This window comes from Solanum lycopersicum, chromosome 7 (assembly GCF_036512215.1).
Source record: "Solanum lycopersicum chromosome 7, SLM_r2.1".
NCBI classification, from domain to species: Eukaryota; Viridiplantae; Streptophyta; class Magnoliopsida; order Solanales; family Solanaceae; genus Solanum; species Solanum lycopersicum.
In genome coordinates, this window is record NC_090806.1 from 61090870 (window position 1) to 61325230 (window position 234361).

The following is a 234361-nucleotide window of genomic DNA, read 5'->3' on the forward strand; positions in this document are numbered from 1 at the left end:
TGAAATAGCACTTAATGAAATCTCTAAAATTATTATTCCTCTTTTGGTAAATCTTTTGATCTAAATTTCGAAAGGTTTTATATTTGATTTTGTTCAAATGAATTGATGATTATGAACATCATAATCTGCTATGAATAGATGGTTTGGGGTCACATGGCGATGTTTTCTACTTGTTATAATGAAAAAATTTATCCGCACCAAGTATTTATATCAAATATTGTAATTGTTACTTATTTATTGATATTAGTTTCAGACATTTAATTTATCGCCATAAAATTATACGAGTTAGTGTGGGTGTATCCCACCAAAGAGTATGAGAGGGTGCCCCGCATGTAGGTCATGGCAAACTTAAAACTATACAAGTGTCACGCGACATACAATCTGCTAGCGGATTTGATAATGTATATTACATAAACCCTATTAACAATTTAGGATAATGCTATGACATATTTAAAACTACAGATTTTTAAGATAATTATTTTTAATTACTTGTCACATTCAGTCGAACATAATCATGTAATATATCCTTCTAGTCCATAATAAGTTGAAATTCAAACTTGATTACCCAACTGAAAGATGCTTCATTCGTTACCTCATATTTTTAGTTGGTTTGTCTTCTTCCTTTAGTCTTTTATATATTTGAACAAAAAATTGTGTAAAACACATCATGAGTCAAGATAATTAACATTTCAAAATATTTATAAGACATAAAAAAAAAATTAATTTGGCTATTGAAATTCTATCAGTTCCCAAGAATTAACAAGCTAAAACATTTCTTTTAAAAAAAAACATAAAAATTTTGATTGACTCTTGAAATTATGTTTGTGAGAACGTAAAAAGACTAGCAACTAAAAATATCTAAAAAGATTTTTTTTAAAAAAAAAAAGGTTTAATTAACTCTAGAAATTCTACTGGTACCACAAAAATTAGGAAGGATGAAATACAACATACTATATACATTAATTTAAAATTTGCGTAAATAAAACTATAAATCACAATAATCAACTTAAAAATTTAAAATACAAAAAAGAAAAATTTAGTTGACTCTTAAAATTTTCAATATCATATAAGTAGAAACAGAGAGAATAACATACATTATTTTAAAACTTCGTAAAGAATATTATTAATCACAACAATTAACTAAAAATATCTAAAAAATCATATTAAAATTTAGTAAACTCAATAAATTTGAGATAAAAATACTCATATATTGAACTCATGCTTCCTTGTTTTTGGTATATATACACACTAGATAATAACAGTACTCAAAGGGTTATGATTTTTTCGTGGTACAACAAATTCTAGAAATACAAAATGGAGAAAGTTTGACAGATCTCCAAGATTAATATCAATGGAATAAATGTTATGCCTATGCAATAAACACAACATAAAATAGATAATCAACATGATTTAAAATTATCCAACGACATGAAAATAGATACTGAATCCAACAACAAAATAATATAATCCAAAAACATAAATAATATAATCCAACATAAAATAAATATTCAATCCAACAACAGAAAATGAAAAAGAATTGCAAATGAAACACTTGCAAATACTTGCTGTGAACCAGCAAACTATTCACAATCTAGTTGGATGTATAAACCTCATGTATACACAAGCCTCAGACAACAGCATAACTCTCCATTAAACTGCTTCCTCTCGAACAGATAACTTACCACACCATAATAATTGTGACGTTACTGGAACACTATGAAAAGCTTGTTTTACGAACCTCATATCTACTATGGGTATCAACCATAAAGGATATCCACTGCATGACTTTGCCTCTCGTTATACGTATGTGATAACTTTTTGAACAGATGAGCCTTGAGCAACCTTCATCTAACGTAATGGTTTAGATAGTCTTGAAAGAATCTAAGAAAACAGGCCAGCCATTTTACTTCATTGCCAATTTGGTAGAAAATAAATAAAAGCACGCTTGAACCCGTAAAGCAGCAACATTATGCTTGAGCCAGGCCCTTTTTGACAAGCATCTCATACACTTTGTCAATCTTATTCGGATCAACATTGAATAGACCATGCGCATCAGATTTCTTGGTGATGTTGCCATTAAAGATCCCCATGGACATGGTTTGCGACATGTTTAGATAATGAGCCGGCAGGATTCTCATCTCATCACAAAGCTTTTTTTCCTGCAATTCCAATTGTCACAAATGCAGGTTAAGATTAAAAGGATACAGCCATACACTAAAAAAATCACTTTTCAGAGGCATCAATACTAATAGAATTGCTACATCAATACCCATTTTGTATATGTACGAAGTCAGATACTACTAGTCGCTTTGTTAATGCTCGCTAAGAAAATTGTGGAAATAGTCAAATAGCAACAATATGTGGCAGCAGAAACAGAAGATACTTACAGCTTCTGAGAGCAACTCAGCTCCTGAAAACCCACTGACATCCCAAATGTCTACAGCACTTCCAACACCATGTGGTGCGGTGGTTGATGATAAGTCATTGCAACAATCCATCATTTCAGGGCCCCTACCAACTCCTCTGGGGCTGCTGTCATGCTCCACTTTAAAGTGACCTGCTCTTTGCAAATATTTTCCACTTGGGCCACTCTGGGTGTTCTCCTTCAGTCTACGTATATTTTCTTCAGATTCCCGCGCTCTCTTTTGTTCAACATATCTTTCTGCCTCAGCTAAAGTTCGGCAACCAGCAATTCGGGCATCCTGGGTGCAGGGACTGAATATTTCAACAACACTAACTTGCAAACTTAATAGACGAGACTGCAGAGTTTAAATTTGTCACATATGCCAGAGGTACGTGCTTGACCCTATCTATTTGTCTTTTTGCCAAATTTTATTTGATTATAGTATCTGAAATGTATCCCATGCAACAACCACAACCTACAGCACTCATTGGGTGTGACCAAATTACCTACTAAGTGGGATGAAAACTATTGGAGACCAGGGTTAAAATACCAGCATACACAAAATATAATAGATGCTTCTTCCATCTGCCAAAACTTTGGTGGCCAAAGTTGCCAATAGTTATGCTGGTGGGAGGAGCAGGTAGCCAGGTACTTGATGAATAAAAGTTGAGGTGTGTTCAAATTGGTATGAACAAAACCGTTATAAAAACAAAAGAAAATGCATCACTACCTATGGTTAAGGAAACTAGTTAGCATTCATGTAGACTTACATTTGGTAGTAACAAAATAAGAGAAAATACATCATAAATTTTTTATAAGAAATGCTTACCCAGTACAGAAACCTTTAAATTATAAGTTCTACTGTTAGAATTTTTTTTAAAAAAAAGATGAACTTTAAATTCTTTTCATATCATTGAGTTTGTGTTTTACACACCTAAAGTTTTATGTGTAACAAATCATTATTATAAGCTGATATTGTTCCAATATTTGTATTAGGATTATAATCATTCAGAAAGGATTGCAAAGAGCCTAGAAAATAGAATTATCATTCTGGAGGTACTCTAGTAGAAAGAGTTTGCACTTAACCTGAAGATCTCGTATTCGTTTAACTATTCGGTGCTCCTCGATTATGCTCCTAAGGAAATCCTCATGCTCCTCTTTAGAACTAAAACGCATGAACACCCTGTAACGACGGCATATGTCCTTCTCCTCCGGGGTGAGGTCTTTCTCAAAAGGATCAGGATGAAGTAGTTTCCTTTCCAAAATAAAATCCTTCCTACGTTTCCTCTCATCAAGCCTGCAGAATATTAACAGATTGAAGATTCGCACAAACAAAAATAAATTAAGAGTATCATGAGCCATTAGTGCATCAGAACAACTAACATAGACAATTGATGACCTCTACTACGTAATCGTCTTTCAATAGCTACATTTTCTCATATTTATAAAGTTCAAAAATCCATATCGACAACATGATGTACCAGAAGCACCTAACTGGGATTACTTCCCTCTACAATCATGGGAAGATTATCGACCACATTTATTTGAAACAACTGTCCAGTGAGATGTCAATATGGTATTGAACAACCTTCAATCTGAAGTCAACTGAAAAATGGATACAGGCAAGAGAAACTTGCATTGAATGGCATCTATAAAGAAGCTGAGAAATGCATTGTATAAAGGAACAGTTAAAATTTTACAAATTGCTAGGTGGCTCAAGGCAGGATAAAGCTCATTATTCATCCACATGATCCCCTAGAAAACTATAAATAGGTGATTCTACCAGCATACATCAGTTGAATGCTGCATTCAGTAAAACCACCTTAAAGTCAAGAAGTCAATTGACATTTTCACATGTGGCAAGAAAATCAACACTTGCAGAATCATAGCTCTCTTCTGCAATGATTCTCGTACTTGGAAGAGGGGGAAAAGGGTAAAAGAGTAACTGACGAAAATTCTGTTTTTTTGCATATGTTTGGGAAAGAGGAAATAACTAATAAGTACCAACATCACAGTCCAGTGAGGATTACTTACCTTTTATTGTATATACGCAATACCCGAAGTTTCAGTTCACGCTCAGCATTGGTATCTGTCTCTTTAAATTCCATATCAGCCACCATCTGCTCAGCATCATTATCGTATTCAATTTCAAACTCCTCTCTCTTGGAATTATAACCACTTAATTCTGTCATGGAAGGCCCCTCGTCCACTGATGACCTAGGCTTTTTCTCTCCGACACTCCTGTCTGCAGGACAACCTAAATGCAACAACAAAAGACTCTTAGCATTTCTCTCAATCAAAAAGTTAGCATGCATACTCTAAAGAAAGTATCAATAAAAACTTCATCAGCTATATTTTAACAAGTATAGATAGTTGTGAATTATCAGCATTACTGTTATCAAACTATAAACTATAAACTACAAACTACAGAAAGGGCATGGTATCTCCTGCTCACAATCGAGTAGGTAGTTGTGAATTATCAGCATTACTGTTATCAAACTACAGAAATGGCATGGTATCTCCTGCTCACAATCGAGTAGAAAATGGAATAAGCATACACTTAAAGAATTTCTTTGCCATATTCATTTTTCAAAAAATATAATAAATAGCGTCACCAGACAACAATACTTTAAGAATAGTACATGGATATCTGAATCCTAAAGAGAGGATAAAGCAAAGGTGCACAAACAGTAAGCATCACAATTTTCTGTGATATAATGCTAGAACAACTGATACCTTCCACTTTGATGCTATCATGATTCTCCTTACTATGAAGTAAGCTAGATGTCCTCTTTCCAGCTCCTGCTAATGTACCAGAAGCAGAACCTCCAACTGAAACCAAATCAAACATGATAGAGAAAACAAGTGAATATGCCAACACAAACCGAAGGATAACATGATTTTTTCCCACAGTTACCACTATAAGTGCCTTCGATTCTATTGTCATCTCTCTCTCCCTCTCTGTATCCACACACACACATACATCACTGAGGAAAATTTTGTTCTATTTTGCTGTCTTGTTTTAGTATGAGCTTAGAACGGAATTGTTGAAGACATAATTAAGTTAAAATAAGAGAGTGCTCTCTTTAATAGCTTAAACTTTAAGATGAGATGATCATACACTGCAAAATAGTATCAAGCAGGCAAAGGTGTTGGGTTTGATTCTCCGCCACCCATTATGAAAAATAATTTCTATGTAAATTATAAGGGCATCACTTTGTGCCAGAAGCTAAACTACCTGAGGCAAGTCCAGTTGAATTTTCTTCCCTTTGATCTTCCATCCTGAAAATACATGTCCAAACGTATGAGAATAGAGAAGACTATGACACTTCCATTTATTTGGAACAAACCCGAGCATACTTGATTCCTGCAGAGAATGGAGACTCTTCTTTAACATTAACTCCCCCGGGAGCTGCATATCCTAACAAGAATGAACATTTTATTAGACTAAGAGACAATGTGATTCTGGGAATGGATGTTGATGACATTGTTAATTAAATAAGAGTGTGCTCTCTCTAATAGCTTTAGATGAGATGATCACACCACTTCAACATGGTTAAGTCATCAATGAAGGCAGAGATCTTGAATTCGAGTCTCACTGCCACCCATTATTGAAAAGAAATTCCACATGTTTGACCTATGAAAAAGAATCAGGCTTCATGCCTACACATAGAGGCATTGTTGAATACAGAGTTAATGAAATAAAAGTGTGCTCTTTCTAATAGCTTAATCTTTTAGATGTGATACTCACACACTTCAACATGGTGGATATGCTTGTACTTCTTCCGACACCAGTACTACTCAATTATCAAGATAAGACGATATCTGTTAACTACTAACCAAGCATGAGCAGACAGGCCTATGAAAGATAGCGGAAACCAGATGTTTCTGGCTAGTGCAGTTTTTTGTCAATCTTTTGGTGCCCCTTCTGAAGAGTGTGGGGTACAAATGATTTTGGTCGGCTACAAAAATTTTATTGATCCAATGAAAAGGGAAAATGCAGGGACCCAGAAAGGCATGCCAAAATTCTGTTTTTAACCCAATACAGATCAGTTTCTTGATTAATAGCCAAACCAGCCAATTGGAGTAAATGTTGGCCTGTCACACATGAGGTAGGGGGAAAACATAGCTTGATTGTGTTATGCAGTGAACACAGTAAAAACTGATGGATTGGATCAAGAAAGTGTATGAAGCAGAAAACTGAGGCAAAAACATCCGAAATCAGAGTTTAAGCTAAAGAGATTAAAAAAAATGAAAATATGATAAAGAAAAGCTCTTCAGTCACCTTGATCCTTGGCCATGGCAAGAAGTTCCTCTCTGTTCTTTCCCATAACATGGGACATGTCCTACAAAAATATAGTGTGCAGATTCAGCTTTTCATAATGAAGCACTTGATGTAATGCTGCATTGTGTTAGGCGGGTTACTCACCGGAAGCGGAAAACAAGGAGAACTAATATAGGTGGACTTATAGTGGTCAATACACTGCTGTTTACTCTTCGTTCCAACATGTTCGGCAACTTCAGCCCAGTTTGCCAATCCGTACATTTCCAAACCCTGCAAAAGAAAAAGAGGAAAGGTGATAAACTAAAACCAAGAGAACTCTAATCCTCCCAGAATTCTGAATAAGATCTAGATCACTAGGATATATTTAAGAGAACTTGTAAAAAATACTATAGAGTAGAGAAATAACTGATGATTGAAATATTTAAGCACAGGCAGAAAATGGGAAGATTACCTCTAGAAGTAACATTTCCTCATCAGCATTCCAGTCAGCACATATGAGAGGAAATGACAGGTTATCCTGTTAATAAAAGAAAACCTTGAAGACATATCCCACACATATATCCATAAAAAGTAAGAGATAAAAGGGTGAGAACATAACTAAACAAAGTAAACAGCATAAAACAGCCAGAACTCCTCCCTCAAATGTAAACATGTGAGAAAAATGCTTTCTAAAATCATTGATCAGCTGAAATGGGAAGTGAATATCCACTATACATACGACCACCTACTAATCTGATCATTTGTAATTAATCATAATAATAGTTCACTCATGAGTAACAGCTTCATAAAAACCTTGTCCCAAATTTTAGATTTGACAAGTCCAACAAAGTAAACATCCCATTCTCTATTACTTAGCATCCACATAAAAAGAGTGAACTTCAATTCTACCTCTCTAGATATAGTATCAAATCCCAACATGAGTGTCCAACTTACTCGAATCGTGTGAAAATCATCTCCCTTACATAAGCATCTCATTGTTGCAATTAGAACAACCTTTTTTCATGAGCATATTTCTATCTATTATCTTCCATCTCATCAGGGGCGAATTTTTACATTAGATATTGTGGTTCATGTGAACCCATGGTCTCTCCTCAAATTAAGTATCCTATGTACATGTTTCCTAAAATTGATCTAATATTGTTTGATAGCACCCATGCTCTAAAAGGGTTGGATGGTGACTTGGTTGAATGCTAAGTTATTTATTTTAAGGAAAATGGATCAACTCCCACTTAATACATTCTTTTTTCTCCTTTTACTAGTATAAGACTTTAAGCCCATGTTCTAGAAATTCTAGATCCACCTCTGCGTCTCATTATGAATCCAATTTAGCTCCACTATAGGTAACTAGTAGACTGTTTGGCCAAGATTCTCCAAGGAAAAAAGTGCTTCCTAAAAAAATGTTTTTCAAAATTAGGTTGTTTGGCAAAGCTTTTAGAGGAATAAAGTTATTTTGAGTAGGAGGCAAAGCTGCTTTTCAGAAGCTGAAAAAGGTAAAATGGACGAATATACCCTGGAACTATAATAAATAGTATGCAGATACCCTTCGTCATACTTTTGGGACATTGGTGCCCCTGCCGTCCAAAAACTAGAGCATATATACCCTTAAAAAAACACTTCCTGAGAAAATATATTTAGAAACCTTTTTAAAGTTTGGTCAAACACTAACTTGTAAGTGTTTCTCAAATTGATTGACCCTAACACACACAGCTTCTCACAAAAGTACTTTCTTTAAAGGAGTTTTGAAACAAACAATTTTCAAAATAAGCTAATTTTAGAAGTTTGACCAAACAAACTACTCCCTTTGTTCCTTTTTAATTGTCATGTACATCAAAAATACTTCTTCCAAAATAGTTGTCAAATTGACAATCAAAAGAGAATTAATTATTCATGATGAAGATGAGAGAGAACTAATTATTTGTTTCAACTTTGCCCTTAGCATAAATTATTCTAGAATTAAGAGGCACGTAAATAGATAAAGATTAAAGAATTAATAAGGGGTCAAACTACACTAATAATTAATTTTTTCTTAATGGTTGTGCAAAATCCTATCATGACAACTAAAAAGGAACGGAGGGAGTATAGGTAAAGGATTATATCCAAAAGTTAGTGAAATTATGATAATATTTCAACAGATAGCAGCCCGCTTTGATGAACAGGATTATATCCAAAAGTTAGTGAAATTATGACAATATTTCAACAGATAGCAGCCCGCTTTGATGAACAGGATTATTAGATAAAAATACATTTTGTACAAGCAGATGACCATAGATATAGTTCTTATGACTCTGCCTAACCATCAAGCAGCTATGAAGACTGCACAACCCATTCAGATAAGCTGAGTGGTCAACTCTCATATACAAAATCAGGTACAGAAGTTCACCTAGGCAAATCCTTCTAAAAAATAAATAAAATGGTCTTTAAGATGTTACGTACTCAGCAGCTTCAACAATCTCTATAATATTTTCCCAAATATTGCATAAACCAATCAGGATACACAAAATGATGATATCTGATTCACTAATGTGACATCAATGAAGAGCGTAACAATTAACAAAACCTACTGAGAATTAAGGCTGCAATTTAAGTATGCTTCAAGCATTTTCACCGGCTTAAACTATTTATGTTCTGTTAAATGTAGATACGAATAAAACAATTCAAGAGAAGTACGTAACTGAAGTATTCCAACATTTTTTTTGAACATTAACTGAAGTAGTCCAACATTTTGATGAAAATTCAATAAGATGAAGTCACTAACCATAACCCTATACAGATGATTGCTTTTGTGAGGCTGCACTTCTGCTCCAACAGAAAAGCATTCCACACAAAGATCAAAGTCAGAACACACAACACATTTAATCCGAATCCTTCCAGATATGTCTTTATTGCAATAATTGCAATGGTACAAAGCCTTTTTCCCTTCAGTCAATATTTGGCCTTCATAAACAGAAACAAGACAAATTATAAGGTTCAATTTAAAACAGAAAAAAAATTTGTGATTAGCATCTAAATAAAACACCAGGCATAAATAACAAAGTTCCAGAAGTTGGAGTAGTTACAATCCAGTAGGAGTACACATACAATATGACTCATGAATTACTTTTTTTTCTGTTCCGCCATGAACAAGATTAAAAAAAAAAAATATGAAACAAGAAATAGAAGGTAAAAATAGATTTTTGTTCCACAAGGATAAACATGGTCACAAGCTGTGATGAATAAAGAATTATGTATGTCCGCTTCGTCTGAAATCTGACCATGTACCATGATACGAGAGGAGTTAGGTTTAAATAGTCTTCTTTATTTATAATAAAGAGTTAAAATTGAAATAGTTAATGTTTATAGGAGAAACATGTTTGGTCTTATATTGAAATTTGAGCTTCTTTGAGAGAAAAATAAAGTAAAAAGTTGTATTGGAAAGAGAAAACGGGGAATGCACATGAATGAAAAGTTTGTGTCATACTAGATGTAGCAGAACTTCCCTTGAGAATAGAAAAAAGGGTTTCTTTTTTAGACAGACAAAGTTAATAGTTCAATTTGTCCACGTTTACAAGCCAAACTGAAAATAGCACTGCAGGGATCCTGCTTCTTGTAAATGATTTTCATTCCTAAGGGTGCTAATTACCAAATTTTTTCAATAAAAGTCATACCAGTAGCTGCAGTATCAAAACTCTCCACATTTGGCACTGCCCTTTTTCTCTTAGACCTACCAAAGAATTAAAAGGACAAGGAAAATATAAGTCACCAGATCAGGCCAATAATTAATGGAGTCAAATCAGATACACTTCCACATGATGTATGGAACTACGTTTACATAGACACATCCATACAAGACTTCATTTTTTCTTCTAACCATGGTGTTTGGGCAGCTTGCGCGCACCTCAACTTATTCCACGGGTACGCTACCTCAACTCTAGCACAAGTCCCAGGTATGCTTGGACAGATGAAATAAAGCACCTAATGTTTGTTTTTACTCCATTGAGATTTAAACCTCAGTCCTCATGGTTCTCAACCCACTTCATTGAACACTGGGCCACACCCTTGGGTGCAATATCCATACATGATATATAATGCAAGAAATACAAACTGTGTCCATGATATCATGAAAATCAGTGTTCAAGATCAAAAGGTAAGGAAATATCTTTGTCTATGTAATACGAACTTTGAACATTGATTTTCACAACTTCATAGACAAGTTTGTTTTTCTCGCATTATATAACAGGTATGGATATTGCACCCAAGGATCTATCCTTCTCCAAAAAAAAGAAGTCGTTCAAAAAAAGATAACGATCTATCTCTGAGTAACAGCTTCAAGTATGCCAATTGGAAAGAGGCAGTGGCTTCACCACTGCTGCACTTAAATAAAGCCCTAAAGAAGGTGTTAACTAATTCACATGTCTATCTCATTAAATTCCTCTATTTCAACGAATAGGATCGCTTTGGCAAGCAAATCACGAGACTATCCTCTCAAGAACATGCACTTCCAATAGCAGTAAATATACTTTTTTAGATCAAAAAAACAACCAAAATGGAAGGAAATCCAAAAATACCTCATAGAAATTACATTATCGATCAAGGAGCTTTCTATTCAATTCTTCTAGAGATTAAGAAATTTATACTTGGTTCTTCTGTTGTGTTGAAACATCCTATGTAGTTTTAGTAAGATAATTCTCAGATTACAAAGATTAAGGGGAAAAAATCACCTTGTTTCTCCGTATTCTCTTCTTTTTTTTTTAGATCGCCTTCCTCTGTATTCCATATCAAAACTTGCAACTCAACATCTCTTTTCTCCAAATATATTCAGTATCTAATATTACTACAATGGCAAAACTAGCACATGAAACCCTAACTTACCAAAGTTAAAGTGGGTCATTGACTTGCCCATTTATTAGCTTAGCCCATTTTAGCCCAACACATTTCAACCCAAATTGATCCATGAGAAACTTTGTCAAAATATTTTCATTTGATATGTAATATACACCCATAGTAAAGACAAAAGATCAATTAGAAACTTCAAGAAATACAAAAGAATAGACAGAGAAATTAAAACTTAGTAAGAACTGAGTGAGTTCGGGTTATGATTGTCTTTTAGCCCAACTCGTTTCAGCCCAAGTAACGATGACCTGCTCATTTATTAACTCATCCCACTTTAATCCACCGAAGTTCAACTCAACTTGCCCATTTGACACCCCTAAATATCAGTAAAGGCGCGCTTGAGCCCTAAAGCGAGGCTCAAAATGTTGAGCGCTTTGCCTCATTTTATGCGCCCTTTAGTGTCGTCATCAAGGTTCTAAGGCAAACATTTTCATGGCAATGAGCCTCTTATGAAGAAGTAGAACCAAATAATTGATATTTCACTTTATCATATTTGTCATTCATGTTTATAATTATTAGTATTGGATTAAACATATATAAATTTGTATTCTTTTCTCCATTTGTGCTTTTTACATTAAAGCTCACGCTTTATTTGCGCTTTATGCTTAAAGCCCCCATAGACCTTAAGAGTCTTTTTGCGCTTTTCGCCTTTGATAACACTGCTAAATATAACTACTATTCAACAATGCTCGCTCTGTCATAATTGAGCATATTCAAATTAGGACTCTTGAATCTTCGCTCATTTTCCTTTGTATCTCCAACTCTTCTCTTCTTCTTCTTCTTTACAAAAGGGTGACTTGTGTATTAATAGGCAAAACGGTACATAGATCATCCTGAAATCATATTTACGGAAGTGCTTCAGGTATACAAAAATAAACATCCTAAATGCTACTCAGAACATCAATTATATCAACAGAATCTTCTGAGTAGGTCTGTTTACCCCAAAAACAAAGAAGCAAAAGACAATTCAACTTTATCTTCTGCAAAGAGTTCTCCACATTATCAAAACATCAGGAATTTCTTTCTTACCAGATTGTCCACAAAATGCTTGTTCGAACAGTTCTCCATCTATCCGTGTCTATTGCCTGAGAACCTCCTTTCTCCTAACTATGTAGGACATCAATAATCCTTCCAGGCATTATCCAAGATATTCCTCTAAGGCTAATGAATATTGTCCATAGTCGTTCTGTGATTTTGCAATGTAGAAACAGATGATTAACTGTCTCTGCTATCTCACCACAGAGATAACATCTTCAGCATAAGGTGGACTTTCCTTTTGTCAGATTCTCCCTAGTAAGAACAGTCTCTATAGCCAGAAGCCAAGCAAAACAAGAAACTTTAAATGTAATTTTAATCTTCCAAATTTGCTTCCATGACCAGTTCATAACCTGCTGTTGGTCTGAGTTAGTAACTTGAAGGCACTACCCACCCTAAAAGAGCCACAGCCATGTCCCAACCACCTACATCTATCAGACCCCCTTGTAGGCCACTGAAGAATTCCTATGCCTGGTAAAACTTTGTTACCATCTAAATCTCCCAATAATTGAACAATCTTGCAAAGATAAGATCTCATCGTGGTCTGTCTTAAGTTCTGTAATAGTCTTGTGATGATGAAGTACTAAGCCAAATATATCAGGAAATTCTCCTGCAAACTACTCCAGAAGGCAGTTCTGCTTCCATCATACACTCTGATGGATGTATAGCTCTTCAATTCAAGCAATAGAGCCCGTATGGATCCCCACATAAGGTGTGTTTACTTATTTGGTCCTCCGTTTATCTTCCTCCAGTACTTCGCATTACTGACTCTTCCCCATAGATATTGATTTTCTTCCGTGAATCTCCATAGCCACTTCATTTTATGAGCTTTCTTCTGAAGTTTCAGATTTCTAATACAAAGTCCTTTATGTTTTTTGCTAGTGATTTAGGTACCACTTGACCAAGTGAAAACCTCTCTTTTTATTGTTTCCTTGCCACAAAAATGACCTGATTTTATCAAGTTAGTTGATATTTGATAAACCCTATTAATATTGGGAACAATGCATCATGTATGTTGGAAATGCATTTAACATTAAGTTAATAAGTGTGATTCTACCATCCAAAGACATGTAATGTGGCTTCCATCTAGCCAGCTTCTTTTTCACTTTTTTCTATAACACTGTTCCAGATCACCTTTGACTTTGATTTTGCTCCTAATGGCATTCCCAAATATATAGTAAGTAAAGAACCAACATCACCACCTAGGATTGTGGATACTTGAGCCATATCAGGCACTTCATTGATAGGATCTAGACAGCTTTTCCTCCAATTAATGTGAAGCCCAGATATACCTTCAAATAGCACCAAAATCACTCCTAAGAACTTGAATTGCTCTCCATAAGCATCACAAAAGATTAGGATGTCGTCAGCATATTGCAGAAAAGTGATTCTCAGGCTGCTCTTGCCAATCGTGCCAACTCAAAGCCTTTTATCCAACCACAAGTGTTAGCTGTCTTAATCATATTGCTAAGACCTTCCGTAACCAAAATAAACAAAAAGGGAGACAAGGGGTCAGCTTGTCTGATACCTCTATGAGCACCAACAAATCCACTGGGGGAACCATTGATGAGGGCAAAAAAAGTCACAATTGAAATGCAATGTTGACCTAATTAAATTCATTTATAACCAAAACAAATCCTTTGACGCACTGACAGATCATATATCTTTGCATTATCAAGTTTGCAAAGGACTCCGGTTTTTTAAGTATAATCGTAGAGTGAACGGCTTCATTGGCCACCAAGACAGCATCAATGATTTCCCTTCCTTTAATGAAAGTCATTTAAGAATCCATAAGTCAAGCTACCGCCCTTTTAATTTTTCTGGTAGTACCTTTGCAAGCAACTTATAAACACTCCCTACCAAATGGATAGGCCTGAAATCTCTCAATTCATTGGCACCTTTCTTCTTTGGAATTAAGGCTATGAAAATTGCATGAAAGCTTCTCTCAAAGATATCCATTTTGTGGATATCATTAAAAGCTTCATATATATCATGCTTCAAATTCTCCAATACTTAATTAGAAATCCCATAGTAAAACCATCTGACCCTGGAGCTTTGTCTGCAGCTCACAACTTCAGACATCTCAGAACCTCTTGTTCATGGAACTTGTCTTGCATCTTCTCCCTCTCCTCTTCAGATATGACAGGAGAAGTACCAAAACTACGGGAGGTCTCTAATTCTCTGTTTTAGTGTACTATTTTGGTAAAACTCAATAATTTCCTCTTTAATCCTTGTTGGATTCTCAACAATATTACCTTGAGTCAAAAAACCCTGCATGTGGAAGTCATGTGTCTTCTTCCAATGAGAAATTCCAGTTGTGACACAAGGACACATCACGTGCTTCCCCTCTTGACTCCCAATGAGTAACTCATGTTCAAAGTCCTTGATGCCTACAACCTCTCTGACGAGTTCCCTGAGCTCTGACTCTGCCTCAAAGCTAGGTTTTCTCCCTACCCATATATCGGAATATAGTACTCCACTTTATCTCTTACGATTACACCCTCCGGCAATATTTTAGCAACCACTGGTGACAAAAATCAAGGCCCACTTCAAATGGTTTTTAAGCACAGATTCTTCCTCGATGGCTATCCACCCTCCCCTCAGATCACCAATTTCACAAAAGACTATGTGTGACCAGATGTGAAGGGGAAGCCCCAAGGCTCGAATTCAAGTTTCTAAAGGTTTGAAAGGGTTTCTCTAAAAAAAAAAAAGAAGGTTTGTAAGAGTTGTGATTGCAACCCTCTACTGAACTCCACCATTCCAGGTACAATCTGGAGTTCTTCAAGGGCAAGTTTTTCTAAAGTATCTTTTTTCGCCATAGCATCTCGAAGATGCTAACTCAGAAAATTGTCTTCCAATTTGTTGTAGTCCACCTTCTTACAGCTGCCAAAGTTAGTCTTTCAAAAATCCCCTTGTCAAAGTGTGTCAAAGTGCCAACTACACATTTCCAAAGTAAACCATCATCCTTAGCTCCGTAATTGTCATCAATGCTAATATTCCTTGCTCTGCTGCTAACATCAGCCTCTCAGAGGTTTTCCATTTGCCACTTACTCTCTTTGACTACTTTGGCATAGGGGTAACTGGCTTCCACGAGTCTGGGAGGTTCTGTTTATCCAGGTGAGAGGTTGATTGAGTGAACCTCACCAATCTTAAATCCAATGTCCAGCCACCCTGCATTAATGGTTGCTTAATGAATAATTAATATCAATCTCCTATCTCCATTTAATGCCAAAATGCTCATATTACCTTGAGCATTAAATTTTCCAGTATAGACATATTCTGTGCTCGAATCTTTAATTTTTTAACTCCTGAAAATATTCCTCTTGTCTTTAGAAGCCTCTTTGAGGGTATGACAGATCCAATCCATGATTTTCTTGTTCATGGTACACGTCTCATCATATTCCAACTCCTCTCAATCCAATCATACCATGTTGATCCATCTGAGTTCCACTTGGTGATGTCAAAAAACTTGAATCCCACATAAAAATAAATTGTCTTCCTCCTTGTCTGAGAAAGATGTTGAGGAAACACGAAGATAGAAAATGTGGTTATGAAGCTAGCACAGAAGGTGTTAGCTAAGGGGATAGAAGAGAAAATGAATAGATTTCGATGGACTCAGTGGAAAAGGTGTTCAACAATCCAAGGAAGTAGGAGAGAGAAAGGTCTTGGGAAATGTGTCGAGGAGCATACTTTTCATGTTGCAGGACATAAACTCTTCTCTTGTTGTATAATCTAACAAAATTCACTTTCTTCCTTTGCTTTTTCGCTTGGTCAGCATGTTTCACTTAGGTTGCTCAATTTATACTCTTACCATAAATAATGGTGTTCTTACTTAAAACTATAACTTTTACTCTACAGACAAGTAGTATCATGTTCAAATATTGCACATGAAAAGCTGAACTAGGGTACATTCAAACTCTACCCTTCAATTATTCAAAAAAACCTAAACAATTATACTTCCCTTTATTCACTGATTCACATTACATCTTTTATACCTTAATGGTGTTCTTACTTAAAACTTTAACTTTTACTCTACAGACAAGTAGTATCATGTTCGAATATCGCACATGAAAAGCTGAACTAGGGTACATTCAAACTTTACCCTTCAAATATTCAAAAAAAAACTAAACAATTATACTTCCCTTTATTCACTGATTCACATTACATCTTTTATACCTTAATGGTGTTCTTACTTAAAACTATAACTTTTACTCTACAGACAAGTAGTATCATGTTCAAATATCGCACATGAAAAGCTGAACTAGGGTACATTCAAACTTTACCCTTCAAATATTCAAAAAAACCTAAACAATTATACTTACCTTTATTCACTGATTCACATTACATCTTTTATACCTTTTCCCCAAATAACTTGCTCCCACACCCCCTTCTCTTTCTTTACAAATCCTCCATCGCAACTGCTGAACTTAACTATCATTTTGACTAATTAAACCAACCCAACAAATGCTGAACTTAACTGTCATTTTGACTAATTAAAGCAACCCCATCAATGCTTCCAACTCTATATTAACAACAACAAAAACTATATATATGTGCAGAACCCAAACACTTCGAAACAGTGAAAATTATCACAAACAAAGCAAAAACTATAAAAAGAATCAGGCTTACAAAAATTTAAAAAATTGTAAATGAAATGGAGTAAGCATCGAATAGCTTTACTGACCTCTGGCTTGGATCATCATCAGTGGATTGATGAACAGCCCGAGAACGACCCATTTCTTCCGAATTTGAAAGCACAAAACTCGGTTATACACAACTCTCCGGCTGCCGCAAAGACAAAGTGCGGCACTTTTTCAGAGCAAAATTCCTAGATTTGGGGAATGAAGAATTACGTCCTTTTTATACTATTCAAAATTAGGCTTTAAAAAATCATTTTGAACTCATTTAGGGAAAAAAAAGTAATATTCGCCATGTTCATATTTACTTGTCCAAATTAACAAATTAATAAAGTGACAATAATTATTTTCCTAATATGTCTTTATTTAATTCTAGAAAATTTCTAGTACTACTAAGTTATAATGTATGTTTTTTGGACCCACAAAATATATTTATTATACTTGAAGAATTGTATAATCTTTTAAGTTAGGATTAAAATTGTAACTAACCTATGAGACCATCATGGTGTCTTAATATGTTTGTTAATTCTAAAGTGTACAACTAAATCGGGACAGAGTGAGTACTTAATTAGGTTTATAAGTATAAAAATTAAACTTAAGCTCCACTAGTATTCGAATTGATTCTAAGTAAAATATAACTATTTATTTAAGGGAAAAGACAAGTATAAGTTTATATGTATATAGATAAATGTCGAACCCCCTTCAGTTATTTATTTCTACAGATTTTGAACCCTTCATTAAAAAATTTGGCTCCTCCTCTGGTCCTTGTCGTTCAAAAACTAGAGCATATAACCATCGATTTGATATTTAATAAATATCGAGTTGGTTGATAAGATTATGACACATGTATGTCCGTTAGAATAAAAGGTATATGTACTCTAATTTTTAGATATAAATATTAATGTCCCAGTAATATGAGAAAAGATATGTGCATATCATTTACGTCAATGTGAAGGGTATACTTATTTTTTTCCTTTTATTTAGTGATAAGGACAAAAGTTAGAAAAAAAATAATCTCAATTGTTTTTTCTGTATCAAAGTGGACAAGAAAAATGAACTTATATTTTTAATTATATATTGAATAAAGTAAATAAAAAGAGTTCTATTAGTGTTCTGTTTCCAATGTATTATTTGTTTATATTACAATCTCGTTAAGTTAATAATACTTTTTATTTGGTTTGTATCACCAACAACTATAGAATCTCCTTATATTAATATAGTGAATCATAAAATATTCTTATTTTATAGAAATTATGTTAGGTGAATCATAATATATTTTTATTTTTTTATGTGAATTGATAATATTTATTAATTTAAAGAGTGTTTTAATATTCAATGAAGGATAATTTAATTACATCAAAATCATTGTATCTTATTAATTTTTTGTGTCATATTTATTGAATTCTTAATAAATACATCAAAAACATTATACCTTACAAAATTACATTGATTGAATTGGTTTTTAAAAAATCATTACACATAAAGTACAATGTATGTGCATATCTCAATGTAATATGTGTAAAATAAATATAAGAATTAAATGTTTTATTATAAATATAAATTCATTGTACATAATGTTCACTATTTTTTAACAATTAAATAATATTCATTGTATCTTTACTAAGAACACTCAATGAATAATGATGAGAGAATAAATTATATGAGCAATATAGAAAAATCATATCAAAAAATGGTTTCTCATTCAAAAGGTGTCACAAAATCAACAATAATAATGTATAAAGCATTATGTGAGTACAAAAGATATCATTCCACATAAGCTCAAAAAGATTTGCAATCATAGCAACACCGAAATTTTTGAATGCAACAAGAAAAGCTAGAAATAAACTTCATCTTGATTTAAATTCTAATTAAAAAATAAATAAAACACAATACATTCACATTTCACTAAATTGTCTTAAATATATTCGTACTTTTAAAGAATTTTTAATTTTTAATATTAATGAAGATCATATAGTTATATAAGGTCTTTTGAAAATATATTATTTTATCATCTTATCAAAATGTGAAATTATTCAGTTCTTGTTTCTTAGCATTTGTTTTCTAAAGTGATTAATAGCGTTTTGTGATAACATTTTCTTGTCGAGTATCTTTCTCACCTGACGAGGACGAGGTTGAATGGTGGAATCAGGAAACACTGATGTTGAATGAGTTGTATCTTTTGTTTTGTAGAGATTAGCATAAGAAAAAAGTATACTTTCAAAAATCTTCTGCTAGCCCAAAATCGTCAACTAAGATCAAAAGATTTAACTAAGGAAAAGAAAGCTATGTGTAATAAGTCAGTCCACTTTGAAAATATCGTTTTAAGAAAGACCCTTTTAACTAAAAAAAAATTGTTTAAAGCTAGTTATGGCAACTTGAGTACAATATTTATACGTCGACTTGATACTATTCCCATATTCTCTTTCCAAATATTTCTTAAGTAAACATCTAACTTAATTTTGCAATAGTAAATTCCTTCTGCTACCAGATAAAGAATTAATTTTGCTTATAGATTTTATTAACTTTATTAGTGTGTTGTATAAATTTTGTCATCTTTATTTCAACACGTTATACTAGTAACTTTTTTTTTCCCATCATTTAAGTTTTCAGTCTTGATAAAAACTAATATCTGCATGGGTCCAAATATCATGCCATGAATTTTGTGTTAGAGTGCGTTTCTTCTCTAAACTAAAAATTTATTTAGTTTCCATTGAATCGAGTTAAAATAATTATATTTGTATATTAAATCTCTCGCGCTTTATACAAACACAAATTATATATTGTATTTTGTGTAATTTGTGTTTGCATAAAACGAGAAAGAGAAAAAAGCAAAAAAAAAAAATTGAGCAGAGGAAGATTTGTATTATATAATTATAAGTGTATAAGACGAAACGATATGTATTTGTATTTGTATATACAATTTTCTCTCGCTTTATACAAACACAAACACAATTTATATTGTGTTTCTATAAAGTAAAAGTGGAGAGGGAGAGTGGCAAGCGAGATTGGAAAGAGTGGATCTATTAGCTTATATCATTAGTACAAAGCACTAATACTTTTTATGGGGCACTATTAAATTTATCAAATTTTGATATATATATATATATATATATATATATATATATATATATATATATATATATATATATATATATTCGTGATATTTTTAGAAGTTGACGGGTGTATCTACACCCCACTATAGCATGTGGGGCCTCTGGTTAGGGGTGCCCCTTAAGCCCGTGAACATTGATATATATATATGTGTGTGATTTTTTTAAAAGTTAACGGGTGCATGTGCACCATATAATAGCATGTGAGGCCTCTGGTCAGGGGTGCCCTCTTAAGCCCGTGAACATCGATGCGTGACTTGAGTTCAAGTTTAGGTTTCTTCATTTTCATTTTGAGCAGATAATTTTTTTTAAAAAATGCATAAAATGTGTAGGTGATAGGCTTCAAAACATGCAACCTAACGTAAACAAAATGGTTCTCAAACCACGATCCACAAAGCCAACTTCATTTACTCATGTCATTAATTTATATCTATATGTAAGAATATCAAATGAGACAATGTTGCATGATATCACTTCCACTATCATGCATCTATCCTTAAGTCTTTGGATGTCAAAATTTGATAAAGTAAATGCACAGAAAAAAATAAAAGGAATTCAACACATAAGATAAATATGTTATGTCGAGAGTCTACATGCTGACATGATCGATATTCGAGAACCATCGTTGGTCCCAAAGTAAATCCTCTGCATGACTGACTACTTAGAGGAAGACTTACTCAAGGGAATAGGGAACTTTAAATGCATAACTAAGCTCACTAGTCTCAAGATCTAAAAAAAGAGGAATACACTAGAGACTCATCAACTCTAGTTGTCTATGAAGCCTCTAATACTAGGATACATGTCGGAAAAAAATCCACGACAACTCAACAATAACAGGAAAATAAATATGAAATCCTCTGAAAAGAAAGGAGGCTAATCAAAGCTAACTGGAAATGCAAGTAATCTCAAAGAAGCACATGTTGATGACCCTGAACACTTGTACCTGCATCATAATATTTAAGATGTTTGTTGAATGACATCAGTACATTGAATGTATGAGTACATAAAAAAAAAAACTGAATGAAGTGAATTGATAAGACCGGAAAAATACTCACCTCATCTCAATTCAACTCAATACAAAGCAATAATAAAAGATGAATTATTTAAAGTTATCATAAATAAAAGATACTAACTCAAGGATGTATATAAAATATAATAAATTATTCTTTACTCTTTTGGGGAATTCTCTAACCGACAACCATCACTATGATCTATATGATGATATACATTGTCTTGCACACGCAGTCAGAATTGTCATATACCTTGTCGGGCAATTAAACACCTCAACTTAGTGGATTCACTAAAATTATGCTCGAAATGAATAAGGAGTCGTCTAAAGAGCACGATTCTGTATCAATGTTGGCTACACAATTAAAAAAAAATTTGTGTTGTATGAACTCATCCCCATATAGATGCTCAGTACTACTCCTAATAAATGTATACACGCATGCTCAAGTATAAATACTCTTTTTTCTATTTTGAGGTAATTACTAAATTAACCTCTTAAAAGAGATAATTGCTATGAAATATCCTGAACTCATAAACTCATTTTAGAAATCAAGGTTTCTCTTTGCTCAATGTAAAAAAGTTACATTTGAAAATACATAGTTCCTTAATATTCTTCCTCAATCATGTATGCAACTCTTCTGAAAACTCATACTTACCTTTTCAGAGAATTAGTTTAAAATCATTCTTGGTTAAAAAAATTCTCAATAATAACTTCATAAAAGCTCTTGAATTTTCCTCTTAAACTCAATTTAGCTTTGAATTTGCATTAAGACATGAATTAGGATACGTAGAGATTTTCAAAGGTAAATGGAGCTTATAAAAGATAATACAGAGAGGGGAAACATGGTCACGAGTTAAAAGAACAAACATCGGATGAAACAAAGAAAAGAATCGACCTAAAATCCTTTACGTACTATTGGCGCAGGCGCTAGGCCCTGAACTTCAGAAGTCAACAGGTGCTGGCGCAGGGCGCCGGCCTTGAACTTTAGTGACACCATATTTTGAGAGAAAAATTATTGTTGTCATCTCGAGATCATGAGTCGGGTAGTTCTTTTCGTGAATCTTAAATTGTCTGGAGGCATAGTCTATAACCTTACCACTCTCATTAATGCATCACCAAGTTCAACTCTAAACACATTGCAATAAACAACAAAACCCTTTGTACAATCTGGTAGGGTCAACATTAGGGCAGTGGTTAACCGAGTTTCAATTCCTGAAAGCATTCTCACAAGATTCAAATTATTAAAACTTAGTTGTATTCTGATTCAACTTCGTTAATGGGGATGAAATAGATGAAAACCCTTTGACAAACCTTCTCTACTAGTCATCCAACCTCAAGAAACTAGGGAGGTGGGGGTGGGCCAATTTTATATTGCCTCAATCTTTTGATTGTCGACTTGAATTCGTTCGCCAGGCACAATGTGGCCTAAGAACTCTACCTATTTAAGACAAAATTAACACTTAGAGATTTCGACATTAAATTCTCGATCTTTGATAGCTTGTGGAACTATTCTGAGATGGCTAACATGGTGCTCCTCATTCCTCGAATAAATAAATATGTCATCACTAAACACGATAACAAACATATTCAGATACAACTTAAATAACTTATTTATAAGATCTATGAATGTTGCATGAGTGTAGGTCAAGCAAAAAGACATCACGAAGAAGATATAATGACCATAACAGGTCATGAATGTTCTTTATGAAATATCACTTTCTCTTAGTTTCAACTGATGATATTCGATATGAAATCTATCTCAGAAAAGCAAGTGGCACCCTGAAGTTGGTCAAAAAGGTCATTAGTTCTCGAAAGGGGATATTTCTTCTTTATGATGAACTTGTTCAAATGGTAATTGATACACATCATAAAGGAACTAACTTTATTTCTCATAAATAAGACTGGAGCGCCCCAAGGTGAGAAACTAGGTCGGATGAAAACCTTATTAAGAAGACCTGTCAACTGCTCTTTTAACTCAGTTGGAGCCATTCTATATGGCGATGACCTTTGGAAACTTAGTGACAACTGGAACTAACTAAATAGGTAGTGTTTTAACACTAGAGTCATTAACTCGGACTAAGTGATAGATGCACTCCTTCAAAACTAACTTTCTAGCCTTTAAGTATGACTTAAAATGACCTTTTGACATTGTTTTACTAATACACTCTAAAACTTCCAGAAGCTGAAACATGAACAATCGATTGTAGCATAATAAGCATGAATTCAATCCATACCTAGAATAACATCAAAGCCAATCATATCTAGCTCAACTAAGTTAGTCTGATGTCCTTGTGATAGAAAAATATGGTACAATCATGATAGACTTTTTGCTATATGTGAAAACACTAAATGGCTCAAGAAGTTATTCGGAGAAAATATCAAATCTAATGTCTACATAAGGAGTCACAAAATACAAACTCGTACCTGGATGAAATAAGGTATAAACATCAAAAGCATACCCGTGAAAACATCTAGAGAATAGTATAGCACACAAACGGTTTGTTCCTTGCCTGTCCCTGAACTGGCTCAACCCGGAGTATCTCTATCTACCTGAGTTGCTGAAGAAGATTGGGCTCTATTAACCCCATTACCCTACATGTTCTTAGGGAACTCTCTCATAAAGTGACACGTCTGAACACACTTGAAGCAATCTCCGGAGCCATCACGACACGCTCCTAGGTGGTTCCTATCACAGTTAGCACATGTAGGGTTCCAAGTAGCCCCTCGTACCACACTACCCTAAGACTAAGTAGGTTGAACCTGAAATTTTGGGATTTTTTGTTCCTATAACATTTTTCATTCTATTTTTAGATGAACATTACTGAAAGGATGACCAATTTACATTCTGGACTCATGATTTGTTGTCTTAGCCCTCTTACTACAGAACTCTTCCATGTCTCTCAAATCATTTTTCTCAACTTGTTGCACAAGAGTCATGAGCATGTGTATGTCTCTTTTTCCCTATCAACATAGTCGCCTTACCTTCCTTACTCGATAATCGAGATACCCAAACACAAACAGACTCACCATGCTCCTCATATCAGCCACCATCTCCGGAGCATAGCGGGATAGCTGAGTGAACTTGAAGTTGTAATCTTGCACACTCATAGACTCAGAGTAAGAAACTCTCTTACTTTTGCTTCCCTTAACTCTCATTGCCTCAAGAAAAAAATCTTCAAACACAACTCAACTCAAATTTGGTGCCCCATTCCATTCATCATACTATATCTTAACAACACCTTTAAGATCATATAAGGCTACCTCTACATGCTCTGCATCACCAACACGCATGACCTCAAACACTTTATGAAGTTCTTTCACAAAATTCTTCGGATCCTCAGTGATCTTTGACAATGTGAACTCTGGGTGATTCATCCTAAAAAACTTATGGATTTTGGATGTATTAGCCACATTCGATTATCAGACTCCTTTTTGACCATTTTGATTTTTCACAACCCGAGTCAACATCTAAATAGCATGCGTAAACTCCGCATTGGTAATATCTCCCTGAAGGGTTGCATTTCTGGTACAGTAGAAGATTCTTGATCTTGAGGATTAATATTCATCCTAGAAAGACGTCCTCAAATAATTTTTGTAGAGGTATGGTCTGAAAAAGACACGTACAGGCAAGAGTTAAAGAAACTTTTATAAAGTTGAACTCTATTATACGAAAAAGAGTAAGAAGAAAGTGAAATGTTCCTAAACTTTGTAACCTCCCAATTATAGATGTTGTGCGCTTCACATCGATAAGAAGAACTCTACTCGACATAGACACCTTAGGACTCTTGAACTCTGTGCTTTTGTACCAAGTTTGTCACGTTTCAAGTCTATACCCTGGACGTAGCCAACACTCGACAACCATCATTGATCCACAAACTAACCTTTGACCTAACTGACTGCTTAGCGTAAGAATTACTCAAGCAAATAAGGAACTTTAATGCATAATTAAACTAAATCGTCTCAAGATCTCAAAACAGAAAGAAACATAATGAGAGACTCATCAATTCTAAGTTTCTATGAAGCCTCTAATACCAGGATAGATATCGGGACAATACCCATAATAACTCACAATAACAGGAAAATAAATGTAAAATCCTCTGGAAAGTAATGAGGCTCAACAAAGCCAATTAGGGTGCAAGTGATCTCAACGGAACTCATGTTGATTACCTTGAACACTTGTATTTGTATTATAATAAGATGTAGGTCGAATGACATCAACACATTAAATGATGTGCATGTAAAAAAATGAATGCATAGATATTTGAACTAATAAGATTAAAAGAATACTCACCTCAACTCAACTCAACTCAACACAAAACAATAATAAGAGATGAAATGTTAAAAGATTCATAAATAAAAGATACTTACTCAACGATCTATATAAAAGTACAATAAATTATTCTTCGCTCTTATTTGAGAGATTCTCTAACTGACAATCATCAGTATGATTCATGTGATGATACAATGTCCCATCCGCACATGTCAGAATTGTCCTATAATTTGTCGAGGTATAGAACACCTCAACTAAGTGGATCCACTAAAGTTATGCTCGAAAGCAATTAGAAATCGTCTAAAAAGTATGATCATATACCCATTTTGGCTACATGGTTTATGAGGAATGTGAGTTGTCTGAACTCATCCCCATATTAATGCTCAATACTACTCTAAAGAAATATATATATACTCATGCTCAAGTAGAAATATTATTTCTTTGTTTTGAGTTGATTGATCAAATTAACCTCTTAAAAGAGCTAACTGCTCTGAACTATCCTGAACTCATAAACTCTTCTTAGAAATCAAAGTTTCTCTTTTCTCAAGATAAAAATGTTATATTTGAAAAAATACTTATTATATTCTTCCTCAATCATGTATGAAACTCTTCTCAAAACTTACCCTTGCTTTTTCGGAAATTAGTTTAAGATCATTGTTGGCTAAAAAGGATTCTCAATAATAACTCCATAAAACTCTTGAACTTCCTCTTAAACTCAATTTAGTTTTGAATTTGCATTCTCAAAACTTACCCTTGCTTTTTCAGAAAATTAGTTTAAGATCATTGTTGGCTGAAAAGGATTCTCAATAATAACTCCATAAAAACTCTTGAACTTTCCTCTTAAACTCAATTTAGTTTTAAATGTTTATTAATTCATATGACTAGGATGTACAGTAATGGTCAAAGGTAAATAGAGATTATAGGAGCTAATACATAGAAGAAAACATGACCACAATTTAAAGGAACACGCAGTGAATGAAACAAAAAAAATCAGCTTTAACAATCCTTGGTGTAGTGCTGGCACAGGGCGCCAGGCCCTTAACTTCAAAAGTCAGACATGGCACATTACTAGCGCCGCGCAAGGCCCTCCCCAGCATCCCTGATGAACTTTAAAGTTAACTTAGGACCCCAAATTAGTTTAGAATTGGGAAATTGTTCCTAAATTCTTTTTGTTTCTCGAACCAAAAATCAGTACATGAGAACTTTCATATAATTCCTTTTGAAAACATATCTTTACTGAATCAGTAAGGTTCATGTCATGTGATAGCATGAACAACACTATAAGAAGTAGCGTACGCAAATTTTTTTATAAGAGGTGTCACCATTTAAAATGGAAAATAATAAATAAAATAATGTGATATCATAATTTGTTTTGAAAAAAAAGAGAGAACAAAATAAGAATAAAATACAATTCGTGCTTGCTATTGTACCTTTTCTAAAAAGAAATATCTTGAAAATTATTTTTTTTAAAAATTCATGAGTTTTTATTTTTGAAATGTATTCAAAATAATTTTAAAATTAATAATATTAAATTTTTAATAAATTGTTCTTAATTAGTTTCATTGGTCAGAAAGAAGGTGAAAGAAAGGAAAACATAAAAAATAAGTAGAATGTGTAAAAACAAGACAAGCTCTAGACTCAAACACACAACCTTCCCCTTTGAGTTAAGGTACTCGACCAGCTAAGTTGAGCGTACATTTATGTTAAGAAGTATTACTATATATAATATATTCAATATTTCTTTTTTTCCCTTTAATTATATATGTATATATAATTAAAAAAATCGACGAAGCAGTGTCATGTGACATCCATTGGATCTATGTAGATCCGCTCCTGACTATAAGATTCACAAAACATAAGAATCAAAACCTCAACTATTAAAAAACTGAATTCAATATTAAGAACTATGAATGGATCCTTTAGATATGATGATTTCTGACTGAATTAGATGTTCATGACGAACTAATTCAACAATTTGATAGTCTTACATACCTGGAAAAAAAACAAAGGTTCTAGGTGAAAATTGATAGAAATTTGAAGAACATTTGAACCCTAGAGTTTTCTGCTATCGGAACCTTGCTGTAGTTCTTCTAAATCTTATAGAATATGAAAAAATGTTTTAACACTAATTATACCCTAAATTAGATGTAGAAATAATTTGGCTTAGGCTTAGAAGGAGTGCAAAAAGACCTAACTACCCCTCTTAAAAACTGTTGAGGTGCCTTGAAAGGAGGATTCACTAAAATGGGCATATCTTTTTACTCTAGACTCGAAATGAAGAAATCTTGATGGCGTTGGAAAGAAAATTCAAAGAACCTTTAATTTGATTGGTCATGGCCACCTTATCTTTATGTGCTGAGAATATAGATGTTTGAAGTTGACCCATAATTTAAAACTGATGAGCGACTTGTACAAACCGCTCTTTACCCCTTTTTGAAGTCCGAAGTATTACAATATACATAGAAAAGTTCCGTAAATGTAATTTACACATCATTTTCTATAAACTAACACCTCTTGAATACATGAAGCTTTGTTATTACTTGATCAAGCATATATTAATATTGTAATAACTAGCTAAACCCATATGGTTAAATACGTATTTGATAACAAACGCTTTTCAAAATAAGCAAGATTGTTGAAGTTTGACCACACAGTTTATTAGAAATTATGAGGAAAGATTAATTTTATATAGAATGAGAAAAGAGTTTTTATACATTTAGTTGAATGCTTACAAATATTTGTTATGCCACGAACGAATATGTTTGTGTCTGTTTATTTAACTTTATACAAATTTTAAGTGTGTATTCATAGTTGAAGAATGTATATGTTAGTTGAATTCAAGTTTAAGGATACGTTTATGTATTACGTCTTTTATTTCACATAAAACAATATTAAAGATTATTAGAAGGAAAAAAAATAACTATTGTTTTATAATTGAAATATTTTAGAACTTTAAATTAAATAACTCAAATTTTCATATTGACAAATATAGTTTTTACAGTAACATCCAAAATAATATATTGCAAACAAATGACTACACCTTGTTATCTAAAATTAATACTTATATTTATAAATAATAATAACAATTTCTATGTAAAGCTAAACATTTAGGTCTTTTAAGAATACTATGTAAAAAACAAAACTCTAAATTAATATTATTCGTGTGTGTATGTGCATATATAAGAGGTTTTTTTTTGGTAATTTGGATATGACCATTCATTTAATTGAAATACTCTTTTATCACACTAAATTATTCTTTTTATCACTATGAATGATATCTTGATCGTAAATTTGATTGAGCACCAAAAGTGCATTCTTTGTATGCTTTTGGACTTCAAATTTCCATATCCAATTTATAGAATAATTATTTTAAAGACAGTTTAGTAGGCTTCCACCACTGTCATATTAGAACACCAACTAATAAATGATTGATTGATATTCTTCTATATTACTAATTTCAAAATAATAAAGATATAAGATTTGATGGCAATGAGAGATGGAAGAGAAAAATTATTTTGATCAGAAATTTCAGGTCGATCTTAACGCTAAAAAATTAAAATCATAAACTCCTTTACAACGTTCTCTTTAACTACAAAAACACCTCCGTCTCTCCCGTCATTACAATAATAAAGATTATTTGAAATAAAAAGAATAAACAAAATGTACAATCTAATTTATATATACACAAAAACTAAGTAATATGGTTTTGTTGTTTTTGTTCTCAAGACAATCTAGGATTTAAAAAAGGAGAACTTTTCAACTTTAATCTTTAATTAAGTATGATTATGTTCATAATATTTTCTCCATTTCTATTTACTTGTAAATATTTTTAAAAAAAAAATTGATTTCCATTTTTAATTGTCATACTTTACAAATTAAGGAAGGGCAAATTCTTTTCTTCCTTTTAAGTCAATATCTTTGAGAAAAAATTCAATGGGAAAGAAACTAAAAGTTTCTACTTTTTCAAAAAGCAGAAGTGGAAAAAAAAATTATTTTTCTCAAGACTAAAATATATCTTTCATATATATACATATTTATCAATATATCTCTTATTAATTAATTAATATATCACATAAGTTTGGTTAAATTTCATTTTTTTATTTTATATAATAAAATTTTATATTTTTTTATATTTATATATTATTATTTTATATTTACATATTTTTTTACGTATTTTTACAGAATTAGAAAAAAGAAGATAATAACAATATTTTTGTAAGGTTTATGAAAAGAGAAAAAATAACAATTAAAGATTTCAATCCTCTTAAAAAAAGGTAAATATTGATTGAAAATTTAAATATGTACATACATTTTAATTTAATAAAAATAAAAGTTTACTTAATTTTTGTAATAGATATATAAAATAATTTTCTCTACAAATTAATCTAAATATTAAAAGTAAATTAATAGTGGTAATTTTTCATATTTTGACTCTCAAAAGCACTTTTTAAAAGATATCAATCAAACATAATTTGCTTATGAAAAACACTTTTTAAATGTATTAGTCAAACACAAATTGTTTTTTCAAAAGCACTTTTCTGAAAAGTCATTTTTTAAAAAGTATTTCAAAAAATTAAGTCACTTTTAGCAGTAATGTCAAACAAGCTCTAAGACTCTATCAATTAAAATGAATAAAAGTGAATTCACTGTACCAATATTATTTTTTAGTAGATATGTCGAGTCAAAATTTAACAAGTAAAAGATATTTCTATTTTTATTTTATTTGTAATTAATTAGGGCCGCACGAGTCATTTTAATTTCATCAAATAAATCCATCCAAAAAAGACATAAAAAGTAAAGTACACTTAGAGTTTGTGTCCGCATCGTCGTTAAAAGGTTAAAAATACTTATTTTGAGTAAAAATATTTATTTGGAAAAATAAGGTGTTTGACTAGTTAGTAGAATTGCTTTTAAATAGAAGTAAAAATATTTTTCTGTTTTCGGGAGAAGTTAAAAATTACTACTTCATAAAAATAAAAACACAAAATTATATACTACAAGACAAATATCCCTTCATATATATATATATATATATATATATATATATCTTATATTTTTTTTGTGATGAGTTTTTCGTGTGTAATGATTTAATATGTGAAATGGTTTTAAAATTTATTTTTCTTGATATTATTAATTATATTCAAGTCAATATGTTAATATTATGTCTGTTTTTATTTATCTATGTACAACAGTGTTTGAATTTTGAATATGCACATTTTAATTTAATAAAAATAAAGATGTATTCAAAAATTTATTACAGATATTTAATATAATCTTAATACGGGAAAAGGGCCTAAAATATCCTCGAAATATTGAAAATGGTACATAATTACCCGTCATCCACCTATTGGCCCTCAAATACCCTTCCCATCCACCTTTGGTTCCAAATTTATCCCCCTTATTAACATAGTACAATTTAAAATAATTAAATAATACTTTTACTTACTTGGCACCCAACCATTGGTTGTATTTTAATTATTTAATATAATTTTAAATCAATTCATTACCCACCCATTTTTAACTAAATCTGTCCCAAATGTTATTAAACCCGTCTGACCCACCCAACGCAAAAACCCATCTAATTAAAGAACCCTAAAACCCAAATAAAACATTTCAGTTCTTTTAAAAAAATTCAAGGAACCATTGTTTTGGGTTCCTTGAGAGGACCAACTACTTGTGATAATTATATTTATTGTTTATGAACTATGACTTATGACTTTTCAAAGAGTTCTACTTAGTGTGAGTGGGGGAGTGCGACTCCATTCATACGTTGCACAAGTGGACTTTAAGAGTGGGGTTCTCTTATACTATGAAGATGATGTTAATCAATGTTGTTGATATTCGGTATATTACATGGTCATATTTGTTGTTTTGACTTGTATATGTTTCACTTAGTGGGATAGCCACGTGAACCTACCAGTACACTGTGGTTGTGTACTGATACTGCACTTGCACTTATTTTTGTTGAGTACAGGGCATTCTTCGGCAACTATTGACAGACCTCATTTAGATGATCACGAATTCAAGGGTGAGTCAGTTCTTTTGGACATCCGTGACTTCTCTTTGTTTAAGTCCACTCTTTTCGGACTCAAACTATTAGTTAAGTTGTACTTAGTTTCGGGGTTGTACCCCTTGTACATAAATTTGTCTTTAGTAGAGTTTTGGTACATTGACTTTCAGATTCTAGGTATTGAATTCCGCATTTGTTAGTTAATTAAATTTGTTTCTGTAACTTTATTGTCTTAATTTTGGTTTAGTTGCTTAGTTTGAGTTGTAATAGTGGTTCTCCTATCGGATGGTTAGTGTGGGTGCCAATCACGACAGTTTGGGTCGTGACAATATTTCTCAACTTCCTGGGCTTGAATTGGTCGACAACAGATTTACCTAACTCTCTGCTGAAGTAGATATCAACTCCCTAAACACTTAAAAAGAAAAAGGTATGGAACACAATACCTGCTAGTATATGGTGGAGTATCAAGAAGGATAGGAATAGAAGATATTTTGATGGACGAAAGAGCTCGATATGGAAACTCAAATCCAATTTCTACATTAAGTTGATAAACTATTGATCAAAGAGTAGGTAAAATAACATATGTGCTACTGGCGAAATAACTGCTCAAGATTTCTCTGAAAACCACCTACTACAAAATCTAAAAATGCAACATGGGATGCCAAGCCCCTAAGTGACCACCAAAACACAACATAATAAGACAAACTTATAATTCAGTAACAACAAACAACAGGGTGGAAGAAAAAGTTGAGTTTAGAAGGCAAGTCTTTATATTTTGAGAAAGGTAACCATGAGTTCAAAAGGCAAGACTTTATCCAAATTCACCAAAACTTGACGAAAGTTATGGTAATCCAATTTGCTTTATTTATAAATGTGCAAATTGATGTTGCAGCACATATATCCATTCAGGTACTACATATCATAAAACAAAGAGAAAGACAGGGAAGAAATAAACAGATTTTGAGGAACATGAATACTAGAGATTGAGGACAAGAAAAATTTAGAGACTTCTATCTCACCTGAGAAGCAAAGGAAGATGTGAAAACGATCGAAATACCCATATAAATAAAGCTATTAGTGATATTCAGGAAGCAGGAGGCCCCAAATATTATAGCAGTGTTGAATAATGGGTAGAGGAAATTTTCCTCATTTTTGTATGGACTAAGAGAGTCGAGCTCAAATATTAGAGCAGTGCTGAATAATGGGTAGAGGAAACTTTCCTCATTTTTGTATGGACTAAGAGAGTCGAGCTCAACGTTCACTTGGTAAAAGATGGCAAAAGCACAAGTTGTGAAATAAGGTTTTAGGCCTAATTCACACCCCAAAAGTTCTATTTTCATTTTTTAACACCCCACCTCACGCCCAGTGCTTAGCATCTGGTGCGTGGACAATTTTGATTTTGGGGGCTCCAACATCGGGTGAGACGGACCCTGCTCTGATACCATGTGAAATTAGGTCTTAGGTGTAAGTCATACCCCAAAAGCTAGCTCAAAGGGAGGAGGATTGCCCTAACATTATAAGGAGTCCACCCATCTCATTAACCACCTATGTGGGACTTTTGTCATTCTTTAACACAGGTCCGGAACTGGAAAATACTGAAACCATATTTGCTGTGCTATAATTCCTATAATGCAAGGCTTTTCAAATGGCGAAAAGGAAATTGCTATCTAATGGAGGAGGAAACAAGAAATAATATTAAAGATTTTGGGCACAATAAACATTTCCCAGACTTAAGTTAGAAGATAAAAATGAGTTGTGAAACCTACCACTTTGTCTTTGGGAACATCAAGATGGCACTAGAAGTCTGACTCCTAGAGGTATGCGAACTCTCTACTCAAGTGTAGTCTGGGTGCTTTCTCGCCAAAATATCTTGTATTTCTAACTCCAAAGGCCAGAATATAAGTGTCTTTTGGATAAATGATGAAAACAAATGTTCGTTCCCCCTCCACCCTGTTTTAAAGTTTTCACTTTGGCACATTAAAGCTCCTATAAAGGTAGCTTGTTTGGTTGGACTGCAGCATACAGAGCTTGCCTTACTCTGGATAATCTCCAGAAAAAGGGTTTTGCACTAAGTAATAGATGTTACTTATGTGAAGAAGAGTTGGAGACTGTGAATCACCTTCTTATGCATTGCAGAATGGCTAGATAATGTTGGGAATTTTGCTTCAGTGTTTGCTTGGATCATGCCTCAGAGTGTAAAGGAATTATTGGAGAGTTGACAGCACCAGAGAACACATAAACTTTTAAGTAAATCTGGAGAACTACACCTTTGCGCATATTCTAGAATATCTTTCTAGAAAGAAATAGAAGCTTGTTTTGATGGGCAAAAAAGACCATATTTCTAGAGTTAAAAACAAGTGCAATTTCTTTTGTTGGGGTAAAAGTAGTTTCATTGAAAAATATAGAGCAGTATATGGTGTTTTTGGAGTTGCTAGGAAGATGTTGTAATTAGTCTTTTGTAACTTTTGGTTTTGTACCTTCTTAGTATTTCGTCGATAAACATTTACCTTATCAAAAAAATAAAATAATACCCATTCTTTATCTTGATCATCAAAAGACACCTAAACACTCTCATACACTTCAACAGCTTGAGTAGCTATGCCTCTACTGTTGGCAGCAGAATATTCAAGATCTTTAATAAATTCATCAGTTTAACTTTTGGAGCTTGTTTCATTGTTTCCACACGCTCATATGACAGAAGGAAGCACCCTGAATTAGGAAGGGATAAACTAAGTTTTTAAGAGAAAATACATGCATGGAAACTTCGGATAAGGAAAACAACTTAGAAGACTTTGTGATTTCCTAGGCAAACTGGTTTAGTTCAGAATTTATTGGAACAACAGCCAAATAAGACTATCAGAAAATGCAGAAGTAGAATTGAACAAGGTTGAATCATATAACACTTCGTCATCTGACAATCAGTTAAACAACCTTCTCTGCCAAATACCATATCAGTTGCAACCTATAGAAGAACAATGTGGCAAAAGAGAATTTTTGTTTAACTTCATCAAGAAATACATGTCTAGCTGATCCTAGCTAGCTTAGATTGAGGAGCAATTGTTGTTGTTCATTAAGAAAATAAATTATTCGATACAGATGGTATAAAAAAAATGGTATCCTCATTAACACTATCATATGTTCAATGTCCAGGTAACATTTTAGAAGTACATTTAACAGTTGACACTAATCTTTGCAAAACAAGTTCCAATCGTTGACGAGGCAAACAATTTTGGTCATGAAGAAAGAGCTCATTGGTACCAATTACATTCTATCTTCAGTCTGTTGAATGAAAAGGAGTATTGACAAAAGTTGCTTGGGACTGAAAACATCCCCTTTTACTTAGAAGGGATTAGGAAGGATGTTGCCAAATGATTGTTGAATATAGTTACTCACCTCACATCCCAGAGCCCAGTTTCCTATATGGGGTATATACCAGCCGGGTTGCTGTCCAGAGGACCAAACCTGAGTGCTGAGAACCTTCAGGCATGAGCATCTAGATTCTATTTCTTGTTAAAAAAAATACATTCTATCTTCCGTCTGTAGAGCTAATCACTGTTGTTTTATCAAAACCTTCAGGCATGAGGCGTTTCGCTTCTAGTTCTTGTAAGAGTTTTATAATCACGCCGTCTCTGCCACATCTGAGAAACATGCTGCATATTTCAGTTAACATACCCACGTCAGGGGTAATAGATCTTTCTAGCATCTCTTTCAAGACTTCCATTGCTCCATCATAATCCTCATTCTTGATGAAGGTGGATATCAATAGAGTCAACGTGGGCTTATTAGGGTAAAAACCACCTCTAACCATGCTTTTATAGAGTTGAAATGCACGATCAGGATTCCTTCTGGTACACTGTCCACTGATCAGATAAGAGAAAGTAGAGGAATTAGGAACTAAGTTAGCATTATCAAGTTCTTTGACCAACAATGCAGCTTTCTTTGTCTTCATCTCCTTGCACAGTCCCATAATCAATGCATTGTAAGTCAAGATATCAGCTTTCAATCCATTGTTTGCCATCTCCTCGAAAAGCCTACTTCCCATTTCAGAATTACCAACCTGACTATATGCGTTTATCAGCGTATTATAAGTGACAACATTAGGAGCCACACCGGTTCTCTTCATCTCGCTGAAAAGTTTGTTTGCTTCATGTAATTTCCCTACCTTGCATAAACCATGAATAAGAGTGTTGTATGTAACATTAACTGGTTGTATCCCATTCATCTCCATCGTGGTCTTAAGTTTCATTGCAACACTCAAGAGGTCCCGGTTACAATGTCCAGCAATCAAAGTGTTATAAGACACAGCTGTCGGTTTCAAACTTATGTTCTCCATCTCCCTTAAGACCTCAACAGCCTTTTCTAGTTTTCCCGATTTGCATAAAGCACTCACGACCATATTAAAGGTATAAACATTAGGCGAAATCTTAGACCGACGCATCTCCTTGTAAAAAGCCAATGCAACATCTACCCTATCAGAACTAAGCAACGCGCTCATAAATGCATTGCAAGACTCAACAGTGGGAACAAACCCATACTGCTTCATACTGCAAAATGTATCACTAGCATTCCTAAACTTCTTCAAATGAGCATGACACTTGAACAATGAGTCAAAAACACGCGGTGAAGAATCACAAATTCGATATGATAAAAGTATAGCTTCAAACAATTTACCAGGAAAATCTACAGAACCTGATTCAAGAAGCTTCCTCAAAATTGACTCAGCAGATTTGAACTTCTTACTCTTAGTAAGAACATGAAGAACAATGGAATGATTCTCAAGGGTATTCGAATTCGGACTTTTAACCTCAACCCATTTGAAGAATTCAAGAGATAAAACATAATCTTTTTGAATTTTCAGCAAAATATGCTTAACTCTAAATTGGGTTAAACCAGAAGACAAATTCTCAAGCTTAGTCCAATCAGAGTGTACAAGATGACTATGAGCTACATTAACAAAATCAAGATCTTGTCCTTTCGGCTCAGAAATAGTTCTGTGAGGCAGCGGAATTGGATCCAATTTGCTTTGTTTAGTGGCTATCGATTTCACAAACACCTGGTGGGTGTTTTTGGTTGAATCAAGAAAGGTTGAAAATTTACGAATTTGTTTCAGAATCTTCATTTTCTTGAGTAACCCACCTGATATTTCATTGAGAAGGAACTAACCTCGCAATAAAGGAAGAACCTTTTTCTCTTCTTGAAGCTTTGAGCCACTGCAGGACACCCATCTTTGAAAACTGAAGATTTTGATGGCAAAGGGTACAGCTGCTTGCTTAATTTACCACACTAATTTAGCAATTTTTGACTGAATTCGAGTTCGAATCTAGCTATAAAAAAGTATGTTGGGAGTCACTAAAGAATCGAAAAAGAGAACTTGAATATACATCGATAGAAGAATAAATCCATTAGTCAAACACGATTAATAGGTGCTTTTTTTTCCGTTTGCATAGTACTCCATAGGATATGATAAACTGATTCTTGTTCTACAAAATAATTTTAAAAGAGAGTAATATTATTATTATTATATTAATACATTAGAAATTGTGTCATAGATTTTCTAAAATCTAAGAAGAAATACTATAACGTCATATCATATTATCATATATTATATTATAAATGGAAATAAAAAAAAAACTTAAAAGTTAAATTATGATTTTATCCCTATTAAAAATTAAAATGTTATAAAAATATTTAAGTATTTAATTGAAATATTAAATTATATTATTTTAATAAAAATGTTAATCACTTAAGAATAATTCTTAATTAAAATATCTAATTTAATTTATTTTCTTGAAATTTTTTAAAATATACTACCTTTTACATATAGCAAACATAAAAATAATATTTGTATTGTTATAGTTATAATTTGCATAATTACGCTTTATAACAAACATAAATATATATATTTCGCTATACATAAACAAAAAAATACAATTGTATAATTTGCAATACATATACAAAGAAAATAATTATATAATTCAATATACATGTACAAAAGAAAACAGTTGTATAATTTGTTTCGATATACATATACAAAAGATTAATTGTATAATCTCTGTTTGTATAAAACGAGAAAGAGAGAAAGACAAAAGAAAATTGAGCATAACTATAAGTGTATAAGAAGAAGATATATGTATTTGCATGTGTATATATAATTTTTTCTCATTTTATACAAACAGAAACACAATTTATACATTTCTATTCTGTTTGTATAAGCGAGAGAGGCGATGATGGTGAGCGAAATCTGGGAGAGGGGAGAGAGGGAACGAAAATATATGTATATATACAATTTTCTCTCACTTTATACAAATACAAACACATTTTATACATTTGTGTTTGTACAAAAACGAGAGAGGCAAGCGAGGCTGCCACCAAAACGAGAGTGGCAAGCAAGATTCCACCAAGGAGAGAGGCGAAAATAACAATAATTTGCTAAAGAGTAAAGGGTATAATTAAATCAAACTGCATCTAATTTGAATTAATAGTTTACCCTTTAAAATATTATTGTTTCATTTAATATTTATTTTGAAATTCAATGAATTTTGATGTTCGTATTATGATAATTAACACTTCTATTTTCAGCTAGACTTACAATTCAATACTCATTATTAAATTGTAAGTTATTATTAGTTAGAAAAATAAAACAATCTTGACATCTTCCACATAGTAATAGTGACGATTTTTCATAATCATAGTATTTTTTAATAATTAATAATAATGATTTGCCATTAAACATTTAATTATATTTGAATTCTTTTACCTATTATATTCTTAGATTATAGTTTTATTTCTACATTACATTTAAATGTTATAAAATAAAATTAAATAGTAAATAGTAAATAGTAAATCAACATATTAGTATACATAAATAACCACTAACTCTTCATTGTGTAAATATATTTAACTCCCATTAATGATATTCATTATGTTTTTAACTCTCGCGTTTCATCGATAATCTCTTATGAATTAATATCATATTTATGACAATTCTTTGTATTCCTCAATGTTATCCTATAAATAGTGACATTTGACACAATAATGTACACATTTAGACCTATTGAAAAGAATCTCTTGCGCTCTTCTTTTATCTCTTTTTATTTGTTAGTTTAAGATTTATGTTTCTTGTTTGTCATTATTATACATATGTTGTTGTTATTATTGAGAATTACCATGATTTGTTGTTTTGTATACATCAATCTAGCGTGTGATATTTTAATATCCTCATTTGGATATTGAATTTGTCCATTAATTAGTTACTTTTACTATATGCACTTTTAGACAATTTTAGAATTAGAGGTATATTCTTTTTATTAAGAAGATATGTGTACTTTTTATCTTAATAATGATGAATAATTTTCGTAAATACCAAATATTTGAAGGGAATAACATATGTCACTTGCAATACAAAATTTATATAAAGTATTATGGGATAAACGTGCAACACACATTTCCAGGTCTAATTTCTTAAAAATTATTTTAATATTGATTGGATATGCATTTTAAAAATAAAAAATTGATTATAAATTTCGTGATTTTAAATTATACATGCACACAAAAATATTATAATATACTAAAATACTTGACTAGCTTTGTGGTACTTATTAAGTAGACATTTGATCATAAATTTCAAAGATTTTTCACTTTGTTTTGCTCATGAAAATTGGAGTTATTTTTTATATTTATTGAGTAAAATTTATAAAGAAAAAACTTTTTGGTAATTTCAAATTCTTGAAAATTTTAGAATTCAACTTCAGATTAAATTCGAAATTTTATGATTAAACATATGTATTTTTTTAGCTGAGTTATGAAAAAGTAGAAAAAAAATCATGGTCAAAGGCCCTCTTAAAATAATATTCATGCTTAAATGTATTAATAATTTTCATAGTCAAAACACTAATTTTTGAGATAAAGTGAAAAATTATTCCAAAAGAAAAAAATTGTTAAACGGATCCGAAACATGTCATTTCAAAGGAACGTTTGTTTTTGTCCCATGACTTGTCCATTCAGCATAAAACTTTCAAGTTGCGCGTGTATATACATATATATATATATATATATATATATATATATATATATATATATATATATATATATATATATATATATGAGATTTTGAGTTTGAGTTTGAGTTTTGAAAATAAAGTTGGCTTTGGTGAGCCATGTTTGGTGCAAGAAAGATAGTAACTCTTTGTCTGCTAGTCAAATTGGTTTTCATTACAAACGAGAAAGATTTAAATGAAGACGTCTATACAATGTAAGATTTGTTTATTAGAGTATATGTAAATAAGTTACCAATAACTTGGTAAGATATGAAATTAGTTTTTTATATAATAAATTTTATCGAATTTTGGTGCATATACACGTTTTTTTTTTAATTATATGGGGTCAAAAATAGGTATAATTTGTTTTAGATGTATTGTATTCAAGTGTATTTGCATATATTTGATATAGATAAATTCCCCTCTCTTTAATCTCGTTCAACACTTCCGTATATACGCAATATCTCAGATACATGTAAATTATATTATATATATATATATATATATATATATATATAGGTGATGTGATACGAATATATTTGAGATACATAGATAAAGCTTACTCGTCTCCCTCCTAATTCAGTGTATCTGATAGCAAAAAATATATATATCTAACGATACGAAATTATTAATTAATGAGATAAATATAATTATTTCAAACTATATAGATAATTAGTAAATATGATAGAAATATTTATGTATTTAAATTGTTCTCCAAAAACATAATCAGTATTAGTAGAAGTAGAGAGGTATTTCTTTTTACCTTTTTTTCTCAACCTTCTATAAAGTTTTTTAGCTTAACTTTATAGACACAGATCTATTTCAATTTCAATCTCATATATCACTATAACGCCTTAGATGACTATGTATCCTAGTATTAAATGGTTTACCTTTTGGGTTTATATTTATTTAGGTAAGTTGTTTTATATATTGAAGTCTGGTCTACCTTTTGTTGGTTTATATGTTGCTTGTTTTTTAATTTGAGTCAATCTATGATGACTACGGTACATAATGGTGTGTAATGATAATATTTTGTATCTTTTTTGTTGAGTGCAAATCATACTTCAAAGATTCCTTCGAGACCTCAATTCTTTCGGACGTTGAGACACTCTATGTTAGTCAGATATTGGACATTTCTATAGACTTGTTTTAGTTAGAAGTTCTTGTACGACGACATTTAGTTTTTGGTGGAGTTATTTAGATATTAAATTAATCGTACTTTAATTTAGAATTTGACATTTATTTATAAAAAAAATCAATTGAATTCAAATATTATTTTATTTCTGAATGGTCTTAAGTAGGCTAAGTCTTGGGTTCGATTGGTTCTCTCACGAAAGAATTAGCGTTAATGTCACTCACGACCACTTACATCATGACACAAATATAGCTAATTGTCAAACTAATACCAAATCTTAAGCAAATGGATAGAATTTAATTGAAAAACAACAACGAGCCCAAATTCAAAATTGAATTTACTTTCTTTGAAGAAAATTCAAAGTTTCGATCAGTAAATACTAAAGACTAATAATAATAATTTTGTCCCTATAAGTGAAAAAAGAAGAAGTTATCATTCAATTGATGAAGAAGAGAAATGACTTAGATACTATCCCAAATGGACAATTCATGACTAAAGTAGTCAAAGTCTGCACGATTTCAATCAAAATGATCAAATCGTGCTAGAGTTTTGAGTAGAAGAGGGTTTGGATAGAGGAGAAATTAGGAGGAAAAGGCTTGTATATTTATAACTAATGGTTTTTTTAAAAAAAAAAATTAACAAGTTCATTTTAATTTTAATTAATCATTCACAATAGTGAATTTATCAATAATTAAGTAATGGATGACATTAATTTGACAAGACTAATCATTTGTTTTGAATATAAATTGATTTTTTAAATTAGTAAGACTGACATAACTATTTCTTAAAATTATATGTTAAATATATCTAATATTTATTAGAATATTATGCTTAAAATGACAAAATAAATATTTTTTACTTTTATAAATGTTATAAAATTAAGTTCATAAGAATATATTATAAAGAGAAGAAGACAAGAGAAGTAGATAGAAGAAGGGGATTTTCTTCTTATTCAAGTATATATTACAATGGTGAATGATATCTCTATTTGTAGGTAGAGAAATCAACCAAAAGATCACCATGTTTAATGTCACATTAGTAGATACATTTCTATCCCAAAAAGATTCATCACCTTGGGAATAAATATCCATGATAAGGATAAGTTTATGATAAGCTTAATGGACAATCCAATTAATTCAATGTATTTAAAACACTCCCCCTTGAATGTTCATAGATAATGTGCCTCGTTAAAACCTTACTAGGAAATACCATGTGGGAAAAATTTTAGTGAAGGAAAAAGAGTACACATATCTTTTGATACGCACTATTTGTTGCCTCATTAAAAACCTTGCCAGGAAAACCCAGTGGGAAAAAACCTCGGTCAAGGGTAAAAGAGTGCAACGCGTATTATACTCTCCCTGATTGAAACTTCACTTAATTTCTTGTGATGATGTCTCCAATCTTCGTACATTGTGGTTGATACATTCTTTTTCAAAGAAAAACCACACATTTCTTGAATATGGTGTTTTATCTCAACCAGACGCACTTTCGACTTGCTTCATAAAGGACTTTTATTTCTGCATAGCAACGTTTGCTTCATTGATCGCAAGGATATTATTGTGCCTCCACATACAAACATATAGCGTGCTTGAGATAGAGCTTTATGCGGATCAGATAAATATTCTGCATCTGCGTTACTAATCAATTTTGTCTTGGATTTCTCGAAATAGAATAAACCCATAACTATGGTCCTTCGAGGATATTCAATCATGTGCTCAACACCATTTCAATGTCCTTTTATCGGGGAGAAACTGAATCTTGCCAGTAAATTTACTGCAAAACAAATATCTAGTCAAATATTGTTAGTAAGATGCACTAATGCCTGATTGCACCAAGATAGAGTTTCATCACCAAGAAACTCTTCATCCTTCTTTTGAGATCAAACTGAATCATCATTTATGTCAAGTGATCTCATAATCATTGGGGTACTCAATGAATGCGATTTATTCATATAAAATTGCATCAAAATTTTTCAGTGTATGTGCATTGTTTGACAAATATTTCATTTGTCAAATTATCAATATGTAGGTCAAGACAAAATTTTGTCTTACCAAGACCTTTTCATTAAAATACAAGGACAATTAGGGTCATTCTTTTGTACCCTTTTTCTTCCTTGACTATTCCAATCCATAAAGGATTTTGAAGCTTTATTGAAAAAGTTTCTTTCAAACTCTTATATGCTTCAGACACCTCGATTGTTTCAAGGATTTTCATATAACCTCATTGTCTAACTAGACATTACAATTATTTATTACATGCATTCAAGTTTTTCATATGTTGTCATATCAAAACAAACCTCATTGCATCCACCAAAGGAGAAAACATCTTCAATAATGTCAGAATTTTTGCGATAAACCTTTATGCCCCAAGGCACAAATCGTATTTGATATTTACGGTTATACTATCGCATAATATTTATTTGTACCCCAATGACATTATACCTTGATTTATGAACTACTAGTCCAAAATGTCACTTTTCTAAGTGAAATAAAATATACTTGAATTGTGCATTTTACTTGGCCAACCATTTATCTGTCCACACTATATGACAGATTTGAATTTAAGATCCTCGTCACAATTTATATCATTGAGCGCTACCTCATATCAAAGATACCGTCGACAGTTATTTGATATCGATTCCAACAAGACATAATTTATCGAGATCTCTTTATTTTTTATTATTTCAGGTACCTGAACCTTTTTCAAGATTTTATGAAGTGTTATGTCAATGTGCTCTTTTATAGCACTTGCCTCATTATCATGACCATAATGATCATTTGCTCCTTCCTTCTTCAAGGAATTTTATATTTGGAATCGATTGGTCTATTACGCTTCCGGCGTATCATAGACTCTGTCCTTCAAGGACTTCACATTGGAGCATTTGCAGCTGAATTATATCATAGGTTCAGTGCATTCATCTGGCAACTGATTTGCAACATTATGCAAGTGAATTATCCCTTGAACTTTAAGTTCACATATTTATTTAACGAGGATCTAGATAATTCATAATTAACCTCACACATAATTTTCAGCTGTCAATCATCTCTCCCCCTAATGTTAGAAAATCTAACATTCATTTCAACGTTATTTGGATGTTCATCTTTGTGCGTGGTGGAGCAATTAAAATCATAACCGCACATTCAACATTTTAGATGAAAATTATTTGGTTCCTGACCCTGAACCAATTTTAATAGGGAAACCTTGTTGGTTTGATGCATACATGTGTTGCTACATGTTAAATAAAATTATCTCATACCAAATCTTATTTGGGAGTTTTTTCTCATAACCATGATTTAGCTATAATTGGAGACATACAATTTCTGCTAAATCAACCAGCATTATCAATATAATTTCATAGTTTGGAATTGTGCTCTTAATTTTAACAATTCGAGCAAACAACCTTACAAAAACCAATTTGTAAGTTGACAACAAAATACATGTGACCATCGCATAGATGCATCAATCATATAGTTGCAAATGATCCACATGACAGGTGAACGGGCTCATATTCACCCTTTTATATGTTCCAAAAATTTTAGGGGATTACAATTCCGAGCTTAGCTGGTACAATGATCATTTTATCAAGAGAACAAGCAACACAAGAGAATTCTTGAAGAATCTTTATTTCTTCATCATATAAATCACCTGAATTCTCAATCACGTTTGCATCACATTTAATCGGAATGGTCAACCAATCATGCCAACTGATCTTTATTTTAGTACACTTATAATTTCCTTTTACATGTGATTTCATCAGCATGTACATGTTGGTATGGAACAAACAAGAGGAAAAGTGGGGTAATCTTTTACATAAACATTTATAACCCTCTTCGGTTGTAGTGATTTATAGTCTCAATATTTATTTTTAATTCATCCGAAACTTAAAAAATTTATTTTGAGACTTACTACAACCCCAATATTATTCCTCTGATAATAGCACAACTTGTTAGAGCTTGCAATTAGTTTTGCATACTATCACATATTGCATGACACCATCCCTATGGTGAGCATCTCCATCAAGGAGGAAATTATATTATTACTGTCATGATCAAAATCATACGAGCAAGACGTCTTTCTTGCTTTACTTTTGTTGTACCATAGGTACACAACCAATGACAAATTTATATTGCCACACAATAATGACCACAATCCTTATAGGCAAGAACTATTTCTTTCTTTTTCCCTTTCGGTAGTTCACAATAAACATACCATAGTGACGTATAAAATGTACAATACAATCAGCCATTTCTGCCAAATAAAATTTATTTTCTCTCAAATCTCCCGTAGAGATGAGAAGTGACATATATCATTTTTTTCACAAACCTTCCATAGAGGTGAGTTGTGGCATATATCCAACCTTATAATGATTTTATCACATCTTGATCCATTCTCTTATAGAATGGTCGATCATTCACGATACTCATCACAAGTCACATTCTCTACAAGGAATGGACTAATTATTTATATGTATTTCATAAATTTACATTATAAGCACATTGTCATAGCTTTAAAATTCATCATATTTCCATGACACACCTCAACATCACTTTGAAAGATCAAGTGTACCATCACTTTATCTTCTTTTATCATGATAGAGGATTTATAAACTTGTCAAATTATTTGGTTGACAACATTCATAAGTCTAATGACCTTTCATACCATTTTGATAATAAAATTGCCTTCACATTGAAGGACTATTTAAAGAACTCATAGTGTTCTTCCTTTTATCATTGCCACAATGATGACTATTATAATTCTGTCCCTCCATGCCCTTATTCATATCATTAATTATTTGTCATCTTTCACACTAATCATTCACTGCTGCCATATTCATATGATTAAATGGAGCAAGTCAACAGGTGGATTTCAGAGTTATCACATGTTGCTACCACATTCTTTTCAAGTAGTGGAGCAAATTAAATATGATGAATTTCAAGACATTTCATCAAAAATATATTATTTTTCTTAGTCATCATTTTATCATCGCTATGGTGCATTGGCTCAATCTCAATGTCTTACCCATACAAGGCGTGTTACGCCATAATTCTATGGGACTTGAACCCAATCACAGTGCATCAAAACTCACATTGATGTCTTATCCTTTGGGTGCGATAGAATTTGAATCTATCGTCTTATCCTCAAATATTTTTCATTATGGTGCATCCGGACATTAACCTGATGTCTTACCCTTTTGGTGCGATGAAACTTGAATCCATCGTCTTACCCTTAACCAACGGTATAATAAACTGAAGTACAATATGATTTATTCTTTGAGTCTTTCAAAACAATCAAAATAATATTCAAAATCATGCTATTAAAATTTTATACCTTCTTCCATTTAAGAAGTTTTGTATAGCATGTCATATTCAACCAATAGTAGTATATGTCTTTGGTTCCTGATAATTGTTAGTGACTGAATACTATTTTATTCTAAATCATAAAATATTTTAGAAAATACATACATGATTTTATGCATATAATACTTTAATCTTCATAACGAGATCAACCAAAATATGAGCTAAAGAAAAACAAGAACTCACTCTCAATTAGATAGAGACTCGTGTTGATAACGTGTTATAAGATCAAGCTCATAAGAATATAATCATAAAGAGAAGAAGACAAGAGAAGTAGATAGAAGAAGGGGAATTTTCTTCTTATTCAAGTGTATATTACAATGGTGAATGATATCTCTATTTATAGGTAGAGATATCAACCAAAAGGTCACCATGTTTAATGTCACATTAGTAGATACATTTCTATCCCAAAAAAATTCATCACCTTGGGAATACATATCCATGATAAGGATAAGTTTATGATAAGCTTAATGGACAATCCACTTAATTCAATGTATTTATAACAATAAATACTTATTTTACTATATTTGAATTGAAGAAGATTGAACAATTAATTAAAAATATTAAGGTCCAAAATTGAGAGTCAAATAGCTTATACAAATGATCTAAACTTGGAAATTCACTAAATTACTACCCATAAAATTGAGAGTCAAATAGCTTATCCAAATAATGTAAATTTGGAAATTCACTAAATTACTACCCATAAATTTTTCACAACTTATAACAAATAAGAAGGAATTCAAGATGAATCTACTACCACTTATGGCAACATAATTATTGCACATGAATTCATTTTTATCAAATAATGTGAATTTTAACACTATAAATACCTTTGTGATATTGATATTCTATATCACATATTCTTACTTCCTCACAATAAAGTTTAGCTGTGGAATCAAGATGGAGCTTACCAACATCGAAAAGTTGCTAAAAACTCCAATGGCAGAACTGAAGTATCATGAACTTCAACAACTGGAAGAGCATCTGAAAGCAGCAAACGAGAAAGTTGAAGCTGTGGCGAAGCAACAAAAGGAGCGTGGTGCTGTTTTTCCTTATGAAATCCTTGGAAGTGATTTGTCTCCTTTAAAGAATGAGTAAAATTCTTCTTTGAGTTCTGATGTTTGAAAACCTAGATCTTGCTAATCATATCTATGATTTTAATTTTACATTTCAATAGGTTTTTCATCATATGAAATGAAATTAAAATGTGTGTTTGTTTTAATTTTTGACAGAGAAATTATATGTGATTGTCTCTGACCAGGACCAGGAACCAATTCAAATTTGGATCTTGACATGTCGGTGGTTTTTAACCGTAGGCATTTTGCCAGGAAGTTGGTGGGCCTAGACTTTACAGAGTAATAAAAGATAAAAATCAAATAACACAAAGAATTGAAAATCATCTTAGTTAGCTTGAAGAAAACCTACTCATTTAAAAGTAGGGAAAATTGTGCAAAATAATAAATATTTAAATCATATTAAATGATATAGCTACTGTTTATAAAATTTCAGTTCGAAGCTATAGTTTCGTCGTATCTTGTTATTAGCTTGATTTGTATAATTGGATGATTTGTTATAAATTTAGAATTTGTATAATTTGGTTCGGATTGTATAAATTTAAAATTTTGTATATACTAACTCCGGCTATTTGTATACGATTATGAACTCATCATAAATTACATATTTGTATAATAGCAAGTAAAATATAGAAATAGATTTCTGAAAAATCACTAAATATATAAATACAGAATTTGTATGTGCTTACCCTATTTGTACATTTACAAGCGATACAAACGGGTACGAATATACAACCACAACCACCATAGCAAATGAAACTAAATTATGAAGTGCAATTATCAAAATGACAGTTATAGAGTTTTATTATGTCAATTAGGTTTGTCATTTATGAAATTTCTCTTAAAAGTATACCTCTACAAGTTTTGGGCCTAAAAGTTGGCACAAAAACAAATTATTCCATGTTGACATCCCTTAAAGGTGGAACATCGTGGTGACTAAAAAAATTTAATTTTAATTGAATAAAAGTATTTTAAAAAGAGTTTAAAGGGAGCCGCCAGTTAATTTTAGAAAAATTAGGAAATCAATCAATTTATTAATAGAAAGTGTCTATGAAACTAGTAGATTCTAGGTGTGGGGTTCAAGTTATTTCGAAGAGAAGATATTTGGCATAATTGTGGGTCCCGACTGAATTTATTTTTTTCAAAGTGAGGTAGAAACAAAAACAATATATAAGTTTAATAAACATGCTATATACAAACAATAACATAAAAAACACCTAAGGTTTGCCTAACGTCAATAATGTACACAATAATAAAAAATATAATCTGAACTCCATTCGAGTAGCTTCCTTGAAAGGCAACTTTAGGTACCTGTAAAGACACTTGGGATGTATTTGATATAAAGGAAAATGTTCTCTTAGAAAACAAGTGAATTTCTAACTTATTTTTTCATGTTTGGTTGGTGAGTAGAGAATATTTTCTGAAAAATATTTAATGTTTGGTTGGTGAATGAAAAATATTTTTTATTTTTGGCTTAAGACTAAATCTAGTCTTTAGGAAAATAATTAATGATCTAAAAATCTACCTCGATAATTAATTTAGGACTTGACTCTGACACCCAAACTAGGACTAGACCCCGATGACTGTTTCAAAATCTGAACCTTAGGACTTTCGACCTAGGAATTTTTTAAAAAAATAAAAATTGACAAAGTCGTTGGGTGCCAGCAGATAGCTAGTTTTTTTGTTTAAGAAACTTCAGTTACTAACTTGCTGATAAAATCATTAGCAAAAAATCCAGGAAGGATGTGAAATTGATGGGCATAGTCCAACTCCTTCAAGCTTGTATGAGTACTGAAGAAGTATAGAGAACTTTAGTTGGTTGTTGACCAACAGAAAGCGTGGGAGAAAAAAAACGAAATGCAAATTCTTAGAAATGAAAGAGATCATAGTGATCGATGGTACTTTGGAACTCATAAAAACAAAAATCCTTTTGATGAGTACTTAAATTACATGTACAATGACAGTTAGAAATGGCATAAATAGGTTTATACCTACTGTTCTTATCTCATGGTCCTCTTCCTACTGGTGCACGTTGATCGTTCTTTGAGTCCTCTAAAGAAAGCTCCACGTAATGGCTTGGCTGGACAGTGCTAGCTACTACGTGTATGGAAAGAACGACCACTTTACTCCAGTCAAATGCTTGAAACCGATCTCCATCATGTTTATGCCAAATCAAGCAAATTCAGTATTCTTGTGTTACGATAACATTCGGGGTGAAATAAGGAGCCAACATGAACAACAGCCTTGAAGGACCGTGGCATTCCAGAAATACGAAGTTTGCGCAGTGTTTTTGTTAGAGGACTGTAACAAAGTAAAGTACCACCATGCTGCAGCATCAACTCTCCATTTCTCTGAAAGAAAAGAGGCTGGACAGCTCCAATGATAAGCCCAACTTCATTACAAACTATTTTCATACACTTTGTCCACGACTCCTTGACACCGTAATCCTTCATTACCCAAATCTCTACATAATCTTGACACTTATGTCTAGTAGCCGGTAGACAACCTTGCAAGACACCCAAAGTATAATTAAGTCTACCCGAATCAAAATCCGGACAAGGAACCTCATTTTCCAAATCAAAACCAACAATTTGATCAACAAGTTTAGGACCATCATAGCCAGAACTAACCCAATGAAGAGTTCCATTCACACATGCCCCGGACAAATCCCTACCGCGAAGTGGATAAGGAGAAGAACCGATACATCTCCATGAATCATCCCCAATAGTATATACACAAACACTAGACCTCCAACCATCATTTTCATCACCCACAACACCCCTTCTACAATACACAATCTCCACCACCTTATACACAGTCCTCTTAGGTAAAAACCCAAACCCCACAACAACACTAACAGCATCCCCCAAATCCCTAATAGGTTTAGGCAAGAAAACAAAATCACCACTACATGGATTTAGCATATGAGTCAAGTACTTAACAATTGGATCAAACAAACATAGTAATCCATTACAAGAACCCACAATTTCATAATTACTCAAAAAGGGTAATGGGAAATTAAAGTTAACACACTTATATTCATCAGTTCCATCACTCTATACAAAAGATAACTTACTGTGCCAACTATTTCTGTGAATGAAAATTGAGCTTTTGAGGATGAGACCATAAAAGGTTTCATTTTTAGATGAAATTGAGAGATGGCTATCAATCAGATGCAATTCATATGTCAAATAGAGCCAAGATGTACAAACACACCAGAACTTTACAAGGGATTTGATGGGTAATCTTGAAAGTATGTCAATCACAGTTTCACTTGAGAGCTTTTCCATTTTATTTTTTCTTCAGAGATAAGTATGAAGATGACTATATATAGATGATTATATAGTAAGTTTCAATCTGTACACTATATTGTTGAAGAATCTTCTTTGGTTGAGTGTTTCTTGTTTGCTTAAGATGACTTTTTGAGCTGCCAAAGAAAGACAAATTATGATAACTTTGTGGACAAGTATGAATTTGGATAATGGTAAAGCAAGCAAATATGTAAAATCCCCACTGGCTATATATTTTTAAAAAGTTATGCATACATACTTCTTTATTAAGCAGATATCTTTTTTCTTTTGAGTATTTATGATTATTGTTAAAGCATTAGAGAAATAGCTTTCTCGTATGCTCAAGGAGACAGCTTCAACCTACATAGGCTACAGGTAGGAAATAAAAATGAGCTAGTTAAGTCGAATATGAGTAATTTAAAATGAGTTAAATAAAAATAAATATAAAATAATTAACTTAATTTATATTTTAATAGATAAAAACGAATTATTCAATAAATAATATGAATACTCATATTATAGTGGAGACCTTATTAAAAAGTTATTAAAACAAAATCTTTTTAAAATTCTTTTTCCAGTCACTCTACCCCTACCAGCCTTGTTCCAAAAAAATTTAGTTTATTTTTCTACAAAAAAAAAATATTATTATTAAAATCAATTTTTTTAAAACTCTTTTTTATAAAAATAAAAATTTTGAAGTTTTCTTACCACTCCACCCCCTAGCAGCCCCCGCTATTCTCTTTTTTTTTAATGGGAAAAAGCTTAAATATGTCATTAAATTTCAAAAAAGACTTATTTATGCTGTTACTGTTAAAGAAAAGGCTCATTCATGCCATTATTTTTTAACAATGGTTTTGCAAAACCATTTTTGACACGTTGACAATTATAATTCGGCCACATCATCAATTTTTTAAATAAAAGAATCAAAAAATATTAATTCAATTATTATTCAGAATTTTGATTTTTTTATTTAAAAAAATTGATGACGTGACCAATTATAATTCGGCCACGTGATAAATTTATTTAATAATAAAAAAAATTTAATTCAATTTTTTTCTTCTGAATTATGATTTTTTTTATTAAAAAAAAATGATGACATGACCGAATTACAATTGGTCACGTGTCGAATATGGTTTTGCAAAACCATTATTAAAAAATAATGGCATGAATGAGTTTTTTCTTTAACGATAATGGCATAAATGAAGCAAATTTTTAACTGATGGCGTAATTGAGTCTTCTAAAAGTTTAATGACATATTTGAGCATGTTTCCTTCTTATATTTATAAACATCTTTTGTCCATTCTACCCATTTAGTCATCTATTTTTAAATGGATAGTATAAATATTATTTGGGATTTTTTAAAATCCATTTTAAATGGGTTGGATCACCAATCCATTTAAAACAAAATAAATAAATAAGGGGATATCGATATAAATTACTCATTTTAGCACCCCTTGTTATGGCATAGTTACGTATACATTGATTTTTTTTTTATTTTGGTCATTCCGATCACATAGCTACATAAAAAAGGTTATGAATAGCTACGTAAACATTGAAATTTTTGTGATAGTAATTTATCTGACATGTTCGAATCTACTTAAGATTTTTGGAGATTACTCAATCATAAATATACTCCAAATTTAAGTTATTCTAGTTCGAGAAATACTCCATTGAAATAACGAATTTCACTAATTCGTTGTCATCTGAATTTTGTTGAAAAAAAAATATTTCCAAATGAATAATAAATGATGTTGTACAACTCTTAACATACTCCTATTTCAAAATAAATAAATTGTTGATTTTTTTATATAGTTCAAAATAAGTAAATTGTTCAAATTTTAAGAGAGTTGTTGAATTTCTTTTTCTATTTTCCCCTCATTTATATCCTCGGGTGCTACTTACAAGAGAGTTAATTGTTCATGTTTATAGTTTTACTTTGAATTATTTATACTTTTTCAGAATAATTTGAAAATACCTAAAAAGATATAAGTAGAAAGTGATGTTTATCTTATATCCTAAACTTTTCCCTAATAGGTGTGCAATATTTTAACAATTTACTTATTTTAAAATAAAGAAATACTATGTTATACATAAATAATGGATGCCCCTAAAAAGAAAAAAACACATAGGACCTTCAATAGGGTCAACTTCCAAGAACCTACCTTAAAAGGGAAGAAAATACATATAATTGCAATTTCAAACAAATCAAGACAACGTAAGAGTATATATGTAACTAAAACATTTTTCTTGAGCAAATTGGCTAAATATCAATATCGAATTTTCAACACTACACTCAAAGATACAAAAAGAACAAATAAAAAATGTTTATCCACTCATGTTGTTTTGATCATAACTTGAACTGCACTTAAAATTACCCGGGGAGTCTAATAATTTCACCATAGGTGCAAAAATTCACACACCTAGGAGCCTTTTATTTATCATACATATCACAATCACATCAAGTACTTTGTATTTGACCAATTTTTAGTAATAATCCTTTCCCAATTTTGATTTTCGCATTCCTTGATAATGGAATTCGTGGAGTTCATGATTTGGTTTTAGTATTTTGGAGATGCATTCCCTAATTGAAGGCTCAAGAACTCTGCTATTTAATATCTCATATGTGATAGCTTTAGCACGTTATTGCCAATTGAGTTAAAGAAAATAAATAGCTCGAAGTAGACCAAAGGAAAAAATAGCCACTAATCGAAGGACTTGTTCTCTCATAAGGCCACACAGAATTTGTGAGTACCTGCTCTAAAAAGAGTCGACACAAAAAACAACCTCGTTGGGGCTAATATACACATTGTAAGGATAATAAGGCCTCATCTTGAAGTGTTCATTTTTTTTGTAAAGACAAAACTCACTACTGGGTGTCTTGGTTTTTGCTTTTATAAATAAAAATTACAAGTCATATGTCTAGATCGGAAACATAGTGAACAATTCCAAAATCATAAATGCTCAAAAAAACAATTATTAGTATATAATATAAACTCTGATTGACGAGGTAAATGTTGAAAGCATATTTACAATAACACTTACATATTCATCACGGGAATGAGAAAGCTATACAATAGCTGTTTTCGGTCCAACTCATCTTGAGTTGTGGGCATCAGCTTTCTCTCACCAGCTGATGATTACGAGCTACGAACAAAACAAAGAAAAAAAAGTCAATTTAATGTATAATAAATCATATCACTCATCGATGAGCTAATTAGAAAGATTATATATATATTATTTTCACTTAGTGAGGAAGTGAAGGCTGAGATGGTATAGGGTGAGAAAATTGGCGAACAATCTTCATCAGCAATGCATGAATTTCACGTTGAATTTTCTCATGCGTGATTAACGTTTCAAGGATACTTCATCCAATTCTAAGTGTCAACGATCGCTAGTCATTATAATACAACTAAATGAGTTGGGATCAAATCCCACATGGAGTGGTAGTGTGGTACGTGTTTAAGATTCAATTGCCAAGTATGAATATGTTCAAGTCAATCATAGGAATATATATTTACGATAAAAACATAATTCAAGTTAAAGGGTGACATAAGTGTCAAATATGGGCGCTATGATTTTTATTATCAACTACAACAACAACAAATAACACTAATTAACAAGTAATGAGACATGTTCTTGAAATATGATAGTATTATAGGCTAATATAGAGAAATGGGTAATCGCAACTGATAGTAAATAACTGTAAATCAGTGACTAAGCTAGACTTTGATGGGGTAAACTTTCTCTCGAACAATTTACCCTGAATCAAGTTAGTTTCTCTCAAACACCAAGCAACAATTACGAACATCCTACGCTTTAGTCTATTCACTCTCTCGAGATGAATGTGTGGAAGATTTAGGATTCACTCTCTCGAGGTGAACATATGACAACCCAATACCCAGAGACCATCAAATCAATAATCTTAGTTTTAAAACCTCTCTCTCGAGCAAGCCAAAAACACGAAGGTAGAATTGCATTTGCAACTACAACCCTTTAAATTAAACTAAAACTATTGATCGAAATCACTTTTAAATAACATTTACACTATCAATTAGCAATACCCATAAGCTAATCAACCTATAATAACATAATCACACCCAAAGAATTGGGATTTTAGCCGAACATCATAAAAGATAAAAATCATTACCAAATTATGTTTGGGATACGATTATTTTCGTCTTTACAAAGGTCTAAATTGAAGAATCTTCAATACCACTTTCAATTTCTCAAAAATGGGAAATTTCAAATCTTCAATTCTAAGGAAAAATTTGTCTTAATACTCAGAGTTCTAACTTCAAAAATTGATAATTCTCTCTCTACAATTGAAAAAACTCTATCTCCCCCCCCCCCCCAAAAAAAAGGAACTCCCTAAACTAAGAATTAAAAAATATACTTATAGCCGTCAAAAAATGTGCGGCGAAGGACTATTCGGCGCAATAAGTCGAGATCACCGATCCACCCTTTGCTTAGCTCCATCGCCTTTTTGTTGTAACCTTCATCATCTTTAAGTATTGCATCACGAAACTGTTTGACAACTCGTCGGCTGCTCATTTTCTATCACCGACTTGATTTTCTCCTTCATGTCTGTCACATTGGAATTTTAGACGAGATCATGGCCATTCAGCAACTCGCCCAATGAGTTAGGCGATCATCAAGCCTTCTTTTCTTCGTCCTTTCAGTTGTCTTGTTCCTTTTTGGTCATTAGTGTCTGTGCCTTGTTCCTCAATCCAAATACCTGAAAATCAAGGATTTACATCAGTTATTAGAACAAAATATGCATTTGAAGATACTAAATTTGATAAAATAAAATCTTAAATGAGTCCAAATAGTGGACTTATCATGTGACACTTGGCATTTGGACTTGAATGTCACCCGATCTGTAGCAACACAAAGTTTAAATCTTTCGAAATACTCAATGTTGGCATTTTTGGCTTAAGTAGTCATTCAGCCAAAACTTTCTCTTGAACTGAAAAAACATTCCTTAAGATCTGTGAGGAAAGGGACGACGCCTCGAGAGGGCAAGGGTGCCTTAGGGGACGACGCCCTGAGGTGGGGTGCAGGGTGCCTCAGAGCACGACTTCTTGAGTAGGGGGCGGGGGTGCCTCAGGGTAAGACACCCTGATGTGGGTAGGGTGAGGGGGCCTTAGCGCTCGACGCCCCATGATGGGCTGGGTAAGGGGGCCTCGAGGCACCGTGCCTCAAGGACAACGAGGCGGGGCTCGAGGCGCTACACCCTGAGGCCCCCTAGCCTCGAGGCGCTGCACCTAGAGGCTGCCCCCAACTTAGAGGCGCAACACTCAAGTTCTCCCCTGTCACCTCCGGGTTACCCCATAGACATAACCGACGTCGTCTTCCTCTCATAGGACTAAGACGACCTCGTTGTTTACATCATTGTATTCATAGGTCAAAAACATGGAAAACTTAAAAATTTTCATTACTTTTACTTGGAGGTTTACATAGACCTCTACATACACATAATATATATCCTTATCGAGTATACAAGACCCTTAGTATAGGAAAGTTACATAGCCTTCTACTTTTATTGCACATAGTCATAATAGATGTCTCTTATCATAACCATCTAATAAGAGTGTAAGATTTTGGACATAATCCCATACATCAAAATAAGAATGCCTCACATGGGCTATACAATGTTTCATACTAAAATGGAAAGAAAGAACCAAAGAAGTCTTTAACTACTAAGCAAACTCCATAAGCTAGATAGTGGCATCACCATCGGAAAATGAGGATCTACCCTACTCGGTTGATCAAGATATTCAAACCTTATTCAAGTCATCTTCAAAGCACCTCAACGACCGAAACCTAAAATATTGATGAAAAGGAAAAATGGAATTAGTACGCCACCTGTACTAAGTATGAGACCATATGCACATATAAGATCGAATCATGTTAAAAAGGACATTTTATCAAAACATGCTACTTTATTCTTTGAAAGCCTTATGCATCATTAAAGGAAAACATACAAATCAAAAAGATACATCAAGTCATATTCATCAAGTCAAAGCTAATAACATGGCTATCAACATTCTTTAACCCATGATCTAATACAACCCTACCATCAAGCAATTACATCACAAACATGGATAAGAGTTCATCATATCATAATAAAGCAAGACTACTACTCATGAATCCTCATCAAGCCAACAACTGCAATAACCGAGCAAAACCCCATAACTTTACTCAATCAAGTGACCCAACAAGAACCATGACTAATATTCAACTTCACATAACATAACCTTTAAGGAAACACAATATCATACTTTTAGCAACATAAACCAATTACATGTTCATAAGAATATATCAATCACCATATAATATCAGGTAAAGTCATCATATGATCATCTTTTGCATTCATTATCTTATGAATACATAATATCAACCTTCTAAAGCTTTCAACAAGCCAAACTAGTGCAAGGCATAAGTAGAGTTTCATACACCTAACTAGGCTAAGTCAAACCTCTCAAGTCACCCTATTTGTTTATACTTCATTGCTTCATTTTAATTTAGAGAACACATGCCTTAACCGACATATATCATAAGAGCTAACTATGGAATCCGATGTTGTAAAATCTTACACCGATGGAAGGTGGTCTATCGGCCAAAGTAAAACCAAACATAAACGTAGCTTTCTAAGTGGATCCACTATCTAGTCTTCCTATGGAGGCAACATAGTTCAAGAACTAAGAGATAGGTACACTCCCTCTTCATACCACTTGGCGATTGGGGCCTCCTCTCATGGGAATCCATTGGATGAGTATTCCTCTTTGGGAAGTCAACACCACATGCAGAACTACTAGGTGAATCTTTTCTTTGGGAAGTCATCACCTCCCATTGTCAAGTTCACTCAGTGCTAAGCTAAGTCCCTTTATTGAAATGTCTTTAGTGTCTTTATTAATCATCATATCTTAATTTAGGTCATGGGGTCTAGCCCTTGTATAATCATCATCATCATAGCTCAATAAGAATTGCATGAGTATAGTCATTTCATTACAATTTATATAAGTGAGGTTAACACATTACATATCACTTCATAATAAGGCACATTGGTAAGCATCACCAACCTTATAACATTCACATCTTAATCAACCTCACAACCATAGTCAAGACATTTCAATTTAACATCATACCAACCCTATCAATCATAATCCAATACAACATCATGATTCAATCACACTTAATCATAAATTGAAGTAAAGAATAGGGATTATAAGACTTACCAAGTCTCCTTCATAATCAATCACCAAGGTCTTACCATCAACCCTTACTTAAACCCAATTAGGTCATAACATCAACATAATTCAATAACCAACATGATAATAAATCTAAGAGAATCACTATATCACAATTCAATACTATATCATAGCTTAAGACAAGATACTTAGGTCAATTCACAACTTACTTGACTAACCTAGATCACTTATCAAGAACTATTATGAAAAAGACTACAATTCACCCTAATAATTTATGATTAGTATAACAACATCATCTAATAGTAATTCAATCAATAATCAAGTCAATTAAATCAAATACGACCTAATTCATATCAAGATCAAACCTAGGGTTAAGGATTAAGGGTCATCATCTACAAACTAGAACAAACCATAAAGATATATCATAATTAAGTTAGAATTCATGTTTATCTATTAATATTATCCAAAAGAAACCATAAACGAAACAATTCAAAACATGATTTTCGATATTGAAAAGAACCCACTTGAAAACTCAACTTTTAAAAATACCTTGAATGAACTTTTTGAGGAAAAAGGTCTCAAAGGATAATTAGATACCATACCTCATCATTTGATGAAGAACTGATGGTGAAATCTTCTCTTTACAGCCCCTAAATCCTTCCCCTAGATTGTCTTCAATGGTGTCTTCCAATAGAGAGAGAAAAAAGAGAGAAGGAAGAGAGTTTTTTTTTTAGAGTTGTTATTAGACTAATGGGGTTGGGGTCTTTATATAGGGCAGGGAGGGGGGGGGGTAAATAACTTAATTAGGCTTTACTAATCCCCAAACTAACGACCTAACCCCTTAATTAACTAATTGGAACTTAATTAAAATGTGCAGGAAAATTTCAGTGTCATCGACGACACCACGATCGGCAGATCATGGGTCAGTCGACGGACCAGGCCTTCTACGTGCTGCACATCCGTGGTTCTTATTAGAGACTTGTGCAGGTGAGGCATCCAACAATTTATCAAAGTGTTGGTCGATGGTTGTCAACGACGCCCCGTCGATCAACACACGAATCATCGATGGTCTCTCGTCGTTGCACACTGTCCAGGCAGTGTTGACTCCAACGTGCAAGGGTCCTCCTCAAGGGCCCTTAATTGGTCCTCGGGGAGTCGTACCTGTACGGTTCAACCACGAATCAACTTAAACATATGTTAGCCACCCTTCCACCAATTTTCATGGATTTTCGAATCCTAAAAGCTAATCAAATTGGCTAAGGCACGCTAGTACCTCTTTGAATAAATTTCTGGACGTCCTTGAACGTTTTGGTTTCTAAACTTCATAAATGACCTATATTCATTAAAATGACCCTTAAAACAGTGTCTAGACATCATAAGACTCATGTTAGGCTTTAAGACATGTTTTGGATTTTCGAAATGTTACAACCCCCTTACCTTGAGGCGCTATACACCCGCCCCGAGGCCCCTAGCCTCAAGGCATTGTACCTCGAGGCCTCCCCTAACCAAGAAGTGTCGCGCACCCCGCCCCGAGGTCCCTAGCCTCAAGGCATCGTGCCTCGAGGCGCCGCGCCCGAGGCCTCTTAGCCTTAAGGCTTCATGCCCCGAGGCCCCCCAACCTTGATGAGCTACGCTTGAGGCCCCCCAAGACTCGATGCCCCACGCCTTGAGGCCCCCCAAGTCTCGAGGTTCCACGACCCAATGCCTTCCCAAACCTCAAGGCACCGCGCCCCAAAGCCCCCCTCAAGCCTTGAGGCTCAGCGCCCCGAGGCCCCTTCCCCAGCCTCGAGGGGCCGCGCCCCGAGGCCCCCCACCTAAGACTATAAGTGCTGACAAAGACTATAAGTGTTGAGGGATTACTCAGATTATAAGCACCATGTATCTTCAACAACAATTATGGGATTGACCAGAAGTGTTAATTTTTGTCTAAATTGATAAAGTAAAGCGAAAACTTTTGTGTATATATTATAGAAACTATTTTGTGCATAAACTTAAATGTAGTTTCTTATTGATTATGTCTAATGACAATTATGTCGAAGTATTGATAGATTTAATTGATTTACTTTGATTTTTAATTAAATCATGAATTCTCCTAATATAGTGCCTAAGGTTTAATTTATGGAAGAGAAGGAAAGTGGACGAAAGTAATAATACTAAGGACTTGTTTGGTGTAGTGGATAAGAAAAGATAATTTCGAAATAAATTTTTGATATCACTTAATTTCATGTTTGATTATAAAGTTTAAGTTTGCTTAATCAAGATTAGTAATTAGTACTTGATAAGGTATTTTTGTCTCTAGGTGGAATAACGATTCTCGAATAACTTATTTCGAGATAAAATGACCAAACTACTCTTCAAATTCTTTTTGTACCTCATTTCTCACATCCTTTACAATTATAAATATATACTCATATTTTTTGTTTGTAAATAAAAAATTTAATTTTAGAAATCTTGTCATACATATTATTTTTAATATAACAAATCAAATATTAATAAATAAATAATAGAAAAATCTTCATAACTCAGTTGATTGAATGAAGAGCTACAGTATTACTATATTTGTTATAAAACCTATTTTTTAAATTATTTTTAAAATGAAATGTTATGTTTCTAATTTTAATAGAGAAAATTAAGGAAAAGGTGTCAAATAAGTCTCGTTTTTATTTTTGGTGACAGATTGACCAAGAGTTGGTCAAATCCTCTTTAAAATGTAATTAACTAATTATGGGACCAAATTAACATTTTCAAAACTTTCTAATCTTTTATAAAATACAAAAAAATACACTTTTATTATTCAAACCAAATCATCTAAAAGAAAAAAATCTTTTCATCTTCCTTCCTCTCTTCTCTCTCTTCTTTTCTTCCTCCCTTGGGGTATTGTTCATCTTGAATCCTTAGAAATTCAGAAATCCGTCGTTAATCTTCCTCTGCAGTTGTTACTCTTCCTCTTCAGTCCTCCATTACTCTCTCATCTTTCTGAACTGTAATCGTGTTCAACTAGAAATATGTAAGTTATTTTTTTGAAATATTTTACAATTTTCAAAGTTTTTTTCTTGGATTAATGAACAATAAAATGTTCTATAGGTGTAAAAAATGAATAATCGACTTAATGGTGTGTATTGTTTATCATTTTTCAAAGAAAATCAGCCAACTAAAAAAATTCTTTTTTTGAGGAAATATATCTGGAGAAAATTAAGGTATAACATTTGGAACAACGATTTAGAAGGGTGTTATATAACTATCATATGGATTTACTAGGACAATGCATGATGAACTAGTGAGATGATTGTCTTTATAAATATACTGGCTCTAATCCAATGGAGAGTGTTGTCTGCGACCATAATTTGTTACTTAGACATGTTGTAGGACTATATATTGATGTTACATATCGAATTACATGACAATTTAATTGAATTAAGCTCCAAAAGATCGATTTTTCATAATTATATGTTGCAACAGTTTCATTGTATGTTGCAACTTTAACAACAGAAACAACATATGTTGATACAGATGAAAAATCAAGGAGATACTAGTAGACGAACTGATCGATTTAGGAAAGGAAAAATGAAAATTTGAACCAAATTTTAGTGATTTAGAACATAAACAATCAATAATAATAAGGTATAACAATGGAGAGTGTTGTGTACGACCATAATTTGTTATATCATAATTCGAAAGTAAGTACAAAACAAGAGAAGGCAACATTTTCACCATATGTAATATATTATGTTGCCACATATATTATTTCAAAATAAATACAAAAAATAATAAAATCAACATTGTCTTCAAAACATATTAAATTATTCCCACACAGTAGTATGTGGAAGTAATTTAACTAGATAATCTAGTTCTAAATCACAAATACACAATTTGCAACAAATATCGTCTTCATCGTCATTTTCTCTGGGCCAACCAATCCTGCGGGCATTTTCTTGGGGTTGATGCACAGTGCAACAAATGGGTCTTACACCTAAAATATTAGGTTCTTGCACCCACATTCAATTTAAAATGCACTGCAAATGGTGTCGACATCTTCTCACTATTACTGGAATGTTTTTTTCATGTTGGCAATGTACATCAAGCCTTCTCTCATGGAAATACCGCCTTCAAAGATTGAAATTACAACAAGCACATACTCTGCACCACGGTGGACACCTTCTGCTACTTTTTAACCATTCTCAGTGTAGTTGGATCATTATGATTGAAAAAATCAAACTATAAAAGAAACAACACATTAAGATTACAAAATAAATTGATGCAAGGTGAAAAAAACTAAAAACAGTAAAATTACCATGCCTTTTCTGTATAAGGCTTCTATGTTCTCTGATGTTATGCAAATATTCATGAAAGACACGACATGTTGATTCCTCGTCCATATAGGTTCAGTGGGAAAGCTGGCCAATGTAAGCTTCTGATATACAAAACATTTATTACCAACTTCATTCAGGAACCTAAACATAATTTAACACTAACTAAATCTTTTAGAGAGTAGGAAACAACCCTTTCAACGATAAGAATTACTAGTTCAGTCGGGAGTGATTCGAAGAGGTTTAAACTAGTTGAAACCATTTTTGAGAATGAAGAAGAAGAGAAGAAGAGGAGACAACTTTTGACTTATCTCTCCCTTCTTGTGTTCTTATAAAGGCCAACAATTTTGAAATGTTGCAAGACATGACGTTTCAACAGAGTGAACTGAAAAGTCGTAATTATTAAACAAAAGATATTATCTAATAACACACTCCCATGCAATCATAAGTTAAAAATATATCGGGACAGATGATTATATGTAGCAAAATTTGACTCATATATTGCTACAGCTGATCCGCCTGTAGCAACATTTGTTGCATATGTTGCCACATCTAATATATCTAAAATCACTCTCCCACATAATCATTATTTAAAAGTATATGTTGCTACACATGATTATATGTAGCAACATTCGTCCTTCACAACATGTGGCATATGTTGCTACATCTGATTCGTCTGTAGCAACACTTGTTGCATATGTTGTCACGTCTAATATATCTAAAAGCACTCTCCCACATAATCATTATTTAAAAGTATATGTTGCTACACATGATTATATATAGCAACATTTGAGTCATATGTTGCTACAGATGACTATATATAGCAACATTCGTCCGTCACAACATGTGGCTTTTGTTGCTACGACTGATTTGTCTGTAGCAACATTTATTGCATATGTTGCCACATCTAATATATCTAAAAGCACACTCCAACATAATCATTATTTAAATGTATATGTTGCTACAGATGATTATATGTAGCAATATTTGGGTCAAATTTTGCTACAGCTGATGCGTATAGGGCAACATTCGTCCGTCACAACATTTGAGTCATATGTTGCTACATATGATTATATGTAGCAACATTTGAGTCATATGTTGCTACATATGATCATCTGTCGCAACATATACTTTTAAATAATGATTACATTGGGGTGTGCTTTTATATATATCAGATGTGGCAACATATGCAACAAATGTTGCTACTGGCGAATCACATCATGTGGCATATGTTGCTATAGATGATTCGCTTGTAGCAACTGCCACATCTAGTATATCCTGTAGCAACATTTGACATGTGTTGACACAGAAACAAATAAGAGCAACAAATCACACATTGGGGCATTTCTAAATAAGATTATATAATAGAGATCATCCTCAAATAAGAAAGAACGTTCATTAAAATTCAACAACACAACACTTAACACTTCTTATGGGGCATTTCGATTTGGACATGTAGTTTTTTGTGGCCAAAGTCTCTATATACTAAACACTCATTTTTTTCTTATTGGAAATGATTCACCAACTCCACATGGTCTCTTATATGTCCTTCTTCCGGGTTTACTTGGATCAACATATGGAGGAGGTATTTCTCTCTGTATGATATCCAAAGGGACAATCCAAGAATATTCAGTTGGCACCGAGTGAATTTTCTGACAATATGCCATTATGTATTTTTCACTGAATAATATGGAGAGGAGTACAGGTAAATCTGATTTTCAAAATCAGTACCATGTTGGAATCGAATCGTTGTCATGGCACGTGGACAAGGTATTTTTCCCAAATCAAAAATTCTACTAGTACAAGTTCTTTTTTGTAGATCCACAGTAGCAACATATCCATGATCAGTGACACTGAACTTGTAGTTAGAGATTTGATGGGCTAACAACTTGTTGCCCGCGTTGACATTCTCTGATATGTCTTTTTCAATTGAAGGAACAAATCTATTTGCGGAGTGCACCAGTTCCATACGCCTCTGGTGAAATAACAATGCAAATCTCCTGTTTATTTCATCAAATAGAGCGACAATGGGAAATTCTCTTTCAACGTCAAACATAGCATTCACCAATTTCGTGATGTTTGACGTCATAATGTTATATATACACAACAACAGATAAAAATCAAGTAAAAATAAACTCAATTGAGATGGTACCTATTTTCGGGCAAAATGTCATACTCCATATTTGAAATCCAATATATTCAAGAGCTTCAGTGGCCTTTGGTATCAAATCTCTTATTTGATTGAAATGGTCATTGAACTCACATATATCGTACACCTTTGTTGCTTTATAAAAATGGGACACTACCTTTGAATTCTGAAAGTTATTTCAAATATTTTCCCCAACATGTCTCATGCAACAACCATAATGAGATGTAGGGTAGATTCTCGAAACCATCTCTCGAATACTTGGATGCCTATCAGAGATAATACACAACTCATCAGTATCATCTACAAAGCTTCTCATATTTTGAAAAAAATATTCATATGAGGCATCACATTTCTTGTCCACGACACAGAAAGCCACTGAAAATATATGATTCTCGGCATCTTGTGCTACCGTCGATAGCAGAACTCCTCCATACTTGCTCCTTAGAAATGTTCCATCAACGGCTATTACTTTTCTCATTTCTTGAAAACCAATTATCCAAGCAACATCTGATACTAAGAAGTACTGGAACCTTCCATTTTCATCGAGCGACAATGCCGTCTTGCTTCCTGAATTCGCGACTTCAAGCATATACCGGTATACATTAAGCATTGCGTACCCGTGCTCATGTGTTCCCCTAACATTAGACTTAGCATGCTCCATGCCCTTATAAATCTTCCAATAGCTTACCTTACAACCCAATTCTATGCGGAGTTGATTTGACATGTCTCTTGTGGATGGCCTTTACCATTGGGAAACCTATTTTCAAAGTACTTACCTATGACTTTTGTCGTGATGTGGGGATTATGACTTGTAAGATGCTCTGAATCACACGTATGGTACTTTTCATAAATTTTAATGACAAACCTATCACTATTTGTAAATTTCACAGCCCTCGGCCACCAATTGCAATTCGGATATGAACATTTAAAGGAAAACACATTACGAGAATTGATCACCTTTTTCAGTTTAAAATCTTTTTTCAAGCAAGCAATTTTCAATGAATTTGCCAGTTTTTGCTTGTTCTTGAATGTCATTCCTTTATAAAATCCTGTTTCATCATCTCTAAGATTATTCACACATGAAGTTTGAGAATCACATGGATTGTTGCTGCCAACTATAGGTGTAGGAGAAAACTTGCTCTCAAGGTCCGGCCCTTCGGCTTGAGCTTCACCTACACCTTCACCTTCACCTTCACCTTCACCTATTCCAATTTCATCATTAGGATTATTCATGTCCGCAGGATGAAATTCATCATTAAACATATCTTGTTGGCATTCCTCTACATTATTATGATCCTCCTAAATAGGATTTTCTTCCACATATACTTTTAATATGAGCGGTTTCTTTGCTCCTCCCAAATAAACAAGCAAACTAGATTGATCAGTTATTCTAAAAGGTAAAACCTTCTCATTATGAAAAAAAATGTGGAATGTAACTCATAACAAGATCTTGCGGTTTACAATTGTATCCACAATTTTGCACGACTAAATTGAAGAAATCATCATACAAAATATTTCTTTCGACATACATTCCTACTGAACCAGCTCCTCGTTTTTACTATCCTCCCAATGCCATATGAATCAATTTTTCTTCTCGACCCATTCACCATGACAATCAATCCCTACAAATAATGACATCGTACCTGCATAAATTAATTAAAACCCAGTTAGTAGCAACATATGGTTTTTCTGTTGCGAAATGTAACACATATGTTGCTACATATGATTGTTCTGTTGTTACAGACAAATCACATGTGGCAACTTTTTTGTGTTATATCTAATGTTGCAACTTGTGAATTTTCTGTTGCGAAATATAACGCATATGTTGCCACATATGATTTTTATGTTGCGAAATATAACACATATGTTGCTACATATGATTGTTTAGTTGTTACAGACAAATCACATGTAGCAACATTTTTATGTTTATATCATATGTTGCAATAGATGACTTTTCAGTTGCGAAATATTTGTAAGTCATATGTTGTTACATATTATTGTTATATTGCGATTGTAATAACATTAATGTTGTTACATATGACTTTAATATGTTATAATAGTCTACTGTTGCAACATATATAACAAAATGTTTGAAATGCGAATGGAAATAATTCAAAAAAATTGAAGGTACCCAGATTAGATGATAATGAATTGATTTCAAATAACTATTAAATTTTACATACCAGAAACAATGGTGTGTCGCCCAATCACTTATGCAGTAATTTTAATTGAAACAAAACGAAATTCGATCCACAAATTACAGATTATGTAATCTGATTCAACCACTAGCATCCAAGACACACAATATGTGAAAAGAAGAACAAGAATAAGAAGATGCAGAGAGCGGGAACAAAGACAAGCAATTGAACAATCAAAGACGAGAGTAGAATAACAAGAAGATGAAGAAGAAGAAGAAGAAAAGGACGAATACGACTGCTGGAAACAGGAGAAAAATCTTTTATTTCCCCTTTTGGCTCTATATTTCCCCATCAAAATTGATTAAATTAGGTTTGGTTTATTTAATTTACCCTTTTATCCCTAATTTAATTTCCACAAAAGTTGGTTAAATTAGTTATTGTGAAATTACCATTTTAACTTTTATTTAATTCAGTGGACCAAAATATCAACTTATAAACTTGAGGACAACTTCACAATCCTTAATCATTAATCACATAATTATCATCTACACCCAATACTTAAAAATTAATATCACCATCCATTTATTTTGAAACCTTAATGTCAACTTTTTTTTTTTTTTAATACCACGTTAATACATATTGTGTGAAAATATCTCCGAACTCCTATTAAAACCCCAATTCTTTAGCAGCCCTAAAAAATCCCTTTGCCGCCACACTCCCCAGCCTGTTCGACTCCATAGTCAGCAGCAGCCATGCCGAAGCATTATCGGCCTGCTGTAAGTTTCTTCCTTTTGCTTAATTAGTTATATTTCGCCTTTTTTCCTTTCAATTTTGGTTTATGTTGTTTTACAGGGGAAGAAAAAAGAAGGAAATGCTGCAAGATATATTACAAGGTCACAAGCTGTGAAATATCTTCAAGTCAGTTTATCACTGTTCAGGTATTCCCTTTTTCTCTCTATTTATTGAATAAGTTCTTGTGATTTGGTCTTAGAATGCTCTTGTATTTGAAAATGTGATTTTTAACGTGTATCTGCTGAGTTTGAGCTATTGGTTGTATAAATTCATGGAGGAGCTAGGTTGAAGAAAGGGATAAAATTATAGTGTCCAAATGGGAAAAAAAGGATTCTTTTGGTTTGTTTGTGTGTAAGCTATTTTTTTGGTCTCGCCCCTTTTCTCCCATTTATCCTTTTTGTTGGGAGAGTAAGTTCTTGTGCTAAGGTCTTAGATTCTATGGTGTATCTGCTGATTTTGAGCTATTGGTTGTATAAATTTAGTGGTGGAGTTAGGTTGAAGAAACGGAGTTCAGATTATACTGGTCAAATAGATAGAAAAGGATTTTTTGGGTTTGTATATATATAAGCTGTTTTTTATGGTTTCACCCCTTTTTTCTGTTTATCCTTTTTGTAGAGAAGACTAAGTTCTTGTGGTTAGTTCTTAGATTTTATGGTGTATCTGCTGTTTTTGAGTTATTGATTGTATAAATTTAGTGGCGGAGCTAGGTTGAAGAAAGGGGATTAAGATTATACTGTTCAAATAGGGAAAAGGGATTTTTTTGGTTTGTTTATATGTAAGCTGTTGAATCCCCTTGACATAAGAAAAAAATATAGTGAAGTGGCAAAGGGGTTCAAAAATTGCTACTTTGAATTAGTTGTATGAATATATAGCTTTGGCACTTGTTGTGTTTTTAGTATTGAGGTATAAGCTTTGTTAGTGTCTTTATAAGTATGCAGTTACTGTAAAAAAGTTTCAGACTTTTAATTTGCATTAAAGGGATTTAGGGATGACTCAATTTTGGAACTAGTTGGAGTCGGTTTATATGTCTGTTTTGAACAGTCGGCTCTACTATGGCTTTCTTTAGGGAAAGATTATTTACGACCTTTTATTGTTCTCTGTGGATACAGGAAGTTATGCATTTTGAAAGGTATTTTCCCCCGTGAACCAAAGAAGAAGGTTAAGGGAAACCACCATACCTACTATCACACCAAAGATATTTTGTTCCTTAAACATGAGCCCTTACTTGAGAAGTTCAGAGAAATGCGAGCATATGAGAAGAAGATTAAGAAAGCAGTCTCAAAGAAGAACCGGGATCTTGCTGAACGCCTGCTAACTCGCAAGCCCAGTTATACCCTTGACATGCTTATTCGAGAGAGGTTAATTTATTCAATAGTAGACATCATTGTTTTACAAATGACCCCGAGGCATGCCTGGTACTTAACTGCTATTGTTTATCATGATTGTTCTAGGTACCCTAAATTCATTGATGCACTTAGAGATTTGGATGACTGCCTTAGTATGGTACACTTGTTTGCTGCATTACCTGCTGTAGAGAGAGAGAAGATACCGGTAAACCGTGTCCATAACTGCCGAAGGTGAAGCATTCTTTTCAAGGTCTAGTTGGTAGTGTTATTTTCTTTTACCTATATACATACTTATCAAATGTACTCTTATGATGGGTTAGGTTGGGTCATGAATGGCAAGCCTACATTGCTCGCACTCATAAACTAAGGAAAACATTTATATCCGTGAAAGGAATATATTACCAGGTATTATGACTTTGTAATTTGTTTAGTTCCCACAAACATGGTAATATTTTTTTCCTTAGCCTGATTTACTAGTTGCTCTCTGCAGGCAGAAATAGATGGGCAGAAAATCACTTGGTTGACTCCACATGCACTGCAACAAGTACTTCCTGATGACGTTGACTACAACATCATGCTGACTTTCTTGGAATTTTACGAGGTCAGTAACATTTTTTATATCATTATTTTGAATTTGTATTTGTGGTATTTGTTGCCTGTAAGAGTAATTCTGGTTAAGACCCTCTATAGTAGAAGTCTTGATCATTTCATTGAGTCTGCAATTTTTGCTGGAGAGTTGAGCAGAATATAATTTGTATTGCTTCTATGAGTTGATTTTTCTCCAATATATTATTATCTTATAATTGTTGAGTTTAACATGTTAAATTTTTCGAATGCAGACACTCCAAGCTTTTGTTAATTTCAAGCTTTACCATTCAATTAATGTAAAGTATCCTCCCATTCTTGATCCTCGGCTTGAAGCTTTAGCTGCCGGTATGATTCCATCTTTCCCTTTTCACTTCATTTTTTATCAGCTGTCAACAAATCCTCACATTTTCTGCAGATCTTTATGCATTATCTAGGTACTTTGATAACAGAGCCTCCATGGCAGAGTCATCAACTACTAGCTTCTCTGAAACTGATGTGAGTAAGGACCAAGTGGAGGGGCCAAACTATGACGAATCTGAACTTAGACTTGCTCAACTGCAACAACAGATTCCTTCCAATGAGCCAGGTGCATTAATGCACCTTGTTCAAAATGCTACGGAAACTGACGAAGATGATTCTGATACCAGGGAATGCAAAACACTTTTCAAGGATGTCAAGTTCTTCTTGAGTCGTGAGGTGGGCGATGTTTCTTTTAAAGTGAAAAAATATAATTAAAATGGTGGTTTTGTAATATGAAGAAACTTATATTTTCATTTTGACAAAAATATATATAAAGAATTTTATATTGATAAGAAATTATTTTTTTCTTTGTGTCCATCTTTTTCTTCTATCTTCTTTCATTTCAAACTGTAGCTGGAAAAAGGGAGTGTGGTGGTTAGTCATTCTGTGATAGCATGGGAGCACTTTAGTAAGGGAAGTTCAAAATAGAAATGTTATCTGGATGAGATACATAGTAAAAAATTGCATTTAATCCCATAAGATGATCATTTAATTGCATCAACATGGAAATTCAAAATGTTTAATTTGTTTTTGAACCATCTTCGGATTGGCTATGGCATTTCATTTCTAATGTAGCCCTGTGATGGTTGATTTGGAGAAGGTGCTTGGCTGTGCCAAAAGTAGAACATGAGGGAACTATGCAGTCGTTTTGACAAATTAATCTGGTTGCTATGCCAATTAGTGTTGATTTTTTTCAATTATCCTTGTTAAGCATATGCATCTCATTCATATTCATTTAATTTATTATTTTCAAGTTTTGACATTTCAGTTTGTGGAAGAATGACCTTCTGAATTTGTAGTTCCAATGCATTCCCTTTTTTCCTACTAAGCTAATATTGTCGTGACCCTGGTTGCGCCATGCATCCTTTTCATTTTTGTTCCTTTTCTCATTTATCATGTTGCTTTTGTCTCTCATGCTCAGGTTCCCAGAGAGTCGCTGTTGTTTGTCATCCCTGCTTTTGGTGGTAGCGTTTCTTGGGATGGTGAAGGGGCTCCATTTAAAGAGACTGACCAAAATATCACTCATCAGGTAATTTTTTTTTGTTGTGAAGGTAATGTTCATTGGGTAAGGTTTTGCAAAATTGAAATTTGTAAAAATAAACCAAGCCTGAAAACTTGAAATCTTGAGTTAGCATGTTTCTTGTGAAACTGTATATGTGATACATTTTTTTGCTACTTCTCTAAACCCTCCTTTAATGTTTTCATATGTAGACACATAACTTCACGTCTTTCTGGTTTCTGCCTTCTATTCCTTTTGCATTGTAGAATTTACTTCTGTACTTAATCAAAAAAAAATTGTAGAATTTACTTGTAAAAAGAGTTGTTACCATTTGATAGTAACAATATTTTGGTGTTGCACCTCTGGCGTGGATGTTGTGGCTTTTACGCGGACACACTTAGTAAGAGTAAAGCATTGACTTGAAAATTTATACTTTGCACTTTATGGTCATCATGCCAATAGGTCTGGAACTGAGATGATGATGTTGTGTATGTGTATTGTATCTATATGAGGTGCTTCTATCATCTTAGAGAGTGAATAAGCCTCCCATGCCTGCGTTAGAACGGTGAAAGAAAGAGAAGGGGAAGCAATGAGGTAGAGGAATCAGTCGACTCATTAGGATCACGACCTGCTGCAGCTTATATAGTGGTTTGCCTTATAAGCTCACCACGGCGCTCTTCCCGCTCCCCTTCACAATCTGCTGCAGCTTATGCTGTGGTTATAAGCTTGCCTAGTGTTACTTTCCTCTCCCCTTCACTTATTAAGTGGAAAATAGTTGTCAGCATACATTATGCATGTATAGCTGACAATTAATTTAGCAGTGCCATAATGGAGTGTATGGCTGTGTGCCATTCGATTGACATTGAAGAAGTGTGCAATTATACTTTAACCTCCTCTGTTTAGGATTAAGCCTTATATACGTAGGTGTATACTCATTTAACCATGTTCCGGTTTATCTGAGAGTCTATATTCAGTTTGTAAGAAATAGTTGTTTGTTCAAGATGTAGTTGATTGATTCATTGATTAAAGTTATAAGCTGAAATTAAACATTTGGTGGTCATTTATGCATATGAGATTGTTATTGTAAATGGAATTTCTATTTCACCTTCTTGCTGTCTTTTGGTTTATGTGATAAAATTAATCCTAGCACATGTCAAACTTAATTGTGCTGCTTCTCTTGTATATTCTGCAGCGTTATTAAAACAAAATCGATAGATATTTTTAAGCATATTAGTAGGGGTTGCAATTTCAGCCCATATAAGTGTGAAATGAAACCATTTTGCCCATATCAAATTAAATGGATCACTCATATTTTCTTTCCTTTCCTTAAATGGGTTAATATGGTCTTCAACCTATTTAAGCTCATATAAATATGGACAAAATGGGTTAACATGAGAGTTCATATCCAGCCCGTATAAATGAAAATGAAACAGATCTTTTTTTGGAAAACAAAAAAATTTAGGGGTCGATTGGTGGAAGGGGGTGGGGGTGCCCAGGGGGAGGGGTTATAGTTTTTTAATTTTGAAAATACAGATTTTTTTTTTGTTTTTGAAAAACAAAATTTTTTTAGGGGTAGCTTGGTGGCAGGGGAGGGGGGGGGGTTTAAGTGTTAATAATGGAAGTCTTGTGCTTAGGGCAAGTGTTTTTACACAGATATTGAAACATTCTTTTAGTTTTACGTTCCTTGTGAAATATTTGGTTCTTGCATTGGGTTCATATCATCACATGTTTGTGCAGGTTGTTGACCGGCCAACACAGGGCCACAAATTCCTTTCCCGAGAATATGTCCAGCCACAGTGGATTTATGATTGTGTTAATGCACGCATCCTTTTACCAGTTGAGGATTATATCGTGGGAAGGTATGCTCCAAATAAGATAATGTGTCTGTCTTAGTTTTCTATTATTTGTTTGTTAATAATAGAAGTCAACTAAACGGTAATGAATGCTTAATTTTGTCTACAGGATCCCTCCACCACACTTGTCACCTTTTGTTGATAATGAGGCGGAAGGCTATGTTCCTGAATATGCAGAGACCATCAAGCGTCTACAGGCAGCTGCAAGAAATGAAGTGCTTCCAATGCCAGGGGTGGGCAAAGAGGATTTGGACGACCCTCAAAATTTACTCGTGGAAGGTGTCATCGACCGTGCTGAAGCTATTGAAGCTGCCACGAAAAAGCGGAAGGTATGGTTTAGATGAGAGATCCGAGAAGAAGATTCATGGTTTGATTTAATCTTAAATGGAAGCATTTGCTTGAAATCCTGGCTAATATTTATGATGTTATCTCCTAGAAGAGCAGTGGCATTTTACACCTGCCTAGTAATGTTTTAATATACCCATATCTAATAGCTTTGCAGCTGATTCTTCATTTGTACTTCAATGCTACACATTTTTTCCAGCCTGACATAATTTTGATGGTGCAGATGTCAGTTCTTCAGAAGCAATATCATGATGAATTGAAAAAAGAACTTCGAAGTACCCAAATTTCTACTGCTTCAGATGGGAATAAGGAGAGTGTTCCTGAGCACGTTGATGCTGGAGAAGATTCTCTTCCAGATTTAAGTCAAATTTCCAAGGATGCAGACAGCATGTCCAAGATTGTCATGCCACGTAAAAAGCAGAAGCTACTAAAAGCTATGGAGGTAATTGTTTTTGATGCTCTCATAGTTCCACATGATGTTATTTTTCTATACCCTAGCAGGTACTAAAACCACGCAATGTTACCTTGCGTCGAACTTGTTCTTGGTACATGTTATCTCACCACATATAGGAACTTACTGCACTGTACTTCAGTGTGTCTTCCCAACTACTTCTTTCAGAATCACTTGTAATAGAAGCAGACGCCCTTGCTAACTCCCCTTATGCATCATCTTTGTTTCTCACGAGGCTGATGGGCGACATATCTTACCGCCCACGCATGTTTTCACTTTGTACATTATGAAGTTTTCTGTCTTGACTGATTCATGTGTACAACTAACTGTCTTGCAGATTGGCAAAGAGCGTAAACAAGCTAGTGTTGATCGTTTGAAAGAGAGGAAGAGAAAGATTGAAGAGGGAAAGAAATCAGGGAAATAAGCAAAAGCAACAAGTGTCGTGATCTGAAATTGTTCGCTGTGCTGTTTATCGTTTTTTCCTTTTTGGATTATTAGTTCTTTCTACAATATTGTATATTTTTGCCAATTTGGCTAAAGTTTTGCTAATCGTAGGTGTGTTATGTTTTATTAGTATTGTACGTCTTTTGAGTACCATTTCTTAGCAGCTTAATACATACACCTTGTTCCTGGATATGCTAGACAATATTAATGATTTAATTGTGTTGTTAATGGATGAAGAATTTTCAGCGAAAGCAAGGAGCTTGCCTTCTGAGTCGAGCTCGTCGTAACAGGCTTGCCTAGTGTGGGTTACTTAATCTATGTGGTTTGTGAGCTATTGGATAGGAGTGGGTGTGTGCACCAAACTGCGGATTTTCCTTGTAAAAAAAAATAGATGAATTTTAGGCTCACTAAAATCGTACAATGATAATGTGTTGTATGCTTCTTTGAACATTTCTTGTATAGCGTCATCTTTGGTGTAATGCAAAAAATTTGATCAATAAGTAAAGACAATCACTACTTGGCTAAATTGAAGATACCCTAGGCTTCTTTCCATACTATATTGAATATATTAATAGCTCACTTTAGGGTGACAAAATAGGTCAAATTTATAGTTATCAGCAAGATTAATCCATTTTAAAATGAATTGGTTATTCAAATCATATAAAAAAAGTGAATCATATCTACTCGTATTATCCATCATAAATTATGACGAAGTATCGACTAGTTGCACTCTCTTAATATATGAGAGGGCGAAGACGCCTATAAAAAATTACACTTCTCAAGGGTGTATTTGGTATGAAGAACAATATTTTTGTTTTTATTTTTTCAATTTTCTCACATTTGATTGAGTTCAATATTTTAAAAAATGTTTTTCAAAGTTAAATGGGAAAAAAAAATCAAAACTTTCCTTAAACCTCATCATCTGAAACAACTCCAGATGTAAGATCCAACTTCTGATCCCGACTCCCGATCTTGATCCGAGACTCGAATTTTGACCTCTCAACCTCGATTCAAGACCACTCATTTTCCAAAGAAATATTTTCTTCGTAAACATGAAAATCATCTCGAATACACCCTAAGAAGGAGAAAAAGAATTAAGAAAAAACTCTTATAATGGAAATACATATTTCTCTATATAATAATAAATAATGAATAATATACATACTCATATTATTTATTGAATTTATCCTTTTTATCTATATTAAATACGAGTCAGAGTCAAATATTTTATTTATTTTTATCTAGTTCAATTTCGACTCCAAGCTCACTTGTATATATTTTCAATTAAAATAAGACAGTGACAAATAAGAGTGATATACTTAATTATCCAAAGTCCATATAGACCACTTCTTTAAGAACTAATAATAATTTAGTCAACTAAAATAGTACTCTTAACCAATCGTTTCATATTATCGAACTCTTGTTGATATGATATATTCGTTAAAAAATAAAATGATTTGAATTTTAAAATTAACTGTAACTAAGTAGTACAAGCAAACTCTTTTGATTTTCTAAAATTGATAAGGAAATAAATCGCCAAGTAGAATGAAATAAAAAAAAGTATACTTTTGTCGTCCATGATCATAAATAAAGATATCCGATATGGAACTCCTCAACACAACTTTGCTCAATTTTCTTATTTTATTAGAATTCTTTTTGAAATAAATAAGATTATTGTTTAATTCGTCGATTCAAAGAAAAACTAAAGAAAATTTGGCACATGAACAAATTATCAAACTTGGTGTCATGCTCTAACTCTTGGTCATTGGCAGTAAGTATATTTTCTACAATGTTGCTATATTTTTACTCTTTTACCAAATATAATTGTGTAAATATTGTTAATATATATATATATATGCATTATGATGAAATAATGAATGTAAATTTATATGTCTATATATCATCTAAATTTATATTTCACTTTCCAACATAAATGATAAGTGTATGTCACATATATCACCTGTATATTTCATTTGTACATACATTGCACAATTTAGTTGATAATTAACAAAACATATGAATTGCCACTCTTTAAGAGTAACTTTTTGAAATTTCTTTTTTATGATAAAACTATTTTTTAGAATAAGCAACGTTCAGAAACTTGACCAAACAAGCTAGAAATTCGTACGTGACTTTGTTTTGTGACCACAACAACTAGTAGTTTTTTTTCTTCTTCAAGAAAATCAAAATAGTATTAGGTCTTTTGATTATGACTTCACAACAATCTTATTGGTATAAAAATCCATTCAAGTTGTCAAAAAGAATCTTGAAATATTGTTGAGTTTATTATGTATGTGTATAGTAGTGTGACAAAATTTATATCATTGGAGTTTCTCTAGTTTTAAGATTTCCAACAAGTTCACAAACATAACACACTATGAAATATTGGTAGGATCCATCAAATAGTATATATTGACTACATGTGAGTAACAACTTAGTTATCAAAACCATAATGTACCCCCACCCCCACCCCAACAGCACCACCCAATTTTTTTATTTTAATTTTTTTTTTAAAAAAATCAGGTAGACAAATGTATGTATTAGCACTTTTTTGTGAAAATTATAATCTATATCATTTAAGATTTAAGATTAAATAATTTTACATTCTATTATTATATAAAGACATTGAGAATGTGAATTTTTGTGCGTCTATAAGATCCAATAAGATATAACTAGGGGTGTTCGTGGTTCCCTTTGGATCGGTTATTAGTTAAAGTTAAAATCAAACAAAAAATTAATTGATTTTTAGATTTTTAAAACCAAACCAAACCAAATCAAAAAAATAACCGTCAATTTGGTTATTGTTGATTTAGTTCGGTTTGGTTCAATTTTTTTTTGGTTATTTTAATTTGAAAGTTTATAGTTTGTTGAGGGCATATGTCTCTCGATAGACACAAATTCATAGAAAAACTATGTGAATTACATTAAGCAATAATAGTCATAGAACAATTGAAAGAGGACTAAAGAAACTCATTTCATTGTTAGAAAACTTATTTCTAAAAAGAGAATGTAATTATATATTTAGTGGAAAAATTAATATTATCAATGTTGTCTTGAACTAAAAAAGTTCATTTAAAGTCATGCTTTCTAGATTAAAATGCTAAAATCAAGAAAAAGTATAATACAAAAAGATGGAGAAGAAAAGATCAATATGACTAAAAAAGATGAAGAGAAGGTTGCTTTGAAATTTTTTTAAAAGAAGAAAGTTACGCTGCAAATATTTAAACAAGAGAAGAAAGTTGTGTATATTTTTTTAAAAAAAGTTGCGATCACTTAAATAATAAATTTTTGATGGTGTTAGAATTAGGATTTTAATTGTTGAATTGAAATTTAAGTGTTGAGTTTAAGAAAATGATAAAATTAAAGACTTAAGTTAGTTAAAATTTAATAAAATATTTACATTTTATTTATGAATAATATATAAATAATTATAAAGTTTACGTATATAATTTAATAGTCTGATTTGGTTATTTTTGCGAATATTTTTTAGTAAAATCAAAATTAAACCAAATAATATCGATTTTCAAAATTCAAAAACCAAACACAACCAAATATCATTTTTTAATCAGTTTGATTCGAATAGCAATTTGGTTTGGTTATTTAACCATAACCATACACAACCCTAGATATAACTATCAAATATTGTATTATTCTAGGCGTAGAATTAACAATCAATTATTATAAAAGGCAATGAAAGATCATAATTAACGATTTTGTTGTAGAGAGATTATATTTTTGTACATTACTTCAACATACCTTGTAGTCTCATATGGTGGAATTTGAGAGGGTAGCATGCAGACCTTATCTCTATCTCATACATAAGGTAGATAAGTTATTTCCGATGATAGTACATTACTTCCTTAGTCTCAAATTAGTTATCGTGTCTTGTAATATTATTATAGATGTATAACAATCAATTATATTTTTTTAAAATAAAAAGCAATAAAAGATAACAACAAACAAGGTTGGCATAGAGATTTTTTTATTGTACTTCTTCTGTTCCAAATTAGTTATCATATTTTAGTTTTTTTTCGATCGCTAATTTAATTGATTTCTCAAGATAAATTGAATTAAATCAATATAATATCATGAAACTAAAATTTAAACATTTAAAAATTATATAAAAATATTACAAGTTGCAATTTTTCTCAAAGTTGAAGTGTGGCCCTATTAGTGAAGCAACAACTAGTGTCATAGAGAAGCGGCTATAAACTAGAAAGTCTTGACTAATTTAAAAGATTATTTGATGTAGTTGAAATAATTGGATTGAGATTGTTCGATCAAGTAAAGGAAACTGAATAAAATTTATAGTCGTCTCAATCTTATTTTTTTCAATAATCATGTCAATATGATTAAAAAAAAAGATACATATGTTGGTCAAGGCTAACATAACTTACCTTTCTGAAGTGAAACATGACAATTAATATGAAAACGGAGAAACTAGTATTTCATAGTCAAACTTTTTTTTTTCCAATGATGCATGAGATTCCACAATGTTTTGCATTGAGCTAAAAGAGTAGTTAAATTTTTGGATGTCACTTTCTGGCATTGATTAAATTAGTTTCTCTTCCAAAGTGTTTTTCTGTTTAGTTTTATTGTTTGTTCATTTTCTCTCTAAGCTTTAGTCACTATTAATGTACTTTTTGGCAGCTCACACAAACTTCACTATTAATATTTATTATGTTGAACATTTGTTAGTGCTTTGTTTGTTTCTCTTTGCCTTTTTCTATTTGCACTTTTATTTTACACTGTTAAATCATATTTCTTCCCTTCTTTTCAACTTCATGACATCATGAGTGATACTTGTTGGTTAATACACGACGTCTCAATAAGTTTGGAGACCTAAAATTATTTTTTAGTTAATTAATATATATAAATTGACAAATAACTTATAAGTGAGGCATAAAGAGGGTAGAATTAGGGTCGGAGGCAACTTATGTTTAGGTGGCTCATTTGAACTCTTTTTGATTGAAAATTATATTATTAAGTATATGATTAAAATAACTTTTAGGTATATATTGTAGATGTCGAACTCCCGTCAGCTACTTCGTGTATCTATTTCTATAGATTTTGAACCTCCTTACTGAAAATTCTAGTTGCGTCACTGGATATGATATATGTGGACCTTATGAAATAAAAATGTAAATAATGTAAAAACTTTAATGGAAAATATTATATAGTCACAATAAAAAAACCTAACTCAATTTTTTTTTATATAGTTATATAGAAATAGTGTTGGTGTTGTATTTGATAAGTTGATATAATGCATTAAAAATAATATTGACTTGTTCAAAAAGTAATTTTTTAGTTATTTTTTTTCTTACAGACACATCAATAGATTCAAAATTTTAACCATTTGAAATACTATAGAATAAAATAATGACAAAATAAAAATAGTAAAAGATAAATATAGCAATACTAACGTGGATTCATGATGCCATGCAACAAAATAGATCCACATTTAAATACTTTATTATTTAATTCCTAATTTACTATATCCACATTAAATACTTTATTAATATTTATTATCTTAAAAATATTTAGTAATAGTTAATTTAATATTATTATATTCAGAATTATTAAAGCTTAATTATATTTATATGGAGTAATAATTAAATATTTATATTTATTATTACTGCTAATTTAATATAACAATAACTATATTATTGCTGCTAAATTCTGTGTTCGTTGTAGTGTTCATGTAAGAAGTGAATTAAGCTAATCATTTCTTCGTTTTATGTTCCTCATCTTCACAAGTAGTAACAATAACAAATATACATATATAATTTTACTGTATGTTAGAAATGCATATATTTTATTATTATAAAATTATATTATATTATAATAAATGACAATGACATGACTTCAACGGTTTTAAATTATTAGTTTAGACATAGTTTTTAACCATATGATTAACTTATGTTGGCATACATATTAAAAACGACAATGACATGACTTCAACCATTTTAATTAATTAATTATAATTTAATGACTATGATAGTAGTTTTAGACATGATAATATTTTTTAAAACCATGTATGATTGACTTGTTAGCTTAGAGCAAATATCCTACAAAAACAAACAACATAAAAGAGACGTTGAGGGAGTGAGTAAAAAATGTGATTATTATTATTATTCTTTTGTATAAGTTTGTAATTTTACTATTATGATCAAATTGTTCTTAATTCACCAAGAATCCATAGTTGTGTGTGCTTTTCATATATGTCCAAGAGACTAATTCCAACACATTAAAAGACAATTATCCCTATGACTAGTTTCTTTCCTTCTAGATATCCCCCCTATCTAGTTATCTTTTTTTTATTTTAACTTTTTAATTAATTTATTTTAGATCAAAAAGTTAATAATCAATTGAAGTGTAATACGTCCATAAAGACGACATCGCATCAATCCAGAGTTTCTGGTTTCAAGATCGCGCTTTAAGTACGCGTGTGGTGAGATGTTCCAAGCTCGATATCTCTTCTGATTTTTCCATTCCTATGATTCGAAGGGGAAAAGATCTTCCAGTTTCCTATCGAGACAAACTCTCAATGAATCCTTCATGCGCTAATAATAATATATATCGATGTAAAAGTTCTTTTTAATACATTATAATAAGAGTGCTCAAATTCAAAATCTCTATTTATTCTAATATTATATTGAAATATATAATTATCATATTTAAAAATTTAAGTTAGTATCTTAAAAAGTTCATATTTTAATTTACTTTGAGTATATTTTTTTATATAAAGGTTTAAAGAAATAATGTGAATTGAAGATTCTGTTTCAAAGTGATAATTTAAATATATGCTTTCTGTCTCATGGGTTTTTCTTTGTACACCAAGAGACCAAGCATATATATATATATATATATATATATATATATATATATAGGTACTACTGTTTTCTCTGACCATCAATTTATACCTTTTGATTTGATTGGACTTTCAAAAGATAACATTTGTTTATTTTATTCCCTTCTTTTATGTGTGTACATAGTAATTATAAAAAAGAATAAAACATGCATTAATAGATCTTATGATATGACTTTTGTCTGTGCCATATATATATATGCAGTAGATTTTGTAGTAATTTTTTTTTTTTATCGTTTTGTTTGGTGGGAATATAATATCATACTAGGAAGTTGATTCAATCATCCTTAATCATTTTTATAAAGTATAAATAGACCATTTATTTAATTTTGATAGTAAGAAAGACTCTTTAAATATTTGGATTTGAGGCATTTAATTCCTATTTTTACTAAGATTAAGATAGAAATGATTAAATATAATTTCTTTTTGTTTATTTCTAAAGTAAAATATAAAATGGTTCATTTGTCCCTAAGTGACTTCTTTTAAATGAGTCTTCAAACGGCCTCTCACCATAGTTTACCAGATGGTTAATATGGAGATTCCCTATCCGTCGTCATTATCATTGTGATCAATTTCTACTATTAATTGTTTGGTCATCTCAATTCATAACTAGCTCAACGGTCAATTATCATCAATATCAACATGGCCAACTAATCATATAATGAAGGCTTAAGTCATCGATAGTCACTTAAAGTTGTCCGCAAATTTCACTTAAACACCTCTTCTTAGGCTTGTTCCAATTGAACCCCCGTACTAATAAAAAAAATTTACCTATCAAACACTTTATAGACAATCAGCTGAAATAAGAGAGTGTGTTATACACTTGCTGGTGAAGTAGCATAGTAACTAATTAAAAAAAGATATGTGGTATTGGACCTAGAATAACTAAAAAATAATAAGGAAAAATTATATATTTTTTTTAGAAATAAAAGAAAAAGAAAATCATCATTACCCTTCTCTTCTTTCTCCATAACCTTCCCCAAATACACCATAGACTACCATTTTTAAATCTTACTCTTATCCTCAAACTTCATTTAGATTTATTGATGTTCTTTTTTCTTCTTGTGTTGTCAGTTCTTTAAAATTTAAATAAATTAACAATTTCAAAGAATAATTTCAAATTCATATTATTCTTGCCCCAAAAATGGAGTTTGCCGGAAATAATGAACACTGAAGTAAAGTAAAAAGATGATTTATCACTAATTGCTCGTTATTTTAATTTTTTTTAATCTTTATTTAATGAAATTTGCTTAACATCCCATTTCAAAGGAAAGGAATCTCTGTTTCATCTTCTTCCTTTTTTTGTTTTTCTTTTGTTTTAAGATTTTTATTTAATTTATGTTTGGGTTTAATTTGACAAAATAGATGAACAAGGTTAGATACTTTTGATGGCAACAGAGATAACATTTTTTACGGCTGAAAAACTTACGGTGGGTAATTTGAATGTGTAGTTGGTTGTTTGAAAGGCTAAGGTTGTTTGACACTGGTAGACTTGTGGATGATAGCAACCGATTTAATAAACTGGTGTATTGGAGAAAGAGAATGGCTGAAAATCGCAAAAGAAGGAGAAAGAATTATGAGTGGTGATGGTTGCAGAATTATGAGCGGTGATGGTTGCAGCTTGCCATGGAAAAATGGTGATGAGCTTTCTCAAAGAAGAAGAAGATATAAAATCTTTTTTTTTTTACTGAAAAGTTATGCTTTCACGCTCCTTTCTTTGTGTGTACTACAAACGTTTTGCCATGTCAGCAAAAAGGGTTTAATAGGTAAAAAATTTTGTTGTCTAGGTGTTCAATTGGAACAAGCCTAAGAAGAGGTGTCTAAGTGAAATTTGCGGACAACTTTAAGTGGCTATCGATGACTTAAGCCTATAATGAACCATTCAATCCATTATTGCCACCAACATCGTCAACCAGGGAGGCGGCATGTATTAGCGAATTTATTTGAACACTCTCAGCGTAAAATAGTTACTATTTATGTATGGTAAAAATTATTTTTTAGGTATATATAATAGATGTTGAATCCCTTTCACTAGTTTGTGTATTTAATAACAACTTCGATTTTAAAACCCCTTATAAAATATTTTGTCTCTGCCGATTAATCTATCACTATCACCATTAATAGCCACTAGCATAAATTCCATTGCCATAACTACCGCTACAAATCACTTGTAGACGTAAATTCTTTATTTTTTAATCAAATAACAAATATTTAATTACTTTTTATTTTCAAATTATATATTTGTCATGCTAAGAATATATAAATGATGCATATTCAAATACTGAAAAATAAACCAACTTATTAAAATCTTAAGCAAACAAACAATCAACTTAATTAATAATATAGAAAATCTATACACAATGTATAAGCCCACAACTTTTAGACTAAAAATATCCTTGGACTAAGATAGTGAAAAAATAATTAAGATTGCTACTTATCCTTATCAAATCATGTAATTAGATGACCCATGATAATTATGAACCTCAACTTGTCGTGAATAAATCAAAGGATCATTTCTAATCATTCAAGTAATGAAAATTAATCACTAATTAAATTAGCCACTAATATTTGTCGTTTATATTAAAAAGGTTTAAGTCCTCAACCCTTTCCCTTTTTCGTTAGTCGCTTGAGATAGATATATACGAGTACGACAATCAATTTAATTAGGCATAATAGTAATATAATAATTAATATGTATGAAGGGATGTTAATGGTTCAACCAATTAATCATATTCGTAGGCGGAGTTAGAAGTCAGGATACGAGTTCGATCAGTAATTTTTGTTTAAATAATGTATTTTTATTTGAAGTTTATTAAATAAATATAAATATTAAGTTTAAACCCTACTTTTCATTATTATAAAATTCACAACTCATAAAAATTTAATTCTGACTTGAATGTACTTGATTTGTAATTTAAAATCTTGCATGACTAATATATGTTATGAGGGATTAATTTATGGGCAACTTTCACATATAGCAAATAAAAAATTCATATTTGTATGCTATAGCAAAATTTGCATAATTGCGCTCCATAACAAACATAAAAATTGTATAATTCGCTACACATATACAGTTGAAGCAAATTGTATAAAACGAAGTGTATAAAACAAGAAAGAGAAAGACACTTGGACAGAGAACTGTATAAAAACGAAGTGTATAAAACGAATTGTATTATTATAAGTGTATAGAACGATTATATACAATTGAATTTGTATAAAATGAGAAAGAGAGAAAGACAAAAGAGACTTGACAAGGAATATACAATTGAATCGAATTGTATAAAACGAGAAAGAGAGAAATTAGATACAATTTGAAAATTGTATAAAACGAGAAAGAGAGAAAGGCAAAAGAAACTGAGCAAGGGAATATTTTTATTGTATAATTATAAGTGTATAGGACGAAAATATATGTACTTGCATGTGTATATACAATTTTCTCACGCTTTATATAAACAGAAACGCAATTTATACATTTCGCTTCTATTTGTATAAGTGAGAAAGGTGAGGATGGCGAGCGAGAATTGGGAGAGTGGCGAGCGAGGTCTAGATGAGGGGAGAGAGGGGTACAAAAATATATGTATCTATACAATTTTCTCTACTTTATACAATTAAAAACAATTTTTATACACTTGTGTTTGTATAAAAAGTGAGGAAGCGAGTGAGAGATTGGAGGAGAGTGGCGAGCGAGATATTTGGGAGAGAGGCGCCTGACAATTTTTTGCAAACATTTGCTATGGAGCACAATTAAATCAAACCATAGCTACTCCATTTATTTTATCTATGTATTAATATGTGCGTGATAGAGAATGAATAACTTACAGAAGTACATGAATAATAAATCTCTACATTACTTCTAATATGTACGTGATCGTTTGATTGAGTTGGGTTCAGTAGTAACTTAACCACAATTAACAGTATGTTATATTTTTGCAAAAAAAAGATATAGTTAGGTTAGAACCTCCGACCTCAAAGAACAAAGTTGGATAATCAACAAAATTCGTTATCAAATAATTTCATTTTCTTCGATATATTATTTTATGCATGAGATCAATAACGAAGCGGTGTCGTTTGACAATTGTTGGCTTAACATGGGCCCACCACTCCACCTCGGGATATGAGCAAGATTTGGCTAACGAAGTGATCAAGTTAGCTAGTAATTGTTCTTTTCTAAATATGATTAAGACACTAATAAAGTAAGTAAGTATACTTTTAATTAGAAGTGTTTCACTGAAATTATAATTAAATTTTATATAGTGTACATATTCATATGCATACAAAGTAAAACATTAACATCAATACAACACATCTTACGCTACACAACATGACTATAACGTTCACATCTCTGACTTCTTTCTCACACACAAATAATGGATACTAAAAAGCCTGTCATCATTTTGAAATTGAATGAAATCTATATATATACCAACAACATAAACAACAAACAACGTTATCATCAAAAAATGTAGTACAGTGAATAAAATTTGTTCTTCTTTAATTAAAATTTTTAGATTCGAGCTTTAGATATAGAACACATCTTTGTAAAAGAGTACTTTCCTCCAAATGGAGTTCACATGACGTGAATTAAAATTAGTCTGACTCCAATTCAAGTATTAGATACTAAAAAAAAATCGCATTCACCTCAAGCTTTACATGCATCTTCCACAAATGGCTCGATTCATACTTAATTTGAACCTAATATTTTTTTTTATGCATATCATAACATATGATTTTTCTCCATTTTTTTTCTTATAAATTTTCATTGTACTTTAAATTTAACAAGTTTTTTTTTTAAATATCATAATATTTTAAATTAAAAGTGTGTAATGCATACTAAACTGCTCCTTAAATTTTTAACGTCTCGTATATTTGCTAGTAAAAACTATCAATTATAGAAAATGACACAATTCAATTCAATAGAATCATAACTTTGACATAAACTATTTGTATTTGATATTACTCGAAATCCATTATAAAAAAAGATTATATTAAAATGTACAAAAACCTAAACTAAAAATTCTACACAATTCCTCTTCCAATTTATATGATTTATTTTTCTTTTTGGCCAGTCTAAAAAAGAATAACATATTTTTATATTAATTAATAATTAAACTATAAAATATTCATTTTTATCATTGATAAAATAATTTACAGTCACACAAATTTCTATCATTCATTTTTTACCACAAACTTTAAAAGTCTTTATTTTTTTCTTAAATTTTTCGTGCCAAATCAAACTCACTCACATAAAATGAAACAGAAAGAATAATTATTATAATTTTAGACCTACGACAATAAGATACGTAAACTAAAATAAAGAAAATATGTGAAGACTTGCTAAAATTACAATAAAAACTAAAATTGAGTTCATAATATTAAAAAATACAAGTAGTAAAAGTCAAATCCATCGAGTTAAAATCCGTGTGGATAACTCCCAATGTCTTACATCTCCCCCCTTCAAAGTTCAATCTAATAATTCAGAAGCTAGTTTTGGATTCTTTGTTCAAACTCTTTTGCCCCTTTTTAACTTTTCCCTTTGTCTTCTTCTCTTCTCTCCTCGATACCTTACCTACCACCCCCTCGGGGACGGAACTATTAAGTGTCTAGGGTTCATTTCTATTATTTTTCAACAAAAAATTATATTTTTATCGTTTTATTTATATGATACAGTTGACTTATTACAAAGTTAAAAATTAAAGATTTTAAAATTTATAATTTAAAATAAGTGATAAATGTTTGTATGAGTAAAATAAATACTTAAGTTTAGATTATTACACTAAATATAAAAATGCATTATTTTTATGCGATGAACTAAAAAAAAAGAGTATATAGTATATATTGAGATAGAAGAAATGCTATTTATACATTATTAAAATTGTTTTTTTTTTTAATTTGGATATATTACTCCTTTCGTCTCAACTTATGTAACATTTTCTGATTTTGAGATTTAAACAAGAATATTTTTTTATCTTAAATTTTTTGTATATCTTTCAATAATTATAAATCAATTAATGTGCACAAATATATATATCTCATTTTAAAATAATTGAAAATTTCACGCGCGAATTTTTAATCAAACTCAAATATTTGACTCTCAAATGAAAAGCGTCACATAATTAAAGCAGGGGGAGTAGTTGTTTAAAACCCTAAAACGTGTTTACTTCTTTTTACTTTAAAATTCATACATTAACTTTTAAGTCAAAATCTTTTACCATTATGAGTTATGATGAAGTAATATGACTGTTTTATCGTTAATTATAAGTCTAGATTCGAACTCAAAATATAACGAAAATTTTATTAAAAATATCCTTTCAAATAAAACTTTATAATGTGTTTTTCAAATTTAACTAAATACGAAAAACCTCAGCATCCAAAAAAAAAAAAAAAAGAGAGAAAGAAAGAGAGTCAAAATCCTTTACACTCTTAAATTTGTTCCCTACAAATAGCCATTACTTCTCTCTTTACTTCCTTATCTCAACCTTTAATTAGCCCTTCCATTCCTTCAATATTTGTTTGAACAATGGATACCAATTTTTTCATCAACGATAATGAGGATGTGTTGATTGAGATATTGAAGAGGCTCGACGGCCGTTCATTGGGAGTAGCTGCCTGTGTATGTAAGCTCTGGTGCGGTATCGCTCGGAACGATTCTCTCTGGGAGCATCTCTGCTTCCGCCACGTGTCGCCGCCGCTCGAAGGTGTGAGGACGGTGGTTTTGGCACTAGGAGGGTACCGGCGGCTGTATATGGTCTGCGTGAGGCCAGTATTGAATCGATTGCGGAAATGGAGGCCGGTTGGAATTGAATCTGATTCCGAGATTGTGAGACGAGTTTATTGGACTCGTCATGAAGTCGAGTTATCGTTGTCGCTGTTTTGTGTGGATTATTATGAGCGAGTATTGTTGACCGGCGGTAGTGGTGATGGTGGCGGAGGCGGAGGCGGAGGAAGACACGACGGCGGAGACGCTGCGGCGGCGCCGTGTGTATCGTCGCTCATGTTCCTTTGTAAGGCTGTGAATGTTTGAACGGAATTGAAATTCAAATTTAATTTGGAAATGAAGCTTATTTGGCGAGACAATTTACGGTAAAATAATAAGTATTTCTTCATATTTAATTAAATATCTTAAATTTAAATTATACTAAAACACAAAATTATATTTGTTTCTGTAAATTCGAATTTTGTTATGCGAAAACATAAGCTTCATATTATTATTATTATTATTATTATTATTATTATTATTATTATTATTATTATTATTATTGAGTAGCTTCAATATTCTTTAATCTTAATTACGTGTTTTTTTTTTTGTTTTTTTTATCTCATGTTTGGCGAAATTGAAACTTCCAGCTATTTGGTGATATTAATTGAATAAAATTTTATTATTATTATTCCTGGTATCTAAGATTACTAAGATATTGATTCATTCTAATTTGATTTACCGATTACTTATCGATTATCGTCATTCATAACTTGTATTATTAAAAAGTGGATACCAATGTTTATTTACATTCAATAAAATATTACAGCACATGCAAAACACACACAAAAAACTCATATAGTATCATTTTATGATATCAAGGAGGGTACTAAATTAACAGGTCTTTGATTATTGATTTATTCCATTTTAAATAAAAATTTGAATTTCAAATTAAAAAACCGACAGAATTGATCAAATCTAGCTGACCCAGACCGATTTATTTTATTTTTAGTAAAATTATATATTTTTATTTAAGTGAATAACCGTCAAGAACAATTGAAATGGTCATTTTTATTTATGAATTATTTTTTTGAATTGAATCGAATAAAATAACCTTATGATATGTAAATATATTTTATACATTAAGTGGTTGTTTGGTTACTGGTTAGAGTTATGCAGGTATTAGTTATGCAGGGTTTAGTTATGCAAGTTTAGTTATGTTGGGTTTAATTATACGGGTATTAGCTATGTGAAGTATTAGTTATGTAGATATTATTTAGTTACGTAGAGATTACACTACATGAATTATTAACTATTGAATATTAAACTTGTTTAAATTATTAATATATGTTATTTACAAAATAATAATACATGCTAATAAAATATGAAATATATTGAATAATATATAATGTTAATATTTAATTAGCATATGTACCGTCAAAAAATATACAATCAATTTATATTTATATTTGCATAAATCAATCAAAATAATAAGTATATAAAAAGAAAAAAAAACTATATATAATAAGAAATAAAAACAATACATGTTGAAAGGAAACAATAAAATTTCTAATTAAAAAAATAAAAGAAATTAAAAGAAATAAAAATGATCTAAATATAAAAAAGAAATAAAAACAACAAACTTATATATAGGAAAATAATAAAATAAATTAATTGGGAAAATATGTAATTTATCACTTTAGTACATGTATAACTAATACTCACAGAACTTATTACACCTTCTACCCTGTATAATTTTATAAATAGATTCCCTCATAAGTTATGTTTAAATTAAATATGCAGGACTACAAAAATGCAACCAAACATAATATAAATTATGTTGATTTTTATCCCTAATACAAAACTTCTACCAAACGTAGTAAAGCTAATGCGACTTTTTATACAGGAATAAGATGTCTCTTATACATTAATCAAACGACCCCTAACAATATGTTAAATTACTTATTGCATTTTTCAAAAATATAACCTAGGTTCTAGGCATGACTTCGAGTCTTTTGCTCTTTACGTTTTTGCTTAATTAAGTTTAAAATTAAAAGATATTGTAATAGGTATTCTATCAAACAACACAACAAAATCTAGCAAACACTTCTATTAAATATTTAAGATCAAATAATACGGCAACAAGATTTTATATTCTTGTCTTCTTGGTGGAGAATTGAAGTATTTCTGTAAGAATATATTTATGAAATAAATATTTTAATAGTAATATATTTTGAAAGTAAAAAAATCAAAAATTAGTTGAACCATATCCATTCCAAAGAGAAACTGATATGATTCGGTTATTTTTTAAAAATCTCTTTTTAAATATACATTATAAGATACCCGAAAAGTTGATATGGCATAATTTTAAGAAATAACGGACCATACCGTACAGCACCATTTGACACCCATGCTTATGAATATTCATATACTAGAGTATTATATACTACAAAATTATGACTTCGAATTTTTTTACAAAAGTTTTCATCTATATCATATTAACACTTTATTTTATACATGTACAAATATTCAGAAGAAATTACAAACAATTTTCATCACTAATCATTAAACAAAAAATGATATTTCAGTGAAGATAAAATAATTAAAGTTTCAATAACCAAACTATTAGTTTTATACTAATACTAATTTATATATTTTCTAGCTTTTTTTTAATGATACGGTATATAATTATATAGTATATTTCAATAAATTTTATTCTTTTTTTTTATAAATATCAAATATCATATAGAACATTATGAGATTTTCAAATGCACATTAAACATTGAAATCGTGGGATCAATAATTTTAATTTCGATAAGATGATTCAGTATGTATACCCTATAACCCAACCCTACTTCTAACTCTTTTTATCTACATACTTATAGGGTTTAAATTATATGAATATAAATGTAATTTTCAAAAGATATTTTAGCATTGTACGTTTTATTTTCTTGCAAATAACTAAATTTATCAAGGATTTTTTTCAAAATATACAACTGAACACAATATATTACATCCACATAGTTATACTTTCAGTTTATACTCACATTACCAATGCTTTTAAGAGCAGTGTCTATACATTTATTATAAATAATAATATATCTACCCTGTATAAAAATATATTTATTAAAGGTGTTTATATATATATATATATATATATATATATATATATATATATATATATATATATATATATATATATATATAAACTATACATATTTATACAAAATTAGTTAATTAAATTCACAAATCAAGTTTTCATCGAATAACTTAAAATATTAACTACAAATTTTAAAGGAAAAATATTCAAAATAACAATATTTTAGCTTTTAGTGAAACTCCTTGGTAACAATTTCAGCATTTATTAAAAATGTCATTATTTTAATTTGCTTAGGGATTAGTTATGTATTTATTTTATTTTAATTATTTATTTTGAAAGAATTTAAATAATTAATAACAGAAAAAATTGTGGAACAAAAAAAAGGTAAAAAAGATTTTAAACACATATTAGTTACTCTTTGAAAAGAGTATATATAGCCATCTTTGTGTCGAGTGTTTTTTTGCTTTCTTCTTAAGAACATAAAAAAAAAAATTTAAATAATTTAGTTTGTCTTCCGAATCATTCATTTGATAACTTTCAAAGCTTCTTCAAGTTGAATATGACATATATTTGAGACAGAATTTTTCAAAATTGACGACTATAAATTTGTCATAACTAGTGAATAATTGAAAAACAATCAAGTATTTTTTTGATTTTTTTTATTTGTTTGGATGAGATATTCATATATGTAGAGTACAAGAGTGTTTTTTTTCTAATTAAATCAATGAAATCTTTGTATGTATTGCGATTTATAGCTTTTTCGGATATTTAGTATCCAAATTATGATGTATAACCAATTATTTTTTTTCTTCTGTTTAGTAACTGTTTTTTCAGTTTGAATGCGTACAATAATTTGTATCTTATTAAGTTAATGACTTAATATAACTAATCGATCATGAACTATTTGTTGAATACAACAATATATTAATATAAAAGTGCGATGAAAATACAAAGTTATAAATACTAAGTGAAATTGAATATAAAGTTGTGAGTACAAAAAGAAATACCTTCTTCATTTGAAATGCAAAATGACTTTGAAAGGTAAAATACAAACTAATCGACCATGAACTATATGTTGAATACAACTATAATACAAAAATGAGATGAATATACAAAGTTATAAATACAAAGTGAGATTGAATATAAAGTTGTGAATACAAAAGAAATACTCTCTTCATTTGAAATACAAAGTGACTTTGAAAGGTAAAGCATAAAATACAAAAATTGTTGGTATACGAATGGATAAAATGCAAAAAAAAAGAGAAATACAAACTTGTTCACATATAAACTGAGATTGAAATACAGAATGAATACCGAATGAAATATAAAATTGTTAGCATACAGTTAGGACGAATACAAATTAAGAAGGAAATACAAACATGTTGGTATGCTAACTGAAATTGAAACAAAATGTAAAAACAAAAAAATGTAAATTTTTTTGATATGTAGATAGAATGAATACACAAATAAACTATTGATTTAGACATTGTAGACATACAAATATTATTTCCGAATCTAAAACCCTAAAAGCAAATACAAATATATTAAAAATCAAACAAAATAAACATATGAATGGATTTGTAGATTCTAATAAATCTGAAATATTAAAAGGAAATCAGAAAAAAATAAAAAAAGTTAATTTAATCGACTAAAAATGTGAGATATATAAATATCAAATGAATATGTAAACAAACTTGCATAAAAATAAAAACTATTAACGAAAAATCTGTAACATGTACAGTGCGAAATATAAATCATAAACAATGATATTGAAATCCGTAATACATACTATAATCAGTGATCTTAAACATCATATCACAATAAATCTAATAAATAATGGAAATTACCTTACCAATCGAAAAATCAACTAATTAATAAAAAGATTTCGTGTAACGATAGAAAAACTCTTGAATTAAATACATATTTTGATGAACAATTTGTGAGCACTATTAAAAGATCTAAAAACGTGAAAGGGGGGCTTGAACATGAAAGGAGGGGGTCAAAACGTGAAAGGTGAAGAAGAAAGATTATTGGGTATTAGATTAATCGGGAGGTGTGAATTTTTTTTCTTTTTTAAAAAAAAAGCTAGAATCCCCCAAAACTGTATTAAAAAGAAAACAAAGAAATGTTGATGATTCTTAATAGTTTCTCTTTACACTGTTCCAATAATGGATGCTTTTAATTTGCTTCACTAGTTATCTAATATTTCTATATTTGATATTTATATTTTATAAAATAAAAAATATTAATGATAAAAAATAAACTTGCCTTAAAAAGTATGTGTAAATGTAAAAAAGTGTACATAGATGGTGGATACAATTTAAACTCAAATCTGAATATATATTATTTTTTAAAATATTGTCATTTTGATATTTTAAATAAATATTTTAAAGTGTTATTATTTTGACTAAATATGTTAGATATTATGACTTAATTGCTAATTTTTCCATAAAAGGAAATGACATTCCCAGCTAACCAAACCTTCAACTGGTTAAAAATCTCAATAAATCACAAATTTCTTTGAGAAATGAAGTTCTTTTTGTTTTTTTTAAAAAAAAGATAAGGTCAGAAAAATATCTTAATTTTGGTTCAATATATTGTTGCGATACTAAACTATCATGAGGACCTATACCTCTTTAGACTATTTAATATCGTATTTTAAACATATGTTTTTTGTCTACGTGGATATAAAAAATAACGTAAAATTATAAATGGTATTGTGTCCACGTGGACAGATATATATCTTTAAAATATACTATTAAATAGTTTAGGGGATAAAATGAGATATTTTAAAGAAAATAATGTAAAGTAACTCAAATTGACGATATCACATCATACACATTAAAACTTAAAAATATGTTTAAATTGTTTTAGCCCAGCCAGAAGATCAAGATTTATGATCGTAATATTACACTTGATCTTGGACAAAAAGGCCATAAAAAGGTTAAACGTATGCACATGTAATATTAATCTAAATGAATAGTCAAAATATATCTCGAGTCTTTTCTCACTTCAGTCTTAGACTTATCACATACTAATGCTATGAATAAAAGTGTGAATGTTATTCTTAATTACATCACCTACCACAGTGAAAAAACAAATACTTTTTAAAATGATTGATTTTTAAGAGAACTAAAGATGCAAAGTTTAAATTGTTTGTAGTAGGTCAAGGTGTTCACTAAATATCATTGTAACAAACTTATCATAAAATAAAAAATACTAGCATATATCATGATAGCATGAGTAAGCTCCCCAACTGGTCCATATTTATAATGTATATATGAACTCAAGAATAATTGTATTGTATATTCTATCTTCTTCGAATCTTATTATATATCACGAGATTTCAATATGTTATTGTTATTATTATATATCATGGAAGAGAAATTGCCACATTTAACACTATGATAAGTATTTGTATACCATAAGTTAGTAAGTTGCTAGGTTAGAGACACATGCATTTAGTTATGTTCCTTCCAAAACAGATAAAAGTACTACTAGCCATGTGTTGTCTGCTCTACAAAAAATTAAATTCCAATGCAATTCATCTTTAAGGGAGAAGGTGATAGACATAGACATCTATGGTACACGTTCAACACCACCAAAGTGTTTTTGTTCAACTTGTATATATTTTTTTTTTTGAGATATTTGAAATTTACTGACCAACTAATTCGACTTTTTTTTTAAGTAAGCTACTAAAAAGAGAAAAATATTATACATATTAGCCTAATGAAACCAAATTTAACCCAAATAAGGTTCATTAGGAAAAATAAAGTGTCTCTAGCTAATCAAAGATAGAAACGCCTTAACTTAGAGTTTTAGTTTTATCTTTTCTTTATCTCGTTGCGAACATAACATACATGATATTACTATATACGACTACATGTTCATTCCGTGTAGTGACTTCGAACAAGGTACATGGGCTTAGGCACAAGCAAGTTATTCGTTAGAAAAAAAATAAAGATAAATAGCAAACTAATAACCTAAAATAAATGGAGTAGCTATGGTTTGATTTAATTGTGCTCCATAGCAAACGTTAGCCAAAGATTGTCAGTGGAGTAGCTATGGTTTGATTTAATTGTGCTCCATAGCAAACGTTAGCCAAAGATTGTCAGTCGCCTCTCTCATAAAAGTCTCGCTCGCCACTCTCTTCTGCTCGCCTCTCTCGCTTTATACACAGAAGTGTATAAATTGTGTTTCTGTTTTGTATAAAGTGAGAGAAAATTGTATATACACATGCAAAAATATATATCTTCGTGTTATACACTTAATTATATAATTTACAAACATTTTACTTCAGTTCAATTGTAGACAAATGCAAATTTTAGACAAATATTGCAACAAAAAAGGCGAACGAATTATACAATTGCAGTGAAATACAATTTTCTCTCGTTTTATACAACATAAGTGTATAAATTGTGTTTCTGTTTTTGTATAAAGCGAGAGAAAAACATATATCTTCTTCCTATACACTTATAATTATGCAATATACATGCATTTTACTTCGATTCAATTGTATGCAAAGCAAATTTTATACAAATATTGCAGCGAATTATACAATTGTGCATTATACAATTGTAGTGAAATAGGATAGCGAATTATACAATTGCAGGGAAATAGGCCAACGAATTTTACAATTGTATATGTATAGCGAATTCTACAGTTTCTATGTTTGCTATGGAGCGCAATTATTCAAACTTTGTTATAGCATACAAATATGAATTTTTTGTTTGCTATACGTGAAAGTTGCCCAAGAAAATATCGTATATACAACTAAAATGATATACTAAGTGGTTAAGTAACATATTTTGGACACTTTTGACACAATAGATTGTTGTAGCTTTCTAATCTTAGACCTTTTTAATGAGTTTTAAACACCTTGAATGAATTAGTGATCGCGTGTTCGTCACTAGCAACAATTTCTTACCTTTTCTAAAAAACCTTTTGTTCACTAACAACATTTTTTTTTACCTTTTTTAAAGACCTTTTGTTCACTAACAACATTTTTTAACCTTTTTTAAAGACCTTTTGTTCACTAATTTTGACTCTACCATAGGTACCTTGATCATCATAGGTTGTAAGGGTGAATTGCTCTACATCCCGCCACATTATAGTGAGCCAAAAGCAATTTTTTTTCGTAGCGAGACAAAATCTAACCACTAACTGTGGACTCTGAAGTGAATTGTAAGTAAAAAAAAAAATGAAGAAAATATTCCACTTAAAGTATGACAAATATAAAACGTATTCTATGTCTATTTCCCTCTCTTGGAATCTCTACTTTTTTACTCTAAAAAAAAATAAATTCCTTATGAGTCATGGGATTCCATAATTAAAGAGAAGAAAAGATGCATATTTTTTTTTCCCAAATAATTGAGTACAAGTAAGTTTAATACTACAAAAAAAATTATATATTTGCTATAAATAATAATCAAAATTAGAAATGTCAATAAATTTAAGCCAAGTGGCAGACAACTTGTGAACTCTTTATAATATAAGTTCTCCACTATCTAATCTTAACCAAACATTTTAATTTAGGTCACCCCCAAAAAAATTGATACCCTTAATTTTCCTATTCAAAATAAAAATAAAATATGAAATAAAAATTTATATTCTCTAAATTTTAAATTCAATTAAGTGCACAGAATCCAAAACCCAATCCCTATGGACAAGGTTTTTTTCCCTCTCTTTTTTAGATTTATTTCATTTATCCATATTATTAGTTTACAATTTAAGAAGATTAATGATATTTAAAGTAAAAAATTAATATACATTTATAATTTAGATTTTTTAAAAGTTGTAATACTAGCTTTAATTACATAGTTGACTTTTTCTAGAATGATATTATCTTCCACATATATAAAGTATATTATAATTAAGTACAATTTTTTTATTTTTATAAAGGTAAAAAAATAAATTTGCCATTCTAAATTTGAAAAAAAATATAATAAAAAGTAGAAATATTTCACTCTGTAATCATTTCATTTTCTAATATATTACTATTTCTATTTTTAATTTTTAACAATCAAACCATCTCATACAGTATTGTTTCAGTTTAGTTGCAATAGTAAGTAAAAAAAAAACAAAAAAAAAAAACTTCTTCTACTCTTCGGCGTCTCCGACGGTTTCTTCCGCCGTAACGCCGCCGTCAGATGCCGAAATCTTCAGCTGAAAAAAATCTGTAATTCTCTCAAGAATCTCAGTTTTCACTATTCGATTACCCTAATTTTGGTTAAAGTTGAATGATGTACTTCTTTTGAGTTTGTCATTTTACTTTGAAGTTTAATTTTGAGATCTGCTGCAAATTTTGAGATCAACAGTATTTTTTTGCTGATCTACGGAGATTCGTATGTCAGTCGGATTTAGTCTCTGTAAGTCCACTTTGATTCTCATTTGAAATTTCTTCTCCGAAATCTAGCTAAGTTTTGTGCTAATATTGTCTATTGTGTATGATTTTTTTTTTGAACTTTTGTGTTCGTTGTTGTTTAGATCTTACTAGTATATTTGAAATTATGCAATTATTTTGTGTGATTTTTTTGTTTGAATTGAAATTGAATGTGAGTTGAAGTGTTTTGACTTGAAATTGAAGAAGTTGAAAGGTGTCGGTTCTGTTGAATTTGACAGAGTCAATTGATGACTTGAGCTGTAGTTCTTTCTGTACGGAGTATGTGGTCTTTTGAATATAGATTTAGATCTGGATATTTATTTCGATGTATATAATGGTTAATGGATTTAGCCTTGTTGGATTTATTAGTTATTATTTAAGGTTAGGATATTACTGAAATGTTGAGTACTATTGAAGGTCGATCAGTGAGTTGATTTCGAATGATGAATTGTACATTAAAGTATTTCTCGTTTAATTGCAGGCCTGTAACCATGTATTTTATGCGAATTGAGTTTTATTTATAAAAACCTGTGAGCTTTTGAAGGATTTCGTAGGAAAATCGGGCTGAAATTCTGGATTTAGAGATGGGAACGAACATGGAGGAAGCATTGAAAGCTAAAACAAATGCTGAAAGGAGATTCGTGGAGAAAGACATTTTGAGTGCAAAAAATTATGCTCTGAAAGCTCAGATGTTGTACCCTCACTTGGAAGGAATATCACAAATGGTAGCGACCTTTGGAGTCCTTAGTGCTGCAGAGACGAAGGTTAATGGAGAATATGATTTCTATGCAATACTGGGTTTAGATTCCTCTGTTGACAAGGCCAAGCTGAAGAAACAGTATAAGAAGATGGCTGTGTTACTCCATCCCGATAAGAACAAAAGTGTTGGAGCTGATGGTGCATTTAGACTTGTCTCTGAAGCATGGACGGTGTTGTCTGATGTTTCCAAAAGAAGCTCGTATGATCACAGGAGAAGTTTATTTACTCTGCATGGTTCTGGTGTTGGGAGCTATGACAGTTACTCCAATTCATCAGTTTCTCATAACAGGCTGGATACATTTTGGACCGTTTGTACCTCTTGTCACGTTCAGTATGAATATCTTAGGAAGTACCTGAACAAAAGGCTGTCCTGTAAGAACTGTCGTGGGGTTTTCATAGCTGCTGAAACAGGATTGGCTCCGGTTAATGGTTCCTATTCCTATAGCTCTTGGTCTAATGGATATGGAAGCCATGGTTGCGGGGCTACATATGTCCCAACAACATCTGTTTATGCTGCAAATAATGGGGTCTCAGGACATCATTCCGGACCTTGTTCCGAGCATGTCTCCAATTTGTCCTTTCAGTGGAGCTCCAGTGGAAATTCTGCTCCAGTTTTAGATTCCAATGGATCATCCACAGCTGTCAGTTTTGCAAACCAAGCAAGTAGGAAAATCACCAGAAGAAGAGGCAGAGGGAAGCATGAAGTGAAAAAGATGGTGAGCAACGGGGTTCTTAACGGGCATACTGTGTGCAATGAACAAATCCCTCGCAGGCCTGGTAGACCTCCTAAGAAGATAAAAATTGGCGTGGAAGGTACATACAGCTATAGTAATGGAGAAATGGCTCTAAAAACTGCTGGAGAAGTTAAAATGACTGATGGAAATGGGGACGGGAATTTGAAACAAAATATTAAGCTTCTAAATCCTGCTGAAGCTTCAATAAAAAGACATTCCGCTGCTCCTGCATTTGATGCAAGACGGTTACTAATTGACAAGGCAAGAGCAGAAATCCGCAAGAAACTGGAAGAGATCAAGTTGGCTTATGAAGCTGCTGCTGCAGAGACCGAGAAGAAGAGAAAGGTGGATGCTGAGTTTGGTGAATCGGGTGAGAGACCTAAAGGAGCAGTGCAGGAAGTTGTTGTTCATCAATCAGAACTGGGGAAAACTGGGTCCATGACAATAGTAGTCCCAGATTCTGACTTCCATGATTTTGACAAGGATAGATCAGAAGATTGCTTCAGACCTAAGCAGATATGGGCTGTATATGATGAGGAAGATGGTATGCCTCGCTTGTATTGTTTGATTCGTGAAATCATATCTGTGAAACCATTCAAAGTTCATATCAGTTACATAAGCTCAAAGACAGATAGCGAATTTGGGCTGGTCAATTGGTTGGATTCTGGTTTTACAAAGTCATGTGGAAATTTTAGGGCCTTCAACTCTGAAATTGTTGAGCATGTAAACATATTCTCTCACCTGCTAAGTAAGGAGAAAGTTGGAAGGGGAGGTAGTATTAGAATCTACCCAAAAAGTGGAGACATTTGGGCTGTATATCGAAATTGGTCACCAGATTGGGACGAAACCACCCCAGCTGAAGTAAGGCACCAGTATGAAATGGTTGAGGTTCTTGATGATTATTCTGAAGAGCTTGGTGTCTGTGTTACTCCTTTGGTTAAACTTGATGGGTTCAAGACAGTATACTCTAGAAACACTAACAAAGATGCAATTCGATTGATTCCAAGAAGAGAGATGTTACGATTTTCACATCAGGTACCATCTTGCTTACTGAAAGGTGAAAGAATGAACCTGCCTGAAGGGTGCTGGGATCTTGACCCTGCTGCAATTCCAGAAGATTTACTTCAGCGAGTAAATGACGCCAAGGAGGAAAGAACTACTGAAGCTGAAAGCCCAGTGGGATTTGATCTAAATGTGACATCTCAGGCTGAAACCAAAATGTTGATGGAAGAAGAACTTGGACAAACAGAATATCCTGGTGTTCCTGATGAGCTCCATGGCTCTAGATGTGGTTTGCAGATTCAAGATATCTCGAATGATCCACAAAACCTGTTCAGGATTTCCACTGAGCTTCCTCAATCTGTAAAGGAAGTTCATAGTTGTGAAGAACCCAGCAGAATGGAAAAAAATTTCTCTGCTACACCAGGTGAGCATTTTCGGGCTGTAACAGAGGTATAGGTGAAGAAGGAAAGACCTAGATAAATAAGGTATTAACATCAGAGGTCCTTTTCATCAGTCATTCTAACAGTATCGAGATTCAAATTGTATAGATTTTAATACAGAATGAAGAATGATTCTCAAAATATTAGATAGCTCCAAGGATCCAAGTGATACTTAACAGATGCCCCTATTGTTTTAGGCGGCTATAGTTCTGGTTAGCCACTTGTAGTAGTATTTCTTATTCTGGTCTTAACTCTGCTTATCATGTCTCAGTTTAGTGACATATTCTTGATGCCTTAGCTGAATGTTCTCAGGAGCTGCAGTGTTATAGGCATCAAATCATCCTTGAAATATCCAACTGCTGTAGTTCAAATTTTCAATTTTATCTTGGTTTCTCTTCAGTGGCAGTGAATATTTCCTCTTAACTAACCTGGTTACTGATTTCTCACTCAATTGTTTGATTAAACAAATCTTTGTATTGAAATATTTGATGTATGATTGTTCTTTACCCAGGGTGATGGGATTTTAGATATTATTCTCAGTATGGTTTTTGCAACGAAAACAAATGCTAACTCATTCATGCCTGTTATGTATGGGGTAAATGCTATGTTTCTAATGCTACAGAGAAACTTTTGCCCTATTTGCTGTAGGAGATAAAAATATATTTTCTTAAGCCAACAATGTGAGATTGTGAATGGAGGTGAGCCTTATTGGTCTACCTTGAAGTATTAGTAGGAATCTAACAATCTTATTTTAGCTACTTTGTGAGGCTTTAGGAAGAAAATGATACAAGCATGCTAGTGTTGTACCACCACAACGGTAAGACCTTGTCCTTGATCATAGGTAAGTAGATGGGCTTTAAAAAATCATCAGATGTGTCTGCCGTCATTTAACCAACAATCATTTAAAATATCTAACTCCTAGCCTTCTCATTCTATGTTGTCAAGTGGTAATTGTGGTCGAAGTTGCAAGTGTTTATTCAACGCTACGACGTTGAGGTTACTATGTTTAAAGTGTTGAGAAAACCTAATTGTCTTTGACAAATATTCTATCAATGTGCAATGGTAACTACTTGCTTATTTATACCCAAGTATTTGATCACCTTTCACCAGTAAGCCATAAGATACTTCTACCTTCCTCATCCTAATGTGAAAAGTACGAGTTTCAACTTCTTAACTAGTGTACTAATTAAACTACAGTCAACAACAGGTCAATAGGATCTTTAAACACCGTACAATTTGGATAATGTTATCAATTCTAAGACTCGTGAACGAATGAGATGTTCCTTTACGAGGTTCCAATGCAAAATCGTATTATCATTTTCTTTTCATATATTTCGTGACCTATAAGTATATTGTTCAGTTAATATGTACGAATCAAGTAGATTGCCAATAATTATGTCGTAAATTAGGTACAGTGAGGGATAAAGAGCCTTTTTTACTCGATGTAAATCTAATTTTAGGTTGCCAAGGTTTTCTTCAATTTGGAGTAAATCATTACTTCTAGTTACAAATACATGTTAACACGTTATTCAAAATAACAAATTTAAAGAAAATAACATCGTTTTCTCAAATGAGTGTGTTGCTATTACTCATAGGTTTAAATTGAACGCATCAATCTCATATCAAATCCAACATTATTCCCAAATAATATATTTATATTCAAAGCCGTTAGCCATTAGTCCCTATTCAATACTTCGAATCAAATATATGATATAATTTTATCACAAAATTATTATACCTTCTGTATTGAAATTTCCCCCCACATAATTACTTGTTTAGGAAATAGTGAAAAAATAAGTTTATATCAAAAGAGGCAACAGACTTATGCTGCGGCGACCAAACTTGAACAAAGTTGCAAAGATCAAAACCAAAACCCAGAAATCATCAAAAATGGATCCTCAAATCTGGCACAAGATAGCTGCTATATCTGGTAAACTACTTCTCTTTTGTTCATATAAAGAAATGATTTTCTGGGTTTAAAGAATCTTTAACTGAAATATGGTAAGCTTTGGGAAACAGGTGTAGCTGCTGTTGGGTTAGGAGCTTATGGTGCTCATGGTTTCAAGCCCCAAAACCCCACTTACAAAGAGGTTCTTGTTTTCTTTTCTGAACCCCTTTTTCCCATTATTCAATTTAGTATTTTCTTTGTTGGGTTATGAATAAAGATTGAATTTTTGTTTGTAATTGGGAATTGCAGGTGTGGAATACTGCGTCATTGTACCATCTGGTTCACACTGCTGCCCTTCTTGCTGCGCCTATCACTAAACATCCAAACATTGTGAGTTATTTTGTCACTAATTTTAAGTACGGGATCCTAACTCGTTTGGGACTGAGCAGGGCTGGAGCTAGGGTACAGGGTACGGGGTACAGGAAGGGGTTCGTTGAAAAGTTACATTGTATATAGAATATCTAAATTATCTTTTTTTAATGTATATATAGTAGACATTGAACCCCTTTTGACTTCTTGGTATGTTTACTTCTTTATGTTTTGAATCCCTTTTCTTGTGTTAACTTTTTTTATATTTTGAATGCTTAAAGTGAAAATCGTGGTTCCTGCATTGTGACTGAGGGGCAGTTGTTGTTATTGTTTTGTTTGTTGTAGTTTGGAGGGCTGCTAACTGGTGGAATTATGGCTTTCTCTGGATCGTAAGTACTTCTATTTCTGTTCTGTGCATCTGGTCGTGTTTGAATGGACTGATATTAGTGCTTTGATACCGTTCCACCTTGTTCTAAATTAAGAACTAGCTAGCGTAAACTCAAAGACACTTTCTTTCATAATCCTTGAGTGAAATTCTAAATCTACTGACCCACACGCGCTCACACACACACACACTTATAGAAAAGTATGCTTTGAAATGTTAGGATATCTGTAGCTGCAATGTTGTCTGTTAGTTACTGGGGTTGAGAAATAATGGAAAACTATTAGAAGTATTCTTGCCAAACTTACATCATTTTCTAGAGCATAAGTGTTTATGCAAACAGGTGTAAAGCGTATGTTTACAAACAGGTGTAAAGCATAGCATTGCACAGTTAAGAAATTTCCCCCTTTTCTTGTAATCTGTTGACAGGAGCATCTCCCTCTTCAGCTCCTCCTGTCGCTGTAAAGTATATTCATGTTTAAATCTGTTAATCAGCAATTAAATCTACTAGAGATTTCTAAATAACAGAAGGACCCCAATTAGTCTCGACTGAGCTTTGGATCCAGCATAAATTGTGAATACGGGAAGCTAAGTCCAGAACACACTATATATAAATTGCACATTTGTGATGCTAAAAGCTGCTCTGAACAGCAATGTTTGTGATTCCTATTTGTTACCAAATAAAAGAAGGCTTTTCCTGTAATTGGTGAAATCGTTAACTATGAGTTCTGTTCTTTAAATCTGGACATCTCCGTCACTGTGATTAAAAATAAACTGAAGGTGTTCTCGTTGCCCGATAGTTCACCTCTATGACTACTTGGGCTACATCAGAACCCATACCTCTGATCTTTTTTACTTCATTATTAAAAAAAAAAATTAACTGAAAATTCTCAAAGAATATTATCTATGGATCAGTTACCTTTTCTTGTAAGCTGATGTTATAAGGTCACGCGTCATTTTATGCTGGAAAAAGATAATCTATCCACTGATTCAGAATGTAAGGGACCATAAAAGTTTTAAAGTGCAATAATTAGACAAGAAGGTGATTATCAGTATCAGTTTTCACCAATTAAGAAGTTTGATTTTTTTGTCTTGAAACTCCAAAATTTCTCCATAGTAGGTTTCAACTTTAATCTGGGTCAAGCTTTGGCCTTTCCAGTTTGAATGTCTTTATATTATAGGCCTACTGAATATTGAAGTTTAAAATAGTTGATTTTATACTGTGTGTTATGTAACATTTAGAGCCCATAAAAATAAGTCCATTAGTTTTTTTGGATAAACTTTTTGTTGATCATAAAATTCGTGTAGCTTTCCATATAGTATGTAATATACGTTGTTAATATTTAAGCATATCGTTTGGGGACTTGAATGATTTGGCATGGATCTGCAATGTAATTTATGTAATTTACATATTTCATTCTTTTTTGGCTGTGGATCCTCTGGTAACTTTTTTATGACATTTGATATCCTGAACGTCATGATAATTTCTAAAACAAGTTATTGCTCCTATTTAGTTTAGTTATGCAAAACCCCTTTTTCTTCAAAGAAATTCATGTTTAAGGTGTTAGAGAAGTGAAATTTATGAGATAATGATAGTAGTTTTCTCACGAGTAGAATCAATTTCTAGTAATCATAGTCATGTTCTTTTGTGATTGTTGCATTTAGAACTTGCTTATTAAAATATAACAATCACATAAGCATTGATGATGTTGGACCTAAAAACTTATGGATTTGGAACCGAAAGCAATTACTTAGAAACTGTATTGCTTGAAAGTTTGTTAGTTGGACGCTTCAGCATTCATTTGAATGAACATGCTTGGATGGTCAAGCATAGGTGTTCCTTCTGATACAGGCTGGTAATTTTCAGTTCGCTCATATATTCATTACAAATGGATATTTAGTGGTTTAATTTGACTCAACTTGTCCAATTTCTATAATATAAATGCCAAAATGTTTTTTAGGTTTTATCTGGACAAGAGTCTGAACGAATCAAATATATTTTTCTTAGATGATTGATTTCCTAAATATATTGGAAGTCTAGTTGAATACTTTTTCTACTACTACTACTGTCTTCTTTAGTGAACATTTCGGTGAATATACATTTTCTCTTCAGTAATGAGTGTAATTAAGAAAAGCAAAATGCTGGTCTGTCTGTCTACAGGTGTTATGCTGTTGCACTTCTTGAAGACAGGAAATACTCAACCTTAGCTCCTCTCGGTGGCTTTGCATTTATTGCTGCTTGGGCAAGTTTATTGTTTTAGGAGAACGGATGCCCAGAGTTAGCAAGCAGCAGTTGCTAAACTTGATTGATTAAGCATTTGGTGAATCAAACGGGCTAGTGACACTTTCCTGTTTCACTTTCTGTAAAATAGCAACGGAATTGGTGAAAATATACTGTAAGCACCATTCGACATTCCTTGAATGTGTAAAGAGATGTTGAAGTTTAGTATACTGAATGCTGGACCGTATAACTTATCAATAAAGTTGATTTGGAATTTCCCAATACAAAGTTAATGCTAAGTTCGAGCTTTCATATTGTTTCGCCATAGTGCATGAGGCATGAGCCTGAGCTTTATATCTAGCAAGTGGAGTCACCCTGGCTAATTAAACCAAGGTATGAAAATTGAGTTGATTTAGCCCTCATCTTTTTCATATGACTTTTAATTGATTTACTTAACACTAGCTGAAATTGTATTATAGAAGTATAGATGCTCCAAATAGAGATAAACTAGTGGATGTCACAACTGCATGATTACTTAGCAGCCTCTATCTCGAATCTTTAATTGCAAAAATGGATACAACATATTGAATTCAACTACTCAAATCCAGGATATAGTCAGTTGTCTAATCTCCGGATTATCTTTCTTGGCAGTAAACGATGAAAACCTGAACTTGGCATTTAAGAGACTGGAAAACACAAAGTACTAGGGCATATACTCGTAGTGGCAAGAATTATGACCTGTAAGCAAGTAAAATGTGGATCAAAAGTTAGCTGATATGTTGTTGTATACTAACAAGTAAAGTATCAGTAAAGAAGACAGAGAAAAAGTAAGTAGTAATAAAAGCACATAATAGTATATAAGAAGATCCAGATCCATACTTAGCTTAGCATAGAAGGTTTTACATGGTCTCTTTTTCTCTTTGTACTTTAACATGGCTTCATGTGATAACATGATCTAGACATTCCTTTGGACACAAGACAAGTTTTTCCTTTTACCCCCACCCCACCCTTTTATTCAAGATGTCATTGGTGCATTTGGATAGTGGATACAGAAGCGGATCCATGATTTGAACATAACATAGAAGTTCAGTATTGATCTTCAGTTTATATTCTTTGTTATCGATACTGAGCTTACTTTTTCCAAACCATGAGAATCATTCTTAGTTGAGCGAGAATCTCCCTTTTAGGAGTATACTCCAGCCATTGCTCTAATCGCGTAAGGCACATGTTGATTACTTACTTACCTTATATCTGTCAGTTGCTTCTTGTTAAAAGACATTATATAATTTGCAAATTGAAACAGAAAACAGGTAGTACTTACTAGGATCAACTTGAATAACCATGGCAGCATTGTTGAAGAAACAGGTTCCACCTTTCCTTTTGTACTTCTGAAAGTAATTATTGAAGGCATAAGAAGCATGATCTCTTACAGTATTTGGATAATAACAAGACTGGTCCTTTTGAATCTTGCTACAATCTGCACCCCCTTTTCCACATGCCCAATCTAAAGCCACTTGCAACTCAGTATCTGGTGTCTGTTCATCTGCTATGCACCATTCTTCTAGCTGCCCATTCACTATGAAAAAAGGGAATAAAATGTGTTGACTATCAAACAACAACATATCCACTGAAATCCCACGAGTAAAGTCTGATGAGGGTAGATTAGATTTTACCTGAAATTTTTGTGACAAACATGAAAAGCAGCAGAACAAGAAAACTTGTTGACATACTTCTCCTTTTGTGACAAGCTGAGATTGACAATTTCTTTTGGGGTTATGGGACTAGTGGTGCTCAACTGACAGTTTATCTAGATTTATATGTAATGCACAAGTTTGTTTAATGTTTTTTTTTTGTTGGTATTTGGTGAAGTGGGATGTTATCCAGGTCTCACATGCAGGGGTTTAACCAATAAAATTTGGGCTCTGCTAATGTTACTTTTCACATTGTTTATTAGAAAAGATTCTTATTAACTTGCAAAAATATATATTTGACCATACGGAATTGAACAAGTGCTTTATGTATATTTATTTTTTTAAAAAGAAATTAATCAGTAAAATATGCACATTTTTTTTAGAAAAATGTCAGAATAAACGAGATTGTTATTACAAGGAGGGTTTAGAGAATCAACAAAATAATTTAAATAATAAAAACACTTTAGAGTGAGGGTTTTATGATGATTAAAATATAAGCTCGCCAAATTGAGTCTGCTTAAAAGAATAAAACTACATCTTAATTAAAAAAAAAGAAGCTAATTACCAAAGTTTTTATTCATATAGAACAATTGTAAAACCACTAATATATTTACACAAACCATTTTATTAAAACACAGAGGCTAAGAGATGGATTTTTTGACATATTAGTAAAGGCAAACTTAGAAATTTAGACGCTACGAGTTTTGAATTTATAATGACGATTTCAAATGCTGAGCTCTAAAATTGATATAGTATATATTTAATAAACTTATTAATACAAATGTATTTTTAGACTAAATTCGTATCTGAACTTTTGACTCCAATTTTACATATTAGTATCTAAGTTTAGAAAATAGTAGTAGTAATACACACAATTAAAAATATGACGTAATGATCAATCAAATAGTAAAAAACGTTGGTGTTGCACATTTACGAATGTAATTAAAAAAATATTATGAACTCATATAATTCCACTTAGGATTAAGGTCTAATTTGTACATCACAGAAAAAGATGGGGTTTTCTTGCAAATACAGAAAATACATTAAGCGAACCTTCTTGTAATTTTTCAAATGTATGGGAACTCCGATCGATTCAAAGTTGAAGCTCTCAGAAGATACGTGAACTATGGCAACGGCGGTTGGGATCGGAGAAGGGAATTCCGGTGCCGGGGGTGGAACCTTATCGGAACTTTACCAAAGCTCGAGACGGCTCTTACTCAAGTCTCGAGATGGTTTGGAGAGGCTCGAGCGTTTCGAGTACACTTCGTCGTCGTCTTCATCTTCATTTTCGAGTGCTGTCGTGACAGATCCTTCAGAACAACCGTTTGATGCAGTAAGGCAAGATATCGCTCAGATCCAGTCTCTTTGCTCTAAGATGGAACTTCTCTGGCGATCCATATCTGCCAAATCCCAGCGTGATCTCTGGAAAAGGTAGGGTTCATTTAATTTCGATCTATTGTATTGAGATTACTTTGCTTAAAAATTCAAATTACGTAGTATTGGAATGATTTGAGCGTAATACATACTAGAATTTATATTGCTGATTCAGTAAGTTGGGATCTAAATATAAATTATTGATTAGTTAAAATTGAAGTCTAATTTTTCTGCAGTTTGTGATCTAGTGTGGTTGATTTCTTCGATTAAGGTGAATATTTATAATTGAGAGGTCTAATTGCACATTGGTCTTGTGGTAAGTTTGATGTGTGGTTAGGCAGGATTGTGAACTAAAATATACAACTCATTGAAATTTGCTGCTTTAAGTTTTTCTCCCTTTGTTCTCCCTTCAAGTATCAGGTTTCCGTTGTGTGCTATAAGAGTATTAGTGTCAAATAAGATAGAGTCAGCCAATATTTTCTGTTTCAAATTTTGAGTTGGTCTGAATTTGGAGGTTGTTTTATCCGATTAGTTAAGATCCTTTCCATGTAAAATTTTGATTCCATTTGAGAGAAACTGACGAAGGTGCTTACTGGAGGCCGGAAGGTAGCTGAATCCCAATTCTTTATGAGCTGACATCATATTTTTCCTACTCTTTCCTTTTCGTTCAGTTTTGACTTTCACTTAGAGTTGTTAGTCTGCATTGTGCAGGTTAGTTGGTTCTCCATTCAGATGAGGTTGACATTTGTATATGGAGTATGTATAGGTTTCACATTAGAAATGTAGTTTACAATGCTTGAAGTACTGTGTTTGGTCTTAGTAAACGAGGCTTAAAATCTCAGTAGGATCACTCCTCTTTCTAATGTTCAGCGGCAACTTTTCTTGGTGTTATACTTTGTAAATTGTGGTGATTCAAGTATAATGAATCACATTCCTAATTATACTATACAATAGGTAACAACCATCCAAACAAGTAAAGAAATAAAAGCCATTTTAAAGGGACGTGAGAAAATGAGTTAGTGACCCTCTTTTTCCATCCTATTAGGTGTCCATTGAACTTGGGGAATGGGAAAAATGTGTATCGATCTGGTTATCAACTTTCGATGTATGGATGAAGATTTAGACAGGTGAGTGAATTCTGTGTGTGTTTAGGTTAACGGAACTCCTAATATTATTAAATCAGTTACAAGTAATTTATTTTTAAAAAATGTTGCATGTCACTGGATTATTTACTTAGCTCCGCTAGGATTACATAAGAGAATTATAGTCATATGGAGTATTTGGGAAAGGTGCAAAATTTGTAATGGAGAAAGCACCAACTTGGAATATCTGATGAGCCTGGTTACTGAATTGAGTAGTTGCTGATTAAGTTGACCGTCATACTCTGGGAGTAAACCAGAAGGTCAGGCTCTTTAGAGCTTGTTTATATTGCATGCTCAATGATAGTCAGTCTTGTGCTCATTTCACGTTGATGTTGCATGTTGAGTTTATGTCTTCCTTATGCAGAAAAGTGGAACAAGTGGCTGAAGAAGCTGACTCTTTGAAAGCCAGTCTGGATAAATATAATTTAAGACATCAGCGACGTATGCAAGAAGCCCGGGAGAGAGCAGAACTGATTGGAAGAAGTGTATGACGTTGTTCTCTTAGTGATGTTATTAAATTTTTTTGTTGATGCTCTAATGTTTCCTTCTAATGGATTACTTTTTGTTCTAGAATGGTGATTCGTCCCATGTTCTGAGGATTTTTGATGACGAAGCACAGGCGATGCAATCTGCTCGTAATTCATCTAGAATAATGGAAGAAACCCTGGCAACAGGTGTGGCCATTCTATCCAAATATAGCGAGCAGAGGGATCGTTTGAAGGTATTTTCTGATGGAGACCTGATTCACTTCTTTAAATATTTTACAGCATAGAAGCTTGTTTAGTTCTGCAATGAAAAGAGATTTTATGTGCTGGGAGTTTTGCCTGGAAAGTGGAGTAAAGATTGCTATCTTATACTCCCTCCGTGCGCCTTTACTTGTCACACCCATTAAGAAAACAATATTGACATGGCTAGTTTACCACAGTACCCCAATTAATTGATGTTTAGTATTAGGTTTTGGAAAATGATTAAGTAATTATCGCCAAGTGTAAAGCATGTAAAAAAATAACTGTCTTTTCTTGATATGTTAAAAATGATAAGTAAAACTGAAAATCTATTTTTGGAATAGTGGACAAGTAAAAGTGAACAGAGGGGCAGTAAATCCAAGTTCTATTACTACATTCACCAGCTATGCTTGGCTCGAAGGGGGAAGTTGAAATAGTCAATATATATTAGCTGATGAAAGTATGGTTTTTCTCCTCTATGTTTTGCTTAAATGAATTTAGAGATAGAACAGTAATGGTTAGTCTTCATAATTGTTTTTAGAAAAAAACATGAGGGATGCTTAATCAAGTTTTGCTCCAGTACCAACACTTCTTTCAAGAAGCAGAAAGGCAAGGACAGTAAAAAGGTTTTGTTTGTGTAAGGTTTCTATTTATCAAGCTCTGGTTACAAGAGAAATTTATCCAAAAACTTGTGGATCTTCAACTTCCTGGTTGAAAGTGAGACGTGTTAGTCTGAGTTCAAGGTCATGGAGGTTTGATTTTTAAAATCTGTAGGTAGGGGCCTTGAGTTGGACCCCTTTGATAAAATGTGGAGAAAATTTTACTTTGTTGAAGGAATACAGGGCAGTGAACATTTGTTATCATTTACTCTGGTTATATTCTTTTGCTACGGTTACTGTTGTTACTTCCTAAAGTTTGTGTTCTTAAGGATATTATGGTTGAACTGCTGGTCTTCTGTTAAACCTTGTTGCAGAGAGCTCAACGTAAAGCACTGGACGTGCTCAACACTTTGGGGCTTTCAAATTCTGTGATGAGAATCATTGAGAAGAGGAATCGCGTTGATAGATGGATCAAGTATGCAGGGATGGTCTTAACAATTGTGATTCTGTTTTTCATTTGGAGGTGGACAAGATGATTGGTACTGCTGTGGACCATTTAGCGAGTGTCTTGTGGTAGTATATTGAGGTAATGAGACTTTTAGTCCCCTTTAAAGGAATCTGGGGAAATTTGACTTGATACTTGATTAGCCATTTTGAACTAATGAAGAAATTGATAAAGCATTGCAATGTAGAATATGAAAACATCATTTTTGGAAACTTTACTGGTGTGTTCATACAGAATTATGTAAACAATTACTACTCTAATTAATTGCGATTTTATTAAACGACATAATAACAAAGTAAAACAACATTCAAACCCTTCGGGGTGGCCCAGTGGTTTGAACGTGGGACTTTCATGTTGGAGGTTTCAAGTTCGAAACCCCTTGTAGGAGCGAGGGTTTTTACCCTGTGCTAGGGTTTCCTTGTCATTAAAAAAAAAACTACATTCAAACCCCTATACTATACTTCTTAATTACATGGATTCTTTTTCTTCTCGTGAATATCACGCCACTTTCTGATCAGCACCTCTTCTTCCGATTCCAACTTTTTCAAAATTTTGGGCAAAACACTCATTGGATCATCCCGCAATCTTGTTATTACAGAGGAACCTTCTTTATATATTTTCCTTATGTATCCCAGACTCACAGCACTGAACTTAATGTCGATATTGATTTGTTGATCCTCCTCCTCATGATGTTGTTGTTGTTGTTGTTGTTGTAGTGAGTTCATCAGCTTTTGTGCAGAATCCTCAGCTGTTTTCCTACGGGACAAGTTGACGTCAAGCTCAAACATCTCATCTTCCATTGAATTCATCTCATCTTCCATCGTAATCTTCTTCTTCTTCTCTTTTCTAATAATTCCGTTTCTACCCAAAAGAAGAAACTCAAACTCATCCATCAAATCTTGATTTTCTTCACCAAAGACTCTCATAATTTCATTATAAGCCTCTTTATTACACAGCTTACCTTGTTTCAACTTCCTAAGGGTCTCCAAATATTGGACGATAACTCCCCGTTCATTAGCAAAGCGTTTCTGCAGTTTATTCATAAATTCAATAAAAGGCTTCAACACTATGATAGGGGGACCTTTCTTCTTTGGTGACTGCGGTGGAGGGGAAGGCAATGTTGCTCTCAAGTGTGGCGGCAAGAAAATTCTATAGCCAGTTAGAAAATCTGGGTAGAATTGGAAGAGAGTTTCCAATTCAGAAACAAGATGAGCAATATCCAACTTGTGAGTTGAATAATCGTTCATCGCTCGTTCGAATCGGGCGAAAATACGAGGGTGTAACTGCAGACGTTGAACAAAAGATACTGCGCAGGCAGTGCGACCACTCCTTTCCATTATTTGTGACTGGTAGAGGGAAAAATTTCAGCTTGTGATTGATAGTTTGAGAGCGTTTGAATGGTATTTATGAATAAAAAGTAACAATACTACTAGGATTGTGAATGGAAAAATTAGTAGTTGTCTTGTTATAGTGTAATTAGGATTTATATATGGTATAACTAATTATATTTTTGAGTAAATAAATATGGTAAGTAATACTATTTCACGCGGGAAGGATTTTGCAAAAAAGATAAAAAAAAAAAAAAAAAAAAAAAGAGGAGGAAACATTTTTTTGGTTCACACTGATGTTTACTTTATTTTATTGTTCTAGTATGGTGATTCACAAAGGCACAAGAAAAAAAGTTAATTAAAAAAAGAATTTGTGAAATTATTTTATTTGATATTACTTTTTCTTTTTATCACATTAATCTCTTTAGAATAAATTATACTTGAATTTGATTCTATAAATTCAAGATACATATATTTGAATGCGCTAAATATATCTGTGAAGTCTAAAATATGTTAAGATTCGTAATATTATAAATTTATGTGAATCTAAGTAATTAGCTTCTAAATTCGTAAAATTTCTATAAGTTGCCTATTATTATTTTAGTTGTGCCTTTTGTTAGGATTTATTATAATGATTACTATAATTTTATGTTATTTGCAAATTTAACTACTTCAAACCTAACTTAAAATTTTTCTCTATCATATATGCCTAAAGTACTATTTTAGACGCAGATATCTCAAGTCTTAAAATGCATACAACGTAGGGTGTTATAATAAGCCAAAATATAGATAATTTGTCCAATTCGTTCAGAATTTTAAGGATTGAACTTAAGATAATTTGAATAGGGTTCAATTTCAACTCAATCAAATCCCAATACAATTTAAGAGAATCCTCCATTGATCAATGAGTCTAATTTAATCTTCAATTTCAACCCGTTTTAAGACTCTTTATTTGCATTGATGTAATGTAAGTTTCTATATGAAAAATATGAATTACCATCTATTTTATATCTTTTAACATTTATTTTATCCATTTTTTTAAAAAATCTTGACTCAAATTTTGAATTGATAAATAATAATAATAATAATAATAATATGTTACAATTAAGAAAAAAAATACACATTTTATTTTATTATTATCTCTAAAATTTCCTACCATTTAAAAAAGCTAAAAAAAACTCTCTCCGATACATTATCTCTCTCGGATACATCCCGTGAGCTATGTATCTGCAAGTTTCCTAATGTATTCGAGTACTTATAATTTTAAGGGATAGGGTATAATTAATTCTTAACATTATGAGAATTACGTAAGTTTTTTTACGTGTATTGAAAAGTCAGTTTCACGCTTCAACTATTGTAATGACCATTTACACACCCTTATTATTTAAAATTGAATTTAATATCACCTTGAGACGCACACCACCACTCTCACAGTAGGCGTTGTATTACACTTGTTGTCACGTTAATGTCTCATCAACACCACATTATAAATTTGATTTTTTATATTATTTTATTTTATTTTCTTTATTAATTAACTTTTCTTTATTAACTTTATTTTACACAAACTAATTCCTAATAAATTATTAAAATTCTCAAATAACTGTATCTTCTTCCAATCTAAATCCTACCCACTTTTCCCCCCTGATATGACTAGAAAAATTATTCATTTGAATTTATATCACAATGCTCTTTGTCTTCTCCGGCAAAGAACAATCAACCTATCACTCTTTTCTCAACAGTCAACCCATCTCCGACAAAGAACAAGCACCAAACAAATACCTAAGCCACCACAGACAACCATTCAAAACTCCAAATCAGTCGTTGACGAACACCGAATCAAACCCTTTTACCTTATCCCATTTCAATTTTTTTCCTTTTAATTTTTGTTGCAAGTGTTTCGGCTACCTCAAAGCTTCAACGTGAATCTAATGACGTTTCAATGAGCTTTATTTTTAACATTCATGACGTTTGTGTAAGCTTTGTGCTCTAAGATCTGAACAACCAACAAATAAAGCAAGTGATTGTGTGAATATGAATATATTTATTTATGAATACATAAATTAAAAAAAAAACAATTTTAACTTTTTTAAAAAAAATGCAACTGGGTGTATGTATATGAATGCCTTCAGGCTACAAGTATACTTGGGGAGTTTAATGTTGGAGCTTTGCTTGTATTTTGCTGAAAATTTGAAGGTGAAAGTGGAAAGATTAGAAGAACAATGTCTCAAATTTTTAGAATTATTGTAAAATTTGAATTAAAAAATTACTTTTTCTCGGTATATTGATGAAATCAAGTGAATATTGTAGAATTTTGATAAGAAAAATGTAATTACGCGACAAATTGTGCAAAGAAAAAATTGAAGAAAGAAATTTTTTGTAGGAAAATAAGAGAAGAGGAACATGAAAAAGGAGAAAACAGGGGCTAGGGGTTAAAACAACAATTACTTTGTGACTTTATTTTCAACCTCAAACGCGCCTAATTTATTTTTTATTTTAAATTTTATTTTCACGTCAGTTTTGAGGTGTTATTAATTACACTCTGAATAAGAATAAGTGTGTAATGTGTCGTCTTAATAGTTAAAGTGTGTAATTGACTTTTCGATACAAGTTAAATGGGAAATTTATGTCTTTTTCCTTTAAAAAAAAAAACTCTCTCTGATACATTATCTCTCTCGAATACATCCTGTGAGCTATGATCTGCAAGTTTCCTGATGTATTGAGATCCTATAATTTTAAGGGACAGGGTATAATTATTCTTAATACTATGAGAATTATGTAATTTTACTAAAATTATTGAAATTAAACCGGTTAAATCGTATGGATTATGACTTAATCCGGTTATTAGCCTATTTGAGCCCAAAGTAAATTTTATTGGGTCAAGCTCAACCCAATTTCCACTAAAATTAGGTATAGATAAAATTATGTTAATAAAGGAAGAAATGTCAAAAATATATTTAAATTATCTTCTGTTTTTGAGTTTCAACCTAAACTATTGGCGGTGTGTTTGTCAAAATAATGAGTGATTAGATATAAACTCACATTCTCAATAATTTAAGTTGGAAACTCAATAAAATGAAATAATTTAAATTTGTTCTTGACTCTTGACTCTTCAATAAACAACAACACACAATATAATCTTATAAATGAAGTCTGAAAAGTGTAACATACATATAATCATACCCTGTCTTATAAAGATAAAGAGGTTGTATCTAATACATTTTCAAAAATTAATTATAAAAAGTAGATACAAATTAAATTATAATTTACAAATAAAGTAATGTTTGAATCTTTATGAAATAAGTAAGATAACTTATTATTGTGATTTATAACTTCGTTATGACTATTTGAATCAACTGACTTGTGCCTAATTATTTGGGAAAATGGTCTGAAAAGTATTTTAACTTTGACTGAATTTGTTGTTACGATACTAAAGTTTATAGAGGATTTTTTATCACTTTATACTATTTAATAGTGTATTTTAAAGGTATATGTATATATGTGCTTACGTAGACACACTATTATTTATAATTATGCAATATTTATGATGTTCACGTATATATCTTTAAAATATACTATTAAATAGTACAACGGGTAAAATATCCTTTTTAAAGTTTAGATATATTTAAACATTTCCCCCTAATTATTATAATATATATTCACAACATTTATTGATTTATCTAGTTTTAATTTTTATAAAACATTCTATATTCTTTTTGCAAAATATAATAAAGGAAATATTTCAAAAGATATATTTAATAGCGACATATCAAAGTATATGACACCTTCAATAATTATTTAATTTTTTTTTCGTATTTCTTATTTGATTTATTAATTCCATTTAACTTGTTTCTCTTTCCTTTTTCTTTTTCTTAATTCATTTCTATCTCAATCCCTCAAAATGGATTCAAAATTTATCCGTCCAATCATAATATTCCCAAATATTATGTTTTCATTAGGGATGGCAATTGGGGTAGGACAAACAAGGGCAGGGCAGGCCACACCTAAATAGGGTAGGGCAGGGGAATAAGTATATAGGGATGGGCGGGGCAAATAAAAATTATTTATTTAAAATATGTAACAAGGGCAGGTAACAAGTTATATTTTTATTTTCTCTCGAAAAGAGTAAAGATACTTCTGAAGTTGGCTAGTCAAAACTATATCTTTTGGAATATATTTCCAATGCAGCAAATATCAAAGTCACTACACGATGAAACTGTTTGGTACGTTTTGAGTTATGAATCCATTTTAATATACTGTAGTTAATTATGACCAGCAAATAATGTTTTTAATAAAATATTATAATCTTAGCAAATATTTATAGAATAATCACAGTAATAGCGTTAAACTTAAAATGTTAAAAAAAAAAAGTTGAATGAAAATTTATTCTTCGATGTAAAAGATGTAGAAAAAAAATAACGTAAATGAGGCGAGATAAGTGTGGCTTAAGGCAGCACAAATTTTTAAATAATGTTAAGCGCTACATAGTAATGCGGGTCAAAATCTTGGTAGGTCCAAGTTTGCCTTGCCCCAACCCGCCCTACTGTCATTCCTAGTTTTCATCAAATAAAGTAAGGGATCCAGTGATAACATACATTTTTCTTATTTAATTTTTTATTTTATCTCGTATATTTTAATAGTACACAATTTCACAATAATGATGCTTTGTTCTTTGAGGAAAATTGCATATGTTTTACGCAAATTCACAACAGATGATACACTATTCTTTGAGGAAAATTGTATATGTTCTTACGATACACAAATTCACATGATGCATTGTTTTTTAATCTGAATTTCTACATATATTTTTATCGTTTCTAAAATACTCGATATATTCAAAATTTCTTCATACGTGTTTGTTTTATAATGTATAATTTTCTTTGATTATGTTTGTTCAAGAATAAGATTAGTCATTGATATTGTGTAACTTTGAAAACTATTTTGAAGATTAATGCTAAAAAATGTAAGTAGAGTTAATTTCATAACAAAAATTAAAAAGAAAATAAGAAGTCTACTATTATAAATAAATCATTTGTATTGGCTCGTAAAATTAATAGCATGCATTATTCATTTGGAATAATTGGTATAAGTGGTGCTAGAGTTAAGCAATTCACTAGCTGTGATCTTTTATTTTTTTCTTAATAAAGATAGCATTCAAGTAAATTGATAACTTCTTTTTTATATTAATGGTAGTTAGAAGTTGAGTAATTCATCTCAATTTTTATCATGTACTTATAAATGTAGATGATGCCTTTTTGTTTGAAAAAAAAAAGAGAAAACGTGGAGTTCAAAATCATCCTTTAACTGTACCTCAAATTTAAATTACATCCTTAAAAATTATTCTTAGCAGAAAATATCCTTCAATTAATTAAAAGTACACAATTTTCATCCTTCTACTTGAATTTATTAGAAATCCCCCAAAAATCAATTCATTCCTTTGTAATTATTATTCTTAGATATGCCAAAAATAATATTGTAAACTTTTTTGATAATTGAATTAACTATTATGCAAAAAAAATTAATTTGACAGTTTTTTTTTTCATTTATCTTTCATGTAAATACAAAAAAGGGGTAGTGATTTGTATATGACTTTTCTTTTCTATTTTTTTTAACATTAAAAATACTTCTACTTGAAATATGTCTTTTCTTAATTGAATATATGGTAGTATCGACTTTTGTTGGAGATTTTCGCTTCTAACAATGTAGAAATGAAACTCAAATGTGAGACATAATCAATATTTTGATCACTTCAATATCATTGACCCAGAATTTTATTGATTTAAATACAATTTGACTTTGAAAAAGGTAAAGATAATTAGAGCATGTTTGGCTCAGCTTAAAAGCTGGTCAAACTAACTTAAAAGCTGGTTTTTGACTTATTTAGATATTTGGCAATACTCAAAATAACTTATTTTAAGTTAAAAAAAATTATTTTAAGCCAAAAGTTAAAAGGTGGGGGTAGGTGTGCTTTTTTTTCTAGCTTATAAGTTGTTTTAAGTTGACCACATTTTTATCTTTTTGCGCTTAATATTTTTATACAATCTCCTAATCACCCACATAACCCTAACATTTGTATTATTTTAGTTTTTCCACTTTTATGTTAGTAAAGTGTTCTCTTTCATTTTGATATTTGTATTTGAATCAAACAACTTATTTTTGAAATATGAATTAATATTCCTCTTATAAGTAATTTGTTGATAAAATGAAGTATGTGGATGATAGACAATTACTATTACTAATGAATAAAAATAAAATAAATATTAAATCTTTCAAGTGATCTATTCAAGTTATATATTATTAAAATGTAAAATAAGTTGCACATATTACTTAAATAAAAATTTATATTTCTCTTATAAACAATTTGTGATAATAAAGAAATATGTGAATGATAGACAATTATTATTACCTATGGATGAAACTAAAATAAATCTTAAATCGTTCTTTGATCTATTCAAATTATATATCTTTAAAATCTGTAATAAGTTTATATTCCTCTTATAAATAATTTGTCGTGAGAAAGAAATATGTGAATGATAGCAAAATATAATTATTTATGGCTTTAAAATATAAATTAATTAACTTTTATTATGTTAACCGCTTTTAAGGGTATTTCAGTCATTTTGATTTAAAAAGCTGTTTATCAGCAATTGTTTGCCAAACACATCAACAACTTTTTTTTTTAACTTCAACACTTTTATCCAAACGCATAACTGCTCATTTTAAAAATAAGTTTCAGCACTTTCAACAGTATTTTTTTAAAGCTACTTTTATCAAGCCCATTTAAACGGGCCCTTAGTCCCCAACTTCTTTCCATTTCTAAATGAGAAAAAGAGAAGATGATGTATCCTCACACCTTTGGAACATCTTTTTCCAGAAGCTATAGTGTCTAAGATTTTTATTGTTTTGTTTCAGAAACATCTTATAGGAGGTAATGAAATCATGCAGGAAAATATAATCACATGAACTGCTTATGTTTTCATAGAATTCCTTAGTTTTTTGATGATATCTAACCAAAGGATGAAAATTGTTAATTTTCAAATACTTAGATGATGTTTTTTTTTTTGGGGGGGGGGGGGGGGGGCAAAAATAATATTATAAGGATGCAATTTAAGTTTGGATATAGTTAAGGATGTTTTTAATAAAAAAAAACTCGAAAATAATGCATCATCCATAAAAGTGGAAGTGTTCAATTTTATATTTATTCTATATAGCAAGTGACTCAATATTATTAAGGAAAAATTGATGCATGGTCCATCAATTATTTTTATTTTTTATACATTTTTTATTATCTATATGGTATATACACAAAAATTAAGCATATATAAGGTTATCATACTTTTCTATAATAAACATTTTTTTCATAATTTTTTGCATTTTCTATTGATATTTTCACTATTGTTTTCATTTAGTTATTTTAAAGAATCTAATATCCACTATTTATAAGAAAATAAGCTAAAGGATAAAAAATTCTGACTACTCTTTGTGGTCAACATTTTTATTTATTATATCTTATTTTTTGATTTTTTCTTCCTATTTCTTCCTTTTACTTACTCGGATAAAAAACTATTCAAACAGATAAATAATACATAATATCCAGTATATAAGCAACAATTATGCATACATAACTACAACCCATAAATGTTAGAATCAAAAGAAAAGTGAATAAATTATTTAAGAGGAAAAACAAGTCGCAATTCTTATTAAAATAAATAAAAAATATTAATGCTGTTATGAAATAATATAAAACAATTAGAAAAAAGTAGGGAGAAGAAAAACGATTTTTAATTAATCGTATATTCAAGATTTGTGGATCTTATTTACAATGAAAGAGAACCTTTTATTTATAGGGAAAATCTAGCTTGGTCCCCAAGTATGATTTCTAACCATATGCTAAAATGACTCCGCATAATTTCTAACCCCTTTATTTATAGGAAAAAACTAACTGTAATACAAATATGTTTACAACACCTCCCCTTGAATGTCAGTAGATTATGTTCCCCGTTAAAATCTTACTAGATAAAAATCAGTGGGAAAAAATCTAATGAAGAAGAAAGAGTACACATATCTAATAATACGCATTATGAATGCCTCATTAAAAATCTTACAAGGGAAACTTAATGGAACAAAAGCTTGTGAGGGAAAAGAGTACATCACGTATTAACTTCCCCTAATGAGAAAATCAATCCACAAACTTGAATCTCCGTTTCCAAGCACGTGCACCATCTTCTTGAAATTTATAGTTGGTAGAGACTTGGTGAATAAATCAAGTATAGTATTACTTGAATAAACTTGTTGCATGTTGATATCACCATTTTTAGGAGCTCATGTATGTAAAAAAACTTTGACGAAATATGCTTCCTTCTATCTCCTTTTATGAATATTTCCTTCGGGATCAAATATTTCTGCAAGTTTCTCACTTCAACTTCTTTAAGCAAATAATCTATTGCCTTTTGAAAGCTCTTCAAGAGTTTCAATTCTAGTTGTCAACTTGCATGACAAACAATACTTGTATATGCTTTATGCATTTTGAATCTATTTAATCCTAATGAGGATTATAAACAAGTTTTTCAAAAACGTGTATATGCTTTAAATTTTGAACCATATGAATATTTTCATATCAATTATATAAGCATCCAATATTAAATGTATGACATCTTCTAGTGCCTAGATTGCAAGTCAAATAAGTTTTACGCTTACCAACATGCACGCTATTGTATCAAAGATATCGTTAACGATATATTATTTTGTATCAATTCATAATACGACATAACTTATTGAGATCTCATCACTTCACTATTTTCAGTTATGTACCCCTCTTACGAGGTTTCATGAAATTTTATGTCGTAAACTCTTCAAGAGTTCATTGCCTCCTTATTATGATCATTTTGATTCTTTGACCCTCCCCTTTTAGTTAGATTTGGTTAGTCAATCATGCTTCATGCACCTCGTAGACTCTATCCTTTAGAAACATTCACTAGGAGCATTTACAATTTTTATGTTGCTTCTTAACTCCCCCTTATGTTAGACAAACTAACATAAATTGATGGGACTTCAAACCAATATTTTATCATTATAGTGCATCAAGATTTGAACCAGATGTCTTAGCCCCTGTTGGTGCGATTAGACATGAATTCATCGTCTTATTCTTATGATGCGATAAAACTTAAATCCATATTTTACCCACAATGAGGCTCATCATCAATCTTTCAAAGCAATTGTAATTTTATCACTTCTAATAATTATTTATATAATCGTATATTATAATTACATACAAAAATAAGATTACTGATTTATCATAATCAACGTTAATAGTTAATATTATAGTTTAATAGATCATACCTTGTGCCAAAATATCTACATTCATAATCAACTTTCATAGTTAATATTATAGTTTAATAGATCATACCTTGTGCCAAAATATCTACATAAAGAATTACATTAAATTTTCATAAGTAATATTTAAGCTAGATAAATCAAGTAAAAATAATATCCAAACACATGAACAGAAGTCTTAATGATTGATATGACCTTCTCTTTTCCTTGAGAAGGCATGCGTGACTTTAGTTCTTGTGCACGTTTTCTCCATTCTTTAGATGGCAGAGACTCGTGCAGATAAAATGTTATAAAATAATGAAAAGAAAGTAGAGAGAAAAGAAATTTTTTATTCATTTTGAATTATATTTAGGATTCATAGATCATATTATATCATATATATAAAAGGAAAGTTTCTAACCTTAAAGTTGAATTATCATTTTATTTTTATTTTATCCCTAAAATAAATTAATATTAATATCTATTTAATTAATGGAAAAGGGCCTAAAATACCCTCAAAGTATTGAAAATGATACAAAATTACTCTCCATTCACCTATTGACTTCAAAATACCCTTGTCATCCATCTTTTGGTTCAAAATTGACCACTTATTTAACGGTTTATATTTAAACTATTTAAATATTTTTAAAATACGTGGCGCTCAACTATTTATTATAATTTGACTTATTAATATAATTTATAAATCAATCCATTACCCACCCATTACTAATTAAATTTCTCTAAATTAATAAACCTGTCACATTATTAATGCAAGCTACTGTCAATTGAGAGTTTTTAAAAATTATAAAAGTAAATGATCATATATTCAAGTGGCTTAATTAAAATCACCGATAAACTTAAAAATTTGACTATGTTCATCTTTATTATTCTTACGTCTCAATTATGTGGTGTTACTTCATAGGTAACTTTTTTTCAAAATAATATATTAAAGGTTTTAAAACAAATCATAAATATTTATAAAATTATATTTTAAAAAAAGTGCATGAATTGATTCGGGATGTATTAATTCTTACCTTTAACCATAAATTTCTAATTCAATTTTGAAAGAAAGTGTCCTCCTAAATAAGCGGCTCAACCTAAATTTAATTGGGGCTTCAATTCGGACTCGAATAATTTTGGATGTCATTTCAGGAATCTATAATTTCATCGTATTTTAGTAGTGTTTATGACGATTTTGATATTATAATTGGATTATTAATAGAGTGAGGTTTAGTTAGTAATGTGTGGGTAGTAGGTTGGTTTATAAATTATATGAATAAATTAAAATTATAATCAATAGTTGAACGCCAAGTATTTTAAAAATATTGAAAGAGTTTAATTTTAAAACAATTTAAAAAGTGGTCAATTTTGAACTCAAAGGCGGATGACAAGGGTATTTTGGAGCCAATAGGTGGATGAAAAGGGCATTTTGAAGCCTATAGGTGGATGAAGGGTAATTTTGTACCATTTTCAATAATTCAAGGATATTTTAGACCCTTTTCCGTTTAATTAATTACATATTAAGTAATAGTTATATTTAAATTTATGCATCAAACAAGATCTTAATGCATCATATTTCATGTACTAACTAAATATAGATAATGAAGAGTCTAATAACCTTTCAATTTTAATTTGTAATATAATTAGGGGTAATAAAGAGTCTATCTAACACACTCAAACCACATTATATATATTCCTTCTTTTATTCAAGTTTGTGATCATCTTGTATTCTTCATTAGGTTATGTTAGTCTACATCAGTTGTAATTTTTCATTACCAATTTGTAATTATAAGAATTCTTACTATTTTATTTATTTGTATTCTTTAAAATTTCATGCATATTCATTTTCTTTTTGTCGAGAAATATGTAAATTATAATAGTTACAAGATGAATATTTTCCAATATGAAGTTGTAAGTAAATTTTTATTTTTCATATCTTTATCGTTTTGAGTTTTTAAATATAACTTCGGAATTGATTACTGTATTTTTGTATTAAATCATTTCTTCTATCTTTAGGATGTATATAGTAAAGCTAATCACATTTTGTATTTATTATTAATTATTTTAAGGGTAAACATGTAAAAATCCCATAAAATAATAATTATGTCTTATTCATTGTTTGATAATCATTTATCTTTTTAAAACAACATATTTAAACTTTTTCTTTTCTTTTTTATATGTAATCTAAAATGTTTAAAATTTCATGTACTTGACTATTACAAGAGGTACAAAATAAGTGCAAAAGTAAAAATAAATATATTGTATATTTATTCTTAATATATTCATGTTTTCTTTTTTGTTTATCTTTTTTATTATTATTATATGATTATAGTTTTTATATATATGATATGTTTTGTCTACAGTAAGTCGATTTCTAACAAAATGTAATTCAATTAGTATGAAAATATTTTTGTCTATACATTTTAATGTGATGTCTTTTATTATGAATGTCATTTCTTTATTTACTTTTTTTTCCGTTTGAAATTATAATTTTTTCTATAAATTTGATGGTACACCGCCTAAATATTTTGTAATATTTTTCTTTATACTATCTTTTTTTATAGACAATTTCTTTTTTGGTTATTGAAACTTATGTTCAGTAATTAAAAAATATTAATTCCTCTGATATAATAAAATAAAAAATGTTCATGAAGTATTTAAAATATCAAACCTTCAACATCTAACACAAAATTTTCATGTTATATTTTTTGCAGATATTATTCTTATGTCAAACTTACATATGAAAAGACTTAGATTTGAACTTAGCTATATAAATTTAACTTTTCTAATATCAATTAGGGGATAAACGTGCAATGCACGTTCCGAGAACTAGTTTACAATAAAGGAAAACTCCTTTATTTATAAGGGAAACCTAACTTGGTCCCCAAGTAGGATTCCTAACTATATACTAAAAGGACTCCACATAACTAGACATTCACTATAATACAAATATGCATATAACAATACTTAATTTATGAAAAAATCATTCTAAATTATTGTTATACCGCGCAAAACCCGTACAAGTTTTCTAATAAGAAGATATGAGATTTCAAAATTTTAAAATGTGAAACCAATTTTTAATCTACAAAGGAGATTCCACTCAACCAGAGGTAATACATAAGTATTGCCTTTTATATAAGCCAAAAACAAAAAAGACTAATACTGCAGTACTTAGTTGTACAATATGTCATGTGAGTAGTACTATTAATATCTTATCCATATTTAACTTTAATTTACCTTATCAATATTTAGGAATCATTTCTTATTGTGTTAGAAGAACCATATTGATAGAATAGGGGTTTAACTATCATCTTTATTTTCTCAAATCATTTCTTGAATGAAAGTCAATTGTCACATGTCTAATATTGATATCAATGACTTAGGTTAAATTAATTGTCTATAACAATAACTCATGTAGAGTGAAAAAAATAAGCAGTTAATTGAGGGCTATAACGATAATCAACAGTGACTATTTTCCAAATAAATCGGATGCAATTGCAATTCAAAATTAGGCCAAAAAAGAGCAAACAAACTAACCATTCAAGTTTGAAGGGTAAAAGTGAGCCATACTTAAGGGGTATTTTAGCAAAATAGGGGAAAGAATGGTATTTTCAGACCTTTTCCATCAATCTACGAAGTTTATACGAATTCAATTATTTGAATTGGTATAAATTAAAACTATTCTCCATCCACTTTTTGTCTCCAAAATACCCCTCACGCAAACCTTTTAGCTCGAACCAATACCTAAGTAGCTGTAGGTATATTCTGTCCATAAAAAAAAAAAAGGAAAAACAATACCCTAAGCAAATACAGTCACTCTTGAAGTTGGTGGTTTCTGGTGAAGTTGTTACATTTTAATACATCCATCTTAGAACTAATACTACATATTTTGATACAAAAATTGAACTACCAATACCAAATACCTTATACTATCTCTTGGTGTAGTGAACAAAAACAATAAGAAAATGGCCTCTAGCTACTTCCATCAATTTAAACAAAAAAGAGTAAAAATTGAGTAAAATGATAGTATTTCCAGGTTGCGTTAGTATTCTCATAGTTCAGTAATTTTGTGTTAGAAATTACCCCTTCAAAGAGTAAAATCGACTGCCGTCCTCTATGTGCTTGCCATGTGTCTGGTCAAATAGTTTTTGCCAGTGCATCAAGAGAACTGGACCTTTGAAGGGCACCATTATAAAAGTAGCTATAATCTCCAGGAGCAGGTAACAATAATGACATTATCATATTAGTGTTTATTTGTTTAAAGTGTCTAATATGATCATGACATATTAACTTCATTGAATGAAAGAGATAGACTCTAACAAATCTTTTTTTTTTCCTTAAACTAATGCAAGTTAGCTAAAGCAATGTGCCTATATATTCTGTTTGGAGTTGATATGTGTAGCAACTCGAACAAAGAAAAGCAGCTCTTTCAAAAGTTGCCAAAGAAGTATAAATGGCTAAATTTGGTGATTTGAGTAACTTTCTAGTGTTGTGTATTCTAGTAGGAATAGCGGGTTCTAGCTATGGTCAGTTGCAGCTTAACTTCTATGCAAAGAGCTGTCCGCAAGCAGAAAAGATAATTCAAGATTATGTGTATAAGCAAATCCCAAACGCTCCATCTCTTGCAGCTGCATTGCTCAGAATGCATTTCCACGATTGCTTTGTCAGGGTAAGTTTATACCTCATTTCACATGAGGACTACCATTTCTTAAAGTAGTTTCCTGATTTGTTGATTGGAATTTTACAGGGTTGTGATGGTTCTGTACTCCTGAACTTCACTTCGAGCACTAAAAACCAGACTGAAAAAGTAGCAGTTCCTAATCAAACGCTGAGAGGCTTCTCATTCATTGATGGTGTGAAGAAAGCAGTAGAAGCTGAGTGCCCTGGAGTTGTCTCTTGTGCGGATATTGTTGCCTTGGTTGCTAGAGACTCTGTTGTGGTCACGGTAAGGACAAAACTCTGAACCAACTGTTGATAAATAGAATATGTTGTTAATCTTTATTAGCCTTTTTTATGCAGGGAGGCCCTTACTGGAAGGTTCCAACTGGTAGAAGAGATGGGAGAATATCAAACGCCTCGGAAGCCTTGGCAAACATCCCTCCTCCGACAAGTAACTTTTCCAGTCTCCAGACGTCTTTTGCCAGCAAGGGTCTTGACCTAAAAGACTTGGTACTATTGTCTGGTAAGCTTAAATTAGTACATCCGCGCTCATTTCTGCTTATCCTATATGAAAACTTTCCACACTCTCACAAAAATCATTGTTACTATGTACAATTTTCTATTAGGTGCACATACCATTGGAGTCTCTCATTGCCCGTCATTTTCATCACGTTTATACAATTTTACTGGAGTTTGGGGCAAAAAAGATCCATCTCTAGACAGCGAATATGCAGCTAATCTTAAGATGAAGAAATGCAAATCCATCAATGACAACACCACAATTGTCGAAATGGATCCTGAAAGTTCCAGTAAATTTGATCTTAGCTACTTCCAGCTTGTGCTCAGAAGAAAAGGGCTGTTCCAATCTGATGCAGCCTTGACAACAAGTGCGACAACAAAGTCATTCATCAACCAGCTAGTACAAGGATCAGTGAAACAATTCTATGCCGAATTTGGTTTAGCAATGGAGAAAATGGGAAAGATTGAAGTGAAGACCGGCTCTGCTGGTGAGATTAGGAAGCACTGTGCAGCTGTGAATAGTTAAGAGCTAGCTTTCTTTTCCCTTTGTTCCCAACTTCCAATATTCGTGTGTTTGTATTTTGTATGTAACCTTTGTGTGAATGATTCGCGATAACATCCATCATTTCTTTTTGTACTTATTCTTGTATATTGGTGGTTTCTCTTGAAATATTAAATCTCCCCGTACTCCTATTGATTGAATTACCATAATAGACACTTGAATTGATGATTGCGTTTTTAAATTATGAGCCCTGCTACTTGAAATTTAGCCATGGATGTTGAAAAGGGAAGGAAAAATCCAGTTAAGGCTTCCAACATGAAATACAATCAGGCCTACCACAAAGTCTTATGCTCTTCAACAATCTAGCAAGTGAACCGTCTCACTCAGATTTCAAGACTCAGAACTAAAGATATTTTTGTACTAAAATACGTAAGGAACTCAGAGATGAAAAGTGCTGCTGCAGGGGAAAAGACTTGCATAAAACCATCAATAATCACAAACAGGTAAGGTGACTGTAACAAACAATGTCGACTATGCTATTTTTGTTCCATGATAAGCTGAACAGTGAGTACATAAATAACAACTTGCACCCGAAAATTCCTCACTAAACAATTGAAGGTATGAGAATCATTCATGATATGGACTGCATTTTTTTATTTGCTTGACCTTGGAGAAAATTTAGACGAGGATCGCCTTTTATTAAGAAACTTAAGCTAAGCTTCCGTACAAGTTATTCAGTGTCTGATAACAGTAGGCAATTGATATGCAGCACAACAGTATTTCTGGTACTCTTCCAATGACTTTTAGAACTGGAACACTTAGAAGCTTCAACTTGCATGGCAATAAACTAAAGGGAAAAATTCCCCAAACTTTGGACAACTGCAAAGAGTTGCTAGTTCTTGATTTAGGAGCTAATGACGTGGTTGGGAACTCTTCCTAAGTTGAGAGTATTAAGCTTGAGATCGAATAAGTTGCATGGACCAATTAGGAAGTAAAAACATGTTTCTTGAGCTTAGAATGTTGGATATCTCTTACCAACGAGTTTGTTTCAACATTTAAAAGCCACGAGGACAATTGATCCATCAATAGAAACACCAATATATGGAACTTACCAAGACACTGTAGCTGTTGTAACCAAGGGATTGGAGCTTGAAGTTGTTAAAATCCTTTTCCTGTACACCACTATCGATCTTTCAAACAACAAATTTGAAGGGCATATTCCAAGTATTTTGGGAGATCTCATAATGGATTGAAAGGTCGGTCACATACCGCCATCACTTGGAAGTTTATCTTCGGTTGGACCTGTCAAGTAACCATCTTGTTGGAGAGATACTCTTGACCTAATTCTATTTCATTAATATAAATAAGTGGTAAATATGGTAAGTAATACTCTTGACCTAATTCTATTTCATTGTTAACAACGCATCAGATACACCCACATTTATAAGTCATTGAACAAGTAATGTAACAACAAACTCTGTCAGGACTCATCGTTACAAAAAAAAAAGGATTCATTTCCTAGATATATACAGAGCAACAACAACACACTCAGTGGGATATATATACACAGAGTGAAGTATGCAAATAAGTTACTAGCCATACAAAGAAAATAGGAACACTGGGGATCAGGTGGCGACATCAGAAGCCAGAATCACATGAGAAGGATGCTTGACATTCCAAGGTGTGAACCAGTAAAACCACTCCGATAAAATCTTCCTTCGACTAGAGTGAATCTAGTATTCCTGAAAAAAGTTGCCTAAATCAGACAAAATATCTACAAGGAGAAACAACACTGTTATGACTATTCATCAACCCCAAGCAAAAGATATATATCTAAAGAACAAAGTTTCCTTTATTCACTGCATGAAATATTTATGGCAATGTGTCTTGCAAATAGTTGGCTCATTCTCATCAGACACCAACAGATTAGCATCATGCACTTCATATCACATGAAAGCTTCAGACAATTTGTAACAGAAGCTGAAGTACATTATAAATAGTCAATGAAATCTAATTCAAACCAAATTAACAAGAACATCTTAAAAGGCAGTCATTATCAGCAAAGAGCAACAAGTTAAATTCCTGCTAAACATCTGTTAATCAGATGCAAATTTTGTAACAAATAACAATGGAAAAAAGAAATGTTGAAGGAGCTTCAGTAGCTCAACCACCATATTTATTGGGCAAAACTCAAAAGTAAGAAACTCCAGAGTGAAATCCTTGTTTCCCTATCCCGCCCTTACTGTCCGCACCAGTAATCAATCAACCATCCCAACAGCATCCAACCAATCATATCCCAATCACTGTTTCTTTTTATTTGGCAAGTATACATACCCCACCCCTCTCAACATCTTCTCCCTTGAGGATTACAGACCTTATCAACCGACAAGAGAGAGCGAGAGATTTTGTAAATGTCAAGAAACAGGATTAGACCATTACCAAGGAAAATAAGCATAGACATGACAACATAATAACACATAAACAAAGACCAAAATGAAGAAGGATATAGTGGGCTTGTCAACATACTGATTAGGCAGTAGGCCTACTTGTCTTGAATTTCTTTGCGCCATATGGGTCCAGATTCCAGAGTCTTATAGAAAGTGTCAACTGAGATATTTGTCCTTTGCAGTGGACGAGTCCAATTTCTGAACAACTTGTTAATAAAAGCAAGTAGCAACACTGCTTCCCTTGACATCTCCCCCCACACTTTGCACCAATCTCTTCAGCTCAATTTACCCTTAGCCCAATGAGAAATCAGACAAAACAGTACGCTGCAGGGGCTCACTCAGGAAGAAGGGTCAGGATACACGACAGGATGCTTAGAGAGGTGGACAGAAAAGGAAGATGGATGAAGTTGCAGCAGGAGGAACCTGGGTATCCCGGGAAAAAAGATTCCAGTTTTCATAAATGGAAAAAAACCTTTACTATCACTAACCTGGCGGAGGGGAAGTGTGGCAGGGCATTATGATGCATCTTGAATCACCACCCAAAAGGAAAAAAGTAGAAAAGAAAAGCAGAAAAGACTTTGATAAAACAACTGGTAATTTTACCCATGATTCAGTGATAAAATGTGCACCAACCTCCCCTTTTATTCTTCTTCTGAAACTCCTACCTCAAACTCCAGAGAATTTTAGGATCACTAACAAGCCTCCTTAGATTTAAACACTGAGGTGTCCTTTATGAGACCTTTTCCCTATACAAAGTGGATCTGTCGAACCAAAAATGTAAGTCCTTTTCAGTCTTGAAAGATCATTTCACACTACTAAATAATAAATATGCACACAACAGATAATATCATATAATCATTTGTAACAGCCAAAGTAGCAAATATGCCATGTTTTGGCAGACAAGTGGCAGATATATAATTTCCAATAACCACATCTTAAAGAAGAAATGACCGCTGACCATTATAGTCTACATTGTTAGAGAGACTATCCTTAAAAACAATGACAAATCCGACAAACTGTCTAATCCGACTTTCTTACAGCTGTTAGATTAAACATTTTGTGAAAACATGAGTATTTTCATTTAAACTTCCTCGTATAGGAACTCGACATTGTATGAAATGGCATAAATGACACCTTTAAAAATCATTAACTGATCTAGAAAATGTTTCAATAAGGTCGTTTTACTATTTGATATCATATGAACATTGTTTACCTAGACTAACTATCATGTATGTTCCTCAGTTCCATCTTCACCATTACCCAGTACAGTTCCATCTCCACCATTACTCAGTACAGTTCCATCTCCACCATTATCCAGTACAGTTCTATCTCCACCATTATCCAGTGCAGTTCCATGTTGACCATTATTCAGTACAGATCCAATTTCTTGAACAACATCAGTATTCGAATCTGCCTGCTGCGCAAATCTATCTTCTTTCCCAACTAAAGCCAGGCTTTCGAAAAAAGGCTCACCATGGAATGAGCGATTGGTGCCATGGATTCCAAGATAGCTTATGTTTCTCCTCTTGGGGTTGTATGAAACCATTCCGACCATTCTGGCAGAAATCAACAACTCACCGTGAGTCCTAAATCCCACAACATTCCTGAATCCTCCTCTCAAATCAATATTATGCAGTCTACTCCAAGACTTCACCACTCCATACTCTTTCATCACCCATATCCAGCAATAATCACTCTGCCAAAACTTTTCATACTCAATAAGGGCAAGCGACGTGCCCGTAATCATCACATCCAATTTCATTACATTTCTCTCAGCAACACTATCAGGCAAGCTTATTTCACTGAACTTTTCATTCCCCACATCAAATGCTACAATAAAACTACAATCTTTACTATTACTGCTGCTGCTGCTACTGCTACAACTACAATCATTGTTGCTATTCCCATTATCATCATCATCGCTTGAATGAGATGCAATCCAATGAACAGCCCCATTAAGAAAAGTCGAAACAGAATGATTTTGATGCAAAATATAAGAAGGGCACGCATCAGAAATAGTCCTCCAAACCCCACTACTCAAAGAGTAAACCTCAACCCCAGGTGGAACCAAGAATTTAACAGCCCTCAATTTATCAAGAAACTCAATCGTCGGTGGAATCTGCAATTTATAATCCTCAGTAGCAGTACTATTATAAACAACCCTAACAACTTTATAATCATGCTTCACACCATCAAACCCAAACCCATAAATACAAGAGCCACGTCCATTATACCCCAAACTAGGATTCGGCAAACCCACATGTTTACGAATTATAGGGTTCCATAAAACCACAGTATCCGTAAACTTATCATAATCATCAGACAAGCAAATAAGACCATTACAACAACCAACAATTCTCATATACTCACTACGACTTCTTTCAGGACATTTTAGCTCAAGATATTCCTCAAACGAATCGGCATCTGATGATTCTCCTAACTCTTCATCGTCGAAGTGTAACGCGTAACGTTCAACCCTATCAAACATGTTATAATGCCGGACAAAGAGTAAAGGACGGCGTCCGGCGGTGCTGATGTGGGTGTTGTGATGGAGAGAAATGAAATTAGGGTTTATGATTATGGAATACCATGATTTGCATACGGTGGTGCATTGAACAAGGGTTTTCAATGGTAATTTTGATAGAATTTCAACAAGAACATCTTTTGGAAGATAATCGGACATTGTTCTTCAGCTTCAAAATTCCCAGAAAATGGAGTTTTTTTTAGGGGTCGCTTGAATGAGTGAATTTCCCTCTTTAAAGGAGGAAGTGGAATTTACACGCAAGTGCATGCAAAAGAAAAAGATGGATAATTTATCTTATTTTATTTTTAGTTATTTTCGTTGAAATGTCATTATATTTAAATTTATATTGAAAGTTATTTGTATTTAAGTTTAACAAAATCCAAAGTTACGTCAAAAAATCTTATATTGAGCGAAGCTCTTCCTAACAAAAAGTTATTTCATATTCGAAGGAGTCAAATATAAGATATCTAGTTAAGAACGAAGAGTATTTATTATTCAACCGCAATTCTTATTGATTAATATACTTTCATTTTTGGTCCTTTATGACTAAGCTTTCCCAAGTATCACAATTTTGAAAAAACTTTTTTGAGGAAGATCGGTTGGTGTGATATTTTTTCTTTTTTCGCTATAGTTAATTTGATTGATCTTCGAATTAAAATTGAGTTAGATTAATTTAATATTTAAAAAATTATATTTTGATTTTTAAAAATTATACAAAAAAATGTTGTAAGTTATCATCCATCTCATACTAATGTGATTAAGAAATATCATATCTCAAAATGCTTGCTTGTAAGAGTTTATACAATTTGACTTTCGATAAATAAAATGTGACAAATAAAAATGAGAAAAAAATACTAATTAAAAGAAAATACGTTTTTGACTGCTCTATATCGGAAAACATAACGTATTTTATTACTTACAAAATTATATTATCATCAAAGATAGAAGTACTAAGACAAATTTAAGGTTGCGAGTGTTAAGACGATGAATGATTATGTAAAATTTATGAATATTGCAAACATAAGAATTAAAATTTATTTAATCTAATTAATTATAAAATTTATGTACTTATATTATGAGGATTAAAATTAAAATTTGTTAATTATTGGAATAAAAAATATTTAAAAAAGATTAGCTTTACCGTAATGGGAGGCTTAATTGATTGCTTGATACTCATCACTCCTTGTTAATCCGAAGTAATGGATTGGTTAAAAAGAAACATATTATACTGCATTATTTATGTGTTTGGTATCCAAATTACTCTTTCATGCATCATTTGATGACTTATGCATAATATAATATACTTGTTGAGGCCTGTCTAAGGAGTTACGTAATTAAAAAATATCATTTAAAATTCAAAAATAAGTTTTATAGATGGGTGATTAGACTAATATTGTTGCATCAGATGGAATGCTGATCAATCAAGAATTTTCATGATTATATCTAAAAGATGTATGAAATGAAGATGTTGAGGTGGATGTGTGGTCATACTATAGGAACAATAAAGTTTGAAAATGAGGATATTCGGGAAAAGATGGATGTAGCCTCCGTGATGAACAAGTTGAAGAAGAGATGCATAGACGCACTAATGAGAAGGCGCAAAAGATTGGTCATAGTAGATACAAGGAGAGGCAAGGATAAACTAAAAAAGTATTGGAGAAAGGCGATAAGACAGAATACGATCTAGTTTGAAGTTACCGAGGACAAGATCCAAGAGTTAGGAGGATACGTATTAGGGTAGAAGGGTAGTAGATAGTGTTATCGTAACGTGTTTGTGATGGCACTAGTTGTCTTATTATAGTTATTATATTTTTTAACAATCTATCCTAGTATGTTGTTTATGGTATTTCAACTATTGCATGATCATATACAGTACAGATGAACAAAAGAAAATCTGTAGAGTGTGTCTAAAACAATGCAAGAATTGATATTCACTCCAAAAGATCTGTTACATTTTAGTATTCAACAGTTCAAACTATTTCACTTACAACACCAAACTCAACCTATTTTCAGCATCTTCATTTACAGAATATTACACAATCTACAGCTTTTAAATATACTTTTTGACTCACTACAGAAACACTTGCAAAAGAAGAAAAAATATCAGTGTAGGTCTGGCCTAATGTAATCTGGATCTCATAACAGCCAGAATTTACTTCCTAAACTCAACCACTACTCAGGTGAAATTAAACAAAAAAACTGTTCGCATACCTGAACCTGCTTCCGTTGTCAAACTTCTATGCTATTTACATATTTCTTTTTCTATTAGAGCTCCAGAAAACACAGGATACATCTCGGGACCTATGAAGAAACACGAGTGTTTTGGCACAATCCTTCTTCAAGGAAGCTAGCAATGGCTTCAATTGTCAGGAACTTCACAGAGAAAAGGTGTAATATGCATATGCAGAATAAGTTCTTTTTCTCTTATTGCATCCTCGTGAGAGTTGACACATGATGGAATAGTCTTTGTCAGTGATTGGGTTGCAACCCGGGATATCCATGATTAACTTTTTGTATCTAGTGGTTGTTAGCCAGCATTCCTGCAAATGAATCAATATCAGTTCATGTGGATTTGACGATAAAGGAAAGTCAGTCCGTCTATCTGATAAAGAGGCAGGTAGATTACCACAAAAGGAAGGTGGAGGTGTTTAGGATGAGCTGCTAAATCATCCAGCAGCTAGAGTGGGAATCAGCTGTCACACATCTGACTGGCCAAAGCTCCGTCCTCCACTACCAATGGAGGAATCCGTTAGATATCCATATAGCTTAGTCCCTTTATCCCGGAAACAAGTTAACTAAACCATCAGACTGGACCTCAAAAGACGCTGCTAAACAGTTAATTTGATGTCCTAATCAACCTGACCCAAAGAAGCGTGCCACTGTTGAATAAAGCTGCCCTTTTTCAAACGGTTTTGATACATAATCATCCATACCGCACTTCACGCACTCTTCATTTGTTGCTTGAATTACATCTGCTGTCATTGCTAATATTGGTGTGTGCCAATGAGCCACTCTGGCAGACATGCCGGAAAATAACTCACCAGAATTGACCTTTTCATTATATTTGTTTTCTAGATTACGTATTTGTCGTGTCGCTTCAAACCTGCATATGTAGATAGAAACCATCAGAGATGTGCTCATCTAAGTGATCAAATATCCACAGACCCGCACATAATTCCTGTCCCTCTTTTTTAAATGTGGGAAGGTGGTGTTAGCAAAAGGAAAAATTAGATATGGATTTAAGTTACTGACCCATCCATTTCAGGCATTTGGAGGTCCATAAAACAAGCATCAAACTTGTGTGGTGGATTAAGATGTGTCAAAGCAGCCTTTCCACTGTCTACACAGGTCACTATCGCCCCATACTTCTTTAGAGCACCTTCTGCCACTCTCCTGTTTACATTATTGTCATCTACCACCAATATATGCTTTCCTGTCAGCAAACTTCCAAGAGTTGTAGGTTGAGTCACTTGCTTCTTATTTTGGCAGCCAATGGCTTCTTGAACACATGTTATCAACGCACTCAACCGCACAGGCTTTGTTAACACGTGATCCACAATTCCAGCTATTTTAAGCTCAGCTCTCTCCATAAAGTTCATACATAAGAGACAGATTTTTGGAGGCTTCCCCAAAGTAGTAGTTGAGCCATTTGGTCTGACCTCTTTCAACATATTACTTAGTGCAAGAGAAGTTTCTTTATCCCAACTATCTTGGTCAACAAAAACCACGGCTAAATGTTCCAACGAACTGCAAAATAAGCAAAATTTCGACTAAATGAATCAACAATGCAAACATCATTAAAAAAACTGCAGCACTTTGAAGATCCACCCCACTTATTCAGTCAGTTTTGTTAACAGACCAAAAGCAAATATTAGAAAATGATCCCTACTAATGATTTTAACTTTTAGATGCAGGCAGTTCATACAATCCAAATGGCTCAAAGTATGCAAAGTCCTAGGTTTGAGTCTAACCTTCACCCATCAACAAAATCCTTCTATATGCTAGGCCCAAGCTCGCATATGAGGGGTTGTGTTGCAGATTTAAAATAGCTAAATAAATGTATTGACTCACTGATAACTTAAGCTTTTGGTCTAGGGTATTCACATAATTCAACAAGTTTCAAGATGGACATCTTGCAGATTATTTGACCTGATTCTAAATACTTCACTTGCTGCAAAGCGAACACTTGTAATTCAAAATCAAGTAGCGTTAGTGAACATGCTTATCATGGGACAAATTGAACAAAATGCTGCTTACACATGATCTGAAGGTCCTTAGTTCCTCCCATAAACTGTCTTTACAATAAGCTCTCTCTCTCTCTCTCTCTCTCTCTATCCATCTCACAGTTACTCCTATCCTTTGCCCAATCTCCCAGATAATGCCAATTCCTTGATGTCTAACTTTCCCTAATATGTCATCAGAGGTAAAGAACTCAAGATGGGTTGAAGGAAGTGACAGTGTTGTTCTACAGTAAAGACTATTTATCAGTGTTCTTCAAAAGGTAGAAAGTTTCTCACAGCATATTAATTGACATGCATTGATGGAATTTAGAAAGACTTGTTTAGTAGAAGTTCTACTTTCTATCTACAAATGCATCTGATACTTCAGACCACCATCAACTTTGCGCTCTAAAAAGGAAACATTACCATGACATTACCTAGTATTGGAGTAATTAGAGAGATATGAGCATGCTGAACGCATTGTGGAAGTTATGTTGACACATATACCCAGTCTCTGCAAATGGTATCTTGTGACCACTGCCCTAATGCTTTTATCATCAACCACCAATGCTCTTAACCCACGAAATTCTGGAAAAGCTGGATCATACTGTTTCCATTTACGCTCTAAAGAACCTTCTTCTCCTCTTGTGAAGGCTGCAGTGAATGAAAATGTACTCCCTCTGCCAGGTTCACTGAAAAAGCCTATTTCTCCCCCCATGAGGTCTACCAAACGTTTGCTAATGCTCAATCCTATCCCTGTTCCGCCATATGTTCGAGATGTTGAACTGTCAGCCTGCATAAAAGGTGTGAAAATGCGGGCCTGTGCTTCAAGAGGAATTCCCACACCAGTGTCTTCTATGGTCACTAACAACTTGATCTTTCCCACTTCTTCCTCTGTGCTGCTCAGCCTATCAAACTTTTGCCAACTTTGCCATCTGTCAACTACAGGAAACCCACTGAAGGTATTCCAAGATGCATTTGACCTTTCTTGAACAAAGGTTAAGCTTTGTTTCAAGACTTCATCCGTCACATCATGAGGGTTCCTCACTTCATCAGCTAAATGTACTGTGACAAATATGTGCCCTTTGTCATTTGTGAACTGCATTATGACCAAACAAGATTTTAGTGAAGTGAAAGTAATGAATTGGGGGATAGGTAACAGATGATCTTCCTTAAAACTTGTAAGGCATTTTAAGTAGTACATAATGAATAATGAATAAAGTCATCTTCTGTTTCCTTTATCGAGCAAGTATGATTTCTAATCATTTAAAACATTCAATATTAGGTACTGAAAATTGGTGGATAAGCAAATAGACCCTACTCTTTCTTGTAGAATCATTATCAGAGAAGGCTTAACCAACCTTAACTGAGTTTCCAACTAGATTCGTAATTATCTGCTTGAACCGTCCTGAATCTCCGATAACAACTTCTGGGACTAGGTCAGAAACATAAACAGCCAACTGCTTCCATGGAATAACACAAAATACAAGGCATCATGAGCTAGCTAGAGGAATGACAGTAATAAAAGAGAGAGAGAGAGAGAGACCACTAAACTAAGAGAGGAAAATGTATGTAGTTATGATATACTAACTCGTGAGAAAAAGGGCATGATAATGTACCTCAATCCCTTTTTTATGAGATTTTCCCGAGAAGAGCGATGAAACATTATCAAGTTCAGCACGGAGATCAAAAGGAACAGCCTCCAGCTCAAGCCTTCCTGATTCAATCTTAGCCTGATCCAGCACCTCATTAATCAATGATATCAGTTCATTCCCACTACTAAGAGCAGTTTGTGCATAATCCAGTTGCGTTAGGTCAAGGTTCGTGTCCATGAGCATCTGAAGCATGCCTGTACTTATTGAAGAAATTATTATCAATATCTGAGCATAAAAGTAATAAGGATCACCCTTTTCCAGCCTCCCTTTCTGTTAATTAAGTGCAAAGTTGTAAAATTAAAGCATGTTAATTACCTAAAACACCATTCATTGGAGTCCTGATTTCATGAGAAACCGTTGCAAGAAACTGTAAAATGAAAGAAGTAAGTAGAAAAAAAAGTGTCTTCCGAAGATGAATAAAAGAAGTGGATCTATTTTAGAAGATTGAAACCTGTGATTTTGCTATATCTGCAGCCTCAGCACGATGTTTGAGCTCCATCATTTCCTGATACTGACCCTCAACTTCAGCAATTCTGTTGATGGCAGCATGGAAGATATGACCAATAAGCAGAGTGATAACAAGGACTCCGACAGATAGAGTTATTGCAGTCCAGGGTGGAGAAGGTTTCTGCTTGAACCTGTGATAAAAGTAAAGATAATTATTAACTGGAAATATATTCATCGCATTAAATTTTACATCATGGACACTACTATCATTTGACCTGCAATGCATCTCGTGGCTCCTTGCAGGATCCCCAAAATCAAGGTTGCTAACGTGAAGTAATCCTGTGTCGTTCTCATCCATGCCATACATTTTAATTGGAGCAAACTTGTTAGTTGTATCATAAACATTTACCACAATAGTTTGTTTGCTCGCAAGCTGCTGCAGAAGCTTTTCAACTAATGATGGAACATCGTAAGAAGCACCAATGTACCTTTTCAACATTAATGCAAAAATGAACTCAATAAGAAATTAGGGATAAAAGACTTGATCACCACAAGGACAACATCTAGAGCTATAATAGAAAAATCCCAGGTTTATAGGAGGGAACTTACCCAACAGTAGCATTGATGCGGTCCACCGGGGTAGCATAAGGAAGGAGATGAGTATTATAGACCGCAAATGTAAGAACAACACCCAGGTGATTGGATTTCAATAGCTTAAACGGTGACGTCAAAACCCCCTTGCCAGAAGCCCTCGCTCGCAAAATGTTCTCACGATCTTCCTATAAACAACAAAAATAATAATACCGGTCTCAAGAAATAGCAAGGTAAACTCAAGCACATAAGGAAATTCCCTACATCTTGCAGATTGAGAATATAGGTTTTTACACACAGTTAAACGAGAAGACACGGGAATATTAATACACATGAAACTTCATAAGAAAACAAAGGCACTATGTTCCAATGGAAACACAAATTTAGGTAAAATCTCATACAGGCCATCATAGTTATATAAACACTTGGGAATAGTTTGGTAGAGTGTATTGGAGAAAATAATGCTCGCATTAGCTTGATGTATTATTAGTCCCTTAATACACTTTACTAACCTATGCATAACTAATGCTTGTATTAGTAATTCACTCTATTGTGTATTGAAGAGTGTATTACTAATACCATCTATTTCTATGCATTAGTAATGCAATGGGCTCTAATGCATCCATTGACATTATTAAAGACAGAATTGCCCTCAAAAACTTTTTTTTACATCCTTTCCACTATATTTGTGGAGGGTATTTTTGTAAACAAATATAATTTTCTTTTTTAAAAAAAATTATGTAATGCATAATATTTTTAGTACACCAAACCAAACATTGCATAAAAAAAGATCATCATAACTAATGCAAGCATAACTAATATAACCATACTAATGCAAGCATTAGTAATACACTATATTTTGCATTATTCTTATACACTCTACCAAACGACCCCTTACACTCTTGACCAAAAATATACAAGTTTGTTCCAAACCATCACTATTAGAAATTTTCCCTTCTCCTAGTCTGGACTAGGTGGAAAAGACATTGTCAGTGGGCTGGAGTGCAAGGGGATCAAAGTTTTTGAAGTTCATAGTTTTTTATTTTGGTATCACTATTTGCTTCCCTAAATGTCACTTTTATTTCATACATAATAGTCGAAGTTAGCTCGTTTTATTTTATAGACAACATTTACTCTCCTCCATATGATAGATGAACACCACTAAAGGTAAAACAATGATTATACAGTGGAAAAGTAACAAAAAGGTATGATGAAAACATAATAAAATAGTGGGAAACAATGGAATAAGCATTAAGAAAATTAATGAAAAACATTAAAATGGCAAAAAAGGGCAGCCCGGTGCACAAAACATCCTGCAGTAACAGGTTTGGGAAGGGCAAGCAAAGAAGAAAATCTCGCAGAAAGGGACATCGCAGGACGGAGTATGATTGGTAGAAGGTGAAGATTCCACCATCTCGAACCTGCCCTCAACAGTTGCCATCCATTCTTGTTTACCCTCGATGCAGAATAATCTATCTAAGCCAGTTTTACTACTGGAATATGATATTCCAGCAAATTAGTGAAAAGAGGAAAAATAATTTATAATCAAGAATGCACACCTTTCCAGACATCATATCAATAGAGACGATATGGGAAACTGTTTGTTGTGAAAATATGACAGGCGCATATTCATCTTGATCAGGAGCAGGATCCAAGTTTGCAGGGATATAATCATGTCCTAAAGTTTGGTCCTCTGCTTCCATTTTCTTTATAGTCCACCCATGCAGCTTCTCAAACTCTTCTCTCTCTGAGTGACGAACTCTTAAAGCATAGGCAACACCACTTGTAAGTGGCCTTTCGAAAGCTGTTCTCTCAGTATATTCTTCAAAAGTTTTCTGTAGAGTGCAAGAAAAAACATCATAGTTACATTCAACGTCCACTCGAGATCTCACTTATCAGATTCCATTGTGGAAGACACAATTTTTTCTGAAGAATTCGATTTAGATGCTCAAGTCGAATTTGGAGCATTCCAAAAACTTGGAGATCCAACTACAAAAAGACAGGCAAAGACAACTTGTACTTTCTTCCTCCCACTTTATCATGCTTTAACCTTTCTTTTGTTTTTTCTTCTTCATTTTTTGGCAGTGTGGAGAGGATGATATAGAAAGATTGTCTAAATAATAGTTTCTCTTGATTAATTTCATTTATGAAAACTGCAAGTTGCAGCTCCTAGTATTAGTAGTCCAGTTCAATCATTAGTACAAGTTGTTGAATCAGATCCATAGCAAAGCCTATGGCCTGCTCCCACCAATAAGAAGAGGGGGGAGTAAAGAACAAAGGGAAAAAAACTGATATCTGATTTATACATGGACAATTAATAATGACAGAAGTTAAAGGGAAGTGCACTAACTATGGAACATACAACCAAAATATGAAAAACATATAATAAGAGTCAAAGTTAATGGAAGCTATAATTGTACCTGGTCTATTGCAGAAGGTTGTTTTCCATGGTGAAATGTGGAAACAAGAATAGCCAATGCATGAACATGGTTCATGCTTACGTTGAACTGGTCCTGCAACATTCGCGCTCGTTCGTCACACATGCTTGTCAGTGTTTCTTTCCTCCTCAATGCAATGTCTGCACTCAGGTACAAATACAACCAGATGGCTAGAGTCACCCCACCAAAGACAAAGATAACAAGAGCCTTTTTCCTCCACTTTCCACCAGTTCGACAGGAAATCTGAACTTGCTGCTGCTGCAACTGCTGTAGTGGATGAAGTTGTTGAGAGAGTGGTTGCTGCTGAATGAATCCGTTCTGTTGATGTTCCCCACCTTTTGCACATAACAGAAGTATCTTCCAACTGATCACAATCCCAAGAAGGACCCACCAGCATAGTTTTGTGAAACAGAAGGCAATACTATCACAATGCTCTGGGTTAAAATTCCCAACTTCTCTTATTTGTGATGCTTTCTGATAAAAATGAACCACAGAAAAGCGGTGTGAGCAGTCTAGATAATCACAGGGTTCACCATTTCCTTCAAGCACTCCTTGAGGATAATTTTCTCATTATTTCAGAGCACATGTTAAATTTGCAATTATTTACATGAAGAGGACAATTGATACATAAAAACAAAAGAATTTTTTGAACTTTTTGCTGTATGCACTTTGGTAATAGTTAGAGTGCACATGTTTGTCCTAAAGCCAATAATTACAATCAGCTCAAAGGCCAGTCGTCCTTCAAATTATACAATAACTTCCTGACTAAAAGTTCAATGTACAGAGAAGAAGGAATATACAGAACCAAAATTGAGTAAACGATTAGTTTGTCCAAAGACTTCATATACATAACCAACTAAAATCATGAACATTTCCTTAGTTGCAAGGTAGAGATAGTAAAGATCAGTTTCTAACCATTCATAAGAGCTCACCTTTTCAAAGAACTTAGGATCTGTTGAGATTAGAGAAGATAAACGATGCAAAACAAATGGTAACGACTTTTCATCTAGTGAAATGTCACTATTTTTCAGTGTCTCCTCATCTGGAACTGGGCACTGGCCTTCTGCTTCAATATTGTCTACAACCATCTCATGCTGTTCATATTCCAGACTCTCCGAACCTAGCACCTTGAGAAGGCAAGTAATGGTAGTACTCATAGGCATTTCGTGCTTATGAACTTTTGAGCATTCCAAGGATGAAATCTACACAGTTGATATCACTGAGGTCAATTACTATAAACAGAGATATCTGATCTTTAAGCATAAGAGAGAGAATGGTATGAAAAGATGACCTTTATTTTTCTTTTCCTTCGACAACAATTTTTTTTTGATAAATTCCGAAATCAAAATTTAGCAAAGCTTTTAAGGTAGTACGAAAAAAAGGGAGCAGTAAAAGTGACATTCAAGTACTCCAACACGTCAAGCCATGCTTAACATGTCATTCCAGAACTTCAGGTTACATTTCTAAAGCTGACATCCAAGGTAGAATCGTTCTTGAAATGCTCATCTCTTTTCAACTCTAGAAATTGGGAAAAAAACCCTTTAATTAATTATTTTTCCATCTCTTTTCTACTCACTCGTCTCTTCTTCCTTTCCCACAACCAAGCCTGAAACGTTCGTTTCGTACATGGTGTTAAGTTTACAGGAGCTAAGTGAGTGCATAAGAGTTTTAAATTTACTCAACAAACTAGCTTAACTTTATTAGGAAGTTCTCAAAGATAGTACCTTCTGAAGTTAATTAATATTTGTATTTCTCTATAGCACTAATGCAGTATAGGGGTAACAGATACTAGAGAGATATTTAATTTGAATTTTAGTTTCTGGTGACAATTCTTTTGTTACATGTTGGAATAAGCAAACTATAAGTGGCTCCAGAAGGAATTTATAAAAAATGTTATATAAAAGTGGGGATAAGAAGAGGAGAATCAAACCTCCTAGACAAGGTGAAAGTTCAGGTAGTCACCTATTGAGCAACTAAGATTACCCATGGCTCTAGACCTAATTTTGGTTTTTCACCTATTAAAGAAATTGCAAGTCCAAACTGTTTTCTCATTTGCAAAAATAGGAATATAACCAGAAAAGCCACATCACTATACATTAGCACCGTAGTCGAAGCAAATTTCAGCTGCATACTGATTTACAGAAGAAACTACAAAAAAACCCAGCTTTCTTCAATGATTGGAAGGCGTATATTGGGATAAATCTTTAAGATACTACAAAAAAACCCAGCTTTCTTCAATGATTGGAAGGTGTATATTGGGATAAATCTTTTACCAAGTATCAAATACACGAAACAAGTTCTAACATTCAACTTGCCAATCTGATCTACAGGGTTCTGACTGAAAATAAGTGAAATTTCAATGAAGAAAAATAGAGAGCATCTACTTGACCACAAAACAGTAACAAACAAAAGGCAAGAAAAAGGAACAAACAGTTGGAAGGGAAATGCTGGATGCGCACATCAACGATTATACTGGGTGAAGTTAGGAACTCTTTTTCCTTTCCGAACCGGCTCCTCCCAAAAAAGAACAAGTTGCAAATCAAGCATGAGTTTGCTTAGAATTCCATAAAGTTTCACTCAGATGAAAGGTTTTTTAATTTGTTCAACCATGATTCAAGAAAGGTTCTCAGCAGTTTTGATCAAACACAGAAAGTTTGCAACTTAACCTCATAAAGCTAATCCTTTTAAATGTAATTGAATTAGTTGTATCTACCCTCTCACTGAATCTGCAATCTTCTAAATTTTCGTTTTTTACCATTTGAACAGAACAGAATATAAATATAGCAGCAACTATTGAAACATCAAACGAAAAAGACATCAAAACATTCAAAGTAACTGCAACATACCTGATCTTTTTCAAAGAATAAGGTAGCTAAATCTTGAATTTGTTCCTTGCTGACATTGAAACGTTCAAGAAGAAAATAAGATTTATCTTCATTTAGTTCTGACGCCTCCTTCTTCCAACTATAAACATCACCATTTAAGCTAATGACCAACCAAAAAAATCCAATTCCAAAGAAAATGAGCCATAAAAACAAAAGCTTCCTTTGCCATTTCCACCCACAACTTGGTCCTGGCAAAGACTCTCTGGCCTTCTTCAACCTAAAACTTGAAGAGAAGCTCCCATTCATGCCCAACAATTTGCAATTTAAGGACATCTTTAATAGAATCCACCTACATATCTTCAAAAAATGCCTTGAAAACTTAAGAGCAAACCCACTCAGAGCAGAAAAGCTCATTAAAAGTCAATAATGGACCTGAATTTCAGCAATTCTCAAGCAAACACATCTCGTAATTCCAACAGAAAGCTGAAATTGATTAATTTCAAGATTCTGCTATAAAGCCTACCTCTACAATATCCAAATCAAACCCTTTAGTGGAAACCCCAAGAAGGGGCAGACAGAAAAGCAGATTCTTGAACAAAAAAAGGCTCCAATTACTCACTGCAGCTGAGTAAACTATCCCTGGTCCCTTAATCTTTGCTATTTCTGGCTCCTAGCAACTAAAGATTGGATTTTTACTCACTCAGAAGCAATAAAAACCCCAGCTTACTTGTTATAAAGAACACTGGAAAAGTACAATCATGCCAAGACAACAAGTGGTTAAAAAAAAAAGACCATATGTTAGCTGTAATGGAATCACTGAATGGAACAGAAAAAAAGAAGCTGTTTTCTTTTTTCTTTTCCTATATCCAGTTTTTCCCTCTGTATACTTTCTATATCCAGGTCCTATTTCACCCACCAGTACAACACAGCAACCAAACAGAAAATCAAGAAAGAAGCATCAAGATCAAAACTTTATCCCACAAAATCTCATCATGGATAAAAATGAGGTGAATCCCAGTTGGTTTCACTGCAAAACCAACTGGAATAAATGATCAGAATGTGGGATAAAAAGAAGTACCTTTCTTTTCCTTTTCTGAAACACCTCTCTCTCCTCTCTCTCTTGAGTTTTTTGGTGTTAGCATATGATGTTGAGGCTGGGGTACATCATTATCTCATCATCCAAGTGGGGAAGGTTGAGGAGAGAAGAAAAAAAAAGCATACAAAAGTAAAAATAATTCAAACTCATACCATATTCTTTTATCATTTGCAATAAATTTAATCATAAAAATTATATAAAATGTACAAATACCTCTTAAATTATGATTAAAATTTCATATATACACATTAATTATATTGAGGTTTTATTATTCTTAAATTATTTTATTATTATTTTGTATATTTTTTGTCTTACGTGACACACTCCATAATTTCACGCAATTGAGGCATGTGGAAAATATTTAAATGTCACGTACATCAAAAAGATGCACAAAATTACAAAAAAATATATATTTAAAATAATATGTCCTTAATTTAATTAAGATATATCTCCAAAATTTCGATCATCATCTTTCCCCGAAAATTATGCATTTCTCAAATGTTTACACTTCCACAATATGCAAATTTTTGTTACCATATTTCTTTTCTTGTCTATATAGTAAAAATAATAAAAAGATAGTTTTCTTTGCTTTTTAAGATAGCTCCATTCCTTCACTGTCCCTTTTCAGTTTCAATATAATGTAACTGTAAATATTTTTAAAAAAAAAAAACATTCGATGTCGGGCACATTGGATTCTTACTAATTCAAAATCATCTCACATAGGTCTATATAGGGTTTTTCCCCTCGAAATATTGCCTTCGATTAGAAAAAATAATACTTTTTTATTCTAATTTATATTACATGTTTATTTTTAAATTCATATTTTTTCTTACTTATCAGAATTTAATAACGCTATCGCATGTTTGCTCTCACTTATTTGATAAAAAAATATTTAAAATTTATTTTTTTAAGAATAATTTAAAATATTATAAATATAATTATATTTTAAAATTTTAACATCTAATCAAATAACATCACATAAATCAAACGAACAAAATATAAATATATGGCTAGGCATAATAAATATAAAGAATGGGAGAGGAGAAAAAGAAAGAAAAAAAAAAAGAAAAGGGATGGTTGTGGGAAGAGCTAGCCAGTTGTATTTGTTCATTTCACATGGAGAAAAGAACAAAAATAAATTAAAATTTAAAAATAAATTTATTTTTAAAAAAAAAAAAAGCATCTATGCTTTTGATAATACGGCGTACGAACTACAAAAGATCGGCGATTAATCGGCGTGAAAAAATAATAATAAAGCAAGGGCTAGGTACTAAAATGCGCCGGCTACTTGAGATGCTTATCCTACACTTTATTCTTGGAAGATAATTGATGATGTGGGCATCCCAGTTGGCTGGCTAATGCACCTCATCTCTCCAACCCCACTTCTCCCTAATAATAACCCTAATGTGTTTTAAATTACTAAAAAAAAAAAAAATAAGGGGAATAATATTATTTAATATAATAATAAATGAATTGGTATGTTTAATAGTGTTAGATAAAACTAATCACTTTTAATATTAAAAAGACATGATTAGTTTGACCATCATTATATGATTTCTTGTGATTCTAAACAACTATTGTGTGCTTAATAAATACATATAGGTGAGTTTGCATTATATGTAAAATCCTTGAATGAGTCAATTGTAGTAGAAATTGTTATTGAATTATTTATCAAAATAAAATTAAATTAAGCTAGTTGATGAATGCATGTGAATTATTAATACCTTTTCATTAAAAAAAACATTTGAACATGAAGAAAGAAGTTGATAGCAACTAATCAACATGATTTATGGTTATGGTATTGGGGTGAAACTGATTCACTTTAATTAAATATTTCGGATTTGAGTTTCGTGTATGGAGAAAAATAATTTCGAGCTTAGATATAGAGAAAAACTTGTTCGAAGCATCACTTTATATGAATCTTTACAGTGTGCGATCCAAATTTAATATAAGCTCCAAACACTATATAAAAAATAATAAACTCCTATACAAATAAAGCATATAAAAAGAGAGAGGAAATATGATGTAAGAAACTTATCTAAGCTAAAATATTTCTTTTGGTCAATTACAAGTTGAAAGTGACAAGGAAATTAGAACAACCAATAAAAAATATTCGATGGTAGAGTAATTAATAAAATAATTATAAATTCTGGAGATTATTATTAAGAAAATTACTAATGTAAATATATAAAAATCTCAAAATATTGATAAACTTAATATTTTCGAAAATTAGAGTCGCTATTTGTGAAAGTCACTAAAACAAATAAGCAATGGCTTTAGGCTCTAAAAAATTAAAGCCTCCAAAGTCAAAAAGTTATTTATATTTTTTTTTATAAAATTTAAATTAGAATTCAACTGCTTAATCTTTGAATGATTCTTGAATCATATTAGTCATTAAGCTATTATTCATTATTTATGAAATTGTATGTGAAAGGAGAAATTGTACCTAGTAGACTTTAATTGCCATATATTTATAACCCAATTAAGTAATTATTTTCAAAATATTTATTGTAAAATAATATATTTTTAAAACATATTATTTACCTTTGTTGAAAAAAAATTCAAAATGATAAAATTTCACATTATGAAAATGGTCAAAGAAAGTTTAAACAAATTGGCAAAATATCAATTATAAAATTTGATTACAAAAAGATAACTACAACCAATTAACACTTATAAAGTTGTTTATAAAAGTCAAGTTTCAAATAAATTATATAATGTATCTTTTAGAAAGAAAAAAATTATTAAAATATTTAAGATTTTGTTTTATAAAGTCCCTGGTTGTTGAGTCGTACAGATTTTCAGAAGCGTCGTGCTAATAAATAAAAGATTGTAATTTCAAATCCTGCATGAATCAAACCTTAGTTGGTTTTGATCTATAAAAAATATATTATTTGCTTTTATAAAGATAGAAATAAAATACATATATATCATTTTTTAAAAATTCTTACTCGTAAAATAATATTGAACATATAATAGTTGTTATATATGGAAAGGAAAGCCACTACTTTATGTTTATTCCTTAATTTTAATTATATTTTCAGTGAGACAGAAAGATAATGAAGCAAGTAAGTCTATTAAGTATTAGTCAAATCATGTTAATATGTTATCAAACAAAAGTATAAATATGGATCAATATCTTTTTTTTTCTTTCTTTTAAAAGGAAAATGACAAAAGGTGATGGGATTAATATTTATGATGGAACATCCTAATATCATGACATATTTGGGTGGCAATTGGTGTAGTTTTTTGTTTTTTTCTATCTAATAATGTTTTATAATTATGATTATATAAAGCGTGTATAATATGGTTGTTATATTATAGAATTATAAGCAAGTTTAATTACAAAATGAATAAATTAAAAAATTATACATTTTGAATCAGAGTTATCGTAAAAGGTACAAGGTCTTTTCACTCTTTTCAGATGCGAATTATATAATTATTTTATAATTAAAAAGTGTTTCTTCCTTCTATATATTTTATATCATAAAAGTTTAAATTTAAATGATGATTTGATGGATTAACAACTCCACGCAAGTCAAAAAAGTACTATGCAAATTATTCCACTTGAATTAAAAAATTTGTTACCAACTTATATTAGGGATTGTTAAGGACTAATGGGATGTCATTAGGCAACAACCTTAAATAATTAAAATTACTTGGCCGGGTTTATAATATCAGTCCACTTCACCTAAGTAAGTGAAATGTTTAATTAATAAAGCAAAAATAATTATTAGGGACGGACGGAATTAAGGATTTATCGTTCATTTAAATTCATTAGCTTTGATTAGGATTTATATAATAAATACAAATAATATAATAAAGTTTGACTCCGATAAATCAAATGAATTATAGTAGGCATTACTAAAAAAATCACATTATTCCAATGGATATATTGAACCGGTGAGACTCCCATAAAGAACTTAGTAAGTTTCCCGATATTTCAATGAAATGATCTGTTTTATACTATGTATTTTTCTAATGAGTTGATTCGATAGAAATGAAAGGCAAAATCATATTTTATAACACGAATTTTTCATTAATTCACGAGGAAAAAAATACACATGCTAAGTAGTGGAAATTTCATATTTTAACTCATAATATTCAAATTCATGATCAATTTTTAAATATGAGTAGTATTATATTCTTAGGTAAACATGTTAGGTTATGTTAATTTTTCTCAACTTGCCAACTCTAAATAGACCACCAACTAAAAGTCAACCCCTCAAGTAACTCTTAATTTAGAAGGTGCCACATGAAGGATTAAATTACCAAATCCACAATGCACATCATTAATTTTGTTGTTAATCATGATATTTGAGTCAGCTTTCGTATTTTACGACTAATTTTACATATTACATTTCACATTTCACTAACAACAAACACCAAATGAATCTGTCCACCAAAATAAATACAAAACATAAAAATTACCTAATATTTTTTATATTTACTAAATTTTGAAACTCGTACTATATTTTGCATTTTAATCATGTATAAACATTATATAATTATCAACATTGGTTAAAGAAGAGGGTTTTTGTTGATAGTTGCTCACTCAAGGCTTCTAGTATGGGTCCCATTTTGTAACAATTTGATTGGAAGATATACTTCATTGTTACTTTAGTATAAAGTGGTGAAGTGGTGCTAATACATTTGTTTATCCTTTAGGTTGCTTTGCCAATCAATTTTAATATATAGTATTCCTCTATGTTTCTCATCAATGGGGCCATGTAGGGCTAATATTCCCTTTAGGCTCAAATTCATTTACAAGATGTTTGTTCTACTTAATTTGACCTACCATTATACTTGCTCTTCCAATAAAGATTGAGACCTTAATTTTTATTATTTTAATTTTTGTAAAAAAGAAGATATGGTTCTACTATACCTTTCAATCTACTTAACTTAGCACACAAAATATATAATAGTAATTATTCTTCTATAATACTAACCTATTTTACTCTCTTGATATCCATAGCTTTATAATTTATAACTACTGACTTTAATTTTTTATTTTATTTTATCTATGCACTACTAAAAAACCACTATTTTCACATTGAAATTTTCTCTTCAAAAATGTGTAGTCATTATTTCTAGACATATTTAGTTGAAACGGTAAGAGAAAAAAATATATTTTATACGGAAATATTAGAAATTTTTCTTGTATATATTTTCTTAATGAACTGATTTGATGAGAAAGGGTTTAAAAAATCATATTTTATGACTAAGATTTTATTCCATTATTCCTTATCGATTCATGATAAGAAATTTTTTTGTTTCTAGTAATAATGTTAATTGACAGGGGAGGAAGAAGATCACCCGTACATCCTTCGTAGAAAAATCAAACTATATAGATGAGTTTATTTTATTTATTTATGTATGTATATATTTAGATGATGAACTTTCTTGATGAAAGATTAATTTGTATCGCCGTATACTTAGCTTGTGATCATGTGAAGTATGTATTTTTTGTTTCTATTAATATTTTTTACTCTTTTAATTTGTATAGAATTAGAAGTTTAGCGTATAAGAATTGGTGAACATTCTTTCTATTTAAAATTTTAATGACTTTTTTTGTGAAATTATTGGTTTTGGTTAAAGAGTACTAATCACTGATTAATTAGAGACCCTACCATATTAAGGATTTTAATTTTTTTTTTTTGGTATTGATTCCAACCAATCATAAAGCCCACTAGTACATAGTAATAGAAAAAGTTACTAAAGATTGTATTCTTATCAACATTATTATTGTTGTTATTATTATTATTATTATTATTGTTATAATAAGTAGTATTAATTATTATACTAATGGATTATTCTGCAAGTAATTAGTCTTTGTTTCTTTTTCTCTTTCTAATCTTTACTTATTTGGCATATGCTTTGTTGAATACCTTATTCAACTGCTGTTATAATTTCCAATCGAGATGGAGTATCAATTAACAAAGTCAAAATTAATCTATGAAGTTTGGATGTAATTAATTTGTCAACAAGTAGTTAGATTAAACACAATTATATTCGTAAAAATCTTTCGATGTATAGTACTCTCATCCTTTCATATTAAGTTAATTGTTGAGACATTTTTTATTTTATGAATTAACTAAATTGTTCAGTTTTCAAGAATACTCTTAGAGTGTTCTTTCAATTTTATCTTTCATTAGTTAGTATTGAAATTAATAATTAATTGATATTTAATTATTTTAATCATAAGTTTAATAATTATTAACAAGGGTAAACATGAAAAACTAAGTTCAAATTATGTGTTAATTTACTTTTCTTATAGACGGTGAAACACCTCAAAAATTAACATAATATGAAATGGAGAGAGTAATGTATAGTAATGTGCTAACTCTAACACATTATTCAGTTGCTTGATTATTTCAAAATTGTTTTACACGTCCCTTAAAAAAAATAGTTAAGATGTATAAATATTTTAGCATAGTAAATATATTAATTGATGTATTATAATTTTAGTCCTAGAAAATGATTTGATGAAAAACAACTAACGTGGAGGGTAAAAAGAAAAAAATATATAATTGTCATTTTTTGATACGTTTAATTTGAAGGAAAATGCTTTAAGAAAATAATAATAATATCCTAAAAATATTTGTCCAAAATAGATAAATTTTTACTTAAATAATAAAGGGGATCAACAATAAAGTTTTAACTCTTATTTAAATAAATAATTTTTTACATAATTAAGAAATCATATTACTTCGACACTATTTATTTATGGTTAATTTAGTAAAAATGCATCTTGCATTTTGAAAATGTGTTCAAACTAAATATACCATATGAGTAATTTTCACATTAAGAAACAAAAAAAAAAAGGTTAATTATTAAAGTTTTTTTGATATAACATTAAAGTTGCAACATAAATAGCAAAGTTTCCCAAAGGATTTATGATTCAACTTCGTCCATCCTTCGGAAGTATATAACCATAAATAATATCTTTTAATATTTATCTATATTTCTTTTTATATTTTTCCTTATTTATTTGTCAATTTTAACAAATTAAGAAAGAACAATATTTTTTTTTAATATGTCCTTATTTAATTATAGAAAATTTTTAATACTATTAAATTGTAATGCATACCTTTTGGAATCAAAAAATATATTTATTATACTTGAGAGTTGCATAATTTTTTAAATTAAAAATAAAAATATAATTAATTTATAATAATAATTAATATCTTAATATGTGTATTATTTTTAAAGTAGACAATTAAATAGGAATGGAGAGTATTTGAAGTTCATTATTTGAGTCCATATAAAGATATGACATGAAGAAAATATCAATGGAAAGTTTACTTACACCATAATATATAATAATCCAAAATAAATAACATCCACTCAATGTTGACATTTCTATTTTTAAATTTATTTTTTTTTTTGCTTTTTCCCATAAAGAAAAAAGAAAAGAAAAATCATAAAAGACAAGCCTACCCTAGAGCCACCAAAAAAACGAAAATAGAAATACCAAAAGTACCCCTATTCTCTCTGGGGTCCACACACAAAATCCAAATCGTAATTCGTAAATCATCGGTCCCTGCGATTTATTATTACCCTTTGAGATCTCCTCGATAAACGTGTAAACCCAAAAAGGGACCCCACGACAGCTATATCTGACAAATCATCTTTTGTTTTCATATAAAACTAAAAAAAATAAAAAGATTACTGCTGGAAGCATTGGGAGAACGACACGTCAACATCGTCATGAGAAGTAGGCCCCATAGAAGAGTAACATGATTTTTTGTTTTTATTTAAGATAAATGGTAAAACCTCGCTAATTTCTTGGGACTAGTCTTGAATACTAGCCATTTTCTCATCATATCAAGAGGACTTTCAGAGAGAGGATTTCAGAGTCTATCGCTAGAACGAACAACACACCAGCGACCAAATTGGCTATGCTAATAGGGTTTGTAGCAAAGCAAGAAATCTTAATTTATTATTGAGAATAGTGGAGGCCGAATCAACTGCGTCACTACATAGAGGTCTCCATACTCTCATTTCTTCTTATGAAAAAAGGTTCCCCTTGCCCAACTATTTCGGATAGAGGAAAATGGAGACTCTGCGATGGGGCTTCATGTAGGGCATCGGGAACACTCTCAAATAAAGATGTTTCTGTAAGACAAATCCTGCATAAATATAAGGTCTTATTAGTATTTCAAATCAATATTTATTTTTAACATTTTTATTGTATTCAAAAGTTTTAATGTCTCTTTGAATTGAACAAAAAAAATTCAACGGTGTATTGTTTTTATGAAATGACATGAAAAATAAGTGTTTTCTTGTGACTATGGCTTCAAAGGTATTTTATCGTCTTTAACTTTATTATCAAGATTTTTTTTTTCTGACGGTATGTATACTTTCTTCTAAGTTTTGAAGAGGTATTCCAACAAGCTATTGATGTTCATTTTATTATGATAATGTATATATTATTTCTTTGATGACAAGGGAAATTCGAAATCGCTATTCTTTGGGTGCGCATAGGGTAAAACCCCCGCTTTAATGCAATAGCTCGCAAAATTCATAAGAGAGGTAACCCGCACCATGCCTGGTGCGACGAACTTGACCTAGAAGGTGCCCTTGTGTTTGTTGGTAAGGAATTCGAACTTTGGACCTCTAACATGGAAGTCCCAAGCTCAAACTTCTGCGCCACTCCCGAAGGGTAATTAATACATAAATTATAAGATACAATGATGATACTGTAATTAAAATTAACCTTCATTAATTCTCAAAAATATTCTTTAAATTAATACATATTCTTTATCAATTAAATAATATTTCATAATTTCGATAATATAAATTAAAAAAAAAATCTATTATAATTATATTACCTTTATAGTTAATTATTATATTTGAAATTAAAATATTACGTTAACAAATAAATAAAAAATTCGAAAAACGAAGTAAACAATTTCAGGGCTAATAACGAGAGTGTAGCTGTGCGAGCAATATATGTTTGTCGTCGTAGGTTTAGATTTACGAAAATGCCCATCTTTTGTTTCTTCAAATCGTTGACTTTTCCCCCCTATTTTTCTAATTGTCTATGTTTTGTTTATTGAGATTTACACCACATTAATTTAGCTACTACATTTTAAAATATCGTTCTATTAATCATATTTAAGATATATTTGAACATGTGATACAAGTGTATATTCAGATTAAATATATTTGACTCATTTATTAAAAAAAAAGAACTTATTTTTTTGTGTATGTTGTCAAGCATTCATTATGCTAATAAAATTAATCACTCAAAATATACTATTTTCTTTAGTTAAACATATTAATCTCAATAAGTAGTAAAATCTTATGCATGTTATAAAATCAAGCTCATAAGAATATAATCATAAAGAGAAGAAGACAAGAGAAGTAGATAGAAGAAGGGGAATTTTCTTCTTATTCAAGTGTATTTAAGTGTCATCTGTATCTATATTACAATAGTGAATGAACAACCCTATTTATAGAGTGAGAAATCACTCCAAAGGTCACCATATTAAGTATCATAATAAATAGGTACATTCTTATTCAAAAAGGTTCATGTAACCTAGTGAATATGAATGGTTGTTCATGTACCAACCTTATGGACTATCCACTCATTCAATGAATTTATAACACTCCCCCTTGGATGTCCATAGATAATGTGCCTCGTTAAAAACCTTACTAGGAAAAACCCCATGGGAAAAAATTCTAGGAAAAGAAAAAGAGTACACATATCTTTTGATACGCACTATTTGTTGCCTCATTAAAAACCTTGCCAGGAAAAACCCAGTGGGAAAAAAACCTCGGTCAAGGGAAAAAGAGTGCAACGCGTATTATACTCCCCCTGATTAAAACATCACTTGATTTCTTGTGATGATGTCTCCAATCTTTGTACATTGTGGTTGGTATATTCTTTTTTTAAAGAAAAACCACACATTTCTTGAATATGGTGTGTCATTTATCTCAACCAGACGCGCTTTTGACTTGCTTCATAAATGACTTTTATTTCTGCAGAGCAACATTTGCTTCATTGATACCCAGGATATTATTGTGCCTCCGCATGCAAACACATAGCGTGATTGAGATAGAACTTTATGCGGATCAGATAAATATTCTGCATCTGCGTAACCAATCAATTTTGTTTTGGATTCCTCGGAATAGAATAAGCCCATAACTATGGTCCTTTGAGAATATTCAATCATGTGTTCAACACCATTTCAATGTCCTTTATCGGGGAGAAACTGAATCTTGCCAGTAAATTTACTGCAAAATAAATATCTGGTCAAATATTGTTAGTAAGATGCATTAGTGCCCTGATTGCACCAAGATAGAGTTTCATCACCAAGAAACTCTTCATCCTTCTTTTGAGATCAAACTGAATCATCATTTATGCCAAGTGATCTCATAATCATTGGGGTACTCAATGAATGCGATATATCCACATAAAATTGCATCAAAATTTTTCAGTGTATGTGCACTGTTGTCTGTTAGACAAATATTTTATTTGTCAAATTAACAATCTGTAGGTCAAGACAAAATTTTGTCTTACCAAGACCTTTTCATAAAAATACAAGGACAATTAGGGTCATTCTTTTGTACCCTTTTTCTTCCTTGACTATTTCAATCCATATAAGGATTCTTGAAGCTTTATTGGATAAGTTTCTTTCAAACCTTTATATGCTTCAGACACCTGGATTGTTTCAAGGATTTTCATATAACCTTCATTACAATTTTTCATTACATGCATTCAAGTTTTTCATATGTTGCCAGATCAAAACAAACCTCATTGCATCCACCAAAGGAGAAAACATCTCCAATAATGTCAGGATTTTTGCGATAAACCTTTATGCCCCAAGGCACAAATCGTATTTGATATCTTACAGTTATACTATCGCATAATAATTTATTTGTACCCCACTGACATTATACCTTGATTTATGGACTACCAGTCCAAAATGTCACTTTTCTAAGTGAAACAAAATATACTTGAATTGTGCATTTTTCTTGGCCAACCATTTATCTGTTCACACTATATGACAGATTTGAATTCAAGATCCTCATCACAATTTATATCATTGAGCGCTACCTCATATCAAAGATACCGTCGACGGTTATTTGATATCGATTCCAACAAGACATAACTTATCGAGATCTCTTCATTTTTTATTATTTCAGGTACCTGAACCTTTTTCAAGATTTTATGAAGTGTTATGTCAATGTGCTCTTTTATAGCACTTGCCTCATTATCATGACCATATTGATCATTTGCTCCTTCCTTCTTTAAGGAATTTTATATTTGGAATCAATTGGTCTATTACGCTTTCGGCGTATCATAGACTCTGTCCTTCGAGGACTTCACATTGGAGCATTTGCAGCTGAATTATATCATAAGGTCAGTGCATTCATCTGGCAACTGATTTGCAACATTATGCAACTGATTTGCAACATTATGCAACTGAATTATCCCTTGAACTTTAAGTTCACATATTTATTTTAAATTGCCTTCACATTTTGAAGGACTATTTGAAGAACTTATAGTGTTCTTCCTTTTATCATTACCACAATGATGACTATTATAATTATGTCCCTCCACGCCCTTATTCATATCGTTAATCATTTGTCATCTTTCAGACTAACATTCACTGCTACCACATTCATATGATTGAATGGAGCAAGTTAACAGGCGGATTTCAGATTTATCACATGTTGCTACCACATTCTTTTCAAGGAATGAAGCAAATTCAATAGAACGAATTTCAAGACTTTTCATCAAAGCCTAGTCATCATTATATCATCATTATGGTGCATTGACTCAAACTCAATGTCTTATCCATATAAGGCGTTTTACGCCATAATTCTATGGGACTTGAACCCAATCACGGTGCATCAAAACTTAAATTGATGTCTTACCCTTTTGGTGCGATAGAACTTGAATCTATCGTCTTATCCTCAAATATTTTTTATGGTGCATCCGGACTTTAACCTGATGTCTTACCCTTTTGGTGCGATGAAATTTGAATTCATCGTCTTACCCTTAACCAACGGTATAATAAATCGAAGTACAACATGACTCATCCTTTGAGTCTTTCAAAACAATCAAAATAACATTCAAATTCATGCTATTAAAATTTTATACCTTCTTCTATTTAAGAAATTTTGTATAGCATGTCATATTCAACCAATAGTAGTATATGTCTTCGGTTCCTGATAATTGTTAGTGACTGAATACTATTTTATTCTAAATCATAAAAATATTCTAGAAAATACATACCTGATTTTATGCATATAATACTTTGATCTTCATAACGAGATCAACCAAAACATGAGTTAAAGAAAAAGTAAAACTCAATCTTAATTGGCTAGAGACTCGTGCTGATAACGTGTTATAAAATCAAGCTCATAAGAATATAATCATAAAGAGAAGAAGACAAGAGAAGTAGATAGAAGAAGGGGAATTTTCTTCTTATTCAAGTGTATTTAAGTGTCATCTGTATCTATATTACAATAGTGAATGAACAACCCTATTTATAGAGTGAGAAATCACTCCAAAGGTCACCATATTAAGTATCATAATAAATAGGTACATTCTTATCCAAAAAGGTTCATGTAACCTAGTGAATATGAATGGTTGTTCATGTACCAACCTTATGGACTATCCACTCATTCAATGAATTTATAACAATGCATGTTTTGATTAAAGTTGAGGTTTATAATTTAATTAGGAAGACACGTATTAGGTGTAATTGATTTATTGATATAATGAATATCAGTGAATATGCGTTTTTTTTCAAATTATCCGTCGAAAGCGTACGTCTAATAAAAATATTTTTATCATGGTGACTCGAATGCTCAATTTGAACATGGTCATGATTCGAGTATCTAAATGAAATTTATATTATTGTTATGTATCTTTAATAAGATTTAATAAAGCAGAATATGTATTCAAATATGGAAAACTTACATAAATATGCTATAATAGAAAAATATTTATCATTTATAGCAATAATTTTTTTTTATCACTTGATCACTTTAATTTATTTATAATACAAGTTTAATACATATTACAAAGAACAATTTATTATTCAAATATAACACAAGTTTTAATGATTTTACCAAACAAAACACAATATATTTCAAAAATAATTATAATGCAAATATATTGCATAAATAATTCACTTTTAATATATATTACAGATTTATCACAGTATTGCTACAAATGATAATAAACAAAAAGTATCGCTAAAATCAATAATTATTTTTTAAAAAATGTATTAATTAATGTAATTTTTTCTTTAAATATCACTGTTAAACTAATCACGCGAGCTCATAAAACTAAGTGCTTGATGATGTGGAGCATCGAAAGAGGTGTCATAATTATAAATAAGGGTTGAGAAGGTTAAGAGTGATATTTGTAGGATACGTATAGATAAGAAGATCAGATTAGACGAGATATTGATGAAAATTTTGAAAGAGCACATGTGAGATACTGATTGAATAAATTATTACATATCATTTTTCAAGACGACAAACATGTCTAAAGAATGGAGATGTTATATAACAACTCCATTATATAAGAATAAGGGTGATATCATAATTACAACAATTATATAGGATTATCAAGTTGCTAAATCTCACACAATGAAAAGATTTAGGATATGGTGGTGCATATAAGGGTAAATATGGTGGCGCACCGAGAATCATCCCTCAGGCTATTTTTGTTTGCTTTGAATATGAATGTATAGATGCGACATATTCAAGATTAGAGTATTATGGTATATGTTATTTACGAATGATATAATTTTAACTTTTGATCAAAAAGACTTGCAACAAAGTAAACGACAAGACATATTTTGGAATTTAAATAATTCAAATTGAGTACCAAAATATTTTATTTAGAATGCCAATATGACCCATACCCTTTCAAACTAAAATTTCAAATATAATTCACTCACATGTTTAAGAAGATGAAATATTTATTTATTTATTTATTATTATTAATATTATTATTTTACTTTTCACTTTCTTGGTTGGTTTTTGTTGGTGTGGCTAGGAGATTCATAATTTGATTTGAAAAGTTTGTTGTCACTTTCTTAGAAATAGTATGAAATTGAATTTGTGGATAATGTTTTGCCTTCAACTATATATTGACAAGGAGAGATTAATTAAATAAAAATAAAAAATAACATTTTTTTTTTATTTATAACGCGTTTGATGTAAATGTAGATATATAATTAGTTCATGAGATGTTATGTGATATTTTGATTTCATTGGACAACCATTCAAATCATTGAATTTGACTTCTCTCTCCATTACTTCCAAAATCTAACTTAAAATTTTAATTTATTCATGACAATGTACTTTTTATATATATTTTATTATTTAATTTGAAGTTTTATTCTTAAATAATATAGAGGTTTTTTTAAATTCGTTTTAATTTGATGTTTTATACTAGATTTGTTACCCATATTTATGATTGATTTTAACTTTGAAATTTTATTCTCAAATAATATAGAGGTTTTTTTTTATATCCGTTCTAATTTAATGTATTATATAGTAGGTTTTGTTACCTATATTTATAGTTGGTTTGTTACCTATATTTTATAATGTCAATATAAAAACAAAAAAAAATAATAATAATTAATGTTTGCCAGAAACAAGTTGAATAAAGTATTCATGTTACTGTTTATTCAAAAGGACTAATATTAACTCCATATTGATCAAGAAAATAGTTTCGAATTTGAATTTTTTTTTATAAGGAATCATCTTTATTATAAAATATTTTATCTCACAAATAAATTTTTTAGCAAAAATTTTAATTTTAATCAAACTTTAATATGAATAACAAACATTAAATAAAAACTAATTCCATGTTTTCTTCTCATACTAAGTAGTTTGTGAATAAATATTTATTAGTAGGGGCATGTACAAAATGACAAGTTCAATAATGAGGGAGAAGAAACTTAAAATTATATACGATACTATATTCCTACCCTATTATAAGGAATATTATTAATTGTGAAGTACACTGTCATAAATAAATTAAATTACCGACAATATAAATCCATCTATCTTTTAAATGCAAAATATTTAAACAAAAAAATTGTTAAAATATAACTATTGTTAATGGAGAAAGGATATTTTTTAGCGCTAATTAAATTGAATATTTAAAATTATAAAAAAAGTTTTTATGTACTTTATCTTTTATGAATTTTTTTAAAAGAAGATAAATTTTTTTGTTGAAAATATTTATTCACACATCTTTGATTCAAAAAGAGAATAAAAGTATTTTGAAATATGTATATTTTGAAACTCAAGTTACTTAACAAAATAGATAAATTTAAAATTATAAAAAAAGTTTTTTTGTACTTTATCTTTTATGATTTTTTTAAAAAGAAGATAAATATTTTTGTTGAAAATATTTATTCACACATCTTTGATCTAAAAGGAGAATAAAGTATTTTGAAAATATGTATATTTTGAAACTCAAGTTACTTAATAAAACCGATAATTTGGTAAAAAGTTTTTATCTTTCGAAATTCTTAAATATAATGATATTAATTCTAATTTTTAATAATATTTAAACCTCTTATAACACGAAAATCCTACCCAAATAGAACTTCATCTAACTAAATAAATTTAAAATAATGTTAAAGCTGGGGAATAAACAAATAATTTGTATGTAATAAAAATTTAGACGTTTATCCTCTTTCTAAAATGTATAAATAAAAATAAATATGTAAGAGTTGTATTTATTATTTTAATAAAGGAAAATGGCGTGATATATTCTTTCAATTTTGATATTTAAAGCTGATATATGTCTTTTTATGAAATGACTCATATATACTTCTATTCTTATACAATAGAATAATATATACCCCTTTTCCTCAGCGAAACTAAAAAAATTAATTTAAATTTAATTTTTAAAATTAATTTCTTAAAAATATATATAATCCATATGACGTACATTTGATCCTCCTCACACATATTTCTTTTACTTTTTTTAAGTTAATTTTAATTTATTATTTCGATGGTCAAATTTATTTATGTTTCACTAATTTTTTTGTAAAATTTATCATAGATGCTTAATTTTTTACAACATAGCCGCCAAAAAATTAGTTTTGATTTTTTTACACTACATAATGAAAGAAAAAAAGGAATAAAAACCTCAAATAATGATAATAAAAAAAGTCAAAAAATAATTTATATATGAAAAAGATTAAAATACACCTTAAATTTTGTTAATTTAGAGTGTGTTTGGATGAAGGAAAATATTTTTCAATTTTCTCATGTTTGGTTGGGGGCAAAAGTTTTGGAAAATGTTTTCCAAATCAACTCATTTTCCTCAAAATTAAGGAAAATGACTTCCCTTCAAATATTAAGGAAAATATTTTCCAAAGCTCTCTCCAATTTCAAATATTATATTTTTTTGGGGGGGAAAAACATCAATTTTTTTAACAAAATATTTTCAATTTCAAAATTTTATTTTTTCGCCCGATCCCTGACCACCCTCCCCCCAACCCAACCCCTCCCCAAAAAATTAATTTTGTTTTTTAAAAATATTTTCAACTTCATGAATTTTTGTTTTTAAACTCCTACCTCCCCCCCCCCCTTGCCAGCCCCCCTACCCACCCCTATAAGCCCCCAACCCTCACCCCCACCCCCCAAATAAAAAATTTGCTTTTTAAAAATACTATCAATTTCAAATTTTTATTTTTTCACTCCTACTCCCTCCCCTTGCCCCCACCCCAACTACCCCCACCACCACCCCAAAGAAAATTGTTTTTAAAAAATATTTTCAATTTCATAAATTATTTTCTACTCTAGTAAAAATAAAAGGTGTTCCTCAAAAAACATTTTTCATTCATAAATCAAACACTAAAAATCGTTTTCGAAAAATATTTTCTACTCACCAACCAAATATGAGTTCCTTTTATAATGGTAGAAATACTAGGTAAGTGACTTATATAACAATAAAGATATATATGAGTCACTTTCATAACACGTATCGTATAACTGTAGAATATATACGAGGTGTATTCAAAATTGTATCATATTGTGACACCCTTAATATATATCTTGACAAATGCTAAAGTTTTGAGTTGACACTCATACAAAGAACAATATAATGCTTGAAGGACGTGGATTTGAATTTCTAATTGGCCCATCACCTAATTTTTTGTACTATAATAATTATTAGCCATTACAAGTTGGTTTTTAAATATTTCTAACTTGTTTTAAAGGAGAATAACAAATTAATGTGATTAGATTAGGCGATTCAAAATCAAATCAAAATTGATAATTTGAATTAAGAAAAAACGTTACTCTATTAATTTATTGGTTTAATAATGATAACAAAGTCCAAAAGAACGAGAATAAAAGACCTTAATCTTACAATGTTAATTCAATTTAATGGAACTTGATTTTCAAGCGCAAAATCACTTGATAAATTCTGAAATATCTTAATAGATTTGGTTTGTCACATTTTTTAGTTTTTAATGATTTTTTTTGTGAAACATTAACTGTTAAATCGATAATGAAATCGTTAATGATCAATAATTGGTAATCAATTAATTAACTGATATTTTAATAGTTCTTTAATAGTTTAGCATATCTATAAATTGATAATTTTTAAAATCAAACCGACTCAACCGGCACACAACCTTAGACCAAATAGCTTAAAAGGCAAGTTAACTCATATTTAAATGTATAATGTATAATTGTGTCTTTTAATTCGATTTCATGTTACATCGATGTCCAACAACTTTGAGTAGGCACAAATAGTCACTTCAACTTATATAAAATTGAACAAGTAGATACACACGTTCTACGTGACAGTATGACACTACATAATTGTCATGTAAGACGCCACATAAGATAAATGTGTCTAATTATTTAATTTTATACAAGTTTAAATGTGTATTTGTGCACACCCAAAGTTAAAAGACATAGATATCAGTTGAATCAAGCTAAATGATACATTTATATATTATGCCTTAATTCTCTTAGCCGCTTTAATTTTTTTACTTTTGGTTAAAGCTATAATTAAGTTTAGATCAAAATAGTAGTCTTAACATTGAATTTTCAAATAATTAGCGGAGTAGTAAATTATTTACCTAATAGAGTCAATGTAGCATATAAAGGAACTAGAAGTAATTATTTAATTAGTAAATAAGAAGAAAAATTAGTGTTCTCAAATGATTGATTTATGGTTAAAAACATGAATCATCTTATAAGACTAATGACATAAGTGTTAATGCGGGATTAGGTCATTAGATGGGCCCATGTTTAGGTAGATAATTAACAAAACAACTAAAGATTAAAGGTGACAACCTGTTAATTGGAAAAATTAATCATTTGATTAGAGAGACAAAATAGCTTCAAAGTTTAATTTAATTTGCCTGCCTGGATTTTAGAATATTCTTTTGCATGTGATATTTTGAGTCAAATTCTGTAGCCTTATTTTGACATTTATATATTATTGGAGAGATAATACACAAAACTAAATTCATTGTTAATTAATTAGACACGTAATTAATAATTCAAATAAGCGGATTTGACCACCTTTTAAGTGAATTTATTATTTTCAGCTTTATTACTATTAAAAGAATATTTATTTATCTTTTATTAACAAATTAAAACTCAAAATAACCTCTATTTTTTCATAGCTTTGTATAAAAAAATGACGAGCAACTCAATGATCTTATTCATATCATTTCTCTTGACGTGATATAAAAAATAATTTTTGAGAGTCACTTAAAATCATGTCGTATCTTACATACTGAGATTGTTCGAGAGATATAATTCAAACTTTATAAAAGAAATATTTATGATATTCAAAAAAATATATGTTCATTGAATCTGCTCGTAAAGGCAAGCTTTCTAGATAAGCGTATGTTCTACCAGAAAAATAAACTCAAAATCTTATTATTATTTTTTTGCATAAATAACTGAAAAATATCCTACTTGCTCACATATCCATTAAATTCTTATCTAATTTTTAGCATTTATATATATAAAAAAATAAAAAAGGAGAAAAGGAGTTCTCATTTCCCTTTCTGAGATTAATTTTTTGTATAATAATAATTATTTTATTTAATTGAAAAGTGCAAAAAGTACTTTTTGTCACTTGATTTTCTTTGATTTATTCAAGAAAAAACTTGGCAAATTCAAGTGTTCATAGGTCTGTTTGGACATGATTATCATGATTTTAAATCATTTTAATTTGATATTGAAATTTATTTAAATATAATTTTATAAAATTATACTTTTCTCCTAATATGAAAAAAATTCAAATAATTTGTAAAAAATTATCAAAACCTTTTTAACTCTTGTAATCTTACTAAACAAGCAAATTATAGTTTGCGTGTAGTAATTTGAGTTGCACTATTATACATTATTTTCTTAAACACGACAAACCACACAAGAAAAATAAGGAAATGAAAGTAATAATGATAATTGATTCCACATTTATTGTGTGAGTTTTAGTCGGGCCTGAACGGTTTGAATTGAATTTAGTTATATCAAAAGGACTAAATTAATAAATCGATAGTTAATGACATTAAATGACTTTATATAAAGTATTAAACTGGAAAACATATACTAAATATGTTATTGTCGTTGTTGTTGTAGTAATGTTTTTTATTGATCAATTTAAACTTAAATATCAGTCTAAATTTTAAATAAATGTCTACGTTAAATTGAGTTGTGTGAATAAATTAAAAATTATTAACTCAACCGGACATAATTAAATTGAAGGAGTTATGTTTCCATGACAAATTTTCTAATTTTAGGGCCCCCTTATTACATTGTTAAATGTCATATTCATTCAAATTTTGAAAGCTAGAAAAAAAGAAGTTTTAACATTTATTTGTGGAATTGTCACTTTCAACCATGCACAAGGTTTGGACATTTTGAAGTCACACCAACTAGTTGATCATAAATCATAATCAATGTTTTATCGAAATTTTATTTGTTCAAATAACAATAACGAGAAATGAAAATTATTAAAAATTACAATTTTTTTCACTATGTGAATTTAGACGATACAAATTTTTATGACTGCATCAGTTTCTTTAATTTTTACAATTTTAATCTGGAGTTTATCGTTTCTGTATGTTGACAAGATTCATCTATTTGAAAGCACCTTAGAATGACATAACTTTTAAATTTAAGAATGATATTCAAACGAAGAAAAATTCACTATAAAAACTTTATAAGTTTCGAATCGAATCAACTAAGACTCATGCATACTACCCTATACTTCTCTCAAAGTGACTACTTCTATATATGTGCACTGAATTTGTTAGTTAAGTTATAGATATATATATATATATATTTATACATTAGTGAAATGAATTTTTATATCATCAAATTTCTTTATTTGTTATACGAATAATATTATATATATATATATTAAGGAGACAAAAGCCTTTTTACACGGTGGATTGCCTTCTTCATGTGAAGTTATCTTTTAAATAATCACATCATAAATCAAGATTTATTTATTTTGTCAATAATGAAGTGCCCACATTTTCTAGTTTGCTAAATATTTGTCTGATGTATCACCCATATTTTATTTTTTGGTCCTCTCATATTTTTTTAAGATAAAATATAAATTGGTCCATTTTAGGAGATTCCTAATTCTAAAATGTTGATTTTGTATAGTAGGCACCTAATACCAAACATAAAGAAACAAAATTTATATAGGTTTGTTCATAATAATTAATATTGAAGATCTGTTGAGTATATTATAAACTACAAATATAAATATGCATGTTGGGAATTATACAGGTACAAGTTATAACCAACTTTTTCTCGAATTTAAAGTTGAATACTAAAATCTTTTACTTTTTAGGATTAATAAAAATATATCAAGGTGATTTATAGGGGCAAAAATATCTTGATATGCATAAGTTTTAGAAATCTTCTTTTAAATAAAATTATATTTAATACTCAGGATTCAGAAAATTCAAAATTCAGCATGTTATTAAATTTTAAAAAGTTCAAAAAAAAAAATTAAAGTAAAAAAATATTTTACCTTATGCTAATATTTATTTTTTATTTATTGAATAAAACTCAAAAGGTTAGCCCACCAAAAGCTGAAATTCACATTAGGACATGATAATCATAACTAAACTACCTTCATAGTTTAGATTAGCAAAAGGCTTCTTCATTGCCTACAGGTCGTGAAATACTTTTTCATCCTTAATCAGATATTTTTGACTTAAGTTTTTCTGCATATGAAGTCGTGTTTGTTAGGGAGTACTTTATCTCTTTTCCCCCAATGTAAGATTTCTCAGCGCGAATTCAAATTTAGTTAAACTTTAATATGAATAACGAACATTTAATGAAAATAAATAAATGAGATTATAGTAAAGGCTAAACATAATATAAAATAAAATATAAAAAAACAAAAAAAAATGAAAAATGAGAAAATACTACATAAGCAATTGGTTGTTGAAAAAAAAACACAATTGTTAGGAGAAGGAGACAAAATGTCAAATCAAAACTAGTAGTATAATAGTGGAGAGATAAAAGCATGGAAAAACATTAAGTTTGTTTTTGTTCACCTAACAATTTTTGTTGTACCCTTCTCTCTTTACATTTCATTTTCAAAACTTGTCTCTTTGTCTTAAATCTTCTCTGACTTGACCTTAACTTAAACAAATTTAATGACAATTTATATCTCTTTATTTTCATGTTTTTATCCTTTCTTTAAAACAATCTAAGCATGTGAAGTAGTAGCAATTTTCTATCAAAGACATCTTGGTCCAAGTTTTATTGTTGTTTGCAATCTACTTATTCATTTGTGCAATAATAAGCGAAAAATAGAGTCAGAATGTGAAGTTTATGAAATTTAATTATCGAGTTTAAAAGTTATAATACCATGTTTAATAGAAGAGATTCAAACAGAAGTTATTGACCTTCTAATAGTAAATATTTATTAGGGTTCTAATTAATCAGACCTGACGATTGTTCCTTTGTGAACATCCGATATAATTGAAACGATATAAAGAATATACACATGATAACTCCTACGCAAAAATGAGATGTTTGAATCAAGAAATCTTTCAAATTTTTAGAGAATTTTTTAATAGCTCAACTGATTGACAATTTGAACTTTCATTTTGTTAGTGAGGATTCAGTCCCTACCTTGTTAATCCATTGCCCCCATTTTTTTGCACAAATAAATTTCAAACAAAAAAAAAAGACAAAGATTTCTTTTTCTTTTTGCCAAAACATTTAATAACTGCCAATATTATCATAAAGAAATAAATTCATCTTACAATTTTTTTTTTTTGAAGACTAGAAAACATAAAAGCAAAAGAGAATGATATTTCTTTTTTGACTGGAGGGGTAAAAAGAAACATAAGATCCTATTTTAAGAATTACATCAGCTCACTTTACAAAAGTTCAACTTGTTTAATAGAAAAAAGAAAGAAAACAAAAATCACACACAAAAAAAACAAGGAACAGTTATTCTATTACAAAAGTTCAACTTGTATAATAGACAAAAGAAAGAAAAAAAATCACACACACACAAAAAATAAGGCATAATTATTCTATATCATATGGCCATAATGAAATAAATATAATTTTTTTAGTTAAATTGGATGAGCATTTCATTTAGAAGTTTTAGATGATAATAGTCATACCGACAAATCTAAAATTTGAAAATTATGGTTCCAGTTTAGAATTCTACCATATATTTTATTTGATTTATTAGGTTTGAATTTTATTTGTACTATTTACTAAATGAATATTTCACTATATATATTAAGTCTGAATCAAAAGGTAGATAAGGATATCTCAATGGGTCAGAGATATATCATGAGATTAGCTATTAGTTTTCTATATGAAATAAAATAATTCTGGGACAAATTAATATTTACAAATAAAACACGAAATAACATAATCACATATTTTATTCTAAGATTATTATGCTTATCTCGTCAGACGCAAGTTAAAAGGTCAAAGTAGCATTGTTGAATGTCGGTTTGTTTTGAGTGGTTGTTAATGTCTCCCAATCAAAAACCTAACGAATTCGAGTGGAAGTCTTGAGTATCGATACTTTACTCTTCAAAATAAATTTGAGGTGAATCTTAATTAGTTGGATCTACGTGAATCTCGAACACGAAATGTTAAAAAAAAGCTTTTTAGTTAACTTGTAACCAATGGGATATTATGCTAATACAAGGATGTCGACAAATTGAATTCATCAGCATAAATGTAATGTAACAAGAATAATGCATTTTAGTCTTATCATATAGTATTATTATATCTAATAAATATGTCTCAGACATCTGTAGCCTGTGGTAGCCCCCCAATCCTATTCTCAATAATGTAGTTGGTCAGTATTATTGTCAAAAATTATATTAATGAAATAATTTCTTTTATATAATTAATGGAAAAGTAGAACTTGTTAAAATTGAATTCTATCGAACTCGTAATTAAGCTTTTGGGGGTTGGACTAATTTGAACGCCCATTTAGGAGGTGCCAAACAGACTCCGTCATTGATTTTGAGATCTTCCATGCACCGTCTGTTTGGACAATACTATCCAACGATACAGTATATAGAATTGTGTCAGAATGAGTATGATCTTATTATAAGTATACGTCAAGGAAAATCATATGTATACATAGTTCAAAACGAAAAATAATGGGTTTGGTTAACCTCACCGAAACTGCCCTAGATTTCATTTCACATATAATCCTGGGAAAATTTTGCATGAATGCTAGGCTTTTTAATACTTCTGGTCAGTCTTGAGTTGATATTGTGTTGTTTCTGGCGAAAGTCAGTTGATCAAATCAACAATACAGTGGTACTTTAAAAGCAAAATTAATCAATTATACAAGGTTTTAGGTAATGTATTATTTAAAGTATTAAGTTAAAATGACACAAACCATGAACAATGATCAGGCAACTTACAATGATGTTCATTTGGCTGGTTGTCTCTGGCTTTACTGGGATTTCTACACACTCTTTAGGATCTCTTGTATTTTAGAGTAAAGTTCTTGTGAACTGTCACCGATGTCATTGCCTTGTGATGAACGAGAACTCTGATCTTGAAGTTTAATCTTCTCGAAAAGGAATTGTTTCTCAGCTTCAGCCTCGCTAAGACGTTGTTTAAGGTAACTACTGGCATAATCTTCTTCTGATTTCCCTGATTTTGCAAGAGCAATCCTCTGCAACCTGTCAGCTTCTCGTCTTGCCTCATCTGCCTTGAGCTGGAACATATCTGCTTCTGCTTCTTTAAGCCTAGCAATGCTCTCTAATTCATCAATTTGTAGTCTTTTTCGTTGCCTCTCCAGTTTAAGTTCTGAAACTTCTTTAGCTTTTTCCTCCAGTTCATGATCACATGTCTCGAGAGCTTGGCGAGCTTTCTTTAGCATCCTCAATTTTTCATCAGCCACTACTCCCATTGTCTGCACTGCTTCTTGTACCACTGCAGCAATTCGGTTGCATGCCTCCTGGGGTGGAATCATCCTTTCTTTATTTCCAGCCTCAGAGCTCCTTGATGAGTCCATCTCAAGCTCTTCATAAAAATGCGCACATAAATTGATGATATTCAGAATAATTCAGAAACAAAGAGACGAGAAGAAATTATGTCATGCATTTTAGGTCTATTCGCGTTTCAGCATTTTAAGATCAGGCAGGGTGACAGCACGATGAGTAACTGAGAAAATATAAAAGATGAGAGTCATACGGGCTATCCATTCGAGAAGAATGAATTCGTCTTATCCAATGGAAAGAGAGAAACAAAAGAGGCCTCCAACATAAACCTTCTATTTATGCCCTCGCATGCAGCATTTTCCACACTTGTGAATTGTCTACATGCATGTATTAAATCTGGTCATCTTTCCCCCGTTTCCACCAACACTTGGCAGGAAAATATATGACAGGGAAAAAGACGGAATCCCAAAAATATTCTCTCTTGTTCCTACAAATAAAGACCAAGCTGTACCTATTCAGCCTTGGAAAATGGGATGCATGTAAATCATGAAACAGGAAGTTGGATATTGTAGAAGCTCAAAGACTTGAGACTCCAACGGGGAACTAATCACTCATAGGGACTTCGGTACTGAGGAGGGAAAAAAGGAACTGGCAGTAAAGGAGGCAGGAGAAGGTAATCCTAATGAGGTGGAAAATAGAATCTTCAAACTCTTAGGCAAGATGTTGATGGCGACACACATTTCTACTTGTACAAATGTAAATCACTTATTTTGGCCTTTTTGCAGGAAAGTTTCTCACACTAATTTTTTGAAAAGAGAACCTAAGAAAGAGATAAATTGGACAGAGTGACTAGTGAGGACTGATGACAGAGTTGCGAGGGGAATTGGAGTTTGAGATCACCACGAATAAAATAAAAAAAAAGCGATAAGCATGAACCATAGGTGGCAAGGAGGCAGCAGTTGCTTTTTAGGGATGATATAATTCTTTTTTTAGTTCCCCCAGGAACTTTTTAAAGGAATATCTTTTGAATCTACAACAGCTTAACATCTCGGTTAATCATATTTTTCAAGCCAATACACACCTACACATTAATCACCCAAATCAAAAATAAAAAGGAAAAACAAGTCACACATCAGATTGCTCTCTCCTTAACCTATTGTGAAGTGTAAAATTTTGTTTGCCTCATCTATTACACCAAAACTAGAGTTCAGTCAAGGGAAGCTCACACAAGGGATGGTTGATACTGAGCAGAGATGTGGATTACTAAATACATATTCAAGGACATATCTAAATTTACAATACTGAAGCTGAAGAAAATAAGAGCAGATACTAGATGAGAAGAAAACAGACGGAAGAAGGATGCTTGAAGTCTGAAGAGGAGTTAACCACAAATCTAAAGTCAGGATATTATAAACTGTAAAAGTACATAGATTAAGAGAGAGCAAATTTAGTCATTTAATTTTAGATATTTCACAATCAAACACAAGTGTGGTCCTCATCTGCTAAACACTTAAGACTCTAAGTCGCTCGGACTCTTCAGTTTTGGTGCCGGAACCCGTGTCGACACGACATGGGTGTGGACTCCGTGTCCGACTTGGTCAACGGATTTTGGGTACTTTGACCAAAATCGATGGGGAAAGTCTGGACAATTTTAATGATCCTATAGAAATTTTTATTTTACTCTTCCTTTAAATCTCCTTCCAAGATTCTGCTCAACTTCTCCACATAATATCTCATAATTTAGTTTGTTTTTTTTTATGACAAGGGAAACCTACAGCAGCTACCCATTGGGTGCGCACAAGGTAAAACCCCCCTCCAATGCAATAGCTCGCAAACCACATAGGAGAGGTAACCTGCACTAGGCAAGCCCGGTGCAACAAGCTCGACCCAGAAGGCAACTCCCTGCTTTCGCTGGCAAGGTGTTTCAAACTTGAGACCTCCAATATGAAAGTCACAAGCCCAAACCACTAGGCCACCCGAAGGGTCTCATAGTTTAGGTTTTATAACTCCATTTTTAGATATTTTAATTATTTTTAGGTGATTCGCCGCACCCGTATCCATACATGGATCCATATCCCCGGATCTTAAAAATTAGATCATGAAGGATCTAACCTCTAGATCCGCACCCGTGTCGGACACCCGAGTCCGAGCAACTTAGCTTAGACTTCTATTGAACTTGGATTGGAACATGTGACAGGAATCCGTCGTCTTCTTTGGCACGCAGGATACTCTCGCTTTTGCTGCGATCAAATGAAAACTATATTCATCTGAAACACTGAAATCTAGAAAGCGATGCCTCTTATTTCTTATATCTCTCAAAGTTGTAAAGGACCTCAACATCATGACATGCTGATCTCAGAGATACACCAGGAGGTTTGTATTGTTTCTTCTCTCTATTGATAAAAGTTAATTTTCTCCATAGAATTTTTTTTATGACATTTTCCATAGAAAAATCCCTCCGTTTCAATTTGATTGGTTGATTTTGACTTGGCACGGAGATTAAGTAAGTAAAGAACAAATACATTTTGTGGTCTTAAAAAATTAAAGATATGGAGAATGTACAAGATGCCCTTTAGTATTGTAGTCTTGAGCACGTCATGTGAAAAGTTAGAATTAAAGAGTTTTCAGAAATGGAAAGAGACATTCTTTTTGAAACAGACTAAAAAGGGAAGTAAGATGCACAGAAAAAAATGATGTGAGAAATGTAGGAGGAGCATGCAAGGAATCTTTTATGTACCAAACCTTTCTTTAATACCTGCCAACCTCTTAACATGAGCAAGAGCTAATTTGATTCCACGATTATACGCTCAAAATCATGTTACCTAGACTAAAGATGAAAATATTGATACAGCTTGAGCTCAGAAACATATCAGTCAATGAAATTACGCCTCAACATATTTTAACAGTTTTGAATGCTTTTGAGGGATACTTATGGGGGCAAATATGCTACCAAGAAGATGCAGGGTACATTTACATTGAGGAAAAATGAAGACTTGCACAGCTCAAGTTTCAAAAAAATCCACGTGACAGCATTAAACTACCATCAAGCACCACTTCTATGATTTAGGGTCTCACAATTCCCTAATGATTGAAAGTAAATCGTTTTAAGGGAAGTTTTCTTCATGTCTGAGATTTTTGTAGTTGTTTCTAACTTATCATAGGAGAAGCAAATGCTTTTTAGTTTCAATGTCAACCACGTGATGGGTTCTACCTTTTTATGAATACATTTCTACAAAGTGCCGGAGCAATAGAGTACAAAATACGAGACCTACCTTGGAGAAAAGTTAATATAATCCTGCAAGCTGTTGTCTCTGCCACTCCACCCTTTAGTTTTTCTATGAGCTCCTCAGACTTCCAAAACAGCTGCCTCCCTCTTGTGTTCTCACTCAGTCGAAAGATCTTACTTACAACAGTTAGTTCTCTTATCAATGATTCCCCATTCCAGGTAGGTGCACATTGTTGGAATACATCTTTCACCCAACCAAAAAGCTCAGAAGTGCGATTGCATGCTCTACACCTGAACTGCATTTCAGCAGACCCCAGCCCATTCACAGAAGAAGGACCTGTTCCAATTTGTTTATCACGAATTGCGCAGTCCGTGTGAGTCCAATGAGCACAGGAGTCGCAACCAATCCACCGACATGTATTCACTTCAAAATCAAACTTGTTACAGATTACACACATGCAAAGGCTGCAGAATCCCTTTCGGTTGGTGCATATCTCACAGTGGCAATCTTCTGCAGGCAACTGGCTTTGGCATGCTATATTCCGACATCTTTTGTATACAAAAACCTCAATCAGGCAAGTCTGAGAAAGATTCATACTATGATGCAGGAAAAACTGAATTCCACTATTAATAGCGACAAGAATTTCCAGCTGAACTCGATGAGCTTTAATCAATGTATTAGCAGTCAAATCAGACCTAGTCTGAACAAGCCTCTGTAAAAACAAAAGTTCATCTCTTTGCTGAGGACCACCGTTCCCTTCAAGCATCCCTCGAAGCCTACCTTTTAGCTCTTCTAAATACTCATTGGGGAGCAAATACATTTTTTCAGATATTATATCCACTTGTTCTCTAGCAATATCAAGAAGAGAAACCTTATTTGCACTAGCAGGCCTGTGAGTCACAGACTGTTCATAATAACCATCCTCAGCTTTCTGATTCTCAAGCTTCACTTGAGTAGCAGCATCAATTACAGGCCACGTATCTCTTGAATTAGCACTCTCAGCAGGCGATTCACGATTCTGATCAGAGTTCATTCCAGGGTCATGATTACCAGTTGATGCTCTGGTGTCTGAAGAGGAAAGAAATAAGGACGGAGGCAACCCGCTGGGGCGTGGAGGCAGCATATTTAATGAAGCTTGATAACTGATATATTACAACCTGAAAAACATATCAAATAAACACCAAAGAAATGACAATGTAAAATTGCGCAAAATGGATGAAGCTCATTCAATAACAGCATCTCACATTAAACCTCCTAAAAACCACATACAACCCCCACACATCACACTGCAGATACTTCTAACTCAATTTCTTTCTATTTAGAACCATTTAATGTCATTGCAAACAAGTAGCACTTCAGGGGCGGAGCTACAATATTAGTTATGTTCGGACAATCACAGTACCTTTTGCATAGATGCTGTATTATATACATAAACTATATAATTGTAAACCCAATAACTAAAACCAATAACGGATTCACCTTCTTGTCTGAACCCATAAACTTCAAATCCTAGCTCGGAGTAAGAACTAAGAGCTGCCTATTTACACTATATATTCCTAAAGATGAAAACTTTATGACTATTTAACCCAAAAAACGTGAGTAGTCGATTACCCACAAAAAATATCTAAATCAACTATAATTTTTTTCTATTATCATGTCACAAAAATGAATATCAAGAAAACCCATGTACTTTATGGCTTATAAGTCATTCTAAATTCACATAAAACACAAATAAAAATGAAAATCAATCAGAATACCCTCAAAGAAATGGTGAAAATCGGAATATTTCAAGTTTCAGTGAAATTAAAATATGAAAATTTTCGACTTACAGATATTCAGACGCCCATTTTCTGTAGAGAATTTGAGGGTTCAATTACAGATTTCTGAAACAAAAAAAGATTCTTCTTTTTTCCCTTTTTAACTTTGCTGGCAAAAGAATAACAAAAGTCAACGGTAGACGATGACTAAGAACCGGAAGAACGCGTTCTGACATCGTTTTGGCCGGTCTGAGCCCATTAAACCGGTTTTTTTTCCTTCATTTCCCTTTGGCTTTTGATATCAAAAAAGAAAATGCATTCAAATTGTCAAATACACGTCTAAACTAAGTGATCGTCATATCTTTACGATTTATCCCTTTGCTTATTAACTGATAAAGAAAAGAGGCTAAAACATATCATATGTATACACATGTCTATGCTCGTAATAATATTTTATTTTACTTAACTTGTATCATTCAAATCACCGACACAACAATGTAAAAGTCTAAGGATCACATTAGGAATATAGTCAAGCCTAAGCATTTGGTGAAAAACAAATGAAAAAATTATGGCATAGATCAACCTTCCCTAAAACAAAAAGACATAAATTAACTAAAAATTTTAACAAATGACACAGACGAATCTCACTTAAAGTTTGATGAGATATTTGAATATCTTTCTTTATATTTATTATTTAGCAAAAACATGCCAAAATGTCAATGAACTAATTGGAAATAAAACAAAAAATATCCTCCATTTTGATTTTTGGTTCAAAATGGGTCACGATTATTCTCTAATTTTCTCTACTTTTTCTAAAAAAATACTTAAATCCCTTTTTTGTTTTGTAATCATAATATTGTAGATACAAAATCTGACACACGTTTCATCCATGTGTCATGCCTATTTTTTCTCCATAAATACACTTAATCAACTGAATCCTTTTTATCCATAACTATACTCAATATCAATTTTGAATTTCAAATTATTACTCTCTCAATCAAACAGTTTCTTAACAACATAAATCTGCAATTTTGAATTTCAAAATTCAAATTGCACTTTCTGAAATCTGTATGATACATTCGTTTATTCTTTGATTCTTCTTTTTCTTCTACTCCATCCGAACTTAAAATCATTTTTTTTATAGTTTTTTACTTTTATATTTACTCTTGTTCGTTGTTATCTTCTCTCATATATATAGATCATGTTACGAACCGAAGGATATATGATTCTGATGATGAAAATTGAAAAGAAAATAGAAAAAAGTCCTTGCAAGATCTTTTGAATTTGAGGAAGGAGTCAAACAAAGATATTCTGAAATCCTCTAAATCAAAGGTTGCAAAAATACCCCAGAAAAAAGAAAAATCTCAGCAACTGTTATTGTCAAATCCACATTGCTTAGGGTATGTATTTTTTATTCTTCCTTAAAATTGTTTTGAAAGTTATAGTACGCTTGATACATATTGTTATAGTGTGTTGTATTGTTTAGTCGATTCCATGATACATGAATTAATTGTGTATCAGCTATTTTTTATGTATCATGAGTCTTTGAAAACTGTTATCACGTATCAGACAGTATGTTTGATACATATCGATTTAATGTCTTATGGTGTTAAGTCAATTCAATGATACATGAATTAAATGTGTATCAGATGTTTTTTTATGTATTATGAATCTTTGAAAACTGGTATCATGTATCAGAAAGGGATTTGTTATTTTATTTAGTATGTATATTCAATATAATTAAAAATTGTATTATTTTTCAAATTGCAGCCACTCAAGTACAAGATAAAAAAGATACCAACACATCCCATAAGGTTTGCTTCAAGGGAAACTTTCACATATAACCACTTAAAAATAATTAATTACTCTCTATAGCTATAGTTTGATAATTACAATTTGTAGCTACATGTTATTTGGAGGAGAGACGAAAGTGAGACTGGGAGAGAGGGGGGGGGGGGGGGGGGGGAAGAGTGGGAGAAAGGTGAATTGTATATGTATTTTGGTTAGAATTGTATATTATACATATGTAACTGTATATATGGTAAGAGAGATTGGGAGAGGGAGGAGAGAGGCGAGCGAGACTGGGAGAGAGAAGAGAGAGGTGAGCGAGGCTGGGAGAGAGAGGTGAGCGAGATTGAGAGAGGCGAGCGAGATCGGAGAGGCAAACGAGAGTGGGAGAGAGGTGAATTGTATATGTATATAGTTGTATATAATTGTATATTATACATATACATTTGTATAAATGGCAAGCGAGATTGGGAGAGGGAAGAGAGAGGCGAGCGAGATTGAGAGAGGGAGGAGAGAGGGCAAAGAGTGGGAGAGAGGTGAATTGTATATGTATATAGGCTAAAAAATTATATATTATACATATTTATTTGTATATCCTGGCGAACTATACACATACAAACATGCTAATTATACAAACTCGAAGTTAGCCCACGTAATTAATGTATAATGTTAGTCGCGACTGGTAATTATAGCAAACTATAGCCATGATGAGTAATTAAATAGTATAAGTTTGTTTATCCGCGTAATTTTCCCTTGCTTCAATCCTGGCTCATTTTTTTCCACTTCTAAATATAGTTTAACACCCATATCGTTCTTAACCTTCATGAGACACGAGTTACCTTCTACGATGTACGAATTTCAATATTTTTCCTTGATACATCGATATACAACTCGACTGCAATTGCTGCTTTGAGATTCAGAAACAAAATTGAATTTCCAACAACGATTCCATTGCTTTTGTAACTTTCATACTGCAATTCGCTAACCCAAATTCCTGAATGCCTCAGTAAAATTGATATTTTCATCATGTATCTGCCAAAATAACAGAAATATAATTCGTATTTTTCGTTTTTTCAATGGATGTTCATAAACTTTTCTTCAATGTAGATGATATAATCTTAAATTTTGAACTTTGTAACATGTGATTCAATTACCTACAGAAATATGGAGTCTTTATGATCAATTTATCCGTAACTTAAGCTAATTTAAATAACCGAATTGATGGTTCCATTTCCCCCCCTTTTTTTATCTCAATAGTTATTTAATTACTATGGAGCAATTACTATGTTTCAATTGATAGTCATGTATCAAACGCCGACCTTTTTAAGGGATTTTTTTGTAAATTGTAAATTAATCGGAACAGATTATAATTATTATGTTACACTATGAGATTCCTTAAATTTTTACGATAAAAAATGTGTACCCATCTCATTAACGATTTCCAAGATTGATGCATCCGCTATGACTTCAACTACGCGCAAATTGAGCCAAAACATAACTACAAACAATTTAACAAGATACGTAAAACCGGTTTATGAATGTAAGCTGGAATGTTGCTCTTACAGGTCTGATACAGGAAATTGCTTTCCAAAAGATCACCAAGAAATTGAACCTCCATTAAGAACCCCAAAAAAACGAAGCTCCATTAGAATAGTAATAAACGAGATTCCTGCTCTATTTTTTAGATTTCAATTCAACGGAATGATAATGCTTAATAAGTCGCCTTTTTCTTCAGACTGATCTGCTCATCAATAGGGTCTCAATATTATCTCTCTCAGAAGCCTCAACTATTATATATTACAAACTAATGGAAAATTATTGATTTTATTTCTGTCCACCAGCTTCACCAGGCTCAACGATCTCTGCTTCGACTGTTTCTGGGATGTGTGGCTGCTGGATTGCTTGTTGCTGATACTCGGGGACAGTTCCCCACTTGCCAGCAAGGGCAAAGTTCATCATTTCATATATCTTCCCTCCCAGTTGTGCTGGATTCTCAGGCTGCAACAATTGATGCAAACGTAAGAATCAAGGTCGCTGGACATAGGCAACCAATGTACATCATTACTACCAAGTACTAATACAAAAAATCTTTGCTCATATTATCGCACATGCTAGTTTCCTTTCATTACACACTCAAAAAATCAATGTGTATCGTTAGGACCTCACCACCGCAGCCAGTTTTAAACCCATATTAGAAAACAAAACTATCGAGAGACATGCACCTCCTGTGTATATCATTGATTAAATTCACACTTCACTTATAGACCCTGATTTCACCCTCGTTCTAAATCTTACATTGGATCAAAGTTCATCATAAGTTTTGATATGTATGGGTACGAACTACATTTTTAGACCTCCTAAATGTCGAGCACAACTTGACTAATAAAGAAGGATCACTTGAGCACAAAGTAATACTATGAACTCAACCAAGGGCAAATAACATATGCTATAGCTGCACTAAGCTCAATTATCTTAAGAACCAGAATCAGTTACCCAAGTAAATAAGAAAAAGGATATGAAGACTCACAGTAAATCCACTAGAAACCAATGCAGCATCGTACAAAAGATCAATGGCCCTCAAGGCCTCTTCATCATCTGGAGTACTCCTGCAGGCTTCCTGCAATATTCGACAGATAACAATGTTAGGGAACACATAAGATCACATTATATATATACATACATATATATATATATATATGTATATATATATATATATAAAAATGTGTGTGTGTGTGTGTATCTATGTATTTTTTTAAAAAATTAGTCAACTTCTATTTTCTGTTAAATTTTAATTATAAGAATTTGATATATTTTTTATATCACATATAGCGGAACTATCATGCCACAAAATCAGCTTACAGTTAAGGTTCTAATGATAGGGTGTTCAGGATTGATTTCAAAGACTCTTCTACTCCTCATGAAATCCAGGTTGGAGGTATCACCAACAGTTTGGGCCTTCATCAGCCTGCAACAAGTCCAAGTATTTCATAAAAGACTAAAGAATGGGTCTCAAAATTGGACCATCAGCCTCCGGCAAAAAATTCACATCACCTCTCCATATTAGCTGACCAACCAAACTTTCCTGATACAAGAACACAAGGAGAACTGCTCAAACGACTCGAGATTTGTACACTAGCAACCTTGTCCCCTAGTCGTTTCTTTATCCAATCACATGTTTGCCCAAACTCCTGTTTTATCTCCTTTTCCTTATCTTCATTCTTATCACCTATAACAAAAGGAGAGTTAGTGTATTTGTATTGCAAAATAAGCAGGTCAGCAAAAAGAGATGGACATAAAAAAAAAGGAGGCAAAACATCTCAAATCACTAACCTAAATCTAGGTCCTCTTTGCTAATGTCAACGAAGTTTTTCTCCTTAAATGCTTTGAGATTTTGGACCGCAACCTCGTCAATGGGATCAACTAAGAACAGAACCTGTAACAGTAACCAGCCAATGTCAGTGAAACTAGCAAGAAGCAGCAGAGAAGAAACCAGCTAAAGTTAGTTCAAATGACTCGTACTTCAAGATCTTTCTCAAGAAGTTTTTCCAGGAAAGGAGTGTTCCTTGCACTCGTCACACTATCAGAAGCAATATAGTAAATATCATTCTGGTCTGGTTTCATGTTCTCAACATATTCATCCAAGCTGATCATCTCATTTTCACTTTGAGAAGAGAAAAAACGTAAAAGTGGAGCAATACGCTTGTGGTTTTCACGATCTTCAATGCATCCCAACTTTAGGTGCTTCCCAAAGTTCTCCCAGAACTTCTCGTAGTCCTACACATAAAGGATCAAAGAAGTGCAATGAGAGTACGAAGAAATGACCAGCTAATGCATCAAATCGAAGGTAACAACTTTCAGGAAAAGAAACACACTCTAAATAAATGATTTCACAACAAATATACAAAGCTAAAGCCACGAACACAAGGACTTGAGAAGAGAATATACATCTCTGTTTTCACTGAGAGCAATGCCCTGAATCATTTCAAACGCTTTCCGCACCAACCGCTTCCTCATGATGCGAACCTTACAACCAACGTGAAACAGTTAGTCAGAAGAAAGCTTAACATGCAAATAATAAATGGACCATTGTCTCAAAAAGAATAGTATGCCTGAAGCACTTACAATGCGACTTTCTTGAAGAATCTCTCGTGATACATTAAGGGGAAGATCATTTGAGTCAACTACACCTTTGATAAAACTTAGGTAGCGTGGGAACTATACCAAAGAAAAGGCACACCAGTCAGCTCCCATTTAGAGCATTGAACTTCTCTTAAAAAATAACAAAGGCTTCCTCTTACCAGTTCACCATCAAAGTCGTCAGATATAAAAACTCGCTTCACATATAGCCTTATATTCTTTGTCTTGGGATTTATCATGTCATCCTTACCCATTCCAGATACAGATGGCACAAAAAGTACAGACCGGAACTCTACTTCTCCCTGCATAGCAAAAGCAAGGCAAAATTAAGTAACAAACACAAAAAAACGACAAAACAAAATAATCAGGAGACTTGTTAAACAAAATTGAAACTTAACCTTCAATATTATCATCAAACAAAACATACCATATTAGAATTTAAACAGAAGGGTGAAGTAGTAAAATAGTCTATCTGAAGGCATTCTGCATCAAAGAAGTTTTAGTACCTCGGTTGTGAAGTGTGAAGAAGCAAGAGGCTCCAGATATTCATTAAAAGTCTTTTTGTAGAACTCATTATAATCCTCTTTACTCACTTCCTTAGGGCTTCGAAGCTGGAAAAGGAAAAGCAGTAACACAGTATATTAGTAAAAACAGACATTTGGAGCATGGCAACAGAATATAGTAATCTGAAAGCTAACCCATATTGGCTGAGTCTCATTTGTAAGCTCCCAGTCCCAATATTTCTCCACAACTTTTTTAGTTTTCTTCTTTTTCTGTTGCAGGGAGTTGGAAACTTCATCAGAAATGGGAAAAGACAAGTGAATCTAGAAAGCTATCTCTTTAACCTTTCCTTCAAAAGAAATCAACTCTGTTAAACCCCCACCCCACCCCACCCCGCATGATAGGTTCTATTAACAGATACCTCAGCTGTCTCATCTTCTCCTTCCTTCTTGGCTTCTGATGGATCTTCGTCAACTTCAACCTGTAAAAAGCCAAGATCACGTACCCACAAGGCAATAAGGAGTCATATCAAGCTTACACAAGGCGTAAAGCTAAAATTTAGAACCCCAAGCTTCACTCATGGCCGTAGAAGAAACCAAGTGTGGTTTTTTATTTGAAAAAGTTATGCACATACCTCTTTTGTAAATCCCTTCTCTTGCCATGTGTAAATAGGGAATGAAACAAACTGTGAATAGTTTTTCACAAGCTTTTCTACTCTTTCCGGATGTGCATATCCTTTGTCATCCCTCTGCACATATACCGAGCAGGAATAAAAGAACAGTCCTCAGGAACTAAAATAACTAGAATAAGAAGTTCTCCTTTGAAACAAATTGATTCACCAACCTTAAGATATAGAGTGAGACGGGTTCCCCTAGGAAGTTGTTTTGCAGGATCAGTCTCCTCTCGAATGGTATATGTGCTAGAATTGGCCTCTCCGACCCAGACATATTGCTTGTCAGACTTGGGGCTTTTGGTTGAGACTTCAACCTTTCATTAGCAAAATAAAACATAGAAACAAATGTAGGTAATTGTTTATTGTCAAGAAATTGAGAGTAAGTCTAAAGTAGGACCATAGACAAAAAACATACTCGTTCAGAAACAAGAAAAGCCGAGTAGAATCCAACACCAAATTGACCAATTAAATTGCTGTCAGCACCAGCATCCTTGCTGTCCTGTTATGCGGTAAAAACACATGTAACAAAACATTATGTATAGCTTACCTGAAGCAAAATACCAAGAAAAATAATTACATGACAGTAACGCACCTTTAGGGCCTTTAGGAACTTTGCAGTTCCACTTTGTGCAATAGTGCCAAGGCAGTCGACAAGTTCTTGGCGAGTCATACCAATTCCTGAGTCCCTGTACAAATATTCCATGACAACTTCAACATCCATGATGGACAGACAAGACAGAAAAAGAGAAAGTAAATAGGTTATGAAGCTCACGTTATGGTAATAATGCCATTATCTTTGTCGGTTTGGATGCGAATATCAAGATCAACTGCATCCTTCAAAAGCTCAGGCTCAGTAACACCAAGAAACCTCAACTTGTCCAAGGCATCACTCGCATTACTGTATCATCAAAAAGGAACTACATAAGTATCAATATAGATTGTTTAACTTCTTTGTTTAGTGACTTCAGTCTAACACAAATAGGATCTCCAGAGTTTACAACGGAGAGCGTTGGCAGATTATTGGTTGCATTAAGGTTTACTGAGCCAGGTATAATCCAATGACCAAGTATTACGAGGCAACAAATTAGCCTTCCGCATAAAGCCAAATCTTAAGTTGTCTTAGTAAAATCTAAACTTCATATTGTTTTTGCATTCTTACTTTGACGAAGCCTATGTTCACTAGATAAATTGAAAAGGGTATGGTAGTGATCTCACTCCACTCATTGCACACTTTGTTCATCCAAGCTAGGCAGAGCTAGGTTCAAGATAGAGAGGGAGACCCAGAACTGACTCTAATTGTGATACCCTCACTCTTTGCAATAGAAACCAAATATGGAGGAGAAAACTTTCACAACACAAAAACATTGTTATAAAAGCTGCATGGCATACAAAAACACTTTTATGAACACTTGTTTTTGCAAAGGTCACTGATGAAATATAAAAGTTCGGGGCTTATTAACAATAAGGAAAAAGTTAGCAATTACTTGCCTGATAAGCTCCCTAAGAAAAACCTCCTTGTTGCTGTACAAACTGTTAACAATAAGGTCCATGAGGCGACTGACCTGCCATGTTAACAAAAAAAAATCAGATTTCCAAAGATATAGTACACTATTCAGCTTTACTATCCTGATTATTTCATAGTGACTTTTACCTCTGCTTGATACTCAAACTTCTCAGATGGTGAGTCAGATGTATCAGATGCCGCAGCTGTTGACTCAAATCGACAACCCAAAAAAGGCTCATTTCTTGATTTAAATGGCTTAGCGGATTCAATGACATCACATCTTCCTGAAGTCAATACCGAATACCATCTACCTTTACTATCAGCATCCGCCTGTTCACATCAGAAAATTCCTTTCACTGAACCCATTTCCAATTCCATTTCTGGGTTACAATAAACCATACATAGCAAAATATACTCTGAAAACACACCAACTCTGTTTTAACCAATACTTATACACTATTTCAACTTTTCACATGCAAATCATCAAAGAAAACACATCCTCATACTATTGCCTTATGTTACTTATTTTCATACAATACCCATATACCGTATGTTCAATTAAATACCAAACAAGGGAAATGATTTTTCCTAAGGTAAAACATATCACACAGATTCAAAAAAGAAATTGGAAGTATAAAATGATTTTGTAAAACATATTACAGAGATCATATTATCAATCAAGCTATAATTTTAAGAAGAATTGATCAAAAATGGTGAAATTAAAACAGTAGTTAGGTATCATGGGATAAAGCAAAGGGATACCGATTGGTAAAAGAAATGGGTAGAAGAAATTGGAGCAGCAACATCTCGATAACGTGCAGCGGTTGAGCTACGAACAAGAGATTTGACGGAGCGCTTCGAAAGCCGATGCATTTGGTCTCACTGAAACAGAGTATTCCACAAGTAACGGAGGAGAGGAGAAGAAATATGTGGAAGCGAGGGTTTAACAGATTTGCAGTAGGGTTTTAGAAAAGGGGTTTAAAGAAGCTTCTCGACATTAGAATGGGTAATTTTGTCATTTTACATGGAACTAATTTATCCCTAATCAGAAGCGTCACGAATTTTATTAGACCTTAATCAAAAATTTCAAGGTTCAAAATTATATGAAAAAATCATGTTTGGAGTATCGCCTTCAATGAGTCTTGTAATGCGTGATTCAAATTTATATCAACAAATCAAAAAAGTAATTATTTTTGCATTTTGATAACAAGATTTTTGAAAAGAAATATAGTACTGTCTTTTTTCTAATAGATGATCGATGATATAGTTAGTATGACTATACAAATTTCATATATATGAATAAGTAAAAACAAAGTGAAGATACACCAATTTTTATTAAAAAAAATTCAGATCCTCAAAGCACATCTAAACTAGTTAATGTACCATATTTTATACCTTTCATAAACTAAAATATGTTTTATATTTTATACCCTAAAACTTGTATATATTGTCCAATTATTCACATGTTTTATTGACTAGCAAGACTTCGTTTCATATTCAAATGATATATGCTATAAAAATTGTTCAAATCGACAAAATACGCTTCTTTTCAGATAAATAAAATACGCTTGCTTGTAGTGTTCAAATTGTTTATAAATTTTTTCGGACTAAACAAGATTTTATATCTTTTCAGCAAAATTTATCCAATTGACAAACTAACATGAGTGGTTTTGAAATTGATGCACAGAGACTAGATTTTGAAATGTTTTTACAATCAGATTAGATACAAATATGCAGCAACAAAGAGAGACAATGAACCAACAGATTCTCACTTAATCACAAGAGAAAAAGAAGAATGTCATCATTATTGAAACCTTAAACCAAATACAATAGAAGAAAATCCACACAGCTCATAGTACTTCTCCTTATGCTTGTGTTTTTACACAACACTATAATATAATTCCAGTGTCTATGGCTCTCCATTCATGTATATTATAATTTAGAAAAGTTCACATATATGAGCGCATTCGCGGCCTCACTAGAGACTGGGCACCATCAACAAAGATGGAGGTTCCTGTCATGTATCTTGAATCATCACTGATTAAATAGATGACAGTGGAAGCCAGATCCTTTTTAGGATCAAGCCATCGATTTAGAGGCGCTGCTTCCTTGGTCAACTTCACTGCTCTCTCCTTACCCACTGACAAAGGAAACTCATCCTCGAGGTGCAAGCCACGCAATATGCCATTCACCCTGATTTGGTACTTCCCCAATTCAATTGCAGATAACTGAGCAAGGTATATAGACATATTATTATCAAATTAAACACACCTTTAGACAAAATAAAATGGTAATATAACGGAGGCAGCATAGCTCCGGATGCTAAAGCAGCTTTAACAATAGAGTTTAAGCTGATTTTTTCCTCATGCAAAGTGAACTTCCCAACAACCCGAAAGAAAAACTGGCAACATGTGCATGTCATGCTTCAAGTGCTCAAGAAATAAGACAGTAAACTTAGAGAAACTAATAGTACCATATTAAACGACATAATACCTCCCAAAATTCACTATTTCTTCCACATAATTGGGTAAATTACCCAGAACCTCAAAGGCATAATGCAAAACAGGATGATATAACATGTCCTGACAAGCAACGATTGCTAATAGGATAAATTAGTAATTAGACGGAAAAGACTGGTGATCGACAGGAGAAACAATGAATCGAATGTTTATGAAGACTGGTAATCTCTTGTACCATATGATTTTATAGGGTATGGTCTAACACAACCTGATCATGCATCCGAAATATACAAGAATATGAACAAGTACTTACCCTAACCAGCTGCTGAATTCCAGCGGCACATGAACCGTAAGCAGCAGCTCCTTGATATATTCCTCTCTCAGCACCAATGATCGAGGTCATAAATACAATGGATCCTCCAGATTTACCGTCTCGCATTCTGTTACCGATACATTTCAACAGGTACCATCCAGCCATAAAATTTATTTTGACAATTTTTTTGAACTCGTCATCAATTAGCTGCAGTGGATCTTGCATTTTCCCTGTTACATTGCATGACAAGCATTAAGAAGCTTATGTCAAACATGCTGCACCTCTAAACGAAGGCCTAATGACGCATCTATAAACTAGCATGTCCATATCACTAGACCAGCAAGCACCAAAAACAATTAATAACATAATGCTAAAAGCAATCATGTTACTAGAAGAAACGAGTTCCTCAGGTGGGCAAATATATGAGATAGGATCAGTAATAAGCTTTTGGACCCACTCAATCTACCATATCTAAGATAAATTTGCTTGTCAACTAGCTTTTTATCAAATACAAAGTAGATTTTGGGAACGAGTCCCTGAGTGCTTTATCTCCCTAAAGATGTATGGGTTGCAGCTTGTGTTTTCTAGACACACATAACAAGTGTTCTTTACACACATCATTAACACTGCCCTTAATTGACAAAGCTTTGTCCACCATAGGTCTGCTAGCATTGAGATATTGAAGAGAAAAAAATTAAGAAGATGGTGGAACTTAAATCAGCAAAGTGAAAGGAGCAGATTAAAACACGTGAAACAATGGATTGCCCAAATATTTCCACATGCCCCATGATAACAGCTATGGACTTTGAGATCTGAAAACCAGTTTATTCTTCATAGGTTGGTTACTTCCAGAGACCAGAACCAAGTTACATCTTCACTTTCTTACAACTTAATGATCTCAAAACATGAATGAAGAACATCATACATTATTTACACCAGCCAGAAGAAACTTGACATTAGAAGTATATTGATCTCAAATCCATGAAAAAGAAATTTCACAAATCATAGATTTTCAAGAGCTATTTAGTATTTACAATTACTTCAACATAATGGATTTTCATTCAATTTATGAAGTTAGTAAACAACAAGCATGCGATCAGAATTTCACAACATGGACACTCCAAGATAGCATTTCCAGAAGAACGCAAACAATAAAGGAGGGTATTTATCAAACACAAACAGGTAATATTCTATAAGAACACAAAATTTTCAAACTACGCAATTTAACAAATGGCAATCTCTGTAGAAAATCAACAAAAATATATAAAACCAAAAGGATCAGCTAAAAATGAATGTGGGATAAGGTCATGATATCTTTTAGGTGTTTTTCCTAATGTACTGCCCATTCCTATATTTTTTATATTCAATTAGTTCACACTTGTACAAATGTTTAATCCGTTATTTCAATCTTTTTTTTTTACATCCTTCTCAATGCAAATCAAATTTCAGAACAGTGTCTGCCATATTTCATCATCTCAATGCAAATTAAATTTCAGAATTAGTGTCTGCCATATTTTATCATCTCAATGCAAGTTAAATTTCAGAATAGTGTCTGCCATATTTTATCATCTCAATGCAAGTTAAATTTCAGAATAGCGTCTGCCATATTTTATCATCTCACAATTAAGGTATACGATGTATAGATATATTCATTTCATGTCGAAAAAGAATTCTATATTTTCATAATGGCTTTCCTGAGATAACTCTAAGTCTTTTTCAAGCTACAATAGATGATTTTGATCGAATTCATAGCATATTAGAATTAGAATGCTCTAACGGGTCACGACCAAAAATAGATTGCACTCAGTTTGATAATGACCCGATGCTTATATTCTCTGACCAAAACCTCCGAATAGACATGAATTGGGTAATTAACCAAGATCAAGATTGTAGGTCAACTACTATTCATAATATAAGGACTATTGTATCAATAAAACTGCTCATATAATTAAGCCCTAATCTGCTATGATTTGCCAAACCTTTTACTATGTCATTAATTGGACAATTAGTTAGCCATTCACATTTCACAGATTCTCGGTTCACCAGATACTGGATGGAACAGACAACAACATACCTAGTGTAGTCGCACAAGTGGGGTCTAGGGAGGGTAGAGAGTACGCAAACCTTATAATTACCTCAGGATGGAACACACAAATACCACTTCTTCGTTTATGAAGACAAATACCAATTTCATTGTCATTTTACATCCTTCTGTATCTAAAGAATAACAATATTTGTTTGGAACAAAGGTTAGGTTGTACCTTCATAAGCATAGCAGTGTACCAAGGCATCCAACTTCCCAAATATCTTCCATGCCTTGTCCACAGCTTCATCAAAAGCAGTTTCTCTATCCTCCGTCATATCCAATCCCACAACTTCTACGGCAACACTACCCTTTAGTGATTGCTTTATATTCTCCGCTACACTCTTCAATTGGCGCTCATTTCCCATCAAAACCAATCTAAGTGGTAGAATCAAAAAAAGGATTATAGAGTTTATGCTATGTCATTTATGCAACAACTGTGCCTATGAATGCGAGTATTAGAGTGCCAATACTATATTCCATCTGACAGACAGTAACCTCTGTGTGTGCGCGCGCGTGCGTATGTGTGTATGAATAGTAGCATGATTTTAATGTATGTTTAAGACAAGTAAAGTACATACTGGCAACCCCTCTGAGCTAAATGGTACGCAATGTTGTTGCAAATTTCATCACCGTTGGAGGTAAGCAACACCTTCTTTCCAGGATTTTCCATTCTCAAGCTAAATTAAGAAGAAGGCACCTGACTCCAAAATAGTAGCTCAGGCAAAGAACAATAACTTCCAAGCTAACAGATTTTCCTGAAAAGCGAAAATACATACAGCCAGGGAAAGATCATTGGATCTTAGATTCTATAAACATGATTACAATTAAACATGTGAGACACGCTGAAGAAAAGGAATTTCATCTTGGGTCATGAAACGTCACGTTAAGTGTGTGATTTGTCTAAGGATATTGGGTGATTTAGTCTTCGAATTGATAAAAAGTCTTTAATTCATTGTATGGGAATAGCTATTGCTGATATGAAAAGACAAAGCTTTATTTATGACCTATTAGACCCATGATTATTGTGATGGAATTACATAAAGACACTATAGTGATCAAATTTTGCAACCGCCAAAAGAAAAAACAGTAAGGTTCCAGAGTGCGACAACCATAGAAAACAACCATCAACACATGTTTTTACAGATGATGCTCACCATAAATTCAAGCAGACACTAAAATCATCCAGTGAATTCCCAGGTCTTGGAATTGTAAACAACAGCTCAAATTGGTAAGCAATCATACACCAACAAATATACTACACCAATCTATTTTTTCAATAAAATTCTCTTCCAATACCACGCCAAAGATACACAACATATACCTAACGATACATATCTTCACCAGTGGGTTTAGTTATGGTTCAGTCACATCAATTCCCAGTAAACCCCTCCCCTTCCAGAAACTCAAAAAGCTACAGCATAAACAAACAAAACACTCATATAAAAAGGACTAGTGTGACTAACTAAAATCCAACCCCTACATAATCATAACCTCCTCCTTAGAAAGCTAACTGAACAACCTACAGCAGTCAGCAAACTAATTTCTTTTCACCTGGTATATTTGGTATTACTTGATAAGAAACCGATTTTTTTTATAAAAAAAATTAGGGACAGGAGAAGGGGGAATTGGAGGGATTACAGTGTGGGAAATCGAATCCTCACCAACCGGGAAGGAGCACAGTTAACCAACAAACAAATTGGGTTCAGATCCTGCTAAAGGTGATTTCTTTCCATCTATCAACCTACTCAGTGAGCAAAATTTGTGCTGGTTGATGATCACAAATACTAAGGCAGTTTAGGTACAAACAAAACATTTAGTAGTCTTGTAGACAGGTATACACACAAAAACACTGACCCATATCACAAAACACCCATCAATTTTCTTTAATCAGAAAACACAAAACACCCATCAACTCAATTCGAACAAAGCAGAATGAAAAAAAGACAATCTTGAATTGAAAGAAAGACAAAAAGATTCAGCCTTTACCAGTTGCTCCACCGATCTATGGACCCTGAAATGAAAATTTTAGAAGTAGCAAGTTTTAGTTTAGATAGTCAAGAAACTACACATTATTTATACAGTAGAGCTTAAAAATCAACAATTGACTGGAAAAAAAAAAGAGTAATTTGATCAGCTCACCAAATTGGACTTTTGGATCAAACCACAAAAAAATAGAATTACTTGACGACAAGATAGACGTCTTTCAGACGTTCGCTGCTCCGAATGTTGTTTCGACCCACCTTCTTTCTTGTATTTGTTTCAATTTGGGAAATTTTATTTTAAACATTTTTCATGTTTATTTAGTCTAAATATTTTTTAAAAATAAACTTGTTTTACATAAATGAGTGAAATGATATTTAAATTAAAATACTGGAAAAAAAAAATTTCTAAAGTAAGAAATCTCCTTTCCGTTCCGTCCAAACAATCAAAGTCATGCATGCACCTTGATCATTTCATTTCTATCTGAATTCATATACTTTTCTCTGTTTCAAAAAAAATATTTTTTAGTTTGTTTAAAAAAAAGTATTTTTAATAATATTTTAACTTTGACTTTCTACGTGATAAATTCGAGATCACAAAATTAAAAGATATTCTAATATATTTGACATAATTAATTTATTTTTTTTAAGAAAATAGTATTTTGCTAAATTATACCGTAGATAAGTAAGTTGTTCTAAAAAAATATTTTTGTTCCAAATATACCCTAGTGGCCTATGAGATCTTTCATGGGATTAATAACGATTTCGCTATCACCTCGATTAAGAATTTAGAATCGAAAAAGTAGATTATCACTTTCAGACTTATTATTTATAATAAGTAACTTATCTAGTTCATTGTCTTCGGACTAATATTAACACTCTCAACTTTTATTTTGACCATCCTACCCCCTTGTCACTTATATATAATCCTCTACTTTCCACCTCATTCACTCTACACAAATTTTTGCTAAGAATAAATTATGTAATTATATTTTTTCTTACTAATTAAATATTAAAATTAAAAATTAAAAATATATTTATTTTATACAAAAAGAAAAATATTTCTAACGAAACAAACACATTCAAGTAAATTAGTTGATTTTTTGTCTAGTAGTTGGTTGTTAAGTCGCCCTAAAATTAAAATAATACAAGTCAAACTAATAAATGGTGCAATATAGTGGACCACTTATAGTAGACTAGTACGAGTATTCCAGGACCATCCATTTCAAACTCTTTACTTAAAAAATTATCTCGCCTTTGGTACGCGGGATAAGATACATAATATTATTTTATTAATAAAAATATTTTATGAAATTAATGATTTAAAGAAAGAGATTGGACAAAAAGTTTTGATTTTTCAGAATTAATTAATATCTTTAATTAAACGTAAGATAAAATAATTTTGCGTTTTATTGTGAGACTATTGTTTCTAAGGAGTTGTTTGGTTGTTTATTTGGAGATAAGTTATGCAGATATTAAATTATGTAGAAATAATTCATGTTAAGTACTTAGTTGATTTATGTAGTAAGTTATTCAAATATAAAAATAAAATGGTGTTTTTTTTGTAATTTAAGATATCGCATAACTAATACATATGTAAATTATGAGAAAATTTATGAATTTAAATATTAATTTGGAGATGAATTATGCAGAATTTGTTATGCCAAAATTAATAATGTTGAGATTAAAATGAGAGAATTATTTTTTTGTTTTGATATTTAGTTTGATTATAGTACAAAATTGATATAGAGAGTATAATGTAAGATATTTATTTACTTTTTAGTTTAAAAAATATATTCACTATTATGAAGTTTGTCATTTTAATATTCTAATCCACGCATTATAAATATATCTAGATTTCACATTCTATGCGTATAAATAAAATATATAGATTTTCACTAATTTACATAAGTATTGTATAAGAACAAAAAGAAAATGCTAAACAAACATCCAATTTTCTACAATTTAGTAAAAAAAATCAATAAAACGACATTTTTCTTTTTTTTTACTTTATAGTTTGAAATAATTTTTCATTTAGAACTGAAGATTTAAATTGTTATCATCCATTTGTCCATTTCTGTTTGGTTATTTTTAATTTGGAACACATTTATTTTATCTGTATTAATTGATAAATTAAAAAATCAATTTATTGTTCTATTTTTTTTTCAAAACATTAGCTTCTCTGAATAATTGAGAATATAATATGCAAAAATTATTTATCAAAAATAATAAATAAAAAGGGACAAACAAAATATCCAAATTGGAGGAGTAAAAAGTCGAGTAAGATTTTGTTGACTTTGCTAAGCCGGACTTTATAAAATCAGATTTAGTCCTCTGATGTGTGAATTTTTGTGTTGTAAAAATTAAATTTATGTACTTTTATACAAAAGTCTTAAATCGATTAATGATTTTAGGTCAATTTCTTATAGAAATTCCTCAAAGATTGATTGAGGAAAGTTGATTTCGATAATGACTTTTATCTTCTTTTGTTTAGTGGTAAATGAAATTAAATAGTGATAATTTTCATTTGGAACAAGGTTAAAATATACGTGAGACATTGATTTCTTTTTGTAGGAATTAGTTTTCTCTTTTTATTAAATAAGATAATAGGTTAATAAGAAGAGTATTTAGATAATTTAATTTTTTATTTATATTTTTATTTCTAATATAAAATATAAATATAAATAGATCGTGGGATACATAAACGACCTTATAAGCTAGTCTAGTATTTCACTTGAACACTTTAATCATATACATTTTCCCACTGTTTTATGTCGTTATGCTGAGTGTTTTAGAATGATATGTTATGATTTAGTTTGATTTCACAAAGATGGATTAACTGTGATTATTTAGGGACAACTTTCATATATAGCAAATACATAATTTGTATTCGTATGTTATAGCAAAGTTTGCATAATTGTGATCTATAGCAAATATAAATATGTATAATTCGTTATACATATGTAAATAAAACCAATTGTATAATTCGTTATACATATACAAAAGAAAACAGTTGTAGACAAATCAATTGTATAATTTGTGTATGTATAAAACAAGAAAGAGAGAGAAATAAAAGAAAATTGGGCAGAGGAATATTTTTATTGTATAAGTATAAGCGTATAGGACGAAGATATGAGGTTGCTTTCATGTTACATTATTTTTATTGTATAACATCAAATTTATTTATTAATTTATTTTTATTTTCATTTGATGTCTAGTTCCGTATCTGATTCAAATTTAAAACTTATGATTTAAAATAAATGAGTACTTATCACTTTCACCACAACTATATCAATAACATTCAATTCAATTTCACTTAATTACTATGACCCACAAATAAGATTAAAACCTCAAAATTTTCAATAATATGTTGAAATGAAGAGGTACCACATCCTTATTTTTTAATTACTCACAATATTTATTCTAATTTTTTTTTATCATGATAAATACTTTACTATTTGAGTCTGGATAGTAGTCATCCACTATACAATATTTCTAAAATTCACTAAAATATAGGAGTTCAAATAGGAAAAATGTCCTAGCATAGGGATATTAATTAGTTTCACTCTCTTTCCCTTTAACATGTGTTAACTTCTTGAAATCAAAGTGTCATGTCAATTTAGCTAAGGGATTCAGTAAAAATTATACGCTCTTCGTCTAATAATAGTTATAACTATTATAAAGAAAGCTCAGATATATATTATAATAATAAGAAAAGGACAAAATATAAGATAGAGGAGAGAAATTTTCTTATTCAAGTGTGTCTTTCAAATGGTTAGTGATTCTCTATTTATAGTGTTGAGATATCACTCCAAAAGTCATCTAATTAATAGATACGTAGTTATTTTGGAAGTTTTTATCACCTTGGAAGCACCTATACATGAATCCAATTAATAGTGAATAAATCTAACAGATAATCTTCATATACTATACAATGGATTTATAATAATAACTATATAATATTGAAATGTTTAATAATATTTGTCCACTTTTAAAATCAATGAATAATTTATACTTAATTTTTTTTAATTTACCTCTATCATGTAATTTTTTTACTACATTTTCAAGATGTTGTTCTTTTTACTCACTCCATTCAATTTTACTTTTCACATTTTGACTTGACGCACTCATTAAGGAAATAATTATTGACATGTGTATTTTACCAAACTATTCCTATTGAATGATGTCTTGAAAAATGATTCGAAAAATAATATTTAATACTGAGTGTAAAACATGAAAAACAAATGACTTAAATCATCGACGACCCCTTAAAGTTGTCCGCATAATTCACTTAGACATCTCAACTAAGACTAGTACATGTTGAACACTTTTACCTATTCAAAATTATTCCTATTGGAGAGTGTGTGATACACTTGCCATGAAGAGTGTGTGATACACTTGCCCTGACATGACAAAACAACTAATTAAAAAATGACACGTGACACTGGAACCCCAAAATTATAAAAAAATTAAATTTTATTAGAATTATTTCAAACGCATTTTATATCTACTTTTTTAAAAAAAAAATAATAAGGAAAATATCAACCTATTCTAAGAATCTCACCCCCACCCCAACCCTCTTTTATCTTCAACTTCCTCTCAAAACATATTCTTTCTTAAATCATAAAACCTCCCCTTTCAACTTCATCTTTTTTTCGAAACACATTCTTTCTCAAATAACAAAATCTAATTTCTTTTTTAAATAACTTGAAGATAAACTTTTTTTAAAAAGATATATTTTCATATTAAGGGTAAAGAACAAATAAAATTTTCCGGTGATTATTCATTTCTACATCGATAAAAAAAATTAATAGCTCAAAAAATTTATTCTTTCAAATTTTGGAATCAGTTTTGATAAATTTAATGGATTTATATTTGAATTTGAGTAAAATTATTTGTTCAAAAATTGTGATAAAAATATTAATTAACTTTTTTTATACTATAAATCATTTATCTTCTTTTTTCTTCTTCTTCATATTTGTTCCATTATGTTTATGAAACTTGCAACAAATCACACAAAAGAAAGTTTTTCTTTCAAAACTGAATCGTATGATTTCTTCATAGTTGATTTTCATTTATCTTCAGATTTGGAAAATGAAGAAGAAAGAAAGAATGTTGGAGCTAAAACGGAGAAAGATTTGCAAAATAAATTTTGAAGAAGATGAGCAGTGGAGGAGGGGTACTCTTCGAAAAAACTGCAAATGAAAGAAGAAAAATATTTTTAACTTAATAATAGTGTCAAGTGTCAATAAAAGGAAAAAAATGTAAAAATAAAAATACACTATTTTGAACCTTTTCACGCGCTTCAGGAAAGTGTAGAGCACATTTTTTGTCATATCAGTGTTTTGTGTTTAATAAGTACATGTTTTGAATAATTTAGGTGTTCAATAGGTACAAATCCTAGTTAAGGTGTCTAAATGAATTACGCGGATAACTTTAAGAGGTTGTCGATGACTTATATTAAAAAAAATTATTGTCTTTACTTGATATGTTGAAAGTGACAAGTAAAAATGAAAATCTATTTTAGGAATAAACAACGAGAAAAAGAAAATGAGGAAATATATTCAAAGGGTGATATTTTAAGATAACCTTTTAGTTATAGTCTTTTATGAAGTAAGTAAATTATAGACAAATATTATTAAGTAGATGAAGTCTTAAGGTATTTATCCGACAAAAAGATAATATTACTCTATATAATCATAGAACTTTAATAATTCAAATTTATATTTTTCTTAAATCTATCCAGCTAATGTTTGATGTCTTCTTTGCTATCAGTAATAATATGAATATCGTGATAGTGTAAATTGTGAAACACAAACTACGATATAATAGATAATTAAACAAAGAGTAATGCTAAAATATCCTATCAAAGTTTAAGAAAAGATTTATTTATATTCAGTGGCGTAACCAGGAATTTCATTAAGGATATTCAAATTTTTAGTAGTATTTTTTTAAAAAAAAAATGACAATTTAAATTACCAAAATAAATAATTAAGTTAAGCAATATTTAATTAAATATAATAATATTTTTAATAGAACTACAAGTGTATAATTCAAAACTAACATAAAGAAAATAAACTACTATTGAAAACATAATTCAAAAATATTTTTACAATTGTACTCGACGAGGTTTCATATGCTGAAATGTTTTTATAATAGACTTGTTAGAAATAGTACGAAATATTTTTTTTCTACATAAGGCACTATACAACCGTCTAAAAACTCATCACCCATTCGGTTTCGCAAGTCATTTTTAATATATTTCATTACCAAGAAAGCTCTTTCGACGGTTGCAGTAACAACTGACAAAAACAAAACAAATTTCACTAAGCAAAATATAAATGGATAAGTTAAGTTTTTCTTTGTCTCTATCAATTTTCTTGAAAGTTCACAAAGTCCACCTAAATCAGAGAATCTTTTATCAGTATCGCGTACATCGATAATGTAATTGGCAAGCTGATTTTGAAGGACGCCCATACTAAATTGATCAAAGTCATCAGGATATAGTTCAGTCATTCTCATTGTTTTTCCGATGTCAAAACTAGAAAATGAATTAACTGGATTCAAGCAAGCTACTCCATGAAACAAATCACTTGTCACCTCAGTGAAATGATCATTAAATTCTTGGAGTTGACAATCAATGATTTTATAAAATACTTCCAAACGAAAATGATGTAAAATAGTATGATCAACAATTTTACGTCGTGATCTTTCAGAGTTAGCATAGGGCTCATCAAAATCGGATATCAAGATGCCATGTTTGATACAAGACAAAGATATTTTATTGATAAGTGGCTCTCATTGATCATCTCTTAGTTTTTGAAGCCTTTTCTTGGCTACTTCAACAAGTATCATGGCGTTTTCATCAAATGTAACATGAAGCCTTTTCTTGGCTACTTCAACAAGTATCATCGCACAATCATCCTTGCTTGATTGTGAACGCTATTTGATTCACCAACATGTTCTTCAAACTTTTTTTTTTTTATGCCAATTGTTAAATCTTGTTTTTGAAAATACTTCACCTCCACCTTGATAAATATTATTTCCTTTAAATAAATAACAAGGTTAACAATATATTGCATCTGCACTCTCACTACTCTAATTAGTCATACGCTTGATACGAGTCAGGGTTAAAACGACGCATTGCTTTAGCAATATATGATTAATGGTATTCTGTAATATTTGGTCGACAAGGACCAAGTTTAAGGTATGCCCTTCTTATTTCATCATGGAGATTTGTATCATGATTTAAAATTGAAGTTCTTTTTGCTGGATCAATTTCTAGAATATATAAATCAATGTTTTGTTTTTTTAGAAGAATGTGACAACATCTCTAATTGATCTATCGTTGTTTCTTTATTTGATTTACTTAGAGAAGTCAAACTTCTTTTTGGTACTTTATAATAATAATTTCTCTTTTTCATTGAAACTTGAAACTAAAATATTATGTTGATATTTTGTTATAAAATAAAAGAACGAGAAGAAAAAAAAGAGAGAGAATTATTGAGATTCTATTTAAAAATATGGTGATTTAATTTGGGTAATTGCGTCTCATATTTATACAGAAAGAAAACCTTGTTCCAATAGAATTTTTTATTTTTTTAAAAGAGAAAATCTTATTCTACAAGAAAATGTATTAAAATTTAAGAAAATAATTCAATTTTAATTGAAAAAAATCCTCAAAGAAAAAATATTAAATTTTAGGACATTTTATTCCATAGTGAAAAGATATTAAAATTTAATGAAATGATTCAATTTTAATTGGAAAAAAATAATTTATGTTAGAGGGGATTTAACCTTGGTATCTGGAGGGGTTCATGACACAATGAACCAACACACTACTAAATGTTTATGCTAAAATTAAGCATATTTTTTTTAATTAATTAAATTCAAGAAGTCAAAAGTAATTTAAGAAAAATGATACACCCTGCGAGAATTAAACCTGGGCAAAGTGTAGAAATGCAACAGCTATTGCCAACTCCACTACGTCTCACTTAGTCAATTTAGGGGGTCCAACTTTTATATATATCAATATTAAATCAAAATTGTACGTATATATATAACATTTTTTTTCGATGAAGGGTGTCTAATTGGAGACCCTGGAGCCTACGTGACACCGCCCATGTTTATATTATTCGTTAAAAGTTTAGTTATATATGGATTTTTGTTTGAGAAAAGACATGTCATTATTTGTTATGAAAATTTGTAAATCATTTTTATAAGTGGTCAATTATGATTTGATTTCGTCATTAATTAATTTTTAATAATATGGCTCAAATTGCCACTGAACTTCGAGACATGAATGACATAAATAAGCTAAACTTTTAACCGTTGATATATACAAGACTTTTTTTATAAGTTCAATGGCATATGTGAATTTTTTTTGAATAAAAATGAAGTTATTTATATTTGAAATTAATATAACATTTACTGTAAGTTATACAAAACTCTATTTATTATTTTTATAAAAATAAAAAAAAACAAATACTCTAGATATATAACTAATATATAAATAACTAATGTTTGCATACGATATAATGAATATATAAATTTACTCATTCTTAATTTCTATCTCACGAACATAATTCTAACCAATTAGCAAACAAAACCTTTATTAAACACCACTCATCTTCTTGCCCAGAAATTTTTTTGAAATCTGAGAATAACCCTAAAATCTTTTACAGTCCAAAACCTCACAAAAAAGCCATTGGGGGCCCTTTTGGGCTTTGGCTACTGAGGTTTGATGCCATTGCATTTGCACCTACGGAGTCTCCCCTTTCCCTATATTCTCCTCTCTTCCACCATTTTTTGTTGTGGTCTCCTCATGACCACGTTCACTCATGACTCAACACATCAACACTTCTCCATTTTCTTCTGATCAATCCGACACCATCTTCATGAACTCTTCACACTGTTATCCTCACATTCACTGCTCGAAATGGTAAAGCCCCTCAAACCCATATTACTCTATTCCTTAAATCCGCATCGAAGGAGCAGATTCAGGGGTTATACTTATCTGGGTCGTCTTCAATTTTCATCAAAACCCGATCTTTTTGATCAATCTGAGTCCATACAAACAGAAGAAAGTAAGAGGCTTTTGTTTATTGTTTCTAAGGTATCGGATATTTTGTCTAATCCACGGCTGCAATGGCAGACAAATGGAGAGCTTCAGTCATTGAGCTCCATATTAAGACCCCCACACGTCGCAAAAATCGTTGAGATACATGAAAATACTGAAGTAGCTTTGCAGTTTTTTTACTGGGTTTCTAAGAGGCATTTTTACAAACATGATAGGAACTGCTATGTTTCCATGTTGAATAGGCTTGTTTTTGATAAGAAGTTTGCTCCTGCTGATCATGTGAGGATCTTGATGATCAAAGGTTGTAGAAATCAGGAGGAAATGAAATGGGTTATTGAGTATTTAAGTGAACTTAGCAGAAAAGGTCTTGGGTATACTTTGTATAGCTTTAATACTTTGTTGATTCAATTGGGTAAGTTTGCGATGGTTGAGGCAGCTAAGAGTGCTTATCAAGAAATCATGAGCAGTGGAATGGTGCCGAGTTTACTAACTTTTAACACTATGATAAACATATTGTGCAAGAAAGGGAGAGTTGAAGAGGCCAAGATGATAATGAGTCATATTTATCAGCGGGAATTGAGTCCCGATGTGTTTACATATACATCTCTGATTCTGGGGCATTGTAGGAACAGGGACATGGATGCAGCATTTGTGGTATTTGATCGGATGGTTCAGGATGGAATAGATCCGAATGCAGCAACTTATACTACTCTTATAAATGGACTCTGTTCGGAGGGGAGAGTCGATGAGGCTATGGATATGCTTGACGAGATGATTGAGAAAGGTATTGAACCCACTGTGTATACATACACAGTTCCAGTTAGTTCCTTGTGTGCAGTTGGACGTGAGAAAGAGGCTGTTGATCTTGTAGTGAACATGAGAAAGAGGGGATGTGAACCAAATGTCCAGACATATACAGCTCTAATTAGTGGACTGTCTCAATCTGGATTCCTTGAAGTGGCAATTGGATTGTATAACGACATGTTGAGAAAAGGTTTGCTCCCAACTATGGTTACATTCAATATATTGATAACTGAATTGTGTAGAGCAAAATATATAGACAGAGCTTTTAATATTTTCCGTTGGATTGAAGCACATGGATACAAACCCAACACTATAACTTGCAATGCACTGATCCATGGATTATGCTTGGTTGGGAATATTGAAAGGGCAATGGTTTTACTAAGTGAAATGCTAAAGGTGGGTCCGGCTCCAACAGTGATTACTTATAATACCCTCATTAATGGCTACCTTAAACGGGGCTTTCTTGACAATGCTATGAGACTGCTGGATTTGATGAAGAATAATGGATGTAAAGCTGATGAATGGACTTATGCCGAACTTATTTCTGGTTTCTGCAAGAGGGGCAAGCTTGATTTAGCTTCAGCTCTCTTCCAGGAAATGATAAAGAATGGTTTAAGTCCAAACAAGGTAAACTATACAGCTCTAATTGATGGTTTGTCGAAGGAAGAGAAAGTAGATGATGCACTTGCATTACTTAAAAGGATGGAAGAGAGTGGTTGCAGTCCAGGCATTGAAACTTACAATGCTATCATAAATGGTTTGTCCAAAAAAAACAGGCTTTTGGAAGTAAAAAGACTATGTAATAAGCTGGCAGAAAGTGAACTGCTCCCAAATGTAATCACCTACTCAACTTTGATTAATGGTCTTTGTAGGAATGGTGAAACTCATGTTGCATTTGAGATTTTGCATGATATGGAGAGAAGAAATTGCATGCCGAACCTGTACACTTACAGTTCGCTAATCTATGGCTTATGTCTTGAAGGTCAGGCTGATAAAGCAGAGAGCTTACTCGGGGAAATGGAGAAAAAAGGATTAGCTCCTGATTATGTGACTTATACTTCACTAATTGATGGTTTTGTAGCATTGGATAGACTAGATCATGCGCTTTTACTTCTTTGCCAGATGGTTGATAAGGGTTGTCAACCAAATTATAGAACCTTTAGTGTATTGTTGAAAGGATTGCAAAAGGAACATGAATTGATTTCAGGGAAGGTCTCCATCAAGCGTGAAACAGTGTATAGTAGCACAGCTATCAAGAAGGATGTTAGTATTGAACTGTTACGTACTCTACTAAATAGAATGTCGGAAGTTGGTTTTGAGCCGAATGAAGGCGCATATTGCACTTTAATTCTTGGTCTGTATAGAGAAGGTAAAACTTATGAGGCAGACCAGTTGATTGAACATATGAGAGAGAAAGGCTTCAGTCCTACTAGTGCAGCATATTGCTCTCTTTTAGTTTCTTATTGCAACAATTTAAAAGTGGATGCCGCTTTGGAAATATTTGATTCATTGATTCAACAAGGTTTTCAACCTCCTTTGTCAATTTATCAATCACTCATTTGTGCTCTCTGTAGAAGTAGCCGACTAAAAGAAGTTGAAGTGCTATTTGAAAACATGCTTGAGAAAAAATGGAACAATGATGAGATTGTTTGGACCATCCTGATTGATGGTTTACTTAAGGAGAGAGAATCCGAATTGTGCATGAAGCTTCTTCATGTCATGGAATCCAAGAGCTGCAATATTAGTTTCCAGACATATGTCATCTTGGCAAGAAAATTGTCCAAACTAGATGGTTAATTAATACGAGTCAAATGATTTCATGAGAATTGATCTACAGCCCCAGAAAGCAGAAATAAGTGAGTTGATTTCTAATCTTACAATAGCCTCTCATCTATGGTTTCTTCAACTACTGTCACTGAAGCTCGATTGAAGAGGAAGCTAAGCTGAAAAAAATCTTCTGTTTCAGAAGCAGCTGCGTGATTGCTGGTAAGCTGAGTTGTTGCTGAGCTTCATGATGAAGGAACTGACCTTTTGCAGGTCAAGTGCACAAGGTGAGTGAGATTGCCTTTAAAACCCTTGTTTTCATTTTTTTCTCAAGTTTTCGTAGTAGCAAGAAATTAAGTTCCTTCTTCTTTTAGAATTTTTGAGACTTGGTCATCAAGCATAAAAACAAGAGAAAGGATAGTTCATTTAGAATTGATTGCTTAAAAGATTACCAAAGTTTCCCTGATAATAAACAATAGCAGCAGTCTGTTCGTCATGTATCCTGACATATTAGTATTTTCATATTAACTTCTTCATACAAATAATATGAATAGGCAGTTCTCTTTTGTACTTTTTGCTTTGGGGTTCACCGTTCATATGGATTTCCTCCCCACCCCACCACAATCATGCTTCTTAATGAAGTTTAAGTGAAGCATGTCATAACAATAGGATAATTAGTGTATTTCATGCTCAGTGTAGTGGTAAAAGCTGAAGAAGAAACGTGTTCTTCCTTGATCTATAGAACCCTAATTATATCTGCTGGCTTATCTTTCTCTGGAATTAATTAGTGTATTTCATGCTCAGTGTAGTGGTTAAAGCTGAAGAAGAAACGTGTTCTTCCTTGATCTATAGAACCCTAACAAACATATTCCTTCTATTTGGTACCATTAGAGAAACTGAGAAAACCTTGGTAACATAATAAAAAGAGGGACATCTTTATTTACTTTTTTTTTAAAAATGGAAGAAAACTAAGGAAAGCTGAGCCACTAGCAAATTTACTCCATGACTTACTTGAGGTACTATGCACAAACAGAGAATTTCATCGAGGTTAGAGGTCTTGGAAGTGAGAAGAACAGAACAAAGGATTTTCACAGTTTTCTCTCTCTCATACGTTACTGTGAAGGATGAGACAGTGTCTTCTTGTACTCCTCCGTATGATACCAAGGATGGGTAAATGGGTATGCTTAAATATACGAGTGGTCCAACTTTTCAAAAGCTACACTCTCGCAGGGCGTGTACCCCAATGTCGTCACCCCACATACAATCTTTTCGAACTTTAGGGAGGTGAGCTATTTGTATTACAAAAGCATAGTCACTAGCCAATTTTTTACGGTCTCTAGTTTTCTTTGTTGACAGTGTTCGAGAACGTAGATATCTGTCAAAAGATAGCTTTTTTCGAAAGAATTGTCTCAAAAATTATTTCAAATGTGGAGTCACCTTTATTCGTTGATTTGGATAAACCTTGCGAGAGAAAGACTTGCAACCGGAAAGAGAAAGTGACTTTTTGCAACAAGTAATTGAAACATCTTGATGTGGAAAAGAACGCACAGATACGAGGAATATGGTGGATGATTGTTAAAAGGATCGAGAAATTAAAATTTTTGTCAATAAATATCTAATGTAGATATGAATGTCGAGGAAAGATGAGCAAAGTCAAAAAAGGAACTTGTTGTGAGGTGAGAATGCAATTACTTTAGTTGACAAATACTCCCTCACAACAGATTCTTTTTTTGAGTTTGCTCATCCTTCCTCGACATCCATATCTTCATTGGATGTGTATTGATAAAATTTTAATTTTCTTGATCCTTCTAACAATCACCCACCATATTTCTCATGTCTACACCTTCTTTTCCACATCAAGATGTTTCGATTATTGTTGCGAAAAATCACTTTGTCTTTCGGTTTGCAAGCCTTTCTCTGGGCAAGGCTTTAGAAAAATCCTAGTCAACCAAGAAAGGTGAATCCACAATTGAACCAACTTTTGAGATGACTCTTTCGAACAAGTTGTCTTTTAACAGTGATCTACATTCTCAAACTCTGTCAACAAAGAAAAACTAGAGACCGTGAAAAATTGGCTGGTGACTATGCTTCTGTAATACAAATAGCTCACTTCCCTGCAGTTTGAAAAGATTGTATGTGGGGTGACGACATTGGGGTACACGCCCCTGATAGCTGCGAGAGTGTAACTTTTGAAAAGTTGGACCACTCGTATATTTACACATACCCTCACCCTTCAAAACTTCTACTAGCCTAATTCTCAAAAAAAAATAAAATTTTACCAGCCTAAAATTGAAGTCAGAAATCAAGTTGACCCTAACAAACATATTCCTTCTGTTTGGTACCATTAGAGAAACTGAGAAAACCTTGGTAACATAATAAAAATAGGGACATCTTTGTTTACTTTTTTTTTAAAATGGAAGAAAACTAAGGAAAGCTGAGCCACTAGCAAATTTACTCCATGACTTACTTGAGGTACTATGCACAAACAGAGAATTTCACCGAGGTTAGAGGTCTTGGAAGTGAGAAGAACAGAACAAAGGATTTTCACAGTTTTCTCTCTCTCTCTCGTAGATTACTGTGAAGATGAGACAGGACCTTTCTGTACTCCTCAGTATGGTACCAAGGATGCAAATAAAACTTTTTTTTCTTCATCTGGTTGGAATATTGGGGGGGTCATCTTTACTACCGAGAATCTGAAGAAGAGGAATATCACTCATTTCGATTGGTGTTATATGGTAGTGGAAAGATGTGATCCACTTGTTGTTTCTCTGTCAGTTTCAACAACAATTGCTGGTCGAATGGAACCTGTTTGGTACTGAATAGGTAATGTCGGCAATTGTTAAAGACTTGTTTTAACATCAGGCAGTTAGAAGAATTAGAGCTTGGACTCCCCGATTCGGAGCCTGTTTGGTATTAAATAGGTAAAGTCAGCAATTGAAAGGCATGTTTTTAAGTCGGCCAACTAGAAGGAAGAGAAGAGAAAAACCTTGGGAAGTTCCTTATCTGTGCTCATGACATTTGGAGAGAAAAATCAGATTTTTGAAGAGATTGAAAGTTTGTTTTTAGATATCTGAGGATCACTTTTGTTGTTTCATAGAAGTTTGGAGTACCTTGGCGGACATTGTTTATTGTTAGATGATTGGATACTCCTTGTAGGAAGTCTTTTTCTCTCTCTTACGTACTCTGCTTTTCAGTACCGACGGTCTACTGGAAACAACCTCTCGACCACACAAAGGTAGGTAAGGTTTCCGTACATCCCACCCTCCAACTCATTTGTGGGATGATACTGGGTATGTTATTGTTGTACTTTACTTTTCCATACCACTTTTGTGTATAGGGTTTTCACATTTACATAAATAAAACTTGATTTACTTAGAATTTATAGATTTCCACTGGAAAATTAGTTTTACTGCCGGAAGTGCTAGTGTGGGACAATCTACTTTGACTCGTTTTTATGATTTACACACTTCTTATCATTTCTACTCCTCTACTAGTGTCCAGTATTAGTAATTCATCAACCTACTTGTATTATCCATGAAGTGCCTAGAAAACTCAAAATGAAGCGCCTATATATTCAGTGTAAAGCCGTAGAGGTAAAAGAAGGAGAAGAAGGAATGAGAAGAATTTGATAATCTGAATAGCTGGAGCACAACTTGCACATGGCAAAATTTTGTAGTCTTGCTCTTTTCTTCTCTGAAGCCTTTTGTTCTAGTTATCTTGTTTTCTTTTTCCATTTCTCTCCTGGTGCTTCAAAGTTCCTCTTGCCTTGATGAGAAGAAATTGATGTTTTTGGTTTTAGGGGATGTGAAGGGGAAGGAGATGGAAAGTTGTTGGCTAGGAGGAATGATTAAAATCCCTTATACATTCTCTTGCCTGTCTATCTAAATTCTTATTCTGTATATTGCCCAATTAAAATGGAAACTAACGTGAAGATTAAGGAAAGAAACTAGGTAACTTTCTACATATAGACATCTAGGGACCTCTTAACATTTCTTAAGGGTGCCCCTGTGTGCTCTTAACTGATCCAAAAACTTGTAGCCGTGTTCATGAATGAAATTGGGGAAAGGAAAAAGAAGTGTCAAGGTAAAACATGAAAATGAATGATTTTTTCAAATTTGCACCGTCTATTTGCTATGTTGCTCAGACTCTCCAAAAATGATGCTGCACTCCTGTCGGATACTTGAAAAATGTACTACTTTTTTATATATTAAGAAGTAGGGAGATCAAATACTCTCCTCAGTGCATTGATATCTTTTAGTTTTAGGATGGAAATTAATCTGGGTATACTTTGTTGTTTTGCAGGATACGTCTTGATAGTTGTCAATTCTCACCTGCTGATTACAATGTCCAGCAAAGTAGGAATCAGACCTAAAGGTACTGACTAGAGCAGCCATATTGATTTTTCAACACATACACCCCGGCCAAAAGGTTTCATTTCCCCCCCTCTTGTTTTTCTTCTCTAACACAAGATTCATTTTATTAAACTAGAGTGCAGTCGATTTTTGGAAATAGCATGTAGGTGTAACAGATCAGTTTATGTACATAGATCTCGCTTGGCCTGTGAGTTGAATACTTTAGAAATACATGGCAATTGATTTAGAGTTGAGAGGATGTTGTAGTATTTGTATTGTTCAGTCATAATTGCAGATAATAAAGGTATCTTCACACAACTTTTTTGGTTCTCTTTGTGCTGTGTTCAATTTAATTTATTCGATAACGTAATGATGCTGTTTGGATCAATTTGCATACGGAATAACTTATGATCACTTCGGGTTACATTCAGTGTATTCATTCAGCAATTAAGAGATGCCAAATTTTGAGATAATGTAAACAGAGTGAACGAATGGCCTTATAGAAACCGTCTCTACCACCATCACAAGGTAGGGGTAAGGTCGCGGTACACACCGCCCTCCCAGACCCCACTTTGTAGTGTTACATGAGTGAGTCAATGAGAGCCAAAAAGAAAAAAAAAGTGGCGTTCCTGTAACTTTCTTCAATAGTACCAACAGAACGGGGTCTCAAAAAGAGATCCAAATCATGCATCCCAATCTTGTCTTATATTCAAATGTACTGTACTTGTAGCTCATAATGCCATGAGACATGACTAATATATTGTCTCTAATGAATGAGATTTTTGTGAATTTTATACTTTAGTATTTGGAGGCATGTCAATTTTCAATGACATATCCATCAGTCCTTTAACTTTATTTAATACTGCTGTATGCATCAAGAGAGAAGAGTATCTTATTATATAGAAAAAACCAGGAAGATGAAGGCAAAAATATTGATTTAAAAAAAAGTATCTTATTGTGTATGCAACGACAACCATATTTTACCTTTTATTTTAAAGTAAATATAAATATAAACATAGTAGTTAGCAAGAGTAGGAAAAGATCAACTGAACAATATTGAGACTCTTGATGTGTGGTATTTTCTATGATTTATAATGACGGTGTTTGAGTTAGTTTGCATGAATTTTGATGTATTTTTTTTTGGATTCTTTGTTATCTCCCATTGATACAAGTATCGGACGGGGTTTGAGCTATGGCTTGTAAAAGGCGGTTAATTGAATATCCTTTCATCAAAAAGTTTGTATTCTAAGTATAGGTTTGTATTACTTTTCATGCGTTAACTCTTGAATTTCCTTAACGAAATTCTTGGCTTCTCTACTTGTACCGTGTAACTCTGCCTATCAATGCTTAAGCAAAAGATAAAAAGACAATACATTTAAACTAAAAGTTTTCAACTTTTTTATTATAATTGTGGTGTCTTGTCTAGATAAATAACTACAACTACACGTTTGATTTTTCTTGAACGAACTTGATGATCCATTGATGCATGATCTTAAAATTAACCCATTTGTTGGCCACTTCAGTGATTAAAGGTAATTCATCGCATCTCGACTAGTTCGACTGATATTATCTCTTGGATTCAATCCCACAATCATCAGGAAAAAAGAAAGAAAAAAAAGTTCAATTCACACAAACAAAACTCCATAAAAAGATAACTACTACAAAGTTTGTCTTTAATTCATGGCTTTCTTTATTATATCACAACAACAATTATAATTTTTTTAATTGATGTTGAAGTCATAAGAAAAAGAAATAATGGAACTAACAACACTTCAAAACAAAAACATATTAAAAAAACAAAACAGACGTAACAATACCTAACCCTTTTATCCTTCAAATACTCTCTTCCAAACACCAACATACATCAATCTTTTGTACATTTCTCCTCACCATTTTCTTCTTCCTCATGCCTTCAACACACACATCAAAATAACCTTATAACATAATCAAATTGTATCATTTCTTCTTGTATTTTTCTTCCTTAGTCGCCTCTTTAATACGTCATGACTGAAATTTCTATAAACAAAGCTAACAACTTAACTACAAATTCTCCTCTATATACACACACACATATGCAAAAAGTTATTTAACACAAGCAAAAAATATATCAAACACTTTTATTCCTCCCTCCTAAAATCGATCGATGGGAAGGCTGAATAATAATAATGATAATAATGTTGGAGCAGGTCCATCAATTGCACTTTTACAAGAAAGATTCAGACAATTAGAAAGAGCAAGAGAACAAAGAGAGGACAAGACGCTCAAATTGTTCCCAGAGGCTCAAGTGGTGAAGATTTCAAACAAGAATTATGTAACTTCTAATCAAGGATTACAACGCGATCAACGGGTAATTATAACACATGAAAAAGATCAAAATATTTCACTTGGACTTAGCTTGAATAATTACAACAATCAAACAAGTCTAAGAGTTATGAAAACACAAAAGTTTTGGTCAAGTTTTAGTCCAAAACATAAATTTGGAAACTCTGATGTTGATACTTCTCTTCATTTATAGTCATGATACTAATTTTTCTTTATAATTAGACTTGTATATTTCCTTTTTACTTGTTCTGTAGACTGTAAATAAAGGATTATTAATTATTCAGGCTATCATCAAAATATGTACTTATGTTTCCTTAATTACTTTTAAAGCATAGTTTAGAAGTTTTAACCTCTTTTGATATATACTGATGTCAGGCTTGTCAAAGCCAAACTTCAAACAATTTGACATGTTATTTAGTATAAATTTTAGGAATCATATCGTTTTAATATGAAATTACTATATATCCCTTTTTAGTTTGTAATTATATTAATTTCTTAAAAAGTAATATAAATCAAATACATTAATATATAGCTCGCATGGATACATTAAAGAGTATCTCGAATACATATAGCATAAATCGAATACATAATATATAGCCCGAACATATTAAAAATTAATTCGGATATATTATAAAATAAATCGGATACATAATATGAGATATTGTTAAAGAATGACAAAAAATCCCACATCGGTAGTTAGTGAGCCTTATAAGGCTTTGGGCAATCCTTCTCTGTTTGAGCTAGCTTTTGGGGTGTGAGTTAGGCCTAAGACCTAATTTCACATGGTATCATAGTAGGGGCCGTCTCACTCGATATTGGGGCCCCCGAAATCAAAATTGTCCACGCACCAGATGCTAAGCACTGGGCGTGAGGTGGGGTGTTAAAGAATGACAAATAGTCCCACATCGGTGGTTAATGAGATGGGTGAACTCCTTATAAGGCTTGGACAATCCTCCTCCCTTTGAGCTAGCTTTTGGGGTATGAGTTAGGCCTAAGACCTAATTTCACAGATATTATTCAATCAACCATCGATCTACATAAAAAATAGTCTCTTCTATGATCATAATTATATATAAATAGAAAAATCATTTAGCATATTAAGTTCTATTCAACAAAGAACACTCTCTTATTCTGTTCCAACAAACCTTAAGTTGTAATTACTAAATTTTTTATTTTACGGAAAAAGAGTCATAATTATTTTTGTACTAGCTGTCGGAAATAAATTATATTCATCTTCGTTATACTTTTTGGATATCCAAGACCTTATAACTACTCTCTCAGTCTCATTTTATATGTCATCTTTTTCTATAAATATCTGAACCATAATACTTGTTATTTTATAAATTTATGCACAAATTACCATATTTATACCCTTGGTAGATTAGTTAATTAATCTTGAAAATGTATCTATCATTTATTATAAAGTTGATTTAAGAAACATTAAATAAAGATATAAAGGTAAAATTACATCATTTCTTAAAACAAGTGCAAAGTAAAAATGTAACATATGAAGTGGGACGGAAGGAGTATATATTAAAGGCATATTTAACTCCACCTAGGGGTGACAAATGGTTGGATTGAATCAGATTTAGATAGGTTGAATATGGATTGACAAAAAATAATTTGGATTACAATCCATCCAAATATAATATGATCAAATATGATTTCGGTAAAATATGGTTTGAGCAAAATGATTTTAACCCATTTAAATAATTTTATTTATTTTTTAAAAAAATAATTAACCCCTACCCACAGGCACCCCCACCCCCACCTTTCACCAACCACCACTAAAAAAAATTATTTCCAAAAAAAGGAAATAATCTGTTTTTTTTTTAAAAAAAAATATTACCCCCTCCCCCGGGCACCCCCCTTGCTCACCACCAGTAGGGGTAACAAATGGTTAGATTGGATTGGATTTGGGTGGGTTGAATATGAATTGAGAAAAAATATTTTGAATTACAAACCAATCAAATATAATATGGGCAAATATGGATTTGGTCAAATATGGATGGTTTGAACAAAGTGTTTCTAACCCATTTAAATAAATTTATTTATTTTTTTTAAAAAAATTATCCCTCCTTACAGGCACCCCCTCCCCCTTCCTTGACCTTCCACCAACTTACTCCTTAAAGGTTTTTGTTTTCGAAAAATTAAAAAAAATCTATTTTTTCAACAATAAAAATTTACCCACTCTCCCGAGCACCCTCCCCCCTCGACCTTGCACCAATCTACCCTTAAAAAATTTTGTTTTCGAAAAATAAAAAAATACCCCTAAACATTTTATTTTTCAAAAAAAAAAAAATTACCCTCTCCCACGGCCCCCATCCCTACGTCCACCAACCTATCCCTAATTTTTTTTGTTTTCCAAAAAAAAAAAATTTATCCCCTTCCACGAGCATGCAATGTAATGTTGTTTAATTTTATGTAATTTACCCCCTTCTAGAAAATATAGAGAGCTAGGTCCACACATAAGATTGAGGTGATTAATGTTCATGGGTGATGCCCATACGAACACCTTACTTGGTTACAAAACATGATGAAATATAAAATGCTCGTCAGTTAGTCTATTTATCTTCGCTCAGCGATGTAATTAGATAACTAATTGGGGTAGGTGTTGAGAGGTGTGTAGCACAGATCATACATGAGATTCAATACATGCTGCAGCCCTGTGATTTTCCAATTAATATAAGCAATTTTATTATTTAATTCATGCATTATCTTCTCTATTTTAAAAAAAAATTCTTTTGGCACTCTTAGATAAGTAATTAGACTAGTATAATTTCGTAAAAATGGTTAATTGACAAGTCCTTTGGGTTCGATAATCTGGTTCTTTTAAAAGCCACTATATTACTTGGCGACGACTTACACTTGTGTGTGCAGTTGGGAACATTAAGTTTTTGATGCCGCTGTCGGGGACATAGAAATTAATTATTCTTCTAGGTCATACTTCTTCTTTTTATTTATTTATTTACTTTTTTTTAGTTAGTTTTTTTCCAACAGTTATTATTTTTTTTCTTTGAATAATTTGGTACTCTTATTGATATGGATGATTGGGAAAAATCGTGGTTGAGTGATGAAAGTCCTTTAGGTCATATATGTGGTTGTCAATATATTCATAGAATGGTTGTCCTAAATCTTATTCCCTTCTCTCGAACCCCTATTATGATTCTTCAGTTATTTGTCATGTTGGTAGGGGCGATGAAGTGGAGAATGCAAAATAAGAGGCGCGCAATGTGAATTCACTTATGGAATGTACGAGCATGTTGGACAAAGTTAATTCATAAATCGCCGAACAAATGTTTGAATGTGTGGAAGAGCAAAAGACATGAAACTGGAACATGCACTTGAGGCTATTCAATTAGAAATAATAGTCCAGGAGATTGCAGCCCAACAAAGAGAACGTTATGAAGAAGCAAAGATAGTAAGTCAATCTTGACTTCAAGAATAAACTCAACTTCTAAAGTTTCAAGAGTCTATCCGTGATAGTCTGACATACATGACAACCCAACTGATTGAAGGAAGAGTTGAGCTCACACAAGAAATAGATCAATTTGGCTCAGATATTCATGACTTAGAGGCTCACTTGAACAAAAAGATTGAGGCATCTGAAACCCAAATACCAATTGTCGTGGATGATGATCAACTAGTCGAGAAAAAAGAGGAATTCCAACCATTCAACTATACTTTATTCCATAATATCGATGTTGATAAAGGTTACAAAAGTGAGAATGTTGTAAATGCTTTGGAGTTGAGGCAACTTGAATCTCATTCAAAACATGTTTCGGTAATATTAGAGTTACTAGATGAGTGTATAGATGAGGTACAAGGCACCTACTTTCTAAATTTGTTTATTCCACATAGTCAAAACGACATTCCTCACCTAAGGGCCGAGAAGTGCAAGATGCAACATATATTACTTGGTTCCTGTATCTTTATACCACCACGGCACCATCCCTTGAGAGGAGTATAAAAGTTGATGCAAAGTTAGGGGTACAATTCATAAGTTCAAAGTGGGAAAAAAAGTGGTGAACTTACTTGTGTCGTGCAGTGACATTAAATTAAGCGCTTATTGTGAGGCAACCCCATTATAGTGCAACATTTTTTTTATTCTATGTTTTAAGTGCCATCTTTTGTATTGTTTTTACAAATTTTGGAGAACGGTGAGTATCCAAAATTTGGAGCTAAGGATCACATTTGAATTTGACCCTTGATGAAAATAAAGAAAACATGTTACTAGCTAGGCCTAAAGGCCTCATGGAGTTTTTCTAACCCTTATTTTAAATTTTATTTGATGCTTTGGAGACATAACATATTTTTAGGGGGGGGGGATGGAGAATAAATTCCTAGTTTTTATTGTTTTAATGATTCTTTTTTTTAGGATGGGTTCCTTGACTTTCGTTATCAGTTCTTTTCCTGAGTATAGTCCCTTTGAACTGAGTATATTTGTTTTTTTAGGAATGAATTTTTTTGATTTATTTTTATAGAAAATAAAAGACCCTTTTGAGTGGTATGAAACTTTCTATTTAGGCTTAATTTTTGACTAGTTATTTCTCGTGAATGCTTGACTAAGAAAATTGCAAACTCTTTGACATCTAGGCTCATGATTGTGACTTTGTATACATATTATTTTATTTTGTAGCTTGTTATGATCTTGTCTCTCTTAGATTGTAATTGATTCATCTTTATTGATATTTGTGTCATATGTGGTGAGAATTTGCTTATTCCATATTTTGCAGCTTGGTCTAGAACTTTCCCTGCATGTTATTGAAGCTAAATAACAAAGTGTTGCTTTGTTCAGGAGATGATAATAGTATTTCTTTGATTCATCTGATAATTTTAGCCTTTTAAGATATTATATCATTATTTAGCCTTTTTGAGCCTGTAGCTTTTTATTGGTAGCCATAATTTTGCCTTGATTTTTTTTGTTGAATTCCTATTTTTTGCACCCTGCTTTCTTGAGCATTATAGCGTAGACTTATTCATATTATCAATTCTGAGAAAAATGGATGGTTGGGTGAAAACATAATCAATGATAGTTGTAAAATGCTTAAGCTCTCTTTGAAAGAAAGTGATGTGAAAAAAAGGATGAAGGAAAAAAAGTTATCTTGATGAAGACCCTGGTCCTTCCAAGAATATCGTACACCTTAACACATGTATAATACGTAAGTTGAGGGTGGCTTTATGAAGGAATTTTTTTTTTTAAATTGAAACATTCTTGAGATGATGAGAATTACTTGTCAATAGTTGTTGAAGAGAGAGTTAAAAATAAAGAGAAGAAAATAATGAATGATGATAACTTAGATTGCTAAGTGTTTAAGAAAGTGTAAGTCACTATTATATAGTTTCCTATCTGTCCCCTAGCCTACATTACAACCCGTTAAAATCCTATTTGATTCTATTCAAGCATGCTTAATTAGTAGAGTATGTACATAATAGGCAAGCCTATGATTTTTTGTTCATATATGTGAATTTTATTTGGGAGTGTGAGAAATGTTCTTGATATGAAATCCTTAATTTATATTCAATCTTTTGAATTGTGTTTGTGGACTATTTTTTCTTGTGAGGGCACTTGTTTCATGATGGATATGTGATTTTAATAGCTTTTTTGATGAGAATAGGTGAGCAAGCTTAAATTTGATGAGTTCAAAGTCTTTTCTTGAGTTTAGAAAGTTAAATGCTTGTTGTTTATTTGAATGTCTTGCATAATGAGTGAGAAGTGTACTTGATATTTTGGATTTGGTATATGAATTAATTGTTTATATTAACTTAAGTGATGACATTTTTATTTTGATTTATTTGAGATGAGATTTAATGTTGCTTGAGGACAAGCAAAAATTTAAAAGTGAGATGTTGATGTGAGGTCAAAAATATATATTTTTAATTATTATTTACCTCACATTTATTATTTATATCTACCTTTTGAACATAAATTTTATTAATTATGGTAGATAGTGTATTTTATTTGTAGGAATAAATTGGTATAAAGCTGAAAAAGTTTGAAGTTAAAACGAATTAAATACGAAAAATTGAAGAAGGAAATCAAGCAAGTTCAATATAATAATATATAAAATATATAAGAAGCTCGTGCAATTACCAAGTGCAAAGGAATTAAGGCTGCCACATGGCAGAAATTGAAGGCAGTGACCAATTGAGAGGCGGTGCAAGTTGATGCGGTTTTACGCACAAGAGGAATTTCAATTTATTTTGGTCTCAAATTTAGTTTGGACTCGGTTATTTTATTTAAGATTTTTTGTATCTATAAATAGTCCATAGAAATAATTATTAGAGGAAATTGTAAGAGAAATATAGGACATCAAGTAGAAAATTGTTAATATATTTTAGGATTCTTTTCTTCTTCTTGTTTTCTTGGAGATTAGTAGTTAAACGTCTTTATTCTGGGCTAGCTACGAATGAATTGTTGATTATTAAAGGTTTTTTTGAAATTAATTCTTAATTGTCATTATAAGTTACTTTTATATTCTGATTTTAGTATTCCTCGACTGACCATCTAAAGATAAATATATTGTTTAATCTTAAAATCGAGAGAGGAGGGGTTAGATACACCAGAGAATATAGAGAGCGTTCACCCATTAGATTGAGGTGATTAGTGTTCAAGATTGACGCCAAGATGAACACCTTGTTTAATTATGAAATAAGATGAAATATAAATGCTCGCAAGTTAGTTCAACGATGTCGTTAGATAGACAATTGGCATACTTGACAACTAAAATTAGTTCTAAGCCAATAATATGATACATGAGATTCAATACATGTTCAAACCCTGGGATTTTCCAATCACGGTAAGGAATTTTATTATTTAATTTCAACATTCTCTTCTCTACAAATAAAAAATAAAACTCTTTTGACACTCTTAAATAAATAATTATAATAGTATAATATGTTCAAAATAGTTAATTGACAAGTCCTTTGGCGATAATCTAATTTTTAAAAAAGTCACTATATTACTTCTGCGATCACGTACATTTGCGTGTGCAATTGGGAGCAACAACATGCTTCTCTTTCCTACTCAGAAAAGCAAAACAAAACTTAAAATAAAGTTAGTAAAACTACAACTAATTATGAACAAAATTGAAGTTAACTAACAATTTTGAAGTAACTTCACTTTTCGGTAGCAACGCCATTTTGATGTTTGTGTAATCAAGGACACAACTTTGAATGTAAATGTCTAGATCGTGCAATAGTATAGTAACCCGACCAAGGGTCGGGGTCGTTTCCACAGGGAGTGGTTGTGAGAATTAATAGAAAAATAAAATTAAGATCTAACTAATCATAGCTAAAAACATTATCGAATAAAAACATATTAAAATAGAGGAGTGATGCAAGCATCATATATCAATGAGGAAAATCACAAGTAAGCAAAAACAACAAAAAAACAAATGAGTACTAATTAAGGAGACATAATTCTTAGAATATGATAGGAATACGAGATAGACTAAACTATTGGGTACATTTTTTTAAAATAAATTTGTTGAACATTTGTGACTAGGCTAGACTACAGTGGTGATAAGCTCTCTCGAATAACTTACCCGAAATCAAATGGATTCCTCTCATATACCCACTTGTCGCATGAAGAGTAGTCTCCACCTTAAACCACTCACTCTCTCCAGCTGAGTGTGTGGGAAAAAGACCAGGGTTCACTCTCTCGAGCTGAACCTCATGTCGACACCCAATCCCACTGTCACATCCGGGAATATCCCCTAAACGTAATTGGCGTCGTCGTCCTCTTTGAGAACTAAGACTAGCCTCTTAGCTTACGCATCATTACATTCATTGGTCAAATGTAGCGGAAAATTTTTCTACTCAGAGTTTTACATACAACTCTACATACACATAGTATATATATATATCGAGTATACATAGACCCTTCATATAGGAAGATTACTTAGTCTTCTACTTTATTGCACATAAGTATATAAAATATAACATAGTCATAATAGTCGTCTCATCTCATAACCATCTAATAAGAGTGTAGGAACTTCGGCATAACCCATACATCAAAGTAAAAATGTCTTACATGGGCTATACAATGCTTGATATCAAATGTAAAAGAAAGAACATAATAGTATTAAACTCAAAAAAACTCCATTAGCTAGATAGTGGCATCACCCTCGGAAAGTGAGGACCAACCCTATTTGGATGAATAAGAGTTCCAAGTCTTCTTCAAGTCATCTTCAAAGCACTTCAACAACCGAAATCTAAAATATTGGGGGAAAAGAAAGAAATGAGGTAAGTACACCACTTGTACTAAGTATGAGACCATATGCACACATACTTTGAAAAAATACTAAGAAAAGGGACATTTCATAAAGGTATGCAGTTTATTTTGAAAACACTTATACATAATCAATAAGACCATACCAAATAACTTAGGACATTCATTTAGTCATAGGCACATATATCACAAGACTAACAACATCAAAACTAGTCAAGTCAACATGCATATCATGTAATTATAACTCTACCATCAAGTCAAAACCACAAATAACATGAATAAGAGTTTATTATAACATAACCAAAACAAGACAATTACCCATAACCCCTTTCAAGTCAACAAGTGCAATGACCAAGTAAAGCCGCATAACCTTACTCAATCAAGTAACCCAACAAGAATCATGAATAACTTCCTACTTCACATAGCATAGCATTTAGAAGTACATATCATCATATTTTAACAATGTAGATGTCACGACCCAAAACCGGGCCGCGACTGGCACCCACACTTACCCTCCTATGTGAGCGAACCAACCAATCTAAACCTTAACATTTCAATGTAATATCATCATAAAATAATGCGGAAGACTTAAAATCATTAATAAAAACCAATTCAATAACTATTATTTCCCAAAATCTGGAAGTCATCATCACAAGAACATCTACTTCAAGTTACTAAATCTAAGAGTTTCTAAGAAGTTAAAAATACATAAAAGTTAGTCCATGCCGGAACTTCAAGGCATCAAGACATGAAGAGGAAGATCCAGTCCAAGCTAGAAGCATTAGCTCACCCTGATATCCGGAGTAATGAAGACTGGCTAGAGTTACTGTTGAGTCGAAGATGACGGCACGTTTGCTGCACTCCACAAATAAACAAGAAGAAAACATAAAAGTAGGGGTTAGTACAAAACACGGGTACTGAGTAGATATCATCGGCCAACTCAAAATAGAAATCAATATATACCAAGTAATATCATAAAATCAACTATGATACTCAACATGTAGCAACAGCAAGTACTATATCATTAACAATTACCGTCAAGTTCACACATGAGGACTCAAGCCTCAATACCATACTCATTTGGGAATTATGTTCATTAGATTAAGTATATTAACCTCTTTCAAGATTCATTATCTTTATTTCTCTTGCGTCGGTACGTGACACTCCGCTACCTCATATTCATTAATCCTCTTGTGTCGGTACGTGACACTCGATCCCCTAAATCTATGTGTCGGTTCGTGACAATCGATCCCCTAAATCTACGTGTCGGTTCATGACACCCGATCCCCTAAATCTACGTGTCGGTTCATGACACCCGATCCCCTAATCTCATTCTATTAATCCATCAAGCCTTGTCTTATACCAAGGCATCATCATCTCATTACTGTAGTTCATCAAGCCTTATTTTATGCCAAGGCATCATCATTAACAAGAGATTAGGTTTTTATCAAGATTTGGGATTCAATAGCTTCATCATGCTTTATTTCATCACAATCATATAATCACATTCATGCAAGCATACAATTAAGCACATAGCAGGGTTTTACAATATTATCAATACATATCATTCGCTATTAAGAGTTTACTACGAATATCGTAAGAGAAACCATAACCTACCTCCACCGAAGACTAGTGATCAAGCAAGCAAATTCCCAAAGCTTTGTTCTTCTTCCCTCCTTGTTCGTTCATTTTCTCCCTCTCTTGTGCTTTCAAATTTTCTTATTCAAACCCTCTTTCTTTAACCCTAATTAGTATATAATTAAGAATAAAAGATGGCAATAATAACCCCCCTAATTAACTTAAGGTTACCTCTTTTAACCCCTAAGTAATTAGACTTATTAACATTAACCCACTAACTTTATAATTAAAGCAGGAATAGTAAAAAGCGTCCCTTAAAACGTATAAAGAAATCTGACCCAGACGGGGATTACGCAACCTGCGACGGCCCGTCGTGCCTGCGACGGTCCATCCAGCAGGTCGTCGCAAGGTTCAGAGACTGGATTTCCACTGAAGACTCTGTGACGGTCCGTCACACATGTGACGGTCCGTCCTGCCATTTCGTTACAAAGTTCAGAGAGTCGATTTTCAGTACCCAATTTCAGATTTTCTAAGTTTTTTGAAACGAGACCCTGCGACGGTCCGTCGTGCCCATGACGGTCCGTCGTGGGGTCCGTCACCTCAGCCTGTTTTTCCAGAAATAAAATTTACTGTTCAAAACGACTAAACAGGTCGTTACAATAGATACCAATTTACCCATCGTTCGTCCCCGAACGATCACAAGAAGGAAAGCAAGGGCGAAAAGGAGTACCTGAATCTGTAAACAGATGTGGGTATCTTTCTCGCATGTCTGCCTCCTTCTCCCAAGTGACTTCTTCAACGGGTCGATTCTTCCATTGAACTTTGATGGATGCAATCTCCCTTGATCTCAACTTGCGAATTTCTCTATCTAGAATGGCAACAGGTTCCTCCTCATAAGACAAGTTCTCATCAAGCAAAACTGAATCCCAACGGATAATGTAGTTTCCATCCCCATGGTATCTTTTCAACATCGACACATGGAATACCGGATGCACTCCAGACAGCCCTGGAGGCAAGGCTAACTCATAAGCCACCTCCCCTACTCGCTTAAGTACTTCAAATGGACCAATATACCTTAGGCTAAGTTTACCTCGCTTACCAAACCGCATCACCCCTTTCATTGGCGAAACCTTCAACAAGACTTGTTCACCCTCCATAAACTCCAAGTCTCTAACCTTCCGATCTGCATACTCCTTTTGTCTACTTTGCACCGCTAGAAGCTTTTCTTGAATAGATTTCACTTTATCTAACGATTCCCTCAGAAGGTCAGTACCCCAAGGTCTAACTTCAAATGCATCAAACCACCCAATGGGAGACGTATATCTTCTCCCGTATAGTGCCTCAAATGGGGCCATATCAATGCTTGAGTAATAGCTATTGTTGTAGGAGAACTCTGCTAAGGGTAAGAAGCTATCCCACTGACCACCAAATTCTATCACACATGCACGAAGCATATCCTCCAACACTTGAATCGTTCGCTCAGACTAACCATCGGTCTGAGGATGGAACGCAGTACTAAGGTCCAACCTAGTACCCAATTCCGCATGCAATGTTTTCCAAAACTTAGAAGTAAACTGCGTACCTCTATCTGATATAATGGAGAGTGGAACCCCATGCAATCGCACCATTTCCGAGATGTAAAGTTTGGCTAACTTCTCTGCATTGTAAGTCACCTTGATCGGAATGAAGTGAGCAGTCTTAGTTAACCTATCAACAATTACCCAAATAGAATCAAACTTTCCCAATGTCTTTGGAAGACCAACCACGAAATCCATTGCAATCCTTTCCCGCTTCCATTCAGGAATGGGCATTCTCTGAAGTGTTCCTTCGGGCCTTTGGTGTTCATACTTTACTTGTTGACAGTTTGGACATTTGGCAATAAAATCCACAATATCACGCTTCATTCTACTCCACCAAAAGTGTTGCTTTAGGTCACGGTACATCTTGGTTGCACCCGGATGTATCGAATACCTTGAACTATGAGCCTCTGTCAGAATAGTGTTGATCAAATCTTCGACGCGGGGTACACATACCCTTCCCTTAATCCTCAAAACACCTTTCTCATCGATTGTCGCTTCTTTAGCCTCTCCTTGCAACACTTTATCTCGGATCCGGATCAATTTTTCATCATTAAACTGCTTTCCCTTAATCTTGTCAAGGAAGGAAGATCTTGCCTCCACACAAGCTAAAAATCCTCCCTTCTCATTTACTTCTAATCTCATAAGGTCGTTAGCCAGAATCTGAACTTCTCTAGCCAATGGGCGTCTAGAAGCTTGCAAGTGAGCTAGACTTCCCATACTTCCCGCCTTTCTACTTAAAGCATCCGCTACAACATTCGCCTTCCCCGGATGATACAAAATAGTGATGTCGTAGTCCTTCAGTAGTTCCATCCATCTCCTCTGTCTCAAGTTCAAATCTTTCTAAGTAAAGACATACTGTAGGCTACGATGATCCGTATAGACCTCACACTTAACCCCATATAAATAGTGTCTTCATTGCTTTAATGCAAACACTACCGCGGCCAATTCCAAATCATGAGTTGGATAGTTACGTTCATGCACTTTTAATTGTCTTGAAGCATAAGCAATCATATTCTTCTCTTGCATTAACACTGCACCCAAACCCGAATAGGATGCATCACAATAGACAATGAAATTCTTACCTTCCACTAGCAAGGTGAGAATTGGTGCAGTAGTCAACAGAGTCTTGAGCTTCTGAAAGCTTTCCTCACACTCATCCGACCATACAAATGGAACATTTTGCTTAGTCAAGTTCGTCAGTTGGGAAGCAATAGAAGAGAATCCCTTGACAAATCGGCGGTAGTAGCTAGCTAACCCAATAAAGCTCCTTATTTCTGACACATTAGTAGGTCTTACCCAATTCTTCACTGTCTCAATCTTAGAAGGATCCACCATCACTCCATCCTTAGAAAACACGTGCCCCAAGAAGGATACTGCATCTAGCCAAAACTCACACTTAGAGAACTTGGCATAAAGCTTTTTCTCCCTCAACATTTCCAATACCATTCTCAAATGCTCCTCATGTTCCTCCTTAGTTTTAGAGTATATCAGTATATCATCAATAAATACGATCACAAAGAGATCCAAATATGGCTTAAAAATCCCGTTCATCAAACTCATGAATGCAGCAGGGGCATTCGTAAGACCAAAAGACATCACTACAAATTCGTAATGCCCATACTTGGTTCTAAAAGCAGTCTTTGGCACATTTGTTACCCGTATTCTCAATGGATAATAACCGGATCTTAAGTTAATCTTAGAGAAGACACAAGCACCTTGTAACTGATCGGACAAGTCATCAATGCGAGGAAGAGGATACTTGTTCTTTATGGTTACCTTGTTCAACTGCCGGTAGTCTATACACATCCGAAAACTCCCATCATTCTTCTTTACAAACAAAACCGGAGTACCCCAAGGAGATGCACTTGGTCTAATGAAGCCTTTGCTCAACAACTCTTGAAGTTGGGCTTTTAACTCTCTTAACTCCGTGGGAGCCATTCTATAAGGGGGTATAGAAATGGGGCGAGTACCCGGTTCAAGATCAATACAGAAGTCAATATCCCTATCTGGTGGCATACCAGGAAGATTTGCAGGGAACACATCCAGAAACTCATGGACCACCAAAACCGATTCAATCGAAGGTACTTGGGTAGTGTCATCCTTGAGATGTGCCAAGAAAGCTAAACACCCTTTACTAACCATTTTCTTAGCATGAAGAAAGGAGATGATACGCACCGGATTGGAAGTGTAGTCACCCTCCCACACTAACGGATCTGTCCCAGGCTTGGCTAACGTCACCGTTTTAGCATTACAATCCAAGATCGCAAATTGCGGAGAAAGCCAAGTCATACCCAGAATTACATCAAAATCAACCATTTCTAAGATAACCAAATCTACATGAGTATTGCTCCCCATAAAAGTTACAAGACAAGACCTATACACCTTTTCAACTATCACAGACTCACCCACCGGAGTAGAAACACGAATAGTCATGTCAAGTAATTCACAATGTAAATTAAGACCATTAGCAAATGAGGAAGATACATAAGAAAATGTGGATCCGGGATCGAACAATACAGAAGCCATGCAATCACAAACCAAAAGATTACTTGTGATGACAGCATCAGATGCCTCCGCTTCAGACCGCCCAAGGAAAGCGTAACAATGGGCCCTATCGTTTGTCTGTCCATTGCCCCTACCATGTTGCGATGTAGTGGCTCCAGTTTGCCCATCACCTCGACCATTTTGGTGACCACCATTACCTCGACCACCACGTCCTCCAGAATAACGGCCTCTACCATGACCACCTCTACCTCTAGCCATTGGGGGTCTATAACTCTATTTTGGACAATTTCTCCTAATATGTCCAGTCTCCCCACACCCATAACACTCTCTTGAGTCAAGCATAGGTCTCTCAGAGAAGTGTTGACCGGTCTGAGGTGGACCCCCCCAACTACAGTCTGTAGCGAAGACTGAATTGGTCGAACTGAGTAACCTCCTGAACCCTGTCCTCTAGAGTAAGAGCCATTAAACTCACCTCTCTTTCGAAACCTCTTTGATATCGATGCCATGGTGAATTCATCTGGCCTCACTCCTTCCACCTCTACCACGAAATCTACCACTTCTTTGGAAGGATTTTGCCGTAGCCGCTACCTGTAAGGCTGAAATCCGCAACTCTGACCTCAACCCCTTCACAAAACGACGAATCCGCTCTTGTGGACTGAAACAAAGTTGGGTGGCATATCTGGATAGTGCACGAAACTTAGCCTCATATGCATTGACCGACATCCTACCTTGCTCTAGGCTCAAGAACTCATCCCTTTTCCTATCCCTCAAAGTCCGGGGGATATACATCTCCATAAACAAGTTAGAGAATGAGGCCCAAGTCATAGGTGGTGCCTCTGTTGGTTGACACTCAACATGTGACCGCCACCACATTTTGGCGTTCCCTTGAAACTGATAACTCACGAACTCAACACCAAACCGTTCTACTATACCCATCTTATGTAGTAGCTCATGACAGTCAACCAGAAAATCGTAAGCATCCTCAGATTCAGCACCCTTGAAGACTGGAGGTTTCAATTTCAAGAACTTACTGAAAAGTTCATGCTGATCATTTGTCATTATAGGCCCAGTAGTCAGACGTGGAAACGTGCCTATGTCCAATGAGGCATCCATACGAGGAGCCATAGTGGCTGCATGTTGTACCTTTGAAACCGAAGGTGTTGGTGCAGAAAACACTGGAGGGGCCTGACCCTGATCAGACAACCCACTAAGATAAGCGAGAACCTGATTGATCATCTCTGGGGTAGGTTGGGGTGGCAATTCCTCATTTTGCACTTGTTCATTCTCCCCTTCCTCACCCTCTCTTACCACTTCCTCAGTCGGTGGAGGAGTCACTGCCCTAGTATCAGATGGGCTAGGTGCTCGTTCTCTTCCTCTAGAGGACGTCCTCCCACGACCTCTTGCCGCTACTCTTCCTCGAGCTACAGCCCCCAGTTGCTGGCTCAGACGCTTCTTGTCTTGCCGATGTTGATGTTGGCGCAGTCGTTGCTCTAGTTCTAACCATCTGCGAAATAGAGTGAAGATGGTCAAATACCAATTTGTATCACCTAGATACCAATTGGACCCAAGTAATAGCACGAAAGAAAGAAAGAAAGAATAGAATTTTCCTAAAGTCTTATAGCCTCTCAAAGAAAAGTAAAGGCGTCCCCCTACCGTTCCTTAAGACTCTACTATACTCGTTCTTGTGTGATGAGACCAACGAACCTAATGCTCTGATACCAAGTTTGTCACGACCCAAAACCAGGCCGCGACTGGCACCCACACTTACCCTCCTATGTGAGCGAACCAACCAATCTAAACCTTAACATTTCAATGTAATATCATCATAAAATAATGCGGAAGACTTAAAATCATTAATAAAAACCAATTCAATAACTATTATTTCCAAAAATCTTGAAGTCATCATCACAAGAACATCTACTTCAAGTTACTAAATCTAAGAGTTTCTAAGAAGTTAAAAATACATGAAAGCTAGTCCATGCCGGAACTTCAAGGCATCAAGACATGAAGAGGAAGATCCAGTCCAAGCTAGAAGCATTAGCTCACCCTGATATCTGGAGTAATGAAGACTGGCTAGAGTTACTGTTGAGTCGAAGATGACGGCACGTTTGCTGCACTCCACAAATAAACAAGAAGAAAATATAAAAGTAGGGGTCAGTACAAAACACGGGTACTGAGTAGATATCATCGGCCAACTCAAAATAGAAATCAATATATACCAAGTAATATCATAAAATCAACTATGATACTCAACATGTAGCAACAGCAAGTACTATATCATTAAAAATTACCGTCAAGTTCACATATGAGGACTCAAGCCTCAATACCATACTCATTTGGGAATTATGTTCATTAGATTAAGTATATTAACCTCTTTCAAGATTCATTATCTTTATTTCTCTTGTGTCGGTACGTGACACTCCGCTACCTCATATTCATTAATCCTCTTGTGTCGGTACGTGACACTCCGATCCCCTACTACTATGTGTCGGAACGTGACACTCCGATCATCTAAATCTACGTGTCGGTTCGTGACACCCGATCCCCTAAATCTATGTGTCAGTTCGTGACACCCGATCCCCTAAATCTACGTGTCGGTTCGTGACACCCGATCCCCTAAATCTACGTGTCGGTTCGTGACACCCGATCCCCTAAATCTACGTGTCAGTTCGTGACACCCGATCCCCTAAATCTACGTATCGGTTCATGACACCCGATCCCCTAAATCTACGTGTCGGTTCGTGACACCCGATCCCCTAATCTCATTCTATTAATCCATCAAGCCTTCTCTTATACCAAGGCATCATCATCTCATTACTGTAGTTCATCAAGCCTTATTTTATGCCAAGGCATCATCATTAACAAGAGATTAGGTTTTTATCAAGATTTGGGATTCAATAGCTTCATCATGCTTTGTTTCATCACAATCATATAATCACATTCATGCAAGCATACAATTAAGCACATAACAGGGTTTTACAAGAGATTAGGTTCTTGTGCTTTCAAATTTTCTTATTCAAACCCTCTTTCTTTAACCCTAATTAGTATATAATTAAGAATAAAAGATGGCAATAATAACCCCCCTAATTAACTTAAGGTTACCTCTTTTAACCCCTAAGTAATTAGACTTATTAACATTAACCCACTAACTTTATAATTAAAGCAGGAATAGTCAAAAACGTCCCTTAAAACGTATAAAAAAATTCGACCCAGACTGGGATTACGCAACCTGCGACGGCCCGTCGTGCCTGCGATGGCCCGTCGTGCCTGCGACGGTCCGTCCTGCAGGTCGTCGCAAGGTTCAGAGACTGGATTTCCTCTGAAGACTCTGTGACGGTCTGTCACACATGTGACGGTCCGTCCTGCCATTTCGTTACGAAGTTCAGAGAGTCGATTTTCAGTACCCAATTTCAGATATTCTAAGTGTTTTGAAACGAGACCCTGCGATGGTCCTTCGTGCCCATGACGGTCCGTCGTGGGGTCCGTCGCCTCAGCCTGTTTTTCCAGAAATAAAATCTGTTGTTCAAAACGACTAAACAGGTCGTTACAGTAGACCAACACATATTGATAAGTGACACCAATAACCATATCGTATCAGCAATTTGCAAGTTCATCATATACATATCATATATTCTTATAAGTATATTCATACATAGTAAACAACCTCCTAAAGTTAATTTCAATGCAAACTAGTGCAAGACATAGGTAGAGTCCCATACCTATACCTAGGCTAAGTCAACCTCTCAAGTCACCTTAGTTAGTTTATACTTTCTTACTTCATTTTGTTTTAGGGAAAACTTGCCTTAACCGACATAGACCACAAGATCTAAGTGTGAAGTTCGGTGTTGTAAAACCTTACACTGAAAGAATGTGGTCTACCGGCCAAAGTAAAACTAAACATAACCGTAGTTTTCTAGGTGGATCCACTAGCTAGTCTTACTATGAGGGATATATAGTTCAAGAACTAAGAGATATGTATAATCCCTCTACATACCACTTGGAAATTGGGGCCTCCTCCCATGGGAATTCATTGGATGAGTATCCCTCATTGGGGAGTCAATACCACATGTGGAACTATAGGGTGGATATTCCTCTATGGAAAGTCGTCACCTCTCATTGTCAAGTTCACTCGGTTCTAAACTCCATTTTGAAATGTCTTTGATGTCTTTATTAATCATCATAACTTATTGTAGGTCATAGGGTCTAAACTTTGTATATTCATCGTCATCATAACTCAATAAAAATTGCATGAGTATTGTCCTTTCATTACAATTCATATAGGTGAGGTTAACACATTAACATCTTCATATCATGATATCGCTAAATCATTCACCATCCTTATAACATTTACATCTTAAGCCCACACCTCACAATCATAATCAAGATATTTCAATTCAAAATCATACCACCCTATCAATCCTAATACAAGACATACTCCAATACAACATCATGACTTAATCACAACTAACCACAATTTGAAGTAAAGGATAGGGATCACAAGACTTACCAAGTCTCCTTCATAGTTCATAATCAATGTCTTACCACAAATACTCAATTCAACCCATTTTGGGTATACATCATCATAATTCAATAACCAACATGATAACAAGGTTGGAAAAATCACTACATGACAATTCAATACTAGATCATAGCTTAAGACAAGATACTTAGGTCAATTCACAACATACTTCATAACCTAGATTCTCTTCTCAAGAAATAGCATGAAAGACTACGATTCACCCTAATTCATTCATGATTAGTGTAATAACATCATCTAGTATTAATTCAACCAATAACCAAGTCAATTGACCCAATACAATCTAATTCATATCAAGATCAAAACCTAGGGTTAAGAGTTAAGGGTCATCTTCTAAAAACTAGATCAATCCATCAAGATATATCATAATTTAGTTAGAGTACATTTTAATTTATTCATAATATCCAAAATAAATCATAAACAATTCAATTCATAACATCAATTTCGAGATTGGATGAAACCCACTTGAAAACTCAATTTTGGAAATCAGTTTGATGGAACCCATTGAGGGAAGAGGTCTCAAAGGTGAATTAGATCTCATACATTAATAATTGATGAAAATTTATGGAGTAAATTGAACCTTTTCGTACCTTAAACCTTCCCTATATTGGTCTTCAATGGAGTCTTCACTATAGAGAGAAGGAAGAGAATTTTATTGTGTGAGTTGTGTGATTAGTCGAATGGGGTTGGGGCCTTTATATGGGGTGTTAATTTACATAATTAGGCTTTCCTAATCCCCTAAATAACAACCTAACCCCTTAATTAATTAATTAGGACTTAGTCAATATGTGCAGAAAATTGGACATCCCACAGACGAGACCTCGACCAAAGGTCCATCTGTGAGTCGACGGTTCCTACCCCCTTTCGTGCTACACATCCGTTGTTTGATTCAGAGACTGCAACAGAGGTACTTCAAGGAATTAGCTAAGTGTTGGTCGACGAATAGAATTGACGCCCTGTCGATCCACACACATTCCATCGATGGCCTTTCGTGGGTGCACACTGGCAGGCAATGTTTGACTCCAACGTGCAAGAGTCCTCCTCTAGGGCCCTTGGTTGGTCCTTGGGGAGTCGTACCCAGAATTTTCGACCATGAATCAACTTAGACACATGTTAGACACCCTTCCACCAAAATTCATGAATTTCCAACTCCTAAAAGCTAGTCAAATAGGCTAAGACACGTTAGTACCTCATTGTACTAGTTTTCGAACGTCATGGACGTTCTTGAACATTTTGGTTTCTAGACTTTCTAAATGACTTATATTCATTAAAGTGGACCTTAAAACATTCTAAACTTTAGGACACCAATGTTAGGTTCTAGAAGATGTCTTGGATTTTCAAAGTGTTACACTCACCAATCACCAACTTAATAGTCTTGGTTTTATGACCTCTCTCTCGAGAAAGCTGAGAACATAGAGGTGAAATTGCATTTGCAACTACAATTCCATTAATTTCATACACAACTACTATAAAAATCATATTTAAACAACAAATAAATCATCAATAAGTAAGACCAAACAGATAATCTAACCCATATTCACAAAATCACGCCCCAAGAATTGAGATTTTAGTTAAACATGAACAAGAGATAGAAATTTATATCAAAATGAGTTTGCATTCAAAAGGGTATGAAGATTTAAGTCTTTATATAAGCCAAAAGTGAAGAATCCAAGAGACCCAAGTCCGAATTCTTGGAGATGAAACCTTTGAATCTTTAAGTTCTTCAATGCCCTCTTCAAACTTAGAGCAAAAAAATAAAAGCTAAAAATTACTGTTCAATACTGAAAATTCTATGAGAACTTATGTTATGCTAAAAATAATAACATGTATTTATAATTTTCAAAGATTTGTGCTGCAGCGGATCACTCGGCACAGTTAGTTTGAATCGCAGATCAATTCGGCTATCCGCCTTTGATAGCTTCATTGAGTCTTGTGCTAGCCTACAACATCTTCATTTTTTGGATCATTGGGCTACATAGTACTGTTACACAGAATTACTCGGTGACGCGCCAATTTTTTCTTTTCTCCGACAATTTGATCTTTTTCTTTAGGACTCAACTCACTGGAATAAAATGTGATCTTCAGACCTGTTGGCGACTCGCCAAGTGAATTCGGCGATCCTCAGGCCTTTATTTCTTCGTTTTTTTCAGCCTTTGTGTTCCTTTTTGCCAAGTAGTGTACATGCTTCGTCTCAAACTCAAAATACCTGAAACTCAAGGTTATTCATCAGTTATTGAAACAAAATATGCATTTAAGGACGCTAAACCTATCAAAATAAAGCTCTAGATGATTTCAATTTGTGGACTCATCAGTGACATCCTTCTTAACTTGTTAATCCCTATTAGAGGGTGTTTCAATTGACTTATAAATTGGTCAAACCTAATTTTAAGTCAGTTTTTTTTATTTCTGAAAGTGTTTGACAAATATATATTTTTTTAAAAATAAATAAGCAATGACTTAAAATAAGTTAAACATATTTGACAAGGTTAGAAGTGACTTAAAATAAGTTTAGAATGACTAAAATAACTTAAAATAAGTCAAAAAATAAAAAATAGGCCTCCCCCAACTTTTTTTTATCTTTTGATTAAGTCATTTTAGTTTGACTTTTTTATTTTTGACTTAAAAATTAATATTTTTTAGTCAATCCAAATAGACTAATTTAATCTGCTCCTAAGGTATGAATTAATTTAAACATATAAAAAGATGGTGTTTGCCTTTTAAAAAGAATGACATAAAAAGATATACTGAAATCCTCAAGATTCATAAGAAATAAGAAAAATATAAGATTTTGTTTCATACTGAAAATTGTAAACAACCACAATGAAAATAATTAAAAATCAAAACAAAAAAGTACAATAAAGAATAGACAAACAAAGTGGATCAAAACGATTATTATAATAAAACAATAAAAGGTGAGAGCTTGGATTATCTTTTTTGGTACTTTATTTATTTATTATGATGTGAAAATGTAATTTATTATAATTTATGTAGCAGTAAATTCGTATGTATTTGTTTGAGGCAAATTTTAATGGTGACAGAAAAAAAAATTGTAATAAAAATAAAATATGAAAAAAATAATATAATTTTATTAATAAATATTGTGGGTACAATTCAGTTTATCCCTTAATTCTTCTCTTATGAGATTTGTTCATGATTCGAGGGTCATTAGTGGTGTATTTTTTGAACTAAAATGATTTGAACTTGATTTTCATAATTCCATTAGAAGCATTTTTTTCGAACTAAAATGATTTAGACTTCTTGAAATTTATTTAATATCTATTGATCTTTGTAATATTTCATGAATTTGCGAAATATTCATGGATACCTTTTCAAAAAAAAATATTATATCCTTTATATATGCATAAAAAAGGGTTTAGGGTAAAAGAAGCCAAAATGCTAATTGAAATCGAGCATATCTTGTAGAGTCTCAATTAGAATAGAACACATCTTGAAGAAATTCACAATTTTTTCAATGTCTACGTTTTTTCAAAAGATTAACATTAATATATAATACGCGTAAATCATTTTCTTTAACCTAAGTATAACGAAAAGATTTTTTAAAATAAAAAGTAAGGATATATTGTTAGCTAACCAAGTTTTTTGATTTTGTAGACATAGAAAGATTATTTATATAACAATGGAGGATCTACCTTGGGAGGCAAATATAACACCTCCAAAAATGACATAGTTGGAACTAGGTCCTAATGTGTGTGACATGAAGTCTTGAAGTCCTAAGAACGTTTAAAATGATGTTTGAGGCAGTGTCTCGAGATTTTGGTCAAGTTTGAAGTCAAACGTCAAGAGACGACCAAGACGTTCAACGACTAGTCACCTATGAGCCTTATGTGTTTTCATGTGCTTAGGAATGAATAATGAGTTTATGAAGTCCTTATATGGTTTATATTAGTGTTTAGAGTCATCATATTAAGTTTGATAAGGTTTGGAGGTTAAACGTCCAAGAACGTCCTGTGACGTTCGAAAGATAGCCTTTAGACGTCCTTGTGAGTTTAGATGTGTTTTAGCATGTTGTGTGGCTTGTTTAATGTTGAAATTGTTTGGAGATGTTCCTAATATCTAGAAGTACGTGTTTAGAGATTTAACGTTTGGGTACGACTCCACGTAGGACCCAAAGGGGCCCTAGAAGGAGGACCCCAGCATGGAGCTCAACACTGCCATGCAGTGGCAATCGACTGCCCCAAACGATGGCCAGTCGAACGGACGATGGCCTGTCTATAAGTGGCATCGGTGGAGACATTTGGTATGCAAGTTGAGGAGCTGCAGAAGCAACCAACGAACCCCATCGACGGGGCGTGGTCTCACCCACGGACCGTCGATGCTAGAGCGTCGATGGTGCTGCAATCTACCAACTTTTCTGTTAAGACTTGGGAGTTTTTGAAAAATTCACCTCAAGTCTTATAAAATGGGAGGTTGGTTATTTTTGGCGTTTATGTATATTTTAAGAGTAAGTCATAAAACTTTAATTTAAACCCTAGCACCTAAATCAAGACCCATTCCCTCCCAAAGTTTCTTCAAAAATGTCCATGAGAGCTCAAGGTGAAGATAGATCTTGAAGATGGATCTTCAATAAAATTTCTTCTTCAATTATCATTGGATTCTTCTAATAAGGTATGTGAGTTCTTCATCTAAGGCTTGCTATCACCTTAGAGACAATTTCAAAGATGAAAAAAGATGAAAAAGTCCAATTTCTACTCTAAGTCTTGGGTCTTTGCATGAAATGTTTCAAACATTAAGATAAGATATTATTGATGTATAATTGATGTTTTCCAACGAAATTCTCCATAAACTCTTGACCTTCTCAAATCTATCAATTTGACTAAAATATGGGTTATGAGATCATGCTTTGACATTAATGAATTCATGTGTAGATTGTTATGAGCTTTTGATTTATGTATAAATTATGATTGTATGGTTTATAGGTTGTTTCAATTGATCAATTGAGTATTGAATATTCTTAAATCCATTGTATATTAAGCTTATTGAATTGATGTTGACTTAATGCTTATGGATTCTAGTGTAGTTTTCTATGGGCTATTGAATGATGTAAGAATTATATTCAATTGATGTATAATTGGTCTTACATTAATAAATTTATATTGAATTGACCTAGATTTATTGAGTATTATAGTTTATGTACTGAATTGATGTTCATGGCCATGAGTAAGGACCTTATAGTATTGAATTGGATAATTTAGCTTTGGATTAAAGTGGTGAGATTGAATGGGTGGTATGCTGCCTTAACTCTCTTAATATTATGTATAGCTTTTGTATTACAATGATGATTAATATGGTCTACTTATGGTGGCGGTGCTATGTGAATTGATGTGGCGTTGTCGGCGTTACTTTATGTAATATGATGATCATGGACTTGTGGAACTACTTGAAGTATTATGATGATTTGTGTAGTTGAGTTATGTGAAGTATAAACATATCTATATACATGTGACTAAGTGAAAGTATGTGTTTCTTCTATGTATATTAGGAGATCATGTTAGACTATGACTATGCGTTCATGAGTGTAGTCTTAGAGTTGATGCATGATTGTTCCTACTTGACTATATGAGTTTATAATGGTTATATTGATGATGATATAGTAATGTATTGGATGACATAAAGATGACAAGGGTCATTCCTAAGTGCTTCAAAGAATGATATGTTATATATGATAAAATAAAGAATGTTGTGTCTTGTTTTGGTAGACTTGTGTCCCTTACTTGATACATGTATGAATGATATTTTAATATGAGATGTCTTGACTAGGTATGTTATGGATTTGAAGTTGAGAGTCGTAATGGTATCCTTTATGTAAAGGATGATGTACTTAGGGTGATTGGCTAGAACGACATCATATCATCCTTAGGAAAGTCATGATGAGCTATCTTATTCGCCATTGAAAGGTATCCCTAGTGAACCTCTTTGGTAAGGTGAATATGATTGGGTTATGAACTAGATATGGAACCTCTTCATGTGATCCTTTATTGTCATTTATTCTATAAGAACAAAGGCTAGCACCGAGTGAGTGTGATATGGGAAGTAGCTCTACTTGAGAAGGAGACTAGAGTACAATGTAGCTCTACTTGAGAATGAGACTAGAGTGCATAAAGGCCCTTCATATTCCTTAACCATGTGCCTACATGGGATGTGTCCTAGTTCTACCCTTGGCAAGTAGAACACCCTCATCGGAGTAGCTTAGAACTCCGGATTTCATGTCTAGCTATCATGGTCTAGGTTGGTCACTGCCTATTCTCATCATATGGGGTACTTACTAGCATTAGAGAAGTTCTATGAAGTTTAGGTGGTGGTATGAGACGCTATCTAGATATTGCACAAAAGGCTTTGAAGATGTTAGTTAGAATCCCTATGTCTTCTTCAAGACCATTGCTTGAATGTCCTTATGTGATGAATGAGTTTTAAATGAACTAAGGAATGTAATGACTTAAGTTAAGAAAGCATGTTAAATGAATAAGTACTTATCTAGAGTAGTTAAGGGTTGTCTAGTTAAGGTGTGAAGGGGGCATAGGAATGGTCATTTCGTATCTTACCTAGATAAGTCTTAAAAATGACTCTAGTTAGAAAAGTTGGTTGACTATGTAGACATGATCAAGCCTTAGGTAGTCTTAAGGATTATTTAGGTAATCTTGAAGAGGTCAATCATGGACGTTATCTTCTTAATTTACTTAAGTAAGTCTTTTGATAGCCTTTGGAAGGAGAATGTCATATTATCTATGTGTTGATATATTAAGTAAGAATGATTCTATCTTAGGTAGTCTATAGTATCTCTTAAGTGTGTGTTTAAGGGATTGTATGGGTGGTCACTTCACAACTCACTCAAGTGAGACTTAGAATCACCTTTGCTAGGAGGATCTCATGTTTATGAACTTGGTGTGTATCTCATTAGTCGATGAAGCAATAGAAAAATTGGGAATTCAATTGAAATGTTACTTCTTAAGAAATTAAAATTTTATTATTTTCATACTTGATTGACAAGTACGGAGAAGATAAAAAAAAAAAGAGAAATCCTCTTCCTTTTCGTTATTGTTCTCATTAAGTCTCAACACTGACACATGGAATATAAGAAAGTAATTTTTAAGAAAATAATCTAAACTTGTGAAGTTTAAAATTTTTCATTTTATTTATTTGATTATAAAAATATGTTATTGAGATTAGAACGAAAAAAATTAATCAAATAGTTTATGCATATATGAATATAATAGTTTTGTAATATTAATAAGGAATAGGTTATTATATTTTGATTTTGGAAACACTTGGGGAGAATTACATCATTCCTAGCATTTACTTGTGTTAATTAATTAAGAAAAAATCAGTAAGTAATGATCCTTAATCACATGCAATTACATGTGTTTCCTGCTAATCTTTTTCTATATTACAATTTACAAGTAATTAAAAGTTGAATAGAGAAAAAACAAATAAAGCTTTAGATATGTTTGTTTTTTCTTTTCCACAATTTACAATATCTTTTTCTTTTGAAAGCTATTGTGAACTCAAACCATTATGCTTTTCTAGTTCTGTATTTTTATAATTCAGAAAGACATACTTCTTCACTAAGTTACTTTAATCCACCTAATAAGTTATTAATTATTAATCCAAATTGATCTAGTTAGTGCAACTATATGTC

The 234361-nt window shown here is 32.2% G+C and overlaps 15 protein-coding genes, 1 long non-coding RNA gene and 1 other non-coding gene across 30 annotated transcripts; 8 read left to right on the forward strand and 9 right to left on the reverse strand.

Annotated features, from left to right (window-relative positions):
• Positions 1-1442: 1442 nt before the first annotated feature.
• Positions 1443-17470, reverse strand: LOC101258168 (transcriptional adapter ADA2). Of its 6 annotated transcripts, none has more exons than XM_004243518.5 (13): positions 17278-17470; positions 10334-10389; positions 9445-9623; positions 7141-7206; positions 6834-6959; positions 6690-6750; positions 5765-5825; positions 5643-5686; positions 5141-5236; positions 4439-4661; positions 3491-3701; positions 2388-2702; positions 1443-2159 (listed from the first exon to the last, which is right to left on the reverse strand). In XM_004243518.5, the coding sequence occupies exons 1-13, from the start codon at positions 17328-17330 to the stop codon at positions 1968-1970; spliced, it is 1683 nt and encodes a 560-aa protein (XP_004243566.1). In that variant the 5' UTR covers positions 17331-17470; the 3' UTR covers positions 1443-1967. The 6 variants fall into 6 exon arrangements, with proteins under 6 accessions (XP_004243566.1, XP_010323889.1, XP_069143108.1 ...); XM_010325587.4 differs by having other exon boundaries at positions 5765-5816; positions 17278-17467; XM_069287007.1 differs by having other exon boundaries at positions 5765-5816; positions 10334-10382; positions 17274-17449.
• Positions 17471-20885: 3415 nt separating this feature from the next.
• On the reverse strand, positions 20886-27704 carry LOC112941842 (uncharacterized). The gene is made up of 2 exons (XR_003247496.1): positions 27612-27704; positions 20886-21283 (listed from the first exon to the last, which is right to left on the reverse strand). It is a non-coding gene; the product is annotated as an uncharacterized lncRNA (long non-coding RNA).
• Positions 27705-34675: 6971 nt separating this feature from the next.
• On the reverse strand, positions 34676-37136 carry LOC101257876 (pentatricopeptide repeat-containing protein At4g26680, mitochondrial). Its single transcript, XM_004243517.5, has one exon. It carries the CDS (start codon positions 36746-36748, stop codon positions 35156-35158), a length of 1593 nt encoding a protein of 530 aa, XP_004243565.1. The 5' UTR covers positions 36749-37136; the 3' UTR covers positions 34676-35155.
• A 29711-nt stretch (positions 37137-66847) lies between these two features.
• LOC101257580 (pescadillo homolog) lies at positions 66848-73911 on the forward strand. Its single transcript, XM_004243516.5, has 13 exons — positions 66848-67098; positions 67175-67260; positions 68224-68472; positions 68566-68691; positions 68781-68865; positions 68951-69061; positions 69300-69393; positions 69464-69744; positions 70490-70597; positions 72305-72426; positions 72530-72749; positions 72989-73207; positions 73554-73911. Exons 1-13 carry the CDS (start codon positions 67075-67077, stop codon positions 73638-73640), a joined length of 1812 nt encoding a protein of 603 aa, XP_004243564.1. The 5' UTR covers positions 66848-67074; the 3' UTR covers positions 73641-73911.
• Positions 73912-86843: 12932 nt separating this feature from the next.
• On the forward strand, positions 86844-87772 carry LOC101262934 (F-box protein SNE-like). The gene has a single exon (XM_010325585.4). It carries the CDS (start codon positions 87046-87048, stop codon positions 87547-87549), a length of 504 nt encoding a protein of 167 aa, XP_010323887.1. The 5' UTR covers positions 86844-87045; the 3' UTR covers positions 87550-87772.
• Positions 87773-95837: 8065 nt separating this feature from the next.
• On the forward strand, positions 95838-100062 carry LOC101257088 (uncharacterized). Of its 2 annotated transcripts, none has more exons than XM_004243514.5 (2): positions 95838-96690; positions 97186-100062. In XM_004243514.5, exon 2 carries the CDS (start codon positions 97289-97291, stop codon positions 99653-99655), a length of 2367 nt encoding a protein of 788 aa, XP_004243562.1. In that variant the 5' UTR covers positions 95838-96690; positions 97186-97288; the 3' UTR covers positions 99656-100062. The 2 variants fall into 2 exon arrangements, with proteins under 2 accessions (XP_004243562.1, XP_004243563.1); XM_004243515.5 differs by having other exon boundaries at positions 96243-96690; positions 97249-100062.
• A 1040-nt stretch (positions 100063-101102) lies between these two features.
• On the forward strand, positions 101103-104787 carry LOC101256788 (uncharacterized). Its single transcript, XM_004243513.5, has 5 exons — positions 101103-101569; positions 101659-101729; positions 101837-101917; positions 102242-102285; positions 104440-104787. Exons 1-5 carry the CDS (start codon positions 101464-101466, stop codon positions 104537-104539), a joined length of 402 nt encoding a protein of 133 aa, XP_004243561.1. The 5' UTR covers positions 101103-101463; the 3' UTR covers positions 104540-104787.
• A 180-nt stretch (positions 104788-104967) lies between these two features.
• On the reverse strand, positions 104968-106374 carry LOC101256502 (glucan endo-1,3-beta-glucosidase 12-like). The gene is made up of 3 exons (XM_004243512.5): positions 106173-106374; positions 105821-106075; positions 104968-105237 (listed from the first exon to the last, which is right to left on the reverse strand). The coding sequence occupies exons 1-3, from the start codon at positions 106225-106227 to the stop codon at positions 105203-105205; spliced, it is 345 nt and encodes a 114-aa protein (XP_004243560.1). The 5' UTR covers positions 106228-106374; the 3' UTR covers positions 104968-105202.
• Positions 106375-107156: 782 nt separating this feature from the next.
• Positions 107157-112058, forward strand: LOC101256196 (membrin-11). Of its 2 annotated transcripts, XR_011210785.1 has the most exons (5): positions 107157-107621; positions 109071-109191; positions 109278-109427; positions 110405-110616; positions 111252-112058. XR_011210785.1 is itself a non-coding variant. In XM_004243511.5 (4 exons), the coding sequence occupies exons 1-4, from the start codon at positions 107317-107319 to the stop codon at positions 110564-110566; spliced, it is 738 nt and encodes a 245-aa protein (XP_004243559.1). In that variant the 5' UTR covers positions 107157-107316; the 3' UTR covers positions 110567-110747. The 2 variants fall into 2 exon arrangements, 1 of the variants encoding a protein (XP_004243559.1); XM_004243511.5 differs by lacking the exon at positions 111252-112058 and having other exon boundaries at positions 110405-110747.
• Positions 112059-125578: 13520 nt separating this feature from the next.
• On the forward strand, positions 125579-127020 carry TPX2 (peroxidase). The gene is made up of 4 exons (NM_001247715.2): positions 125579-125841; positions 125920-126117; positions 126192-126354; positions 126458-127020. The coding sequence occupies exons 1-4, from the start codon at positions 125626-125628 to the stop codon at positions 126874-126876; spliced, it is 996 nt and encodes a 331-aa protein (NP_001234644.2). The 5' UTR covers positions 125579-125625; the 3' UTR covers positions 126877-127020.
• Positions 127021-128282: 1262 nt separating this feature from the next.
• Positions 128283-132948, reverse strand: LOC101262635 (F-box/kelch-repeat protein At3g23880-like). 2 transcript variants are annotated; one of them, XR_742420.4, is made up of 3 exons: positions 130513-132948; positions 129379-130060; positions 128283-128594 (listed from the first exon to the last, which is right to left on the reverse strand). XR_742420.4 is itself a non-coding variant. In XM_004243825.5 (2 exons), exon 1 carries the CDS (start codon positions 131980-131982, stop codon positions 130525-130527), a length of 1458 nt encoding a protein of 485 aa, XP_004243873.1. In that variant the 5' UTR covers positions 131983-132948; the 3' UTR covers positions 128283-128594; positions 130513-130524. The 2 variants fall into 2 exon arrangements, 1 of the variants encoding a protein (XP_004243873.1); XM_004243825.5 differs by lacking the exon at positions 129379-130060.
• Positions 132949-133731: 783 nt separating this feature from the next.
• LOC101255900 (histidine kinase 2) lies at positions 133732-145315 on the reverse strand. Its single transcript, XM_004243510.5, has 14 exons — positions 144021-145315; positions 142107-142376; positions 141157-141648; positions 140296-140571; positions 138755-138924; positions 138421-138633; positions 138150-138336; positions 138014-138065; positions 137663-137892; positions 137405-137503; positions 136481-137142; positions 135076-135570; positions 134450-134926; positions 133732-134363 (listed from the first exon to the last, which is right to left on the reverse strand). Exons 1-13 carry the CDS (start codon positions 144411-144413, stop codon positions 134677-134679), a joined length of 3789 nt encoding a protein of 1262 aa, XP_004243558.1. The 5' UTR covers positions 144414-145315; the 3' UTR covers positions 133732-134363; positions 134450-134676.
• A 21733-nt stretch (positions 145316-167048) lies between these two features.
• On the forward strand, positions 167049-167154 carry LOC112939993 (U6 spliceosomal RNA). The gene has a single exon (XR_003247604.1). It is a non-coding gene; the product is annotated as a U6 spliceosomal RNA (small nuclear RNA).
• A 1720-nt stretch (positions 167155-168874) lies between these two features.
• On the reverse strand, positions 168875-174737 carry CIP6 (CONSTANS interacting protein 6). The gene is made up of 3 exons (NM_001346996.1): positions 174586-174737; positions 172802-173913; positions 168875-169611 (listed from the first exon to the last, which is right to left on the reverse strand). Exons 2-3 carry the CDS (start codon positions 173877-173879, stop codon positions 169049-169051), a joined length of 1641 nt encoding a protein of 546 aa, NP_001333925.1. The 5' UTR covers positions 173880-173913; positions 174586-174737; the 3' UTR covers positions 168875-169048.
• Positions 174738-177809: 3072 nt separating this feature from the next.
• On the reverse strand, positions 177810-184348 carry LOC101254814 (heat shock protein 90-6, mitochondrial). Its single transcript, XM_004243506.4, has 20 exons — positions 183879-184348; positions 183264-183446; positions 183101-183174; positions 182385-182510; positions 182205-182298; positions 182028-182111; positions 181783-181926; positions 181574-181687; positions 181361-181420; positions 181137-181211; positions 180945-181049; positions 180600-180740; positions 180424-180516; positions 180247-180324; positions 179821-180075; positions 179632-179734; positions 179353-179527; positions 179161-179266; positions 178829-178918; positions 177810-178299 (listed from the first exon to the last, which is right to left on the reverse strand). The coding sequence occupies exons 1-20, from the start codon at positions 183987-183989 to the stop codon at positions 178126-178128; spliced, it is 2385 nt and encodes a 794-aa protein (XP_004243554.1). The 5' UTR covers positions 183990-184348; the 3' UTR covers positions 177810-178125.
• A 521-nt stretch (positions 184349-184869) lies between these two features.
• LOC101255117 (uncharacterized) lies at positions 184870-190666 on the reverse strand. 4 transcript variants are annotated; one of them, XM_004243507.4, is made up of 6 exons: positions 190114-190666; positions 189961-189985; positions 188553-188729; positions 188150-188349; positions 185889-186118; positions 184870-185344 (listed from the first exon to the last, which is right to left on the reverse strand). In XM_004243507.4, exons 3-6 carry the CDS (start codon positions 188642-188644, stop codon positions 185066-185068), a joined length of 801 nt encoding a protein of 266 aa, XP_004243555.1. In that variant the 5' UTR covers positions 188645-188729; positions 189961-189985; positions 190114-190666; the 3' UTR covers positions 184870-185065. The 4 variants fall into 4 exon arrangements, with proteins under 4 accessions (XP_004243555.1, XP_069143116.1, XP_010323885.1 ...); XM_069287015.1 differs by having other exon boundaries at positions 188553-188671; positions 190114-190304; XM_010325583.3 differs by lacking the exon at positions 190114-190666 and having other exon boundaries at positions 189961-190111.
• A 7821-nt stretch (positions 190667-198487) lies between these two features.
• On the forward strand, positions 198488-206270 carry LOC101254506 (pentatricopeptide repeat-containing protein At5g65560-like). 3 transcript variants are annotated; one of them, XM_010325582.4, is made up of 3 exons: positions 198493-201692; positions 201803-201887; positions 205903-206270. In XM_010325582.4, the coding sequence occupies exon 1, from the start codon at positions 198892-198894 to the stop codon at positions 201631-201633; it is 2742 nt and encodes a 913-aa protein (XP_010323884.1). In that variant the 5' UTR covers positions 198493-198891; the 3' UTR covers positions 201634-201692; positions 201803-201887; positions 205903-206270. The 3 variants fall into 3 exon arrangements, with proteins under 3 accessions (XP_069143118.1, XP_010323884.1, XP_069143119.1); XM_069287018.1 differs by having other exon boundaries at positions 198535-201692; positions 201809-201887; XM_069287017.1 differs by having other exon boundaries at positions 198488-201887.
• Positions 206271-234361: the final 28091 nt, after the last annotated feature.

Excerpts from the sequence above, each read along its gene's own strand:
- TPX2 (NM_001247715.2), top strand. The coding sequence starts at position 125,626 with ATGGCTAAATTTGGTGATTTGAGTAACTTTCTAGTGTTGTGTATTCTA. Across the intron at positions 126,118-126,191 it reads GAGACTCTGTTGTGGTCACG|GGAGGCCCTTACTGGAAGGT; the intron begins GTAAGGACAAAA and ends TTTTTTATGCAG. Across the intron at positions 126,355-126,457 it reads AGACTTGGTACTATTGTCTG|GTGCACATACCATTGGAGTC; the intron begins GTAAGCTTAAAT and ends ATTTTCTATTAG.
- LOC101256196 (XM_004243511.5), top strand. The coding sequence starts at position 107,317 with ATGGCAACGGCGGTTGGGATCGGAGAAGGGAATTCCGGTGCCGGGGGT. Across the intron at positions 107,622-109,070 it reads CAGCGTGATCTCTGGAAAAG|AAAAGTGGAACAAGTGGCTG; the intron begins GTAGGGTTCATT and ends TTCCTTATGCAG. Across the intron at positions 109,192-109,277 it reads CAGAACTGATTGGAAGAAGT|AATGGTGATTCGTCCCATGT; the intron begins GTATGACGTTGT and ends TTTTTGTTCTAG.
- LOC101256502 (XM_004243512.5), bottom strand. The coding sequence starts at position 106,227 with ATGTCAACAAGTTTTCTTGTTCTGCTGCTTTTCATGTTTGTCACAAAA. Across the intron at positions 106,076-106,172 it reads GTTTGTCACAAAAATTTCAG|TGAATGGGCAGCTAGAAGAA; the intron begins GTAAAATCTAAT and ends CTTTTTTCATAG. Across the intron at positions 105,238-105,820 it reads GGTTATTCAAGTTGATCCTA|GTCATAATTCTTGCCACTAC; the intron begins GTAAGTACTACC and ends ACTTGCTTACAG.
- LOC101254506 (XM_069287017.1), top strand. The coding sequence starts at position 198,892 with ATGGTAAAGCCCCTCAAACCCATATTACTCTATTCCTTAAATCCGCAT.
- LOC101254814 (XM_004243506.4), bottom strand. The coding sequence starts at position 183,989 with ATGCATCGGCTTTCGAAGCGCTCCGTCAAATCTCTTGTTCGTAGCTCA. Across the intron at positions 179,528-179,631 it reads CAAAGAGGACCTAGATTTAG|GTGATAAGAATGAAGATAAG; the intron begins GTTAGTGATTTG and ends CTTTTGTTATAG. Across the intron at positions 178,300-178,828 it reads TGGTTTCTAGTGGATTTACT|CCTGAGAATCCAGCACAACT; the intron begins GTGAGTCTTCAT and ends CAATTGTTGCAG.
- LOC101255900 (XM_004243510.5), bottom strand. The coding sequence starts at position 144,413 with ATGAGCTTTTCTGCTCTGAGTGGGTTTGCTCTTAAGTTTTCAAGGCAT. Across the intron at positions 138,925-140,295 it reads TTGATATGATGTCTGGAAAG|GAAGATCGTGAGAACATTTT; the intron begins GTGTGCATTCTT and ends TGTTGTTTATAG. Across the intron at positions 137,143-137,404 it reads TAGTTGGAAACTCAGTTAAG|TTCACAAATGACAAAGGGCA; the intron begins GTTGGTTAAGCC and ends GTCATAATGCAG.
- LOC101257088 (XM_004243514.5), top strand. The coding sequence starts at position 97,289 with ATGGGAACGAACATGGAGGAAGCATTGAAAGCTAAAACAAATGCTGAA.
- LOC101257876 (XM_004243517.5), bottom strand. The coding sequence starts at position 36,748 with ATGAAGATTCTGAAACAAATTCGTAAATTTTCAACCTTTCTTGATTCA.
- CIP6 (NM_001346996.1), bottom strand. The coding sequence starts at position 173,879 with ATGCTGCCTCCACGCCCCAGCGGGTTGCCTCCGTCCTTATTTCTTTCC. Across the intron at positions 169,612-172,801 it reads TATATTAACTTTTCTCCAAG|AGCTTGAGATGGACTCATCA; the intron begins GTAGGTCTCGTA and ends ATTTTTATGAAG.
- LOC101256788 (XM_004243513.5), top strand. The coding sequence starts at position 101,464 with ATGCTGCGGCGACCAAACTTGAACAAAGTTGCAAAGATCAAAACCAAA. Across the intron at positions 101,570-101,658 it reads CAAGATAGCTGCTATATCTG|GTGTAGCTGCTGTTGGGTTA; the intron begins GTAAACTACTTC and ends TTTGGGAAACAG. Across the intron at positions 101,730-101,836 it reads AAAACCCCACTTACAAAGAG|GTGTGGAATACTGCGTCATT; the intron begins GTTCTTGTTTTC and ends TGGGAATTGCAG.
- LOC101258168 (XM_004243518.5), bottom strand. The coding sequence starts at position 17,330 with ATGGGTCGTTCTCGGGCTGTTCATCAATCCACTGATGATGATCCAAGC. Across the intron at positions 6,751-6,833 it reads CTCCTTGTTTTCCGCTTCCG|GACATGTCCCATGTTATGGG; the intron begins GTGAGTAACCCG and ends ATATTTTTGTAG. Across the intron at positions 5,826-6,689 it reads TGCCATGGCCAAGGATCAAG|GATATGCAGCTCCCGGGGGA; the intron begins GTGACTGAAGAG and ends CATTCTTGTTAG.
- LOC101262635 (XM_004243825.5), bottom strand. The coding sequence starts at position 131,982 with ATGTCCGATTATCTTCCAAAAGATGTTCTTGTTGAAATTCTATCAAAA.
- LOC101262934 (XM_010325585.4), top strand. The coding sequence starts at position 87,046 with ATGGATACCAATTTTTTCATCAACGATAATGAGGATGTGTTGATTGAG.
- LOC101257580 (XM_004243516.5), top strand. The coding sequence starts at position 67,075 with ATGCCGAAGCATTATCGGCCTGCT. Across the intron at positions 67,099-67,174 it reads CGAAGCATTATCGGCCTGCT|GGGAAGAAAAAAGAAGGAAA; the intron begins GTAAGTTTCTTC and ends GTTGTTTTACAG. Across the intron at positions 70,598-72,304 it reads ACCAAAATATCACTCATCAG|GTTGTTGACCGGCCAACACA; the intron begins GTAATTTTTTTT and ends ATGTTTGTGCAG.
- LOC101255117 (XM_004243507.4), bottom strand. The coding sequence starts at position 188,644 with ATGGAAAATCCTGGAAAGAAGGTGTTGCTTACCTCCAACGGTGATGAA. Across the intron at positions 186,119-188,149 it reads ACACTGCTATGCTTATGAAG|GGAAAATGCAAGATCCACTG; the intron begins GTACAACCTAAC and ends GCAATGTAACAG. Across the intron at positions 185,345-185,888 it reads GAATTCAGCAGCTGGTTAGG|TTATCTGCAATTGAATTGGG; the intron begins GTAAGTACTTGT and ends TACCTTGCTCAG.